This window comes from Arctopsyche grandis, chromosome 12 (genome assembly GCF_051622035.1).
Source record: "Arctopsyche grandis isolate Sample6627 chromosome 12, ASM5162203v2, whole genome shotgun sequence".
Classification (NCBI taxonomy): Eukaryota; Metazoa; Arthropoda; class Insecta; order Trichoptera; family Hydropsychidae; genus Arctopsyche; species Arctopsyche grandis.
Genome location: NC_135366.1, coordinates 24,667,070 through 24,955,427, shown reverse-complemented (window position 1 = coordinate 24,955,427; position 288,358 = coordinate 24,667,070). Strand labels below are relative to the sequence as shown.

Here is a 288,358-nt window from a genome sequence, read left to right as displayed (position 1 = left end):
AAAATACGCCGATAGATGCACAGAAAGTATCTTTCTCATACCGATGATGAAATTTTTTTAAAAATTGGTCCAGTTTTGGAGGAGACAATAGTAGAATACGAAACCTCGATTTTGTCAATTTAAAATACGTTTTATCTGGCCGAAGCGCAACTGTCGCATTCAATCAATATTTATATTGATATTTATTGTCGCATTCACTCAATATATACATACACTCAATATATATATCGAAGAAAGGAACGGTAACAAAATTAAGGTTTCGGGTGTACAGCCCTCTTAAGTACGGCCCGCAGGCTAAAATGTGGCCACAGTGGTTTGGTGCATCCGCTCTAAAATCGCCAGATAAACGAACAACAGATTAACAGAACGGCAGCTTTAAACGTAATTCTCGTTTTCTCGAATGATAGATTGCACATCAGATGACGAGTAACCTTTCGATGTGCACAGATGCAATTATTAAATTTGAGTTGGATCTTTCTGGCGAGTTTAATAAGGCAAGATTCGGAACTTATCTAATCTTGCCTCATTAAACTCGCCTGAAAGATCCAACTCAATTTTAATAATTACCATTTTAATAATTGCGTCTGTGCACATTGAAAGGTTACCCGTCATCTGATGTGCAATCTATCATGCGAGAAGACGAAAATTGCATTTAAAGCAGCCGTCCGTTAATCTGTCGTTGAATTTGTCTGGCGATTTTAGAGCGGATGCACCGCATCCGGCCAACAGTCGTAATCATAATATGTAGAATCTAGTCTAGGCTGGATTCTACATTTTATGCTACATTTTTCTACATTTTATTTTGCTCTCTAGAGAGCAAAAAAAACGATTAACAATAGAAATTGACAAAAGGATCCCGTTTCGGCGCATTCGTCCGCCGAAGACTGGTTATAAGTAAAGAGCGGACCTAGAGCGTGCCGTTCATTGTTCAAATGTTGTAAATGCTTTGTTAAAGGTTCGCCGAACCATTTTTTTTTGTACTCTTGCTTTGTAAACAGAGCCAAACCGCCCCGATTCCTGGAAAAAGCACGCTCTATATCCGTAGTCTAGTTGTAACTAAGGAAAGACGGCCAGGATGCGTTTGCCCAAAAAAAAAAATGGTTCACTATTGTAAATTTCTATTATCAACCTTTTTTTTTCGCTCTCTAGCTTTGTAGGACAATAGTAATTGACAAAAGTTAATCCTTTTTTCTTGGGAAATCGAAACTTCACCACTGAAGACTAGTTTGTAACTGTTTATATAGCCTGTGAGTTGTGAAGGGGCGATAGAAAGACGTGTTTGGATACTGTCATCTCATCAATCTAACATAATATTCCGATGTATTTTTTTTATTTGATGATTAAACTCCTGTAGCGTCATGTCGGAGACATTAACTTACTTCAATGCTAGCTAACCCCCCCCCCCCCCCCCCCCCCTCGTATTAGATCACAATTTTTTAATTACTGAACTTACAGAGTGAAGCTAATAAAAAGTTTGTAAAAATGCATTATTTATTCTATTATAGGTAAATAATTTACCTATTTAATATATAAACCATTCACTGGTCTCGCCGAGGGCTTTTTGATGGGGCGGCTTTGTCGCCGCGCGGTTATGTCTCTCACGGTTTTTTCGGCGCGCGGTTATGTCGGGGTGGTTATGTCGGGGCGCTCATGTACCGAGCGATTTTGGCTGGACACCCTTTTTCTACCATATCAATAGTTTTATCAATAAAATATGAGTTGACTTTATAAAATGAAATGGTAGATCTTCAAAGTTCACTAATAGATTATGTCAAATTTGATATTTTGCCAATTTTAAGCAACTCTCATGAGTCAAAAGATGAAATCCAAAGATAAGGTTGGGATGATTAAATAGCATTGTATTTCAACATATTCAAACCAAGCTTATGATTCTAGCATACTTGGATTCCGGTTAATAGGGCCAGTGTGTACAAAACCGAGACTTCTCACACACGCTGTATAACGAAATGATAAAATTAAAACTAACGACTCTATACACACACTCGGCATATAAATCGAGCGCGTAATTATATTCAAATTACATTCGAAATAACGAATCCACTCTCGGAGGGTTTCTCGTTACATTTTTCGAATATTTCGAAAATTTCCAAACGACGCCGAGCCCGTCCCTTTCAGCGCTAACGATGCACACGACCACTCCGTATCAAAAACGTCGTAACACACGCCTAAAAAACACGGCGACCGCTCAAAGTTCAAAACGATACAAGTCGTGCGCCTTAACCGAAACACCGACGAAGCTTTAAAAAGTCATATACAACCAAGCGAATATACATCTTATGCGTAGTACGCACAAGGGTCAAATTTGCGCGACGTTTGTGCTTCGGACCACACACGTCGAATAATCTTTGTACGAACCGCCCGGTGAGTTTAATGATATACTGACCGATAGTCGACGCGAATAAAACAACGCAAACAGCACTTTTACGACGAGCTGATATGAGCCTTATTCGTATACGTCGTAAGGTCTATTATGGCGTGTTTTAATTTTAACGAGATCGCTTCTTCGCTTTTGATACGGCTTATGTTTGAAGGTTGCGTATTGTCTTTTTAGGTCTTATTACGTACGGTTTAAGGGCGATTTTTGCTTGGATGGTGTCGGTCCACGGTCCGTTGACCGGTTTATTCCTCCGTGAGATAAACCTCATTCTCGCGGGACACGAAAACGTTGTACAACAAAATATATATAAAAAAAAAGCTACACACCACACAGTTCAAACACAAAAGCGCCAGATTTTCCTTTTTATTATTAATAACGGGGACGAGATGTGCGCGTTAGATCACTTTTTTTGTTTTTTGGCGCTCGTTATTATTATTTAGATATTATTTGGCGGCGATTGAACTGTCGATTGGATCGATCGATTGGTTTTTTTTTTGTATTGCGTTTTTTAATACTTTTATTGTGTCTCGGACGTGTCGAAATTAACCCCTTACCGGTCGATCGGGCGTCGTTAAAAGTTTTTGTCGTGCAAAAAAATATCGTTTTAAGCCAGTCATTAGCAATTTATGAGGTAAAATGAAACGTGTATGGGGTTAGCGATGATTGGCAAAATTAACTCTCATGCGTCCCTCAATTTCGATGGACCCATTTTATTTATATAATCAGTACATAAGTTAAAACATCACATGGGTATTTAATAAGTAGGTGCCAATTATGTTCGCTTATATGAATGTAAATTACATTTTGTAATAATGACTTATTAGGTGTGTGTGATGTTTTTATGCTGAATATAATCAAGTATTAATTAATTTATCGAGCAGAATTTATAGATATTCATAATGCATTTTATTTCAATAAAATAGTCAAGGTAGAGTTCAAGGAGTTCGAGAGGTCTATTGTTATTTGACGATCACCAAGTAAACTTTTAAGTCTGGTCATCATCATCATTTAAAACCATTCGCCATCCACTGCTTATACATCTCCAATACGCTTCCATTCGTCTCTGTTTTAGGCAACTCTCATCCATTTTATACTACACATTTTTATAATTTCATCCACTCATCTCCCATTTGACCTTGCTTGCACCCTTTTACATTATATCCGGTACCATTCAAGCACTTCTTTCATATGTACAGTATATCTATCATCCGTTCTTCTATATACATACAACGTGACTCATCCATAGTCATTTCAGTATCTTTGCTACCTCCATTATATAAACCGCACTAATACTAATATAATATACTTTTATACTTTTTACTTATATTTTTACATTATATAAACCGCACTAATTATACTTTTTTTTATTAAAATTCGCTCTGTTTATAAGAAAAAATTCTAGTTTTTTTTCTTTTTGGTTTTGGGGGCCAAATTTTCATATATTTGTTATATGTGCGTATTTTTATAGTAATCGTTGTCACTACTTAATCATAGCGATACATAAATTTAGGATGAGAATTCATTTATTATATAAGAATTCATGAAAAACTACATAAATATGTTCTAAATACAATATATGTAAATGGCTTATTCCTAATTATAATAAGCAGTTATATATATTTTTTTTGTAAATTGGCCAACGAGGTGTTTTGATTTACCCGTATCTTAGGTCTTCTTGGCAAAATTTCAATTTAAAAAAACTAATTTTGAATCATCAATCGAAAGATTCACTCAATTAATTTAAACATTTGAAAAAAAATCGGCATATGATTTTCATTTAGAACTACTTAGTAATAAATGATCAATACAAATTCATTAAAACACTAGATATATTTAGTTATAGAATGGGAGATTTTAACCTTTAGTTCACTGAACTTTTTCAGTATATATGTACATATGTATGTATGTACATATATGAAAAAAATCTATCTAATCTTCTTCTCCGTAAATATACCTACTTAATCGGTAGTTATCAAAAAAATATAGCTAGCAGGTGATTTTTTTTCAACATTACGTATATTATTACGTATTACCACTTTCATATATTAATTTATAGATGAATTATTTCTGTATATGTATGTAGATGTAAAAAATAAAATTGCATCAAAAGAAATCTTTGTTTATAAAAAAGTGACACATATGTAAATGGAGTTGAAGATTTCACTTGTACACCTTATTTAAGAAAAATAAAATAATCTTGAAATCCTGTATGCCACTTTAAAACAAAAAAATACAAACGATTTAAATGGAATCTCGACTACTAACGATTTGTTTTCGCAAATCGTTTAAACGCTTTAAAAAGGGTCTGCCTCGTCAATCACACACTTCAACCTAATGACAAGTAAGCAATACCGCAAACCGAAAACAAACCGCCGTAAAAGTGGGAAAAATCCCAACAACCCACCCACTTAACAACCCAAAATACAATCCTTACGAATCTGCCACAGAGCAAGAATACAACTTTCGACCGATGGGATGCAAACGTACAATAATAATAATCGAACAGAAAACCGAGACCGAGCCGCGCCGACGATATTGAAATATTACAAATTTTAATGGTCGTTTATTATTGTCGAAGATTAATGGCGGACGCGTATGATAAATTCATCGAGATGAAGCGATGATAATGACTTGTTTATAAATGTGAGCGCGCTTAACAACTTTTTTTCTTAAATTTAATATTATTATTACTTCGTTTTTCGATCCGGCAATACGAACATTCACTCCGGTCGGCGAGAGATTTTTTTCGCGACCCGTACAAAAAATCAATAATAAATAAATTAAAAAAAAAATCAAACACGTGGAAGAAAGTCGAATATTTACTATTATTATAAACGATAATAATAAATGAATTGTGTGTGTTGCGTGCGTGTTAGTTGGCCGTTCGGACGAGTGGGGACACATACGCGCCGGTTCACCATTGGCTGGGGGCTCGATAGATAAATCAATTTCGACCACACCCATGAAATCATCATAGGAAAAAACATGGTGGACTAGAGCCGGAGGTCGTGAGCTCGGGTAGTTGGACGTTTCACTCAAATTAACCCGACAAAATGTAATAAAAACGCAACATCACCCTCGCACGGTATAATGTGGAGCAGATGCTCGGATAGGGTGGGTTCTCTTACCTGGCTGTATGGCGAGCTTCAATCTTGAAGACACATAATATCCAATTTTAAAAATTTAATCTATAGGAAAAAGGTACATTATTTGGTTCAAAAAGCTTCCCACGTGTTAAAGTGCTGAAAAGTATCAACTAGGCTTGTACATTTTGGAGCGATTAAAAGAAAATGAGAACTTGTACGATACAAGCATAAATGTAGAAATATTAATAGTATATATTCAACATTTGTTTATAAATTTGCGATACAAGATCTGACACGTGTAAGTACTGTTGATAAAACATAACAACCTCAGGGCAATTGTAAATAGGTTTTTGAGCTCTTTTTCCTATTACGCTGTACATATTAACATTAGAATAATATAATACTATAATTACTAACAAAATTAAATTGAAATTGTAAAATAGAAAATGATCAGTAGATCAGTAGCTATTAACATATTTATATAAGATGTATTGTGAACATAATTTAGTAATAATAAAAAGCATCTACTGATGTACATCTACTGATCATTGTCTATTTTACAATTTTAATTTAATTTTGTTAGTAATCATAGTATTATATTATTCTAATGTTAATGTACAGCATAATAGGAAGAACAGCTCAAAAGCCTATTTACAATTCTTATAAATGCTCATAATACCTACATGTAATACATAATATTAATTAAAGACTCTCTAAAGTCGACGATCTAAAGCAGATTGTGTTTAGGTAATCTGTGTTTAGAAAAAAATTATTTAGATAACAGGAATTGTGTTCAAAAATAGTCTTAATGAATGGGCATAGCTGGTACTAAAATACCATAATTATTCATTGCAGTTATTTCCTTTCAAAAGATGCAAGAACAATATCAATTTCTTGACGTTCTTTATTCGTTCTTTATTAGTCGAAAATGAAACGTAAAGGAGGTTAGTAAAAAAAGGTTCACATCCAAAATATAAACTACGCCCAAAAACAACTCACTTGGCGTACACTGATGTACGTAGTGACAATAGATAAAATTTTATTATCATTGGAGATTGGATGGTAACTAAGACACAAATAAATAAAAATAGTCACTTCAAAAGTCGAACTGAGCAATTGATTTATATTTTTCAACTTATTATGTATTATCTAATATATAATTTCGAAAGAGACTTTGTATGTATGTAAGTTTTTGTTCGTAGAATCCGTGACGTTAAATTTAATAAAAAAACAAATGTATATTCAAATTGATTTAAATAAAATAAAACTATTCATATAAATTTAATAAAATGTCTACTATAAGATTGGCCATGATTAAGCAGTTTACATTGCAAATACCGAGCGAAGCCGGGTAAAACCACTAGTAATATATAAAATTAAAATCGTTTTTTAAACAAGAAGTGAACAATATATTGATTTTAATTATTAGTAAAGAATTAATGTAATGTAATTAATGTAAATTTAATATTAGCATTTAACATTTTCTATGTACCGCGAGGACCAAAATATTACCTCTAACTAATTAAATAAAGCAAAAAAAATAGCCAAAAACATACTTAGGTTTATGGTGGAATATTTTAGATATAATTTAATTTATATATTTTGTTAACAATAAGAATACAATAATAGGCCCATTGATAACTTGCCCCCCCCCCCCCCAAAAGGATACTGCCCTGGTCAAAATCCAATGTTTCAACTCATGTTTTACTCCAGAATCAGACCCTTCAAGAAGCATGGGATACAGGAATTTGAGTGACACACGAATGCTCATTGAAACCTAGAGAAAGCTGTGGAATTTCCCAAAGTAGTCAATAAATGTTTCCCAAGCAATTTAGTAAACTAAATCGTTTCGATTCTAATCTGACCTAGACTTACTCCCCTCACCAAAAATGTTGAAACATTTATTTAAAACTTTAATTTCATTTAAATTTGGGAGCAATATCTCAAAATAAAGTAGGAACTGAAAGTTACATTACGTTACTTCATGGCTCGTTGTGTCGCTTCGTATCTCTTTGTATCTTACAATTTCATTCTCCATCAAGCAACAGTAAAACAATAAAAACGTAAAACCGACGATTCATTTATAGCATCCACGCGAGCACATGCTCATAAAACACTAAGTTTGAATAGCTTTTAAAATTTCTTAATCTTATTTCATAATAGGTAATTCGCAAATATGTTATAATTTTTTTTATTTCATAGAACATGAACACTCGCCTTTACAAATCGACGAGTGCAATTATAAGCATTTTATACAACGTGAATTCATACAAACATCCACAGTGACATCTATGGAGAAATTTTTGGAGAGAAATAATTGGTGAGCCTCAAGTCGCTGAATAACTTGAGATTAGCAAGAGAGATAGGAAAGGAGAAGCCAATTTTACAGGATGAAAATCAGAAAAAAATGGCAAACTCTGATAAGAAAAGATCGACCTGCAGTCACAAACCAAGGTCCGGCCAGCAGCGTGACTCTAGTGGGACTCGTACCCGTGATCACTCTACCCGAAAGCATAATATGCTAACCACTAACTAGTTAAGCAATATGGCTTCAATAAGATATACATAAGATATAAAAATATGTGCAATAAACAATAAGGAAGATGGGGGGGGGGGGGGGGGGGGGTGGAATCTATCGAAAGCAAAATATGCTAACCACTAGTCCACGTCGCTGGCTGAAATGAAATGCCTGCTCAAAAAATACTGCCCTATTTAAAAAATTTCAAAAGTTAATTCAAATGAACTGAAACACTACGACGCGACAAGACGCGATGTGGCATGATGCAACAAGCATAAAATGAAAACTTTGAATCAAAATCACCAAGCAAGTACAAAAAGCCAATGCACATTTGACCCATATAAGGCAAGTCATAAGAAAAAAATGCAAATTCATACGAATTTTCATAGTTGAAACTAACCATTTCGAGATAAGCCGTTTTAGAACCAAATCACGTACTCGGACCAAGTGCTTGATGACATATGTGACTTTCATTACGCAACATATGCAGTGGCATTGTGCACCGTTGACAGTGCATTTAACGCTTGAATTCGTGCAATGGCATAAAAGAGCACTTTGCACATACCGGGTGGTCTAAAAGCGACACTCATTTGAAACACACCTCATTCAAGCTTTCCAAAAATACATTTATACACGTGTATAATAAAATAATAATACACATCCCGATAGAAATAAAATCTATTCGTAGTCGCCGACTTACATACATATACATATATAATTCGAGCAATTACGCCAGCTCGCGTTTGTATTTAACCACATTAATTATCGGGGAAATTTGTACATACGCACACGATGTGAATGATGCGATAACTCGCCAGAAAAAATTAAAGCGAATCAAAATCGTATAAAAAAAAATGTAAATAACACGGCGAACCAACCGACCGATTCCATCGTCTTGATAAACGATTATAAAATCTTGTAACTCGGTTTTATTGCCTTGTTTACAGTAATTAGAAATGGTACCTACGTTGTGTATGTAGGAGTAGTACTCGCTGGCCCAATGGTTGTATACACATTAGGTGTAGTACCGGGTGGTTGGATTTTAACGTCAGATCATATCGTGGCGGTCGACGCTTAATAACAGTGCTCGCGCTCTAGATGTTATAAATATTATTGTGCGTGCGCGAGCCGCCGTTTGAGCGACGCTAATCCGGATGTTTCTGGTAGAGCATGCTATCCAAAGGTTCTATAAAATCTGTATGCTATGAGATAAATATGAAGCAATGTGTGTACATATATTAACATACATATGTACATATGTTCTGGGTCTACGAGACGAGCCAGAATGTTAAATTACAGAAAACACAAATATCGGAAGGCAAAGATTGAAAATCGAAAGATCTTAAGTCGAAAGATCAAAAAAAAAGGGTGCATGGTAAACGGTACATACTCACGTACATAATCACTTAATTTGCGCGAGCAGGGTTCAACAGGAACAAGAGGAACAGGCTTTTCCTCCCGTATCCCGAATCACACCAATTGAGCTACTTGCATTTTACGCACGACGTCTATAGCGGTCATCCACGGGGAAACGGCTAAAACAATAAGCGGCTTACTGACCATTCATTTATATACTATATATAATACCTGAACTGTTATCACAATTTCTGTGAAAGTTATTGAGCATGTATTAAAAATATATCCATTTAAATTGTTGTCTAAAAACGTAAAGGAGGTTTGTAAAAAAAAACACTAGTAGAATCAATCTATATATTTTAAAAATTAAATCTCACTTCTGACATCATTTTTTTGTATTTCTACATTTTTATTACAATATAATAAAAATCTTAATCTTAATCTTAAACTTAATTTTAGCTAAATACATAATAAATATTGAAAAAAAAACTAACTTGACTTGTATGTATGTATGTATGTACATATGTACATACATACATATATATATATATATATATATATATATATATATATATATATATATATATATATATATATATATATATATATATATATATATATATATATGTATGTATGTATAGTGGAACTTTTTGAAAACGCTATCTTGATTTCTAATTAATACATACATATAGGTACATATATATATATATATATATATATATATATATATATATATATATATATATATATATATATATATATATATATATATATATATGTATGTATGTATAGTGGAACTTTTTGAAAACGCTATCTTGATTTCTAATTAATACATACATATAGGTACAGATTAAAAGTTTACAAAAATAATAAGATTTACTTATTAGCAATTTTAAACCATTTAACCAAAAGATAATTCATACGAAAACATACACATTTTAATCCGAATATCTAGTCTTTAAAAATATGCTAACTATAGAATATTAAGTCTAACACTTCCGGTAACACAACAGAAACATACAGGTGCTTTTTTTTTTCTTTTACAAAACTTACCAAAATTCCCCAAAGACCCGTTCCCCTTATACATAGTATATTTCTGCAAATACCTACAACACCGAATTCCAAACGAACAACATTCCAAGTTTGTGTAGTTCGATTTTTTTTTTGTTCAACATTTGTCCGATTGACGAGTACATTAAGCCATAGGGGACGTAAGTGAATTAGTCCACGATGACTGTACAATATTTTTAATTTATTCACACCCATAAGCTCCGAAGCGAAGCTAAAGCGACGCGTCAGAAACGTTTCAAAGTTGATTGGAACTTACATATGTACATACATATATACCTATATGTACTTACATACATGTGACTATAACGCTTCGGGTATTTGTATACACATATGTATATATACATATGTAATATAACACAAGTAGGTAATGTAATATGCAAAATGATGAGTATAGGTCAACACCATACGCGCTTTATAACTTTTTGATTGCATTCAATTAAATTAGCATTTATTTAATAGTTTTCCTGTACTTTTTTTAAGTAACGGATACGCCTCATTTAACCTAACGGTGAAATCAACGGGCCAATCATGTTAAATTAATCTCACAATTATGTGTGCCGCCGTTCATAATTTTATTGACTAATCTAAATTATGAAATTCTAATTATTTGGCATTTTAAAAAAATTGAAAAACTATATTTTTGTTTTATATTACATATATATTACATAGCTCGGCACCATTTTTAATGGAATTTATCAACCACTTAAAGATCTACATTATATGCATAGATACATATATGTACTACAAAACATACTAGTTTGTTCATACACGAACTATTGGCTTTAGTTAAAGTGGTTACAATCAAAAACTTCATATAACAAAAAAATCGAAACTTCAAATAGACTCACCAGGCGATGAATTAGTCTAAGCTAGAAAAATAAATCCCACACATATGTGTATAATCGAAATACTGACTATTTATATACCTAACCGAATGTGGAATCGAATAATCCAAATGATCAATATTTGAACGACAGTATATGTATGTACATATGCTTAATGCAAATCCATAGTTTTTAACTAAAGACCAGGACTATGGAGTCGGATCAAAATTTACCGACTCCGACTCCGACCCCGGCTTTATTTTATGATTCGACTCCGACTCCGACTCTAATTTGAACGATTTTAATAAGATGGACTTATCTTCCCAACGTATAAAACTACATATTAGTAATAAAATTGACATATAACCCAGTTAACTGAATTATTAGTAATGAAATAGGTATAAATAAAAATTTACTACATTCATAGTACATACATATATAATACATATATGTACATATGGGTATAAATTTCTTACACAAACAAATCAATTTAATAAAAAAATATATGATACAGAGGAGATTGGTTTTGGCCAAAATATGTGCAATTTAACGAGTTTTTTTATAATGTAATTTAAATTCATGATTTATATAAACAAATTATCAAATTTCAATTTATTGGTCGATTTACTTCAATAAAATTAGAGACTCTAGTTGACGCATTCCGTAATACTATTAAATAATTAAAAATAATAGTAAAATGGAGTCGGAGTCGGTTGATTTTTTACGACTCTAACTCCATCAAAGATCATCAAATTTGACCTACTTACTATTTCATAGTAAGTAGATTATGGAAGGACTCTAAGCTCAAAGTCGAAGAACTCCCATGCAAAAATACCCGGGCAACATCGGGTGACTACTATTTTTTTTTACTATACAATTCAACACAGAACCACAAATCATATTTTAGAAGTAGTTTGTTTATTTGTTTAAAATAATAGGGTGCTAAAAGAACCCAAGCTCTTTGAATTTTTTTCCGATTTTCCAACAAAAATTAAATGCGTATTCATAAAGTCTGACTGACATCTAATTACATTAGAAAGTACGAGTCTATAGATTTTGTTTAAAATTTTCTTATGCAGATCAACCAGTCACAACAAATCAGTGCGAACGAGAATCATTCATATTTCCAGAACATTAATGCTTTTCCCGTCACTTTTGACGGCCAATTTGCACACAGCAAAGCATCGCACAGATTTCCGAATAGGCAAAAACGCGAAACGTCATCTCGTATGAGCTAAAGCTTCGGTTTTTTTTGCACCTCGGTAAAAACGTGTCACGCATCAACAACGCCGTTGAAAACGTTTCTCAAATCAATTACCGAAATCGTGTATACTTGCACAGGTACATGCATACAGATGTATTTTTTTCGAGTATCGTCGTTGTTGTCACTCAGCGGCAAATTGAGCGTATCGACCTGTTCCTTGTGCGAGGAATGGAATTTTCGTGATTCTCGTACATTCTTTTTGGGCATCAAATATTTTGACGTGAGCCCAGCGGGATTCGAACCCGGCCCGTACCTAATCGACCGTCCCAAATCTGTGAACATCCAAATATACAAACTTTTTTTCTGCCTTATTTTCATCTCGCGTTCATAACCAAAATTGGCAACGTTGACACTCACTGTATTGTACGTCTTCATATGATTTTTATTTTGACGATATCTACATATGTGTGTATACATATTTTTATTTATTATTTTTATTCAATCAATCAAAATACACTCGTCATTACAGATCGCTCCAATGCGACGAGTTTACTGTGTAAACACATCAAGAAATTATATATATATATATATATATTTAATATATAATCATTACATAATTTGAAACCATACATGACATCTATGGTCAGACATTGCAAACATTCTATACAATAAGATCAATAAACATTTTTATACAAAAATACGAATTTATACAATAAACATCCACAGAGACATATATGGAGAGAGACTCGGTGAATCCTGAGATATAATACAATAACTCAAAATTTTGCGAGAGAAAAGGGAAGGGAAAGTCAATGTTGCAGGAATCGTTTCAATAAAAATCATAAAAATTGGCAAAATCCGATAAGAAACGACCGACCTGGTTACAAACCAAGGTCTGGCCAGCAGCAAGTAGTTTGACTCGAACTCATAACTAAACACCGGGTAGTCACAGTGCTTTTTCTAGGAATCGGGGCGGTTTAGTTCTATTTACAAAGCTAGAGTCCAAAAAAAAAAACGTTCGGAGAACCTTTAACAATTCAATGAACAATACACAGCACCCTCTGGGTCCGTTTTTTTCAAGACGGCACCTTGGTTATCCGGCCTTTACTCATAACCATACTGACCATAGCAAGATATGCTAACTACTAGTCCATGCTGCTGGTATATGTGTGTATAGATGATAAAATAGCAGAAGTATTTGATAGTTATTTATATTTTAAACAAATAATAGACATGTCCAGTAATAACGAAGAAGAATAAGAGACGTATGAAATTAGGATGGAGTGCATTTGAACGAATGAATGCGGTTTTTAAATCAAAAATGCCACTTTTCCTGAAGAAAAAGACCATTGATCAATGTGTTTTACCAGTGATGATGGATGTGAAACTTGGACATTGAACCCCAAGTTGCTACACAAAGTCCAATGCACTCAAATAAGTATGAAACGTTGTATGTTTGGCATGACGAGGAAATATAGGAAACGGAATACGTGGGTGAGAAGTATGATATGGGTAGTGGATATAGTGGATAGAGGGAAGAGATTGAAATGGCAATGGACGAGCCACATGTCTAGAAGTGTACAAAAGAAGTGCTAGAATGGTACCCAAGAGAATGCAAAAGGGTAAAAAAAAGACCGCAAGAAAGATGGGTAGACAAAATTAGGAAAATGTATGAGGTGAGATGAATGAGAGTTGTTCAAAACAGTGGAAACGTGTTGGAGAGGCCTTCATCCAAGAGTGGATGGTGAGTGGCTGTAGATGATGATTATGTGCATTTATCATGGAAGCTACATATGTACGTGACTACGATACGTAGTATTTTATACACATCCAAAAAAGGACCAGGCAATGTATAAGACGTATAAATTATCCGTAATAAAACAATCGATATTTCAATTTTCAATAAATAGATAAAAAAAAACCAGTCATAGAATACGAATCACCCATAATAATATTATAAAATGCCGATCGATACAACAGCGTAACTCGCCCTGTTCCAATTTCTAACATTCCAACAACATTTCTCCGATAACCAATTCAAAACGACAACTCAATCGCACGTACAAAGTCGCGGGTTGGCCACACCCGATTCTCGTTTTATTTTATTTTATTTTTGTATTCTATCGCGTTATTAGGTATAAATTGCGGTCATTTCCGTATATCAATTACAACGAGCGAATTAAGGCCGACTCTTTTAATTCATTGGCCGGGTAATGGCGACAGGTCACCTAACGACACTTTAATTCGCCATTTCTTTATATACTTTTTTCCTTCAACGTGTGCAAATGTGCATTTTATGCGGACGCATCACGCCCGCTGCACATTAAGCTGCATCACGCGAGCGAACGATCTCACCGTTTTGTTCACATTTCAAACAAATCGCAAACAATTAAGCGACCGAATCAATTACTCAAATGGGGTTTGAAAACCCTCTCCGACGTGAGATCGAGTTCAACTTTCCACGATAATTTACATGCATATCTATGTATATTATACAATATGATAATAACCGGTTCGGGTCGTTCGAATAACTTCATCTATTTGGAATTGGTCGTGGATGCTGAAATATATATGAAGTGATTGCGAAGAATCAAATAAAATATGCGACTTTTATCTTGTCGTTTTCCCGGTTTTCCTTTCAGATGTTGGATCGTAAAACGAAGGCGATTATTTTCGCTTCTTAAAAACATAACGTAAAAATTCTGCGACTAAATAATCCGGGATATAAATTCGTATTTAAGCGACGCTTTGATATCGACGTGTATGTTTTTTCGGAAAAGCTGTTAAAAGCTTCACGTTTTTTAATAATAATCGTCAACATTTGTATTTATTTTTGACGGGTCTATAATAATACGGCGTGTGAATTTACAGTCAATATATGCATATTGTCTTTAAATTGGAATAGACAAAATAAATTTAAACATTTCCAACGTGTTTTATATAATATTAAAAAAAATACAATTCCTGTTTATTTTTAAATTGTATTGAGTGAAAACAAAAAAAAATCAAATCCATTTATTTAGAACGATTCTTAAATAACAATTTTTGAACCTCTTTTCGTGAAGTTTCTCATAATTTAAACGGCCGCTTAGTTGGACCAAAACACTTCAAAATTTGCCTCAATTAACATCATCAAATTTACCCATTTTAAATTCTTACTAATTGAACCATCGATTAATATTTGGTACAAATCTTACATAATTTAACTATACGTATCCATTTGTCTCTGTTTTGAGCAACTCTCACCCATCTCATCCCACACATTTTTCTAATTTCATCCTGTGTCCTTCCTTGCAACTGTTTGCAATCTATCGAGTACCGTTCGAGCACTTCTTTCATCCATCTATCGTTTTTCCGATTACCATTTGAATCTTTTTACTCTCTATTAGTAGCAATAAACACATACTTAAAAAATAATCTTTTTCTTTATTACAATTTGACCAATTTTTTCAAGAAGAATTTCTGGTGTTTTATACATCACCACTTTAAAAATATACTTCTGTCATACTTTTTGAAACAAATTATCGTATCGAAGTCTTTCAAATAATAAAAAAAAATCATTGTAATTGTCCTACGTCCAAAATCATTATTCAAACACTCATCTTAGAGGTCACACTCTCAGATTCCAAAAATAAAAATATCGAATAAATTTTTCAGAGATTCCTTCATTCCAAACAGAGTGGTTACAGTTTAGAATAGTATTCCCAACAATGTAGTAAATTCTGAAAACCTTAATATTTTCAAAAACAAGCTAGATTGAATTTTTATAATTCATCTTTTCCAATATCTTTTCTATATTTTTGTTTTCTTTTAGTTATTATGTTACCGTTCCAGATATTTAATTCTTTTTATATTTTGGTATAATATTTTCTCTCATTTAGTATTTTTTTAATGTTTTCTTTTTATATTGTTACGAATATATTTGTTTTTATTTTATTATTTATATTAAATCAACCCCGTGGATCTATCAGCTTTGCCACCCTCCCCATTTTTAAATAAATAAAATCTTACCAATTTGCAAAAAAAATCATAACATTGCATAATATAAACATAATAACTTCGACAGTATATATAGTAAGTATGTGTATTTTATTTACCCTTTATAAGAAATTCCCCTCTCTGTCGATAAATGCTATTGTACTTAAATAACATCATTGCCATTTTTGGTAATATAACATTATTGCTATTGAATTGTAAACAATTAAAATTCAAAAATTGATTGAATCAAAACATCAAACAAAAACTACACACAATCAAAGCAAACTTCATTGAAACGAACCAATACAAAAACCCGACCTTCAAACACTTCAAAAACTCATCAAGACTAAACGACAATAAAAAAGACACATACATACGTACATATATACGTAATTGAAACGTTCGTGACGAGTCAAAACACCATTGTCCCCGTCGCAAACAAACCGATAAATCAGTCGAGAACAAGAGCGAGAACCACCCGCGCGACAAACAGTTCTGGGATATTAATTAACCTTAAAAGACCCACCCCTCGAACCACCCCCGACGGAGAAGATTCGAACCGGGTCGTTTTCGAGCCCCACAACAACGACGACAATAATAAACATAATAGAAGACAATGGAGCAGACGACACATTCCCACACCTGAGCGATTCGCGTCGCTCGCCCCGTTCACGGAACGACTCTACGCAGAGGAGAAGAGAGACGGACACCTGTAAAGCACAAATCTTTACAAACTGGCCGAGACAATGGCGACAATCCGAAGAGAAAACGGTCCATTGATCGCCGGTCGAGTGTCATTGTTCCGTGCTACGCGGTCAAAATTTCACAGGGCAAACAATGAAGCGGCGACAATGGACACGTCTCAATACGAACGCGGACGACCTCTGATGAAAACGCGTGCCAATGTTGGTAAAAATTCTGTACTCGTTTGTCTTAGGAAAACATCTTGAACTTTATAGCATGAAAGTGTCTTTACCTGAGAGGTTAATAGTCCTACACATGTATCTATGTTGATACAGACACAATTATGTCCAAATTCAGCGAAAATGTTATATATTTATTTAAGCCAGCAGTATGGCTTAACGGTAGCGTATATTTTTAGCACCAAGTGATCAGTGGGTTTGATCAGCTATACTGCTGGTTAGATTTGGGGGTTTTGTGACTCCAAATTGAACGTTTCTTATCAGAGTTTGCCAATTTTATCTGATCATTGTTGAAACGGTTCCTCGAAACTGGCAAAAAATCCTCTTTCCTGTTGTCAAAAACCTTCTTTATTTATTGTATATTCAATTTGTAAAAATTATGTACAAATTTAAAATCCATATATGTCTCAATGGATTAATTCTGGAATTAATTGTTATTTCGTGTTCTTTAGCTTCTGGAAATACAGTGATTTATGTAATATTAAAAAAATACTGCATTATTTGTAATTAATTGTCCAGGAAGGCGCATTGGGGTCTTCCTGTCAAGCCTTCCTGATATATATCTATGTAGAATAAAATAAATAAAAATATGTATACCTTTTCAACTTTGTTTGTAGTCTTAAGATCAAATTGGTGATGGAAATACGGTGATTTATGTAATAATAAAATTCGGCAAAAAATCATCTTTCCTGTCGTCACAAAACTTCTTTATTTATTGTATGTTCAATTTGTAAAAAATCAGAATAGAGATGGCGCGAAACGCTTTCTTCAAGATGCGTGATCTCCTCTGCAATACAGATTTCAATCTTGACCTAAGGATGAGAATTCTACACTGCTACGTTCTATCAGTACTTCTTTATGGGGTCGAATCCTGGACCATGACACAAGCTACAGAGAAAAAGCTAGCAGCATTTGAAATGTGGTGTTTCAGGAGAATGTTAAAGATCCCCTGGGTGGACAGAGTCCGAAATGAAGAAGTGTTGAAACGAATGAAAAGAAAACGAGAGTTATTAAGCGTCGTGAAGCGCAGAAAACTCGAATACCTGGGTCATGTGATGAGAAATCCGAAATATGAAATCATACAGCTCATATTGCAGGGGAAAGTACAAGGGAAAAGAAGCGTTGGTAGAAGACGCATCTCATGGATGGGCAAACTCCGCGGATGGTACCAATGTGACTCCACAACACTTTTCAGGGCAACCATGGATAGAGAGAAGATATATATCATGATATCCAACCTCCTACGAGGAGAGGAATAAAAAGAAGAAGAAGAATTTGTAAAAATTATGTACAAATTTAAAATCCATATATGTCTCAATGGATTAATTGTTATTTCGTGTTCTTCAGCTTCTGGAAATACAGTGATTTATGTAATATTAAAAAAATGCTGCATTATTTGTAATTAATTGCACAGAAAGGCGCATTGGGGTCTTCCTGTCAAGCCTTCCTGATATATATATCTATGTAGAATAAAATAAATAAAAATATGTATACCTTTTCAACTTTGTTTGAAGTATTAAGATCAAATTGGTGCATTGTATAAATTCAACTTAGAAATAGTAAATTATTTTTGACGTTGAACTATGTACTTGTTACCTTTGAACTTCTCGTTGAAATTAATATATCATTATTTCTGTCTGTCAAAGATTGTCTTATCAACATCATCCTGCACATTTGCTTTGTGAACATCATAGCAATCCATAATACATAGCTTCGGTATAATGACTACTTACTGAATATTTGAAGTAATAATGCGGAATGACTTACTTGTTCCAACTTATGTATGTAAATATTATTGTAATGTGATAGATAATCTCGAATTTATAGTAAATTCTACGAACACACTTGTGAAGAGTCTCGGTGATTACAACAAAATGTCTATACCCTTCAGGTAAATACACAGATTACCACCTAAACACAATCTGCTTTAGGTCATCGACTTTAAAGAGTCTTTAATTAATATTATGTATTAAATGTATTATGAACATTTATAAGAATTGTAAATAGGTTTTTGAGCTCTTTTTCCTATTATGCTGTACATTAACAATAGAATAATATAATACTACGATTACTAACCAAATTAAATTAAAATTGTAAAATAGAAAATGATCAATAGATCAGTAGCTATTAAAATAGATATAAGATGTATTGTGAACATAATTTAGTAATAATAAAAAGCATTTAAAAATCAATAGTAAATTCAAAGCTAACTACTTGTAAAACCGATCTGGATAAGATACTTTTGCTCTCAAATAAACACAATAGTTTCAATTACATTTCGAGAATATTTTTGATATTATTTATTGTATGAAGCAAATGAAGTGTTTTGAAAAGAGAATTCTTGAGTTTTGCAATTTATTGAAATAGTAAGATTGGAATGAAGAATTTGATACGTAAATTTTAAGTATGCAATCCTTCCAATTATTGAGTTAGATAAATTTAAAAAACTCAATCCTGCATCACTGATAAAAATACTAGAATATTTAATAAAAATGTATCAACTTCTATCCATTATAAAGAAACGCTCCACAGTCTGTTCTAGACCCAATTAACGTTCCTGTATATTACATTTTTGTGCAGCAAAAAATTCAAAATCTCCATCTAAACTATGCTAGGGTCAAATATACATATACCAAATATTTCTCAAAAGAATTTGATTCTTAATGTATTTAATGCAATAAAATGCATTCTTGGTTTTTTATAACAGCCAGCTAGAAATGATTCGATTGATTGACAGTTGAAACCTTTCTATAACTATAAGTAGTATGTTTTCAATTTTAAATTAAATTTTAACCTTAGCATATGCTTAATTTTGCATAAAAGTTACCTGAAAAACTCTTGCTGGATAACTTCAACTTAAATTAATATACAAAACATATGACTAGCATTAAAAATTTCATCATAAGTCGATATGTTTTTACAATTTAGAGACATCTGTACTACAGTAAGAAAAATCATCATAAAATTCAATTAAATTTTTACGCAATTTAAAAATCCCCGAAGCTATTAATTCATAATTGCACAAATTATACCCATCACCGTGAACAAACATCACTTCTCCCAATTAAATAGGTGAAATTATAAAATTTCACATCGAAAGTAAATAAGTGGATCGGATCAAAAATATAAAAGCGCAAACTTGACAACACACCGATATATGTACAAACCGATCATTAAAATTTCGAAAAACGAAATTAACCAGAGAAAAGTTTCCACAACCAATTTGCAATTTTGAATTCTGCGAACGACCGACGGCTCGACAACACTCTCAGAACTGATATGAGCTCACGTCAAAACGCCTAATTATCTCCCAACTGAAAGATTCAACATTTACCTATCAATCCGACACGAACGTAAACGTACATTTGTTTTTTTTTTATTAAATAAAATACTTTCCCATTTATTATCATACACTACACAGCAATATGCACCATACTATATGTAGTTTGATATTTCTGATTAATATATATATATATATATATATATACATATATACTATAGTTTGATATTTGATATTAAGATTTAAACTGTGTAGTTTAAATCTTACAACCAATTTTAAACCACTTCCACTAAGCTTATGTATGTATGTATATTCATAATGCAAAATTCTATCAAAATTTGAATTATTCACTCATAAAAGTTATTTGAATTATCAACAAGAGTTACTTTGTAATAGTAACATTGTAAGGACGTCAAATAATTTATAATTTAACTATATAATATTATTACTGTAATATAATTCAATGCAAGGTATTTAATAATATTATTGTTAGTTTTGCTGTCCATAACATGACGTTGACAATTACTTTTATCGTCTTAAAAATATAAATTTCCTTTAATATAAAATACTAGTGGTTTTACCCGGCTTCGCTCGGTATTTGGAATAAAAACCGCTTAAACTTGGCTAATCTAATAGTAAACATTCTGAAACAAAACTGAAAATCGGTATCCAGAACTGAAACAGGAATCCGGATCCGGAAATGAAAAAGAATCCGGAACCGGAATTGAAAAATAAATTCGGAATCAGAATTGAAATCGGAACCGGTAATCGGAACTGAAATCGTTAACGGAATCGAAATCGATATCGATGTCGTCGTCATATAAAATTTGATTTTTTCGATAACGTCACGATTTCTACTTACATACATACAAAGTCTCTTTCGAAGTTATATATTAGATATACGTATTTCATAAATAAATTAATAATATCAACAACTTACTTATTTATTTATTAATATTTAATTAATATTAATATTTCAAAACACGAAACACGAACTCAAAACAAACAAAAAATAAAAGTCAAATTCTACCGAATTCTACGCACGAACAATATTGTATTTCTTGACCAAAATACAATACGAAACTGAAACGAAATGTAATTGGCAATCGCGGGCTGAGTGGGGGATGAATGCGATAGCATGTACATTTTACGTACATATAGTATCACATGCTTATTTACTTATTTTATTTTTACATAGATATAGGAAGACTTGACAGGAAGACCCCAATGGGCTTTCCTGGACAATTAATTACAAACAATGCAGAATTTTATTATAACATAAATCACCGTATTTCCAGAAGCTAAAGAACACGAAATAACAATTAATTCCAGAATTAATCCATTGAGACATATATGGATTTTAAATTTGTACATAATTTTTACAAATTGAACATACAATAAATAAAGAAGGTTTTTGACAACAGGAAAGAGGATTTTTTGCCAGTTTCGAGGAACCGTTTCAACAATGATCAGATAAAATTGGCACACTCTGATAAGAAACGATCGATTTGGAGTCACAAATACCCCCAAATCTAACCAGCAGTATAGCGGATCAAACCCACTGATCACTTGGCGCTAAACATACACGCTAGTATATATGTATATATATGATACTTATATATTACGATCAGCTTATTTTGCAAATAATATTATAATTTCAAATACATTTTGATGTATCTAATTCACTGACAAAACCGATACATTTTTGTACTGATTATAATTGAAATTAATAACTGACCAAAGACTCAGTTGCCTAAATTTATAATGCTCCGATCGTATCAACATCGAACTATTTATTATTTACATACAAAATCATTATACCAATTTAAATTGAAATCTTACAACCGGCGTATTATCCGCCTAACAGAACTCGCAAGCGACAGGTGACGCCCGGGTCTTCTAAAACGCTAAATCCACCATTCAAAAATACATTTAATAGCGTCAGAAAGGAGAGAAGTCGTGCACGGCAGCGTATTCGGTCACCAAATTGGCAAACACGCCGAAAAAACCTCTCGCATGGATATCGAAAATAAATAAATAACCGAGAGAGAAAAAAAACCAGAACGTGAGCACGCGCACACACATACGCGCGCTGAATACGGACGTCCGAAATAAAATAATAAAATAAAAATAACAACAAAAAAATTGCACGGAGGGGGCAAAAAAGCACTAGGAGCCGCCGTACAAAAACACCGCGAAACGGAATTAAAACAAAACGACAACGAGAGAGGCATCTCGCGGAGTCGAGTGGTGGACCACCCAAGTCGTACGGCAGGGTCTTTACTGCCGTGCCGCAAAAACCGCGCTCTAATAATAATAATGTATATATAAATTTTCTGCGCGAGATATCATCACGCCTCACGCGCCACAACAACCGGACGGTTCGATCGGCCCGCGATTACAGTGTTAATTGCGTATTCTAGTCGAATTTATTATATAGACGTAATGGAACTAACCCGCACTTAGATCGCCCTGACGTCCGTTCGTGATTCTTTTTTTTTTGCACCGTATGAAAAGCATCCTCGTAATTTTTAATGGTGGTATTTAGCGGTATACTGTCGCCGTACAAAGTGTTGCAGTTCTGCGAATGGAAGAAGTCGAGAAATAAACGGATGATTCCGTACGATGGGATCATTAGTCACGCGGAAAGCATGACGGATTTTATAGATATACTTATATTAGCAAATATATAACCCCAAGCAAGCATATATAAGATACATTTTATACGGTGTGAATTGCTTTTAATTACCAATAAAGTATAATTGAAATTTTCAATATATTGTTTCTTATATATAAAACCGAAACGGCGTCTGTAATTTGTTTCTGATTGACTGTCGTCAAAGTCGTTTCTGATTGGCTGGATTATACTTATTATAAACATAATCATTTTAACTAAATTTCATTGATTGATTTAATATGAAATAATATACAATTTGTATATTGTATATTATTTCATAATTGTTAATAATTGTTTATACTTATTATTAAATTTAGTAAATACCTTGATTGTCTGAATGAAAATAGTATTATTTATTAAAGGAGCGGCGGGGGGGGAGGGGCAAAATCAAATTTGTGTTAATCCAACACCTACTACAAGACCTAATTTTTCAAGGCAATTTTTTGAGTATTGCAAAAAAATAAATGGACTGAAAATAGGGATGATATTTTTTATGATTCACTACTAAGTTCCTTTGATTTATATTTCATACAAATATCTTGCCTGTTGAATTTTTGATGTGAGATTTTTATAAAGGAATAGATACGTGATTTTTAATTAAAATAAAATCTAGTAAAATAAAGCTTTCGTAAGTAGATATTAAAAAAATATAGAAGAATGCATGCACGGTTGATTAGACATAAGTTGAATATAGACATTCATATGTACACATATTAGATCATTGTGGCGCTCCGCCGAGTAGTAAACAATGTTTTAAGCCGCTCAACGAGTCTCATTTCACTCTACAGCCTATCTCTCCTACCAAGCAGATCCTATATATGTATATATACATATATAAACCTATATATGTATGCTCAAAAAATAGCCTACGAAAATTGCACAAATTTTCATCTCATATCAAGTCCGTGAATATAAAAAAAAAGTTTCACATTATATGTTATATTAAAAAATATAAATTTATATAGATTATTATTTCTATTACATGTAAAAAATTAAATCCGATTCAGTTAGCGGTTTGGGAGATAATTGAATTCAAAAACTTACAAAAAAGAGGACACCTACAAGGGGAGATATCATTTCCGGTCAACTTAAAAATTTGAAAAAAATTTACCTCAAATCGATAAGAATTTAAGTAACCGATACTAAGTTTCAGTTCGATAGGACTAGCGGTGTTCAAAAAATCCCCAAAATACACAGACACACACACAATTTTTTTTAGATCATGAGAACGTGATCAATGATCGATTCTGAGTTCGAATCAGTCAAAATCTCGAGTTCGAATTTTCGCATGATCACAAAAATTCATCTATTGTTACTACGTACATACATATGTAGATAAAGTAAATATGGGTTTGGTGCAAACGATCGAAAAGCGCCAGACAGATTGAACCACAGATTAACTGGATGGCTGCTTTAAACGCAATTCTCGACTTCACGAATGAAAAATTGCACATCAGATGACGAGTAACCTTTCGATGTGCACAGATGCAATTATTAAAAAGGTAATTATTAAAATTGAGTTGGATCTTTCTGGCGAGTTTTTAATAATTTAATAAGAGAAAATTCGGAACTATAGTATCAGAATCACAGAACGTATACAGGGTAGGTATGTCGGGACTTCGGGTAGATTTCGCTTAGTGTAAGTGCGAGCAGTGCGCACGCATACGGTACACGTGTCGTTAATCTGTGGTTCAGTCTGTCTGGCGCTTTTCGATCGTTTGCACCGCATCGAGTAAATATACTATATGTATGTACATATTTAATATAACATATCGAATAATTTGGTCCTGGACAACGCCAGTCACATACACAGGTTGTTAAAAGTTAATTAATAAACAACTAAACATCACCTATTATCGAGCAATCAAATGAAATTCAAAACTTGGACCTTCCTGTACATCTTATCCAGGAACAAAATGAACGAATAAGTATATAATACATAAATAAAATAAATGTTAGACTTAAAGGTACGAAAATTTATAGACAATTTACATGTCATTCAAACATAAAATCGTCAAAGCATTCAGCACTTTATTACTAAACTGAGAACTAACACAGACACTGACATTCACACGCTCGCGAGAAAATTACCCATAATTCATTGCAAAAAAATTCAAAGATGCACTATTGAGATATTACCATAAAATACATACATATATACATATATATTATATATACTCGATAACACAAACCTTCGGCACATTCTGCAATCCACCTTCGGAGTCGCGTTGCATATTGCACGAACACAATTGATTCTCCACATTACAAATTCATTTTGCGATCGAACACGGCAAACACTACATACATACATATCTATAAACGGACACAAAAAAACAAACACACATCCCAATTTATACCACATATTAAAGGCTTCCACCGTCGAGGAGAAGATTTGTCACACGAACTAAGCACAGTGTAATAATTTCACTCAATGCCAAGTTTGTGCACGGCAAAAATATACACGCGCTTGCATTCGTATAAAGGTAGACAGACATACACTTGTTTGAATATTGTATTGTACCTTCGTAGATATTACGGAAAAATACTTTTCAGAATCTTTTGTCGAAGAAATAGTTCGTTTATCAAATACAATTTTGGGATTGCATTGACAAAAAAAACTCATCACGTCTTTAGAGTGCAAATATGATGTGCAGCTTTACAATACATACGTTTATTTCAATTATAGATTCATTTAACCAGCATAACAGATTAGTGGTTAGCATATAATGCTTCGTACAAAGTGGTCACGGGTTCAAATCCCACTGGTTTCTGGCCAGACCTCGAATTTGTGACTCCAGTTCGATCGTTTCCTATCAGAGTTTGTCAATTTATCTGATTTTCATTGAAACGGCTCCAACAAATTGGCAATCGTATCCATTTTCTCGCAAAATCTCTGATTTTCAACACAATCTCGAATTGTATAAAATGCTTTAAATTTACAAATGTGACCATAAATGTCTTTGTGGATGTTAATTGATATGCATTTACTGAATTAGTTGAATCTTATAAAAATATATACATAAGAAATTTCTGGCAGATTTGCTGTGTATCAAAAAATCGTTGATCGTATATAAATGTCTCTATTGTATTCTATATCCTGTTGTGTTTAAAAAATTGTTAGTACTGTTGCGTAGGGGTGGGTGGAGGATCCAAGTAAAAGGCCAACAGTCGTTTCACAGCATTTATTGATGATTAAGGAGTTACACACACTGTCACTGCTCCGTCCAGAATGCCCTGATATCGCCTACGTACCGCCTTATAAAGGGTAGATCTCTCAGGACGCCTAATCTGTTTACCTGTTGTATAGTCACGTATTCGGATATGTATTTCCCCGATATTGGGTCTCCCCGTACCGATTCTGAGAAATAACTAATATCGGTCATTGTTTAGCCTAAATGCACTTAGAGTCCAGATATAATCTTTGGAAGTAAGTGCATGCATTTAGTTAATCCGATAACAGATATCCGTTGGTCTAAGTACAATTCGCTCAATCCACGGCGTACGTAACAGTACTTATGTATGTATGTAAAAAAATAATCTTACCATATGTGTCGCTTTGGGGTAATTGTTGTCATTGCACATATTTATTTATTTATTGAAAAATCATCAGGCCTCAGATGTCGAAATTCATAAAAATAAAGAATAAATATAACAAAATAACATCTGAGCCCAATTATAGATTTTACAAAATACATAATATATCTCCTAAATATAGACAAACAAATGAAAAAGAAAAGAACAAAAACTAAAGTATGACTAAATAGGAGAATGCATAATTGAACATAAAGTGATATAATATAATTTGATAAAAATATATGGTGTATGCATGTAATAAAAATAAAATAGGTATGTATGTTGGCAAACAAGAGAAACCTCTAATACTTATAGTCCTTAAGACTTTTTTGCCGAATTGTCTATATACAAAGCTATACGTGAATGCCTACCTTAACGATCATTTCACTCACATTGAAATACCTTATAAAAGGAATGAATAAAAAGGTGTTAAATCTAACTACGGTTCGCTATAAAATATAAATGAAAGCGTTTAATGATGTTTTATTGCGCGTCTTTTGACCCAATCGAATTTGAACGAGCTTTAGCACTGCTTGTAGTGCGATTTTTTTCTTATTACCATTGCGAACTTTCAATAGAAACACAACGGAATAAATAAACGCTAGAACAATATCCGCAGAATAAGTTTCCGGTTGAATTATAGTGCGACATTATCTCCGCAGAGCATCTGTTCGAACGTACAACTTGTTCGCGTCAAAGAAAACGTTTCGTAACGAACGAACATTAATTATATCTTCAACGACGAACGTTCGATTTTTATTCTTTTTTATCTTCTTTGATGTTGTTGTAATTTTTTCCGCTAAGTATGTGTAGAGAAATGATTGCGTCCGATGCATTAATCAAAGGTGTGTGTGTGTGTGTGTGTGTGTATGATTATTTGAAAAAATAAAATGATCGTAAGTGAGGCTGGAGTTTGTGATATGCGAGATTGGCCGCAGGTCAAAAGCTCGATTATCGAACCGTTTGAGAGGTGCAGTTTTATGGAAATTTTCTCAACAAGATCATCTCTCGGAGATGCGATTTCACGGCGGAATTGAAAAGAAGACCTCCGTCGTCCACGCGAACTGTTCCAGAACCTGATAATTAAATCGCACGTCTGCCAATCTCACGACTACCGTTTTTCTATCTGTGAATATTATAATAAAATATTCATTCATTTATTTTGTATTATTTTTATAAAACTGAAACTTAAATCTTAAATATTAGACATGTACGTAAATACTAAATACGAATAGGAAGTTCATCTACATACATTTTTCTTTCTTTTATATAAATTTTATACAAAACATCCTAGGAGTATGTTTTCCAAAAAATATTGACTTTTTTATTATTTTCAATTGGGTTTTGTACAAGTCTTTCAATGAGAGGCTAATAATGCTAATTTATTTTAAGGGATGTTTTATATAAGTCATTTTCTCTTTTTTTCTATTATAAGACATTCCCTTCTTTGTTGTTTTTTATAATTTGTAATTATTATTATTATTATCCGCTATCATATAGCTTATTATTTTTATGATTTTATGATGTATATATGTTTTATTTTTGTCATTTCTAATTTCTTAAGTTATTATTCTGTTTCTTTTCTGTTATATTTTTGACCTTCGTGGCGCATTAGGAATTCTTGATGCTACAATGGTTCAAACTTTAAATAAATAAATAGGTATAAAACATTTAAAAATAATGTTGGTAAGCCAATCTTTTCTATAGATACATAATATACAAAAAAAAAGGTAGTAGATATAATTAATTCCACATAAGATTTACATATTGAATTCACAAATTATTTTCGAATGATGTTTCTATCCTTCTTTTTTTACGTCTTTATAACCAGCCATTATGAGCTCTTATAATTAACATTAATAAGTCCAGCTAAATTGTAACAACGTTGGCTACTTACTAACTGTTTTAAATTTACTACAATTTGTAGTAGATAAAATTTTTAAATTAAAGAAATGTATACGTCCTATGGTTAAAAATCCTTACTAAACTTTTGGCCTGATTACACTGAATTTGACTTTTGTTTTTAAAGCATTTTACTTATTTTCAATATTATACAACATTTCATTGGCAACAAATGAAATGGTCAGTAACTTTTACGAAAAATTAGTAATGTACATATGTAGATAAAAATGAACGATCAGTTAGTTGCTTATTGTTTTTTGACAAACAAACAAAAAATAGTCAAGCAGTAGATGACCGATAAAATAACTAACCGATCATCTATTTACCAACCAAATCAGTCAAAGCCTCTCACCAAACAAATACAGGCCTTTTTTAATATACATACTTATGTTGAATATGTTGAGATATGTATATATAAAATCTTAATTAGAAATTTCCCACTATTTGTTGAAAATTCGGGATTATTATTTTTTACATACCTCCTTTACGTTTTTAGGGAATTATGAATTGGAAAGTTTTTCTTACAGGTACACAAAAACAATGATTAACTAATTATTTTTCATAATAAAACTAACCAGCTTCTATATACAATGTACATACATTACATTCAAATTAATGAATAAATAATTACAAATAAATTAATATTTAGTAATTTATAAAAAGGATTGAATGAATTAAAAAATCTAATAGCTAAAATAAAATACACAGAATAGTACCTTATGTATATATTTTTCTTAGACATAATTATAATGAGATTATTATCTTTCATTTATAAAAAGAAATAATTCAATATACACATATGTACGTACCTACATATATTACACTGAAACACGTTGCAAATTTGCCGTCGGTAAGTTTTCAAGCTTGCAAACAAATAAACATCACCAACTAAAGACCAAAATTACATTTGGTAAAATGTCTTTTAGTAAGAAGACATTCATAAACATCATCAAAAAATCAACAAAATGGCACGGCGACCTTTTCATCAGTAATTCGATAAACTTCGCAACACCCAATCAGCAATTTTTGCAATATCGAATTTCCGGCCAAAATCGGCCTGTTATTATTAACGAATTGGGGCGGGGGTGTTCGAGATCGATCTCGACAATTCGATTCACTGAATTGACCAAAAACGCCATATTTACCATACACAATAATTACAATCAATTCCGACTTTCCCTCACCACACACACACACACACACACAGAGGCGTCCTTGCAATTAAAATAACAATAACGAGAAAAAATACAACAACGTTGATTATTTAACGAGATTAACGCCGGGGCATAATTAATGCGGTTTGGTGTTTGCCCGCATTGTCCGTTTTGAGTCAATCTCAATTAACGAGACTTCTTAAACGAGTATTGCCATAACAAAAGCCCTCGTATGGAAGTACGCGTGTATTATACGCACATTGTTGTCGAGGAGTGGATACAAAAAATGGTACATAAGTGTATGTAAATTATCGTACGCGTCGTGTGTACGTTTTTGAAATGACACGTTTCGTTGTTTTCTTAATGGTCTTTGTTTTAAAAAGAAAATAAATAAATATATAAGTTCTTAATGATACACCGCGTGAGTTCTAAATACACGTGGTTTTCGGAGCCCTGTGAAATTTATTATACATTTCATCATTGTACATTGTACTACAATAGTTGAGCACGAATTATCGCGATCGATCTTTGGATTGTGACGACTTTGGACCTCAAAATTCTTGTTAGGAAAAAATTATCATGCATGCGCACACTTGGCAATTATTATAATTTGTTTTTAATCGTGTTTTAACTTTCGATTACACATTGTTGCAGGAAACTGATGATTAGTTATACATGTATGTAATGCACAAAAACCTTCAGTTTCAAAATTTGAATTAGTTTAAATTATGGCTCGAATTATATTTAATAAATGAGTATTTACTTCGAAGAAAAAATTTTAAAGTATGATACTAGAACAATTATTTGATATGCAGTATAGAATCGGTTCAAAATATATATAACATAAGCAATTCATTGACCTATCGACCGGTTCAAACAAATTCAAAATGAACGCAACTCATTCTATTTTAACTAAAACTAAAAATATCAGATGTCGAACTCATCATACGATATACATTTCACTCTTCTAGAAAATTGGATCATTTAGAAAATTTGACTTTCTTTTTACCTCAAAAATAAAAATAAAAATTATAATTTTCAAAATGAAATGTTTAAACATCAACAGTCACTTACGGGGTTAGCCATTAAGTAAAATAATACATTATAGTATAAAATGTGAAAAAAAATAAAGCAATCTGATATATGTAACTAAACTTTGACTTTTCAACCGGTTCAAATGAAATTATATTATGTAAGATCTGATCAATCTGAAACCTATTATATTATTTCCTCATATATTATTTATATACAATACATGTATAAACCGATTAATCGATAAGATTGATAATTTGAATTATTTTTCTAGGAATTATTCATTAAATCAATACAGTAAGTAACAATCTTTTCAAAATCATTTCAGCATCTTCAACCGGTTATAAATCAGCGAAAATTGCACGTGACAAAGTCGAATACAATTCCAATCATTACGACAATCATGAAAAGTTTAATGACATGATAGAATCATTGATATCAATTTTAATTAGATATTAATTCTCAGTACCGGTTCACACGAAATTTTACAAAACCTTATCAATATACAATGACATATCAACACTTACTTAACACCAACCATTTTATTTTCACATTTTTAAGACAAACTTACAGCTAATACAAACATAATAATATGAATAGTTATACTTAAGCCATTTACAAGTTTCTTCAGATAGCATGAAAAATCTGACTAAAGTAGAACTAGCTAAGAAGGATTTGCCAAATAAAAAATATATCAAAATATTACAACAACAAAAAAATAATGAAAAATTCATAAGAATTATCTTAATTGATTACTTCTGCTCTATACTTTGCTACATAAAAAAAAATTTAAAGATTACGATAAGTAATAGTATAAAGTTAAGTGAAAAGCTTCACCCAATCAACCGGTTCAAAACAAACCAATACTACCCACCTCCAAGTCATCCCACTAAAATTTGAACCGGTCGACATGAAAGCCTATCAACCGGTTCGGCCTGAAATAATACACTCATCACATTATGCGTTATATTATCTTTTACATTTGAAACTACATATGTATGTGTCCGAATATAATACAATTAGCGCAACGATTTCAACCGGTTCGGCCAGAAATAATACACTCATCACTTTATGATAATCATCCTGCGATGGTTTATCTACTACATTTCATACTACTTCATGTACACAATACAAGGATACGACTATTCGGCGCGTTGATTTCAACATGCATAGCCCCCCGATCGGAGATATAGCCCCATCCGGATTTTCAACCGGTTCGGCTTTCGCTGGCCTTGCCCGGTCAAATTCTCAACATTGAACATATACATATTTAAGTATACATTAGTGGCAATGTGTGTGTGTGTGTGTGTGTAATCGGTACGGCAATAAAGAATCATGGCTTCATTTGTGAGAGTCTGACGATAGGGCGTGTATGGTGTTCGAGTCGAAACGCTTTCACGCAGCGATAGCCGCCGATTAGAGCGCGCGCGCCGCGAGCAAACAGTGCGGATTGCGCGCCACCACCCGCAATTACACACACAAACAATAACAACAACAAAAACTGTTAAATTATAGTGAAACCCGGCTATAGCTATGAAAAACGACAGAGACGTATTCGTAACTGTCGTATTTTAAATAAATTAAATTAAATACTCGCCAAGAAAAGCACTGGATATAATAAGTAATAACTGTGGGCTAATCTGGATCGAAATCTGCAGAACGATGAATCGGCGTTTGCATTGTATCTTTCGCAGTTGGTCAGTTCAATCAAATTTCTTATTATCTACCGACATTATCCGGCTCGGTGGTTGCGTGTATGTTTAGCACCGAGAGGTTACCGGGTTCGATCCCGTGCTAGTATTTAATGCTGCTGGTCAGACTTGGATATTTGTTACTGCAAGTTGCTCGTTTCCTATCAGAGTTTGCCAATGTATCTGATTGCATTGTTGAAACGGTTCCTCCATCAAAATTGGCTAAAACCATCCTACCCGCTATGTCACAAATATCTTAATTTGGTTTATGTATAATATGCAAACAATTAAAATTTAAAAAATATCTAAAACCATAGATGTGTCTATAAATTAATTATGAATTAATTAATTGTTCTTCAGCCTCTCGAAAAACAGCGATTTTTTAATTAATTGCCTAGGAAGGTGCATTAAGGTTTACCTGTTAGGCCTTCCTGGTAAATTAAAAAATAAATAAAAATAAAATTTTAAGTTTAAGTTTGGACCATTGTGGCATAACAGGTGTCCCAATGCGCTGCAATGGTCGAAAAAATACAGAGAGATGAGAAAAATATATACTACATATATGTACACACAGACAAAAAATATATTTACACATAATCATAAAAAAAACAACAGCATTATTATATTAGCAGATATAAAAATATCAAATAATAAAATACAAAGTAGAGAATGTCTTGCACCTATAGCCAGCACCAATATATAAAAACCAGCCGCAAATACAAAACAAACCTGCGAGGCCCAAATAGAAGAGAGAAGATCAAAATTCCACTCTTACATCGCATTCAATTATGAAAATAATGATGAGCGCAGGCTACCAGAAAAATAGGCTAAAATAATCTCCAACAACCTACGCTCATTGAGGTGGATAATAGCACATTTATTTAGGCTTAGCAGCAACGATTTCATTGAGTAGTCGAATATCTCTTGGAATAGAAGCCATTCGATAAAGAACTGTGCGGGCAGGAGGTACAACCATTAAATTATGATGCCTACCACGTACATAATTATTACGGGCATAATGTCCCAACGGTTCCAGCAACGACGGAGTAGCTGGAGAACAAAACAAATTAATGAGAAGTTCATATGTAAATATGAGTGATTTAGTTTTGAATCCCAGAACAGTGCATGATTAAGTTGGTATGCTGCGTAACACCACGACAAAACGACAAACCGTTTCAGTGAGTCTCATTGGCTACCTTCCACGTGTCCCTTCACGAATTGATATCCTTTATAAAGTACACTTTCTAAACATTAAAACAGTACATTTCAAATGCTGGGGATTTGTTCTCAATATTATAATTTTGTAATATTATAGATAAATTCATTGGAAAAAAGTCAGTTTAATCCATGGAAATACATATTTTTTAAATTTATTTATTGATATTTTTGGATAAAGATGCTGATATGATATCTACGAATGGAAGTTTGAAACTAAATCTTTGAAATATTTTTTTTGTATGAAGCTCATAGGATTTAATTAGTAAAAACACACGCTTTGAACGAAATTTTATTAAAATCACAGCGTATGTGTTTATGGCCCATAGTGAGCTAATTTAAACATAATTAACTCAAAGTAATGCTTCTTGCAACTAATGGATTTTCATTGTACGCTGTCAGAATTTAAATTTCCATGACTTTGTATAAAATAATTAGCATTCAAACATATGTAGCTGCGACATTAATTTATTTATAAGACAAAATATTTATTTTTCCATACATACATATGTATGTATGTATATTGGTTCAAAAGATGCTTACGTACCTATCTCGAAACATTTTTATTTTTATACACGCATCCAACTGTAAATCTTAAAATCTCGAGCTTAAAACGAACACACAAAGCTAATTCCTCCTAATTTAATTTCTTATTCAACATTGATTTACAAGCAATTTAAAAACCTTTCAGCTTCGGTGTCGTATAATAATCATTTCGTAACGATACCTATTAGTAATTTAGTACAAACCGCACGATTGACGGACACCGTAAAACCGGGAAGTTATCTATTTAATTTGACAATAAAAAAACAGATTGTCCACAGTAAAAGTACGAGATTTATTGCGAGGAATAAATCTTTGTTAAATAATTTTATTGAAGTCGATAAAAATACTAGAAGGAAAATCGACCGATAGCCTCAAAGTATTCACATAGATATCTAAGCAGTAAACATGTAGGAAATACATACATACATACACCCGAATCGTAAATTTGTAAAGTAACGTTGTAAAACGATTAAAAGAAATATTTCTAAATTATATAATATAGTTAATAATAAAAGCGCCCCTGTTGTTAAAATGTTGAAAAAATAAAAGAGACGTGTACACGACAGCTGAATAGTTTTTTATTGTGTCAAAAATATACAACCTCAAATAAAGATATAAAATTAAAATACACTACATAATAATAGTATCGACTTACGCAAGCGACATTCAAAATGGCCATAAAATTATTAAAATTTAAGCAATTAGGCAAAAGAACTATATACACTTTTATTATACTATTTGTTTGATCAAAAATGAACCTTGGACCTCCAAACAGCATTCTTTAAATTTTCAGAAATCTTCTTAAAATATTACCTGGATGAAACCAGGCACGTTGATTCAATATAAAGGAGCACAGCAATAAAGCAATAAAAACTTGTATATATCAAAGCCTAATCAATTTTCCAAAATAGCTTTAGTTCAATTGAGTAGATTTAACATAGCATAAAAATACCATTTATGTACGTATAAATTCGAAGACCGTATAATATTTTTAAATAAATTCCAAGACCCAATTATAATAGCTTTTTAAAAAGGCATGCATTGAATGAACTCACACCATAATTAAATCTCTTATACCAAATAAATTAACATGTTGATAAATGTGAGAGTATCTTGTAACTTAGTAATTATATGCATGGTAGGTATTATATTAAGTATACAAAAATCACTTTCCAAATTTGAACCTTTGTAACTTTCACATTTCTTTATCTTATAATATTTCTTTCATAGATAATCGAATTCAATGTCCTAGTTTTACCTCATAATCATGTTGATAGACATGCCTATGTTCGTTTTAATTAATTGTATGTAATTTTTTTCCACATAGAGATATTTCAATATTGAGATAAATTTATTGAAAAAAATCGAAGGCAAGATGGCATCTCGTTTAATTAATATTATAACTTCTACGATATTATCTCATTGCTTTATAAGGACATGATTTCAATTGCACAGGTAAAATTCAATTAATAATCATAAAACGAGAAAGCTACAAACAAACATTCCAAATCGAAAACAAACACACACCTTATCAGTACAAAGATTAAAAAAAAAGCATTTACTTCTACAATCCACACACATATCCTATACTCATACAATATCACATAATATGAACGTGCACTGGAGACTGAGCTAGCACATATAGATATGTAGATATTGATTCAATTTTTTTTTCATTATTATTTCCGTGCGAACTCGCGCAACTGTTCATTCCAGCGGGCGCACAATAGATCACTCTCCGGGGGAGATGAGAGAGGCTCGCATCATCGTCGACGATGAGTCTGCTGATTCCCAAAATTCACCAGATCATCCGAATTGATGTTGCTGAGCGCAGACGATAGAGGGGGATTTGAAAAAGCGAGCCCCTATTGGTCGTCGTATGCCAGATGCGACCGAGCACGTCGACCAATGGCCGACCGGTTATGTTTTAATATAACATCCCTTTCGATGCTGCGAGATGAGAAGAAGCAGAGGAAGAAAAAAATAATAGGTAATATGACGCTCTCGTATCTGCGGCGAGGGATGCTGGGAAGTGTCTCGCATCGGGTGTTATTGCTAATAAAGCGACGGGCGCTGTAAAAATCTGGAGATGATATAAAAATTGACCGAATGCGCCCTCCATAAAATTCACAATTATAAAACCAATAAACTGAAATCGTAACTTCAGATTATACGGATATTAAAACTGTATTAAAATACTTAAGCGTGTCATAAACAGAGTAATCGGTTATAGTGAACCATTTCTACAATAGTAATTGACAATAGTGAACCATTTTTTGTGCATAAAATAATCCTGGCTGATGTAAGCCAGCAGCGTGGCTCGGTGGTTGCGTTGATACGAAGCACCGAATGGTCGCCGGGTTCAATCCCGTGAGCTGACCTCGTTTCAAAAGAATTTGTTATAATCTTTAAATGCTGCTGGTCAGACTTGAATGTTTTTAACTCTAAGTCGATCTTTTCCTATCAGAGTTTGCCAATTTTATCTGATCATTGTTGAAACGGTTCCTCAAAATTGGCAAAAAATCATCTTTCATGCTATCACAAATCTTCTGTATTTATTGTGTGTATAATTTGTAAAAAATATGTACAAAAATCTAAATCCATAGATGTCTCAATGGATTAATTATGTAATTAATTAATTGTTATTTCGTGTTCTTCAGCTTCTGGAAATACAGTGATTTATGTAATAATAAAATGCTGCATTGTTTGTAATTAATTGACCAGGAAGGCGCATTTCTTCCTGACAAGCCTTCCTGGTATATATTAATGTAAAAATAAAACATAAACATGTTCTGATAAATGAACTAATTGAAAATTTGAGCAACTATTCTATGCAATGAAAAACGATCTTATAACATTTTGTATAATGAAGATGAACGTCGATCCATCTGACAAGAATGCGAAAATAAACAGTTGGTCAGAAAAGGGAGAGTTCTAGATTGTGTAAAAACGTTCAAACTTTGAACATGAAAGAGATTAAATTCTTACTGAATTGAGCTTAAAAATTTCATCTGAAATTCCAATACTCAAGATACTAAGAACTCTTAGAAAAAACCTAAAACTCAAATTTAATATTTGACAAATGTAATAAAAAATGTATTTTAAACTGAAATCAAGCTTACTTTTTTCATATACCCAAATATATGTATTGTAATCAACCGTCGAAGTAAATGAACACACAACAAATTTCTACAAATAAAATGTACTCGTAATCATTTCATCATACAAGTTGTACGAATAATCAAAAAAGTACAACTTATTTATTACGTATGTAAATTCTATAACATTTATGACTTACTTATATATGTTATGAAATTTAATTGCGCAACATATTATTTTTTTATAAAATGAAATAGCTACACACAATTACAGACGAATAATATATTACGTGGATTAAAATTAGCATTCTTAATATTATACAATCGCAAAAAAAAACAACTTTTTTGCCGACAGGCGTGTATAAAACGATATTAGATAAATTTTGACTGTACCTTATTCCGGTTTAATTTTGTCTACCAAAGGGTCGGACCGCAAGTGTTCTTTACGACCGACAACGTTTCCATCCGAAGAACAAAAGTAGCAGCTTGATGTCCCAAGATTTATCTAAAAAAACACACAAACACACTCGTGAGATTTTCCGATCTAATATCGCCTTGAATATTATCTTCAACATGGGCGGCACACGGCTCAGAGTAAAAACGTCAACGGAATATAATTTCAATGTAATAAAACTTAATTAGCATCGCGATGTTTATTCAACATCAAACAATCGGCTTCTATAATAGCTAAGCCTAAGTACCAAAAAAAAAAAATGCCAATTACATACATATATTTTAAATTGATAAATATTCATGCGAACACGTTTATCGCCATTTAGACTTCAATATAAAATAATAAATATAATTCGATACGTGATTATTCTAAACATCTTATGCAGTCAAATGTCAATGTCAAAATATATAGGTAAAAAGTTCTAACAAAACAGGATAGTAAAATTTGCGATTCAAATGCTTATATTATTTTATATAAAGATGTTGAATTGAAATTAACCTTTAATCTTAGGACTACAGGTCAGATTCAATTCAACCTTATATACATATGTATATGTACATTTTTTTTATTGAATAATATATATTCAATACATCACAAGATCGTAATTCACCAAAAAAACATTGACGTCAATGTATTTGACACGTCAATGTAATTGGTAATATTAAGAAAAAATCCAGAACCTTCACAGAAACTTTTGAAAATTGAGAAATGATAAAAACAGATTGAAAAGAATGCCTACTTTTCTATATAAAAATGTTTTTACTACTACAAATGATAAGACACCAATAAAACCAGCAGCGTGGACTAGTGGTTAGCGTATCATGCTTTATACGGAGTGGTCACGGTTCGATTCCCACTACTAACTGTTGGCCAGACCTCGATTTTGTGACCCCAGATCGGTCGTTTCCTTGCAAAGTTTGCCAATTTTTCTGATTTTCATTGAAACGATTCTTGTATATTGGCATATCTTTTAGCAAATCTCAAGTTATTCAGCGTCTTGAGATTTGCCAATTTCAATAATAAAATGGTGCAAAAATTTCTCCATGGATTTTGTCACTGTGGATGATGTTTGTATGAATCCGAACTGTATAAAAATGATTGTATTGATTGTATTATTGTATTGTCGCTTTGGGGCGATCTGTAAAGACGAGTGAAAGTCCATATTCGATTGAAATAAAAAATAAAAGCAAATTAGACTATCGTATAAAATCAGTATTATAATTATTTTTAAGAAAATTTTGTGAAATATATTTGATTCATCTCTATACCAATCAAAAACACATGTCATTAGTTTGATGTACATGTTAACATAAATATATGATTCTATTATTCATTAAATTAAATATAAATTGAAAGTATGCAGCTAAGGATCACAATGTATATGTACATATATGTATATATGTATCGTGGAAATAATAACCTCAAATCATACGTGCGATAAATTAAAAATCACCCACGTCGAATTAAATCGTACAATCGGTGGTTACGGTTCGCGTGCGAAACCGCCAATATTAGCGGAACATTTGCGGCCGACAGAGGGATGAGTTCAGATATTAAATCTGCGATATTGGCAGAGAGGATGTGGGTGTTAATGGTCGTTGAACACACCACCGTTGCCACAAGACGAGGGGAAGACCGAAGATACCACTCCCCCTTCCTCCCCCCCCCCACCCACCTTGGATATACGAATGTACGTATGTACATATTTTTTTCGTCAATTTTTTCCCTCAAAGCAAAGCTCAACACTCGGCAAAATGGAGTAATAAACGTGATGAATCGAACCGAATTCAATATGAAAACGACCCTCGACGGGAACATAACTCGCACGTGTTCCGCTTATTGTTTTATTAGATTTCAGCTGAAACTGTTATACATATGTATATACATGCATTTGATTCATCATTTACATATGTATACGAGCCGTTATATTTTGATGTGGCGGAAGTCCAAATCTCAGTTCCAAAAACACTATTTCTGTTTGACTCAAATCACAAATTGTTATCACTTATTTTAATTCGACATGTCCAGAATCTCGGAAAAGCAGAATAAACGTATTACAGGCCAACAGTTTTTTTTTTTAAATATTGTTAAACATAAAACATTATATTTAATATTTTGCGAAATATTTCTCGAAATGAAGAAAAGTGGACGTATAAGATGATTTATAACATGTATATAATACATGTATGTATATAATACATCATGTATATAATAAATTAACTTTCATAATTTTTCAGTCAAGCACTGATTGAACTGATCAAAATAAAACATTTACACTTACTTATCCCATGCTCAATGAAATGTATGCAACAATATAGAAAATTAGAGTTAGTTTTTATAATATACATATGTAATTCATGTTATAATAATACTTGAGCACAGTAAAATCAGTCTGAAAAAATATTCTATAGTACATTTTAAAGATTATTTTAATTTAGCACTGATTTTTCAAAATTCTAATATGACTTTATACTTTTAAATACAGCTTAAAATAACATGCATATATATTATATTTAAATCGAAAGACGATTCTATCAAGATGGAATATCATTTTTAATTTATGCAAAGAAGATTTCAGATATAAGATATTTAAATAGCTCAAAAGAAGATTTTGACTTCTGTCAAATTGTCATTTCTATATTCAAATTGTCATTTCATTATTTGGCCACAATGAAACGATTCAACGATTTTACTTATAATGTAATTTAAATCCACGGTTTATAAAGAAATTATAAAATTTCAATTTATAAGTGGACTTATGTACTTCAATATGCCGTAGTATTAGTAATTCAAGAAAATAATTAGAATTCGATTGATTTTTTATCACGACTGCGATTCCAACTCCACAGCCCTTCTAATAACCCAAAAAAGATGTATTTTATTCTATGTATAATAAAAAACACGAACCAGTTTATTAAACATTATTATGATAAACATCATTAATTAACAAAATATTCAGCAAATACGAAATAAATAAAACAAGTAACATAAAAATCATGTTTTTCACCACAGAAAAAAATATACATTTTTTTTTCAACCGACTTAGCCTTCACCCTATAAAAATTTAATTTCAATTTATACCAATCTTCAACTACTTAAAAAATATCAGCTAACTGAATATAATCATTTTCAGGAATCTTCAACCTAAATATAATTACTTTCATGTGATATATCGCAAATTTTTCACCTACATATGTACTAGTATTCAAATTTATCACAGATCAAAAGAGTACATACAAATATAGGTTAACGCAAAAAATAAACATGACATATTCATTAAATCCACATAGTAATTTATTGCGCAAATATATCATTTGCATATAAAGATATTTCGTCGTCGGCCACATAATAACAATATTTCTAATTTATTCCGATCCCAACAATGAAAACTTTGATAATATGGCCGCATTGTATTGTTGACACCGCGACATATAACAGCATTCAATAAAAAAAACAAAAATTCAAACCAACAATAATAAAAATATGTTATTATCATCGTTACACCATATTTAAATACACACATATGTACATAGCAATGTACATATTTATTTGCGCACGCGAGTAAAACAAATACGCATAATCGAAAAGATTGCTCAGCGTATGAATAAATCAAATTGAAAAAAAAATAAGCATGATTCATAAAATAAATACACACCATATGAACAAATCGCTATTGACTCATCGATCTATTATATTATGTTTTAACCAAATTACCCGGCGTTGCTCGAACGGATGAAATCTAGAAACAACAAGCAAAAAAGTAAGCTTTTTCAGAAAATTTCAATCAAGTCAAAGCACCAATAAATGATGCATCAAATTTTAAATCGTAAGAAAAAACAAATATACATTCATAGAAAAGAAGATGCCCGGATTTACCCAACGTCTCTCAATTGTATACAAGTTGGGAAAAATCTTTAAACTAGATTTGTATTGCGAACAAACTAATAAGACACCTAGCTAATTTGAGTAGGGTGAAAATTCAAAGTATTTCAACCCTTTTCAAAATTCATCTACGCCGTAGACCGTAGATTCTACGGTCTAAGTTAGAGTACGCATTGATAAAAATTTGTCGGTTTGAAATTGAAAACTGTATACATACATATGTATATACAATCAAACACATATTAACCTTTAAATAGTAGATATTTCAGTTCGCGTTTCATTGGTTTTGTGCTTCTGCGAGCCCTATCCACCCCCCCATCCCCCGTTCTCAATTTCGGCGTGATTCTCACCCTCGGGACACGACAAATAGCCACGCGATACAGACAAATTCAAATAAACAGATGTTCGCGAGATGAATAATGATGATGGGAGAGAGCGGCGCGCCGTTTCGGGTGCGAAATGTATCGCCGACGCTTTTACACCCCACCCCCCGTCATCCCCATTGTTGATTCATCTTAAAAGATCATCCCTTGCACACTTATATCCTCCGGTGAGTGTGTACGTACGCCGGTTGCGTCGAGGGCGACATACAGGCTGATTTTTTCATACAATATACAACATCGAAATAAACAGCCAATAGAGCCGATAAAATAAATTAGTCTACCCTACACAGAAGTCTACGATACTTTTTCTATCCCTAATTGCTCAATCCTCTCAAATAATATTGAAACTACATACATATATAGACCGTAGCTAAAATCAACCATCATAAGGCTATGATTCATTATTTACTACTATTTTTAATCGTTGAAAGGTTTACTTACTACCTAAAACACCTACTAGTTAGTGGCAAATGATAAATTCCGCAACTTTTTCATCTGTTTATATATTTTAGATTTATAAAATTTTATTTTTGATTGCCATTTCAGACATTCTCTATATAAACCATTTATTTTTATATTATTATATATTTATATGTCAATCGAACATGTACACTCGCCTTTACAGATCGCTCTAAACCGACGAGTGTACTAATACAAATAAATACCATACAATAATATAAACAATACAAGCGTTTTATTCAATGTGAACTCATACAAACAGTGACATCTATGGAGAAATTTTTCAACATTTTGAACCTCAAAACGCTAAATAACTTGAGATTTGCAAGAGAAATTGAAATGAGATTGAAAAGGAAAATGGGTAATGTTGCCAATTAACAGGAACCGATTCAATGAACATTTGGCAAACTCTGACAGGAAAAGATTGACCTGGAGTCATAAACCATGGTCTGGCCAGCAGCAAGACAAGTGTAGGGTTGCCAGATGGTATCCAAAAGGAGGACATGTCCTCCTTTTCCATGTTTTGTCCTCCCGTCCTCCCTTACCTACTGTAAGTCCTCCTTTTTGCTAAACATCGGGCGGGACTTATTCTTGATAATTTAGTTTCATGCATTGAGTTCTTGAGCATCAGAGGTGTAGAGATTGACGATGTTAGGCTACACGATGAATTTTGTAACTTGATTTCGTCTCTTAAATCAAAATCAGATGAAGATAAAGCATATTATGATTTGAAGTTGCACGAGCAGTGGACAATCTACTTCAAAAGTGTTAAAAACATTGAATGTTTCTCAGAACTGCTCAAGATCTGCGAGTTTTATTTTCGTATAAGCGCACATAATGCAAATGTGGAAAGAGTTTTTTTCACTGATTAATACTCAGTGGAGCAAAGAGAGGAATAGACTAAGTGTGCAGTTAGTTAAATCTTTAATTCTTACTCAATACAACTTAAAAAACATGACATGGTGAAGATTTTTATAATTATTTTTTAAAAAATCAAGAACTTCTTTCCAGAATTGGCAGCTCAGCTAAATATGATTAAAATAATATAAAAAATTCGTTTAATTTCTGAATGTCCTCCTTTTTTACAGAAAATCCTCCTTTTTGGACCCATCTTCCCTCCTTTATCAAATTATCATCTGGCAACCCTACTCTAGTGGGACTCGATTCCGTGACCACTCTGCTCGAAACATAATATGCTAAGCACTAATCCACGCTGCTGGTATCATAAACACTAAGAAGAAAAATAATGTGTAAAGCAGATAATGAACACTGGAGCATTAGCTATTAGAAAAGACTTAAGAACACGATCTATTGTATATACAGTAGACAGCTTTAACAATCAAAATCAAAATCAATCTATCAATGGTTCTACATATATAAAAATCATATCTCTACTTTCCACATTACATGTTAAAAGTCCAAAATGTAGGATTTCCATTTTTGAATTCTCGAATTGCCCAACACCCTGTACGCTCAGTGGATGATAGCGGATAACTAGGGGAGGCCGCGGCCAATTGAAAGCTTCCACAAATCATCCCTTTGTGTTGTGTCGTGTTTACACAGGGCTCATTGTGCGAACGAGCACAAGATGGCAACACATTGTTGCCGTGGGTGACATCACAGGTGATGCTCACCCCTAGTCACACACACACACACACTCATACACACATATATTTAAGCAAACCTTCATACATATAAATATATCAAGAATATTATACGACATATCATATATCATACGAACATTCTAAATTATATTTGAAAAGTTAAATAAATTTTACATGATTTACATATGTACATACATACATATATGGATCAAACTTTACTAACTAGCAACGTAGACTAGTAGTTAGCATATTATGCTATCAAGTGGTCACAATTCGATTCCCACTAATAGTTGTTGATCAGACCTTGGTTTGTGACTCCATTCGATCGTTTTTTATGTATTTGACAAGCTAAGTTCGGAATATTAAAAAATTCCAAACCTTCACAGAAACTTTTCAAAATTAAGAGATGAAAAGTGTGCCTACTTCGTAATGTAAAAATGTTTTTATGACTACAAATGATTAGACACCAAAAAAAAACCAGCCGCCTTATATACATATGGTTCCGCGACAAATCACTCACGGATTTTACACTCAACGATTTATAGTTTTTGATCGATGCAATGACACATGTATCAAATCATATAGAGTTCAAATTAACGTGTAAATTATGATCACTCCAATCGTTTGTAGAAGTCAGATCAATTATTTTGATAAATCTGCGGATTTTCAAAAGCTTTTATTTAGTTTATAGTACCGGTAGTACCAAAAACTTTTTTTCGGTCAAATACCGATACCACCGGTATCGGTACTTTTGGTATTGTAATCCATAGTGACGACAACAGAGTGTATTACCCATATTCGTTTTTTTGACAATGCTTTATATTGAGTGTAAAAACCGTGAGTGATTTGTCGTGACACCTATACATATGTATACATACATTTTTTAATTAAATAACAGATATTAAATACATGACAAAATTGTAATTCAAGTTGTATTTGACAAGCTTAATTCGGAATATTAAAAAAATTCCAGAACCTTCAAAGAAACTTTTCAAAATTGAGAAATGATAGGATGACATTGAAAAGAATGCCTATGTTAAAATGTTTTTATTATTTTAAATGATTAGACACCAATATAACCAGCAGCGTGGACTAGTAGTTAGCATATCATGCTTTCTAACGGAATGGTCACGGTTCGATTCCCACTAGTACCTATTAATCAGACCTTGATTTGTGTCTCCAGGTCGATCGTTTCCTATCAGAGTTTGACAATTTTTCTGATTATCTTTGAAACGGTTCATGTAAATTGGCATCTCCTTTCCAATCTATCTTGCAAATTTCAAACTATTCACTATTCAAAATGCTGCAAAAATTTCTCCATACATGTCACTGTGGATGATGTTTGTATGAATTCTTATTGAATAAAATGCTTGTATTGATTGTATCTGTATAAGTACACTCGTCGCTTTGTAGCGATCTGTAAAGGCAAGTGTACATGTTCGATTGAAATAAATAAAAATATTGCAATAATCGACAATTACAAAGGTTTGTTAGCCTTTGGACGCGTTTTAAGTGCAAGTGTTAGTAAATGTAAGAAAAATGCAACGGTCAGTGTGAATTTGTCTGCGCATGCGCAGTTGAGCACTCCCTAACATTAGCGAAGAATGAATCAGCACGCATACGTATGCGATCCGCATCCGTGAATTTCCGAGTAATTAAAGAACAAACTTTATTTACACCGAACCATATAAAGTTTTATTGTGAAGCACACAACGCGAAGAATGCGAGCTCCTATTTTTATTATCATCAGCATCCCTCGAACATTCCCGAATCAAAATGCATCCACGCAAAGTCGGCGAGTCAAACACACACCACAATACTTACAATGTACCTATACAATAAGAAGATGCATCCGAATGAATGCCCACGCCCGAAAAGCGAAAACGCTAATATGTTAAACGAATTACAAAGTGAGATAGATCGCAATCTCGTATCTCATCCTTATCATGTGACGCTTTTCAAGATCGACCGAGGATCTAATCCGACCCCGACGAGACATAATCCTTTTAAAGTTTCACACTACATGTGTTCAGGGCCCGTCCTATACATTAATATATACCTGTATACATACGTAGATATGTGCGAGTGTATATAATTTGAAAAGGAATACAAATTTTTTTCGGACCCTTCTTTAGTATGAATGCGCGAGTCGGCTTAACGCTACCGAGTCAAAAGCCATACAAAAATTTACGTTTTGCTTTGACAACCGAGTAAACCAAAATACCACCATTGTTGAAAATCGCATGAATGCATTACGACTTTTTCACAGTCGGCGTCACATAATTTCGATGTCACAATATGTAACATATATCTATCTATTATATTCCTGTCCGTATACATATAAAAGATGCGATCAAAAAATACAACGAACAAATATTAAATTTAAAGCAAATGTATAAATAATTTTTCTTTGTTTACTGTAATAATAGTTACATAATAGAGTGTACTTTTACATACAAAAGGTTTCATGAAATTAGTGAATGTCAGAATATTACTTGAATTAGTTCCATACAATAAATTTGATGTTGCCTTTTCCCGAGTAGGTATCTATGTAAGTTGTATCAACTTTTTTTTGAGAGACAGACTGGAAAAGGTTAAAACTATAATTGTTTTAAATAGAGTTTAATGCAGTTTAAACTTTTAAATTGCTTGTATGTTTGGCAAACGTTCTATCTAACATTAATTAGCTACATATATTAGAAAAATTTTAATTGTGCAATAAATAATTTGAATTTAAGAAAACACACACAACAACAACTTATGAAACGAATTTTTGTGCAAAATATAACCATGTACATTATAATCAAATTGTAGACGTCTGATTGGATATAACAAAAGGAGGTCTAGTGTGAAATCATTAGGTAACAATTTTCATGATTTTTTTGATTATTTAATTACAAATTTATTATTTAATGAGACCAAAATTCTGAACCCTCCGGAAAATGGAAACTACAATCAAGGACATCTTGTGGGCATAGACAAGTAAGTCAGCGCTGAAGGGCGGCATGGCACGTCTTAAGGGGTGAAAATGAAAGAATGAAAAAAATATCAAAAATAATTGGAATTCCGGATTGAAGCTGCATTCAAAAAATAATTCAGATAAAATTGCATGAAAAAAAATCTTGGAAAATATACAATAAATGTTCTAAGAACCTAAGAACTATGTAAAATAGATATGACAGATTCTTGGGACATTTTATTTTTTGAATCCATGGACTATTTTGTTCAAAGCATTATATGCTAGCCACTAGTCTTTTCTATTGATCTAGGTGAGTGTTTCATAATAACATATATGTGTTTTAAATACATATCAGGATTTACAATATTTTGTATTTCGGAATAAATATACAGTATAAACATATACATACACATATAATATTATTATTATAAAAAAAATGGAGGGGGATACATTTTAAAATTGGCCTAATCGCGACACAAGTACTTGGAACGTCTTTGAATTACAGAATTTTCGTAACACGAAAAACATCAAAACAAAACTCCAACAATTCCTCAGATCGAAATGCAATAAAAAATAATCACCATAAAAATAAGCAAAAATTAAAAAAAATCCACCCAACGAAAAGGAAAAAAAACTGAAACCGAACAGACGATACCAATCATTTTGACTACACCCATCCGTTTTGACTATGTATACCTGCGCCTTTTTTAAAAATTCGATCGGCCTCCGTACAAAGACCTAGTAGATGCGAGTGTGCACCTAATCGTTATTTTATCTGAAAGGTTCATATAATATACAATACGTAGCATGTATGTACCTACCGGGACAGGTAGATAGGTAGGTAGGTAGGTTTGGTCGGTCGGTAAGTGAGTGTATGTACATTATATCGAACGTGTCTTGTAAGCGTCCAAACACCCACACCCCGGTCGTAAATTTTGCCGAAGACGAGAAATGAGAACATTAAGGCAATATCAATCAGCGCGTTTGTGCGTGTGTGTGGTCCTTTGCCGTGGCGTTTAGTGAAGACCCTGACGGCGAGCCTTCTGATCTGCTGCTGAAAAAAGGCAACAAACGCCCGTGGCGATAAACTGCGACAAAAAACCGACGATCCGTGTCGCGTTTTGACGCCGACTCGCTGAAACTCAATCGGACACGATCAGGGCTGTCGCAAAATTAACTCAAATCAAACAGACTTCGCAAAAATTACATGTAGCCAGATAAAAAGAAAACTTCACTTCGAATTTTCGCATGATCACAAAACTTCATCTATTATTACGAAGTACATAGAAAATGCAAATTTTGGACTTCTATTTAGTGGAAAATTTGCCTATTATCAAGGGACCGTTCAATGAAAAATTTCATCAATTTCTAAAATTTAACATCATCAAGCCGTGGCGAAAGGTGAAAATTTAGGCTTTTCCACTATGAAGCTAGTAGAAAACCGAGAAAAAAATCATCGATTTTAAACTGTCCGATCGAATTATCTCAAATAGAATTTCAAAAAAGTAGGTTTTCTTTATTAATTTATTTATTGAAAAATCAACAGGCCTCTGACGTAGAAATTCATAAAAATAAAGAATAAATATGACAAAATAGCATCTGAGCCCAATTATAGATTTTTACAAAATACATAATATATATCTAGTACATATATACAAACAATTGAAAAAGAAAAGAATAAAATCTAAAATATTACTAAATAGGACAATGCATAATTAAAACATAAAGTGATGTATATAATTCGATAAAGTGATGTAATATAATTGGATCAGTGATACAATATAATTGGATAAAGAATATATGTATAATAGAAATAGAAATAGAAATGTATTAATACATGTAGATATAGCTTCATTTATGTAATATAGTTTCGATTTTTATAGTATTGAAAAAAATATAAACCAAGTCCACAGCGGCCATTTGTATGATGGAATCGATCGTTTCAGAAAATCATGATTTTTATCTTGTTCCTTTTGTGGTCATTATATTGATAAAAAAGTTAGCGAATAATACTTCTAATAATAAAAAATAAGCAAATAATGTGTTTTTTCATACAAAATTAGCGAATAATGTGTTTTTTCATACAAAATTAGCGAATAATACTTCCATAGATATTTGTTTTTTTTATACAAAATTGCTGAAAAAATGAAGAAATTTGAAGAATAATAACCAAGTCAAAATTTGCTACATATATATGGAAGAGGAGGTTCCAATTTTTTTTTTTTAATATATTGATAAAATGATCAAAGCATAAAATCACCAAATTTGACTGAAATTGACTCAGTTGATGAACAATCTATGTATATTTCACCCACATTTATTAGATGCAAAAGTATAAAATAAATTCGGATGTGACCAACACATGACTTTATCTATGTATTTGAAGAATATAAGAAGCTTAAAAAACAAAATTCGATAATGAAATATGTATATGTTCAAACACGTTCACACATGAGAGCATTTTCGATACAAGCTGAGCGCAAATATAGGGAAATTACACTAGTCAAAAGTTCTACTTCCGGCTGTTTTTTATTACTTAACATATGTACTTCATCAATTGATATTTCGTTTGTAAAATAAAAAATATATACAAAAGATATGTATAAACAAGGTTACAATCGTCAACATATCACATTGCTAGAGTGGGTCAGATCCTTCTTGCACAACTACTTATGACCCATCCAAATAAGCACACACAGCACGTACGTGGACATAGATCATGATGAATCGCATTGTGTTTCTATTTTTTTTAATTTTTATAACAATTTCAAATAAAATACATATATGTAAATATCAAAAACCATCTTTACCAGCATTAAATCAAAAAAGCACAAGTATGCAATCAGATATATAATAACCAGCCCTAACTTTAAAATACAAATAAAGATTTCGTTTCAAAAGCATATTACATATAATATTACAATTTACATCCAATCCAAAACCATAAATAGAACGAAATTATAATATAATAAGTACACAATTGTTCAGCAGGATCGAAGAGTGGCCCTTTGGCAATTTAAAGTCAACCGCTATCGTTATTTATGTAAGGGTTGATATCTTTACACCAACACATTCACGGTTGGTAACCGCTGCAGATTGTTTTAAACTGAAAGGCCCTTGTAAATGTTTTTGCTTACCTCATTTGTTTGGACCGCTGACATAAATCCTCTAATCTCGTTCGCATACCCGAAAATGCATAAATTTAACAACACACGTACGCACACTTTTAAAACCATTCGAGCTACTCGCATGCCCTCGAAGTATTGATATTACAATAAAAAAAAAACGACACGGTCAGCATGTGCTCGTATTTTTTTCAATAAATCAAAGACAAAATCGCCTAGCGGACAAAACAAATTCATACTCAAAGTGAAACCGATTACCCACGCTCATTCTTCCAAAGAGATATTTTCATTCCGCGCTTAATTGGCGTCACATTTTCAAATTGCAAAAATCGCACACCTACATACATACATTGGCAACATAAAAAGGGCGATAAATCACCTAGAAAAAAGACTATGCGAGTGAAACTTTCGAGTGCATACAATACAACAGAGCCGCATTAGCGTCACAGAACCCCCGCGATGCCATTTTCGCATTATATTAGATAGATCTCAGGCCGTGCCGTGTAGATATATATTACATATAGGTACGTGCATAATATATATGAGGAAATGGTGTCGCAGGTGATCCACGGGACGACAATTAGACCCGAAGGCCGTCAACAATGAAGTGGTATTCAAAGGGTCCCGTGTGTGTGTTTTGGGCCGATGGGTGTCACAACAATGTCAACTCTCAGACCCCTGCCGGGTTTTTGCAGATTTGCCGACTCGCCACCCGCGCAGAATTTCATTCCACTCTGATACATATGTACATAAATGTGTATATTCTCATGTAGAAATTTTCGATTTCGATATGAAGTTGGTATTAAAAAATAGTTACCTAGTGTAATTTTTCATTGCTCCAATACAAACATATCAAAACTGTTTGATTCGGTTACGCTGTTCTATGAATATTTCTTTCAAATAGATTTTATTTTTAAATGCTTTTTATTATTGCTAAATTATGTTCATAATACATCTTATATCTATTTTAATAGCTGCTGATCTACTGATCATTTTCTATTTTACAATTTTAATTTATTTTTGTTAGTAATCATAGTATTATATTATTCTAATGTTAATGTACAGCATAATAGGAAAACAGAGCTCAAAAAGCTATTTACAATTCTTATAAATGCTCATAATACATCTAATACATAATATTAATTAAATTTTCTCTAAAGTCGACGATCTAAAGCAGATTGTGTTTAGGTAATCTGTGTTAATACCTGAAGGGTATAGACATTTTGTTGTAATCACCGAGACTCTTCACAAGTGTGTTAGTTTGGTTATTAGTGATTCTGTCATAGAATCTACTAGTTAGTTTGTTATTATTGTCTGTAACACACGGAATATTATTTATGGCATGCAGTTTTTTCAAGTTAGTATATATGGGTGTATTATAAATTATTTTTATGGATTTATTTTGTATTATTTAGAGCTTGGAAAGGTTAGTATTCGAGGCGTCATTCTTTCAAATAGAAAAATTTGTTTTGGTATGTTAATTGATCAAATTGAATGAAAGTTGTGATAAAGTGTTACCCGTGCTAACATTGATATATGTACATAATGTAAGGAAGTTATTCATGTTTTATTTCATAGAACATGAACACTCGCCTTTACAGATCGCTTCAAAGCGACGAGTACACTTAAACAGATGCAATACAATTAATCAATATACACGAGCAGTTGATATAATGCGAATTCATACAGACATCCACAGTGACAACTATGCAGAAATTTTCGCAGCATTTTATAATCAAATTGGCGAACCTCAAGACGCTGAATAACTTGAGATTAGCAAGACAGATAGGAAAGGAGATGTCAATTTTTGCAGGAACTGTTTCAATGAAAATCAGAAAAATTGGAAAACTCTGATAAGAAATGATCAACCTGGAGTCACAAGCCAAGATCTGGCAGCAGCCAATTATAAAAATGTGTGGGGTGAGATGGATGAGAGTTGCGTAAAACAGAAACGAATAAAAACGTTTTGGGGAGGCCTTCATCCAGCGATGAATGGTGAAAGGTCTTATATAATAATGATGATTATTTACAGCCTATAAAAAAGCCTGCTTTTTCAATTTCGTATTTATCAAACATATGAGCCGTTACAATCGAAAGTGGCACTTTTCTTAATTTCGAGAAATATCTCGCAAAACTTTAAATACAGATATTTTTTTGCGTTTAGCAATATTTTAAAATACTGGTGACCTGTGATACTTTTATTCGGCTTTTCCGAGATTCTGGACGTATCGAACAAGTGATAACAATTTGTGAATCAAATCAAACAGAAATAGTGTTTTTGCAACTGAAAATTGGTCTACCGCTACGTTCAAATATAACGGCTCATATGTGTATATTTGTATGTATATTATTTTCCTATTAAAAAAATAACAAAAGGTACGACTAAACGAACAAAATGTACAAAAAATTGGCATATTTTAAATTATATATTTACCAATTTAAATGAGTATTTTTGACATTTAACTTTCGGCGTCATCTTCAACTAAGCTCTTAATTTTGAGCTACATATCAATTAAGTTTAAAAAAATATCAGATTTTCAAACGTACACAAATAAATCACGTAATTGTTCTATACAACTTTGACGGGTCTACGTGACGAGACAGAATGTTAAATTACAGAAAACACAAATATCAGAAGGCAAAGATCTTAAGTCGAAAGATCAAAAAAAAAAAAAAGGGTGCATGGTAAACGGTACATACTCACGTACATACTCACTTAATTTGCGCGAACAAGATACAACAGGAACAAGAGGAACATGCTTTTCCTCTTGTTCCTGTTGTATCCTGCTCGCGCAAATTAAGTGAGTATGTACCGTTTACCATGCACAATTTTTTTTTGATCCTTCGACTTAAGATCTTTCGATTTTCAATCTTTGCCTTCCGATATTTGCGTTTTCTGTAATTTAACATTCTGTCTCGTCACGGAGACCGAACTTTGACATACCTTCATAGAACAATTACATTCTTCAAAAAAAGAAACTTTCTCATCCGAAATTCACGCCAATCAAAACATTACCCATTGTAAAATAAAACTTCATATGTATAATTAAAAAGATTAAAAAACCAAACTGTTCAACGGATTGACATATAGTTTATACCAAATTAAAATTTGGCATCCGACACAAAGCACGGCAGACAAAAATCGGTCAATTATGTCAGAGCGAATGTGGTGCTTTGACAGGGGGCATCTCATAGCAGGAAAAACCACCATTTTTATCCTTGTTTTGACATGTTGCGTTTCTCCCTCGTAATTTATTTATTCTGTGTGTCTGTCCTGGCTGCCTGCGGACACTTTTTGTCGCATTTACATCCACGACCTATTATAAATATAGGAGGGGACCCCCCGCTTTTGTGCGTTTAGCCGCCCGCAGCCGCAACAAAAGGGGCGGAAAGTCAAAAAGGCACCAACAACAACAACAACCAACAACCACCAAAAACTATTATATAGGTATCCACTATAATACCAATACACACCTACATACATACTACATACACCTAATATACTATCGTCGGCCGATCGGGGGAAAAAAAGTCGTCGTTGTGGGAAACTAGCCGTAAACTTGACCGAGCACTTAAATAATTCGATCGCATTTCGGATCACGATTTTGAAATTCAAATCGTCGAGAAAACTCCTGGCGAGAGATCGAAAATTCGAAAGACGTCACAATACATTCAAATATGCCGATGAAGCTATGGATTCCGAATTTGATCGTTTACATTGCGACGAATCAATTATTTATTTCGTCGCATGGAACTAATATATAAATACATAAATGTGCAGGACTCTTACATATGTGCATATTTATTTGAACGTATGGGGAGTGCTCTATACGCGACTCTAGACAATATGGTTATTGAGACATGCTTTTTAAATATATATAAAATTATCATGGCCTTGTTGAAAGATCAAAAATGATATGCAGCAATGCTAAATATGTGGTTTTATGTCATTTCAGTTCTGTGAAGAAGTCAAATTAAACCGAATGACTAATGCTGGTCGTACGACAACTCTAACATAATACGGCCAATTTGGATTTTATAACCATTCAGATATTGTATTGTATTCTCCAGATTTGTATAAATGCATATCAACATTAATGTATTTTTTGTGCAAATCTACAGTTTTCAACTTAAAGCCATCAAAACTATCAAATCTCGAAGTACCTACTTAAAATTTAACCATAATTGATTTAGATAAGGTCAAGAAGCCCTATCCTATATAATTTTCCGAAACAGTTCCACTTTTTACCATTCTTCTCAAACTTTCACACATCAGAGCAGCGCCGAGTATTATAATTCAATTCTGATTAGCACATAAATATGTACATATATCGTTCATACCTACGAGCAATACAAAAACACCCATTTTTCAGCTATTTTCTCGACCAAGATCAGAAGCTTCAAAGCCTACCCAACGCAAAATCGAACCGAGCCTCCCCTACGCGTCACACAAGCAATTAATTCTCGTCTGGGGGTGAGTCTGTAAGGTAACTTTTGTCACGGGGTTGTGTGTTCGTCTTGTGAGGTCTCGAAACAGTGTGATCTTAGCCGCCGCCATGTAATATGGCGGACTCCCGGGGTTTCGAACACGACTCTGAAGTTTTTGTCCCGCTCGAAAACTCCATTTTTACATCGGTTTTATGTCCCCATTGACAATAATGCGTCAAAGATACACCGAAAGATCCTATCTGCGCCATTATGTGCTAAAATACCAATTTTTTCCATCAAATCTATATACTACTCATCCGATATATCGCCTTATTTATTTATTATTTTTTTCATGAAAATTCATACAATGCATTAAACATACGCGTAAAAAAATAAACGATTAAGCCTCAGATCGCATACGAGATTGCGGCTATTGTAGTGGTTACGCGTATCCATTATAAAATACATGTGGATATTAAAAAAAAAAAAAAATGAGCCTTTTCTGAAAGCACATTCTCATTACAAGGGACTGTGCTATTTTATAGTTTTGTTGGGGGTTTTTAAAATTTAATGAATTATAAATTTAGTTGAACGCGACACGCACGCGTACCATTTGCTTACGACGCGTATCGTTCGCGATCGAGCCTTTTTACATAATAATACAATAACGATTTCGTACCCAAATGTGACACGTTACAATACGCCAAAGCCACAATATAAATCATTTCCTAATTAGAAAAAATAATAGCTGAAATATTACCGCCGAGAGTGTATAATTTTCGCGTCGAATATTTGTTTCGTACTCGTTTACAGAGCACGGAGTGCAAAATTAAAAAAATAAATTGCACTGTAGTTAGTTCACGATTTTTCGCGTGTAATTTTGCCGAGCGCCGTTCGTAAATTCAACGAACACATATGTACATACATATGCGGCAGTTCTGTCTAATGGAACCAACACACAAAGCTATTTTTATTGCTAGCCTCTTCTTACTTCACTTTCGATTTTTTCGTCAGACGAAATTTGGGTTCTTATCCGATCGTTTTCAAACTTTGCCATTTTGCGCGGTTTGGTCATCAATATATTTGGAAATGAAGTCCGCCATTACGAAGGGGAAAAATAATCGCAATAGACACGTTTGAAAATACTCCATCATCTTTCTCGCATTTGTCCACGCTGTTCCCATAGTTTATTCCCTTTTCGCCACTCTCTCGCTATGTCAGATTTTAATTGTTTAAATGCCTACAACTTTTTATTTTTTCACTCTATATTTTTTGACATCTGCAACTACATGAATCTATTTTTGAAATTATTGTTATTATTATTTATTTATATATTTTGCCACAGTGACATTACAGAATACTCTAACTGTGACCAGAAATATGAGCATAATACAAATGCTATATATAGGTATATAAGAATTAGTGAGACATCTACATATGTTATGGATAATAAATTTGTAAAATTATGTTCAAATAGTGGTGACATAAGTGGGTAGGATGGTTTTTGCCAATTCTAAGGAGCAACCGCCTCAACAATGAAATCAGATAAATTGGAAACGATCGACTTGCAGTCACAAATATCCAATCCTGAGCAGCAGCATTTAAGTTTATACTCGGAATAAATTCTTTTCAATCGAGGTCAGCTCACGGAATCGAAACCGGCAAACTCTCGGTGCTTAGTATCAACGCAACCACCGAGTCACGCTGCTAGATAATTACAGCAAATTAGAGCACAAAAGACGCATTGAGATACAAAGCGTGCGCCGTCAAATATGGAGGCGCAAATAAACTCCACAGATGATGTTCGTCAATGCGCCCTTTGTATCTTATGCGTTTTTGCTTTTTGTGTCTCTGCGCACGTCATATGTCTATATGTTCGTCAGTGTACCGTGTGTGTCTTCGTATTCGTCGATTCGCGTCTTGTGTCCCCGTGTGCGCCTTGTATCTCCACGTTCATTGGTACACGACTTGTGTCTTCGTGCATGACATGTAGCCAGTAGCATGGCTCGGTGGTTACGTTTACGCTAAGCACCGAAAAGGCGCCGGGAAAATAATTTATTCGGAAGTATTTATATAGTGCTGCTGGTCAAACTTGAATATTTGTGACTCCAAGTCGATCGTTTCCTATCAGCGTTTGCCAACTTATCTGATTTCATTGTTGGAATGGTTCCTCCATCTAATTGGCTAAAAACCATCCTACCCACTATGTCAACTATTTGAATATTATTTATGTACAATAAAATGTATGTACAAGTTTAAATCCATAGATGTCTCGTTAACTATAGTTTTTCAGTATCTCGAAATTCAGCGATTTATGTAAAAAATGTTACAATGTTTGTAATTGGCCAAGAAGGCGCATTGGAGCTTACCCATTGGGCCTTCCTGGTATATTGTATGTATGTAAAAAAATTAAATAAAATGTGTCTTCATTATCATCGATGCGCACCTTGTGTCTCTTTGCGTTTTGTATCTTTACGTTCATTGGTACGCGACTTGTGTCTTCGTGCACGTTATGTGCCTTCGTGATCATCGATGCACAACTTGTGTCTCCATGCGCGTTTTGTATCTTCGCGTTCGTTGATTCGCATATTAGTATATTCCAACATACGCCTTGTGTCTATGTGCGTGCCTTGTGTATCCATTTTCGTTGATACACGACTTGTGTCTTCGTCTTCGTCCACATCATGTGTCTTCGTGTTCGTCCATATAATGTGTCTTCGTGTTCATTGATTCGCATATTGTGTGCCCACGTGTGCTATTTGTCACCGTGTGCGCCTTGCATCTCTTGTGTCTCCATGTGCATCGTTTGTCTTCGCGATCATTGGTACACGCCTATTGTCTCTGTGCACGCTATGTGTCTTCGTGTTCGTTGATTCACGTTTTCGTTTTATGTCCTAATTTGGCCGACCAACATTTTGAAGCGTTTTTAACGAAGCCTAGTAACATAAATCCTTCAAATATGCTCGACATATGTATAAAGTAAAATAGATAATTTTCATTTAAACCAAAAAAAAACACATCACATTAAAGTATCGATTTCAAAATATCGGTTTAACATGTCGACACATATCATTCCAAAAATGGTCAAAGCGTGTTTCTGCTGACAACAATTGATACAGATCAGTTAAAATCAAGAGGACGAATTATTAGCACGACCACAATGCCTACTCTATCCAATTACATACATATCCAAACAAAAGCAAACGTCGAGATAAAAATAAAACGCATATTAGACACACTTAAAAATGCATTTAAGGCCGTCATTTGCTTTCTCGATAAAATTGTGTGTGTGTGTGTCTCTAGAAGTGGACTAAAAAAACAGAAAACAATGGAAGCGTAAAGAATGGATAGATTTGAAAGATGCGATTTAGAAAAACTGTCCTATTGTTTCGCTTCGAAGGCGATCTGATATCCTTAAATATTTTCACGATACTAAGCGGTTGATTGATTTCGGTCCATTGGCTAATTTAAAATTCACACATCGGTAAGCTTTCGTCACCGATTCTAATCTCGCATTACAAATAACCAAACTTATATAGAGTTTGTATATACATACATACATACACACAACGTATAAAATGTGACTTTGTTGAACTGAAATTAAAAAAATTATAATAAAATGAATGGAAAAAACGTTTTTAAATATCAATAGAAGAATTACTGTCGACATAGTCCAACAATACTATAAAATATATCGCTTATAGACACGACAGATACGACAAAAAAATGAATAAAAATAAATTGTTGTGGTTCGTCTGTCATGTTTCAACGTTTTGTTATGCAGTTTAGTCCTTAAAAGTGTGGTCAAAACTGCGGGAGATTTCAGAGATTGAATTGGATAAAAGAAACGTATCTTAAAATTCTATTTTTTATTTCGTTATTTGTCTGACAAGTTGCATTTGATTTATGATAAGAATTTAACGCCAATTACAAAAGCTACAGAATCAAAAATGAAAATTGTATTACATACCGATCTCTAATTATTATATACATACATATACAATTGAACGGAAATTGTAGAACAAAATAAATGTGTTTCATTTTATATGTGGCGATTTCACAAATAAATTGAAGTTTTTCTTATATAAATTTTCATTGAATAATTACGAATTTCTTAAATTTTCTAAATTATTTTTTTGATTTTTAAATGCTTTTTATTATTACGAAATTATGTTCACAATACATCTTATATCTATTTTAATAGCTACTGATCATTTTCTATTTTACAATTTTAATTTAATTTGGTTAGTAATCACAGTATTATATTATTCTAATGTTAATCTAAAGCATAATAGGAAAAAGAGCTCAAAAACCTATTTACAATCCTTATAAATGTTCATAATACATCTAACACATAATATTAATTAAAGACTATCTAAAGTCGATGACCTAAAGCAGATTGTGTTTAGGTAATCTGTGTTCATACCTGAAGGGTATAGACATTTTATTGTAATCACCGAGACTCTTCACAAGTGTGTTAGTATGGTTATTAGTGATTCTTTCATAGAATCTACTGGTTAGTTTGTTAGTAATGTCTGTAACAAACGGAATATTATATATAGCATGCAGTTTTTTCAGGTTAGTATATATGGGTGTATTATAAATTATTTTAAGGGATTTATTTTGTATTACTTGGAGCTTGGAAAGGTTAGTATTCGAGGCGTTATTCCATACAGGTGAAGCATAGGTTAATAATGGTAATATGAGCGCGCGATATAATTTTATTTTATTTAGCGTTGATAAAGAACTATGGCGATTAAATATTGGATATATTGAGGATTCTAAATTATAAACTGTAGATTTACATAGCAGACATACAAACATTCATCTTCAAATAGATATTGCATTAAAGATTTTATTTTTATTTTACTTCATAGAACATGTCACTTGAACACTTGCCTTGACAGATCACTTGTACAGATACAATACAAGCAATATACATAACCATTTTATACAATGCGAATTCATACAAAAATCCACAGTGGCATCTATGGAGAAATTTTTGCAGCATTTTTTAATCAAATTGGCGCACTTTAAGACGCTGAATAACCTGAGATTAGCAAGAGAGATAGAAAAGGAGATGTCAATTTTTACAGGAACCGTTTCAATGAAAATCATAAAAATTGGCAAACTCTGATATGAAACGATCGACTGGCCAGACCATCGTTTCGCTGCTGCTGACCATTCGCTGCTGGCCAGATCTGGCCAGCAGCGAAACTCTAGTGGGACTCGATCCCGTGACCAGCTCGAAAGCATAATATGTTAACAACTAACTAGCTCACCCTGCAAGATGGCTTCATAACCTAAGTTTGTAGGTACTATATACATAAAGTTAAAATATGTGCATAGATATAAAAATATGTGCAATAAACAATAAAGAGGGGGGGGAGGGCTGGAATGCATATTTACCAGCAGCGTGGTCTAGTGGTGAATGTTGAATTATTTCGTACTTGATATTTATTTATTTTATTCTAAACAGACCATTGTGGCATAACAGGAATTCCTAAAGTGCCACAATGGTCAAAAAATATAACACAAAAAAAAACAAAATAACAATGTTACGAGTTCGAATCCCTGCTATTTCTCGCTGTTGGCCAGACCTTGATTTGTCTAGGTCGATCGTTTCTTATCATAATTTGCCAATTTTTCTGATTTTCATTGAAACGATTCATGTAAAATTGGCGTTTCCTTCCCAATTTTCTGTTGCGAACCTTTAGTTATTGTTATATCTTAGGTTTCGCCATATTGCTCACCATAGATGTCTCTGTGGTTGTTTATCGAATATAAAATTCGTATTGTTACATGAAAGTTATTCATAGTTATTTATCGTATTAATACGATGTTTGTAATATATGTATACTGACCATATATGTCAGATATTTAGATTTACATGTATCTATGTAATAATTATGTGAACCAAGAAGGCGCATTTGGGGTTTACCTGTTAAGCCTTCCTGCTATATTTGTATATATGTATGTGAAAATATGTATGTAAAATAAAAAAATAAAATAAATAAAATATTTGATTTAAATTTAAAAATTAAAGATACATAGGTATAAGACTTTACACTACAGGTGATTACATTGGAGCTTTCAGACGCGCATTCAGATTAACAACGTAGAAAAAGCTCCTCGATACAAAAAGGAAAAAGCGAAACGAAAAAAAAAAACAAAAAAAAACAGATTAAACTTGTACGAGGTAGAAAACCCAGACCCCCGAAAGAAACACGAAAACCCTAAAATTTATCACAGGACGATTTTCGAACAAAAAACACACACACCTCCCGCCTGTGTTAAACCGATCATGATGAAGAAGAAGACGAAGAAAAAAATAAACAAAACACCCCGATGAAAAATGAAAAAAGGGAATGGTACGTGTGACCATAAAATAGGAAACGTATCTCCGGTGGGGTACCGTGAAGCTGGACGGGAGATAAGACCTAATAGATATAAATAAATAAATGTAAAATAGCCAAATTATACGTTTATTGAGCGATAAATAAGAGGCCGGGCGAAGGCTCGGATACTGTATCTCATTGTCAACGGTTAGGGGGTTCGTATCCTGAAGGAGTCCCCTGTAATCGATACTTTTGAAGCCTTTATCTTTCGAAACAGCACGACGACAGCTTCTCAAACTTCCCGCAGATATATTATCCGGGCGAGTTACGTACCCTCGCTGAAAATTCAACGATTGGATTCAACAAACGAGAAACAAAAAAAAAAAAAAGATTAATGTGTTTCGTTAACGCTGTATACTAAATCGAGTGATATATCAGCACTTCCCAACTTTTTTTTCAACAAAGCATGTATGTACATACGTGCATACATATATGTTTTATTAATTAATAAGAAATATTATACAATCGCATACTAAGACAATATATGAGCCGTTATATTTAAAAGTCCACTTTTCTTCATTTCAAGAAATATCTCGCAAAACATTTGCTTTTTGCAATATTTAAAAATACCGGTGGCCTATAATACGTCTATTCTGCTTTGCCGAGATACTAAACATATCGAATTAAAATAAGTGATAGCAATTTGTAAAACAAAAATGGTGTTTTTCGAACTAAAATTGGATTTCCGCCACTTTCAAATGTAACAACTCATATATTGAGTTTTTATACTCTTTTTAATTTTTACTTTATCTATATCTATGTACGTAGTAACAATAGATGATGTTTTGTGATCATGCGAAAATTCAAACTCGTTTTTTTTTCCTTTATTATCATATGCGTTTTTACATTCAGTATGTAATTTAAATTTGTAATTGTAATCATCTGAATAGTGACGCATTAGAGTTATTGTTACTTTAGTCAATATTGTTGTGTAGGGGTGGGTTCAAGATCCAAATGATGGGCCAAACTCGCTTCACAGCATTTATTCAACGATTCAAGAGGTCCGCACGGATCCACCGCTCACTCCAGAATAATCTGATCTACCGTGTGTACCTCATTATAAAGGACAAGTTGCCCATCACGGCTTCCCCGATCCATTAACGTGTCTATTATCTAGGCACTTGAAGATCTGCCCTGTCGGGTATATTGTCTACGCACGCACCCGCCCAGGTCAGTGAAAACTCAAGCGTATCCTTTGTTCGGAAACATTCTGAGTACTGTTAGCGTAACGCGGGGTCTCTATTGTTCACCCACGAATGCACTTAGACAGTAGATACTCTCATGTTCTCACGTTACTATATCACTTTGGCTCAATTTAAAAATCAATAAACAATATTGTAAAGAAATAAAAAATTTAAAATACTCCTAAAAATAACATCTGTGATAATTTACTGCGTTAAATAAAAACACAATTTTACAAGATTCAATATACTTAATATATTGAATTTCAAATGAAAACTTTTATTTGCAGCGCATTTTTTCATTAATAGAAAAATTATATTACATATCAATAAATGTAAGTTCCAATACATTAAAAAATGTATTGAACTCTGTATGCTTAGAATAGCAAGAAGACATAGGAAATGAAAAACGTGGGTGAGAAATACGACAAGGGTAGGTAATATACATATGTATGTAATAGAGAGAGTGAAGAAATTTAATTGGCAATAGGCGGGTCACGTGACTAGAAGAATAGACAAAAGGTGGACATAAGGAGTGCTGAAATGGTACCCGAGAGAATGTAAAAGGGTGAAATAAATTCATGGAAGATGGGTGGATTAAATTAGAAAAAAATATGTGGGATGAGATGAATGACAGTTGCCCGAAATGGTTCCCGGAAAGATGCACTAGATTGCACTGAATAGTAGCGCAATTCATAATTTTCAATGGCGCTCTAAATGAACTTACGTAATAGAATCTCCACAAAAAAAGGTTTACACCCTCGGATAGCATACAAATACCCCTGGACGCTTTTTTGTGGAATTCTATTTGCGTAAGTTCTCCTTGGGCATATTTGAAAGTTTGGATGTCTCGAGAGTGCAACGAGTGCATTTTTCCGGTCACCGCCCAAAACAGAGACGAATGAAAGCGTTCATCCAGTAGTGGATGCCGAATGGCTGTAAACAATGAAGATGATATCGCACTAACTGCAAATCAGCAGACCGACCAATAATCACCTTACTCGATTCGTCGACATGAATCCATCGCAGGAAGAGAGATTTACAGCGATTTTTAAAGCGCGACCCATCGCCCGTAGGCGCCCTCACGATTAGACGCAGCTGGACGTCAAAATCACTTGAGAAACGCTGCACACGCATCATACAATACAATACGCGAGTGCAATGCACACATGTGTACATATATACGACCGGTAGGTACAACAACGGTATTTATTCGATAGTTGTTTTAAGCGAGCGACGCGACGTCTACATTTGCGAGAGGCGGGCGCTCCCCGGGACAGCATCATCGGTCGTGGTTGTCGTCGTCAAGCCGTTGACAGTTATCTGATGTGATTATTTCATTTGACAGTCGTCATCAATTGTCGAGACAAAGCCGGCGCGCGGTCGCCGATTTAACCGTGTCAACGGAGGCACACATGAAAAATGGCAACGACTTCCAAACCGCCATTACACAACACGATTTGCACACACACACACACACACTCAGACATATTGAAAAATCACGACGATCGCTTTTGAATCGGTTATGTATTGACCCGTTCTAATTCGGACTCTAATGGACCGTTCACATTATTCTATTGAAAATTTTGAAAGCTACGGTCGTATTGTTCGAAGCTTTTATAGAACAGGTGTGTCGATATCGATTTGTATTACATATAATATTAAGAAAATATGATTTCATCAACAAATCGAAATCAAGAAACCAGAAAAGCTTGACAGGAAGACCCCAATGCGCCTTCCTGGACAATTAATTACAAATAATGCAGCATTTTTATTTCATAAATCACTGTATTTTGAGAAGCTGGAGATCACGAAATTAACAATTAATTGATTAGTTAAATAATTAATCCATTGGGATATCTATGGATTTTAGACTTGTACATATTTTTTACAGAAGATTTGTGACAGCAGGTAGGATGATTTTTTTTGCCAATTTTAAGGAACCGTTTCAACAATGATCAAATATAACTGATAAGAAACGATCGACTTGGACTCACAAACACCCAAGTCTGATGAGCAGTATAGCGGCCTCGAACCCAATAATCACTTGGTGCTTAACATACGCTCAGAAATGTAAATGAAACTAGATTGAACTATTGGACTACTGGTTAGCATATTATGCTTTCGAGCAGAGTGATCGCGGGTTCGAATCCCACCACAGTTCCGCTGCTGGCTAGACCTTGGTTTGTTACTCCAGGTTGATCGTTTCTTATCAGAGTTTGCCAATTTTTCTTATTTTCATTGCAACGGTTCCTGTAAAATTGGCATCTCAAATCAAACAATATATTCATTATATAAAGTAAAAAAAAACACACATTAGATACCATTATACCTACGGTGACCATATATTTTTGGAGAAAATAAATGTCATATAAACAATCATTCTATAACATAAACAAATGCTTTTTAAGTTCATAACATTTCATATCAAATATTTGCACACAAAATTTAGAGTTTTGTGTAGACATCATACTATTACACATTATTGAAATTTAAAAGACATTTACCTCTCGAATTAGTACGTTTGTAAGAAAATAAAGTATAAAAAAATTTGAGATAGAAAAACAATCTTTATAAACGTGGTAAAGTGAAAACTTTGTTTAAAAAATTAAAAAAAAAATGTGTAAAAAAAGTATATTTTTGACTTTTAAAATTCGCTAAACTATAAGTATTTTAAAGCATTGGAAAGTCACAATCAGTTAAAAAAACATGTGACTATTGACTTCAATACTCATTTTAGCATAGCAATACTAGATTTTGACTTAAAGCCAAGAAACTAAAAATTTCGCTTTTGTTTTTAAACTTTCATACCTATATAAAAAAATATAAAACAAAAAGAAACCAACAGAAATCATTGTTATAATCGAATTTAATGAACCAAACTTAGTAAAGATTGGTTAATATTCGATCCGGTAATTTTTATTTGTTGTTCAGTGTTATCAATACATTTTAATACGGTCTCCGTGACGAGACAAAAAAAGCAAATATCGGAAGGCAAAGATCAAAAATCGAAAGATCAAAAAAAAAAAGGGTGCATAGTAAACGTTACATACTCACGTACATAGTCATTTAATTTGCGCGAGCAGGATACACCAAGAACAAGAGGAGCAGGCTTTTCCTCCCGTATTAATGTGCGCGCGCAAAATACGGGAGGAAAAGCATGTTCCTCTTGTTCCTGTTGTATCCTGCTCTTGCAAATTAAGTGAGTGTTTGATTTTGATTTTTAAATGCTTTTTATTATTACGAAATTATGTTCACAATACATCTTATATCTATTTTAATAGCTACTGATCTACTGATCATTTTCTATTTTACAATTTAATTTAATTTGGTTATTAATCACAGTATTATATTATTCTAATGTTAATCTAAAGCATAATAGGAAAAAGAGCTCAAAAACCTATTATTAAGTGAGTGTGTACCGCTTACCATGCACCATTTTTTTTTTGATCTTTCGATTTTCGATCTTTGCCTTCCGATATTTGCGTTTTCTGTCGTTCAACATTCTGTCTCGTCACGTAGACCCATTTTAATAATACAATAATTTAAATATTTTCAGCAATAGTCGATATAACAAAATAAAGGATATTAAGACAATTTTAGAATATAAATAAATCTATAGGATAGAGCAGTGAAATAGAGGACTGTTAACAATCTTAAATAAAGGACGTATGGGCAGCGTAACTATACCAGTAAGGGGAAAATAAATAAAAAGATCAAGCTTTCCATCCACCCTGTACACCGAGAGAGCTTTTGGAGGAACGCGACAACGACGAAGCTCGCACCGCTTAATAAATGAATTCGTTTTAAAAATGGTTTCCTGTCGGCAAAGACGCACGCCATGCCGTGACGGGGCGCAATAAAGGCGCGAAAGAATCCAAGATGGCGGCCGATCGGGCGGCAACATGGCCGCCGGACATCCGGGTGGCGTTTGTCTTCATTTGGTCCGAACTCTCTCGCACACACACACGCACGCACACGCACAAAATCCACATATACATATGTGTATATAAATAAATTTTAATTTCGTTATGCGCGGCGAATAGGTTTTTTCCCCTTGATGGACACTGACAGCCTAAATATACAGCGCGACCATCAAGATGGCCCCAGGATAAAATGTATATTACGCATAATTGTTGCCGTAAGTAAACCGTTTGACGTGTTATTCCGTGTTCGAAACGGTGGGGAACTCGAATTCCTAAAGCGTGTCTTTTTAGGAAATCCCTCGCTACTATACCAATAACAATATACTATACCTTTTATATACGAAGTATTTGTTGTATATAAAATTGACTATATGTTTGTTTGGTATACCTTATACCTACACACATTTCCACACCCTTTTGACTAATCGTGATTAAACTTTGCAAAACTACTTGGGCACTTTCTATGTCGTGCTATATGATATGAAACGTGTAATGTATGTACATACATACATTAATATCTTTGGCATAAAATTAAAGTCCATAAGCTGCATGAAACATTGTTATGAATAGTTGATGATTAAACATTTATTTTTATGAATTGTTGTCTATATAATAGGTATACAAACATGTATTTCTAAAATAAAATAACTTTTAATGTATTCAATGATAATCTTTTTTACTTAGTAGAACAGAGTGAAAAATTTCAATTAAAAAAATATGTCAATTTAATAGATATCCGTTGTAGACCATTTGCATTTATATATCTACATACATACATACATATGTACATGTGTATGCTACATCCTATGTAAGTGTACATTTAAACTAATTTGGCAATTTAACATACAATTTTATTCCTATATGAACCAGTTTGACCAGTCATAGTGTACACAAAAAAACAAATTGACAACAGAACTACTAGTTTTTTCATGCACAAACTAATTAGTATAAGTTTAGTATTCTCAGTCATTTGTCCTATTATCTGTGTATGCAGATAAGCTTTGCCTTGGTTGCAATATTTTCCATATTAGTTGAGACGGGGATTATAGCAAAGTTGTAATGCGGCTTCCATGGGATTCCCCTTTTAAATACTATACGTTTTGACAGCTAAAATGTTTTGACAGCTTGACGTTTCATGCGACACCTGGTGAATCTATTTGAATGTAGTTTTTAACTGTTAGCAGTATGTTCAAACTAGTATGTTCATGAACGAACCGGATTGCAACATATCTATACAATTCGAAACATATTATCAATGTAGTATCCAACGCTAGTGCAATTCGAAAACAATATTCAATAATAACCTATACGCATTATAGATGTATATGTATGTAGTTGCGTGAGATAAATATCAAATACGTATACCCGGCGCTCCCCAAATACAAAATTCGTTTAAAATAATATGTTTTGTTCATTTGAACTTGGCAACTATATAACAGTTTTCATCAGTAATATATAAAAAATAATTGTAATCCCACTTCTGATTACGTTGCAATCCCACTTCTGACACTTTTTATTTACTTAGAGGAACTACTCTCTATGAGTATAAGTTATTTTTAAATTTTTGCAAAATTCAAAAACATATCGCCACTCTGTCAAAAACAATACTCCATCTGTTATATTTTTTTCGGGTGCACAATAAAAATAAAGAAAAAAAGCAAATCCCACTACAAACAAATACACATATGTATCATTAAGCACTTACAATTACAATTTCTTAGAAACCTAAATAATAATCCTTCAAATTATCCAAGAAGCCTAATAAGAAGAATAATTATAGCCTGCACAAAGCCGAATCCAAAATAAACTCGTACCTAAAATGCACCAAAATTCAACAAAAAAAAAATCTTCATTGTTTTCCTACGATTAATAAATACATAGCATACACAGACTTATAATTTTTTTCATTAATAACAGACACGCGGGCATCATATTATACTGAAATTACACGTAATGTTTATTTACATATGTATATATACATTGTATATACAACAAAAATTAACCCCGACGAGTCGCCAATTATCCGCAGAATAAATACACGGGTAATTGCGTAAATAAATACGTACCGAATACATACATATTATACGTATGGATGTAATTGCAACACGTAATATGCAAACGTGAGAGAGTTTTAAAAAAAATTGACTCGATAATGAGCACTATCACACTACGAAACGCATTATGAAGTGCTACACAAACTGTATTTTAAATATTTAATGAACGCTTATTTGCTTTTACGAAACGCGCACAATTACCGTTTTACTTTTCACATTCGACGCCCACTTTTTAACCCTCGATTGACCGGCAACTTTACGCGCGTGTCGCTGATTGTTGTTCGTACATTTTTAATACCATTTTCGCGATTCTCAATACGATTTGCCTCATATGAAATCGCGTGCTATTTTTTACATGAAATCATATTTTAATGGCCGACTATTGTATTGCATAGGAATTTACTATGAAATCGAATGGACACGAAAGCCTTATAATATACATAAATATATTTATAAAAAATAAATACACTGAAAATGTAATAAGACGTTTGAATAAAACTATTTTATTTCAATTTCGCTGAAATTTTTAAAATTGTCTTTCATTCTATAATATTGTAACGTTACATAGAGAGACGCCCCGTAGACCGGTGACGTCATGGTGACGCCGACCAATGGTGGAGTCGGGCGTTGCGGCCAATGGCTACACCCGACTCCTTGACCAATGACTATACGGGTCATAACGTGCATGCGCTGAGCGCTGAATATTTATAAGTATGGTGCGCTCTCGAACGGTGGCATTCGGATCCTGACCTCCACCGGACGAGCAGCAATAAAGAACTGGAACCTGCCTGCGTGTTTTCTTGTACCTCGACCTGACTCCACTTACCTTTGAATACTCTTCACTGGTGTCAGAAGTGGGATCTACATGGTTGAGACAAGGAGCCACAAAGGTGCTGATTCGGGGTCTTCATCGCTGCCGGAAGAAATGGAGCCGAATCGAGAACAAAGCCCTGGGGAGCTGAGCAACGGAGGACGGAGACGGGAGGAGCAGAGGAGCCGGGTGTCGAGGAGCCGGGTGCCAAGGACACCGGAGCCGAGCTACAAGGAGCTAAGCCAGGGAATGGCGAGCTGCCAAGAGCAGGTCCAGTCCCTGCAAAACACCTTCGCCACGTTTTTGCAGTCCTGGGAGAAGTCTGCGACACCAACGCAGCCGAAAGCCGACGTACATCCAGAACCACCGAGGAGATCAGAGGTATGTTACGAGGACAGGCGGACCACACAGCGAGACACGTACGGGGTGCGGCAACATTCCCACCGGTACGACTACACCACGTTCGACGGTACTGAACGGTGGAAGGACTTCCTCAACCACTTCGAGTTTGCTGCACGGCTGAACAAGGAGACGACGAACCTGGAGGACCGACTGTGCTGCCAACTCCGAGGTGCGGCCGCCATTTTCGCCAGTCAGCTGCCATCGACGCTGAGCTACGACGACTTGACGGAAGAGCTGGCCCAACGCTTCAGACGACAGGGCACACCGATTGCATGCCATGCGGCAGCGGAACAGAGAAGATGGAGTGCGGAAGAACCAGCCGCGGACCACGTAGACGCGATACGAGCCCTCTGCGAAGACATGCTGGAGGGCGTCCACACGAACGCCGAAGCAGTCGAACGCATGACCGTGTGCATAGCGGCGAACTCCTTCACGTACCCCAGTCTACGGGCCAAACTTGGCGCGCTCCGGATCACCCCGACTACAGCGGACGTGATAACCAGAGCCGACGCAACACGACAAGCCGTCATCTTCGAAGCGAAGGAACAACGGTCGGCACAACCAACGTCGAGAACGGTACGTCCCGACGCGGGAGCGTTCAGACCATCTCGACCGGCCGTGCGACCCCCACGATGGGTGTCATCGGACCAGACAGCGCGACCAGCCACTACCACTCCAACGTGTTGGAACTGCGGACAAACGGGACACATTAGCCGGTTGTGCCGCAAGAAGAGGGTCCGGAAGCTGGAGCCAACGAACGACGAGGATGAAGACGACGAGGAGGAGGCGGCTTCGGGAAACGAGCAGTGATCGGCCTGTTACGGGTCAGACCGATCACCGGTGCACGCAAAACACCCGGAGTGAACAAACTGGACGGCAGCGGCACGGCCGGCTCGTTTGTCGTGAAAGGAGAGATCGGAGGCGTGCCGTGTCGAATGGTGGGGGACACCGGGGCGTGCATCACGGTGATCAACCCGGAACTGTTCGCGAAGATCTCTCCTAAAGATTACACCGTCGTGAAGGGCCATTACAGCAGAGCGCGGCAAGCGGCGGGCCAAACCATCAAGATCCACCGATGGATACGGGTGACCCTTAATCTGCAGGGCGAAAAGTTTCCGTGGAACGTAGCGGTGGCGGATATCCAGGATCCCATATTGTTGGGACTGGACGCACTGAGACATGTCCGAGCTACGTTCGAGTTGGGCGGAGAGGAGAAGTGTATCATCAGGGGCGTGCAACGCGAGAAAGGCAAGAAAAATGCACCTGCTGTCAAGAGCATCCGCGGGGAAGTACCCCACCCGAAGATCACGGCGTTACTCGAGAGGGCCGATATTCTGCCAGAAGAGAAACGGCGCCTCGAGACCATGATTCGGGAAAATCGGAAAGCGTTCGCCCGGGACGAGAAGGACCAAGGAAGGACCACCAAGGCGGTCCACACCATCGACGTGGGAGACGCGAAGCCGATGAAACAGCCGCCAAGAAGGATACCGCTAGCACGGAAAGAGGAAGTACGCGCTATGATCGACGACTTACTGAAGCAGGGCGCGATAGAACCGGGGCACGGGCCGTGGGCGTCACCGGTAGTTCCGGTCGCCAAAAAGGACGGGTCGCTAAGGATGTGCGTGGACTACCGGAAACTGAACACCGTCACCAAAATAGACTCACACCCCATCCCGAGGATCGACGACACTTTCGACCAGTTGAACGGAGCGAGCTACTTCAGCACACTGGATCTGCAGAGCGGATTCTGGCAAGTACCGGTCGCCCCGGAAGACCGCGAGAAGACAGCGTTCGTAACAGAGTTCGGTCTGTTTCAGTTCAAAGTGATGCCATTCGGGTTGTGTAACGCGCCAGCGACGTTCGTACGGTTAATGACAAAAGTGGTCGGTGACATAAGCAATGTCCTCGTGTATCTAGACGACATTATCGTGCACAGCAAAACTTACGACGAACACTTGGTGCATTTAAACAATGTGTTCGAACGGATACAGGCAGCCGGCCTTAAATTGAATGCAGACAAGTGTCGATTGTGCTGCCGCGAGGTCGAATTTCTGGGACACCGAGTGTCAGCCGAAGGAATTTCGACAGATCCGAAGAAAGTCCAAACCGTGCGGGACTGGACGACTCCGAAAACACAAACCCAAATGCGCAGCTTCCTGGGACTGGCCACGTACTACCGAAAATTTGTGCGCAATTTCGCCGAGATCGCGAAACCACTCCATCAGCTAACGGAAAAAGGGCGCGAGTTCAAGTGGACACCGACGTGCGAACAAGCGTTCGAAAAGTTGAAAGTAGCGCTGACTACCACGCCAATTATGTCGTATCCCCAGCCGGGAGAGCGATATGTGTTGGACACCGACGCCAGTCAACATAGCATCGGTGCAGTTTTGTCTCAAGTTCAAGGGGGGGTGGAGAAAGTGATCGGGTATTTCAGCCGGACAATGAACAAACCCGAACAAAACTATTGCGTGACCCGAAAAGAACTATTGGCGGCAATTAAAGCCATTCAACACTTCCACCACTACCTATCGGGCTCGAAGTTCACGTTACGAACCGACCACTCAGCGTTAACGTGGCTGAAGAACTTCAAAAGACCGGAGGGCCAGTTGGCGAGGTGGCTGGAAATTCTGGGCCAGTACAACGTGACCATCATTCATCGACCGGGGATAAAGCACGGGAACGCGGACGCACTATCGCGAAGGCCGTGTACGGAAGAGTGTCCCAAATGCTCACGCGCAGAGACAACCGATCAAGAAAACGACTCGGCCCGAACGGAACCAGTAGAACCCGCAGAACCGGAAGCACGAGTAGCCCTCGTAGGGATCTTGCCCAACGAGATGACAAACTCGACGATCGACAAAATCGTCGAGTGGAAGAACGCCGGAACGAGACCACCGTGGGAAACAGTATCTGCTGAGGAGCAGGAACTGAAAATACTGTGGACCCAATGGGACGCATTGGAGGTGGAAGGCGGTAAGCTGTACCGGAGATGGGAGAACACCGCGGGAACACGTCACACAAAGCAGCTGGTGGTGCCGACTGAGAAGATACCCGAAATCATGTGGGAGATGCACAACGCGCCCACGGGGGGCCACTTCGGTATCAATAAAACGTACCGAAACGTGCGCCAAAAATATTACTGGCCGACGTGTCGAATCGACGTCACCCAGTGGTGCGAACGATGCGCACAGTGCGGGGCCCACAACGGACCACACCGAAGGAATCGCGGGGCACTTCAACCGTACCTTTCGGGGACGCCACTACAACGAATGGCAGTCGACATTCTGGGTCCACTCCCGGCCACCGAACGAGGAAACCGATACATACTGGTGGCTATGGACTACTTCACGAAGTGGCCGGAAGCGATTCCACTACCGAACCAGGAGGCAGAGACCGTAGCAGACGCCCTGGTAGAACAAGTGTTCACGCGGCTAGGCGTCCCGAACGAGCTGCACTCTGACCAGGGACGAAACTTCGAGTCGAAGTTGTTCCGTCAGGCACTGGACCGGCTGGGCGTACACAAAACGAGAACAACACCATACCGACCTCAGTCCGATGGAATGGTCGAGCGACTCAATCGAACCATGCGGGCGCACTTGACGAAGTTCGTCAACGACGAGCAGGACGACTGGGACACGCTGGTTCCGCACTTCCTCATGGCATATAGAGCGGCCCAACACGATGCAACAGGGGCATTACCAGCAGCCATGATGTACGGACGAGAACTGCGCATGCCGGCGGACCTTCCAAATGGGGGCCCTCCACCAGACAGCGAACCTCAGGATCCACACCGATATACCACGAAGTTGACCGAAGACATGGCCAAGGTACATCGGTTCGCCAGAGCCCACCTCCGGATGCAGAATAGCCGTATGAAGACGCGATACGACGTCCGCAGAACCGAACCGGCGTACGAAACAGGTGACCGAGTATGGCTGTACAACCCTGCCAAGACTCCAGGGCTTTCACCAAAGCTGCAATCGCTGTGGGAAGGACCGTACACCATAGTGACCAAACTTAGTGACGTAGTGTATAGGATACGCAGGGAATTCGACGGCTCAAACCGATTAATGGTGGTGCACCTGGATAGACTCGCAAGGTATAAGGCCGTCGAATATTGACTGTAATTGTATGTAACTATTGTGTAATTGTTTAAGTGTAAATTAATGAGTCGATCGGGACGATCTCTCTTAAGAAGGGGGTTATGTAACGTTACATAGAGAGACGCCCCGTAGACCGGTGACGTCATGGTGACGCCGACCAATGGTGGAGTCGGGCGTTGCGGCCAATGGCTACACCCGACTCCTTGACCAATGACTATACGGGTCATAACGTGCATGCGCTGAGCGCTGAATATTTATAAGTATGGTGCGCTCTCGAACGGTGGCATTCGGATCCTGACCTCCACCGGACGAGCAGCAATAAAGAACTGGAACCTGCCTGCGTGTTTTCTTGTACCTCGACCTGACTCCACTTACCTTTGAATACTCTTCAATATTATATTTTTAATTGCAAACTTTTCACGATCAATAAAATTTAGATGCAAAATTTAAAGGGCAATTTATCACTCATAGAGTTGAACTGATTAACTAATAAGAATTAGAAACAAGATTCGAAATATTTACTAAGATTTTTTAAAATTGGTTGCATTAATGAGAGGCTACCGGGTTCGATCCCGTGGATTGAACTTAATTAAAAAAAAATCGAGTATTATCTGTAATGCTACTGGTCAGACTTGGATATTTGTGATTCCAAGTCCATTGTTTCCTATCAGAATTTTATTGTTAAAACGGTTCTTTATCGAATTTCCAAAAACTAACATACCCACAATTTGAATACGATTTCAAAATCTATAGCCTACATACATATAAATTTATAAATACCATAGACTCAGGGGCAACCTGAAAAATGGCATCATGGGAAATTATAAAATTAGGTCCATCGGCTATGCCGCCTTTCCAAGTATTAAATCAAAAAATTTTTCTTGACAATTTGATCAAATTGCTTTTTTTCTACATATATTAGATATATTTTTTTTACGTCAAAATAACCACTCAAAAAAAATCTGCTGATTCGGCGTAATAAAATCGCTAGCTACGATAAAAACGTCGTAAATGGCGATCTCAATGATCGATAAAACGTGGGAGATTTTAGAACAATACAACCATTGAAGCGACGAAACAGTCAATTAAATATTTAAAAACAGATACTTTCATTACGAATCACAGACGACGAAAACTAATGTCCATAAAATGGCTAGAAATTTAGTACAATAAATTGAGAAATTCATTACAAACATAATTACAAAACAAAAAACATAAAATACCGCATCATAATTCACGTCGTCCATTGTTTTCGAACTCGACGGCAATAAAAATTCTTACGCACAATAATATAATAACACATTAAAACACATATAATTTTCATCGAATAGAATTTCACATCGAACGTACGACGCGACGCGCCCATTGAATGAAACGTGAAAAACGATCAAAATAATTATCAAACCCCCCCAAAAAAAAAAAAGTAAAAATAAAGTCGTATGGAGCGACGTTCGCGTCGTCGACGACAATAACAATGGAAAATTACACGGTGTTTTGTACGCAAATAATCCATTAGCGCCATTAGAGAAATTCGTGCGGGGCGTCACTTCCGGCCGCCATCTTGGCCGGCCATTCGCCGCGGAAACGGAAATTTAAAATTATCGCCGTTTAGCGGATATCATAAATCGGACGCCGGAACTCTGCCTCCATTTGTTTATTAACCCCCAACTCTCTTTATCGCCCTCTCGCTACATTACCCACCGCCACTGGAATCAATCGATAATTATATACTAAAGTTTGCATATTATGCTCTCGGGCAGAGTGGTCACGGGTTCGAGTCCCGCTTGAGTACCGCTGCTGGCCAGACCTTGGTTTGTGACTCCAGGTCGATCGTTTCTTATCAGAGTTTGCCATTTTTTTCTGATTTTCATCCTGTAAAATTGGCTTCTCCTTTCCCATCTCTCTTGCTAATCTGATTTGATTATAAATTTCCAATTTGATTATAACATGCTGCAAAAATTTCTCCATACATGTCACTGTAGATGTGTGTATGAATTCGCATTGTATAAAATCCTTATGTATATTGATTGATTATATTGTATCTGTTTAAAGTGGACTCGTCGCTTTGGAGCGATCTGTAAAGGCGAGTGTTCATGTTCTATGAAATAAAATAAATCTAACGTTTCAGGTATAATCTACATACCTACTATAGATTATACTATCTAGCGTGTCAATAATACTTGAAATAGACTAAAAACAGCATTTTTCTATCCAACCAGGTGACTTATAGGCAGTTCGCAGTATTATGTCTATGCTAAAAATGTATAAGAACTCTAATATATTTTCATTTCTGCAAGGAATACTAAGCTAGGGCGTAATGAATGATCAAATTTAGCAATTTCAGTAAGTTAATAAAATCAATACATAATGAAAGATAGATATATGTATGTAGGTATGAAAAAAAAATAAAAATAAATTAATTAAATAAAACCCGGCCGGTGATATAGGTGTTGCGGTTATGCAAATAAGGTAAATTACAAACACGACCTCTCATTAGCGTGTATTTATATTAGAAACAAACGTATGATTACGACGTGCGCAATTAGCGATATCACAAATTAGTAAAGTGCGAGCTTTCCGGGACGAATGCGCGCTGTGAAAATTTATTCGAATCTATGGCTCGGTTCTAAAAGGGAAAACGTATGTATGTATATACAAAAATCAAAACGCATTCGTTTCTTTCGCTTTTTATTTTAATGCTAAAATGGATAAGCAATACCAAAAAGTAAATTTCAGTACTGTCAAAATACGCTATTACTGAAAATACGCCGCAGAGATAAATTTAAAATTATTTTTTATTTAAATTGGCACACATACAGAATAAAATATAAAAGAAAGCAGTAAAGTGAGACAAAAAAGATACAAATATAAATGAAAATGTTATATTTCAAGTACAGTGAGCACCTATGAGCAATAATGAATGACAATGAAGGTGAAGAAGCAAATCAACCAATTGAAATCTATATAATTTAAAGAATACTTTAGTAATATTTAAAATTTTCCTGCGGTGCAACTTAAATAATAATATTGTTCTATAGTAGTTATTTAACATGTCAAACAGTGAAAATATTGTATTTCCAAAATTCTAAAATAAGTCCCCGCCCTCCATAAATAGTTTAAAAGAGGGGAAACGCCTAGAGTAGTTCTTCATCTAAATAAGATTCTGTTTGAATATCATTATTTTTCAACACTTTTTTACACACAATTAGAAAATAGATAAATTGGCCCATTTGTCAAAAACGGTTGTGCATCACTGGTAACATATATATGTAGATAAATATGCTTAATTAAAATTTTATATCGTAAATTCATTCTGAATGTCTTAAAATTGATTTGAAACGCATACTCCAAGATGCATTCTCCAAGATCCGTTGATAATTGGCGTTCCATTCTTGAATTTCTATTTTCAATTTCGATAATTCCTGTACGAGCTTAATTATATAATAATACAAATCCTATATATTTTACAAGCCCACTGGACATCCCTGTAGATATGTATGTATGCACATACATACATACAATATATTATTATACCAAGAATCATTCCTCATTTTTCAATAAAACCAAACAACTTCTTTGAAGAGACCTCCAATTGAACCAAAATTTTCACATCACCCCTTATAAAAAGCAACCCACAAAAGTTTCAATCCGAAAAGTAAATACACATAAATTCATTAGGACGATAACACACGCACACACACAGACACAGACTCAAATACGTGGCGGTTGCAAAGTTTGTCGGATAAATTTAAATTAATTCCATCCCCTCCCCCTCACCCAGTCTGAATCAATTAGGCATATTTTTATTCATGGGGGTTGTTACCGAGTGCGAGGCCGATTATTTAATGAACATTTATGGGGTTGTATTGTTGTGTGAAGATGGGTGTGACAGGGGTAGCCCGGCGATAAAACACTCCACGATATGCGAACACTGAATTTTCATAGCCCCATACCTACATACATACATACATATATACATAATACATATGTATGTACCTACTTTTCAAACACTACTTATTCAAATCCATTCACATCGGACACATTCTATTATTATATATAAATATATTGTACAAATACAATACATACATATGGAAATAGAAAAAAAAATCAAATTGAAAAATGGTCGACGCTCATTTGACAATTGAATTTGTGTGGTGTTGTATTTTACACCATAATATAACATTGTATAAATATTATATAATATTATTTGTTGGTATTCGGAATAACCGGCTTCGCTTAAGTTACACTTTTAAAATCAACAGAAAATACTTTCTTACACTTTCTGAGAGAAGACCTCTACATATACATATGTCATAAAGTGACATTATCAAGCTTCGATTTTGAATTGGTAAATTTTAATTTAGACCAATGTACATAAGTCCGTCTAATTTAGAATATAAATGTGCATAATGGGTTGGGGACAATTGTAACAGACTGTTACTATGGTGAAACGGAAGCTCCAGAAACAAAAACAGAAGATATTTACACGTCTTGAAATTACCGAAGAAGATATTATACCACAGCCCAGAACATCCAGCTAAACATTTTTACTGGTAATACCAGACCATTTACGAAATTGCCTTTTTTACTGAACAGTAAAAATCGGAAAAAAAATAACTGTAATATATGTATACAGACACGCCAAAGAAGGATGCTGGGAAAAATACAAAAAGAAAATAAAACAATTGAAAATTGAAAATTGAGAAACAAAACAAATAACAAGAAACGAAAAAAATAAATAAAAACTCATCAAATTGAGGTAAATTGCGTTTTCATTGTCATTTACATTAAAATAGATGTCCTTGAAACTATTTACGTTATTAATTTGCCCCCAAATTAGGCTCCAAATATTTCAATAATAACTAGTCACCGGAGCCTGAGGGGGCCGTGTATTGTTCAAAGGTTGTAAATGCATTGTTAAAGGTTTGCCGAACAATGGATAGCACTGTAACTATCCTACCTCTAATAATAACAGTTTGTTACAATTGTACTCGGGTAAAGGGCAGTTGTAAAAATTTATCAATCTGGATATAAGCTCTATTATTTAGTTATAAACGAAAAGAAAAAAATAAATTAGCTTATGTATATATATCTGAATATATGGTTTATTTATGCCTACATTTATTTTATTGTAAATTTAATAATTAAATTAGAAAAAAAATCCCAAAGTAAGAATGTTAATTTTGTCCCAAGTCTACCCTACATACATACATACATACACACATAGATATGTTTGATAAAATAATATGAACGAATTCAAGAAAAAAGCAATTGGTTTGCACCGTTAATGAACTATGTATGTATGTACATATCTATTTGTTGACGTAAATTGAGCAATTTAACATAAATACGATATTACAATCAGATGGATATAAAATAAAATCAAATACTGCAATTTATAATCACATCAAATAAAATAGGTTTTAAAAATACATTCTGAATTACATACATTAAATACAACATTCTACTTACATACATATGAATGTATGTATGTAGCTCCGGGCGTGAAAACTCGTCAATTCGGCTCTGCATATTAAAATTACCAACACATATAATAATAAAAATGCACAGAACGTCTCTTCCATCACACGAATGTTATCGAAACATAATTTTCATAAAATATTTTACGACAACGCGGTTGTAAAAATTCAATAATGATTCGTCGGAGAACGCAGTCTACGTATGCATACACATATACATGCATATGTACATACATACATACATACATACATACAAATACCCAGTAATAATAATGTCGTATAAAAGCTTCGCTCGTAAAAACAAGTATTGGCCGTTTTCAATTTTAATGTTGACATTTCGAAACAGACGTACGCATTCACGTGTCGATCGAGATATTTACTAAACATAATAAATATATCACGAGCAAAATTATACACAATAATGAGAACGTTAAAACGTTTGCCGACATATTAAAATAATAATAATAATATACTAATGTTGTTTATATGTACATACTTTCGTATGTATAAGATTATTAATATTTAATGTCTGAGCGAGCATTAAATCATTAGACTTCTAGCGCCATCTGTGGGCGGAAAATGAAACGTTTGTAGGGACCGACAAAAGGGACGTCCTAGGCAAGGGACCGAGCGTAAGGGTCACCTCTTAAGTGTGCCGAGGGGAACACAATATTGCACAAATCAACGTTGCTGTTTAGTGTGGCACTCATATCCTCATATTCTCTCTCTTGATGGAAAGAGTTCAAAAAAAGTTTCTTAGATGCCTTTATATGATGAATTATTATATAAATATTAACCCTATTTATTTCCCACTGCCATTTTACAAGGTATGCTAGGCTTCGACTCACTATCTTCGAGAAGAATTATTGCCATTTCCAAATATTTCTTTGGAGTAGAATTAAAGAGAAGAATTGACAACCGTTCGATGTTATTGGAATTTAAATTTTCGGCACCTGAATGTTGTAGAGCTTTGCGTCATCATTTACTTTTCCAACCTATTCCTGCGAAAACGTCTGCTTTCAATAACTCGTCTCTTGTAAAGGCTTTCCGGTTCCTTAATGTGATAGTTGAACATTTGGACCTGTTCAATTGTCATGTTTTTAGGTCATCGACTTTAGAGTCTTTAATTAATATTATGTATTAGTTGTATTATGAGCATTTATAAGAATTGTAAATAAGTTTTTGAGCTCTTTTTCCTATTACGCTTTACATATTAACATTATAATAATATAATACTATGATTACTAACAAAATTAAATTAAAATTGTAAAATAGAAAATGATCAGTAGATCAGTAGCTATTAAAATATATATAAGATGTATTGTGAACATAATTTAATAAATAATAACAAGCATTTAAAAATCAAAATTAATTGTCATGTTGATGAGCTGGTCAGTTTCATGAGATTCAACACGAATCTATTTGAATAAAATGAAAGATTGGTCATTTTTATTGTTCTTTTCTTTGTTATCTTCTTTTTTTCGCAAGACTGGTCTGACACTTTGGGGCAACCTGTCAGGTCACATTGGTCATATTATTGTTATTATTATTATAAAAACAATAAATAAATAAATATCCGTATTAATACTAATTTGATTAAAAGCGTTTATGTACATATGTAATACAACATTTGAAGACAGGTTGAGATAAGAATTAAAACGGAAAAAAAACTGAATACATTTAAAAAAAACAATTTTCATTTTTAAAATGACATGTGTATGTATAGGTACATAAAATGGTTACTAGAAATATTTACGTGCTATAAACAGAATAATATGTAATACTCATTAGTAAAAACAAAAAAATATATATAAAATTCGCTTTGATACTTATAATATATACAAATGTGAAAACACACCTGTAGATCTTATCACACAAATTATATTAATTTTGATATATTGATAGATTAATAAAAATACTACGAATTCCTTGTATTATTGTAAGAAAAAGTATAATTAAACCAGATTTTTTTTTTACAAATTCACAAATTATAATATTTTAATCACTACATATGTACATATGTATTTACATATAAGCCGTTATATATAAAAGTGGTGCTAAAAGTCCAATTTTCAGTTCCTAAAACACTATTTCCGTTTGACTTAATTCACAAATTGTTATCACTTATTTTAATTCCATATGTCAGAGTACGAAAAGCAGAATACACGTATTATAGGCCACCAATATTTTTGAATATTTTAAAACGAAATATTTCTCGAAATGAAGCACAGCTCATATCTGGAATATTTCAAATCCGCTTGTGGACTTGGTGGAAAACGCAGTTTTTCCGACACACACTTCATTCAATTCTATAATCTTCATAAATATTATCACAAAACACATCATTTATCAAAGTATAATTTGAAAATTGCATTAAAACAAATAATACACACAATGGAAAAATCTCATTTTCCACCAAATTCATACCTATTCAAATTAAACTAATCGATTTCTGGATTTACATACGTACATATATAATTCGAATCGTTTTGTTTTCTTATATTTAAAAAAAAAGTTTTGAATTGTTAACTTGATAGTCTTAATTTATTAAGTAAAATCCTGTTGCGATCAGATCCTTCCGTAATCCTTCATTATTTCATCTCAACCTCTGTTCTACCAACTATTCCCTTAATTCATTTTTATGTAAATCTTACTTTTCTTTAAACAATATTACCCCTCAAATTGATCCTTTTCTTGCTTTCAATTTCTATTATTTATACATTATTCAAAGTATTATTTATATATCCCATATCTACCACTCTTCAATGCGTTTCTTCTTTGTTTTTATTTTTGTCTTCATTGCTGTTATTGATTTTTAGAAATTTTTTTGGAGTCAATGTTATACATACATATGCATTGTAATTCTGTTTTCATTTTTTTTAAATAAATAAATAAATATGGAAACTGTTAAGGCGTCCATAGTCCACGTTTGTTACAAGTAAATTATTTTCATCACGAAATACCCTAATCGTGGTTCAGGCTAGAGAAACACTCGCCGTATAAAAACATCATTCATCCGACAGAACACAAAACAAAACAAAAAATAAATAAAATCAAACGAGAGAGTTCAAACAAAAAACAATAGACAGGTACATACATACATATAAACAAAATAAAGAGAGAAGAGAAAAAAACAAAACTGTTGTACGTACGGTTCCCAAATGCCGCTAGGGACGGCTAGCTGTCCATACTGTGAAGATACACATACATACATACATATGCATATGTATACTTACGGCCGTATTTTTATTTTAATCATAATTTTTTCGACCTTTTTCATTTTCCCGAAAAGCGCCCGAGGCCCAACGAAGATTATACATTTTCATGTCGAAATAAGTTATTAGACGTATATTTTTTATCACCGTCGTCATCACGATATACTTATGCTGTGTTGATTGCGACTACGCAAGAGCTAATTCTTCCCGAGGATAAATAAATAAAACCGCTCAAAGTTTAAAACCATTATTATATGAAGCTAATTTTTGCGTATCAACCCATCCACGTTACCCACTCATAAAGAAAAGAAATATTCATTACCTATACATGATATCTAGCATTAAAATCGCCAGCTTTAGTGTTGAATCGATTGGACAATTTATCGTAGCAAAAAACTAAACAGTAAATAGTATGTATGTAGACGATATTTCAATGGGATCTCAAAATTGAATGATCAAAAAAGTCATCTCTCTGACGATTCGGTGACAAATCGGTCAACTACATAATTGCTCCATTTGTGGCCCTTTCTACAAATAACTAACCGTGGATTTTAGCGTTTGCCATTTTTATTAGATGGTAAATGTCCATACATGTACATAAATGTATATTAAATTCAAATAAAATCATTTTTATATTAAAAATACACATAGTGATAAATCCCATTGCGTGCAACCGGTACTGATCGAAGTGCCTTTACGTTTTTCTCCAGTTTATTTATTTTTTTAGCGTATTCTGGAAAAAATGAGATTCGGCTCGTTCACGACCATTACGAACCATCGCCGACTGGATGATGATGATGATGATGATGATGACGACTTTTGTGTTTGTGTGCGTGATTGTCTAATTCCATGGGTAGGAATATACATACATAGGTATATATGTACATATAATATACTCGTGGCTCCCCAGCTCTTAATGCCATCCCCGAAGCCGTAAAAAAATGATAATAATTGTTAATAATAACATAGTGGGGATGTGGGACGAAGCCGCAACATCCTGGTCGCATCTGCCCCTCCGCGTCCGTATTAAATCATTATCCATTACGACATAATATAATACGAAACTAGGGGGGGAGCAGAGGGACAATGGTCGGTCCCCCGGGGCTTTAAAAAAAATGAAACAATAATAATAGCCCAAGCTCGCAGGTAAACTTTGGTCCATTTTCTTTTTTCCTACGCGGAGGTTTTTCTATGCGAGGACGTAAATTGGAATTCTACGTGCGCGCGCATTCGACAGGGATTTGTTACGCGAAAATGAGCTTTATTGTGGTCGATGGGAGTGTTTTATTGAAATGTTCAAAGCGGCGCTCGTCAATCTTGTCAATCGATATTCGAAATAAGGGTCTAACATTTTGTATGAAAATGTTATTTGAATACGCAGGATTTTTTTTGATGAATAAATTTAGTCAATAGATAACTTTTTTATCACATAATTTTAAGATCCCAGATTTACCTCCGTTTTCTCGATCTTCCAGCTAAATGACCAATATCTAAATGAGCAATTATGCACATACATACATATATTAATGCTTTCATTGTATAGCTCTGAGAAAATTTCAAACGTTAGGGGATCAAAAATTAGCTATCGTTATGAAAAACGCAGTCTAAAGGGTCTCGCTTTAGAACAATGACAACATATTGTATACCCGATGAAACAAATGTCCAAACGTTCGTTATTCATTGTATAGCCACAGCGTAGGGCACTGATAGAACTATTGCATACCAGTAGAGGTCGTAGGTACGAGTCCCGGCCAAATACGCTGCTGGCGATATCATGTGATTATTAACAAAACACAGATCGACCATCTCCTGCCAGGATTTTCTGATTTTTCTAGTCAGTACCCTCCCCCCCTCTCAAATTCGAGTTATTAGCAACTTATAAATGCTACCTACATAATGTACATATTTTACAAAAATTTATTGATTGTCCATATATGTCCATTCTACCTATACATATGTACATATGTCCTGCTATGTTTGGAAAATTGTTAGTACATACATACATACATACATATGTACAAAGATAATCTAACCATATGTGTCACACTGGGGTAATTCCTGTCGATGCGGTGCAAACGATCGAAAAGCGTCAGACAGACTGCACCACAGATTAACTGTACGTGTACCTTATGCGTGCGCACTGCTCGCACTTACATTAAGCGAAATCTACCCGAAGTCCCGACATACCTACTCTGTATACGTTCTGTGCTTCTGATACTTTAGTTCCGAAATTTTCCTTATTAAATTATTAAAAACTCCATACATAAAAGACCCAACTCAATTTTGATAATTATCATTTTAATAATTGCATCTGTGCACATCGAAAGGTTACTCGTCATCTGATGTGCAATTTTTCACTCGTGAAGTCGAGAATTGCATTTAAAGCAGCCATCCAGTTAATCTGTGGTTCAATCTGTCTGGCGCTTTTCGATCGTTTGCACCAAACCCAATTCCTGTCATTGCACATAAGGTTTGTATGTAAAGTAATAAAATAAAAATAATATCATTGAAAATAGCTTATCAATAAAATTTAAGTTATTGACTTATCAACATCTACTCATGACATTTGACCCACGATATACAATACATATATAAAGTTTGTATAGTATTTTTTAATTTATTTCTTCCATAATATCGCCCCCCTCCATTCAAAAATTTCTGGATCCGTCGCTGGAATGACTTCAAAAAATTTCTAAATTGATTGATTGCCACGCTAAAGTCAATCTTTCAGCTTCTGAAAGATATCTGATATTTGAAAGAGCAGCTAGTATTATGCACATATATAATATATGGCTCAAAGATTTTTGGCTCATTTTCTTTCTCTATTTCCAACATGTAAAATGGTCAATTTTTTCTTGACCGTAAAATAAAATAAAATAAAATAAAATAAATAAATAAATAAAATAAATAAAAATAAATAAAGAGACCAATACATAAAAAAAATACACATCTCATCGGAAAATGAAATTTTCCAACTAGAACTTTTCTTCCAATAAACACCAACATATTACCGTGCCTTAAAATTACATACATACACCGACACCGATAAAACCTCGGCATTCGTGACAAACACCACTTTAAACCCCCTTTAAAATTAACTCAAAAGACATAACACACACACACACACACATACAACGCCCACACAGCTCAAACAAATTCACGACAAAATCCAATATACAATATTTTCATACGACACAAGCGTATAAATTTCATTCGCATACAACGAGCTCGTTCTCGGCGAGTACATACCTACATACATACATACATACATAGGTATATACTACTCGCGAGAGATACGATTTTTAATTACGTCATAAATTAAATACGAGATCATTACACACGGCAATCGCTTCATTGTGCGCGTGCGCAAAACATCCACACACCCGATATCGAAATTAATAAATAAAAAATAAATACATATTACGTACGTATGTATGTATGTATGTGTGTGTATAAATAAATTTGACAATAAATAAAATAATAATAATAAAAAAAAGCCGCCGAGAGTCGATACGGAGCCGAGGCAACGCGTTAATTATCCGATCTGGCCGTAAATCAAGCTCTCTGCGGCCTCTTTCGTGAGCGGCCGCCATATTGGTCCAAAAAGCGGGCCATATAATAATAATAAATACGACGCGGCGACAAAATTGAATTTCTCCGATTGTCGATTTTCGATTTTCCGCCTCTACGATTCAATATTTCACCGCTAAAAAATTATTAATGCCCGTTTTTTTGGCCGTAACGTATTTTATAACGTATTGTACGTACGTACAAATGTGTGTAAATGGCCGCTTATAGGCAGGCCGCGATATCCAATAATAATCCATCTATTTTTATTTTATTCCGTTCATAAATATATACACTGTCATCGTTCTGTATTTATGAACTTGGCTTTTGGCGGTGTTTTATGCGTGCAAAGATCTATATTTTCGTCGGTGTTATGATTAACCGGTTAGAATATTTTTCAAAAACGCACTTTCACGTTATTTACAATCGTGGTGAGCCAGATAAAAGGTTAAACAAACAAATTTACAGCGTCGAAAATATTAACACAACACTAGTTCTATAAATAATAGTTAATTGTAAAATATTCATCGCACATTTAAAACTCAAAGTTCGATTGAACAAAAAAAAAAAGATTTATGCGCGTACTATTTTAAAAAGTCACGGCTATAAAGCGCAATTAAAAGAATTTAGAATTAAGTATAAAAGGATTCGGAAAAGATAAAAAAAATATATATATAGCTTTTGGGCATACAACATCTGTCGCTGCTGCGATGGACGAATACTGTTAAAGAGCGTGAAATTCCCATTAAAATAAATTATTTCAATGTTGTCAAAGTCTATTCTTTATCCTGATGGAGATTTTCAACGTTTAAAAAAGTCAATTTCATATTAAAAAAAATGTAGCCTTTAAAATACGTGCATATTATAAATAGTCGTTCTTTCAACTGCGAAACTAGTTAAAAATAAATTACAATCAAACGCAATAAATAAAATTCATTTTGAAATTAAAAATTCCGTGCATTCAACGGGTAAATATCATCATCGCATTGGTTGGAAAGTTGGAAAACGGTGATTTATCGATGCGAAGATCATAAGTTGCCGCCAGCTCGGCTAAAATACGACGACATAGAAAATACATAATAATCAATAAATACATATCGGCCGAAATAAATCATTGATTAATTAAAAAAAATAAATAACCGGTCAATTTCAATGCCAATATCACTCTCATGCGTACCTAATTCGTACATTACATACATATGTACAGTAACGATCATTTAAATGCCCTCGATTATTATTGTTTTATTGATTTAACCACACACACACACCACATTACTCGATTTTTAAGATATTTTCAGACATTTTAATTGTGTAATAACAATTTAATTATTTACAAAATAAGTTTTCTTGTTAAAAATTGTCTTCAATTGGTTTCCATTGCCTTCTGTAGAAAACAGAATTCAATAAAATGGGAAAAGAATAAAGAATTTCATAGTACATATGTAGTAAACCTCGATTTATCGGAATAATGCGGTTAATGAATAATTGCCCATTAAATAATAAAGTAGATTTGCCGAATGCATTTTTCTTAAAGGAAAATAAAAAAGTATTCAAATTAATATAAAAAACCCTATTTATTCATCTTCAGATGACTGTATGTACATAGATATGTACAGATATTTAATTGTGCAAATTTCCATTGAAAAATCGAATAATTTCCATCGACTTCACAATACATATACATATGTAATGTAATTAAACCTATTACCCACCAATCAACCAGTATAAAAAAAACACTAACCATCGAGTACTAATTATTTTTACTGACTATATTATTAATTACTAAACGACTAAATCACTGACTATAAAGAGACTATGAAAGACTAAATTACTGACTATAAAAATTAAAATTACTGATTGAGCTTGAGACTAACGTAAAATGTACATGCTATCGCATTCACCCCCCACTCGACCCGCGATGACCAATTACATTTCGTTTCAGTTTCTCATTTATGGAATACGTATATCTAATATATAATTTCGAAAGAGACTTTGTATGCATATATGTATGTAAGTATTTTTGGTTGGGAACTTCGAAAACAAAACAAAGTTTATATGAAGACGATTCAATATATATATTTTTTCGATTCGAATAAATTTAATAAAAAAACAAATGCATATTTACTATTAGATTCCCCATGTTTAAGCTGTTTATATTACGAATATTATATAACTAGTATTTTATATTAATGGACATTTATATTTTTTAGACAATAGAAGTAATTATCAACGTCATGCTATGAACAGCAAAGCTTACTGTAATATAATTAAAGACCTTGCATAGAATAATATTATATATTATATTATATAATTTTAGCCAGCAGCATAGCTCGGTCGTTAAGCTTCTACCTAACACCGAGAGGCGCCGGGTTCGATCCCATGAGCTGACCTCAATTGAAAATATATCTATAGTATATCTGTAGTGCTGCTGGTCAGACCTGGATATTTGTCACTCCAGGTCGATCGTTTCCTATCGGAGTTTGCCAATATCTCTGATTTCATTGTTGAAACGGTTCCCGATTAAAATTGGCTAAAAACCTTCCTACCTACCATGTGACCACTATTTGAGCATGATTAATGTACAATTCATAGATGTCTCGTTAATTTGCGAATTTTTCAGTGTCTCGTAATTCAGCGACTTGTGTAATTGGCCAGGAAAGCGCATTGGGGCTTACCTGTAAGGCCTTCCTGGTATAAAATGTAATAAAATAAAATAAATAAATATAGTTAAATAAGAAATATTTTTTTACTTCCTTACAATGTTACAACACATTGCACGAATGTGACAGCATACTCGGTTCCGGTCTCCGTGACGAGACAGAATGTTAAATGACAGAAAACGCAAATATCGGAAGGCAAAGATCGAAAATCGAAAGATCTTAAGTCGAAAGATCAAAAAAATTTGTTAATTACATTGAGCAACAAAAAAAAATACCAGAGCGGAGAGAGCCAATCTTTACTAAGTTTGACCCTTTGAATTGGAATATGATATTGAATTTTGTTGGTGGGTGATCGTTTACGAGATATGAGCGTTTAAAAAAATCCGTGATTTTTACAGTTTTTTAGCTTTTGCGGTCCTTAACTCAAAATTTAGGGTTGTTACGATCAAAGTGAGTATTGGAATCAATAGTCAGATATTTTTCCTATTAGTTTTTATATTTCATTGCTTTAAAATACTTCTAATCAATTGTCTAGCGAATTTTAAAAGTCAAAAATATATTCATATAATCCACCTCACAGAGTACAGCGGTCGGACTACATGCCATCTCGCTTGCCCTAACATATTACGCGATACAACCATATATACAACGAAAGCATTTAAATTGCAATTACCGCTTTAGTTAGTACGTTTAGATAAAAAAAAAATATTGAGATAGAAAACCAATCCTTATAAACGTGGTGAAATAAAAAATTTGCCAAATAAATGAAAAATAGCACGGAAAAAAAATCCGTAAAAAAAAATATATTTTTGACTTTTAAAATTCGCTAGACAATTAATTAGAAGTATTTTAAAGCAATGAAATCTAAAAACTAATAGGAAAAATATCTAACTATTGATTCCAATACTCACTTTGAGCGTAACAATCCTAAATTTTGAGTTAAAGACCGCAAAAGCCAAAAAACTGTAAAAATCGCGGATTTTTTTAAACGCTCATATCTCGTAAACGATCACCCACCAACAAAAATCAATATCATATTCGAATTCAGTGGGTCAAACTTAGTAAAGGTTGGCTAGTCTCCGCTCTGGTAACTCAAAAACGTGATTTTTTGTTGCTCAGTGTTATTAATGAGCGCGCGCAGAATACGGGAGGAAAAGCATATTCCTCTTGTTCCTATTGTACCCTGCTCGCGTAAATTAAGTGAGTATGTACCGTTTACCATGCACCATTTTTTTTTTTTTGATATTTCGACTTAAGATCTTTCGATTTTCGATCTTTGCCTTCCGATATTTGTGTTTTCTGTAATTTAACATTCTGTCTCGTCACGTAGACCCGCCCGGTTCTCGTGAGTATCACGCTTATCGGATCGACTATAGCACAACAAAAATGACCGCCACTGCAAGCATCTTTGTTTTACATCACTATCCATCCTTACAAGTACACACACACACGCACACACACACACACACACACACATATGCTACACCGAGAAAAGCATTAACATTACAAGCAGTTTCAGCGCGATTTCAGGCGAGAGCCGGTCTTGCAATTAATTCGCACACGACAGAGAGTAATTAATCGTCGAAATAATAATAATAATAATACGCTCTGTACGTGCATACATACGTACATATGTATGTATGTAGGTACATACACATACGTATGTATATAGTTTATTTTATTTGTTGTGCAGAGCTGCGGGCAAACCTATAAAGTTGTGTCGGCGTAAAAACAAATAAATAAAGTTGGCGGCGGCGATGGGCGTCCGACCAGTTTGTCTGGACCTCAAATAAAAACATAACCGGCTCGAATCCGAATTAGCCGCGGGCCGCCGCCATCTTGCTAAGGCAAAAAACCATCGTAACGAATCTATCCAAAGGGCGGGGCCCCTCACACACTCACACCACACATCACACATCACACATCACACATCACACATCACACAAACATCGCACACACATCCGACAAACCGCCCTACATCGCCCAAATTACTCTGGAAACTATGAAAATCGAAAATTATCACGTGCGGCGGAAACGTGCCTAACGAGCGAATGTACCGTACCTATTACATACCTAGTAGATAGATATATTATAATTGAAGCATTAGAGAAGACGGATGATTTTTCATCTGAGATATGTCATATATTTTGGGATGCGGTGCGTCCGCTCTAAAATCGCCAGACAAATTGAACGACAGATTAACGGACGGCTGCTTTAAATGCAATTCTCATCTTCTCGAATGATAGTTTCGATGTGCACAGATTCAATTATTAAAATTGAGTTGGATCTTTCAGGCGAGTTTAATCGGAACTTATCGAATCTTGCCTTATAAAACTCGCCAGAAAGATCCAACTCAATTTTAATAATTGCATCTGTGCACATCGAATCGGTTACTCGTCATCTGATGTGCAATCTATCATTCGAGAAAACGAGAATTACGTTTAAAGTTGCCGTTCTGTTAATCTGGCGATTTTAGAGCGGATGCACCAAACCCTATATTTTGCAGACATCTTCCATGTGTTCCATTTAGCCAACAGTTGGCAGGTATAGCATATGTATGTATGTATGTGTGTTGCTAGCGACTGAGACATCCCGAATTCTAAATTTCTAACCCTGGTTGAAACGAATCATACGTTGTATAATTTGAAGTAGTCATGCGGTACTTACTGCTGGTCAGATTTCGATATTTGTGACTCTATTTGTTTCAGCCATTTTTACGTTTATTTTATCGAGGTAAGCCAGTTATCAATAGAATTTTTGTCCAGAAGAATAGTCGAAATATGATTTTTCTAATTGGAATTTTATTTAATTCTCATATAAAAACAAATTTACTATATTATCCCTATTAATTAAATTCAGATTCATGTAAATACGAGTAAATACTACTACGAGTTTTTAGCTCGCAATTTTACCGATTTAAATTCAGCACACTTCCAATTAACCATTTTAAACGAAAAGACTCAATATAAAATAGTATTAACAGTGGGAAAAAATCCCAAGTGAAAATATGTACTTTTGACTTTTGATTTGAACTGGACGACTACTTTGAGAGATTTGAAAGCTAAAAAGTACTACAAATGAAAGATATAATACCCCAATATCGATTTCAATATTCATTTTGAACAAGAAATTGACAGATTTTGAGACATCGACCGAACAACACCGAGATATAGAAAAATCGCATTATTAAAAAAATATATATATCTCCGAATCTCGAGCCAATCAACATTTTTTATTACCAGATTCGTATTAACTGGGCATAGATCTATAAGAAAAGTCATATCTCGTCTCTGAACCATTTTTCGTGTCGAACAGTGTTTGGATTGTCCAGTATTATTTTTCATGCCTCCAAGACTTGGTAACAATTTTTATAGTGATGTGTTATAAAAAAAATACTTAATATCGCATATACTCAAATGATTCCGTTGAATGAATAAAAAAATCATTTCCTCACCAGTATTCAAATATTTCCTAATAACTCTCTCAAAATACACGCAGAAGCTCACGACAGATGTTTTTTTTAATAAAATTTGAATTAACTCCCCTTTTTATTAAGGAATTAATTACTCAATACCTACTCACCTATATTTTCAATTAATGTTGATATACATACAAACATACATATGTAGGTACATACATATATACAATTTTTTTGAATCGTGGGTACGCCGATAAAATTATACACACGTTATAAGTTTAGGAAACACAGTTATAAGTCATGCTACGAACCAAGACGATTCCATTTGACGTGTACCAATTAACACGTCCGAAGAAAATTAACGCATCTGCTTTTACACACGCTGCCATGTGAAACTACCCTTAACTATTAAATCACGGAACCAAAACACTGTAATGTACATACATACAATGTACATACATACTAAGTTACGTACGAAATTACGTAATAAACAATTCAGAAATTGAGATAGGTTAAGATCAAAATTAGAATCGGAATTTATACATATTTTTCGGTATCAAACACAAACACATCACAGACCGAATAAAATTATCATAACGAGCTTTCTGATTATGACATCCGATTCTCAAAACGTTAATATTCCATCGCAAAAGAATCAAATTTCCATCGAGGAGATGAGATGTTTTCGACAGCCACTTACTCACATATACTATTGATTTAAATAAATTTAAATACAGTTAACATAATATGTATACATACATACTTCGATATTTTTAATGTTCCATTTGCAGGGTGCAATTTCAAGTCGACGTATCAATCTTCAACCTAAAAAATAAATTAAAAAAATATATACACACACAATTTATATTTATATATAAAATCGATTGAAAAGCGAACAAAACAAACACGGTCTCGCCTATGCGTTCAATCAACGCGCTATCCAAATCAAAACTTTTTTATACGCCCATAGCGATAATAACAATTAAAGTAAAAAGAAGACGTAGACGTGAACCACCGTGCGATAGAATCTTTGAGGAACGCCACTATCATCCGGGCTAATAAAGAATTCTAATTTATATAACTTTTTTTATTATTATTTTTTTTATTATTTTCATCCGCGTCGAATACAGGAACCAAAACAAAATGTTAAAAGTGTACAAGCATTCCGATCTCTCGCTTTATACTCTCGCGGGTAGGTGCCTAAATATACCTAATATGTATACCCAAAACCAATCCATAGGTAACCCTTCTTTCTAAAACCTTCGAGCGTCGCTCTCGCTTCGAGACGGTGTTTATTTTTATTTTTTTGATTTTTTTAATTCTTCGAAATCTCACTATGCGGGGAGCCTGTCGTTGTAACAGCTCTGTATAGCCACGACTATTATATATCTATTTTTTTTTTTTTTTGTATTTTGTGTTGTCGCTCGTACACTCAATCAAGCTCTATTATATGTGTGTATGTGTGAGGACGCAGTGGTGTACCAAATCATATACATATACAAAAATATGTTGAAAAAGAAAAGACTCAATCCAAATATGTAAGTCTAAACGTCGAATGATATCCTTTCTATAATTGCGATACAATACAAAATGAGCAAACACCGGCTAGTCAATCTATAAGAAAGACTTGAAAAATTAGACAGAATTCATACAACCATATTTAAAAAAATATATATTTTGAGACATTTAGAAGAAAAAAGTATTTTTTATTAGAAACTAGCTGAACCCGGCATGCGTTGCAATGCCACAATAACTCATGCAATTCCCAATTGTCGGAAAAACGCAGGCAGCGAACACGTTGGTCACGACGTGAAAACATTTGAAATTATAGCTTTGCAATGACACTCATTCCCGTTTTTTCCCGTTTTTTTTCACAGTAATCTTCCCAGACATGCATACAATAAATCCTGAAAGTTACGTCGTAATCGGTTCGGTGGTTTAGGAGCCTATTTGAGACACACAGCAGACATTAATTTTTATATATTATATATACATAGATAGATTGCACAAAATTTAAAATAAAATTTTTATTTTTCGTCTTCCAAAGTACCTAAATGTACACAATTATAAATAATTTTTTATTTAACCAGCAGCATAGCTCAGTGGTAAGCGTATAATGTCAACAACTGTGGGATCACGGGTTCAAGCCCTGACCCGGTGTTGCTGGCCAGACCTTGGATATATGTACATATGTGACTCCAGGTAGATCTATTTGCATTTTTTTTTCTTTCACCTCATGTGACAAAATGTTTTCTACATATAATACATATCAGAGCTTATTATTTTATTTTACTCAATATACGTAATAAGTACAATAAAAAAATTTCAAAAATTATCAACCCTTCCCATCCGTGAAAATTTTCATTTCGATCCCTGGTTACATAGCGTCATGTCACGTCAGTATGCACGCATACTTACACCACTTTTCCCAGGAGTAGGTATATTACATATTTAAAAACGTAATATATCGGGAATGTTACTCTTTGATGTGTTTCCAAATCAAAGAAAAAAAAGAAAGAATACCAAAACGTGATCAGTGATCGATTCCGAGAAAAAATCTCGAGTTCGATTTTTTTACTTTACCTATTGATATTTCGTATATGTTTATGTAGATAAAGTCAAAAGAAAAAGCCAATGAATAAGTAAAATAATAAAAAAAAATAGCCCAATTGTGTAAAATATATGTATTTAGATTATTGTTACTATGACAAAATGTATGTATTATTTATAGAGATAACATTGAACCTCGTATTTTAAGTGAAATATCGCTATTTGAAATTTAAATTATGTAATTATAAAATATCAGCATTATTTATAACCAAAAATTAATTGAAGGCAAAAAGCCATTATACATATACGCAAAGAATGTCGTCACAGATAAGCAAAAAAAAAAGCTATTAAATATATCCGAACTAATTGAGTTAGGTCGTATAATTTATTTTTATTTAACATTAATTATGCACACACACACACACGCACACACGTATACTTAGATTATAACTTACTAATAAAAATAAATATTTATGAAGGTATACGACAGACCTTACGCCAAATACAAAATGGCTTCTTCATAGGTCGTTATAGGCTCGGTCGGGTTTTATTTTACGTGTATTTTTTTTTTTATCATTTTTATGACTCTCGACCATTTCGTACGGCCAGATGGGGCAGGGGCAGTGCGTTCGAGTTTGGAACGATTTATTATTATTTTATTTTTATTTTTTATTCGGCGGCTGGTCTAGCGGCGGCGGCCGGTTAATGGCTTTTTCCATATATTATGTTGTTATCTGCGGGCCTGGGCCGCCATTACCCGTTTGATTTATCGGTTGGCGTGCACAATTGTATAATTAAAATGTAATCTTCGGGTTATTTTCACCCGCGAGAGTATTTCGTAATTTTATACGGTTTATAATTAAGCAATATCCATGTTCGCGTACCCGTCATTATCCAATGTGTATGGTACACCACAAAAAATACACGAAAATAATAATAATGAGCGCGGAATAAAGGCGTTATCGTATTCGGATACATAAACGCGCTAATCTATCGGTGAAATAATAGATTTGCATTGTTTAGTTCAAGGAGGAAGTGTGGCCTGAAGAATATAGGGAAAATTTTCAGGATATGCATACGTACATATATACATACTTACTTATGTAGGTTCAGCTTTTCAGTCAAATTCCAATTTATGAACGTATCACACAAAAAAAGTAAAAACCGATGAAATATAGTCGTAGATATGTATGTTGCATAGGAGAAAAAAAACAAAGGAAATTTTTTATTTAAAAATTTTCATCGAGCTATCGATGTTCTTTTGTCTTTTGTTAAAATATATATTTATTTTACATCTTATTATATACTTCAATGTTGTTTTGTGTATTTTGCGTGATTTTCATGTATTGTTTTACAATTAAATAATTAATTTTAATATTTTTTTGATCTTCAGACCTGATTTGCATATACATATACATATATATAACCAGCAGCGTGGTCTAGTGGTGAATGTTGAATTATTTCGTACTTGATGTTACGAGTTCGATTCCCCGCTAAGTCTCGTTGTTGGCCAGACCTTGATTTGTCTAGGTCGATCGTTTCTTATCAGAATTTGCCAATTTTTCTGATTTTCATTGAAACGATTCCTGTAAAATTGGCGTTTCCTTCCCAATTTTCTGTTGCGAACCTTTAGTTATTGTTATATCTTAAGTTTCGCCATATTGCTCACCATAGATGTCTCTGTGGTTGTTTATCGAATATAAAAAAATCTTATTGTTACATGAAAGTTATTCATCGTTATTTATCGTATTGATACGATGTTTGTAATATATGTATACTGACCATAGATGTCAAATATTTAGATTTACATGTATCTATGTAATAATTATGTGGACCAGGAAGGCGCATTTGGGGTTTACCTGTTAAGCCTTCCTGGTATATTTGTATATATGTATGTGAAAATATGTATGTAAAATAAAAATAATGTAAAATAAATTAATTAAATAAAATAAATAAATTCAATGCTTGATACAGGTGTCAGGTCGCGTATTTCGAAATGTGTTTTCACATTGACCATTTGCTTAGTGGTAAAATCTGGGTCTACCTCACGGGACCGAAAGTGAAAAGGTCGAAAAAGCAAATATCGGCAGGCAAAGATCGAAAATCGAAAGATCTTAAGTCGAAAGATCAAAAAAAAAAGGGTGCATGGTAAACGGTACTATGTAGATATATATAATATATATATCAGTGGCATGCGGTGGAATTATCTCTCTTTTTGTCATACAGCCTTGTTTAATGTGCGCGCGCAGGATACGAGAGGAAAAGCCTGTTCCTCTTGTTCCTGTTGTATCCTGCTCGCACAAATTAAGTGAGGATGTACGAGGGGGGAGAGAGTTTTACCGCACGCCACTGATATGTATACTAACCGTTTTTCATATGTATGCATGATAAACGAATATTTTCGACTTTTTCACGGTCTATATCAATATATACATAATACATATATATAAAATTGAATGTATGTCTGTCTGTCTGTCTCGAATAGTCGCCTAAACCACTAAACCGATTACAATGGAACTTTCAGGATTTGTTGTATGCATGTCCGGGAAGATTACTGTGAAGAAAAAAACCTCTTAATAATAATATTCGTAATTACGATTTTAATTTTCATCATTTAAAATGTTGTTTCTAATAGATTTATGTTTGAAAATAAATACAAAGGTAAAGTACGCAAGTGAAATATTAATCATTAAATAATGATTATATAAGAAGGAATTTCCAACCCTTCCTATTACTATTGTATGAAATAATAGCTTAGAAAATTTAATTTTCCACGCTTCGTATTTTTATATTAAGTCTCAACTGATTGCAGTCCGTAATTACGATTATTTTTCACCATCTATAAACTATAAAAATCGATTGAAATATCCACCGTTGACCAAACCGTACAAATTGGCAAAGTTTCAAAACAATTTGAAGACTGTATGAATTTATTTACCAAAATATACGTATGATCAGGATTCGAAGGATTCTCAGACCAAACAGCGTTTATTATACATATTTACGCCAGACCTGCCAAAGTGCTAGTGCCCTATACACATTTAGATAGTTCCCAAATACTCGGCCCATACACGCCCTGCACCAAATCCAACATATTTATGTGTATTATATTTTGTGTATTATATAATCACCTATCACTATTTTCCATACAGATTAAGTTCACGTACACTTGAATACCACTTAAGTATAGTGATTTCCAAAATTTTTGGTTTGGAAAAACTTTAGAAAATCTTATGAAATATATGTAGATAAAGCATGAATTTAAAAATATTCGGAAAGTTCAACGGCACACCAGACGTATCACATTCGAAAACTGAAATAGAATGACTAGACGGTCATTTTATTTTACCGGAATATATAATTAATGTATTTAAATTAAATTCTAGATGTTTCCAGTGCAAGAACACTGTTGTGAAAGAACGATCAAAATTTACAGTCTTTGAAATGCCATTTAATTGTATCGTAGCATACACGTCAGGCGAATCTGAATAAAGCAAATACAATCTTCGTTCATAAATCGTCCTCAGATCACAAAAGAAGAAAAAAATTACCACATTGTATCGTCGTTGAGTCAATTTAACGAGCGTTCATGTGAAATCCAGTGCGTATTTTAAGTAAATGTAAATGTAATTACAATGCAGACCTGTTATTGATGATGATAGCGGTAGCCATGCTGTGAGGATGTGGAAGCGGCGGGTTTCAATTAAATAAAAATACTGATTCAATATCATATTTATTCGTTTTAATTAATTGGACTCGTGGGAAAGAATACGGGTGAAAATGATACAAAAATAAATAAAAGGTCGAATTAAATCTAATTAATATTGAACCTTTCACTTGAATAAATTCAAAATGAGAATTGGCAAAGAGTATTCGTTCAATGTCAAGAACAAGACTATCTAAAAAGAGGTACTATTGAAGTTGTTTCATTAAAAACAGTACGATGTCTAATCGTCATGCTACAGTAATAAGGTATAGAAAAAAACGATGAAGATTTTTCAGATAGTAAAAAATTCACCTAGATAAATTTTCAAAGTCAAAACTTACTTTTTTATATGCATAATATATATTTGTATCTTAAGAACGATAAAAGCACTTTTTTAATAATCACTATCTACTTTAAAGATTCCAAAACGATACGACAGAGCCGTTTACTGTTTTGAAATCTGGTCTTTATACACACTTTCATGCATAACGAGTGTAGTTCTACAATCGTATCGGAACTGCTTACGTACAACGGCCGACCCAAGAACTCTCCAAATCGTATTTCAGAGTCTGCAGACCAATTCTGGTCGGCATTTACATGTTCATAAATCACATTGAACATGAGTATCGGTTGCGCCGCTGCCCATATGCACTATTTTCCAACGTTAAACTCATAATTCACTTCCGAACATAACCATGCATACATGCAATTACGATAACAATTTCATGTATTGATCTTAAGCGACGTTATATATGTAATAATTTGTCAACCCTATGTACATCACTACATTTCTTTAGTGATATATATACCTATATACATATATCAGTGGCATGCTGTCCATGGATGCAGTGGATGCTGCGAATCCCTTAAAATGTACGTCAAAAATATTTTAATACCGTTTGTTTTCTGAATATCTTAGTCATATTTATTTTTTATTACGTGATTATGATATATACGATCTTTTGTCTGATCCAAAATTGACATAAACGAGCATCCCCGTTGAAAGGTCGTAGCCGTCTTCGCGACCGATGCTTGTTTCCCATCAAGCTTGTATTACCATGGATGCTGAAGTTCTCTACAAATCTTTTGCGCATGCGCACAAGTGAGCTGTCACTCTTGCGTATGCGCATGAGTGAGACGACTCTACAGTCGTCTCGCTCGCGCGACACTTGCTCTGGAAGCAAAATCTCCTTTTGCGTATATATGAAATTGATTCGCCTTTTATGAATTGACTTTTGGTTGATTCGTTGATTGATATTTTGTACGTTACGTCCTAACTTTTATTATTTTATTGTAATTTATTGCATCCTAAATTATTATTTATTATGGCGCTAAATATAAATAGCCAAAGTAACAATGCAAGTGGATTAATCGCTGTTGTTAATAATAATTGCAATTGTTTAATTAAAAATGTACTAAAAAGGACATTTGCTTCTCTACCATATAATGAAAAAGAGATTATTGTTAAGATCCCAAAACCCACACCAATATTGAATATTCATTCAAAAACGAAAACATATCAAAGACATTTTAATAAATATAAATATGACAATGTTTGGAAGAATAAAATAAACTGATCGTGTTTTGGACAGCATCCTCTCGTTGAAAAGTCACCGCACGCCACTGATATACATATGTATGAATGTATATGATATATAAATATTACTATTGAATTAACTTCAGAAGTATATAAATAAAAAATTCATAATAAAATTTTGAAAAATACAACATAATAAAATAATTCATCTGTTAATATAAAACAAATGAAGTTAATTGTATTGAATATAAAGATTTTATATATATATATATATATATATATATATATATATATATATATATATATATATATATATATGTATATACATATATTGCAATAAAATGCACATGCAAGTGTTGCAAATTGAATGATGAAAGAGTGTGAGAAAAATATGTAGTAAAAAATGATTGATCTTATTTGGCATTTTAAAATCTAACTACCAAAAAAAAATTAAAAACAGTAAAAATTAGATCTCATCGACAGTAAACATATTTACAAATTTCTTGTATATATCTACAGTACTTTGAAAATACAAAGGTGATTTAATTTGCATACAATGCAATGGATAAATTGAGTATTATATTTTATATAATATAAAAGGAACAAAATTTCATATAGTGGCGTAACGGACAAAAGTTTAAAATTGATTTAAAAATTTGGCAACAGCTCCGTCTTATATATGTAATATATGATCTTTATATTAATTTTGGTAGATTATGATCTAAGAGAATGCTATTATATTAAAGTTACGCCACCATTTCCATTTTCGCTACAATTTTACAGTTAAAGGTTAATAGTATCTATCACATTCTGATTCCGATTCAACATAGTAAATCCTCAAGACGAGATTGCAAATCTTCCATTATTCTGTATGTATAATAATATATGTATCTATTTAATAAGTTTCAAAATATTTATTTGTGTTTTTTTTACTAACTATCTACAACTATTCAACGTTCCGAGTTTCCATTTAATATACGTATCCATTGAATAACAAACAAATAAAAAAAATAAAAAAAAAAAACTTATAATTCATAACTCATTTGTGAATTGTTCTGATAAAAATATTAAATTCAAAAATTTTCTCACAAACGTTTCTTTTGCACGGTTTCATATTCGGTACATGGACGGAAACAATACAATGGTGTTATAATACATACATACATAACTTAGCATTTGATAACATGAATATTCTTCGGGATGATGCATTGAAACGTTCTCCCGGTTCGATTCAATTCGATACAAATCTACATATCGTACAATATAAAAACTTTTTAATTAAATGACATACAAAACAAAATTAACGTGTCATATTATTTCATTTGTACCTTAGGTCTTGTTCATTTTGATTAAATTTAATTATTCAACGTATCTTTTTAGGTTGTGGCTATTTGCAGGTACTATATCTGCGACAGGCGCAAAGCCTTCTGCGCATGCGCGTGAACTTATAATCCGATTATAATTTGCAGATCTAGTACCTGCAAATAGCCACAACCATCTTATTAACAAAACTGACGATTGTCCAAGATAACGTGTTGCTTTTGGTTTCAAAACAATCGCTTTACATAAATTCTAAGAAGAAAATAGTTTTTTTTTCATTTTTCAATTTATTTATACAAATCTTAAGTGATATATATATATATTTAAAATATTTGAAATATACAAATTAAATATATAAAAATCACTATGAAAAGGCGCAAAAGCGCAAGTTCCAAACCTGCACTGATTAATTACTACAAACCACATCCCTCTAATCGACCCCTTCCCTCCCCTATTCCCCGAATACCTAATAAATAATCATTTAGCACCACAATAGTCGTCAGAGTTTAAGACGAGAGACGTACACGTACGAGAGAATTCCAAAAAAAATTGATACAGTGCTCACTGTTCACAATCCTCAAGCCTTTATAGTGAAAAATTTCTTCGATCCTTTAACAAATCGTCTTTTGTACCTTAACCTAAAAAATGAACAATACTTTATAAACTTTAATTAGACCTACGACATATAAATACAAATCAATGAAATAATACATACACATCGTGGACTAAAATTTGCACACCATTAATAGATTTTTCGACTCATTCAGTACATACATACATAAACATATTAAACGAAAAAACATAATACATATAAAAATTCATCAATGTAAAAAATAAAAAAAATCTTTGGAAAAATTCAATCAATCAATAATTATGTATACTACTATAAAGCCGACGAGTAATATTGTTTTAATATGAAGGTCATTTTTTAAGAATCGTTTTCAAATATTATTGCAATGTTTTGAAATGCAACCAGTTCAGGAACATGACGTGGTGAATGAAATAGGGAACAATTTAAACGTCCATTTTATAAAATAAATGTGCATTTAAAAAAATTGTTGTACATTACAAAAAAATTGTGAGCATTTCTAAATGACGAATACAGATTGCATTAGAAAGTGTGCTTTGATCATTGAAAAAAATATTTGCTACTTAAAAAGCGGATGAAATGTGCATTAAAATGAACTGTATCGGTAACGTCGCGAATACCAAAATACGAACCAACGTTTGGTTAGGTTTTATTTATTTATGGTTTGGTTAGGGTTGGTTTTATTTATTTAAGATTACATTTCAATAGCGAGAAACAAAAGTAAACACTTTTGACATTTGACAATTGTCAATTGTGAATTTAGGTTTTATGCACCTAGTAAGTTCAGGGACCTGAGGAATCGTGAATTGATTGCTCCTCCTGTGGCTCGCACAAATATGTTGGCAACGTCTCCAATATCTAGGGCGATATATCAGCTCAACCGGGTCGCTGGTGAAATTGACCTCTTCAATGTAAACTGTGCTAATCTGGTTGAGTGGTTGTTGAGCAACGCCAGTGGTTGATTTTACCAATTATAAATGTGAATGATTATTATTATTATTATTATGTTATAATTATAATGATGTTATGTTATTATTATGATGATATGTAATTATTATTATTATTATGATGTTATGTTATTATTACGATGATGTTATGATTATTATGATGTTTATATTATTGATATTATATTATTATTATGTTGTAATGATTGAATGAATGGCCACAGTGACGCGTTGGAGCTCTCTATAATGTCACTGTGGCTAATATGTTAAAATAAAATAGTGGAAGACTGCAACGTTGCCACTTTTTGCAACTATTCTAATGCTAAAATCTATTTCTTCGAATGATCGTTTCATACTTTTTAATGGTCACTTTATAATGCCAAAATATTGTATTCAATGCACGATACGAGATTGTTTAACGCAAATTTTTAATGCACAAACATTTCTTTTAAGATACAAAGTATTTTTCTCAATGTACAGTTAAATCGTACCCAATGAAATACTATTAAAAATAGCTGACTAAAGTCAAGACACATCTCCCAACCAAGTTTCATTCGAAACAATCAACTGATAAATGAAAACGATTCTTATATAAAAAATATACCTTCAAAAACTGGCTGCATATATGATAACTGCTGTCAATGTCCGCACCAAATTATAAAGTTCAAACGAAGGCGTCGCAATTAAGTGATATTGACATTTCTTATCGTAGATCAACTGATGGTTTGAGTCTAATTTACCACATGCTTCCATCTCTATGAAATGAACTGCATCACGACGGCCTCGTTCAATACAATATCATCCGTTGCACAATTGATCATTTTGTGACTACTTCATATGCTTTTCTATAACTATTATACATTACAATAAATGAGTGGTTAAGTATTACAAATGTATATAAAAAAAATCATTGGAATGTCATTAAAACACATTCACTCCGAAACGTTAACATAAAAATGTCAAAAAATCTAAAGTAACCCTTATATTTAAAATCACATTTATTCGCATACGCTTCATACGTCGACGATCGAGAGAAACAAAACAAATGTGATCAATGCATAAAAGAACTATCATTACAAATACAAAATTTTAATTTAACATTACGATAGATATGTGGATATAAAAAAATCATATAACGTTCGAATTGATTAACACCAAAAATATATATATATTTTTTTTGTTTTGTTTTGAGATCTACGTTATGAGAATCATCGCGTGCGAATTTTGTTTCACAGGACCGAATCGGCGGTGATAATAAGTAGCAATTCCAAAAATCAAAAACATCCGTTGTTTGGCCGTTTGCGCTTCTTCGTGACCACCGTTCCCAACTTGGCCATCTTATTATCGACCATACCGAGGTTGGCAAGGCCGTTGATGAAACTCTTCGGGCTGCCGAGCGTCAGCGAGCTCTTTATCAGCAAGATGTCCTTCACGTTAGAGAGGAACGACGAGTTCTTGTTGGCCAGGATGTGCTTCACTTCGCAGCTGTCCAATATCACCGATGGGGAATTCAACGTGCTGTGCATTCGTCGCAACTGCGGTGGACTCACTTGATGAGCCGTTATCAGGTAGGTGAACACGCAAGGATCAAACTTCCGCACCGAATACGAGAAGCCAGGATGGTCTACGGGTTTTATACCAGCCTTCATAGAACACATGCCTGAAAGTACATATTTTATTTTATTTTCATTACATACGTACATACATACGTGCCATGACAGGAATCACCCCCAAGGCGACAAAAAAATGGTAAAAACTACCTACATATAAACAATATAAAACACCAATAAAAAAATTATTTTCAATAGATGGCGCCAAATGCTCTGAGAACGGGACTCAATAACTGCCCGAATAAAGGATACGCTGGAGTTCTCACAGAACAATAGACTCACCACGGTAGACCTTACGTGCCTAGACAATAGATACATAAATGGATCGGGGAAGCTTTGTTGGGCAACTTGTTCTTAATAAGGAGATACACACGGTAGATCTGATTATTCTGGAGTGAGCGGTGGCTACGTGTGGACCTGAATCGTTGAATAAATGCTTTGAAGCGACTTTGGCTTTCATATGGATCTTGAACCCACACCTAAGCAACACTACTTATATAGGTGAAGAAAGAAATGAAGCATCTAGAGGAAACATTGGTAGCAAACAGTATATATATATAATATATAGAAGTTTCTACTTGGTCTTTTATTATGTTTGTACGATTTTCTGGCCGTGTTTTAACTGTGACGTACATATGTCAAATTGAAAAAACTATTATAGTACGGCGAGCGTTATCGCACACACACAGAATAGCGCTATTATATGTATATTTATATATGATACATTAGAGACATCTATTTGACAATCAACAAATTTTTTGGTACATTATACAGGTTATAAAATTCAATAAATTCGGGATGTTAATAACTCAAATTTGCAAGAAACTGAGGAGGAAGATGCCGATATATTTCGATCAGGAGGAAGATCATTCACAACAATTAAGCTAAAAAATACCGAAAATTTTAACAAAAGATAGATCTGTGTTTTAATAACTATAAGATCTCGCCAGCAGCGTATTTGGCTGGGACTTGAACCCACGACCTCTCTACTGGTATGCAATAGCTCTACCAGTGCACTAATCTGTGGCTACAATCAATCAGCTAAGCTGTGATATACAATTAATCAGCTGTGAAAATGAGTCCAATTCACTACATATTGTTGCGTAGAGGTGGGTGGAGGATCCAAGTAAAAGGTCAAAGTCATGTCACAGCATTTATTTGTGATTAAGGAGATCCACGCACCGCCAGTGCTCCGTCCAGAATGTCTTGATATGGTCTAAGTACCTCCTTATAAAGGATAGATCGCTCTTCGACGTCCGGTTACTTCCCTATTGTTTAGGCATGTACCCGGATATGTATTCCCACGACACTCAGTCCCACGCTATCGCTGTCACTTCTGAGAAGGAACCGGGTGCCGTTACTACGCCAATTCGGTGGCCATTGTTTAGCCTACTTGCACTTAGTCTGGAGATAATCCTTGAAACCGATTATAACGGTCACACAGTCTCTGAGATGCTACTCGGCCTAATCCGATTCCACTTACTTGGCGGCGTACGTAACAATATCATAAATATACAATAAAAATTACCAGTAATGTATATATCCTCCAAATGAAACAATGGCGTATCCAAAGCAGCACGATAAAGAAGTTTGGCAGCTCCGAGAGACATCACATAGCCAGTGCCAGATAGATACCTCGGATATACTTTCCCGCCGAACATGTACGTTGGAGAGTACCTGAAGAGTATCGTTCAATGATTATTGTTTACACACAATTAGTATTGAAATGTACATATGTGCATAGTCAACGTACCATTTGCTACTCGTATCGGATATTGGTCTCGCATCGCATATAAGATCTCCCATGAGCAACTTTTCATCTTTTAAAATGGCCTGTTTTGTAGTAGAGTTCATCCTATGCATATATTCACCATCGAAATTACTCGAAACTCTATGAAGGTATTCTTTAGATTTATTCTGTAAAGCTTCCACCAGCCTCGGAATGTTGACATACATATCGTCGTCGGTTTTCATTATGTATCGAACTGAAATAAACACACATATGAAATTGAAAGTGCGTTTGTATGTTTGCTGTAACTAATATTATTATAAGAGGGAAGGTTTTTAAATATATACCTAGCGTTTTTTTACTTTTTCAAAATAAATTACAATCAAACTTATTTAATCAAATGAACAAAGGGAACAAACAAGAAAATTATCACATTATTTCTTTATATAACTTCATCAAATATAGCCAGCAGCTTAGCTTGGTGGTTGCGTTAATGCTAACCACCGAGAAGTTGCCGGGTTCGATCCCATGGATTGAAATCTATGGAAAAGGATTTATTGAGTATTATCTGTAGTGCTGCTGGTCAGACTTGAGATATTTTTGACTTCAAGCCGATCATTTCCTATTAGAGTTTGCCAATTTATCTGATTTCATTGTTAAAATGGTTCCTCATCAAATAAAAAAAAAAAAAATTCTTCCCAACTATGCCACTTTTTGAATGATTTATAATCTATAAAATTTATATTTGTACAAATTTAATACCATAGATGTCACTCAGGGGCAACCCGATAACAGCATCATGGGAAAATATAAAATGACGTGTATTTAATTGATCAGTAATCTATTCAGCTTTTGATCAGTAAAAATAACTAAATTGTCAGTAAATATTTCGAAATTATCAGTGAGTATTCTAAACGATCAGTACGCTGTGATCAGTTTTCATACACTCAGTTATTAAACTAAATGATCGGATAATGAGATATGACTTTTCTTATACATCTATGACGAATTATATCTACGAATCTGGTAATAAAAAATGTTGATTGGCTCGAGATTCGGAGATATGTGTTTTTTAAATCGCGCGATTTTTCTATATCTTGGTGTTGTTCGGTCGATGTCTCAAAATCTGTCAATTTTCTGTTCAAAATGAATATTGGAATCTACAGTCGGGTATTTTATCTGTCATTTGTAGTACTTTTCAACTTTCAAATCCCTCTAAGTAGTGGTCTAGTTCAAATCAAAAGTCAAAAGTACGTATTTTCACTTGGTATTTTTTTCCATTGTTTATACATACTATTTTCTATTGAAACATGTTTATTGGGATAGTGTTCTGACCACACTATTTTTTGTTTTCGTTTAAAAGGGTTAATTGGAAGTGTGCTGAATTTTAAATCGGTAAAATTGCGAGCTAAAAGCTCGTACTAGTATTTACTCGTATTTACACGAATCTGAATTGAATTAATAGGGATAATATATTAAATTGTCTTTATATGAAAATTAAATAAAATTCCACTTTCAATTCATATTTCAACTATTCTTGTGGATTAATAACAAAAATTCTATTGATAACTCGATAAAATAAACGAATTTTTGTTATTAATCCAACCCACAGAGCCAACCCTAACTTAACCTAACCCTTAAATAAGTAAGTGTTTGCTAATTTACTGATCGTTTATTATATTCTACTGATCATTTAGAATAAGTTACTGATCAAGTTTATAGTTTATAATTTGTTGCCATATAAAATTGGGTCTATCGGCTATGCTGCCTTTCCCAAAGTATAAATAAATAAATATTTTAAAAAAAGAGTAGCAATATTTGAGTCAGGCGACGCTTTATATGCATTTTTTCTAATTGTATGTGTAAGTGCAATATGACTATGGTATTTCCCATTGTATCGAGCGGGTATTTGAAATGAGGATGTAAATAATATATTACCATTGTCACCGCAGTTGCTGATGACCCACTTCAATAGCATGAGAGACTTCAATGTGAGATTGTTGTACGAATCAATAAATCCCTCCTGGATAATATCGCCGTAGAGAGCCGACTCTTCGTCGATCTTCGCCTGCAAGTCGGTATTGTTCTCATTGGACCACTGACCGAGCAAGAAGAGATATCTGATCTTCACAGGCGGATCATACTTGACAGATCTCCTCGTGTCGTTCATATTTGACTGTCTCACAGTCTCATTTTCAACATTCTTCCTAGCCAGATTCTTAACAGTTTGAGATTCAAGTTTCAGCTTATCGCCGCTCACGGACAGTTTTAAAATTTTATTTACATTATCTTTGGCGATGGTCAGATCCTCACTGTCGGAGAACTTCTCCCCTTTCGGCGGTATTCGCATTATATTCGAAACTTCGGTTTGATAGTCGTAAAAATCTATATTATCATTCTTTTCGGCATCGTTTCCTTCGAAATTTCCTAATATTCTACCATCATCGACGTAAGCTGCATCAGTATGCGTCTGATCAGAGCCGTTATCGTCGTAAACAAACCGGTGATCATCAGATTCGTCTCTCTTTTGTACAGATTTCGGTTTCACGTCTCTCTTCAAACGACTTCTATTTACAGTAAGTACACTATCAACTGAATTAACACCATGTTTGGATTGTGTAATTTGATTATCTGTTTCTACTACGCTATTATAAAGATCATTCGCTAATACAGCCTTATCTGGACTAAATTTATTATCGGTTTTAATGCTACTATTTCTATTTAAATCACCGTCGGACAATTCCATACTTAACTCCCTACTATCACTGTTATTCTCGCTCGCGGTGTAGTTCAACACAAGATCAAACTGGAGATTCCCGTCCGATTCCGACGCATCGCTGTCGACATAATGATTATCATCGTAATAAGTCTCACTGTTCAGATCTCTCTTGGTTCTCCTATCTACGAGTGAAATATTTCCAATATCACTAAATTCATTTAACATTTTGTACGTAACGTTGACGTTACGATAGTGTGCAGTGACGTTTTGAAGTTTCCTCGCCAGCGATTCGTAATTGGTTTGATTTCCCCACGTGTCCCTTATGGCCGATCTCGCCTCGAAATGGTCCATCGAAGAGCACACGATGACTAGCAAAAAAATTTCATCACCATCATCCTTCAAATACATCTTGGATTGAGGCGGCTGTTTGTTTTTATGAATGTCTTGCGTCAATTTGCACGTTGATTTCGGTTGATTTAAAATGGTTATATTATCGGGAAGGACATAGCTTCTGGTATCTCTAGACGTGTTGTAAGACCAACCCGGAACTGAACCTGAAAAATTTCAAATCGCATCAATGAAACGGAACATCTTGTAACAAAACAAAAACATACATACAAAAATATATCATTACATTTATATGTACAGTCGTTACATTGAAATTAGTTACACGATTTCGTATTAAAACACAATATGTACAAACACATGTCATTATTACACGCACGTTAATAATGTGTTAACATTTTACGATACACGTCAAGTTTGTATATGCGAAAATTTCAGTGGTGTAAAATAAAAAGTCGATTTAATTACTTATTCAACCCCAGCTAACCCCTAATGTTGACCTAAATCTACTATACGTATATAAAATACGTTTGCAAAATTCTTTATAACTCACTTAATGTCGAACATATGTATGTATAATTCGTCATAATTTTGGAAAGCTTTGAAGGTTCCGCGACAAAACGCTCACAGACCTAACGCTCAACAACACAACGCGCACGACATAACGTTCACACGACGACACTCACAAATAAAACACACATGGACATATTCACTGATAAAACGCTCACGCATTCGAACGTATAAAACGTTATTTTTTATAAATGCTTTTATATGTAAAATAATCAACGGGATTACATCATTTTATGTTTGTGTGGCCAATATATGTATGTTCAATTCATCATAAAATTAATATTCGTTAAGTTTTTCCAATATTTATAATTAATACCATTTTCCAAGCATTTATAATTAACACAAATTAAAAAAATAATTGTAACTAAGAAAAATAATTGTAATTGTAACAAAGATCCTTATTAATACGAAGGAATAAAAAAATCCTATAATTAAGTTTATACTTTGTGAATAAATTGAGATTAAACTGATTTATCTAATACATATTTTATTTATTAATCTGTAATAGTATAATGTTAATTCATCACTACACGTTTTATTGAATTTTGAAATAACTAAAAATAATTTCGTGAGCGTTTCATCTGTGAACATAATGTCCGTGAGCGTTATGTCATGCGCGTTGTGTCGTTGAGTGTTATACCCGTGAGAGTTTTGTCGTGACACCCTATCAGACACACTGGCATCATCCAAGCTACAATTAGTTAGCCTAAAGATCATTTCACAGTTGATGGAAGATTGGTGCTTGATAAAGAAGGCCAAGAACATGCAAAATTTAATAACAAATATCAATTTATTTATTGTCAACATTGAAATTCAGCCAGATAGATAAAAGCTTAGCTAGATTTGTTACTACATACTTAACTTGATCGATTTTAATTCGAACTGTACATACAATCAGACAAACAATCAAATTGTCAAAATCTTCAATTATATAAAAACAAAACAACGATCAATACAGTACAACGACATTTCTTTTTACGCTGATGATTCATTCATACACTCGGGACGCATATATTATCTGCTGTATTACAAAATTAACACTCGATTACACCACTGATGAATTTAATATACTTAATTACAAACTCCCCGTCACCGTAATTCACCATCGTACGTTTAAAGCTCTCATGATATGTGGTACCTTTTCTCGACGTAGACCAAAACCTTTCGAAAAATTTTATACGCGGCAACTTGGCGAGTGCGCGTATTTTGGTGAAATTTTGTTTAACGGTGTTTACTTTGTCCGACGACTTTGTCGTAGCATTGTCGACATTGTGCGATAAATGCGAACAGTTCTTAACACAAGCTGTCAATTAATAAACATCGTCTATATTAAACAATACAAAATTACACTATCGTTCTAAATTGGCAGACGTCAACAGCAACATATTGTAGACTTTGAGAAATATATGCTTATTTTCATAACACAAACGTTTATCAGGATTACACAAAGCTCACGCAAAAGAATTTCAATTGCCTTTTACTAACCCCAAGACGAGTTCGCTATTTAATTAAATGTTTTTGCTTCATAACTCTATTTTTACTCATCTTACAGTACATATAGACTGTGCATTGTGCCAGTTCAAGACATTTGTTGAATACTTAATCAGTATCTGGCATCCAGACAAGAATTTTTAGTGATAATATTTAATATTTGAAATGTCAGTGGAGCATATTTGCCAGTTAGCGCAGCGAGAAGGTCTTCGGACGACTCAAACTCATAAAAAATGAGCGAGATAATATTATTTATCAGTTTGCTTAAAACGCCACATATCAGTTATGAAACTGGGAAATTTGACAATATTGTAAAAACGTAGCTTTAAGGCATAGGCACACAGAACCGTACGGTACAGCATGCCTAGGTAGACTCCAGCTGTGAATGGGCGTGTCTTCGTGTAATTGTTAATTCGTACGATCTTATTATTTCGACAAATTTCGCCTACATTTCTTAAAATATCAATCATTGTTAATACAAGGATTAAGGGTCTCTTAAACTGTATTCGTTGGGGGGTGGTGGCCTCATGTTGAGGGCTTTAAGGGTCAAATTCCTTGACCTTTAAAGCGAACTTAGAAATACAAGGATAAAATATCACCAAAAACAGTTTTGGCCTGGATCGCCATAGCATAGATCAGGCGTCCTAGTGATTTTTACATGTGCAAAACTATCTAAAAAAAAAACACTGTCTGCGCCTTAAAAAAATACTAATATATTTAAATGAGACTTAAAACACCAGCTACTTACTTACAACCATCTCAATGGTATTGTAAAAACTCACCAAATATGTATTCGGCAATCAGCTGATGGCTCGAGTCCAATTCCTCGCTAGTTTTCTGAACTGACAGCTCTTAGGGCAAAAACACACAGAGAGGCACGTGGCACGTAGTTTTTTTTTAGATACTTTTAAACATGCGAAAAAAATGCAGCATCCCTAACACATATTCACGGCACACAATCGAAAAATCACCTCCTGGAGTGTTTTCGGTGTAATTTCTTTGTTCTTGTATCGATATAAGCTTGACAGTGATTGATAGCGGCTTATCCCACATTTGAAGAAATGTAGGAGAAACTTGTCGAAATAATAAGATCGTACGAATTAACAATGAACTGGGAACGTCACTTCTTGACTCGAAGCCAAGACCGCGTACCGTGCCATTCATCTCTATGTGTTTTCGTTCTTAGAGTTGGCCCGTATTTACTATCACTGATCAATAGATCAACCCTAATAAGCTATTGTATTACAAAATTCTACAAGATGTTGCCGTGTCCACTTTAGAACATAAGTTAATTATGAAAGAATAAAAATTAATAGTAAAAAATATGAAAAATGATGAATAGTGAACATAAAATATAATGCAACACAAGTGAAAGAGTGAATATAAAAAAAAATTATTCATTTTACATCAAATTAAAGAACAGAAGAAAAAATATAAACAGTGCGCATTTTCAGTGTAATTTTACACGAGCAGTAAATTCATTCAATTTAAAAACAATGGAATTGTCAATGAAGTGTAAATAATCATCAATGGTATATTTTATAAGATAATAAACCTTCACTGACAAAAGCACTATCCATGTATGTATTTTCATTCACATATCAAATGAGCCACCTGGAGTTCGTTCCGAGGATGTTATAAACAGCACTCGGAGCGATTAAGAGTATAACAGCACGCATAGAGGGATTAAGATTAATATTAAGAGACCGAGCAATGAAGTGAATGATTAATTCAATCATAAAGATGCTTCGTATAGAGTGAAAAAAAAATCTCACCTGATCTACTATTGACTTGATTATAAAAAGGAATATTCATCGTGACGAGGAAAACCAACAAAAATATGAACATGATCCATTTGCACGAGAAGCCCTTGGAGTTCTTCCGCAGGCTGTTCCACTCGGGACTCGACGAGTCGTAACTATCATCGTCCTCGCTGTTGCTGGTGATATTGTGCTCGTGCAGCCGTCGATATGTGCCGTCTTCGCCACGCAAGGCCGCCGGGATCCCGTCGATGTACCGAGTCGGCTCCTCGTCGTACTGGTCGATGGAGAGAGACACCCGTTCTGAATTGTCCTCGTCCCATTTTCTCTTCTTTCTGTTACTGGAAAACGTCGACAGCGTCGGCCTGTTGGCGCCGACGACGTCAACGTACGGCGGAACCTCACTCCGGCCATTGTTCAAGTTCGAGTGATAGTGTTTTGATAGTGAACCGTTGCCATTATATCTAATATTCGAAGAGGCGTTTCCGATGGTGCTGTTCTGATAGTGATGGAGTAGCTTTTTATTATTCATCTAGAATTTAAAAGATACACAATAGATTAAAAAACAAAATATACACATACGATTTGATAGCAGAGTGATGAAAACTAAAACAACGGTACCATTCTCCATCCAAATCCAGACCAAATTTTGTTTGCTTTCAACTTTTACTTAAAATTATTTCACAACCAAAGCTATATGGCTCTTGGGCTTCTTTTCTAAACTAGCTATATTGCAATAAATAGTCGGTAGTGTGAGCAATTGGCAATATATGTACGTAAATTGTGAAAATAATTTTTGATACGTCGTCATTTTTCTACTTCGAATACGAATTACTTTCACTGCCCACTACTTATCGCATATAATATATAGACATTTGAAATAATTTTATATAAAATTTATCATATGGTAGAATTGTAATGCCATTTGAGACCAGACTTGATCAGACGAGGGAGAGATGGTGGCAGATTTTTTTAATGAATGTAAAATAAGCTGATTCAAACACTAATTCTTAAATGTGTACATACCAAAGAGGTCAGAAGAATGTCGATAGTCGAAAATGATTAAAATACATATCTGTCAATTTACTATAGCATGTCAAATATTCCGATCAACCATAAAGCACAATCTTAATTGTATCATTTCCAAGAGTTGTAAAACAATGACAGTTCCTTGTGTGTGTGTGTGTGTGTGTGTGTGTGTGTGTGTGTGTGTGTGTGTGTGTGTGTGTGTGTGTGTGTGTGTGTGTATGTGTAATTCGATTTTGATTGTCTGTCGTTTAATATTCAAATAAATTTAATAAGAAAACAAATTAATGTTTACTATTAGAATAGCCATGTTTAAGCGGTTTTAATTACAAATATCGAGCAAAGCCGTGTGGAACCATTATTATTCCTATAAATATATTCAAATACAAAACATTCAGTCCCATATATTATAGCACATTTTCTTACAGCACGAAACCTATCTACATATCTTGTTATAACAGGAAGAATGTACATATATGTTATAAAACCAACAAATACAGGTACTTGTTTAGTAGTGCGGCTCCAGGCTCTCCGATCAAAAAACTAACTGTTAAGCCTCACTTCATTAAATAAAATTACACTTTCAATTCATATTTCGACTATTCTTGTGGTTTAATAACAAAAATTCCGGTCTCTGTGACGGGCCGGAATGTGAAATTACCGAAAACGCAAATATCGGAAGGCAAAGATCGAAAATTGAAAGATCTTAAGTCGAATGATCAAAAAAAAGGGTGCATGGTAAACCTCATGGTAAATGGTAAACGGTACATACTTACTTAATTTGCGCGAGCAGGATACAACAGGAACAAGAGGAACAGGCTTTTCCTCAGGTATTAATGTGCGCGCGCAGAATACGGGAGGAAAAGCATGTTCCTCTTGTTCTTGTTGTATCCTGCTCGCGCAAATTAAGTGAGTATGTACGTGAGTATGTACCGTTTACCATGCACCCTTTTTTTTTTGATCTTTCGACTTAAGATCTTTCGATTTTCGATCTTTCCCTTCCGATATTTGCGTTTTCGGTAATTTCACATTCCGGCCCGTGAGGTAGACCCCAAAAATTCTATTGATAACTGGCTTACCTCGATAAAATAAATTAATTTTTGTTATTAATCCACAAGAATAGTCGAAATAGTGGAAGTACTTTTGACTTTTGATTTGAACTGGACGACTACTTAACCTTTCCACCGCGTACGACTACTATACATGTCCTAAAGAAAATGCCCTCAGCGCGCGAGACACGCATAGATATCTTGGAAGTTACAACCTGTATAAGAGCCGTCTATTGTGTTAAAATTTTATAACTTGGTTGAAAATATTACTAAATGTATACTTTACCAAATTCAATAGATGGCAGTAGTCAAAAAAAATAAATATAGGTTGTAAAATTCAAAAAAATATTACAACCTATATTTACATATAGTCGAAAACGCGATAACAAAATCCGCAAAAAAGCAGCCGCGTACAGGGCATGTTCGCTAAATTTGGTGACGCGGGCAAAGGGTTAAGAGAGATTTGAAAGCTGAAAAGTACTACAAATGAAAGATAAAATACCCGACTATAGATTCCAATATTCATTTTGAACAGGAAATTGACAGATTTTGAGACATCGACCGAACAACACCAAGATATAGAAAAATCGCGCGATTTAAAAAACACATATACCTCCGAATCTCGAGCCAATCAACATTTTTTATTACCAGATTCGTGTTCACTGGCCATAGATCTATAAGCAAAGTCATATCTCGTCTCCGAACCAAAAAAAAAAGACGTCATTTGTCGAACAGTGTTATTGAATGACTTCATTATTATATAGACTATGTACATATGTATAATGTTTATTATTTTGCTATATAAACAGAGGCCGAATGAATACATGGCGTTACCCGGGTTGGAATGATTCTATAATAGGAATTGTTTACATGCTTATTTGTGGCCTTAGCAATGTGCCACTAGTATAATTGAAACTTTTGATAAATTGGTGTCGACGTAAAATTGGTCATATTTAATTTGCTCTGAGGTTTCACACAAAGCAGTCTGTATACCAGTAACGTATGCAAAATTATAACGGGAAATGTAAATTCTTGTGTTATTCAAATATCAGTGTGACATTGTACGCTGACAAACATCCGACTACGAAAGGATGTATGGCCTTTTGTGTCGTGAACGCAAAAAAGAATTCACAAATGGGTGCTAATTTCATAGACGAAAACATCTCCACTGGAAAGTATTTAAGTAGGTATGTAGTTCTAAAAAAAAAACAACCAACAACAACAACTAATGAGTGAATGTAATTATATGTACAGAAGATACCGTCAAATTCAATTTTCGTATGAATTTTTGCTTACATAAAAAACTGGTATCTCGTTTAAGTAATTAGGTGGAAAAGGAAAGTTTTTTTTATCAGTGATGTGTAATATAATACTTTCACTCTATATATATATATATATTATTTCACGCATCATATAGGATCGAGTTGTTGTTGTTGCGCATCACTTTGTGATGTTTTCCGAGTATGTTTTTACCGTAAGTGATATTGAAACGTCCGAGCACACGTTCGCCTCAGTTTATTATTCAGATTTTCGTTCACATTATGCTGCAAATGATGGAAAATTCATAAAGCGACACGGTGTGGTTTTTTCAGTTAATCGTCTCGGTGTGACGCACTATTTCTTTTTAATTGCGATGTTTGAAAATAATCCGTAGATTATCACAATGGCTAGCAGTCATGAAATTTTAGTACACGATGTATATCAATATCGTTTAAACATCAATTTTATGCATAGAACGTACATAGGCTGTACTGAGAAAAGCGTGAATATCGATTACAATAAACAATGCAGTAGACAAAGAACCAGCATCTGTCGTTCCTGGAATCATCGACTTCCTGTTCATACGGCAAGTGCCAACTTTTATGTATCGAACGGTTCCATCCTATAAAAAAAACATTCATAGAGAATATTCTTGGTGATTCCTAGTACGTATTTTTTGATAAAAGATCTCAACGTAACACTGTTCTACCGGAGAAAAATTTCGTCAGACAAAAAAAATCGAAAGTGAAGAGGCTAGTAAAAAAAAATGAACATCTTCAAGGTTATTTACAGACACTAATTTCAAATTGTCAAATCCAAAGTTCAAAATCAGAGATATACATATGTACGAGGGGAACTAGTGTGAGTTCTTCATCATCATCATCTACAGCCATTCACTGCTGGATGAAGACCTCTCCAACAAGCTTCCACTCGTCTCTGTTTTGCGCAACTCTCATCCATCTCACCCCACACATTTTCCTAATTTCGTTTACCCATCTTCTCTGTGGTCTTACCCATTTGCATTCTCTCAGGTCTTCGTCCATTCTTCTAGCCACGTGGCCCACCCATTGCCATTTCAATCTCTACTCTATACACCATGTCTACTACTCTTGTCATACTTCTCACCCGCGTGTTCCGTTTCCTATCTTTCCTCGTTATGCCAAGCACACAGCATTCCATACTTCTTAGGTGGGATTAAAAAATACGTAAAGAAATTGATCAACTTTATATTCTTCTTCTTCGTGTGCCCTGTCCTCCCAGACCGTCAGCAATTAGACTTCCCGTCTGTACTCTACGTCTACAGCTGCTCAGAATTGTGCTTGGGTGCTGAGGCCATACCACTGTCGAAGATTCTTTAACCAAGATGTTTCCCGACTGCGTTGGCCTACGATTTTCCCTGGATTACTAGGCGCAGAAGAACGTATTTCTGGTTCCGCATCAAATGTCCAAGGTACTCCAATTTGCACCTTTTCACATTATTGAGTACTTCGACATATTTTCCCATCAGGACCAGCACCTCGGCATCCATGAGATTCTCAGACTGTAGCTTTTTACACATGGCATCTGTCATAGTCCATGTTTCTGTCTCATACAGAAGGATGCTGAAAACGTAGCATTGTAGAATCTAACTCTAATTTCCTGGCTACTTTCACACGTTTCACCCAAACTTTATACCGAAAGGCCTTAATTATGACTGAGGAAAGGTTGCCTATATTCCAGGTTACCATTTGTACCGATGACAGTTTGCTGGTTTACAAGTTTTATTAGTGATTCGTTGATATTTGACAGTCAACTTTATGCATTCCTCGTAAATTATAATATTTTACAATCAGATTGTTACTTCGGGTAGTAAAATTAAGTTGAATATAGAATGTTTTATACTTTTATAAGTTCAAAGAAAGTCAAATTATTTTTCTTTATTTTTTCAATTTAATAATCAAAAAAAGAAAAATGGGGGCGTCTTACAGCGCCCTAGGTATGTGCCTAGTCTGCTGCACCTTTGAGCCGGCCCTGATCAGTGTAAGTTCTTAGGTGGGATTAAATACGTAAAGAAATTGATCGACTTTATGTTTATTGAAAGATCTCAATTATGACCGAGCAAAGGTTGCCGAAACGGATTATCTATACATTATAGATAAGTTTAAGATGTATGGAATGAACCAAAAGTTGAACTCAATCTACATATGAATAGATGAAGAGTGTTCCAAAATATGAATGTACTTTTTGCTTGACACAACCAAATCCTTAAATTTATGCAATTTTACATCACAACAATGATATACTGTTGTTCGTTATTATTCAAGTATTCTTTTATATTGCGCAAAAAAGAATCATGTTAAATTTTCGTTTATATGGATAAACTTTTTATATATCTACAAATGGGTCAAAGTTCTAATGTATTCATCAGTTTCATTCAGACTGATTTTAACGCCGACCCAACCACATATACAAGTATATAAACAATCCGCATTACAGGTCTATGATAGTATCAGTCGACACACTGATGCAATTTCAGATTGTATCATATTATTAAAACATATCGGACACACGATATTTCAAGGCTGAAATTTTGCAGATTACACCACCACACCAATCACTTCCTGTGGGAGAAATTTAAACCGTATCCATTACAATAACATTTACATATAAACCAGCCATATATATGTATGTATCTGTGCACTTATCGTCATTTAATTAGGAACGATGACACATGCCATCTATAGAGACGACATTTATACAGTTTGGCCTTGAACTTAATACGTATGGAGATATCGAAACAGTACTGCATTATGTAAACATTTACAGACGGGTGTGTGTGTGTGTGTTTATTTAAAAATGTGAGCGATAGGGTCAATTTGGTAACAAATGGAGTGTAATGAGTCATTTAGATTTGGTTGAGTTTACTAATTGGGGTGTTTATAAATGTAGTGTGATAATAATAATGGTCGTCAAGTGTCAGATTATGGCTGCGAGTACGAGTGAGATGGGGCGGGGTGGGGGTGGGGGACGGGATGACAGTTGCAGGTTATGTTCGAGTGGCGACTACTGTGGCTGATGATGACGGTGATGGTGATGACGATGATGATGATGATGATGAGGATGAGGACGATGGTGACAAGGAGGCTACTCACGGTGTATCGGTGTCGGTGTGGTGTGATGTGAATGTGGTCAACGGTTGCCGGTTGTCGGTCGGCCGCGGACGCGACGACCGCAACGCCCGCTCACACCATTGCAACTGAGCATTCAAGAAGCTCTGCACAATTCTGTGTTCCGTACGTGATCGTAAATCGCATCTAATTACACCCATCTACGCTTCTTTAGGATCGCCAAGGTTGTTGCGGCCGTTTAACAATTGCGCCGGCCTAGGTCAATCGATGGAACGTTCTCTTATGATAACAATATTGCAAACCTTGGTATAAGTTGAAAATTTCAATTCAATTTTCGCACCACTTCATTGTCGTGAGATTGATTCCATGCAGTACGCTGGATAAGTGTGGAAGCTCTTTTCCTTAAACTGTCACTAAAAAATTACTCACGAGCAAAATCCGACACTCTTAAGTGAGTGGCTATTCTGTGGGAAATTTCCGAGTCGAAGCGACTTTGATATTTTATTATTTAGATCCCGAACTCACTTCTAGGTAAAAATATTAACATTGCTGCCTTTTTATTTTCATTTCGCGATTGACTTAATTATCAGGCTTTTTTTTTGTGTTTCTTCAATAAATTGATAACAGTAAGTATACTGTCTATATGGCCAATTTTAATTCGGTTAAGATTTTAAGAAATCTATATATAATATCCTCAATTGATTGCTTAAATTAATAAGGAGTCCGCGGTCACTCGGGAAACCGTCCGGCGAGAGACCGTAACCAAGTCTCGCTATCCCATATAAGAAAACTCCATTGTCTTAAATGATTTTCTATGAGTTGCCGACGATTTGACGGAAACTCGTGAGTTCTCAGCAACAAAAGCAACGAAGCTCATGCAATCGAAGTTGTTTCTATACAAACAAAAAAGTATACGCTAATGTGCACTTTAACAAATATAATATTGGAGAAATATTATATTACAAATTGTACAAGCTATTGATTTGCACAATATTTTCGTATTGCAGTAAGATTCCGTGTTCTCAATTTGGTAAAGTAATTGAAATGAACTTGAAAACTTTGGCATATAAAAAAAATAATAAAGAATCGTTTTATATTCCAAATCTAAAATTAAGTGAATATTTTATAATGTATGTAGCTAAGCATCTACATAGATACTACTGATGTTCATCAATCGCATTTGATTCTTATTTTATTCCGATTAGGTGTATATCACTATCATTGAAATAAAAAAGTATGTATTTATTCTGGGTAAAAAGTATACTTATCTAGGTAGTTTTTTTGAACACTTTCAAAAAAAGCTTACAAATTAACATAATATTGTATAATTATTTATCCTGGCATGATTATGTAAAGTACGGTTGGCAGCTCTCTTCAGCAAGACTGTCACTTTGACAGCTGACAGATAACACCGGCCTCAAAATGTCTACCTCTGTGAAAGTGCTCGCCATGTACCGATCGTTGATGAAGGAAGCTCGCACTCTTCCAGCATATAACTTCCGGTTAGTTTATAGAATACAACCACTAATCCATCACTGTACATATGTATGTATATAACCACGCTCATACGTACATAACCTATAATCATATCGGAACGTATTCATACTTTGTTAATTGAAATTTATTGGGATTTTCCAGAATGTATGCTTTAAGGAGGATCAGGGATGCATTCAAAGATAATAAATCCATTGGAGATCAAGGTGAAATAAACAAACAGCTAGAACTCGCTGAAGAATCTTTGAATTTAATCAAACGACAGGTAATTTACATTCTTTGATTGTAATTAAATAAAATAATTAAACTTGTTTAACTTTTGTTTTGTTTTCAGGCTCAAATAGGACAACTTTATTCCACTGATAAGCTTATTATAGAAAAATGATCCACACTTCATTGTATATTAATTGATATATTTAGAAATAATAATTGTACTGAAAATAGCTTGTATGAAATGCACATCACAAATCATCTGAATTTTTAAATTTAGGTGAATAGTAATATTGTTTATATTTTTTGTTTGTTTGTTTGTTCTTTAATGTGAAAAATTAAAAAAAAATATTATCATACTTTATGTGTTTTCTTTTGTTAATAAAAATAAATTTTCTTCACTATCTTTCTTACATACTAATTTTAATTGCTTCTAGTAAATAAAAATATATATAACAACTTTTATTTGTGTGATGCACTAATTTTTACTTGTATTATGACGAGCGTTTTCTTGTATTGACTTTTATATGTGAATTTCTATGATGTCCCATAGAAGTGCCCCTTGACCTTGTCACTTTATGATGTGTTTCGGTTGCATCATCGGCATCTGTCGCATTTAAATGATCTGTTTTATCTAAATGATCTATTTTATTTAAATGATCTGTTTTATCTAAATGATCTATTTTATTTAAATGATCTGTTTTATCTAAATGATCTGTTTTATTTAAACTATCATGGTTCAACGACGTTGTAGAATTTTCATCTTTTGACACAGCATCATCATGATGATGTGTTTGATCTTCTTCACCGTTTTCTGTTTTCGTATCGTTTTCATGTTTAATTGTTGTATTTAAATCGTTGTGCATATGCTGATTCTCAATACTCTCATCTTGATCAACATCTTCGGACTCACTTTCAGCGAGCGCAGGCAACGAATCGTGTGCTATTTCCAATTCATCCAATGAATTTCCTGATTTGGCATAATCAGCATCAAAAGTCCCATTATTGTCATTCTCATCGTTGATATGATCTTCTTCACTTTCATCATAATTTATATCTTCAGCTTCTTTGGTCAATTCGATTTCAGTTGCTAATTTTTTTTCATGTTTGTGTGCAGGGTCTGATATTAAAAATAAAACCATCACCATCACAACAACGATTATCGGAATGATTTATTCAAATATTATAAATAAAATACTTACCCAATAAACAAATGGAATTTTGAACCGTGTTACACGGCATTCCGTACAAGAATCCTTGCAAATGATTCTCTCTATCCAAATTCAAGCAACCGTATTCGGGAGAGTTATATTCATCACACCATGGTCTGCACTATAAATTCAATTTTCAAAATCAACTTGAATCTTATCTCACGACGGTGAATTTTATATAGCGGTTCGCATTAAAAAAAGGCATGTTTTCTCCCCTTGGTTACTAATGTACATGTATTTGTTTATTATACATTTAAAACTTGCCCAAATAAATTCGTAAAATCCACCTCGTGAGATAAAGACATTAGTAAAATATAAAAATAAGCTAGAATTTACTAAAAGAATAGAAAGAGCAGCATATGATAAATAGATACATATGTCTAAAGTGTCTATTCCTAAAGTGTTTTATTCCTGATAAATGTGATAAAACATCACAAAAAGGAAAATGTGTGTTGAAAATAAACAATGATATTCATTATCGTGATTTAAAAGTGATGAATGATTTAAAATGTATATTATTACATTTGTTGTATTTTCTTGGGGGCCTTCTATTGTGGTGTGGGCATCCGGATCGAGCCATTCGCATACGTCTTTCTCATTTTGAACTTCACAGTTTAATTTTCCAGCCACCCAAACATGTTGCAGTACTGATAATAAATAAATAAATACCGGTGAGTTCATATACAATAATAACTCATAATCTTAATAACACTTCATACTATCGTTCTGTTCGGCCATATATAACAACACTTTAGTGATGACTTGCTCGACTAACACAGACGGCAAATTTCCGCCAGATAATTTACACTCTTCGTAAGCATTGTGCCATGTCATTGGTTTTAGAACAATATAAGTCTTGCTCCAATCCTTATGGACCGTCTTAGTCCGCGGGTTCGGGACTTCTGTTAGATCTGTAACTCCTTCTGCAGAATTATTTAATCAAACATTGAATAAAGTTAACTACATACATAAGTATTTCTCCCTTAAACATACCCATGCAAACGAAATTTTTTCTTCTGTCACATTTATCTTGAATAAAAACTGGCTTATTACAAATATGCCTATCAATCAAAAGACAGCCTTCTTTCTGAAAATCTACATCTGGTCTGCAAAAAAGACTTCATTAAAATATATCGAGCAACAATATTGAGTACTCCTTGACTTAACGAACAAGATATTGATAGCATTTAAAGTCTCAACTTCTATACAATATGAAATGTCACCAAGTCAGTATCAATTCCAGTAAGTTAAGTAAAGAAGTATCAAATAATTGTATAATATATACAATATAGTTTTATTTACGTAAAAGGAGGCCATGTACGATCTATTTTAGGCGTTTCTTCGCCTCTTTTCATGATGCTTTCACCAGAGTGTAACCATTTCCATTTATATTTTTGACCTTTTCCACCAATCCAAGCATTTTCAATTGCTTATTGATTAAAAAAATGTTTAAGCTTTTTATAATTTTATACAAAACTATCTTTCTATATGTATATGTACTTTACTTACATGGTCTTGTCCTTAAAAGCTGTTTACCCAAAATTCGTGCACAATCATGACTGTCGACTGTTGCTAAACTATAATTTGAAAAATATTAAATATGTATTGACGGTAAACGGATTATTTCGCATATTTTGATAGCGCACACGACAATCGTTGCGATGAAAATCGCGAATACGGAATATCTGGAACTCGAATTTTCGTCAGTATGATAGTTCGCGTGTGTAACTCTTGATGAATAGAATTTTCGGATGCCAGACATTCCGTGATCGAGATTTTGGTGACCTGTGCGAAATCGATTTGTGCGGAATAATCACCGAACCGTATTGATGTGTGACACATTGTTATTGATCATATGTGGATCCACCAGCTTGATTAAAGCTATTTTAAGTGAGTGATAACAACAACTGAACATTATGTATGTAAATTCATACATATCACAGTCGAAGTGTATTTTCAGTTGTAATATATTCCAACTGGTGTTTTAGGTCATTCATATTCGAATACAATTCTAGTAAATTACATCTCTACAAGTGCAAATATACTTTCAACAATGTGCGCCAGTTGTAATATAACAGTTTTGGAAGCTCTGATTTTTTTTCGAACTCAATAATGCACTAACGTTCGCTATGTATTATGAATAAAGGTAATGAGTATCGTATTACGATAACTCTAAGAATGTGTTCAAAACAAAAAATGTGACTTTTCAATTCAATTTACTAGTCGAGTGACGGTTTTTTCAAAAAAACTTAACTTATAGTTGAACTGTACTTTCAGTTGTAATATATTTTGACCAGTTTAAATGTAATTCGCCATATGAATCAACTTACGTGGATTAGACAGAGCATATTCCTACTAGTCAAAATATATTACAAATGAAAATACACTTCAACTATAACGGTAGTTGGTACAAGGTTAGATGGAATATATTGCAACCAATGAATATAAATTACAACCGGAAGATACATTTCAACTGTAACATATATCACTACCTCACGGGATCGAAAGTGAAAAGGTCGAAAAAGCAGATATCGAAAATCGAAAGATCTTAAGTCGAAAGATCAAAAAAAAGGGTGCATGGTAAACGATACTATGTATATATAATATATATCAGTGGCATGCGGTGAAATTATCTCTCTTTTTGTCATACAGCCTTGTTTAATGTGCGCGCGCAGGATATGGGAGGAAAAGCCTGTTCCTCTTGTTCCTGTTGTATTCTGCTCGCGCAAATTAAGTGAGGATGTACGACGGGGGGAGAGAGAGTTTTACCGCACGCCACTGATATATATACTAACCGTTTTTTTTTCGGATGCGGTGCATCCGCTCTAAAATCGCCAGACAAATTGAACGACAGATTAACGGACGGCTGCTTTAAATGCAATTCTCATCTTCTCGAATGATAGATTGCACATCAGATGACGGGTAACCTTTCGATGTGCACAGATGCAATTATTAAAATGGTAATTATTAAAATTGAGTTGGATCTTTCATGCGAGTTTAATAAGGCAAGATTCGATAAGTTCCGAATCTTGCCTTATTTAACTCGCCAGAAAGATCCAACTCAATTTTAATAATTGCATCTGTACACATCGAAAGGTTACTCGTCATCTGATGTGCAATCTATCATTCGAGAAAACGAGAATTACGTTTAAAGCTGCCGTTCTGTTAATCTGGCGATTTTAGAGCGGATGCACCAAACCCCCGTTTTTCATATGTTTTCATGATAAACGAATATTTTCGACTTTTTCACGGTCACCCCATATATACATATACATATGTATAGCAGGCTTAAAGACCAAACTAACATATTCAAACTACCATGGATTGAATCGACATACCTCATTCCATAACGAGCACAATAACTAGCCGCATCACCCCATGTGAATTGACCTTTGAAAATATGATACTTATGAGTTGGACAATCTACAGAAGCAACCTGTCTCGAGCGAAAGCTCTTAACCGATACATCTGAAAATAATTTTTAAAAAGTGGTACAAACATGTTCATCTCAATATAAATGTATTGGCATCTGCAGTTTTAAATATCGAATACCTTTTTGACAGATGAAGGAACGTTTCAAATTACAAACCAAATCGACGAAAATCGGTCTATCGTGGTACGCACGATCTACGGCAACGCAATTGGCACCTTCTTCAGGCACTGGAACCATGGTTCTATTCACCCACTGAAATGTATTATATTTGATGGGTTTATAGATAAAAAATGTGGTCGACAATTAGATTATTCGACTTGTGAACTCTTTAATAGTGCGAAAAAATATCATTCCATTTACGAAGGCCCACCCCCACCCCTCGGAAATTGTGCGCAAGAACAAATATCAGTACAGGATGTTAACGTGCGCATATTTACCGTGGAACAGGCGTAGGCCTTTCTATGGATGTGAAACCAGAGAAATGTAATATTAATAGAAGTGGCTTTAGGTGTTATTTTGTTGTCAAGTGACATTCTGTCCACGGACAAATCTAAATAATTTTAGCACCAGTCGTATTTGACGCTTGGTGCTCGACGTATATCCGATAAAAACTTCTCTGTTTGTTTATATTACTCGCAAGATGGGCAAGCATCGCTAAAAATTGCACAATACATTCAAAAACACACAATAAACAACATGGGATACATTTTTATAAGTAAATTGATCTGATTGTATTCCGTGCGATGTAGCGTATTTATAGAGACGTACCGCGTAAAATTGACAACAATTATTTATTCGTAAGGGCCCCTCTATTCTTATTACATCTCTCTGTGTGAAACGACATACATACAAATAGGTATATAAAACTTCGTCTATACTGACCGACATGTCGAGACGAAACGTGACATACGAAGCTTTGTACAAAATGACTCTACAGATACGACGCGACCTGTCATTACAGAAATCAAGAAACTGTCACAGCTACCGGTGATGTATGACAATCGCTCGGTATTGATGATCAGACATTAATCATTAAATCGGTTGCTCTCTTAATGACAATTTCTACTAAATACATAATTCAAAATTTACCAAACAAACTTTCGACCACACTATGTAAGAGCGCAAACACAGATAGTGTTACGCGGCACGCCCTTTTTATTTTGATCATCATCATCTACAGCCACTCACCATAAACTGCTGGATGAAGGCCAACACGCTACCATTCGTCTCTGTTTTGCGCAACTCTCATCCATCTCACCCCACATATTTTCCTAATTTCGTCTACCTATCTTCCGTGTGGTCTTCCTTTTACCCTTTTGCATTCTCTCGGGTACCATTCTAGTACTTCTTTTGTCCATCTTTCGTCCAGTCTCCTAGCCAAAAAGCCTGCCCATTGCCATTTCAATCTCTTCACTCTATCCACTGTATCAACTACCCTTGTCATACTTCTCATCCACGTATTCCGTTCCCTATCTTTCCTCGTCATGTCAAGCATACAACGATCCATACTTCTTTGAGTACATTGGACTTTGTGTAGCAACTTGGCGTTCAATTTCCAAGTTTCACATCCATACGTCATCACTGGAAAAACACATTGATCGAAGATGTTTTTCTTCAGGCAAATTGGCATTTTTGATTTAAATACCGCTAAAATTCACTCCATCCTAATTTCATACGTCTCTTTATTTATTCGTTTATTACTACCGGACTGTGTCTATTATTTGTCCTAAATATAAATATATATCGACTACTTCGACTAGTTTTACATACATATGTATATAAAAAAAACCTCTGGCATGCCTGATCTATGCTATGGCAATCCGGGGCAAAACTCACCCCCTGGAGTGTTTTCGGTGATATTTTTTCCTTTTGTTGATAAAAGAATTGACAGTGATGGTTAACGGTGATTCCTATATTTGAAGAAATGTAGAAGGAACTTGTCGAAATAATAAAATCGTACGAATTAATAATGGTATGAGGATATGCCCATCACAGCTCGAGTCAAGCCGTGTAGTACTATTCATTGTGTCTGCGCCCTAATGGTACCATGCGTTTCTAAATATGAAAGAACGACTGATTCAGAGTTGTCATTGGTTGTTTTTTTACCGATGGAAAGTTCTCGATTTGATGTTTTGTGTCATGTTTTGGATTCCATGCACGACCAGTACGAGGGAAATGATCTCCTGTTATCCAATAGTAACCGTCAGGATCTGATGGTTCACGTCTTTCAGCTCCAACCCAAGCGCCATGTATCACTGAATATGTAAATTAAATTAAATAATTTAAATGCATTGTATGAACTAAGTTTTCTATAATATTTTAGGAGAGCATATTTTCAAAATGGAACGGATATTTTTTAAAACGAATATACCGAAATTACTAATAATACAAATTTTCAATGAAAGGAAAAAATAATGTTATGGGTAGTAAAAAAAAACAACACTCCGGCACTTTTTAATTGAAAACAATACCAATTGTACAATAAATTGAATCCATACTTACGAAAATTCGATATAGATAAAACTTCGGCTATAAACTTTGCTTTACTATAGTCGTCTAAGATTGCTAAACTTTCATTTGAGTATCTGAAAATTCATTTGATTTAAAAAAAGTCATAAAATATATTACATTATGAACATTTCACATAGAAATAAAAATTGCGAAAAGTGGTCTAAGCCATCTCAATTGACGTTCGAGGTTAATATATTGCATATACATAGGTATATTTTGATTCTGTATAATGAATCCAGTACATATGTTTTTGATAAATGGAGCATACTAAATTCCTATAACTATGAGTTTCAAAATTATGGTACTTAAATATGATTTATCACACTAATTACAACTCGATATATGTATCTTCTACTATAATAATTTCTAAGAAATTAATTTAATTCTAGTGGTGCTACCCTATGTACTTTGCTCAGTAAATGGAAATTAAATTAAAACCATGAAAAAAATCTTCCTTTGTATTTTATTAAATTTATTTGAATCGAAAAACATTAATATTATTTAACAACCGACCAATCACAAACGTATTTGACCAATCCAGCCAATCAAGAACGACTTTGACGACAGTCATTCAGAAACGAATTACAGACACCGCTTCGGTTTTATAGACAACTAGCTGTATTACCCGGCTTCGCTCAGTGTTTATAATATAAACCGCTTAAACATGACTAAGCTAATTTAATTAAAAAAAAAAAAAAATTAAAAAAAAATTTAAAAATTTAAAAAAAAAAATAAAAAAAAAATCAAAAAAAAAAAATAAAAAAAAATAAAAAAAAAATCAAAAAAAAAAATAAAAAAAAAATAAAAAAAAAATCAAAAAAAAATTTTTAAAAAATCAAAAAAAAAAAATCAAAATTTTTTTTTGCCTTCTAGGGCTTCGCCCTCGGCGCCCCCCTGAGCCTTTGCCTTCTAGGGCTTCGCCCCTCCACGCCCCATGAGCAATTGCCGTTTAGGGCTTCGCCCCCATGATCAGTTGCCTTTTAGGGCTTCGCCCCTCCGCGCCCCCATGATTAAAAGCCGTCTAGGGCTTCGCCCCCCTAAGTTAATGCCTTTTAGGGCTTCGCCCCCCGCGCCCCAAAGATTAATTGCCGTTTAGGGCTTCGCCCCCCTTAGTTAATGCCTTTTAGGGCTTCGCCCCTCCGCACCCCCATGATTAAATGCCGTCTAGGGCTTCGCCCCCCTTAGTTAATGCCTTTTAGGGCTTCGCCCCCCGCGCCCCCAAGATTAATTGCCGTTTAGGGCTTCGCCCCCCTTAGTTAATGCCTTTTAGGGCTTCGCCCCTCCGCGCCCCCATGATTAAATGCCGTCTAAGGCTTCGCCCCCATGATCAGTTGCCTTTTAGGGCTTCGCCCCCCGCGCCCCCAAGATTAATTGCCGTTTAGGGCTTCGCCCCCCTTAGTTAATGCCTTTTAGGGCTTCGCCCCTCCGCGCCCCCATGATTAAATGCCGTCTAAGGCTTCGCCCCCATGATCAGTTGCCTTTTAGGGCTTCGCCCCTCCGCGCCCCCATGATTAATTGCCGTCTAGGGCTTCGCCCCCCTTAGTTAATGCCTTTTAGGGCTTCGCCCCTCCGCGCCCCCATGATTAAATGCCGTCTAAGGCTTCGCCCCCATGATCAGTTGCCTTTTAGGGCTTCGCCCCTCCGCGCCCCCATGATTAATTGCCGTCTAGGGCTTCGCCCCCCTTAGTTAATGCCTATTAGGGCTTGCGCCCCATGAGGCTGGGCCCCACGGGGCTGCGCCCCTTGTGGCGCCCCCTTTTGAGCCCCATGGGGCTGCGCCCCATGAGGCTGGGCCCCCCGGGCCCCCTTCGGGGCCCCACGGGGCTGCGCCCCTTTGTGGCGCCCCCTTTTGAGCCCCATGGGGCTGCGCCCCATGAGGCTGGGCCCCCCGCGCCCCCTTCGGGGCTTCACGGGGCTGCGCCCCTTGTGGCGCCCCCTTTTGAGCCTCATGGGGCTGCGCCCCATGAGGCTGGGCCCCCCGGGCCCCCTTCGGGGCCCCACGGGGCTGCGCCCCTTGTGGCGCCCCCTTTTGAGCCCCATGGGGCTGCGCCCCATGAGGCTGGGCCCCCCGCGCCCCCTTCGGGGCTTCACGGGGCTGCGCCCCTTGTGGCACCCCCTTTTGAGCCCCATGGGGCTGCGCCCCATGAGGCTGGGCCCCACGGGGCTGCGCCCCTTGTGGCGCCCCCTTTTGATCCCCATGGGGCTGCGCCCCATGAGGCTGGGGCCCCACGGGGCTGCGCCCCTTGTGGCGCCCCTGGCGGGGCCCCATGAAACTACTCGCCTTGCGCCCCCGCGGGGGTGAATCCATTGAATCGAAAAAAACAAATCGGCGCCCATGGATCGAAAAAAAAAAAAATCGAATCACGTGTTCGATGACGTCACCGATCTACGGACGACGACGACGACCAAGGATACATACATACATATATACAAAGTCTCTTTCCAAATTATAGATTAGAATATGAATAGGGATCGGACAATTTTTATTATACTACGAAGGATGGTTAGGGCAATTACAAATAACAATACACATTCCAACAGAGCTGAAAGCAAGAAAGCAAAAAAGGTCGTTAAAAAAGGTTTTCCACGAAGTTAACAATAGCAACAAATTTATATCAACATACTAGCAATATAATAAACATAAATCACAAAAAATAGTAGTTATTTTCAAGAATTTATGCGTATTCTACACTGATGAAACATATGGTAACACATTAATACATACAATTGTTCCCGCCGAGCCTGGTGCGTCAACGATATATTTCCAGTGTGTGTTTTTGTTTTGCGCTATTATTGAAAAATATCATATAAAAACCAATGAGTTTGAAAGAACACCCTCAGGTATTTTCGACACGTGAAACAGATGTATCTCCATATTTATTATTTTATTTTTATTTTTTATTTAATTTACACCAAGAAGGCCTAACAGGTAAACCTAAAGGCCTAACAGGCACCTTCCTGGCCAAAGACAATTATATAAACATATATGTACACCATCCATATATACACAAATTCTTACACGTATACACAAATACACATACATACATTCATAAATATAAAAATACACATATATACATATACATACATACACACTAGATATGAAAACTAGATATAAAACTAGATATGAAATTTCAGTTCAATAAACCAAAAGGTTTCTGAAAAAAACCTCGATTCTCTAGAGTAAAAGTACTATTTCCGGTTCAGATAAAAATATTTAAAAAATATAAGGTTATAAAGATTATTATTTTTATTACATGATAAAAAATTTTAGTCCGATTCAATTAGCGGCTTGGGAGATAATTGAATTCAAAAACTTAAAAAAAGAGGACACCTATGTATAAGGGGAGGTACCATTTCCGGTCAACTTAAAAATTTAAAAAGTTTCAGTTCGATAGGACTAACGGTGTTCAAAAAATCCCCAAAATACACACACACACATTTTCTAGATCATGAAAACGTGATCAGTGATCGATTCTGAGTTCGAATCAGTCAAAATCTCGAGTTCGAATTTTCGCAAAACTTCATTTATTGTTACTACGTACATATGTACATAGATAAAGTAAAAAGCTTAATATGAATCAGTGCTCCAAATTTACATGTTTTTGCGATCGGTTCCGAAGATCTCCAATCCCCCAGTCATATCTTATTCCATCGTACTTCTACATAGTTATCGCCTTTAGCAAAATACTAAATTGCGATACGAACAGCTATATTTTTTCCATAATTTGATTCACCATAAGGCATGAAATGTAACGTGTAACGTAGTTCACTAGTAAAGCTATTGCATACCAGTAGAAAGGTCATGGGTTCAAGTCCCGGCCAAATACGCTGCTGGTGAGATCTTGTGGTTATTGGAACACAGATCAACCGTCTCCTGTTGGAAATTTCCGATATTTCTAGCTTAATTATTGTGACGAATCCAATAAATCGGTATCCTCCTCATTAGTATCTTGGAAATTCGAATTATTAACACCTCGAATTTGTTGAATCTTATAAATGCTACCTACATAATGTATTTCTTGCAAATTTTCTTGGTTCAAATAAAAATTTGTTGGTTGTCCATAAATGTTTTTATGTACTGTTATGTTTGAAAAATTATTAGTACTTGTGTACAAAAATAATCTTACCATATGGGTCATCTTGCAGTAACTCCTGTCATGGCACATATGATGTATGTATGTAATAAATAAATAAATAAAATAATAATTGTAATAACACTGTTCGACAAATGACGACTTTTTTTGGTTCAGAGACGAGATATGACTTTTCTTATTGATCTATGCCCAGTGAACACGAATCTGGTAATAAAAAATGTTGATTGGCTCGAGATTCGGAAATATATGTATGTGTTTTTAAATCGCGCGATTTTTCCATATCTTGGTGTTGTTCGGTCGATGTCTCAAAATCTGTCAATTTCCTGTTCAAAATGAATATTGGCATCTATAGTCGGGTATTTTATCTTTCATTTGTACTACTTTTTAGCTTTCAAATCTCTCTAAGTAGTCGTCCAGTTCAAATCAAAAGTCAAAAGTACGTATTTTCACTTGGGATTTTTTCCCACTGTTAATACTATTTTGTATTGAGTTTTTTCTATTGAAACATGTTTATTGGGATAGTGTTCTGGCCAAACTATTTTTTTTTTTTTTGTTTAAAAGTGTGGAAGTGTGCTGAATTTTAAATCGGTAAAATTGTGAGCTAAAAGCTCGTACTAGTATTTAATCGTATTTACACGAATCTGAATTGAATGAATAGGGATAATATATTAAATTGTTTTTATATGAGAATTAAATAAAATTCTACTTAGAAAAATCATATTTCGACTATTCGTGTGGATTAATAACATAAATTCTTTTGATAATTGGCTTACCTCAATAAAATAAACCATTTTTCGTGTCGAACAGTGTAATCGGTAAATATTTAAGTCCGTTTAAGACAAAGAAGAGTGAATATGAAATGAGAGCAGCTTACTTGCACGTATAACTGGCTTCAAGCCACGTCGATGGGATGTAATTCAGTGTATATTCTTTATCTTTGAAAATGTACGTTTCAGAATTTTCATTCGATTTTACAGCAGCTGGAAAGCACAGAAAAATTCATATAATCTAATTAAATACACAAGCCCATGTTAGAAACGCGAAGAAGTAAAAATCCTAACTGATGTACTCCGCACATACGAGGTTCGATTTAACGTACATAATTATAATGATTATAAAAACGGTTTTATTACAAAGTGACCAAACCATTTTGAGTCAATTTATCACTTCAACTCTAACGTATAGCGTAGGAATATTTTTTTATTAAATAAATCCAAATTGAATCGTTTCGCGGAAAACTTTTGCAAAACTAACGCTTTGTTTGCGTCAACGTTGCGATTGCGATTCGTTTTATTTGCCATAAAATTGATTTTAAATTGAATTTTTCATAAAATAAACAGTTCCACTAACGATCCGTGACGAAACTATCGCAATAAACACCTATCAAGTCGTTAAAATTTCCAACGAACGGACTGAAAAAAATGGCGCCAAACCCGGCGCCAAAATTCATTCTTTACATTCCGCTTTAATAAATTGCATTTTCAACTCGGATTATGTTGGGAATTCTTCACATTCTTTCCAGAGTTTGCATCGTTAAAATTCACATCTGTTTTTGTATGCGTAGGTATTATATACACACACAGATACATTTATCGTTTGAATTTTGTAAGAAAAACCAAAAATAAGTAGTAATTATATAGAGATTTCATTCGATTTGATAGTTGACTCATATTTATATTTTATTTTAAGTTTAAATTTGGACCATTGTGACATTACAGGAGTCACTAATGCGCCACAATGGTCGAAAAAATACAGAGATGAGGAAAATAAATATATATATAAATATATACACAGACAAAAAATACATTTATACATAATCATAAAAAAAACAATAGCAGATACAGTAAACAATTTAAATATCAAAATAAAAAGTAGGGAATGTCTTACACCTATGTACATATATCCAGCACCAATATATGTATGTCTAAGAACCAGTCGCAAATACAAAACATCCCTGCGAGGCAAAAATGGAAGAGAGAATATCAAAATTCCACTCATACATACATCACATTCAATTATGAAAAATAATGATGAGCGCAGGCTACCAGACAAATAGGTTAAAATAATCTTCGATAGCCTCCGCTGACTGAGATGGAAAATATCACATTCAGGCTCAGCAGCAACGATTTCATTGAGAAGTCAGATAGCTCTTGGAATAAGAGCCATTAGATAAAGAACTTTGCGAGCAGGAGGTACAACCATCAAATGATGTCTATCACGCACGTAGTTAAATCTTAATAAGAAACAGGCGGTCCTATAGCCTCCCAAAATCATATATTAAGCAATGTAGCAATTATGCGAGATAAACAAAATTGCAAAAATATATCAAACCGTCGGCATCAGCTTCCAAATAGAATCTTTAACGACATTTTTGCAAAAATGGCTGCAGAGTGTAGTTTGGAATATTTGCAAGAATAGACGATGATGATGATGATGACGATGGTTGAATTGAATGAAAACTGTCTGGTCTTGTTCAGAACTAAACGTTTTGGTGTGTTTTTCTGGTTAATTTTCATTGTGATTTTTCCACACTATATTTCTCTTATAAATGATGATAAAATAAAAGAGCGGCCGAATTAAGTTTGAACACAGGCGGCCGAACTCCTAGGCACGGCGCTGATGACTACGATATCGATATCGATTTCGATTCCTTTTTCAATTCCAGATCCGGATTCCTTTTTTCAATTCCGGTTCCCGATTCTTTTGGAAGTGAACTTCCGGATCCCGATTTATTTTTTACTTCTGGATCAGGATTCCTGTTTCATTTCCGGATCCCAATTCCTTTTTCAGTTCCGGATCCCGATTATTTTTCCAGTTCCAGATCCCGATTCCTTTTTCAGATCCAGATCCGAATTCTTGTTTCAGTTCCTATTCTCGGTTCTAATTTTAGTTCCGATTCCCTTATATACATATGCCACAGTGAAATTATATTTCAAGTGAAAATATATTTTCACTGACGTTTCAGTGAAAACCAGGTACATTTTCAGTACCAGGTACATTTTCGGGGTTGGTTTTATTAATTTAAGATTAGATTGCTATGGTTGGTATTATTTAAGACTTATAATTAGAAATAGGATATGCCAAGGTGCCGCTCATTGTTCCATTGTTGTAAATCCTTTGTAAAAAAGGTTCAAATATTTAAAAATACACAGACACACACACAGACACACAGACACACACACATTTTTTCTAGATCATAAAAACGTGATCAGTAATCGATTCTGAGTTCGAATCAGTCAAAATCTCGAGTTCGAATTTTCGCATGATCACAAAACTTCATCGATTGTTACTACGTCCATAGATAAAGTAAAAAGGTTCGGCAAACCTTTAACAATGCATTTACAACATTTGAACAATACGCGGCACCCTCTGGGTCCAGGCTTTAGTTATAATAGGTTAGGTTAAGTAAGGGTTGGCCCCATTGATGTATAATACACTAGATGGACCCAGACGTGTTATTTTGGTCGGAGATCTTGTCTTCACTAACTGAGGGGTGCGGGGGGTTTAACTACCGGGGAAGTTGGGTTATTTTCCCTACGACGCACCTACCTACCTACTAAGAGAAACTGTGCATGCGCCATGTATTTTGCATGCGCCAAAAGGGAGACAAGTATAACACGTGAGGGCGGATCTAGTATATTCTAGATCTATGGTTGGCCCTATTCATTTAAGATTGAGTTTTAGGATTAAATTTATAGAGTTAAACATTGTAAATTCATTGTTAAATATGTCATTGTTAAATTCATTTTCACTGCTTGAAATTTTCACTGTAATATATGTATATAAAAAATAAAGTAAAAACCATTCGTTTCTAATGGGCTGTCGTTAAATATTATTTTTTTTCGATTCAAATAACTTTAATACAAAACAAATGAATGTTTACTATCAGATTAGCCATGTTTAAGCGGTTTTTATTACAAATACCGAGCGAAGCCGAGTAAAACCACTAGTAATGGATAAACAAATACATAGTTTGCTTAGTTTGGCTTAGTGATATCGTATATATTTAGCATCACTGAGGTCATAGGTTCGTGTCCTCGCCACTGCTGGTTAGATTTGGGGGTTTTGTGACTCCAAATCGATCGTTTCTCTATCAGAGTTTGCCAATTTTATCTGATCATTGCTGAAACGGTTCCTGAAAATTGGTATTAAATCTAATCCTGTTGTCACAAAAATCTGCCTGTGTATAATTTGTATTAATTATACACAGTAATCTGAAATCCATAGATGTCACTATGATTATTATTTCTGATTAATTGTTATATTCTATATATTCTGATTGTATATGTATGTATTACTGTATTTCTGATTTCTGATTGTTTATGTATTTCATTAACGTACACCCGTCGCATTGGAGCAAATCTGTAATGGCGAGTGTGTATTGATTTGTGACAATAAAATAAAATAAAATAAATATTTGGAAACTTTTTTGATGTCAATGTTTTGAAAAAAATATTGCAATACTATATGTTTCTGTTTTTAATAAATATAAATACATAATAACGACGGACGTGTTTTCAAATAGCGGCAAACTGTCATTTGGGGATGACTGTGCGTCACATAGAAGTCACGTGTAACCCGTAACGGTTAATTAAGTGGCGCTAACCGAGCGCCCATGTCAGACAGTTACTTTGATTTATCGGTGTGTGACACATGTATACGATATATTTATTCCCGAAGCTTAAACAACAATAAAAAATACATATATACATATATAAAAACAATAAACGGCTTTGAGCCGCACCGTACGCTTCTAAAGTCCATACACATTTCAATATCCGCCCCGAGAAATCCAATTAGCATGGATTTATGAGATTCGTATTTCAAACGTACGCTCGAAAATCCGAAACATGCGTAATTTTGTCGTGCGATTTTATTTTTATTATTTTTATTGTCTTCGTGAAAAACGGCATAATGATTGGATTGAAGTACGGCGGTCATAAATATCGCGTTTATATTTGTCCCTTTAATGTGAAACTTTAAAACGACGCGAGTATTTATTATACGTGTATATTATTTGTCGTCGGAGAGGGGTTTCAAACTGCGTTTCGCACGCCGTTTGTTATTTACGAAATTTGCAACGACGACATTAAGTGGGTAATTTAGAACGGTGTGTATCACATCAAAGGAACGATTCGAATAAATGTTGCATAATTAAATTATAGTGTATATTTTTTTGAATTTTATTGGAACGGTCAATTGTATGGGAGGACGTTTGTTTTGATTGATCGCCGATTTATTTGCTGTGAAACTGAATGTTTAATATTTATATTTATATTTTATTACATTTTATAGGAGGAAGGCCTTACAGGTAAACCCCAATGCGCCTTCCTGGCCAATTACAAACAGCATTTTTATTATACAAGTCGCTGAATTACGAGACCACTGAAAACTCGCAAATTAACGAGACAAATTTACATAAATTTTATTGTACATTAATCATATTCAAATAGTGGTGACGTAGGAAGGATTTTAATAGTAATGATGTCTAATTAAAGGTTAAAATAATAGTTTTGCACGCGAAAAAATGACGCTAGACGTACTCCGGTACGCCAAATCTATACCGCAGCGTCCATTAGCGAGCCTCACCCCCTGAACAAGTGTTCTGCTTCTAAACAACAATTGCCTTCCGCACTTAAATCACTTTCATATGATTATTTTTCTGTACACTCGCATTTACAGATCGCTCTGAAGCGACGAGTGTACTAATACAGATGCAATCGATACAAGCAATTTATACATCATCCACAGTGACATCTGTAGAGAAATTTTGGAAGTATTTTTATTATACAAATCGGCGAACCTCAAGACCTTGAATAACTTGAGATTTACAAGAGAGATGCCAATTTTACAGGAACCGTTTTAATGAAAATCTGAAAAATTAACAAACTCTGATAAGAAACGATCAAATTGGAGTCACAAACCAAGGTCTGACCAACAGCTACTAGTGGGAATCGAACCGTGACCACTATGCTCGAAAGCATAATATGCTAACCACTAGTTCACGTTGCTGGTTTGATGATGAAAGTGATTCAAGAACCCGTGACCACACAATCGAAAGCATTACATGTTAACCACTGATCTACATATGTTACTGGTTAAACTCGCGTGAAAGTTAAACATTTGAAGTTGTAGATGAATCTCTGCACACATTCCAGTTGATATTCAAGTCGAAGTTTAAGTCAAGTCATTTTTTACAGTCGGCCAAAATACGTATGTATAAGGGCAAAAACACACTGAATGGTATGGGACGTCATGTGTCCTTAGCTTCCCGCTGTGACCGTAGACAATAGGGTTTTCCCCAAAACGAATTCGGGTGTACTTGCACGTGCAGAATGCATATGCTTTGGAGGTCGCACGTGTGTATCCATATCTATATGCAATAGACAAGTTTCTCCTACATCTCTTCAAATATGGGATTCACCGTTATCAATCACTGTCAAGCAAGGATAAAATGTCATCGAAAACACTCCAGGGGGTGATTTTTGGGACTGTCCACCATGTGTGTGGGCTAGAGGTGCTACGTTTTTTTTTGCATTTTTATAAGTATCTAAAAAAGAAACATGCACTATGTCCCACTCAGTGTGTTTTCGCCCTAAGCGACTTGCCCAAGGAGCTCGACTTGACTGGCTTTTACTAAACATCCCATACCCAATTTTGGTAAAATTCACTATATTTATTTATTTATTTATTTATTTTATTGTCACAAATCAATACACACTCGCCATTACAGATTTGCTCCAATGCGACGGGTGTACGTTAATGAAATACATAAACAATCAGAAATCAGAAATACAGTAATACATACATATACAATCAGAATATATAGAATATAACAATTAATCAGAAATAATAATCATAGTGACATCTATGGATTTCAGATTACTGTGTATAATTAATACAAATTATACACAGGCAGATTTTTGTGACAACAGGATTAGATTTAATACCAATTTTCAGGAACCGTTTCAGCAATGATCAGATAAAATTGGCAAACTCTGATAGAGAAACGATCGATTTGGAGTCACAAAACCCCCAAATCTAACCAGCAGTGGCGAGGACACGAACCTATGACCTCAGTGATGCTAAATATATACGCTATCACTAAGCCAAACTGCTGGCTATGTAGTCATGTATAAGGTCTACACCTGCCTTTTAGGGCGAAATCACACAGCGCGGGATGTGGTATGTGGAACGTCGACAAGTTCTCTTACATTTATTAAAACCGTTATCGATCACTGTCAAGCCAGGATACAATTTTACCGAACACACCGAGGGGGTCTTTTTTCGTCGTTTTGAACGGACTATACCTTGTACGCATCCCATGAATGCGACATTTTTTCTATATGTTTAAAACTATCTAAAAAATGAGCAATATGACAAAGTATGAAAACGATCGGATAAGAGATAAAAATGACCACTGGCACGAAAGCCACGTGAAACGTAAAGGAGGTATGTAAAAAAACCCCACGTCCCACATTCACCGCTGTGTGATTTCGCCCTTACTTGCGTTATATACAATATTAGCCAGCAGTATGGCTTAATGGTAGCATGTATGTTTAGCACCAAGTGATCAGTGGGTTCAATCCGCTATACTACTGGTTAGATTTGGGGGTATTAGTGATCTCTAATTTTATGTGATCATTGTTGAAACGGTTCCTCAAAATTGGCAAAAAATCTTCTTTCCTGCTGTCACAAATCTTCTGTATTTATTGTGTGTATAATTTGTACGAATTATGTACAAAATCTAAATCCATTGATGTCTGAATGGATTAATCCTGTAATTAATTGTTATTTCGTATTCTTCAACTTCTGGAAATACAGTGATTTATGTAATAATAAAATGCTGCATTGTTTGTAATTAATTGTCCAGGAAGGCGCATCGGGGTCTTCCTGTCAAGCCTTCCTGGTATATACATATCTATGTAAAAATAAATTAAATTAAATATATATACATAGATATACTCGTAGTTGATGAGTGTTGTAATCTTCATTTGACTTGAAAAATCATTACAAATGTTAAGAGATCATTACAGATCGGCGCCAGCATGCAAAAATGGGCTCATCATTGTCAATTTCTATGGTCAACCTATTTTTTTCGCTCTCTAGCTTTGTAGTTTGCCCTCTTTCCTAGCACCGTCATAACACCGTCGCGCCTATCCTTGGTCACTGATCTTCTTTGTCTCACTCTAACTAAATTAGTCTTCCTGTGAAGCCTTCCTGGTATATATATGTACATATATATGTAAAAATAAAAATATGAACCCCTACATCTACATATGTATGTACTTATGTACACAATGAATACGGTTTTTCATCAAAAACATACAGAACACAATATTTTCTGCGTGTTTTTGATGATTTTTTACAAAAGTAAACTTAGTGTGTATTTTATATTGTATTTGTTGGTTCGTAATTATGGAATGATGATGCCGTTGAAAGCTCCTGTAAGAAAATCGAGGATGAAAGGAAATGGGTGTGTCGGTGTGAAGCGCGACTTGTGTCTAATTACCGGGGCTCGGTTCCAACACAAACCACTACTATTCTGAAATGCCTGCTATTCTAAATCTGCCCAAACTGTCTTTTAAACGCTCCAACACCGCACTCTTCCAAAAACTTCTCACGCTAAAATTTATCATATTTTTCCGGTCGAAATCCGACCCCAAAATGATTGGAAAAACTGCCTAATTAATTTGTTCAACTTTGAAGCTCACTAGCTCTGACTTAATGACCTGCTTTTATATCAATACATAGCTAACTAAAACATATGTAGAGAACAAGTAAATAAAGTCGTGAACTGAACTGAACTGAATCCAATTGCAGATCCGTTCGAGGAATGTTATTATCCATTGCTTCAAAAGTACTGTATAAAATACATTGATTGATAACCTAATGACTAGTGGTTAGCATATATGCTTTCGAATATAGGTTTCCCACTGGTTGCTGTTGGCCTTAATTGGTTGCTTTTTGTATCCCACTGGTTGCTGCTGGTTACCAGACCTTAGTTTGTGACTCCAGGTCGATCGTTTCCTATCAGAATTTGCCAATTTATCTCATTTTCATTGAAACGGTTCCAATAAATTGGCAAACTTAACCCATTTCTCACAATTTTCGAGTTATCAGCATCTTGAATATCACCAATTCGTATAAAAAAAGCTGCAAATATGTCTTTAAATGTCTCGCAAATATCAAGTTTTTCAACATCGTGAAATTTGACGATTTATAGTTCATCAAAAATTTGTCAAAATGTATCCAGAGATGTCTCTATGATGCTTTGTTAAAAATATTCTAAAAATCGATGTTTGTAATTGGCCAGGAAGGCGCATTGAAATTTACTTGTTGGGTATTCCTGATATATATTTATATATGTATCTATGTACATATATGTAAAAATAAAGTGATGAAAGTATTTTTAATCATTAATCGTCCAATTTTCCACCTATTCTATGCAAAATACATGAGGAAATTACTATAAAGGATCATTACATACATATTATATATCTACTTAACGAGTACATATTCAGAATGAGTCGAAACGTTCCTTCTCTCGATTCAGCATACGTTTATTTTTGTTCGAAATATTAGCTATTTAATTACTTAATTTAATAATCACCACTTTGATGGCGAAAAATATTTACCTTCACGGACGTATTTAATAGTTTTGAAAACTCATATATTATTTATACTATTTAAATTTAAGTTTGGACCACTGTGGCATTACAGGAGTCCCTAACGCGCCACAATGGTCGATAAAATACAGAAATATGAGAAAAATAAAAATATATAGGTACATATATTCAAAGACAAAAAAATACATTTATACACAATCATTAAAAAAACAATAGAATTTTAATAATAGCATATAAAGTAAAAATATCAAATAGTAAAATACAAAGTGGGGACTATCTTGCACCTATACCAATGTATGTATGTATGTATAAGAACCAGCTGCAAATACAAAACATCCCTGCGAGGCCCAAATGGAAGAAAGAAGATCAAAACCCCACTCATACATCACATTCAATTATTTTGATTTTTAAATGCTTTTTATTATTACGAAATTATGTTCACAATACATCTTATTTCTATTTTAATAGCTACTGATCTACTGATCATTTTCTATTTTACAATTTAATTTAATTTGGTTATTAATCACAGTATTATATTATTCTAATGTTAAACTAAAGCATAATAGGAAAAAGAGCTCAAAAACCTTTATGAAAATAATAATATATGTATACTTTTATAACCAAATAAACATTGAATATTCGCGACAGTTGAAACTTTTTTCAATGAAGAGGTTATTGATGAGTTTTCAGTAGACTTGACTATGAAAAAAAAATTGAAAAGTTGCGGGAACGCTGATCGTCGAGTATGCAGACATGAAGACATGGCCATTTTTCATCGCCTAATGGCCAACGGGACGCAATTAGACGACACTTTTGCTTTTTTGTCGTCGTTTTCAGCTGACTGTCTCAAAAGACGAGATGAAACGGCGCAATTAAGTAATTCACCGCGCTAATTAGGCTTAATGGAGCCGCAGAACACACCTATTCCGCGCCAAACAGATCGACACCGATAAAGTGGTTTCCTCAAAATCTCTTTCATCTTGTTTTTTCGACGAGATTGAATCGCGATTTCAGCGTTTTTCGGGGACTCACGGGAAATTCAAATTGCAACAGCACACGACGAACAGAAAGTTCCTTTGATATTTCGCGCGGTCATTGCGGATAGCAAATTCTTCGCTGATCTACATACATATACATAGGTATACATACATATGAACTTTCAACGTTTCACATCCTTAGGGATAATTTTCGAACATGTACATATACTCATATTATAATATCCATCTACATATACTCCACAGTCGACCACTCGAGTCTATAGCAAATCTTTCAGATATTATAAAAGCATTTATTCAAATTTATTAAAAACTAGCTGAACCCGGCACGCGTTGCAATGCCACAATAACGCATGCAATTCCCGTTCCCGTTCCCATTTGTCGGAAAAACGCAGGCAGCGAACACATTTGAAATTATTGCATAGCAATGACACTCATTCCCGTTTTATATATGTATATAATCGGTTAAGTGGTTTAGGAGCCTATTCCAGACACACACAGACATTCATTTATATATATATATATATATATATATATATATATATATATATATATATATACAGTGGCGGACTGGGACTGAAATTAGTACATGCCAGGAGTCAAAGGGGGCCCCCAGGGTTAAAAAAAATTGTTCCCCCCCCCCTTATATAAAAAAAAATTCTTTTTTCCATCATAAGGTTAAATACAGTTATTCGAAAATCAGCCAGAGGATCTGAAGAATTTCCTTCATCATTAGTTACTTCATCTGCCATTCTTTTCTTCTTTTCTTTTTCATTCTTTTCTTCTTTTAACAGGCAACGCTGTTTCTATGGAATCAATTTCCAATGTTTGATTTTCATCCATCCATATTAATCATTGAAATCATATCATTACATATAGTTACGAATTCGAAAGCCTTACTGTGAACATTATGGAATGTTCTTTTCTGTTCCATCAACTTTGTTGTTGCTGTATCTACCAAACTCCATGCAGTAAACATATCTAAACAATTTGTTTGTAAATAACTAGACAAAGGGGCTGTGGTTTCAAATATGTACAAGTAAGTAAATGTTGTCAATATGGTTTCAAACTTTTGAAGACTCTGGAGTAAATAAGTGGCTTCGTGCTTCGTTTTTGCATCAAACTTGTCTGAATCCTGTATCATTGATAAGCATGTAAGTAGATTTACGAAAGTACTAGCAGTGGGATCATTAAAATGTCCAAATATTGTTGTTGCTGCATTAGATTTTCCCGACCACCTGGTTTCACCAATTAGTTTTAATCTTTTCATATTTTCTTGCCCCAGTTGTTTTTCAACAACTCCTATCCACACAGACATTCTCTTATATGATCCATTTATAAAAGTTGCTAAATTTTGAAGCAAATTAAAAAAAGAAACTGCAGACACACAACATTTTGTGGTTTCAGTTACTACCAAATTTAAGACATGGACATAACACCATATATGAACATGTTGATCTGCCATGTCAGCAAGTTTACTCTGCAAACCATTATACTCTCCATAGTAGCTTGCAGCACCATCTGTGCTATCAGATATACAATTTTTAGGGTCAATATTAAGATGTTGCAACTTTTCAGTCAATAAATTAAAAAGTCTCTGTCCTGTACCATCATTACACGGCACAATTGAAAGTAGGCGCTCATAGACAATGCTTTTATGCACATACCGAATAATGATGCTAAATTGATCGATGATTGTATTATCCTGTGTTGAATCAACCTGGATAGAATAATATTTTGCTTCAAAAACTTCATGATTAATTCTTTCTTGAATCATAGTTTTCATAATATGGATTAACCTATTAACAGTTGTTTTGCTCAAGTAGGTAATTAGTCCACCACGGCCTTTATTTCCCGCCTTTCCTTGGTGTTTAAGTCGTTTCATTCTTTGATATGACTTTTTTTGCACTGCAGAAACGTGAGCTGCTATAATGGTGTCATATTTTGCCATCAACTGCACTGGAGCCAAAAAATTACCATGATTCGAAGCTTCATCATCCAGAGTATAGGCCGATTCATTTCTGTGACTTCGAAAAGAAACTGCTTGCTTCCTAACATCTTTATGATGTCTATAATCCTCATGACAATACTTCTTTGCTTTAGTACCTTTTCGTTCTTTTACATTAATGATGACGCAAAAAAATTATCTAATGTTCCATTATTAACCACACTGATATATTGATGAACATTTCGCACATGGGCTGTTGTCGATTCGTGCACAGCCAAGTTCTGGCTAATACGTCTGTAGTCACTAAAGCCATGTACAAATGATGATGAATCCGATTTGGGACACTCAAACGCTAAGCAATATGAAAAATATAAGCACTCATTTTCTTTGTTATATGTTAGCCAATTTCTTGGGACTGAATCATTCATAGTGTTTCTCTCATATAATCGAGCATCAAATGGTAGATCACTTACAGGCTGAAATGGATGTTCAGCAAAAAATTGTTTCAGATTGTCTCGTGATGGATATTGAAATATTCCAGTAGTACATTTTTACTTTATCTATGTACGTAGTAACAATAGATGAAGTTTTGTGATCATGCGAAAATTCGAACTCGAGATTTTGACTGATTCGAACTCAGTTGACCGGAAATGGTACCTCGCCTTATAGGTGTCCTCTTTTTTTAAGTTTTTGAATTCAATTATCTCCCAAACCACTAGCTGATTCGGACTGAATTTTTTTTAAATATAATACAAATAATAATTTTTATAACCTCATATTTTTTAAATATTTCTATCTGAACCGGAACTAGTACTTTTACTCTAGAGAATCGAAGTTTTTTATGTTTTTTTCAGAAACCTTTTGGTTTATTGAACTGAAATTTCATATCTAGAAGTTTAAGTTTAATACCAAGTTAATTATAAAATTTAATTAGCATCCGTCAACCGGAAGTAGCAGTTTACTCTTGTTCGATTTTTCTTCGACTATTTTTTTCGACCCCTTAAACATGTGTGTTCGTCACAAAAAAATTCAAGTATAATTCTTGTTGCAATTTGATGAAACTGAAAAAAAATTATTAAAATTTATAAACCGGAAGTGGGATTTTTTTCACTTAGAAAGGTTGAAAATGTTGTGCCCACTACTCTGTCCACACCCCTGAACGTATTAAGCTGAAAATTTATATTTCTATCCTTTATGTACTAACTTAGAGCTGGTAGGGTTTTGGTCAGAATTCGTAAACCGGAAGTAGTATTTTTTTTTAAAACAATATTTCATTATTTTATTTTGACCTTTTAAATTGTTTTAATCTTCTTGATATTTATTGTGTATAATAAAAATAGTAATTTTAAGTAAAAATAAAAAAAAATCACTTAATTAATTGAACCGGAAGTGGGATTTTTTCCTCGTAGAAAGGTCAAAAATGTTGTGCCCACTACTCTGTCCACACCCCTGAACGTATTAAGCTGAAAATTTATATTTCTATCCTTTGTGTACTAACTTAGAGCTGGTAGGGTATTGGTCAGAATTCGTAAGCCGGAAGTAGTATTTTTTTTAAAAACAATATTTCATTATTTTTTCATTATTTTATTTTGACCTTTTAAATTGTTTTAAGCTTCTTGATATTTAATGTGTATAATAAAAATAGTGATTTTAAGTAAAAATAAAAAAAAATTACTTAATTTAATGAACCGGAAGTGGGATTTTTTTCCTCGTAGAAAGGTCAAAAATGTTGTGCCCACTACTCTGTCCGCACCCCTGAACGTATTAAGCTGAAAATTTATATTTCTATCTTTTATGTACTAACTTAGAGCTGTTAGGGTTTTGGTCAGAATTTGTAAATCGGAAGTAGTATTTTTTTTTAAAACAATATTTCATTATTTTATTTTGACCTTTTAAATTGTTTTAATCTTCTTGATATTTATTGTGTATAATAAAAATAGTAATTTTAAGTAAAAATAAAAAAAAATCACTTAATTAATTGAACCGGAAGTGGGATTTTTTCCTCGTAGAAAGGTCAAAAATGTTGTGCCCACTACTCTGTCCACACCCCTGAACGTATTAAGCTGAAAATTTATATTTCTATCCTTTGTGTACTAACTTAGAGCTGGTAGGGTATTGGTCAGAATTCGTAAGCCGGAAGTAGTATTTTTTTTAAAAACAATATTTCATTATTTTTTCATTATTTTATTTTGACCTTTTAAATTGTTTTAAGCTTCTTGATATTTAATGTGTATAATAAAAATAGTGATTTTAAGTAAAAATAAAAAAAAATTACTTAATTTAATGAACCGGAAGTGGGATTTTTTTCCTCGTAGAAAGGTCAAAAATGTTGTGCCCACTACTCTGTCCGCACCCCTGAACGTATTAAGCTGAAAATTTATATTTCTATCTTTTATGTACTAACTTAGAGCTGTTAGGGTTTTGGTCAGAATTTGTAAACCGGAAGTAGTATTTTTTTTTAAAACAATATTTCATTATTTTATTTTGACCTTTTAAATTGTTTTAATCTTCTTGATATTTATTGTGTATAATAAAAATAGTAATTTTAAGTAAAAATAAAAAAAAATCACTTAATTAATTGAACCGGAAGTGGGATTTTTTCCTCGTAGAAAGGTCAAAAATGTTGTGCCCACTACTCTGTCCACACCCCTGAACGTATTAAGCTGAAAATTTATATTTCTATCCTTTGTGTACTAACTTAGAGCTGGTAGGGTATTGGTCAGAATTCGTAAGCCGGAAGTAGTATTTTTTTTAAAAACAATATTTCATTATTTTTTCATTATTTAATTTTGACCTTTTAAATTGTTTTAAGCTTCTTGATATTTAATGTGTATAATAAAAATAGTGATTTTAAGTAAAAATAAAAAAAAATTACTTAATTTAATGAACCGGAAGTGGGATTTTTTTCCTCGTAGAAAGGTCAAAAATGTTGTGCCCACTACTCTGTCCGCACCCCTGAACGTATTAAGCTGAAAATTTATATTTCTATCTTTTATGTACTAACTTAGAGCTGTTAGGGTTTTGGTCAGAATTTGTAAACCGGAAGTAGTATTTTTTTTTAAAACAATATTTCATTATTTTATTTTGACCTTTTAAATTGTTTTAATCTTCTTGATATTTATTGTGTATAATGATAGTGATTTTTAGTAATAAAAAAAATTTGAACAAAATCTGATAACCGGAAGTAGATCTTTTGTTTTGGGCAAGTTTCCATACATTTGCGCTCAATTTGTATAGCTATCATAGTCATCAGTTCAATATCGAATTTTGTTTTGTAACCTTCTTATATTCATCAAATACATAGATAAAGTCATGGGTTGGTCACACCCGAATTTTTTTATTTATTAATTCGCGACTCCTAACTATTGAACCAACATCTACGTATACATAATAACTACGACCTGGACCGTCCTTGGATTTATCACTTCACGACTTATCTACATACATACTTGACTTCCCACTACACATCTAAAGCCTGGACCGCCCTTGGATTCATCTTAGAGAGTGCAGTTTTTAAATAAATGTATATATGTATGTATGTATATAATTTTTCTTTTCATTTTATTATCTTGAGATTTTTTATAGTGATTTGGTGAAATCTTAAAATTAAATCGTATTGGGTAGGATACCCAATATTAAGAGAAGCAGACTTACTTAATCGCTTTCAATTTTCAGTTTATTGAGTTTATAAATATTACAATAAATATTTCCTTTCTTTTCCCTAAAAATATTCCAAAAATGTATTACAAATGTGACGTGAGGGAATAGTTCATTAACTAAATAGAAACTTAAATCGAAAAAATGCGGCAAATAAATTTTCAATATAAAGAATTATCAAAAAAACTAAAATACACTTTTTTTCAATCTCCGGCTCAATTTCACCGGATACGATTTTCCTTTGAAATCGAATTTATTTTGACCTTTTAAATTGTTTTAAGCTTCTTGATATTTAATGTGTTTAATAAAAATAGTGATTTTAAGTAAAAATAAAAAAAAATTACTTAATTTAATGAACCGGAAGTGGGATTTTTTTCCTCGTAGAAAGGTCAAAAATGTTGTGCCCACTACTCTGTCCGCACCCCTGAACGTATTAAGCTGAAAATTTATATTTCTATCTTTTATGTACTAACTTAGAGCTGGTAGGGTTTTGGTCAGAATTTGTAAACCGGAAGTAGTATTTTTTTTTAAAACAATATTTCATTATTTTATTTTGACCTTAAAAATTATTTTTATTTTCTTGATATTTAATGAGTATAATGATAGTGATTTTTAGTAATAAAAAAAATTTGAACAAAATCTGATAACCGGAAGTAGATCTTTTGTTTTGTGCAAGTTTCCATACATTTGCGCTCAATTTGTATCGCTATCTTAGTCATCAGTTCAATATCGAATTTTGTTTTGTAACCTTCTTATATTCATCAAATACATAGATAAAGTCATGGGTTGGTCACACCCGAATTTTTTTTTTTAAACATTAATTGAAATATTCCTTCTCGCCATATAAAAATACGTAATTATAATAATTTTATTTAGCGAGGTTTTGAACCATTTTTTTTTCTTTTCATATAAAACAAATAAATATATATTTTTAATTGAAATTATTGAAATTGAAATTAATTTATATTTTAGCGATATTTGAAAAATAAAATCAATTCCAGGAGCCGACTCGAACCTATCCCCCTCGCGCCCAGATCAATATACGCTGACCACTACACCATGATACGGGTATAAAGACTGCTCTAAATAACGTTAATATTCAATAATCGTACAGAACGTATGGACAACCAATCAAAACGGAGTCATATCTTCGGTAGTTGTCGGGAGAAGTCGGAAGTAGTCGGGAGAGGTCGTGAGTGGTCGGGTGTCATGGATCGAGTGAATCGATTTCGATTTGCAGTATCGCTCGGGGCGATAGCTAATAATAATAGAAAAAAATAGGAAGTCTTTAAATAAATAATTGAAAACTCTCTATGGGAGTCTGCGTATTTTTAAGAATTGAAAATTATTACAAATAAAGAATTGAAAACTATCTATGAGAGTCTACGAAAATAACGGTTCCGGTTCCGGATTTTTTTTTTAGTTTTATACGAGTATATAATAATTTTATACCCATGCGATGATGTTTCATCGGGCTATTCACTATTTATAATAAACATCAATTAAAAAAATAATTGTAACTGAACGAAAATCCTTATCAATACGAAGAATTAAAAAGTTCTTATAATAAACACTGTACTAGATGTTTTTTCTATAGAATTGTGATATTTTTATGCTTTAAAATACTTAATTTTCTAGCGAATTTCTAAAGTCAAAAATACATATTTTTTACACAACTTTTCCTCGTGCTATTATGGGTTCATTTGGACAGTTTTTTTTATTTCAACACGTTTATAGGGATTGGTTTTTTTATCTGAATATATTTTTTTTATCTAAACGTAATAATTCGAGCGGTACGTGAATTTCAATCGAATTAAAACAAACATCCGCTAAAACGTTGTCGCGTATGAGTGCGAGGGAGAAATTGAAATTCATTAACACGAAAAATGTAGTTTAAATTTTAAAATATCAACGCATTAAATAGATCAAAACTCATGCTTGAGCGAATTTAAGAACACTTTTTCAGTGGCTGTCGACGACACAGCAAGTTAATGTGTTATATAATATAGGTATATCTAAAGTTTTAGTACTGTTTTTAAAGCTGTCTAAATTTCCAACATCAAACTCCTTTTTTTATTGTTATCGATAGTTTTTTTTACCCTTGAGAGATTTTATTGTATTCCGTAATTTGGTTTTCTATGCAAAACAAACAAAATTAAACAATGAAAAAATTAAAAAAATCACTTACCTTAAATCAATGTGAATTTTATAAAATAATATAAAATTCTGAATGTTTCCGCTCTCACAAACTCTTTGTAATTATGCCTTGTCTGCTGTACTAGATGTTGAATAGTACTAGTTCGAAACACAACTAAAGTAAATTGTACGATATTAAGTTGCTTTAATGTGTAAAAAAGAAAACATATGTTTTGGATTATGCAACTTCGAAGAAAATAAAAGGATAATATTGAAATTTTCGAAGTCGTATTTAGCCAATAAAATAAAAAGGTTTGTCGGAGAATCGTACAAAGTTACCGACAGATCTTTGGAATAGATTTTCAACAGTTTTAACTGGTTTCTTTCGAAAGATCGTGGGTAAAAGTCGCCTTAAAGAGTTTCGTTTTCAATTTAGGTGCAATAAAAATGGCAAAAGCAAAATAGATCAATAAATTACATTGTATATTTCGTTTTAACCCTTGTCCTAGGTAAATAGAATGCATCATAAAATAATGTGGCACAAAAGCGGCTTTTACTTTCGGTAGAAAACAATGCATAATATTTTCGATTAATATTAATCAAAATTCGGGCTTTTGAGGAGGGGGCCCCTATTCTATATTTCTATATATATATGGATGTGTCAAGATTAGGAATAAATTTTATATTCGGAAACTATTTAAAATTGTGTATTTAAATCTTACTATATTGTCGAAGTATAATCAAATGTTATTTTTAAAGTATGAAGTAAATTTAAATCGCTGGTTGATGATGAGTATCAAAATTGTTTTATGAAATTTAGTTTATATTATTCACGGCAATTTGTATATTCCCATTTTTATTTCAGTAGGTATAGCTCGTGCAACGAAAGCTGGCACGTACCAATACAAACACGTATATTGTATCCGTGAAGATATGAATAAGATTTTTTGTATCTGTTTTCTAGGACAATCAGTTGGTCCCTTTCATACGCACCCACTTTCCGAGCATGACAGAAACAACAATTATTTTTTGTATTGCTCGGTGATTTTTGCTCAGTGATCAAGTGTGCACTACAGGGTGATTTTTTCCAGTTTCACTGGTCAGTCACCGATCAACCCCCACAAACTGACGTAACGCGTTCTTATATTGTTTGCTAATTGGTTAATTGGAGTTAGTTCATTAGAATTAGTGGATATATGATAATAAAATGCTTTGTAATAAAATTGGATCTGGGAAAACACTAACGGGACAATCTCGCGAAATTGTGTATAATGTTTTCAACTATTTCATGGATTGTGTATTGAATAGTGAAAGTGACGAAAGAAATAGTTTTATGAAAAATTTATATGCTTCAACTGCGGAAGCGACTGGTGTTTCTAAAAGAAGTGTTCAGCGAATTGTTTGTGAAGTACGAAATCAATTTGTGGTGGCTAATAAACCGCCAACATCGCAACCTTCAATATCGGAGCCATCAACGACACAACCTATATCCTATAATAAAAAACAATAAACAAAATCATCAAGAGTTTGTACTTGATAAAATCTTGGAAGCTCACAAAATCTTGGAAACATGAAGAAAAATTTATTGAACTGGAACCAAAACTCGATAATTTAACGGACAATTTCATTGACATTATAAAAGTAGAATATTCTGATAGCGAATATATGGATTCTTCAAGTGATGGAGAATTAAGTGGCGTAGAAGAATTATGATACGACATTGTATAGAAACAGAAGACTATCCAAAACGAGTAAAGAAGTAACGAATTAAAGAAAATCAGAAAAGGTTAGTAAAACTAGAAGTACGTTTAGTAGTAGAGTAGTAAAAGTAAAGTCTTATAATAGAAAAGTTTGAAATTGAAATTCAAAAATAAGATTATAAAATGAACAATGTATTTATTTAGATTAGAAACACTTCCGGTTCGGGTAGACTTTCTGGGTGTAAATGTACTGCGGCATTATCCAAAGATCGCCGCAATATTTTTTTTGTAAGTTTATTTTATTATTATTTATGACAAGTTCTGACTTAGCTACAAAATTCTGAAGCCGACAAACAATTCTATGCAAAATAATGAAAAAATATTTTGATGGTCTAGGCACCCAACAGTAAACAAATTTGAAGTGAGCAAATAAACAACAAAGTGTAGCGCTTTCTTTGCGAATTTATTTTATTATATTTGTAACGGTCGGGACTTAATACTAGCCGACAAAGAAGAATGTCTATACATAATAATGAAAAGGACTGCATTATTATCAAAATTCGAACACTTTTAAAATCACTTATTTCCTGTTTAATATAATTTATATCCTATATTTTTTTCTCATTTTTTAATTCGTATTAATTTTTGCATACGTACGTTTGTTTTACTTATAATTAAAAAAAATGCTATTTATCATTTTATTCGTGGTACGTATTAAAATATTAAATAAATATGCCACCCAAATTATATCATAGATCTTAAAAACATTACACGATCGGTTGAAATAAAATATATAAATAACAGCCTGTATATGAAAAATGCATTTGTATGAGTACTGTGCACGCGCCTTCTGTAGCTAATAGACCTGTAGTTGTTACATATGTAGGTTAATAGGTATATACATAATCTTGAGGTTGGAAATGGGCTTGACAAAAGGGGCCCACGCAAATGTTGAAACTTACATTTCGAGCCTAATAAAAAAAGTTAACCGATCCTTGGGCTATTAAAGCAGGTATTAGTTGTTTTTGTATATCGTAAGAAATTTCTTTTGTTGAAATACCCAAACTTTAGGTCCCGAAGTGCAATATCCTGTACATTTTTACACACGTAAAATGAAATAGTGAAAAAGCTATTTAACTTTACTGAGGGCCCCTATTTTCTAACAGATCGTGGGGCCCACGTGCCATCGGGCATGTAAGCTTGTATGGCCAGTCCGCCACTGTATATATATATATATATATATATATATATATATATATATATATATATATATATATATATATATATATATATATATATATATATATATATATATATATATATATATATATATATATGAGTTCGGTCTTTCGTGTCATGCGGGGAAGACGTGCTTCTGCGTTCTTCCCGCTATTACTCGCTTAAACCCGGCTATTGCACGAAATTTAATCTAAAAATTTAACCATCTAATCACTTATTTTACTAATTGCATCCTTGTATAATTTAAGTGTAAAAATAAACAGACGATCGGCCGTTAACAGCGTTTTTAATATCAGTGATTGCGAAAAATTTTGTGTTAATTTTGTGTCAGTTACAAAAGCGTATACGAACGAGATACATCTCCCTACCTGAATACAAAAAAATAAGGGTCCCTGCTCGCCAGTCAAAATTCGGTCCCACAGAAGCAATAAATCTTCCACATAATTGCTTTCAGACAAAAATTTTTAACGAACTTTACTTAATAGAATAATAGCAAACAGAAACGGTGTTTCCCAACTGTCTAATAGTTCTTTTTCATATTTAATTTATATTAAAGTAATTCGTGTAATTTTATATTCTTTACTAAATTTATTATTAAAATATTAAATTGCAAACCGCACTCACATATATAAATCCGTTGTCTCCAAAGAGGCGTCTCACGATAAAGATCTGTAAAAAAGTAGTATAACAATTGCTAATCTATTATTATCATAACTAACTACTTTCACTTACAAAGTAACCCTGTTAAATGGCATGTAATAACTCATAAGTGATCCAAGTGATACCTAGGATGACTATCTGTCAAAGCTGACCACAGAGAAGAGTCTATGGCGGTAAGAACTCACTCCTTGAATGGAAATCTCTCTCAAGTACCGCCTTTTTCTCAACACATCTTGGATAAATGCGAGAAAAATAATATCCAAACCTCCAACAAGGTAAGAGTGACGATGGATGATAGCTTAGCTAATAGAAACCTGTATTTAGCCACGTACAATGTAAGAACGTTATCGAGTGAAGGAAGTGTGCTTGCATTAGAGAATGAATTAGAAAATATCAAATGGGATATAATAGGACTTAGTGAAGTAAGACGAAAACAGCAAAACCAAATAATCCTAAAAAGTGGTAACTGTCTCTACTGGAGAGGGCTACCAAATGGTAGAATAGGAGGAGTAGGGTTTCTTATCAATAAGAGAATAGAAAGAAATATTATAGAAATAAGCGACATATCGGAACGTATATGCTATATAGTATTAAGAATCTCGAGCAGGTACACTTGTCAAATCTTCCAAGTGTACGCCCCCACATCTAGCCACCCAGACGAGGAAATAGAAGACTTCTACGAAAAAATACAGGACGCATACGATAATAGCCGTCACCACTTTAAAATAATCATGGGCGACTTTAACGCAAAAATAGGACAAAAGGCAAATACTGAAAGAGCAGTAGGCAATTTTGGTACCGGCCAAAGAAACGACAGAGGCGATCGCCTCATAGAATTCGCAGAACACAACAGGCTCTTTATCACTAATTCATTTTTCAGGAAAAACACCAACAATAAGTGGACTTGGGAGAGTCCTAAAGGAGACAGAAACGAGATCGATTTCATCCTAACAAATGCCCTGCACTCCGTTAAAGACGTTAGTGTTTTAAGTAAAGTAGATATAGGTAGCGATCACAGATTAGTCCGTGCCAAGATGGCCATTAATATAAATTGCGAACGTAGGAAATTAATAAAAGGATGCAGTAACTCTCCAGATTTCGCTCAACTAAGGTCTAGGAAAAAGGAATTCGAACTCGAACTTGGAAATCGATACGGGAAATTAAACCCAGAAGCAGACATCGAGGAATTGAACACTGTAATTAGTTCGGTTCTAACCTCAACAGGTAAGAAATTAGGTGGATTCAGGAAACAGATTAAATTAAGCAAAATTTCAGCGGAAACAAAAAACCTAATTAAGCATAAAAGGAATTTAGATAGGGATAATAATAAGCAAGAATACAATCTAGTAAATAAGGAAATTAAAAAGAGAATAGTCAGGGATGTCAGGGATTTTAACAGCAAGCTAATAGAAAATACCATTAAGAATAACCGTAGCCTGAAAAAGTGCAAACAGGATCTTTTCTTAGGCAAAAACCAAATGATCGCAATCAGATCAGAGAGCGGAGTAATAATTAGGAATAGAGAAGAAATCATAGACAGAGTTTACACGTTCTATGCAAAACTATACGAGAACGACAACGGCCAATTCCCCGCTCTGGAATCGACACACGGCCAAAGGGTTCCTGCAGTATTGCCTAGCGAAGTAGAGGCCGCGCTAAAAACTGCAAAGAACGGTAAATCCCCAGGGGAAGATAATATTCCCATTGACTTACTAAAATGTGGCGGCCCCCCCCCTAATTAATATCTTAGCTAGGCTTTTCAGCAAATGCATCCAGAACCAAGCTATACCAGAAGGATGGAATAACGCAACTATCATTTTAATACACAAAAAAGGCGACAAAAGCGATATCAAGAACTACCGACCCATTAGTCTACTTTCAGCGGTCTACAAGCTCTTCACGAAGGTTATTACAGAAAGGCTGAAGAATATCCTCGACGAGAACCAACCTATAGAGCAGGCAGGGTTTAGGGCAAATTTCAGCACAATGGACCACCTCCAAGTAGTTGGCGAACTAATCGAGCGCGCCAACGAATATCAACGGCCATTGTGCCTAGGTTTCGTCGATTATGAGAAAGCCTTCGATACAGTTAGTCATAATGCAGTACTTAACGCTCTAAAAACACAGGGAGTGCCGGAACCCTATGTGGGACTGTTAGCTGCAATATATAAGAATGCCACAGCTTCGGTTAAAATTTTTTCAGGTACAGATAGATTTAGCATAGGAAAAGGAGTAAGACAAGGAGATACAATCTCGCCCAAGTTATTCAATGCGGTGCTTGAGGGAGTTTTCAGGAAATTGGATTGGGATACAGCCGGAGTAAGCATCAATGGTCGCTTTTTGAGTCACCTTCGGTTCGCAGACGATATAGTTTTAGTAGCTCGTGATTCAGCTGACCTACTTATCAGACTAACACAGCTGGACAGGGAAAGTAGAAAAGTAGGATTAAAAATTAACGTAGATAAGACTAAACTAATGTTCAATAGTTATTGCATGCCTGATAGCATCCCCTTAGATGATAAACCAGTAGAAGTAGTAAATAATTATTTATATTTAGGTCAAATAATTGACATGTCTGGTAGTAAAAATGAAGAGATAAAGAGACGTATGAAATTAGGGTGGAGTGCATTTGGACGGATGAATGCTGTTTTTAAATCAAAAATGCCACTCTGCCTGAAGAAAAGGATCTTTGATCAATGCGTTTTGCCAGTGATGACGTATGGATGTGAAACTTGGACACTGAACGCCAAGATGCAAAATAAAATCCAATGCACTCAAAGAAGTATGGAACGCTGTATGCTTGGCATAACGAGGAAAGACAGGAAGCGGAACACGTGGGTGAGAAATATGACAAGGGTAGTGGACATAGTGGATAGAGTGAAGAGATTGAAATGGCAATGGGCGGGTCACGTAGCTAGGAGGATGGACGAAAGGTGGACAAAAGAAGTGCTTGAATGGTACCCGAGAGAAGGCAAAAGAGTAAAAGGAAGACCGCAAGGAAGATGGGTGAACGAAATTAGGAAAATGTGCGGAATGAGATGGATGAGTGTTGCGCAAAACAGAGACGAGTGGAAGCGTGTTGGAGAGGCCTTCATCCAGCAGTGGATGGCGAATGGCTGTAAATGATGATGATGATATATATATATATATATATATGCATGAATATACATATGTAGATGGAGTGGCACACTGCTAGGAAAATGAAACTTCTCACAACGAATCCTTATAAAAGTTAAATAAGATACATATACCTACAAGTATATATTCGTATATAATGATTGTGAATAGACTATGGAGGAACTAATTGGGAACATAAATTCGTCCCATTATTCTCTAAAAATAATGGGACGAATTTATGTTCTATAAATTCAACAGCGAGTCTATAAATTATGTAAACAAAATTTTAATCAGTTATTAATTACCATTGATCAGTAACTTTTGAATTAAATAGTGAGTAACTACTATACAAATTTGTCCGATTAATCAATCAATCAGTTTTGTCAATACTTTTATCGGAATTATCAAAATTTCTATGAAATTTAATCATTTTGTTATGGGTAATATCATAATAGAACTTCATATTCAAATTACGAGCCAATTATCAAAATAAATTTACCATTTTATTAATGTACTGACCATTAATTAATAACACGGTACATATATATCGACTTGAATGTAATGTACAATTAAATACAGGCCAACATCTACATATGTAATTCGATTACTTAAAAAGTATCTTCCCATACTAGTGGATCCAGGAATTGGTCAAGGGAAGAGCTAGTCAAATTTTAAAAATAATACATAAAAATATCTTGTTAAAAGCCTTATTTTTGACATAGATATTAGGGCGAAAAGTCACTTTCATCTTGAATTAAACTTATTCCATCTAAAAATGAAAAAAATAATTGGTTCCCCATACTGCGTCCGTCGTCCGTCACAAACATACAAACATATTTATCGACAGTCGGTTTTTATATGTAAATATATATGATTAATTTACTTATAAAAATGTATCCCATGTTGTTTATTGTGTGTTTTTGAATGCATCGTGCAATTTTTAACGATGCACTTGCTTTAACAGAAAAGTTTTTATTGGACATACATCGAGCACCAAGCATTAAATACGACTGACACTAAAATTATTTGAAAAGGTATGTGGACATTCCTCACTTGACAACAATATGACGCCTAAAGCCACTTCTATAACACTGTTCGACACGAAAAATGGTTCAGAGACGAGATATGACTTTTCTTATAGATCTATACCCAGTAAACACGAATCTGGTAATAAAAAATGTTGATTGGCTCGAGATTCGGAGATATATGTGTTTTTTAAATCGCGCGATTTTTCTATATCTTGTGGACTTTTATTTAATTCTCATATAAAGACAATTTAATATATTATCCTTATCAATTCTATTCAGATTCATGTAAATACGAGTAAATACTAGTACGAGCTTTTAGCTCGAAATTTAACCGATTTAAAATTCAGCACACTTCTAATAAACCCTTTTAAACGAAAACAAAAAAATAGTGTGGCCAGAACACTATCCCAATAGACATGTTTCAATAGAAAATGTCTATTGGGATAGTCTATCCATCTCTATATCCATCTGGATGACAGAGATATCAGATTGCTACGAAATATTTATTGGAATCAGACTGCAGTAGTACGTGTCGATGATCAATTCACTGATGAGATTCCTATAGAACGGGGCGTCAGGCAAGGATGCATCCTATCACCTACTCTTTTTAACACCTACACCGAATCCATCTTCCACGATGCTCTCCAAGAGGCGGAGGGCATCAAGGTGGGCGGCGAGACGATCACCAATATAAGATATGCTGATGACACGGCGCTAGTCGCTGAAAATTTAGCAGACCTGCAAAGATCTCTAGACCGTGTACATCAAGAAAGCAATCGAAGAGGTCTGCGCAAATCTAAAGAAGACAAAATTTATGCTAGTAGATAGAATGCAAACAGACACCGGGAATCTAACCTTGGATGGAGAGGTGATAGAAAGAGTAAAAAGATTCAAATACCTGGGTACCTGGCTGAATGAAGAGATGGACCCAGATGAAGATTTAAGAATCCGCATCGAGATGGCTAGAACAGCATTTGTAAAAATGAAGGCGGCGCTTACAAACAAGCATCTCAATCTTCATACGCGGTTGAGATTCGCGAAGAGCTACGTCTGGACAGTATTACTACACGGATGTGAGACGTGGACTCTGAAAACCAAGATGATCAGCCGCATTGAAGCTTTTGAGATGTGGGTCTATAGGCGTATGCTGAAGATTCTGTGGACCAAAAAGATATCAAACGAAGCTGTCCTCGGCATGATGGGGAGAGGCAGGGAACTTGTTTCTGTCATCAAGCGGAGAAAGATGGAGTACCTCGGACACATGATACGGGGTCCAAAATACGAATTTCTCCGTTTGATAACCATGGGGAAAATAGAAGGAAAAAAATGGATTGGCAGGAAAAAGTTATCTTGGCTTCGAAACATGCGCATGTGGACCGATATGAGCGCCGAAGAGCTGTTCCGAGCCGCTGAAGACCGATGCGGATATATTCAAATAATCGACGAGGTGGTCGCCAACGTCCGGATGCGGACAAGGCATTAACAAGAAGAAGAATAGAAAATAGTATTAATAGTGGGAAAAAACCCCAAGTGAAAATACGTACTTTTGACTTTTGATTTGAACTGGACGACTACTTAGAGAGTAATACAAATGAAAGATAAAATACCCGAATATACATAGATTCCAATATTCATTTTGAACAGGAAAATGACAGATTTTGAGGCATCAACCGAACAACACAAAGATAAAGAAAAATCGCGCGATTTAAAAAATACATACATATATCTCCGAATCTCGAGCTAATCAACATTTTTTATTACCATATTCGTGTTAACTGGGCATAGATCTATAATATAAGAAAAGTCATATCTCGTTTCTGAACCAAAAAAAGTCGTCATTTGTCCAACAGTGTTATTATAACATTTCTCTGCCTCCACATCATTTTTAATGTTGCATCAACTATTAAAGTCATTAAACCATATGATTAAGAGGGCTGGACAGCAGCGCCTTGTCCATACAAACGTACTATACTTCTCCCTTCCTCAATTAAGGTACTAGAGAAATTATTTTTTAATATGCTATGGATATCCACCATTGGGGTGCATCTATCGTTTTATTTTTTTGATTAATTATTTTTATACGAGCTAGGAGCCGCCAAACATCTATAAAATCGCCTCTTTTTTACACCCACGAAACGAGTCCAGCGTGATTATTTAACGGTCGATTTAAAAAAAAATACGCCGATAGATGCAAAGAAAGTATCTTTCTCATACCGATGATGAAATTTTTTTAAAAAATGGTCCAGTTTTGGAGGAGAAATTAGGAGAATACGAAACCTCGATTTTGTCAATTTAAAATACGTTTTATCCGGTCGAAGCGCAACTGTCGCATTCACTCAATATATATATTGTCGCATTCACTCAATATATACATACACTCAATATATATATCGAAGAAAGGAACGGTAACAAAATTAAGGTTTCAAGTGTACAGCCCTCTTAATACTATCAAATACAATTCAATCATAAAAAAAATTAAAATCAGACGACAAACGTCAAACAATTACACGCAGATAATATTTCAACATTTTTATTTACACGCCGAAGCCCAGAGAAAGATTTTATTGTAACATTTCTCTGCCGAAACCACATTAACAACTGTATTTATTGTAATAGTCGGCATGTCATTTTGAAATTTCTTTTCATTTTCTCTTCGTCGACGTGTAAAACTGTACAGAGCGATAATGAACCGCGATAAATACGCTGAATAAACAGCGCAGACTCCAAAGAGCGTGCGACTCCGAAAATGCTAAAGATGCTACGCTATAAATAATTGTTTGAAAAATGATCATTAGTCGCTGTTGTTTCTTTGCGGTTGTTCTGTAAACGAGCCCCGCCTCCAGACGCATCTGATTGGTGGAGGCGCGGCCCCGTCAAATTGTCACACGGTTCAAAGTGCACGCCGATCTAGTCTCTACGATTATACATGATAGGGGCGATTTTCACGTGCATAAGACAATTTAAATATATTAGCAGTCAAATTAAGCCTGTGCGCGCGCCCGCCCTTTTCAAACATTGGAACAAAATCGATGGTTTGCGTACTTTTAATGTTTGTTGGTTTTTTAATTTTAATTTATATACAATTTGTAAATTGATTGGTGAATTTCATAATATTGTACAATTATTTTTTTTAGATTAAAATTAATTAATCTTTCAAGGCGATTAACCGACATCGTCATATACAGCTAGTGCCTACGATTCCCGGATGAATGCACTGAATTCCACTGAATAGTGGCGCAGTTTCGAGAGATCCTAATTTTCAAAGGTACTTCAAGGCACTTACGCAATAGAATTCCAAAAAAAGGCTAATCACCATAGAAGTAGAATGCATGGAACGGTCATTGTTAACAAAAGTATCGTCTAAAAGCGAGCCATCGAAGAGAGAGACGGAAAGTCAGAAGAGAGACAAGAGAGAGAGAGACGAAGTTTAGCAAACAATGAGTAAACAATGAGCAAACTATGCCGCGCAGAGTTTTTGTAGCAACATTTTTGGAGGCTGAGAGCGATTCTATGCTAATCACTAGAGGTCGGAATCTGAAGGGGCCGGAAACGTGCCGCCTATTGTTCAATTGTTGAAAATGCTTTGTAAAAAAGGTTCGGCAAACCTTTAACAATGCATTTACAATCTTTGAACAATAAACAGCCCCTTCAGATTCCGGCCTCTACTAATCACTATAGGCCAGATAACCAAGGTGCCGTCTTGAAGAAAACGGACCCAGAGGGTGCTGTGTATTGTTCATTGCATTGTTAAAGGTTCGCCAAACGTTTTTTTTTTGGACTCTAGCTTTGTAAATAGAGCTAAACCTACCCGATTCCTGGAAAAAGCACGGTGTCTACTAATCAGTAATCACCCTTGGATAACATACAAATACCCCTTGGTGCTTTTTTTGTGGAATTCTATTGCGTTAGTTATTCTCTAACATCTTTTAAAGTTTGAATGTATCGAGAGTGTGGCTCTCTTGAATGCATTTATCCGATCACCAGTACCCACTATCAGTGTTGTATTCGGGCCAGGTCACCACCCTGTACTTCTTTTTGAGCCATGTCGCCGCCCTGTTACTTTGATATAAAAATTGTTTATTGAGTGTAATGAAAAAATATTTTTGCTTATATTTCATATAAAATTTTGTATAAAATATTGTGAGCAGACACTCGTTTTAACATTAGGTGACTACAACCGTATCCTCACTGAAATGCCCATTTGGGTGCAGAATTTTTTTTAAAAACAACCCATTGAAAAAAATATAGTGATATCTTGACGTTCGCGAGGTGAAAAGTTCACTTATCCCGCTATTTATCGAGCTCGATTGTTGCCACTGCCTCTTCTTATTTCATCTCTGAAGTGATGAAATAAGAAGTAAACGCTAGCACGAACTCGAACAACGAACTGCCCAATATGGCGGCGTTGATTAAAATTACGAAAACAAAAGAAAAAATAAAATAAAATTTATGGCAGTGCATGCAAATTGATAAATAAGGCTTTTATATATTTGAATACCAGAATATATCTACATGGATCCCTGGTTTTTCTGCTAGACGTACAAAAATAAATAATAATAATAATGGTTTATTTGAATGTGTAAATTCTGTATTTTTATTATAAAACATTTGAATTTTTTGAATCATTTGAATATAGATATTTGTATTCGTTTGAAAATTAAATAAACGATTGAAAGTTAACGGTTTATATAAAGAAATTTTTTGCCCAATTCACCTGTTCGAGTTCGCTGCCTACAATCTTTTATCTGCCTACAATGAAGTATAGTAATTATAGTAGGGTCATTCGTTTCTTTAAAAAAATCTTGTACCAAATGCAATTTTGAGATCATAATGAAAAAGCATTGTCTACATTTAACAAAAAAATATCAGAATTTACTGCAAACAGGTACATCCTATGAACATAGACAAGTCACCAAAATCTCGATCACGGAACATCTGGCACTCGAGCTTTCGATTGATGGAGTTTTTGGGTGCCAGATGTTCCGTGATCGAGATTTTAATGACTTACACGAGATCGCTTTTTGCGGAATAATCACCGAACCATCAATGACTTAACATGTTTGACTAACATCACAAACTTTAATTTGCATTAATTTTGGGTATTTTGAAGTAGAAGTACACAGTTGATTGATTTTGTTTTTCCTGATATATATTATATATTAGCCAGCAGTGTGGCTTAATGGTAGCGTATATGTTTAGCACCAAGTGATCAGTGGATTCGATCCGCTATACTGCTGATTAGATTTGGGGGCATTTGTAACTCCAAATCGATCGTTTCTTATCAGAGTTTGCTAATTTTATCCGATCATGCTCAAAATTAGCAAAAAATCATCTTTCCTGTTGTCACACATCTTCTGTATTTATTGTGTGTATAATTTGTACGAATTATGTACAAAATCTAAATCCATTGATGTCTGAATGGATTAATTCCGTAATTAATTGTTATGTCGTGTTCTTCAACTTCTGGAAATACAGTGATTTATGTAATAATAAAATGCTGCATTGTTTGTAATTAATTGCCCAGGAAGGCGCATTGGGGTCTTCCGGTCAAGCCTTCCTGGTATATATCTATGTAAAAATAAATTAAATTAAATTTATATATACATAGATATACTCGTAGTTGATGAGTGTTTTTTTATCTTCATTTGACTTGAAAAATCATAACAAATGTTAAGAGATCATTACAGATCGGCGCCAGCGTGCAAAAGTGGACTCACCATTGTCAATTTCTATGGTCAACCTATTTTTTTTGCTCTCTTGCTTTGTAATTTGCCCTCTTTCCTGGAAAAAAGCACCGTTGCGCCTATCCTTGATCACTGATCATCTTTGTCTCACTCTGACTAAATTATTTATGATATGATATGACGAGAGAAAAAAGGTTTTCCACCAGTGGTGCGAGACAAATGAAGATGGCACATTAGTAGAGTGGCGCAACCTAAACGATGCAATTAGCAGCCAGTCGAGTCGAACCCACATAGGGGTGAGGAAGTTGGTATTTTCAAAAGCCACACGTTTCAAATCTGAATAGTATGAAAAGTACATAAGTGAGTGACTTCAACATGGCCGACGGCAGTGCAATCGAAATTGAAAACGAACAAAATAAGCCGATAAATTCCAGTACGAGCGTTTCGAAAATATCATTCTCGATCGACAGTCTACTGTCTAGAAACTATAATAATAATAACAACAAACAAAGTTCGAACTCAGTGAACGACAGACTAACAACAAAGTGCGATCAAAATGACAAACTGGATCAGCCGATCGATTTGTTGAGCTCTCTACGCTCCAAATACTTTATGAACGCGCCGGAAGTTAGTGGCAGTGAACTCGAATCGGAAAAACCGGAAGTCAAATATGGCGGATGTGAAGAGAGCTTTGTGTGCGGTTCCGACGTCGCCAGCATGTCCACATCTGATCTGGACAATGACGATTTTGAGGAGATCCTCTCCAGCCAATCGTCTGCGAGGTTCGGTCGAACTCGACGAGATTTTGAAGATGATGCTGCTGAAGTCGGAGGAGTTGAGGATGGAGGTAGAGCTAGATCCAATAGCGTATCTGATGTCGATGTGGAAAATGATAATTACGGTAATAATTTATTTTAAGCATGTATGCATGTAATTATTAATATCTATAGTTTTCTGTACTTTTTTCATATACTCAAATATGATATAATACTGTTTTTCGCTCTTTAACAAACGTGATACGATCTTCAAATATTTCGATTGCAATCGATCAGGTGATCCTAGTTGGGTTCTCTTCTATAATTTGATTTTTAAATGCTTTTTATTATTACGAAATTATGTTCACAATCTATTTTAATAGCTACTGATCATTTTCTATTTTACAATTTTAATTTAATTTAGTAAGTAATCATAGTATTATATTATTCTAATGTTAATATGTACAGCGTAATAGGAAAAAGAGCTCAAAAACCTATTTACAATTCTTATAAATGCTCATAATACATCTAATACATAATATTAATTAAAGACTCTCTAAATTTGATGACCTAAAGCAGATTGTGTTTAGGTAATCTGTGTTTATACCTGAAGGGTATATACATTTTTTTGTAATCACCGAGACTCTTCACAAGTGTGTTAGTATGGTTATGTTCTATAATTTAAAGACTTGAAGTATTGTTAAATAATAAGCAGGACATTATAATCACCATATGTAATTTTTGACTGTGTTTTTATATTGGTATAACGCATATTATGTCAAAAAATATGTTCAAAAATATGGTCGCGAAATCGTATTACATAGATAAGATAATTTTTTGTGTGACAAAACATTTTCAAAAACAAATTGAAAAGATTCGTCTTATTTTATAATAAGGAAATTTTAATAAAATAGCCTTCAGGATGTTTTCACATTTTTTTAGTTGCAAAAATTTGAAATTGGAATCTTTTAGTAAAGAAATTGAAATATTTTAGTAAGCAATTGGAAAGCTTTGCTATGCCGCTTCTACATACGTTAATAATTTCTATTTGTTTATTTTTATTAATATTTCTAATAAATGGTTTATGACAACTCTCTGTTCCATTTTCAACGATCATTGAAAAATAAATTGTTTTATAGATTTATACTTCGATGCAATAAATAAATGCGATTCAAAATCATAAAATCTGTGAATAATTTCTACTTTTATTCAGCGATTTTTCGATATAAATAATAGAGAAAATTTGTCGATTTATTTATTTATAATATAAATAAATTTCGGCAATATAAATTTTATATGGACGAAAAATCCTAAAAAAAAATAATTTTTGTATTTATAAACTTCTTCCCGCTTAATATAATAATAAATATTTATCCCACGATGAAATTTGGTTATGTAAATGCAATACAGCCAACACAACATGAAATTTAATTTTCAATTTATTTAGTCTAAGTCTACATTTCGATCGTTCATGACGAAATGTAGACTTCGAAATATAACGCTCGCCGTACTATAAGCGTCGGTTCGATTCGACATATGTTCGTCACAGTTAAAGCACTGCCAAAAAAATATACGAATATAATAAGAACATAACAAAAGATCAACAAAAAACTTGTATATATACTGTTTGCTACCAATATTTCCTCTGTGCAAATTAATCTGTGAGCATTTAGTACCATCTATTGAAAATTTATTTAATTAATTAATTTTTCTATTGGTGTTTTATCTTATTAATATGTAGGTAGGTATGTAGGAAGTTTTTACTATTTTTATTTCATACTAAATTTTTTTTTTTTTTTTTCATTTTTTACATATGTATATACCACGAAGGCCTTACAGGTAAACCCCAATGCGCCTTCCTGGCCAATTACAAATTTACAAATTACAATGCAGCATTTTTTTATATAAATCACTGAATTACGAGACACTGTAAAACTCGTAAATCAATGAGACATATATTAATTTGTACACAAACTTATTTATTGTACATTAATTAATAACAAATTATAGGTGACATATCGTATAGGAGGGATTTTTAGCCAATTTTTTTTCCGGGAACCGTTTCAACAATGAAATCAGAGAAAATTGGCTAACTATGATAGGAAATGATCAACCTGAAGTCACAAATCCAGGTCTAACCAACAGCATACTCTGAAAAATTCATTTTCATTCGAGGCTCGGGCCCAGGGATTGAACCCGCCGCCTCTCAACGCTAAGCAGAAGCTTAACGACCGAGCTATGCTGCTGGCTAATATAAAATATTAAAATACCACGTGCGGATCGAATACAGAACCGACACATTTATTTTAATTTTTTAATAGCTTAATATGCCATAACCCATACGATGATGTTGCATCGGGCAATGTTCCATCGGGCACAACACTAGTTTCAAATATTAGCACAAACGTTACATATTAATAAAAATACAGCAACATTGTAAATGTAAATGTATCCAAGTTAAATACAGCAACATTGTTATGTGGTTTCTATAGGATTTCCCTTTTAAATACTTGGCGTTTTGATATTTCAAAGGTTTTAAGAAGTCAAAAGTTTTGACACCTGGTCTATTTGAAGATAGCTTTTAACTGTTAGACCTTCAACGACAACCAATAGTTCGTGTATGAACAAACTAGCATGTTCAAGAACGAACCAGAGTGAACATTAAGACTGTATCACATATTTATGTATGTACATACAATTTAATTTTACTGTACCACCTCTTTTTTATATACATCTTATTTCCGTTTCTTTGGTTTGTGGGTCTTTCAAGTCCGCATTTTTTTGCGAACAGTGCATCTTTGCCGACGGAACGTATCAACAAACAAACTAAATATACAAAACTGCCAAAAGCTTTAAAAATACATTGTCAAACGAGTGAATTCAAAATAAAATATGAAAATTCCACCGATTGTTTCCACGAAGAAGTTCGTCTCCTACGGAACCGACTATCAATCAAGCAGCAATTAGCGACTCGCGGCAACTCGTTAAGTCGTCGTTCGTCTGATTTATCACCTGTTTTTCCTCTCTGACCACGTGTCGCAAATAAGCCACCCTGATTATACGGCCATCATAAAAGCGAATACACCACTGAATAATTAATTGCGGGCATAAATTACGAACGGGCTAGAAAAGGAATTTAAACGGCCCCACCAATTATACTGCGCGACCCGCCCATGTCGACTCTAAATCGGTATACGGGAATGCTCGTTGCAACTCTTTGCGTATTTTTTATGCTCCTGGATCTCACTTGGGAGTATAGAGTCACGTTTAATTTATCGCCGATATGTGCATCAAGAAAAAAGTGCATGTAAACATCTCCATTGAACGCGTAGTCGCGAAAAATCATAAAAAACCACTTTAACGTTTAACTTTTCATTGATTTTGATTTTTAAATTCTTTTTTTACTATGCATAAATTATGTTCATAATACGTCCTACGTCATTCTAATAACCAGAGATAGGCGCGGAAGCGTGCTTTTTTCAGGAAACAGGGCGTTTTGGGTCTATTTTCCAGGATTTTCCTACAAAAAATGGTTCACTATTGTCAATTTCCTAAGAAAACTATGCTATTTTGCTCTCTTGCTTTGAACACTAACGGAGCAGTATATTATCATTTGATTATCTTATTATCTTATGGTACTGATCCAGTTATCATTATCAATTTTACACGCTCCTTTTATTATTAGTATTTATAGTATTACCTTATTTTGATGTCAATGTATACAGCACAATAGAAAAAAAACTCAAAAACCTATCTACAATTCTTATAAAAATTTTAATAATATATTTTATCCATATAAATATACGATTTTTAATTAAAGTCGTTAAATTGTGTTAAGGTAATCTGTGTTTATACATATGTATGTATGTAGATGAAGAGTAGATATATCGACCGTGAAGTTTTAAATGCTTTCTTGCTTAGGAGAAAATAATTTTAATACATTTATATTGTGTTGGGGATGCAGGCCGTTAACTATCACCTTCAACTGATCATTGAATAGTAAAAGGACAATAGAAACATTTTTTGTGTGTAGCGTAATGTGGTTTCCACAGGATTTCCCATTTTAAAAACGTGGCCCAGAAATTTTAACAGCTAAAAGTTTCATCGACACTTTTAGGGGATCGGGAATCAATTTGAAGGTAGCTTTTGACCGTTAGCACTTAAACTAAAACCTATAATTCGTGTATGAACAAACTAGCATGTTCACAAACGAACCAGAGTGAACGCTTGGACTGTAACAGATACAGAACTTTACATAAATCTTATTTGAGCTTTCAGTGGCTTGATTAGTCAAGACACAGTTTTGGACTTCGATTTTTATTCCTATAAAGCACTTAACGAAAATAATAAGTCACTAGATGTTTAACAGCTATTTTTCAATTCCTATAAAAGTTATTTCTAATCGCTAAATATTGAAAAAAAAATATATATTTCAACATTTTTTTATTGAACATATAATTATGTACATTCGAATGTATTTCAAGTTTTGTTTTATAATCGAATTGTTTCCAAATAAATTTAAATACGCCCGTCTTTTGTTTTCTAATTTTAAAAAATAAATGTGGCTCTTCTTCCGAATTCCAACACGCTTTTGGCAAACTTTTCATCAAAGAAAACATTTTCACAAGATTCTCGCAACCGCGAGGAATTTTTTAAATATAAGAACATCCTGTCATTAGAGGGGACCAACTCCTGGCGTTCTCTAATTTCTTCCATGGATTCTGGAGAAATTGGAGAACGAGTTAATACGGGAGCAGTATAATTAGTCAACGGCGAACTGAAGATCCCATTTCGTCGCCTCAACGGACCATTTATCTCGACACCCAAAACTATTATAAATTCAACTCGAAATTGTCATACTTTTATTTGACAATCATCAACACCATCTGCCACGGGCATGGCACTGAGACGAGTCCTGGCTGTTAATGTTGCCAAATTTTATTAATCATTGTTAATGAGTATCTTCATTTATACAATTTACTAAGTTGAATGTGTGTGTGTCTCATAAATCTTGTACCTGTCACCTAATTGCCTCGTCGACTAATGCATGCAACTGGTGTCTGGTTGAGTTTGGAACGGGAACTCACGTCTGTTTGGCATTATTTATAAACACCCATCACGCCCATTCACTATACACATGTAGATATATTGTGGGTTCTATCATACTGAAGGGACATTTAAAAGCAACAAAATTTCAAACTTGAGTTACGTACAATAAAAAACTTAAAAAAGGTGACACTAAAATAATTAACTGCTCTATAATAATCTCACTTTAAGGACAAAAGCAGTCGTCTGGTACATATTTACACTATTTGCGCCACACAAGGTTCCATCTACTGCTGGTCAGATTTTAATATTTGCGACATCCAATTAAAACATTTCCAATCACATTTGGCCGATTTATATAACCAGCTGAATAGACTAGTGAAACGAGAATTATATAAACTTTATAATGCGGTTTCCATAGGATTTTCCATTTGAAATACTCCTCGTTTTAGCATCTCAAAGGTTTTGATAGCAAAAAGTTTCATATGACACCTAACGAGTATATTTGAAGATAGCTTTTGACTGTAAAACTAATAGTTAGTGTATGAACAAACTAACCGAATCGGATTGTACATTTATACTATAATATTTTACTTTACCATTATTATGGGTGTTTTTTAAAGGTATGTAACTTTAAAATGAAACAAAACAGACAAAAATCGTGGTAATAGCCATAATATTAGCTTTATTGGAAGATAATGTTATACCATTAGTATTTATATATGATATCGGGCATATGGGCGCCGCGGCTGGTTGGAATAAAGCGCAATCTGGAAGTCCAACTATCGACCACTTTTTCAAACAGCTGGGGCTGTATATCGGCAATAATGCGGCGAAGGCTTCCAAGTCGTCTATCATCTCTGATTTATCGGCATAGACTAGCGACTTCACATATCTCCACAGAAAATAATCCAAAGGTGTAAAATCACACTATCTTGGGAGCCAATTCATGACCTTAAATTGGACGTAATACGTTTCGCGAACTGAGCCACGATTTTTAAAATAAATTTGCATGTTGCAAATTATTCATGGTTAAATGACAAATCAAACTGAACACAAATCTGTAAAATTGGCTGTCGCTGGAAAAGTGTTGCCTTACAACAAATCTCTACAAAAAAAAACCTTTATCTGGTTAGACAGCGGAGAGTAATTAAGGCAATACCCTTTTGGAGCATTATGACTACTGTTTATTGCTCTCTTGCATTTAGCTATTGGAACGTGTATTGTTAGTTGGGATTGCTCTACTATCCGCCCTCAATATATACAATTTGGCCATAGTGTTGATTTGGAGCAGCTTGGTAAAAATTTAAATCTAAAAAATAAATAAATCCAATGTTATTGTTGCGTGGGGGTGAGTTCGGGATCCAAATGAAAGGCCAAAGTCGCTTCACAGCATTTATTGAATGATTCAGGAGGTCCACACGTAACCAGCGCTCGCTCCAGAATAATGCGATATACATAGCATATGTACCTCTTTATAAAGGACAAGTTGCTCACCACAGCTTCCCCAATCCATATATTTATCTATCGTCTAGGCACGTACAGTTTTAAGTGAGTCTCACGCTTTCGCCCGGGTTTTGAAAATTCTGGCGGGTACTTACTGAGTCCCGTCAGGCCGATTCGGGGGTCTCTATTGTTCACCCCCATATTGCACTTATTGTATTGTATCACCCACGTATTGCACAACGGATACTCTCTCTCTCTCTCTCTCTATCTCTTGTGTTCCCACGTTACATTATTTTTAAATTTCCATTACAATTTGAGTAAATACAATGGTCTTTTCTATATTTAAGATGTTAACTTATAGCATAGAAAGCACTTAATTCACACGAAGATAATAAAAACGTCACCTCTACCTGTTTTACAATTAGACGACAATTTGTGTTGTTTTTGTGGTGGCACTGTGGATTTTTTCAACGAGATGATTATTCGTCAACGATGCTGTCTGTGTGTCCGTTTGTTGTGACAACGTGTGACAATTACACAAACGCCTCGCGTTTATTATTGTGTTTTTCCATGTCAAATGATGTGACATCGACGATAAATTCGCACAGAACACGCCCGACTACCGAAATAACACCTGAGACGTACATACATACATCATTATCAAAGGAGAACAAAGATAGATGAGTCTTTCCCAGTTCAAGTTGTTTTATTCTGATTGATATGTAATGCAGTACTCGATTTAAGGTCGATCGTACGTCGGATTCCAATGTGTTGTTATTGTTTGCAACTGTGCCAAAGTGTGCTAATTAGGTGTCGCACGACGAACACTCTCATCGTTCCAATGCACATTGCTTATGCGTTTATACATATTTTGTGTATGAGCTGGCATTGCCAACTTGAGACATTTAAAAGTGCGATTCCAAAGCTTGCAAAGATGTCCAGTTGTTGTTAACCCTTTAATGCTGATCAACGCCGATCGGCGTTTTGCCGACAAGTCCATGGGCCGATAGGCGTTGTAAATTTTGCATGTACAAAGTAAACAAGAATACTACCCGGTAAGCCTTTCCAGGTAGCATTGAATATGGGTCGTGTAATCCGTGTCATTCATTTGTCAACGTTTATAAAGACTCGCTTACACGGGAATTTTTGAATTTATAATCATAGCAGAATTACCCGATGGAAATCCCTAACTGCTGAGTATTTAAGATTGTGGCTTGGAATTTAGATTGTGAGAATTGCATTTTAAAACAACAATGAAGAGGATGGAACTAGTTTTGGAAAAATACATTCATCAATAGACTTTTTTTGTTTATTTTATATTGTTGCAAGATGTATTAGAGAGTCTAAACACACCTTGACAAAACTGGAAATCCTCGGCGGTAGTTATCTAGGGTTTGTTTGGATTAGCTACAATTTTTATACCTGCTTTCTATTGGATTTCTAAATAATTCTAGTTGGAAATGTTGGCGAAATTTTCAGCGTGGCGGGCTTTCAATAGAAAAGACGTCAGCGCTCAAAGGGTTAATCTACAAATCTGTTTTGTATATACATACATATTTGTCATTATATATCTATCTAGTACCATATAAAGACGAATATTTATTGGTTTATCATCTGTGAACGTATACAGCTCTTAATTTGTAAACTAACAAATTTCGAATACTATCTCATGTCATTCTATATTAGACCGTAGATTCATTCAGTCTGAAAAACTTTCTATTTTAAAACCATTGAAAAAGACAGAAAACGAAATATATGGGTGAGAGGCAGTGGCGGCTCGTGAGAATTCTCAGTGAGGGGGGAGGGGGGCTGCAGAGATGAATCGTGACCAAATTCAAACAAAAATGGCATACATATGTACTATACTAGGAGGTCTGCAGCCTGCAGCCCATATGGACGAAAAAAATTCCATGTATATTTACTCGGTCTCCGTTACGGGCCCGAATGTGAAACGCCCGAAAACGCAAATATCGGAAGGCAAAGATCGAAAATCGAAAGATTGTAAGTCGAAAGATAAAAAAAGGGTGCATGGTAAACGGTACATACTCACTTATGTAATTTGCGCGAGCAGGATACAACAGGAACAAGAGGAACAGGCACTGCGCGCGCACATTAATACGGGAGGAAAAGCCTGTTCCTCTTGTTCCTGTTGTATCCTGCTCGCGCAAATTAAGTGAGTATGTACCGTTTACCATGCACCCTTTTTTTATCCTTCGACTTAAGATCTTTCGATTTTCGATCTTTGCCTTCTGATATTTGCGTTTACGGGCGTTTCACATTCGGGCCCATATTTACTATACTGGGAGGCTGCAGTCCTGCAGCCCATATATATAGCCAGCAGCATGGCTCGGTGATTGCGTTGATACTAAGCACCGAGATGTCACCGATTTGTATCCCTTGAGCTGACCGCGATTGCAAAGAATTTAACCTCAGTATAATCTTTAGTTCTGCTGGTCAGACTTGGATATTTGTGACTCGACAAATCGATCGTTTCCTATCAGAGTTTGCCAATTTATCCGATTTCATTGTTGAAGCGGTTCCTCAATCAAATTGGCAAAAACCATCCTACCCACTATGTCACCACTATTTGGATATGATTTCAAAAATTTATTATCTATTACATATATAGATGTCTCGCTAATTTTCTTATATATATATATATATATATATATATATATATATATATATATATATATATATATATATATATATATATATACATAGGTATAGTTTTTGGTTTGGTGATTATTCCGCACAAAGCGATCTCGCGCACGTCACTAAAATCTCGACCACGCAACGTCTGGCCCCCAAAAATTCCATTCATCCAACGTCTAACGAAAAGTTTCTATTCTTATTTCCAGACGACAACAATTCAGAAAGCAAAGAAGACAGAAAAAAGCGTCCCAGAACTGCCTTCACGGCGCATCAGATTAAAGCTCTAGAAGCGGAATTCGAAAGAAACAAATACCTCTCAGTGGCCAAAAGGTTACAACTCGCTCGAGGACTACGACTGACTGAAACACAAGTACGTTTCAAAATCAACACAACTATAATATCACATAACACACGAAACATTGAAATATAATTCAAACACTGTTTCAGATAAAAATATGGTTCCAAAACAGACGCACAAAATGGAAGAGGAAGTATACAAACGACGTGGAGCTTCTAGCACAACAATACTACAGCAGCATGGGTGTGTTGGCACCGAGGCCTATGTTCCTCGGAGACCGTCTGTGGATCTTCAACTGCCCAAACCAACTACAGATCGGACACGTGCCGGTCAATCAGTGGCCTCGACAAGCCGGATCAAATCCAATCCCCACACCACAAATCCACGACACTCTTCCTCGCCACTACTTCCCACTAGGATTCGTCAAAGGCGGTCCAGAAACAAACTTTTTAGCACCGAGTAGTAGCGGCTTTGAACCGACCACCTACCCTCCGTCGACAATCATGCAAAATCCAAACCTACTACACCCCGAAAACAATCTGTAAATTCGTACATATAAATAAAACGCTTTTATATAAAAATTATTATATTTATTCATGAATTTATTTTTGTTCAGACATGATCTTATCGTATTATACAATAATAAATCTAAATATCATATATGCGATGTAATATTTGGATAGTTGAATATCCACAACTTTACCTCATCAACATCATCATCCTTCATGAAAACATAATTTACATTTAAGAACAAAAAAATATATAACCACATCTTAGGGCCATCGCATATTTAATCATTATAAACGCTATTCATTTATTTATTTACACACCGTTAAAAATTATCAGTTTAACATGATTGACTGCAGTGTTCGCGAGACGACAACAATCATCCGGGAACACAATAATATGTATATAAATTAAATATTAGTGGTGTTAATAGAATATACCTATTCAAATAACATGTACAGTATATTGTACACACTATGTACACATTATAAATATATTTTAAAAAAATAATAAGAATATTGTTGTATTTTATTCAGCAAAGTTTTGAAACGATTGTAATAAAACGCTATCTATAAAAAGCGACTTCGCAACTAAAACAGTTACAAAATCACGTCCATAGATGGCACTTTATTACGTCAAAAAACAATTGAAAAATTTAAAACATTAATTTAATATTATATTTATGTATATGGAAAATAATATTCAAATGTATAATTAATATATTTATATATATATATATACTTTTTTTGCACAGCTTTCATAGATTTCATTCTACAATTGTACATGTAAATTAAACGCATTCAGGACCAATCCGAGTACGATCAGCTACAAACTGGCCAACTCAAAAGTCATCACAACGGAATATTACAAATCCTGAATCGAAAATGGCCGTAGCATTTGATTTATTAACGTCTTTGCATTGCCGCCAAGATACATATACGAATTCGCTTCACAAGATTTATACATACATCCATAAATATATATATATATATATATATATATATATATATATATATATATAAACACTTCACAATAAAAAATTACACAAGTTTCAACACTTATCGTAGTCACAATGGTGCAAAACTTTCGACTAATCTGAATACTGATCAAAGTGCACTTTGAGTTCGACGCTCGGACCGATCTCGTCGATGAGCGAAACGTCGCATCGGTAACATTCTTCGTCGGCACGTCTTCACAAGTGTCGTTTCGGTCACCGACGAGATAATACCAACAGTCAAGATACGAACGGACGAGCAAGCGGAGCGACCAAATACTACTATATATAAAAAATCTCTATAAAAAATACATATATACAGAAATAAATACGAGTAACAATATTTAATTAATTAATGGCACTTCAATTGAATTGTAAAAATATTGACAACAATAATAAAAATTAATAATAATACATACATGTTAATATAATAAGAGAAAAAAATAAATTAATCCGCAACACACAGTCATGTGCATAAGACCTTTTATAAGCTTTTATATATATATTTATAGATAAGATGGGGTTTATTTTAAATATATATATATATATATATATATATATATATATATATATATATATATATATATATATATATATATATATATATATATATATATATATATATATATATATATATATATATATATATATATATATATATATATATATATATATATATATATATATATATATATATATATATATATATATATATATATATATATATATATATATATATATATATATATATATATATATATATATATATATATATATATATATATATATATATATATATATATATATATATATATATATATATATATATATATATATATATATATATATATATATATATATATATATATATATATATATATATATATATATATATATATATATATATATATATATATATATATATATATATATATATATATATATATATATATATATATATATATATATATATATATATATATATATATATATATATATATATATATATATATATATATATATATATATATATATATATATATATATATATATATATATATATATATATATATATATATATATATATATATATATATATATATATATATATATATATATATATATATATATATATATATATATATATATATATATATATATATATATATATATATATATATATATATATATATATATATATATATATATATATATATATATATATATATATATATATATATATATATATATATATATATATATATATATATATATATATATATATATATATATATATATATATATATATATATATATATATATATATATATATATATATATATATATATATATATATATATATATATATATATATATATATATATATATATATATATATATATATATATATATATATATATATATATATATATATATATATATATATATATATATATATATATATATATATATATATATATATATATATATATATATATATATATATATATATATATATATATATATATATATATATATATATATATATATATATATATATATAGGTCGATGATTCAAAGTTTCATCACATACATACATAAAGCTTTACGAAGAGAATAAATATACATATACAGATAGATAAAATTGATTTACTTATTCCATTATGCAATTGAGTTAGACGTGTATTTCAAGTAATACTGAAGGCAAAGATCTTAACCGTGCATACTTGAAAAAATACTTTCCTAATAAGTAGTAAAATTATTTAATTTCCATTCAAAGACAAGAGAAAAATAATAAAATAAAATAAAAGCTTCAAAATACCTCAGTTTTGGTTTTAAGTTAATTCTATGTAAATAATTAAGTATATTATTATAAATTTTACAAGTAAAAGTTATAAATATATGAATATATTATTTATTATGTATAGAAAAAACAATTTTTTTCAACTAAAATATTATTATCATTGCTAATTTACTTAAATATAAAAGCATCGTAACAAATTGACATTCCATATATGTCCCAATATTCGTTGTATAATAATTAAGTTACATTGACACCGTTCAAGCGTATGCATTTAAAATAAAAGTGCAGCTTTAACAACAACAGATATAATTTGTGTAATTTGAAAACAAAAAAAACAAAAAACCCGGAATATAGCTTTAAAAATGTACAATGACTGAATAATATGTAATTAAAGAAAAAATATTAAATAAATACGGCAGTTCAATAAATAATATTCAATAAATAAGTCAATACGAATTAATATTGTCAAACAATAAGCGCAGATTCTACACGAGGTTTAATGCAATGCAATGTTTCAAAACTATAATGAAATTATTCAACTAAAAATACATTAAATATTACGACAGCGAAATTTCATCTCAAGCGAAAGTCAAGTCAAAAATGCAACCAAAACGAAAAAGAAAAGAACAGTGTGAGGGAGTAAAATGGACGCCGTCACATTTGTAGTACACTCCTTTTAAAAAATGCAAACTTTTCAATAGAAAAAAGAAAAAACAAACATATTTACATCAGTCTGAGGGGTGGGGAGGGGGGTATAACCGTCGACGTGACCACATTTAAAACCGAAACTTCCAATGATCATACGGACATATTCACATGCTACGACTCAAAAATACTAAACACAAATCCAACACATAATTCATATCCTTACACAAAATGATAAAAATCTTACACGTTATATATGGTTCGGTGATTACTAGTCAAATGTGAACCGGTCACAGGACAACCGGTCGCTCTACATCAGTCACACGTGATCACCCGTCACACCATAAAACTGGTCACACCCGAAAATTGGTCACGAAAAAACTGGTCACACCCAAAAATTCGACCAATTTTCAATTTTTGGGTGTGACCAGTTTTCTCGTGACCAGTTTTAGGGTGTGACCAGTTTTAGTGTAACGGGTGATCACGTGTGACCAGTCTAGAGCGACCGGTTGTCCTGTGACTGGTTCACATATGACTAGTAGTCCATTTACCGTTATATATATACAAAAATAATTACAACGTAATAAGAAAAAAAAACTGGAGGGAATATGCACACACATACGCAAACACTCGCTCGGGATATATCATATCGTACACGCACACAAAACACGATGCATCCATTTTATTTTTTTTTAATTGTTTTAACTAGTGAGAATTAATAAAGAATTATTACACAATAATAATAATAACTACAATATATTGGCTGAGCATTCATTAATTTGCTAAAATCTATTATATTATTATATTTATACTCTCTATATATATATGCAAAGCGATCATGGAGACCGCTCGCCGAATTACAGCAATGGAATCATATTTTCGAATTGTTGAGCCATGTCTTGCAGTCTTATATTTATTTTACACAGTTTAACCGATCCTTACGTACGTCCACCCGTCAAATCGACTTCATTATTATTATATAATATAATAAATATACTTTGTATTTATTGCTTTTGCTACGGATAAGAATATTATTATTTAGCCGTCACGATGAAAATCATTCTTCAGGCACTACAGTGATTGTTGTTACGGTGCGTAAGTCATATGGCCTAGTCATTCGGTGTACGAAAAGGTGAGGCTGCTTCGGGACGAGTACAGCGGGGGTTCTCCGACGGCGACCGACGAGGTTCTGACGAGTCCGACGGGACCGTTGCGCTTATCCTGCTCGTCCAGCTGCGAGGCAAACTCCTCCTCCAAGGCCTGAAAATGCGACAGAACACGTTTATAATCGCTTTCAATTTGAAAAAGTAGCATAAACTTGAATACGACATTGTAAAAATCATATTAAAAGAGACGTACCATGCCGTCAAGCAGGAAGAGAAAAGTGTTGCAAATAAAACAGCATGCTCTCGGTTGCAGAACGCCGATGTTAATTTTATTTTTAGTAAGAACAAAAGGAATTTTAACGTAAAGAAGGAATATAGACGGGAAGTGAAAAGTATGTAGTACGTATAAGCAAGTGTTTGAAACAACGAGTGTGAAAACTTATAAAAGTACGTTAACCCTTTGCCCGCGGCAATAAATATAGCGAACAAGCCGTGTACGCGGTACCTTTTTCGCCAATTTGACAATCGAGTTTTCGACCTTAAATACAGATTTTAATATTTACTCAAGTAACCAAATATATTAATTAACACATAAAGTATTATTTTAAACAATAAAATACATAATATATCTCGTAGTTTTGGCTTAATTGTCAAATAATCATTCTTTATACAATTGAGACGTATCGTCGCCATTGTTCAAGAGACGTGACGTCACATAAACGAGTTTTCAGTATGGTTCCACAAAAAACTAATTTTGACTGGTATAAATGAATTTTAAGCAAATTGAATAGATGGCATTCAACTCTCAGTTATATATTCAACCAATTTTGAACCAAAAAACAGTCGAAATAGGCGCATATAAGGCTCAAAATCCCGTGCAAAGTTCAGAAATTCTATGGAAGACAGCCGCGTTACAGACTTGTCGCGCAAAGCTTCCATAGAAGACGGATGGGGCAAACGGTTAAAGCTTTCGACTGATGAAACACACAATTGTGTGTGCGTATATAAAACACATATAAAAGAAGATTCATATAGACAAATTAAAAAAAAAACTTTCACATGCAAATCAACCATAACCACTATTATATATGTATACAGCTACATGGAAAAATCATTCAAAAATACTTACTACACTCAATTTCATATACAAAGGCACTATGAAGCTTCACATTTTTTTTTTTTAATTTCATTATGATATAATAATTGTACATAAATAGTGTAATGCTTATTTACTTCATAGTCGTATCTCAGGTAGCAAATTTATACCAATAGTGAAATCGTGTATATCTTCACAATGCCTCGGTAGATGAACTTATGACCAAATAATACACGTAACGGACACAAGAGTCACCTTTTCATACTCGGCTACGATACACAACGAACGTGTGAAACAACATCACAAAGAATATATAAAATGCCAATCATACAAGACGATACGAGGTGGGTGTGTTTTTGCGTCAATACAGTGAGTGTGGACACAATGACAATCTTGGATACAAAAATATACCACCTAATAAAAAAAAAACACTACGGACACGTATAATAGTGAAAAAATTTTACTAGAACCTATTCAAAGTGGATACGGACAGCTAAGCGGCCGAATCGTCGAGATTGTTAGATTTGACTTCCGATTTGGTTATATCGACGACGGTCGAATGTCTCGAAGTGCCCCAGTTGCTCTTTTGCACTTCGGGCGTCTGCGGCAACAGTATCACCGAAGGTCCGTCCACGGACGTGTCGACGACGTCCGAAGCTATCGACTTGGTGGTGGACCGACGGCCCGTGACGTCGTCGCCAAAATAAGTCTCCTCGATATTGTGCGACTTGTTTTCGTTGATGTTAATAACGACGGACATCAATTTTTCGTTTTGATCCGACTTGTTAATATCGTCGTAGGCCTCGATGAACTTGCTCTTGCGATTGGCATTGTTGTGCTTGTCTTTGTCGCGGGATTGTGTTTCCTTGTTGGAGACATCGTCTCCAAAGGCCATAATGGGTGTGGTTTTTTTAGTGTCAGCGACCGCTCCCGAGAACAGGGACATTCTGGAGCGGGAGGACACTTTGGGCGTTTCTCTGCCCGCTTTGTGCGTCAGGAACACCTCGTCGGGTATTTCCGTGGCGAGGGCCGAGTCGGGGCTAATGCTACGTCTGCGCGAGCCGCTCAAGACCGTGCTGGTCGAGTCGCGAGGCGACTGCAAGTAGAGTGTGGTGCGCGATCGTGTCAGAGTACCCAAGATTGATTGTCTAGGCCGAGGAGTGAGCATAAAGGAAAGGACGTTTCTAGGCCACTCGAATTCGAGGTATGTCGACTTGTCCTCAATAAAACAGTTGAATTTGGACTCGTGTTGTTTCAGTTGGTCTTCGAAATTCACCAATACTTCCTATATTAGATTAAGTAATAATATGAGTAAGTTAATAAGAAGGGCGGAGAAAATAAATTAATAGAAACAAATGGACGACCAACATAATGCGTTTTAAAATACAGAGAATGTTATAAATCTTTTACTTTTGTATTAAAAAATACATTACGTTGACCAATAAAAGAGTTATCGAAAGTATAGACGAAAACCTCAAGAAATCAAAAAAACTTCATGCAAAACATTAAATTAGTTAATCACACATGAAAATAACAACAAACTAAAATGAAAAAAAAAAAAGTAATATTTACAATTTCAATTTAAAAAATTTTCTTAATATATAATATATGTATGTATAAAATATATTAAAATCACCAACTTCCATCATTATGAAGATTAAATAATACTGATGCCGTCACGATGAGTGAAACAGGCCTGCTTCCAGTTAATGAAACATGTTAAATTAGACTCATCTCACCAGATTATTATGATGTAATTACGTTTATGATGCAAAAGGAATGAGTCAGTGTGGCTTGAGTTTGATTTAGTCCTAGAAACAGGTCTGTTATAATTGTAAATATCATTCCATCGCAACAGCTTTAATAATACCCATTAAATGAACATAACCCTTGCCAAATAAACTACTAAAATACTTCACCCTGAGAACATTATTGTTCCAAAAAACGTTAATTATTTCAAACCTACTAATTAGAAATGATTTAAAAAAATCATAATTTATAGAGACTGCAAAGCATACCTGCTTCCTCGGTGCCAACTGAGAACGCCACTCCCGTAATTCGGCAGCGTAACGCTCTTCGAGGGACCGGATCTTGGCCGCTTCGTGTCCCATCAAGGCACGACGTTTTTCATTCTGAAGTTGTTCCAGCTCCCTGAGGGCACTCTCGCCGGCAGCTCGCGACTCTTCTCTTTGTCTATCCTGCTTTATAGTAAGTCGTTGCTGTTCAGCTCTATATCTTTTCTTTTCATTTTCTTGGAACTGGAGGGAACGAAAAAAGCTCAATAAAAAACCATTCGAAACACTTTTCATTAACTTATTCATACAACAAAATTTACTTTTTTAAGTCTATCTCTTTCTTCTTCCGGATCACCAGGAGTCAAACTAATACGAAGGCTCTCTCTAAACATCATCTCTCTGGCTTTCATTTCGGTGCGAATCCTCTTCGGAAGCGACCGTTTTTCCAAAGCCTGTCCTTTCACCAACTCTTCCTCTTTGCGTTGATTCATTCTTTGAATAATAAAAATCATTAAGATACATTTCCGAATACAATTCTATAAAAAAAAACGTAAAAAAGCGCAAGTTACCTTTTAATCTGCTCTAATTCTTTATCGTGTCTCACAAGCATTTGATGCCTCTGTAAGAAGAAAACGTCCTTCAGTTGTCTCTTTGTGAGCTGGAATTTTTCATGGATTTGTTTCTCTTCAAGTTCCCATAATGCTGCCTCTCTAGTCCTCATAAGCTGAAAGATTAAATTTGAAAATAAACCGAGAAATTCGCACAAAAACTTATCTCAATCAATACGGTTTAAAATAATACAAACCTGTTGCTTTTGTTGAAGGTATTGACGATCAGCTAACGCTTGTCGGTCACGGTGAGAATCCTGCAAACGAGCTAAATACAACTCCTGTGTCGACGCTAATTGTTGTAGAAACACTCGTTCTCTTTCTTCTTGTTCGGCATCAAGCCTTTGTTTGTCGGCTCGGAATGCTTCTTTTCGTCTCTCTTTAGGCAAAAGTTCTACTTCCTAGTTAAATAAAAAAATTAAAAATCAGTCAAAACTTCATTCTGGAGATACACATACATATACACACTGTAAAATATCAATTTCAAGTATACCTGTTTGAGAAGTCTCATCTCCTGTTTGAGGCCATCACGGAAGTGCTTCATTTCGCGTTCTTGTTCAGCACGCAGCCTTCGCGCAGCAGCTCTTAAGTCAGTCTCCTGTAGCTGAGCAGCACGTTCGACTGTTGTCCGTTGCTGTCTAGACAGAGAATCTGCATCGGCTTCATGGGCACGACCCAAAGCTTGAAGTTCATGTTCAAACCTAACACAAAATAATACAATCATGTAATAAAAACATCATCGTACATAAAAAAATGATCAAAAACAAAAAAAAAAATTCGGGTGTGACCAACCCATGACTTTATCTATATAATTGAGGAATATAAGAAGGTTACAAAACAAAATTCGATATTGAACTGATGACTATGATAGTGATACAAATTGAGCGCAAATGTATGGAAACTTGCACAAAACAAAAGTTCTACTTCCGGTTGTCAGATTTTGTTCAAATTTTTTTTATTACCAAAAATCACTACTCATTAAATATCAAGAAAATAAAAATAATTTTACAGGTCAAAATAAAATAATGAAATATTGTTTTAAAAAAAAATACTACTTCCGGTTAACAAATTCTAACCAAAAGCCTACCAGCTCTAATTTAGTACATAAAAAATAGAAATATAAATTTTCAGCTTAATACGTTCAGGGGTGTGGACAGAGTAGTGGGCACAACATTTTTGACCTTTCTACGAGGAAAAAAATCCCACTTCCGGTTTATTAAATTAAGTGATTTTTTTTTATTTTTACTTAAAATTACTATTTTTATTATACACAATAAATATCAAGAAGCTTAAAACAATTTAAAAGGTCAAAATAAAATAATTGAAAAATAATGAATTATTGTTTTAAAAAAAAATACTACTTCCGGTTTACGAATTCTGACCAAAACCCTACCAGCTCTAAGTTAGTACATAAAGGATAGAAATATAAATTTTCAGCTAAATACGTTCAGGGGTGTGGACAGAGTAGTGGGCACAACATTTTTGACCTTCCTACGAGAAAAAAAATCCCACTTCCGGTTCATTAAATTAAGTGTTTTTTTTTTTATTTTTACTTAAAATCACTATTTTTATCATACACAATAAATATCAAGAAGCTTAAAATAATTTAAAAGGTCAAAATAAAACAATGAAAAAATAATGAAAAATTGTTTTAAAAAAAAAAAACTACTTCCGGCTTACGAATTCTGACCAAAACCCTACCAGCTCTAAGTTAGTACATAAAGGATAGAAATATAAATTTTCAGCTAAATACGTTCAGGGGTGTGGACAGAGTAGTGGGCACAACATTTTTGACCTTCCTACGAGAAAAAAAATCCCACTTCCGGTTCATTAAATTAAGTGTTTTTTTTTTTATTTTTACTTAAAATCACTATTTTTATCATACACAATAAATATCAAGAAGCTTAAAATAATTTAAAAGGTCAAAATAAAACAATGAAAAAATAATTAAAAATTGTTTTAAAAAAAAAAACTACTTCCGGCTTACGAATTCTGACCAAAACCCTACCAGCTCTAAGTTAGTACATAAAGGATAGAAATATAAATTTTCAGCTAAATACGTTCAGGGGTGTGGACAGAGTAGTGGGCACAACATTTTTGACCTTCCTACGAGAAAAAAAATCCCACTTCCGGTTCATTAAATTAAGTGTTTTTTTTTTATTTTTACTTAAAATCACTATTTTTATCATACACAATAAATATCAAGAAGCTTAAAATAATTTAAAAGGTCAAAATAAAACAATGAAAAAATAATGAAAAATTGTTTTAAAAAAAAAAAACTACTTCCGGCTTACGAATTCTGACCAAAACCCTACCAGCTCTAAGTTAGTACATAAAGGATAGAAATATAAATTTTCAGCTAAATACGTTCAGGGGTGTGGACAGAGTAGTGGGCACAACATTTTTGACCTTCCTACGAGAAAAAAAATCCCACTTCCGGTTCATTAAATTAAGTGTTTTTTTTTTATTTTTACTTAAAATCACTATTTTTATCATACACAATAAATATCAAGAAGCTTAAAATAATTTAAAAGGTCAAAATAAAACAATGAAAAAATAATGAAAAATTGTTTTAAAAAAAAAAAACTACTTCCGGCTTACGAATTCTGACCAAAACCCTACCAGCTCTAAGTTAGTACATAAAGGATAGAAATATAAATTTTCAGCTAAATACGTTCAGGGGTGTGGACAGAGTAGTGGGCACAACATTTTTGACCTTCCTACGAGAAAAAAAATCCCACTTCCGGTTCATTAAATTAAGTGTTTTTTTTTTTATTTTTACTTAAAATCACTATTTTTATCATACACAATAAAAATCAAGAAGCTTAAAATAATTTAAAAGGTCAAAATAAAACAATGAAAAAATAATGAAAAATTGTTTTAAAAAAAAAAAAACTACTTCCGGCTTACGAATTCTGACCAAAACCCTACCAGCTCTAAGTTAGTACATAAAGGATAGAAATATAAATTTTCAGCTAAATACGTTCAGGGGTGTGGACAGAGTAGTGGGCACAACATTTTTGACCTTCCTACGAGAAAAAAAATCCCACTTCCGGTTCATTAAATTAAGTGTTTTTTTTTTTATTTTTACTTAAAATCACTATTTTTATCATACACAATAAATATCAAGAAGCTTAAAATAATTTAAAAGGTCAAAATAAAACAATGAAAAAATAATGAAAAATTGTTTTAAAAAAAAAAAAACTACTTCCGGCTTACGAATTCTGACCGAAACCCTACCAGCTCTAAGTTAGTACATAAAGGATAGAAATATAAATTTTCAGCTAAATACGTTCAGGGGTGTGGACAGAGTAGTGGGCACAACATTTTTGACCTTCCTACGAGAAAAAAAATCCCACTTCCGGTTCATTAAATTAAGTGTTTTTTTTTTATTTTTACTTAAAATCACTATTTTTATCATACACAATAAATATCAAGAAGCTTAAAATAATTTAAAAGGTCAAAATAAAACAATGAAAAAATAATGAAAAATTGTTTTAAAAAAAAAAAACTACTTCCGGCTTACGAATTCTGACCAAAACCCTACCAGCTCTAAGTTAGTACATAAAGGATAGAAATATAAATTTTCAGCTAAATACGTTCAGGGGTGTGGACAGAGTAGTGGGCACAACATTTTTGACCTTCCTACGAGAAAAAAAATCCCACTTCCGGTTCATTAAATTAAGTGTTTTTTTTTTATTTTTACTTAAAATCACTATTTTTATCATACACAATAAATATCAAGAAGCTTAAAATAATTTAAAAGGTCAAAATAAAACAATGAAAAAATAATGAAAAATTGTTTTAAAAAAAAAAAACTACTTCCGGCTTACGAATTCTGACCAAAACCCTACCAGCTCTAAGTTAGTACATAAAGGATAGAAATATAAATTTTCAGCTAAATACGTTCAGGGGTGTGGACAGAGTAGTGGGCACAACATTTTTGACCTTCCTACGAGAAAAAAAATCCCACTTCCGGTTCATTAAATTAAGTGTTTTTTTTTTATTTTTACTTAAAATCACTATTTTTATCATACACAATAAATATCAAGAAGCTTAAAATAATTTAAAAGGTCAAAATAAAACAATGAAAAAATAATGAAAAATTGTTTTAAAAAAAAAAAACTACTTCCGGCTTACGAATTCTGACCAAAACCCTACCAGCTCTAAGTTAGTACATAAAGGATAGAAATATAAATTTTCAGCTAAATACGTTCAGGGGTGTGGACAGAGTAGTGGGCACAACATTTTTGACCTTCCTACGAGAAAAAAAATCCCACTTCCGGTTCATTAAATTAAGTGTTTTTTTTTTTATTTTTACTTAAAATCACTATTTTTATCATACACAATAAATATCAAGAAGCTTAAAATAATTTAAAAGGTCAAAATAAAACAATGAAAAAATAATGAAAAATTGTTTTAAAAAAAAAAACTACTTCCGGCTTACGAATTCTGACCAAAACCCTACCAGCTCTAAGTTAGTACATAAAGGATAGAAATATAAATTTTCAGCTAAATACGTTCAGGGGTGTGGACAGAGTAGTGGGCACAACATTTTTGACCTTCCTACGAGAAAAAAAATCCCACTTCCGGTTCATTAAATTAAGTGTTTTTTTTTTTATTTTTACTTAAAATCACTATTTTTATCATACACAATAAATATCAAGAAGCTTAAAATAATTTAAAAGGTCAAAATAAAACAATGAAAAAATAATGAAAAATTGTTTTAAAAAAAAAAAAACTACTTCCGGCTTACGAATTCTGACCGAAACCCTACCAGCTCTAAGTTAGTACATAAAGGATAGAAATATAAATTTTCAGCTAAATACGTTCAGGGGTGTGGACAGAGTAGTGGGCACAACATTTTTGACCTTCCTACGAGAAAAAAAATCCCACTTCCGGTTCATTAAATTAAGTGTTTTTTTTTTTATTTTTACTTAAAATCACTATTTTTATCATACACAATAAATATCAAGAAGCTTAAAATAATTTAAAAGGTCAAAATAAAACAATGAAAAAATAATGAAAAATTGTTTTAAAAAAAAAAACTACTTCCGGCTTACGAATTCTGACCAAAACCCTACCAGCTCTAAGTTAGTACATAAAGGATAGAAATATAAATTTTCAGCTAAATACGTTCAGGGGTGTGGACAGAGTAGTGGGCACAACATTTTTGACCTTCCTACGAGAAAAAAAATCCCACTTCCGGTTCATTAAATTAAGTGTTTTTTTTTTTATTTTTACTTAAAATCACTATTTTTATCATACACAATAAATATCAAGAAGCTTAAAATAATTTAAAAGGTCAAAATAAAACAATGAAAAAATAATGAAAAATTGTTTTAAAAAAAAAAAAACTACTTCCGGCTTACGAATTCTGACCGAAACCCTACCAGCTCTAAGTTAGTACATAAAGGATAGAAATATAAATTTTCAGCTAAATACGTTCAGGGGTGTGGACAGAGTAGTGGGCACAACATTTTTGACCTTCCTACGAGAAAAAAAATCCCACTTCCGGTTCATTAAATTAAGTGTTTTTTTTTTATTTTTACTTAAAATCACTATTTTTATCATACACAATAAATATCAAGAAGCTTAAAATAATTTAAAAGGTCAAAATAAAACAATGAAAAAATAATGAAAAATTGTTTTAAAAAAAAAAAACTACTTCCGGCTTACGAATTCTGACCAAAACCCTACCAGCTCTAAGTTAGTACATAAAGGATAGAAATATAAATTTTCAGCTAAATACGTTCAGGGGTGTGGACAGAGTAGTGGGCACAACATTTTTGACCTTCCTACGAGAAAAAAAATCCCACTTCCGGTTCATTAAATTAAGTGTTTTTTTTTTTTATTTTTACTTAAAATCACTATTTTTATCATACACAATAAATATCAAGAAGCTTAAAATAATTTAAAAGGTCAAAATAAAACAATGAAAAAATAATGAAGAATTGTTTTAAAAAAAAAAAACTACTTCCGGCTTACGAATTCTGACCAAAACCCTACCAGCTCTAAGTTAGTACATAAAGGATAGAAATATAAATTTTCAGCTTAATACGTTCAGGGGTGTGGACAGAGTAGTGGGCACAACATATTCGACCTTTCTAAGAGAAAAAATCCCACTTCCGGTTTATAAAATATAATAATATTTTTTTATTTTCATCAAATTGATACAAGAATTATACTTGAATTTTTTTGTGACGAACACACATGTTTAAGGGGTCGAAAAAAATAGTGGAAGAAAAATCGAACATGAGTAAACTGCTACTTCCGGTTGACGGATGCTAACTAAATTTTATAATTAACTTGGTATTAAACTTAAACTTCTAGATATGAAATTTCAGTTCAATAAACCAAAAGGTTTCTGAAAAAAACATAAAAAACTTCGATTCTCTAGAGTAAAAGTACTGCTTCCGGTTCAGATAGAAATATTTAAAAAATATGAGGTTATAAAAATTATTATTTGTACTATATTTAAAAAAAATTCAGTCCGATTCAGTTAGTGGTTTGGGAGATAATTGAATTCAAAAACTTAAAAAAAGAGGACACCTATAAGTCGAGGTACCATTTCCGGTCAACTTAAAAATTTGAAAAAAATTTACGTCGTGTCGATAAAAATTTCAGTAACCGATACTAAGTTTCAGTTCGATAGGACTTACGGTGTTAAAAATATCCCCAAAATACACACCCACACAGACACACACACAAACACACACATTTATTCTAGATCATGAAAACGTGATCAGTGATCGATTCTGAGTTCAAATCAGTCAAAATCTCGAGTTCGAATTTTCGCATGATCACAAAACTTCATCTATTGTTACTACGTACATAGATAAAGTAACAACAACAAACCTCTTATCTTGTTGATCTCTCAAAGCGGCTTCCTTATTCGAAAGATCAGAGAACTGCTTCTGTTCTTGCTTTTGAAGCATTTTCAATTCGCGCAACTCTTGCTTGCGAAGAGCGTGATCATCATATGTTCTACCATTTTCTTCATCGCCCCAGATAACCTATAAACGAAAATTTAAATTTATTTATTTCTAAATCAATGCATATACAATCGAAATCTAAACCAAAAAACCCACCTTTGACGTAGTAGTAGTAACGATAACACCATCGATTTCAAATTTACGTGTTCTTTTACGAGTCTTCTTTTTAAGGTTGGCCATTTGGATGTCTTCCTTTGATCTAAAATTAAAAAAAAAGTCAATAAAACAATTCAAACAAGTACATATACATATATATATACTAGAAGAATATATTAACCTTTGTATTCTATTAGCGGCAGGATGTTCTTTCCTTCTGAGGACAACTGGAGCGTCACCAGTAGCTGGAGTTCCATCAGCATTTGTTCCCGAACTAGATATAGCATTATTCTTTCCATTAGAACCACGTGAATCCTATAAATGCCACACATTATTAACATAAACGTAATAAATTACATTTAGAAAATAAAATCAATATTGATTAACAACGCACTTGACTAATAGTAGTGGATATGCTTTCAGCGTCAGAACGGTCGATTATATTATTTTTGGGCGGTGTCAAATGACCTCCAGAAGATGATCTAATAGAACCACTTTCCGAATGTGATCTGCCAAATAAATAAAAAAAAAATTAAATCCAAACAATACCAAACTACAACAACAAACACAAACTGATATGCAAACCTTGAATCGGGCGTGTGAGAACTGTCAGGAGAGACACGAATACCGTCTGATATTCTACCGTTGACAAGCTTATCGCGACCGCCCCATGAACCGTTACCAACAGACGATTGAGAACCTGTACAATAATAAAAAAAAATCAATTAAAATAAAATATACTTTTAAAAACAACAAAAATTCATACATAAAATCACACATACCGTCGACGACAATGTGAGTAGCACCCGGTTGCGATCCCGAGGAATCCTTAACTCGCACTCGTGTCTCACCCACGGTTACAACTGAAACGTGACTGGTATCCTGAAGCGGGTTCGTTGCATTAGCACTGTCATCGAAGACTCCAGAGTCTCCGATGACGGATGTCGAACTGTTGTCGGCCGGCGACACGATCAAAACCTCGCTGCTGTCCAATCTACGGACGGCGCGACCTGGAAACAGCCAAAGACGATCGGTGAAAACCTACACGACTCGTACAAAACAAAAGGAAATAATAATGGCCGCAACATACCGGCAGTGCTGGTATCGAGAGAGTCGAGCGACGGGAAGCAGTCGTCGTCGCTACTGGCCGGAGAACTTATTTGCGTGGTTTTATTGGTGTCGTTGGCAACAATCACGACTTGCTCTTGCGAATCCGTGCTATGACCCGATGTGATGGTCACAGCCCCTGGCGGAACCTGAAAATGTTATCGACGGTCAGTATTGTGTGTTGACGTATTTGATGTTGTCATTTTAGTGCGGAATAAAAATAACCTTGCGGCTATCCATTAGGATGGGAGGATGTGTAGTGACTACAGTAACTTGACTAACGTTACTAGCGAGACTGTTTGAAGGGTCTTGCTGGGTGGCTCCGATGGTAATGGTGGACGTGTTTAATGAAGGGCCGATCTCGATAGAGCTCGTTTCCTGCATATCCTAAAGAAAAAATCATACATTATATTTTGTCTAATGTTAGTACATCAGAATCATTCTACGAGGAATAATCTTCCCCACAAATATTTGATAGTTGAAGACATTCGTATTGTAAATAATACCTTTAATACATCTTGTGTAGCTTTCGACGGTGCTATTTTCGGCGCTGGAGGTTTGCCGTTGTTTCTGATTGGTATGATTCGACCGGTTCGTTCGTCGCGAATCTCGACGACAACTTGCGAATTGACACGCGTTAAACCTCTAGAACTGCTGCCGCTACTGCTGCTGCTGTTGTTGCTACTATTCCTAGAGCTGATCATAACATCGGCTGAGCTCTTCCTGTGATCCATTTTCTTGTCGTATATTTCCTTTTTATTACTACTGTCGACGCTTATGTTTTCCGCCGACGAGTATTTGATGAGCTTATCGTTTATCGACGTTGTGTGATTCGCGTCGGCTTTCGTCTTTCTCTTCTCCGACGCGAGTATTTCGGCCTCGGCGCAGACTTGGTCTACGAGCATCTTGCTGTTCGCTTGGGTGTCCGTGTGTGAGTGTCTTCGGTCTTTCACTTCGTTCTTTTTGGTGACTGCTGGTGGTTTGACCTCGATTAGTTTTTTCGTTTGGGTGTCCGGTGACGCGGGTGCTGGTTTGGGCGGCTGCGGCGCCGGACTCTTTGTGGATTCTTGAACGGGGGTTTGGCTAGGCGTGGGCGGCGGCACCACCGGGATGGTTTCCGTTGGAGGGGGAGGACGTTGGATGGTGGTTTCTGCGATTTCGCTAGGTGTGGGGGGGATTTGATTTGAAATGGGTGGAGGTGGAGCTGGACCTTTTTCTCTTTCGGGCGAAGATGGAGTGCTCACGATTGAAGGAGGACGAGGTGCAGGACCCTTTTCTTTTTTCGGCGCCTATCAAAAAAACAAAGATTATAAATAAACATGGCAATGAAAGCAAACAACACCAAAATGAAAAATATAAACACCTGTTTTTTGTCGGATGTGGGTGGGGGTTGAGTCGAAGTAGTTGATGAGGCATCACCCACAGCCTCCGACTCTCCAGCTGTAATTTTAATATAAACATTATTATAACAACCAAATAAATATCATCCAAGTATCGTTTGATGACAACGTCACTATACCTTTGACTTCGGTGGCTGTGTCACCCGAGCGGACAGACGTGGAGTCATCTTCTATCTCCAGCGGAAGCTGCGAGCTGCGATGCTCCTAAAAGATCAGACACACCGATTAAGAATGGTATATAAATGAATCCGACCGAGTACGAAAGTCTACAAATATCCACACAAAACTCTCGATGATACCTTCGACACACCAAGATGTGCGGGACGCTGCTCGGAATCGCAGCATGCGTGATGCAGAAAAATATTATATGAAGGTTAGGTGTTAGTAAAAGCGTCAAAGAAAAGCAATAATTAATCTATGCGTTCTAAAACATACTTCGCAATTCAAAATAACTAAGCATTTCATTTGTACGGTTCAAAATTTAAACAAGCTTAAAGCGATTTTAATCATATGGAGCTCGTATACTAACCAATTCTTTGATATTGTCCCTTATTAAATTTTTTACTCTGTCTTTTACTTCCAGATCTTTGATTTTTATACTACGTTCATTGTTATCGTCGTAAGTGTGTTAAAAGATATGTTAGAAGGAAAGCGTGAAAAAAGCAAAAAACAAGTGTTTGTTAGTAATTAGTGTCATACGATATTTTCAAAATAATACCTGAAATACATATTCATGTAAATACAATTTTTTTAATTCTACATATTGGTTTGTTCAACCTTTAAAATATTTTAAAACTTAAATACGATATAATTCTGCATAAAGAAGCCAACCGATATAAAAATTCCAGTTTAAGATTGTTTTCTTGAACAAATATGACTTCTAAATTTACGATATGAATTTCAATATTCAAGAAATTTCGACATTCGAAATTCGATCTACAATATAGATTGGATCCTTAATGAAAAACTACGCAAATTAAAAACAAACCAATATTTAAACGACAAAATCTACCTATTTCAATCTACTCATTCGTAGATAATATTCAAATAGCAAAACAGACCCATTTCATCAGCTAATAGCCCATCATATCACAAAATACAAAAGCCTTCCGTACGATCGGCAAACAAATATTGAAATTAGTGAAATCCAACAACTCTACAAATAGACCTTCTTAACTGACGGCCTCATATAAACTACCTTCAAAATAGATATATTTCTAATTACAAGAAACACACACACACACACACACACACACACTATTAATGAAAACAAATACAAGCTATATATAGTATACAATATTTCAAATAAATATAATGACAAACCTCAGTTTCGTCATCCAAAAGCTCCTCTTCGACGACTTCCGCGCGATATTCAAGAAGCAAATCCCTCAAAGGCTTAGAGTCCAGCTCTCCGGAGACGAACGGATGCTTCAACAAATCGTCGGCGACCGGTCTCTGTTGAGGATCCTATCGACAAGCCAAAGACTTAATAATACAGAAAAAACTACAATTCACACAATCTACGACGTTATCAATTCACACGAGACTCACTTTAACGAGGGCTTTAGCGACAAAGTCGTTGAAATTATGCGACCATCTGGCAGGCTGTTCGAGCGTCGGCGGATCGGACTTTTGTATCTTCAACAACACTCTCATGGGAGTCATCTCGTGATTGGGCGGCTCCATTTGCGCTAATTCGATTAAAGTAATACCTAAAGACCATATATCTACCTGTTGACAAATTGAATAAAACATCAGCACATACATACATATACAACCAACATCGAAGTGAATCAACCATCAAAAACAAACCTTAAAATCGTAAGGATTGTCACGGAAAGTCTCGCAAAGCACAACTTCGGGAGCCATCCAATACGGCGTGCCGATGAACGTGTCGTGTTTCTGCAGCGTCGATTTATTTTTCGCCGACACGCCAAAATCAGCTGTGAAGAAATTCATAGGCGAATATTAAAAAAACAATTTGCCAACGGTATGTAATTTATTTCGATCAACAATATACATACCGAGTTTGACGCCCCCGGTCATCGTCAGGAGTACGTTTCCCGCTTTAAGATCGCGATGTATCACTTTGGCAGAATGGAGGAAAGCGAGACCACGACACATTTGCTGACACACATAAGCGATTTGGGTTTCGCTCAGTCCTTTTTCTAATTCGGCCATCACCGAGTCTAATGCACCGCCATCGCAATATTCAATAAGCATCTACAATACGAGATTACGTACATCATGTAATTAAATATAAAACATTGTGAATCGAACTTAAACATTCGATTTTAAAAAAACACTCTGTGTGAGTATATTATTGGTACAGTAAATTACATGTGTGAGTAATACATATGAGATTACGTAGTGGTAGGCTTGAATAAGATACGAATTCTTTTGAAATGAGCTGTTACCGGAAGATAGTAGAGAACGAAACTGTCCTCCAGCTGCTTCATCAAAAGAGAGAGAGAAAGCGCTGAAAAATGACATATTTTGGCAACTTTATTCGTAGGCCCCAAGTATCGCCTTTTACAGACAATAATGGATGGGAAAGTAGAAGGCAAACGGTGGCTTAGGAGAAGGAGACTCTCATGGTTCTGGAACATCAGATCATGGATGTAACTTTGACTCGAAAAATTGAAGCAAGGGCTATAAATAATATCTGCCGATGGTAGTTTGAACACGGATTTGGCATGAGAAGAAGAGTACACTATTGACGAATTGGCATGGCGAAAAGCTCAATGTCGAAATTTGGAAAGATCGAGGTATCACCGTGTCCATGAAAATGAGTCTCATCCAAGCTTTGGTCTTCCCCGTATATTTATTCGGAGTGGAGACATGGACGTTGCGAGCCCAACTAGGCAGAGAATAGACGAATAGATGCTTAGAATCGCTTGGACAGCGAGAAGAACCAATTCCTCGGAATACGGAACACTTGGCATGTGAGTTCTCGTTAGTATGATAGACTTTTCGGCTGCCAGATGTTCCATTATAGAGATTTTAATGATTTTTGGGCGAGCACTTTGTGGGAGATAATTTAATAACACAGAGCAACAAAAAAATCACGTTTTCGAGTTACCAGAGCGGAGACTAACCGATTTTTACTAACTTTGACCTACCGAATTCGAATATGATAATGATTTATGTTGGTTGGTGATCGTTTACGTAATTATAAGTATTTTAAAGCAATGAAATATCACAATCAATGGGAAAAACATCTGACTATTGATTCCAATACTCACTTTGAGCACTGCAATACTAGATTTTGAGTTAAAGGCCGCAAAAGCCAAAAAACTGTAAAAATCGCACATTTTTTTAAACCATCATATCTCGTGAACGATCACTAACCAACAAAAATCAATATCATATTCGAATTCAGCGGGTCAATCTTAGTAAAGATTGGTTAGTCTCCGCTCTGGTAATTTTTATTGTTGCTCAGTGTAATCACTGAACCATCTTAGACGAGACCAGGACAGCCTAGAAAAATTGATCATTCTAGGAAGTTTTGAAGCCAGCTCCCTAACAATATGGAGTGAAAAGTTCAAGACTCCCACTTAGAAAACTGTAATTCAGTCATCGCAGGATGTCGAGAGAGTCGGAGGACCACGGTGGAAGTCAGAAGACGGAAAATTCACAACCCTCAGACATGAGGAAAACATCGGGAAAGTACACTATCGGTACAGCGAATTTGGACGACACACACACGACGTAATTTTCAAATAACCCAAAAAAAAAACAAACACTAAACAAATGCACTGAGATTATTTTAATTGAACTACATGTTCATAAGTGCGGTCTATATTAGCATTGACAATCGGTGTGAAGCTCCATATTCTCATAATGAATGTAATTGAACGTAGAATACAGCACCATAAGCCCATCAATCATAAATCATTGTATGCGCAATTCCACCACTACATATATAACCGCAATCAACGATTCTGAATCAAATCGGTATCTTTGCACGTTGGATTGATCCGTTGAAAATATTTACCCATAATTTTTGGTCAATAAAAAAGGCCTCGTGGAGCTCCACCACATTGGGATGTTTACATTCACTAAGAATATCAATCTCGATCATAAAATCGGCCAAGTCGTCTTCGCCTTCGAGAAGACACATCTTCGCGGCAGCCAGCTTTCCGTTGCTACGTCCTTGAGCTTTGTACACCTGAAAAAGACAATCAATCAGTACCGAAACTAGTATTTATTTTTAATTTATACCAGGAAGGCATAATTCATACAAGTATTATACAAAGTAAATGCATATCAATTAACATCCACAAAGACATCTATGGTCAAATTTGTAAATTTGCAAAAATTTTACTAGACTTTTCTATGTTTCACTTCGCTAACGATTCAGTATCTATTCCTACAGTCTTCCCGTCGTTTTGAAACTTTGCCATTTTGCGTGGTTTGGTCAACGATGGAAATTTAAATCGATTCTGATAGTTCGATGGTGAAAAACAATCGTAATAGACACATTTAAAAATGCAAACATTTTGAACATGATGATGTTTAGCGGTCAGTAACCTTATTTTTTGACTTTCCATCCACCCTCTCGTTTTGTCAGATTTTAATTGTTTAAACGCCTAGAACTGTATCTCATTATCTCTCATATATATTTTTACTTCACTAATAGGTTATATAATGAATGTTAAAATGTTTATATTATAATTAGATTTGTTTGTTTACAACTCTTTGATTGTGGCTGTTCTTCGAAGAGACCAATCTGCAATATTTTACGAGATTTATATTTTTATATACAAAACATAGAAAAGCCTAGTTTTTAAAATACTTTTTTTTAATATATACATTTTGTTTTATACGTTTTCAGTCAATTCAGCGAAATTTAGTAAATAAATTTTGCCAATTTGTTGGAACCGTTTTAAATTGAAAAACTCTGATGGGAAACGATCCATCGGGAGTCACAAATCTAAGGTCTGGCCAGTAGAAACCTGTAGGATTTAAACCTGTGGCCACTTTATTATGCTAACCTCTAGTATTTTCTGCTGGTTAAATAATATAAATAAATATACCAGGAAGGACTAACAGGTAACCCCAATACCCCTTCCTGTCCAGAAACATTGTACATTTGATACAAGTATTATATACGAAGTAAATACATATCAATTAACATCCACAGAGATATTTATGGCCAAATTTGTAAATTTTCAGCATTTTATACAAATCAGCGAAATTCGAGATTGCTAAAACCTCGAGATTTGCGAGAAAATGGGTAAGGTTGCCAATTTGTTGGAACAGTTTCAATGATAATCAGATACATTGACAAACTCTGATAGGAAACGATTGACCTGGAGTCACAAATCCAAAGTCTGGCCGGCAGAAACCAGTGGGATTTGAACCCGTGACCACAATGTTCGAAAGCACATATGCTAACCACTGGTTTACACTGCTGGTTAAAGATAAAAAAGAAGAAAAAACAAGTGGGTTCTTTTAGTTCACTTTTAACCCTTTGCCCGCGGCAATAAATATAGTGAACAAGCCCTGTACGCGGCACCCTTTTCGCGAATTCGGCAATCGAGTGTTCGACCTTAAATACAGATTTTAATATTTACTCAAGTAACCAGATATGTTAATTAACACATAAAGTATTATTTTAAACAATAAAATACATAATATATCTCGTAGTTTTGGATTAATTGTCAAATAATCATTCTTCATAATTGTATGAAGACGTGACGTCACTTAAACGATGTTTCAGTATAGTTCCAAAAAAAACTAATTTTTGACTGGTATAATTCATTTTAAGCAAATTGAATAGATGGCATTCAACTCTCAGTAATATATTCAACCAATTTTGACCAAAAAACAGTTGAAATAGGCGCATATAAGCCTCAAAATCCCGTGCAAAGTTCAGAAATTCTATGGAAGACAGCCGCGCTACAAACTTGTTGACCAAAGCTTCCATAGAAGCTGGCCGCGGGCAAACGGTTAAATTAACATGCCAATAGACAGGGTCACTGGAGTCACAAATCCAAGGTCTGGCCAGCAGAAACCAGTGGGATTTAAACCCGTGACCACTTTGTTCAAAGCATTGTATGCTAACCACCAATCCTTTCTGCCGGTTAAACAATACAAATAAATAAATATAAATCAGCAAGTCCGTTCGTACCTTTCCGAAAGCACCGTCTCCGAGCTCGCCGATCATCTCCCAGTACTCGTCGGGACTACAATCCATACGGATGTTGTTGAACACCCGTTTCTTCTTGGCATCGTTTCCACCGCCCCCCAAATGGAGCACTTTCTTAAGGTTCTTCAGATTGGTAAAGAACGACATTTTGGCACGACGTATCGAACACACTCACTACGATTAAAATTAAACACTACGGATAAAATTCTCCCGCATCACAGTTCCACGAACAGTCAAAACAAAATTTTTGTAACCGAGTTCAACACATTCAATACATTCACATATTTTCAACGTCTATATCTTATTCTTGACAAATAAAAACAATCGTTTCAAGAAAAAAAAAAGTCAATATAACATTCTTCGACTGAATTTGAAGCAACGCTCATCCGATATCTTCATGTTGCGGTTCAAATAGACTGTATTTGTATCTGTAACAAAAAAAACGCATATAAATATGTAAAACAAGAAACCTTTCAAGTGTGAAGAATCATACAAGGGCAAACGTTGATGTAACATTTCAAATATAGTTGTTAGTAATGAAATTTATAGTTTTGTCGATGAAAAAAAATTTGATACGAATCCATTCCCATATAAAAACAATGGCTCGGTGGTATCGCAATAATGCTGTTATTGAAAGCAATTTACATGTCGATCCGAGATAATCTCAACCTGTACTATTTTTATCGAACCTTTTGAATGGAATTCCACACTGCAGAAGATTTATTTATTTATTTTTTACATATATACCAGGAAGGCCTTACAGGTAGCCCCAATGCGTCTTTCTGGCCAATAACAAACATTGCAGCATTTTTTTTCTTATATACAAGTCGCTGAATTACGAGACACTGAAAAACTCGCAAATCAACGAGACATCTACGAATTGTACATAAATTTTATTGTACATTAATCAATCTCAAATAGTGGTGACATAGTAGGTAGGAAGGATATTTAGCCAATTTTACCGGGAACCGTTTCAACAATGAAATCGGAGAAAATTGACAAAAATCTGATAGGAAACGATCGACCTGTAGTCACAAATATCCAGGTCTGACCAGCAGCACTACAGAAAAATTCTTTTCAATCAAGATCAGCTCATGGGATCGAACCCGGCGCCTCTCGACGCTAAGCAGAAGCTTAACGACCGAGCTATGCTGCGTACAGTTACCCGAAATAAAATCACAATCATGTGAATTCCACAAAACGTACATTTTGAAATGCTAATACGTTACCCAACCACAAAAAAATAAATAAATACACACACACGATGAGTCAGACTTCGCACCTACAATTAACACTATCGAAGTAGACGCATATATTTCGAAGCCAGTAACTGATCTATAGTCAACGAGCGATTGAAATAATACATAAGTCATCGATAGGCACTCTAGAAATGTGTTTAGACTTTAAAAAAAAAGATAAAATCAATGTAAACAATACATGCGTACAGTATTAGTGCAAATATTTCAAAGATAGCGCTCGAGTATCTGATACGGAAGCGATAAGGTAGATATATATATATATATACGAAACGACGCGTATCTAATTAAAATTGTAAACTAAACAATGCCCAAATATTTAAACTATGACTTAACATACCAGTATGACAATTTTGATTCACCGATTTCAACAATTTTTTGCTCGTCTATATGCATGTGTTCAGTTTATTAATTTGAATACAATCAATGTTTGAATCACGGCCTCGTAATTCTTAATTATCTACACCGCCGGTTTAAATTTAAGCAGATTATTTAATATTTAATTGAAGCTATGACATCAGAGTACATACATTTACCATATAAAACTTTTCAGTGATAATTTTAACGACTGCTAAATATTTATATCGTTATAACTTAACGGATTTGACGTTTTGTATTGACAATCGATCTTTAGCTGAATCTAGTGTACTACTAATCATATTAGATAAGCTCGAATGTATTTGAAGCACCTAGCATTTAATTCAAGGTGATTCAAATAAAAGTATCTAAACACAAACATTTTATAAATATATGTATTTTTAGACTCATTTGCATCGATTAAAGGCATGAGCAGATTGACGTACAAAAAAGCCTTGTAAAAATGAACGTTTTCAAATTTGTCCTTGGATAATAAAATTGAATTTTTTTCCACTTATTTGTGTACCGTTATAAATGTCATCTTATTATTAGCGTTGAAAATATGTTTGACTTGCATTTTAGACGCTTTTTTTTTAAATGTATATAAAAAGATTACATATGCATAATCAAATTATAAAATCATTTTTGCAATTAAACATCCAGACTGATTAATTCAGTAGCTCAAAGAGACATTTGTACACAAATTGAAACGCTAAGGTCTCAAAAACAAATTAATTTGATGAAAAATACAGTCGAAAGAGTCTCTTGCTTTGAAAGACTGCAATGGGGAATAATTCTTGTTCAAAAAAACATCTACACTTAGAGAAACAAATCTCTATACGTTCGATATATATTGTATACAATATCATTGAAATCAGTTTATCAATTGACTCTTCAAAATCTACTATGGTATTCCTTCTCGTTTTGCTCAACTCTTAGCGTTGTGATAATTTCTGTCTGATCAGCCTAAACTTCTTCCGGTCCGATGATTCAATCAGATCTGACCATCATCTGTCTTTTCGTTCGTCTTTTTTCTTGACAAAGTGGGAAAGATCCTTTTTCTATTTGATGTGGAGTCAGTCTGAAATTGCCAGCTCTTATGTAAAGGACGGAGATGTTCATGGGTCTTGCGGTCCGTGGAATGCGCAATTTGCCTTTAGCTCCACATTTCAAAGGCATTCAATATCACTTTCTCTCTTTTTCAACATCCATGTCTTGACCCGATACAATGTAATGAGAATCATCAAAGATCGTACTAATATGTCCATATTTTAGTCAGACTGGTTGTCACCGATTTCGCCATTCCAATTTTTCGGCAGATTTCTGATTAGAATCCTACTCTCACGATCAAGGCATCCAAGCAAATAAAACAGTCGACTTCTTTGTAATCTTTTCAAGGATTGGACTTCATGAGAGACTTGGATCAATGATGAGGATCTCTAGATCCAGTTGTTTACCCTATATTTCTATTCTACAAAGTAGTTCAGCTGTTTCATCCTAGATTGCAGGTCATTGGCGTTGTGTCGTCTGTGAATCTTATACATATATGATATGGTTGAAGTATAATTAATATATCTTGACTAATTGGAATATATTCCATCTAACCTAAGTTTAAGTGTATTTTCAGATGTAATATATAAGAACTAGTTGGAATATATTCCGTCTAACCCACATAAGTTAATTCAAATGGCGAGCACCAGACAAGATGGTTTTCGGGAAACCGTCACTCGACTACTAAATTGAGTTGGAAAGTCACATTTTTTTTTGTGTTTCGAACACATTTTTAGCGAATTCAAAAGCATTCGCAAAAACATCAGACCTGTCAAAACTCAACTGTTACATTACAACTGACGCACATTGTTGAAAGTGTATTTGCGTTTGTAGATACACATAACTGTATTCGAATATGATTGACCTAAAACGCCAGTTGGAATACACATATGACAACTGAAAATAAACTTTGACTGTAACATACATATATATAAAAGTGTTTTTTTTTTTTTAAATATTACCCCCCCCCCCCCCGTACAAAAAAACTTCCATCACCGGTTGCGAAATTCCCATTAGAATCAACCCTGTTCGAAGATGAGTCAGATTTGACCTTTTGCCGACGTTTGACATTTGATTAATTGCATTGCATATGCTCAAGTGGGAAACGTTCACACATGACATATATATAACGCGAAGGAGGCGAGACTTGACATTGGTCGTAAAAAATGAGCACGAAACGGCCATATTTTGTTGCGATTTTTGAAAGTAGCTCAAGTCGGCGGATGACGTTTGACAAGCGCGCGGCCAATCAGACGACCCTGGAAGGTTGGAAGGTTGGAAGGTGGCGGACGAGGAGTCAGCTCGGAACGACCACTCGCAGAGGGAGGGGTGGGGTGTGGGGTGTGGAGTGTGGAGTGTGGGCCAAAACAGATCCGTTACGAAGACGCTCCTGGCAGGGGAGAGGAGGGGCAGAGGGAGAGCAGTGGGGGGGGTGACGTTGAGGGTAAACGTCAGACGGGCGAGGCGAGGCGAGGCGGGGTGTAGGTGTGGGGGTGGGGTGGGGTGGGGTGGGGGGGTGTGTGTGTGTGTATGAGTGGGTGTGGGTGTGGCACCTGTCTGCAGGCGGGCGGAGGCTTCCGCACTCGTCGAGGCGAGAGCGGCCGCGCTAGGAGCAGTCCGAAGTCAGGGGTCAGGGATTCGAGGCACGAGGTTCGCACTGACGTTGGCGTTGGCGTTGGCGTCGCGGTTGCCGTGGAAGAAGGTTGCCGCGGTGCCGGCTCTCGTCGCCGCTCCCGACCGCCATTAGCTCGGCGGATGTGGCCGACTGTCGAACGTCGAACGTCCAACGAGCGACGAGCGACGAGCGCTCGACCCTCGGTGTCGGGTGTCGGGTGAAAGAAAGCGACGCCGCTATACAGGCGTGTCTGTCTCTGTCTCGCTCGCACGCCGCAGCCGCAGCTCCGACTCGCGACCGCAACACCGACAACTCGTCCAAAGCCCCCGCTTCGTTACGACCATGTGCTGCTATCGTCCGTTGAGTGCGGCTTTCCAAACTATCAACGGTTCGGTGATTACTAGAGGTAGGATAGTCACAGTGCTATCCATTAAATCCTTTGTAAAAAAGGTTCGGCAAACCTTTATCGATGCATTTACAACGTTTGAACAATACGCGGCACCTTCTGCGTCCGGTGACTAGTGATTACTAGTCAAATGTGAACCGGTCACAGGACAACTGGTCGCTCTAGATCGGTCACATGTGATCACCCGTCACACCCGAAAATTGGTCACACCGAAAAATTCGACCAATTTTTAATTTTTGGGTGTGACCAGTTTTTTCGTGACCAATTTTCGGGTGTGACCGATCTAAAGCTACCGGTTGTCCTGTGACTGGTTCACATATGACTAATAGTTCGTTTACCCTATCAACACCAGTGTTTTCAGCCATTTTTTTATATATTTTAATAATTACATAGTTAGGAGTAGAGATTTACATAATTATAAAATTAGAAATAGGAATAAATTAATTATAGGCAGAGTCAAGAACTGCAGGAGGTATTTTTCACAGAAGTATTCAAATCTATAATGCCCTTTCTATATTTCCCCCCCCCCCCCTCTATATTTCATGGGGTACAAAATGTAAAATGGGGTACAAAATGGTTGTCTTTTTATTACCTACAGCTGGACAGTCAATGCGCCAAACAGTTGTTATTTGTCAGGTGTCAAGTACATTGCCAGTTTTAGGGGGGGCTGGGTCGGGCAGTGCCCGAGGACACCAAATAAGTTAGGGTGCCGCTCGATGTGCCAAAAGTGCTTTAAAATTAAAATTAAAGCGCCAAAGGTCTTACATTTGTACTCGGCAAATTATATTCAAACTATGGAGGATGAACGAATGAGACGACTGGCATGTTAATGCACGTGTTTATTATATGACAGCTGAAGACAGAGTGGGTAGCGGCTCTCCGAACCCAGCCGGGTTGGTCCCCACTCGCAGGAAGGCAACCAAACTCGACCATGTCGTATAAGCGAGCCGCCACATCACTCCCCCCCCAGCATCAGCGATACCAAAATTACAAAGAAACAAATTTTACAAAAGAAAAAAATTATTGTTACACAAAGAGAAAAAATTATTACGTGGGGAGAAAAAAAATTGTTGACGTGGGTCATCCGCTGTGTACATAGGTGTACCGCCCTGAATGGTCGGTAGATTCGAGGGCGGTGACGTCGCGAGCAGGACGGTGGGTGGTCCGATGGTCGCGCCGATGCGATGCTGCGGCGGCGCCGCTCTTCCGAGGCTGATGTCGATTGGTGGGGCGGCGGGGGCGGCAGGGGCATCGATGTGGTTGATGATACTCCGAGCTGGACTGTGAGTCGTTGTGGCTCGTGGAGGTGTTGTAGCGCTACCGCCCGTCTCGGCGTGACGACGCTCGTGGGGACGGACGGGGCCTTGATGATGATGATGATGATGGTGCTGAGGTGGTGTATGTCTTGTGGTGCTGGATGACCGTTCTATGTGTAGTGGATCGCGCATGACTCCACATCCAGCTGTCAAGATCGTCGTCTCATTCGCTCCCCCATTTTTTAAAGCACCTGTCATCGACGTTGGCTGGACTCCAGTCGGTAGGTAGGTAGGTAGGTAGCCGTGTCTGCTCGTTTATTGTCACCCGCGGGCCGCGACGCGTGTTGATGGCGATGGGGGCGCGGCGGGTAGCTGGTAGCGGGTAGCCTGGCTCAGCGAGGCAGGGATGAGCGGCATGTTGAAATTGATCGAGGCTGCGTGGCTCGATGTCGGGGGTCACCAGTATGGAGGATGAACGAATGAGACGACTGGCATGTTAATGCACGTGTTTATTATATGACAGCTGAAGACAGAGTGGGTAGCGGCTCTCCGAACCCAGCCGGGTTGGTCCCCACTCGCAGGAAGGCAACCAAACTCGACCATGTCGTATAAGCGAGCCGCCACAAAACAATCTACTGGAAAAGGTCGATCTTCAAGTTAAGCTCACAGCGAATTCAAAATCTGATATTATTAGCAATGAACTTATCAATTTAAAAGCCTTTCTTTCAAATAAATTTCAAGGTAAAATCAATCCGTCCTTGGTTCCAAAAAGGTGGCGGAGAGCAGATTGTCAAAATTATAAAGAAACTATTAGAAACATTACAATATTTGGGACAACAAAAACATCACTTCAGCTTTTTCCAAAAGGGTGGAGGAAGAAGCAAAAGTTGGTTAATTTATGGTTCATTTTTTATAAAACCTTTTTCTTTTTTTTAATTAAGAAGCTTCTTATCGACATTCTGAACCTGTTGCAGTTTTATCTAACTCAAACTTTTAGTAATAAATAATTGATTTGATTAAGATTCATAGCATTTCATTAAATAAAAATGCATGCTCCTAACCTTGCCAAATCTAGGGAGGACAAATACCTCCTCGTGCCCTCCCCCCCCCCCCCCCAAATGACGTCCCTGTGGAGCATTATGCTAATCTTGTATGCTTATTGTATATATCTTTACCTTCCTGCTGAAACTCTATATACACGAAACCTGAAAGAACAATTTTGAAACTTTCATACTTCTAAAACTTGTCTCTCATTGTAATATACATTTCTCGATAAGACAATGACATTGTAAAATAGAAAAGTGTCTACCTAACACAGCTAGTAGAATTCATTAAATTCATCATAACAACGCTAATTTTTATTTATAAAACTGTTTTTATTGACATAAATAGACAATTTTAGATCAGCTTAAATCGTCGTCCCCCAACTTATTTTGAAAAATGACAGAATGAAAGTGATCAAAAATTGACATTCGTGCATAGCCCTTTCAAAGAGAAAGTCGTCTGTTGGCATCACTGCTCGTTGCGACCAGCTGTCATTTGTGCGCATTATGTACAACTTATCGAAATAGTGATATCGCTAACAAAGGATTTGATTATTTTGATAAAAAAATCTCGTTAACCTATTTGTAAAAATATTTCATTTCTTTATTCAATTTGACCTATATTATTTTTAATCATCAACGGTTCCCTTATCAACAGGTAATTATTTCACCAACATCGGCCTACAATATAAAGCATTAACAGTCGATATAAACTGAAATTTATACTTACAGAATGAGCAATCCCGATTATTCCGCCAAAATGTCAATACAATTAATGCCAGATTGCTGGGAGGACGACGCTAAGATGAATTCTCTATTCGCACCATTTCGCCTGAGAGGAGTCAATCCTATCGATTGGGAAGTCAAGATGAAATTCTGGTGTAACATGATAAGTCAATGGTGTGAATCAAACAAAAAACCGACGTTTTCCCTCGACGATATAAAACTTACGTTTAAAAGAAAAAATAAAACACCCGCTTGCTTGGACACAGTAATCGAACACATGATTAAGTAAATAGTCATTTTTATTTTATCTATATTTTATGCATTATTTTTTTATGTCAAATGATGATTCTATATACTCGACAGAACGAAAATTGCCCTTCCTAAAAACCAAATGTTTCAAGTCAACGAGAATGGATGGTTATCTTGGAGTACGAAGCAGCTATTGAGACCAGTTACATGGGCTACAAAAACTATAATTTCAACCATAATTCCACCCGAGCCTGTCTTCCAAGGATACTCTATCATCATACACATGGAATCACTCAAAGTAATGCATCGAAACATAAGTCAAATGGTCTGATATTATTGTTTTTAATACAACTTTTATTATTTCAGAAACAAGCTCTCGCATTTCTTGCCTCAATACCCGATGATTGTCACATCGGTAGTTTTTCAGAACTGAAAATTGCGTCAACTCTAGATTACCCTTTAGACGACGAAGTCATTCATTTATTAATTGAGTGGCTTTTGTCGGAAAAACTCGCTACTGTGACATCAGATGGACAAATATACAAATTTGGTATGTGTCATTGTTTATATTATTATTTAAATATTTATAGTATGAATTATATAATACATTATGAATTACAGCTCCCAGTGCTAATGTTAAAGTATTGCCGTTGACTGAGAGTGAGATTTCTTTACTTCAAATTTCACGCACGACTAAAAAATTAAATGAAATTATGACAGATTTAGATAAGAAAATGGAGACGAATCACGAAGCGGCAAAGATGTATTTACGTAAAGGAAATAAATCATCGGTAATTGTTGAATCTTTTTTGCTATGTACTAATTACGTGTAGGTTATTTTATCAATGATGATTTATTTTATAGGCATTGAATCAATTGAGGCAAAAGAAGACTATTGCATATCGTTTAGAGAAAATTTCAAATAATTATGATACACTTATACAATTGTCGGAAACTATTAAGCAAACACACGTTGATGCCGAAATCTTTAACATTTTTAAGTATGCTACTCATTTTTTTTTTTTGATTTTGAAATCTGTTCAAATTTAAAAATGTATTTTAATATTCCATATAAAAAAACATTATAGGAAAAGTCTCTCTACATTGAAAAAAACCACCAAAGAAAAAGGTTTGGAAGAAAATATTGTTTTAGATACTATGGATGATTTGAAACAGGTATTTCTGTTTTTTTTTTATGATTTTTTGTTTCGTTTAAAAATGAACTGGTATATAACAAATTTATTTAAAATAGGCTTTAGATGACATCAGTGATATGGAATCGGCTATATCGCAACCATTTGGACAACAGTTTGATGAAAATGAGTTGGAAATGGAACTTTTTGACCTAACTTCCAAAGCAGATTTAGGAAATGACGACGGTGGAACAGTTTCAAAGCCCGAAACGAGCTCAGGTATACATATTTTAGTTATATATTATACTTATAAATTAATACGATATTAAATTAAACTATTTTGCAGAGCAAAAAGACAAGGAAAAGCTTGCCGAAGAGAATTTGCCTCCAACGGAAATTGAAAGCGCTTCGGATATGTTAGCGAGTAAAATGAAAATCGCAGACGTTATTTGATATTATAATTTAAATATTTATATATATGTTTTGTCTTCTACAAACTTTACAAATAATTATATATTTATTGTTTTTATTACGATACAGAAGCAAGCTTACAGTGTAAAATGTGACAGCAGTCTATCGCCGAATACAATTTGATTGAAAATACTGTTGGCTTGAGGTTGCCGTCTGTCCTTCGTCGAATTGACGATGTACGAAACCCTCTCTTTAATTTCAGCGCGAGGAATGTCGCCCCTCAGGCTCAACAGTCGTATCAGATGATCCTCGCTTATGTCCGGACACTTGTCGAGGAGTCCGTGCAGATCCAGCGACAGCATATCAATGTCCAAACACTTGAGAACCTGTAGAATTGTATTGTTTTGTTGTGAATTGTTAGTAAATTGAAACATGTGATCGATCAAATTATTATTATGATTATTTTATATATTAAAAAATGTGACTTGTTTTGTTCATGTATAGAATTGATTTTTATAAATTTTGACAAATTGATAAAATGCTTATGTATAGAAAATATTTGATTGTAAATAAAGTTTATATATATTATATAATATAAATTATGTTTCATTACGCACCTCGGCTAAATTGTTTATCGTTTCGAACGACCACTCCAAATTGTTCAACTCTGGGGCTATTCTCGTGAAGAAGGCTTTCATTTGATTAGACTCGCGGAGTATTTTTTGCGCCGCTGCTTGGATGTCTTCCGGAGTCTTGAAGGTCGTCTTCCTCGACAGCATGGCCGTTATGTATTTTTTGCACACTAAATTCTGCGCTTCGTTTATCACATACTCGAAGTTTTTCGGCGTCAGATGATTGTAGTCGTGGAAGTAATCCTCGAGAGTGACGCAAATCGTATCTACCGACATGGAAGACATCATCCACTTTGCCGTGAACAAATCCTCAAAGTGAGTGTCCAGATCTAAGAAAGCTTCTTCGAAGAGGAATCTCACAGCTTCGTTTCTTAAGTTCTGTAGATTATATTAATACATAAATAGACGACATTATGATTAAGATTGTAAGAAATTTAAGTAGATTTTGACCTCGAATGTATTCAGCAAGGCCTCGACTTTAGCTTCGGCTCCGGCGTGATGTTCTCCTCGCGGCCAGTATCTTCTTTCAGTCTGTCTAGCTAGTTCTTGCATTTGACGGCAATTATTCACAACAGTTATGATATGTTGGGTGAAGTACAATGCATTGTTTCGATCTTTAAAGTGTTTATTCTGAAATACAACATGAAATATTATATATATTAATATAAATTGTACACATTTGTAATTTGAATCAAAACATGCCTTATATTGAATGACGGCCTCTCTGTACATCTGACCATATTTTGTTGTTTGATCAATACCGAGTAAGAACACTTTGAAAGTGACTTTCTTTGAAATTGTAGTAGTAACCTGTATAGTAAATTTAACATAATATATTTAAAAGCACTTATAAGAGAATAATACTTACATATCAAAACATGACATACTTGCAGATTTTGATCAATTATTTGGAATACAATGATCGGAGCATGCGTGTGGAAAGCGTTCGTGTTGGGTTCTTGCTCCGGTGGACCGCCAGCGTCCCACTCCGACTGTTCTGATTGCAGAGTCTTTTCCATCCATTCTGTACTATTCTTTTGTATACTCTGCAAACGATTTTTAATGAAAACAATATGTACTTTGAGTATGAAGTATTTTGATTATTCAATAACACACTTGAAGGTATTTGTCTTCCATGTCGTTCAGAATTTCTTCACTAAGTAGCGGTGGCAAGCCGGATAGGTCGATATTCAGCTCGGGATGTTGCATCAACTCCGGTCCGGGATATGTATTTATAATCCATGAAAGCAAGGACACATATTCATTGCCTATTATTCCGCTAAGTATTATTTCTTCCAACTGTAAGAAAAATTACAATTAAAAACAGATGAAAAAAGACTGCGAAAATATTCAGCTCTGCCAGGATACAAACTCTTATATATTATAATAACTTTGACAAACTGGCAATGGCGCAGACACAATGAGAGGTAAGCAGAATGTGTTATTGAGATAGTTTTGCACATGTAAAAAAACGCTAGCATGCCTGATCTACGCTATGGCACCTGGGCCAAAAATGACTCCCCTGAAATGTTTTCGGTGATATTTTATCCTTGTATTGATATTGACACTGACAAGTTTGACAGTGATTTATTTTAAAAGGAACTTGTCGGCATAATAAGAACGTACGAATTAATAACGACCTGAAGAAACACCCTTCTCAGCTGAAAACCATGAGCAAGAGCGTGGCGTGCGACTCTTTGTGTTTGCGTCTTAAATATTGTAAATTTAAATTTCAGTGAAAGTTTACATCATCGGTGTTTCAGTTGCAACGGTCGTTTATATTTCATCTAATAAAATATTGTTAAATTAAATCATCAGTTTAAGAATAAGTATACATAAAATTTAGTGGATCTATCACTTATTCAAGACAAATTAAGCCAGTAATATAGCTCGGTGGTTTCGTTAATGATAACCACTGAGAGGTCCTGGGTTCGAGCCCAGTTTGCCTTCGATTGAAAATAACTTATTCGGAGTATTTCTGTAGTGCTGCTGGTCAAACTTGGATATTCGTGACTCCAAGTCAGGGTTTGCCAATTTATCTGATTTCATTGTTGAAACGGTTAATTATCAAATTAGCAAAACCATCCTACCCATTATGTCACCACTATTTGAATATGATTTCAAATTTATAATCTATGAATTTATATATGTACTAGTGTTGCACCTTATAAAAGTTATTAAATAAAATAAATTAAAACCAATATGTCGGTCTTGTGTTCGATCCGCACACAGTCGAATTTTTTCAAATACCTTTTAAATATATTTAATTTAATATTTATATTTAATTGTTAAATATAAAAAAAAATGGTAAAATCTACCTACCTACCTATGTACATGTAAACAATATAAAAACCAATAGAAAAACTAATTATAGAATTAAATAATTTTTCAATAGATGGCGGTAAATCCTCTGCCAAGAGGAAACATTGGTAGCAAATAGTATATATAGAAGTTTTTTCCTTTGTTATTGTATTCGTATATATGTACGTTGGCAGTGGTTTAGCTGTCACGTACATACATATGTATGTCGAATCGAAACGACTATTATAGTACGGCGAGCGTTATCTCAGTCAGACACACAGAATAGCGATATTATATATATGATAAGTTTAAAACCATAGGTGTCGCTTTGGGGCAACCTGTAATGACACCATGGTAAAAATATAAATTAAAAAAGGCAAACATTGCTCTTCATATTTACATATGTATGTACATACATATATGAGGAGTAAAAATGTGAACGAAAAATCTGCTCAATGTATTATGTTAAGTTTTTCATATTTTATTGTAAAAGAGTTTTAACCCAAATAGAGCTGAATGCTTTTGAATTAGTTCATATGTATATTATTCCAGTCAATATTAAACTTACAAGTGTCGACAAGGAGTCGTGATACATTTTGACATATTTATTGACAATATCGTAGTGAGGCGGAAAACACGGCACACACAACGTTTTAACAACGCGTAAATCTTCCAGAATCAACTGACGAATGAGTTCCAAGTAATGCACGAGCCACAATTTGTTCTCTTCTCGTTCGACGATACGTGTGCCTTCTACACGTTGAGCGACCGAACATTCCAGCACTTCGAAAGCTTTAGCTCGCCAATTTTTAGGTCTCCCCGGAGGTATGAAACCGCTCTGCTTCTTTTGCTGCACATTTCAATACAGTAAATATTAATGCTTAAAATTCAGAATGATTCATTCATAAAGGAACAGTTACTTGTAAAGCTAATTGATCCTGCTTTTCCTCTCTTTCGATTAATCGAAGCGCTGTTACTATAACGGTCGGCTCTTTTCGAACGGTGTTCAACGTCCTTCCCAGTATCAATCTAATCTGCTTATCCAACAAATTAGACAACGTTTCGACTTCATCGAAATAGGCTCTCAGCATCATCTTGTCATGGTTAGACTGATTGGGCAGTTTGTGCAATTCGTACAACAAATCATCACGAGAGCTCTCCAAATCGGTTAAATACTGAAACGATATTACGATAGAATAAATTTCAAAACAATATACTAAATAAAACATAATAATAAGATATTACTTGATGAGCGTGAAGAAGTTTCCCTTCGCTGATCCACTGTTTGGTCTTTTCGACGCTCTCTGGCACCGTGAATATATGTTTAAGACTGTCCATGGCTGTTACATATTGCGAATGTCGCATATTTTCTTCTCTCACTGCTTGCAATGATCCGCATAAAGGAGCGACCGTGCTCAAGGAAACTTCTAAGGAATCCAACCTAAATTTGAAAATCGAGCATCATTTATTTATTTATATATATTTTAGCTATCAAAAACAAAATAACTTAATCTATTGTTACTCTACCTACATAGATAGAGTAAATATCATTAATTATGAAATACAATATAATCGAGTTAATACTTGGTGCTAATGTCTTTTATATCGTCGAGACTTTCGTGCAATTGACTTAGTCCTACTTTCACGCCATCCAGTTGACTTTGCATGGCCGATTTTAGTTGAGCGTCAATTGATGCTTTTTTGTGAGTGATCCGACGTTTGTATTGTTCGACCTGATCAAAATTAAATATGTTATATTTTGTAGCAGGGTAAAGATAAGAAATGTTGAATGAAGTTGTGATTATACTTTTTCAAGTTGTCCAGGTCGCTGCATCATGTTGATGACCATTTTTAAGGCCGCTTCCTGAGCTTCTTTTTCAATTTGTTCCATTTTTGGGAATGTTTTAGGCGTTACGCCCCTATCGTACTAAATGTCAGTTTGACGTTTGCATCTTTAATTTGGTCGTAACAGCATAATTTCTTTTTAAAATATTTGAGTTATGACATTTTTTTTTTGTTGAAAAATATCCGATCTTTACTCAATTTTTGAAGCCGGTCACTATTTTAAATTTTCATGCTGAAGTTACTCTGTTATCTGTGAAATAATTTTTCCATCTTGAAATATTTCAGATTCATATTCAAATATATTAAGTTTACCTCAATTAAATAATGGATTGTTTTACGTAGTGAAATTAAATTAACAATTCGTGAGGGTTCCCAGTTTGACTTGCATGAAATCCGATAATCCTACATAAATTTCTCTAGCCCAATATTAAATAACGAGTGTAAAGTAAATCGGTGTATTGAGGGAAGCACTAGTTGGTCGTTATTTGGATTAAAATAATACATTAACGCCAAATTGTGTCAAATTAATATACATACGTAGTCAACAGTTAATAGAAGTACCACTGCGGGCGCAAAAGGTACGGTAAATGGGTTACATTCCAAATGTGAATCGCTAACAGGATAACCACCGATTTGGGCAATATTTGGGCATTTTACTATACGGCAATTTTTGATGCGACAGGAGATCCACGTGAATGATTTTCGTAGCGGCGGCTATCCTGTTAACGATTCACATTTGGGATGTAATCACCGAACCAAAAGGTACTCATCAGTTCCACGATACATAAGGTTCTTATATTTTACTTTTAATTCAAAGTGGCTATTAATAGTAAAAGAAACTAATATAGACCTTGTAAAAAAAGCACCATCGGGAATATATGTAAAAGATCCTATATATCCATAGAAGTAGAATGCATAGAAGGTGTACAGACTCCAGGGATGTTCAACTCGAGAGCACCCCGGAAGTCGGTTTTCTGAGATAGCTAGTGGTAAGCTTGGGCGGGGCTGGTTTCCTCAAGGTGCCTTCCTTCGTCGTCGGTGGTCTGGTCTCTGCTGATGTCGGCTGCTCTGCTATGTCCCTTTCTCCTTCGTAATGTGCGTGGGATGCGTGATGTGGAAAAAGGGAGGAAATTGTATAATAATAAAAACAGGTTGTAATTCTGTTTGTATGGTGACTGTATTTTATATATGTATAAATACAGAGAATAAGCAGGGGGGGGGGGAGTCCGTCGTGAAATTAGCGCGCACGTGTTCGAGAGGTTATGATAACTTCACTCCTCACGTGACTACGTGATCTGACTTCGACGAAGAAAGACCAGGATTTCCTCACTACTCACCGGACGTATACTGAAGCTGTACTTCCAGTATCGTCTGCCGATCCAGGCTGAGCTGATCGGGACTCGGTGGTGGGAACAAACTCGGTAGCGAACAGAGATGTTCACTCGACCGAAGCGGAAAACGAATAGGAGGCGGGGACGCGCGCTCGGCGCCGATCTCCCTCCAAAACGGCTCCTTTGGTCGTAACGCCACGAAAGCTGACCATGAAGACTTGGTCGGAACATACTCCCCCCGTTGGAAGTCAGAGGATCGAATTCCAAAACAAACAAGAATTAATGGTGCACAAGCGACTAATGAAATACACAAAAACCAAGCAAATAAGCAAAAAAATAACAACAAAATAAAAAACAACACAACAAAATAACCCAGTCAGCAAACAAAATAACATTAGTCCACCGTCAGTTTCCCATCCTACATAAGCAGCTGACTAAGCCGGCAAGAAACAAACAAAAAATAGACAAACAAACAACCAAAACACCAACAAATAACCAACACCAATGCTAGGTAACAATATTGTTCAACCGTTATATGTCCCAATCTATCCTGATAGCTCCATTACAAAGCACCAATCAAACCAACAAGAGAAGCATAAAAGAAAAGCAACTCAAAAACTTAAGTTAAAACACATAAACTGAATCCACAACACAGATACAAACAACGCGCCAACTTTAATGTGGGACGTTATGAACGTTCGCCACACCGTTGCACAAATTCACTGAGTGCTGCTCGACTGGCAGTCGAGCTACTCGCCGGACTGCTCGCTTGGTGTTGCTGATGGAGGAGTAGTAGGACCTACTCCTGTGCCCCTGTCTGCCAGGGGCCGCTGCTGCATGTGCTGGTGTGGTAGCACCCTCGCTCCGGGTTGATCGACCAGATCCTCCTGCTGTTGCGCAACTAGTGGTGCGCCAACTAGGAACTGGCCAGGAGTTATGGGAGCTGGGTTGGGAAGGTCGAAAGATGTGAGGGTTAAAGGGCGCGGGTACATTGCGCTTCGGCAAGCGGAATCTTCGTTCCGCGTAAATACGCGATTCGTCCAGGGGACGCGTAACTGTCTTGACTGGACGTCTCGCGCCAAAACAAGATAACGGATCACGACCCGTTGTGTGATGGCAATTCCGAGAATCGCTTGAAACTGTGGGCGCTTCTAGAGAGCCGCCCAATATCCAGCCGAAAGCTGTATTCATCATCGCGATGCGTCCTCCTCTGTCACCGCGTGACTTGGAGGGAACTAAAATGGTACGTTTGCCATTGCGTAACATCGCATGATAGGCGTCGCTGCCTATCACCATATCCACTGTACCGGGAATATCGAATGACGGATCGGCAAGGGGGAGATGAAGCGGCAAATGGCTCCGAATCTCGGACACGTTGCGCGATGGAAGTTGATTCGCGATCTCGGGCATGATTGCGCAATCGAGATCAACACTGGAGCCCTGATTGGGGATGCGCGGTAGAATTCGAATTACCGCGCCACTAGTAATGGACGTCCTATTTGAACCTATTCCTACCAGGTTGACGTCCATCCTTTTCGACTTTAAGGCGAGTCGCCTTCTTAAGTCTTCAGAGATGAGGTTGAGTTCGGAGCCGTTATCTAACAATGCTCGAACCTTGTGCGAACGTCCATCTCCGCCGCGAACTTGTACTTCCACAGTGGATAACAGGACAGTTCGGGCGTGAGAAGGCGATACGCGTCTCACCGAGTGTAAAACCAACGATGATTTTACGGGTTTGGCGTTCTCTGATTTCTTGGGGCTCCGATAATGTTTGGCCTTATTTGAAGGCGAAGTTTGGTATGGAGTTGAGTCATGTAACATGGTGTGATGGGCATGACCGCATTTGAAGCATCTCTGCTTTGTTTGGCACGCGTGAACTATGTGCCCTGGCCTCAAGCAGTTGAGACATAGTCGACGTTTTATGGCGTTCGACCTACGCTCATCACAGCTCATTTGGCGGAATGATGGACAGGCTAGCAGAGAATGACTTCCGCTGCAACTGATGCAGGAGGGGCGTTCCCTCCTCACATGCAGAACTGCTGCCTTCGGATTCGTAATGGTTCTTGGTCGAGGATTCGACTCGCTTTTTAAGACGAAGTCGGCATTTTCCATCGATTGGCACTGGCACGTTAGAAAATGCATTATTTTGCTAAACGTGCAGTCTTCATACTTGGGAGTCTGAAGCTCCCATTGCTGAAGTGTACTCCGGTCGAGTTTTCTGGTGATAAACATCACCAGAATCTCGTTCCAGGTCTCGACCCGGACGCCCAAGTTAACGAGCGCACGTACATGCATGTTGGCATCATCTATGAGACGACGCAGACTGACGTGATTGTTGCTCACGACTGGCTCGGCTTCAAGCAATGCCTGAAGGTGATACTGAACAACAATTTTTTTGTTGTTATAGCGTTGATCCAAAATGGACCACGCGCTCGTAAATGAATCTGAAGCTAATTCCAAGCCGTCAACTAAACGTTGGGGCTCTCCTTTTAGGCTTCCTAGTAAGTATTGGAACCGGGCGATTTGCGAACTCTCGCCGGCCATAGCGGCCAAGAAGCGTTGTGAAAAAAGCGGCCAATTTTGGACGTTGCCTTCGAAGGTGGGCAACTCCAAACGGGGCAATTTTATTGCCGAATTTGATTGCGGTACAGGTGACATTGTGAGGTTAGCGCCATCTAACGGTGAAGCGCTCAATTGCGGCTCACGCAAATTGATTGCTTCGGTGCATCGCACGAAGGCGGCCATATGCTCCCTATCAAATAGGTCCACGACGGATTCGGAGGCCTGCGCCTCTTCTTGGTCCAGCTCGTTTATCTGAGCTTGGATCGCTTCGAATTCAGACAGTAATGGTCTGATTGTTTCGAGCCTGATTCTGAGCTCGAGGATGCTCAGATCGTCCCCCAATTGATTCGCGTTTCTCGTTAACCGAGCGCGAATTCTTTTCCGCGTATTTTTAAGCGTACTCAAAGACGCCATTATTGAAATGCGACGAAATCAAACAAAGGAAAAAATGGACGCGGGAAAAAACAAAATGGACGTTGACGACCAAAAAAATAGCAACAACAACAGAAAAATGCTAATTACGACCAACCTGGATTCGACGACGTTGGAAGACCAGCTCTGAAGACATACGGAATCGAAGGACCAAATGTACAGACTCCAGGGATGTTCAACTCGAGAGCACCCCGGAAGTCGGTTTCTTAGAAGCTCGTGGTAAGCGTGGGCGGGACTGGTCTCCTCCAAGGGATCTACAGGTCGTCGTCTGCGGTCTGGTCTCTGCTGATGTCGGCTGCTCTGCTATGTCCCTTTCTCCTTCGTAATGTGCGTGGGATGCGTGATGTGGAAAAAGGGGGGAAATTGTAATAATGAAAACAGGTTGTAATTCTGTTTGTATGGTGACTGTATTTTATATATATATGTATATACAGAGATCAAGCAGAGGGGGGGGGGGGAGTCCGTCGTGAAATTAGCGCGCACGTGTTCGAGAGGTTATGATAACCTCACTCCTCACGTGACTACGTGATCTGACTTCGACGAAGAAAGACCAGGATTTCCTCACTTCTCACCGGACGTATACTGAAGCTGTACTTCCAGTATCGTCTGCCGATCCAGGCTGAGCTGATCGGGACTCGGTGGTGGGAACAAACTCGGTAGCGAACAGAGATGTTCACTCGACCGAAGCGGAAAACGAATAGGAGGCGGGGACGCGCGCTCGGCGCCGATCTCCCTCCAAAACGGCTCCTTTGGTCGTAACGCCACGAAAGCTGACCATGAAGACTTGGTCGGAACAGAAGGGTCATTGTTAACAAAGGTATCGTCTAAAAGCGAGCCATCGAAGAGAGAGACGGAAAATCAGAAGAGATACAAGAGAGAGAGAGAGAGAGAGAGAGAGAGACAAAGTTTAGCAAACAATGAGCAAAAAATGAACAAACTCTGCCGCGCAGAGTTTTTATAACAACATTTTTGGAGGCTGAGAGTGATTCTATGCATTCTACTTCTTTGTATATATCACTAGATTTTTAATTTTTCAATTTTAACCCTTTGGCTGCTACGAGGTTTTTCAATGTCCAAGCGAAAAATGCTAACATTTGTAATTATTTTGAAAAAAAAAAATATTGTGGCGGCTCGCTTATACGACATGGTCGAGTTTGGTTGCCTTCCTGCGAGTGGGAACCAACTCGGCTGGGTTCGGAGAGCTACTACTCACTCTGTCTTCAGCTGTCATATAATAAACACGTGCATTAACATGCCAGTCGTCTCATTCGTTCATCCTCCATACTGGTGACCCCCGACATCGAGCCACGCAGCCTCGATCAATTTCAACATGCCGCTCATCCCTGCCTCGCCGAGTCAGGCGGGAGAAGCTACCCGCCGCGCCCCCATCGCCATCAACAGAGCGCGTCGCGGGCCGCGGGTGACAATAAACGAGCAGACACGGCTACCTACCTACCTACCTACCTACCGACGTCCAGCCACAACGTCGACGACAGGTGCTTTTAAAAAATGGGGGAGCGAATGAGACGACGATCTTGACAGCTGGATGTGGAGTCATGCGCGATCCACTACACATAGAACGGTCATCCAGCAACACAAGACATACACCACCTCAGCACCATCATCATCATCATCATCATCAAGGCCCCGTCCGTCCCCACGAGCGTCGTCACGCCGAGACGGGCGGTAGCGCTACAACACCTCCACGAGCCACAACGACTCACAGTCCAGCTCGGAGTATCATCAACCACATCGATGCCCCTGCCGCCCCCGCCGCCCCACCAACCGACATCAGCCTCGGAAGAGCGCCGCCGCCGCAGCATCGCATCGCGCGACCATCGGACCACCCACCGTCCTGCTCGCGACGTCACCGCCCTCGAATCTACCGACCATTCAGGGCGGTACACCTATGTACACAGCGGATGACCCACGTCAACATTTTTTTTTCTCCCCACGTAATAATTTTTTCTCTTTGTGTAACAACAATTTTTTTTCTTTTGTAAAATTTGTTTCTTTGTAATTTTGGTATCGCTGATGCTGGGGGGGGAGTGATGTGGCGGCTCGCTTATACGACATGGTCGAGTTTGGTTGCCTTCCTGCGAGTGGGAACCAACTCGGCTGGGTTCGGAGAGCTACTACTCACTCTGTCTTCAGCTGTCATATAATAAACACGTGCATTAACATGCCAGTCGTCTCATTCGTTCATCCTCCATAATATAATATTTTTTTTTACATACTTACTTCGCCGAACACTCGTAATTTTTATAATACTTTATATACATTTTTAAGAAGCAGTCGTGGACTCGTGCTCTCTCTTTCTGTCTTGCTTTTACATGCGTGCGTGCGAAAGAGATACCTACATATATACACTAAATAAGTTTTGACGATTGTTTTCCGAGGCTTTATTCTTTTCAATAATCTATTTTTAGATATCGATGTATCCTTACAACATGCGATATATTCGAAACAGGTAGCGGTCTCTCTCTCTTTCTTTCTTGGTTTTAATTGTGTACGTATGAGCGAGACACACAAGGATGCGAAGTTTCTAATAATCAAATAATTTTTCAACATGTATCATAAACATTTTGTATGCATTTCAGTTGCATTTGATTGATTGCATGAATTCGTGACGTCTCGTGACCTATATAATTGAAAGCGGATTTCTATTGTTTTTTGCCATTTATTTTAACTCTGCAAAATGATATCGGACAGTGAAAGTGATGAAAGCGAAATAATAGCTCCTCGCCGAGGAACTCGACAAATCAGCAGCTCTACTGATTCTGAAAATGAATTTATCAATAATAATCAATTCCCAAGTAATAACTCCTTATATGACATTGACAACGAACCCGAAATTTACTTTGATGATGAACCCGAAATTGAAGAGCTTTTATTTAAAAAATTGATAAATATTTATAAAGCTTGATTGAAAAATAAATATAAATACGTATATAAAAAAAATGTTTCGTGCCACTGATGCGCTGGTGGCTCAAAGAAAGTATTGAAATACGACAATTAATGACGTCAACAACGATCGTCGTAGCAATCTTCGCCGATTTCAAAACAACGATTTATCGTTGTTGTAGCAGTCAAAGGGTTAAAACTAAAGTTGTCAAAAACCATAACACGACCTATAGCTTTCAGGGAAAACGGATCATTTCGAACATTGTGATCGCGCAAAAGCTAATTATTGTCACTTCAATCGTGAATACAAAATATCTGCGACTCAAGTTAGTATGATAGTTAGCGTATGAAACTCTCGATAGATAGAATTTTCAGATGCCAGATGATCCGTAATTGACATTTTAGTGACGTGTGCGAGATCACTTTGCGCGGAATAATCACCGAACCAGGTTTCAGATGTATATATTTGGGCGGTGACCGTCACCGCACCGAATGTTAAAAAGTCGAAAATGTTCGTTTACCATGCATACATATGAAAAACGGTTAGTATACATATCAGTGGCATGCGATAAAAGTCTCTCTCCCCCCATCGTACATCCTCAATTAATTCGCGCGAGCAGGACACAACAGGAACAATAGGAACAGGCTTTTCCTCCCGTATTCTGCGCGCGCACATTAAACAAGGCTGTATGACAAAAAGAGAGATAATTTCACCGCATGCCACTCATATATATTATATATTCATAGTACCATTTACCATGCACCCTTTTTTTTGATCTTTCGACGTAAGATCTTTCGATTTTTGATCTTTGCCTTCCGATATTTGCGTTTTCGACCTTTTCACTTTCAGTCCCGTGAGGTAGACCCATATTTGGGGTCCTATTTTTCATATGAAAAACCTACATGCGTACAAAAGGTTTTATCTGAGAATCGGTAATGTTTGTGACAAATAAAAGAAACGTAATAATGTATTAATTTTCTTTAAATCCAGACCGAAAATTTGGGGATTTCTATCGTAAACTTTTCAATAGTCACCGATATTTGTGATAAAACAAAGGCATGGTCGATAAGCTTAGTTTTATGATTAAGCAGTTGTCGCACATCGCACACTGCACGTGTGTCGTTGGTTATGTTTGCTTGGAGACTTCTTAGCGCGTGTTTGTGAATATAGATTTGTTTATTTGATTATACTTTGGTAAAATGGTGAAAGTAAAGAACAAGAAGAATTTCGGCTTAGCCGACAAACTACACACTAAAAAAGCACAAGTGAAATTCAAAAAACAACTAAATCCATTCGAAGTCCACATAAATAAAGAGAAGTTCAAAATCTTAGGCAAAAAAACTAAAAATGATAGAGGCTTACCTGGAGTATCACGGGCTAAAGCAATGAAAAGGGTAAGCATATTTTCTATACTCAATAATGTGAAATGAGTATGAACGTTGAAATCAGTTGAATCATTTTCTTTTTTTTTTGTAGAGAAAAAATACTTTGGGCTATGAACTCAAACTGTTCAAAAAGTCCAATACCTTTCTAGACAAAAGAATTGGAGAAAAGAACTCTGCAATATCCGAGGAAGACAAAATGATAGCACGATTTACTGCGGAGAAAATTCAACAGCATAAATTTAAATCCGGGAAACAAAGTATTTATAACCTAGCCGAAGATGAAATTTTAACACACAGGTAATATAATTATACATACATTCCTATATTTTATCCTATAAAACAATTCCTAAATAAAATGCTAATCAATTCAGAGGACAGACTTTAGAAGAAATAGAAAAATTCGATGACCCTCGATCTGATGATGAAGACGACGATGAATATTTACAACAAAAGAAATATGGGAATCTTCAAAGTATAAATTTACAATTTAATATATAAGTATTATATTTCAAATGTATATGTTCTAATACTCGCTGTAATGTTCAGATGATTTCGTGGCTGATGCGAATTTTGGCGGTGGAGTATTGTCAAGAAGTGATCATATCGATGGTGCTAAATCACGAAAAGACCTCATTGAACAACTTATAATTGAATCTAAAAAACGCAAATTGGAAAAACAAAAATTGAAAGAAGAAACCTTGGACTTGACAGAAAAATTAGATTCAGAATGGAAAGATTTACATCCCATTGTATCAAAAGACTTCAATAAAGAAGTCGAAAGTAAAACCGAAAAGCCATCTTTGATCGATAAATTACTGAATGAACACAATAAAAAAAACGAAGAATATGATAAAACCATGAGGGAATTGAAGTTTGAACCTCGTGGCACGGTAATTTTAAATATTTTATAAATTTTTGATAAAAGTTACCAACATATTTTCGACATTACAATTACATTTGTTTTTAGCCTTCTGATAGACTCAAAGGTGAAGATGAAATTGCAAAACAGGAAAAAGAAAAACTCGAAAAATTGGAGAAAGACAGATTAGCACGCATGAGAGGAACTGCTGTTAATGAATTTCCCACAAAATCTAAGCACAGGTATACCTTATCAGCCTTTTATTAATTTGTCTTTCATATCAGTTTGCTTATAAATACATTTCAACAGGTCTGCCGATGATCTTGATGATGGATTTCAATTTGACGATAGTCCTGAAATAATGATAGCTTATAACAAAGATGGAAAACTTCTCGTACCTTTGAATGATACAACTAAAAATGGTAATCTCTCTAATTTTATTATTATTATTATTATAAAATTGGCTTATTAATAATTTATTTTTCTGTCATAGACGAAGAAGTGGAAGAAGATGAGTCATCTAATGATGATAATGAAGAAGAGTCAAATGACGAGTCAGGAAATGAAAGTGATGATTCGTTAAATGATCTAAGAAAACTTGAAAACTCTTCTGATGAAGATGACGGTGAACTTAAGGCAAAAGTTGTTGACAAATCCATCACACGTGATTTACAGCAAACTATGAACCGAAAACGTAATGTAAGTCATAGTAGTGAGTCAGAACAAACGAAAAAGACAAAACTTATTACAGAAAGTAATCAACATCAATCTTGTCAAGTTCAAATTGATAATGCTGATGACAATATTAAAAAAGATTTGCAATCTAGAAAATTGATGATGGAAAAAGCAGCTAAAGAACTACCGTTCACTTACGTAATGCCTAATAGCTACGAAGAATTAATTGTAAGTTTACTCATGTTTAACACTTTGCAAGCGGGTCACGGGGATTCTTGTGTTCTAAAAATATTTTTAATCAAAGACATCTCTGTAACTGGATACATACTTAATATATAAATGATGAGTATCTTTATCTCTTCATCTTTACTACTGGACATGTCAATTATTTGACCTAAATATAAATAATTATTTACTACTTCTACTGGTTTATCATCTAATGGGATGTTTGGACGAATGAATGTTGTTTTTAAATACTAAAATGCCACTCTGCCTGAAGAAAAAGATCTTCGATCAATGCATTTTGCCAGTGATGACGTATGGATGTGAAACTTGGACACTGAACGCCAAGATGCTACACAAAGTCCAATGCATTCAAAGGAGTATGGAATGCTGTATGCTCGGCATAACGACGAAAGACAGAAAGCGGAACACATGGGTGAGAAGTATGACAAGGGATGTGGACATAGTGGATAGAGTAAAGAGATTGAAATGGCAATGGGCGGGCCACGTGGTTAGAATAATGGACGAAAGAAGTGCTAGAATGGCACCCGAGAGAATGCAAAAGGGTAAAAGGAAGATCGCAGGGAAGATGGGTAGACGAAATTAGCAATATATGTGGGGTGAGAGTTACGCAAAACAGAGACGAGTGGAAGCGTGTTGAAGAGGCCTTCATCCAGCAGTGGATGGTGAATGGCTGTAGATGATGATGATGTAAATGATAAGATAGGAATCTGTTCTATATATTTTTCTCTTGGGACCATTTAAACTAATAACATGTGTTTGACATACATATATTACACCCGTTCTTATCAATCTTTCCTGTGTTTTTTCCCTATTTCACCCCAAAATGAAATTCATATGTATTTTTTCAGGAGACGTTCACCTTTTCGGTACATTAAGTTGCTTTTGTAAATTTCAATTTAATTAATCTTATACGAGTTTTAGCGAGTATCAAAAATATGCCCGCATTCCTACCTGCTTGCGAAGTATTAACGTACTTTTTATGTATTTAGCAAGTTTTTTAATATTGAAATACTTTTGTCGTTTTTGTTTAAGGTTATTTTAGAAAATCAGCCACCTGACTACCAGCATGTCATTATAGAGCGCCTAATCAAATGTAACCATCCCAGTTTGGGCGAAGGAAACAAGGAAAAACTTGGAAATCTATTCGCATATTTACTTCAACATTTAAATGACTTGTTTTCCGCTGAAAATATAACCAATCAGGAAGAACTTATAAATGCATTTAAATGTTTTGATAGTCTCATCTGTCATTATTATAACATTGCCCAGATGGATCCATTGAATGCAAAGAATTGCATTATAGAAGTCGTTAAAGAAAAATATGAAGATTTCAAGAAATATCCTAAAAGGTTTCCGGGATTGGATACCCTGATATTTTTTAAGCTCGTATCTGTCCTATTTTCGACATCCGATATGAAACATCCTGTGGTAACGCCGTGTGTTTATTTCATGGCGAACTTGCTAACAACGTGTAGAATCAGAAGTAGCATCGATTTAGCCAAAGGCTTATTCATTGTAACCCTTGTATTGGAGTATACTTCATTTTCTAAACGGATTATGCCCGCTGCTTTGAATTTTATTGGGGGTGTTTTATCGCTATTTGTTCCCACACACTTGAGAAAAGAAATAATTGTGATTCCTCCGTTCAAGTTGATGGGCAATCCCTTCTCGCTTATATTCAATGAAAAGTTTGATAAGTCTATATCAATCGATGGTCTAATGCCCATTCAATATTTATTAAATGAAAACTCAAGTGAAGAATTCAAAGTTCATATTTTGATTAATACTCTGAATATTTTCACGGCATTTTGCAATCAATCTACAGAATTCCATGCTCAAAAAATACTATTTAAATACCATATTGATATAATAAATTTACTCTCGAGACAGAAATATCCAAAATTGATCAAAAATCATATTAATTCTGTAAAAACAAAGGTAATGGAGAGTTTTGAAAATAAGTCATTGCAACGTTTAGTTGAAGACAATAAACTTCCAAAGATGTTCAAAACTTATGAACCGTCTTTTGAAACCGAGTAAGTACAATTTTTTTATTAACAACTATTAGAAATTGAATAATCACGCGATAAAAAGTTTACAGTATGAATAATATTAGTTTCAGTGGTAAAAAGAAAAAAGTCATGTCTAAGGAAAAAGCCGAGCATGAAAAACTTCTGTATAAACATAAAAAAGAGATGAAAGCAGCTCTGAGAGAAATTAGGAGAGACAAATCATACATTAGTTCTGTCAAAATTAAAGAACGGCTTAAAAGGTAAAATAATAACAAGAAAAAATAAATTATTCTTATTTAATCGTTTGAACTTTTATACATGATCAAACTTTTTTTTTTTTCAGTGATGATATTCGCAAGCAAAAAGTCAAGCGAATATACTCTGAAGCGTCTTTACAACAGGGTGAACTCAATGCACTTCAACGCGGCAAGAAGAAAAAATAAAATCATTTTTATTGCTATTATTAATTTTTTTTTTTAATAAATGTTATTTATCCAAAAGATATATATTTTGTAAAATATGTTTTAGTATTTTCAATAATATACAATTTTCAAATACATTGAGTTCTATCTATGAGTATTTAACCGTTTGCCCGCGACTGTCTTCCATAGAATTTCTGAACTTTGCGCGGGATTTTGAGCCTTACATGCGCCTATTTTAACTGTTTTAAGGTTCAAAATTGGTTGAATATGTCACTGAAAGTTAGATGCCATCTATTCAATTTGCTTAAAATGAATATATACCAGTCAAAATTAGTGTTTTGTGGAACCATACTGAAACTTCGTTTACGTGACGTCACGTCTGTTGAACAATGGCGACGATACGTCTCAATTGTATGAAGAATGATTATTTGACAATTAAGCCAAAACTACGAGATATATTATGTATTTTATTGTTTAAAATAATACTTTATGTGTTAATTAACATATCTGGTTACTTGAGTAAATATTAAAATCTGTATTTAAGGTCGAAAACTCGATGCCAAATTGGCGAAAAAGGTGCCGCGTACAGGGCTTGTTCCCTATATTTATTGCCGCGGGCAAAGGGTTAAATACAGATTTATCGCTCCGCTACTAATGGTTGCAAACATTGATGTATAATACACTAGATGGGCCCTGACGTGTGATTTTGGTCGGAGATCTTGTCTTCACTGAGGGGTGCGGGGGGTTTAACTAGCGGGGAAGTTGGGAAAAAAAACCTACGACGCAGTGGTACCTACATACCTACTGAGAGAAACTGTGCATGCGCCAAAAGGGAGACCAGTATAAAGCGTGAGGGCGGATCTATGTGTATTATATATCTATGGTTGCAAACCACGCGGCCGCATGCTCATTTTATACTTTTGTCTCAGCTTTTGCCATTTTAAACTTGTCAGAAAGATCCAACTCAATTTTAAGAATTGCCAATCATCAATGTACATCGAAATGTCATCTGCGCAACTCCATTAATATCTCGTCTTTCGTACATGCTGAAATTCAAATAGTCAAAATCCAATCGAAATGAGCATGCAGCCGCGTGGTGTGTAACCATTTGTAGCAAACCCAGATCTATATACACAAAAATAATGTTTTTCTGTCTGTCTTGTCAGGTATGCGTAGAAACTTACATGAGGTGTGCATGTACATGCACACTTTAAAAATAACATACTAAAATTTCAAGTGCATATCTCGAATAGTTTTTGAGTTACAGCGAAATATACGCGGTATATTGGCGATGGTGATAGTGCCACTTAAAAAGGATTGTTGGATTTGAATCCATATGATGTTCCAATACAAAAACTTTAGTGTTCACGATGCCGTAGTTTGAAGAACGTTGATAAGACCTTAGGAGGAAAAAGCAAGGATACACAAAAATCAACTATCAAATTAATTAATTAATAAATTCCAGTGGTCTCAAAACTGTAGACTTTGCTACGTCAATATTCAATGATGGTTATTCTTCTATTTTAAAAATGTTCAATGTGATGGGAATAATGGTTACACGACAATTGGTTCAAGTTCAAAAGGTTCAACGACAAAATGTACCCGACAATTAGTGCACTGACAAAATGTCCACGGAAATAACGTTCAACCGACAAAATTTTCAAAAGTCCTAAATTTTCCTATTTTAATGGAAAAAGTAACTTTTTATTGTATTATATTTATATCTATCGATGTACAGGTAGTCCTCGACTTACGACGGTTCGCACTTACGACCGAAAAAAAATAATATATTTTTTATTAATTAATTATTTTTCAAAAATTGATTGATAAATCTCAATCGGATGTGAGTTATGAAAACAGGGAACTCTTTCGGAAGAAATGATACATCGCAGTAGTTTTAAAAATGAAGTTATGACTTATTCTTTTGGGATTCGTCACCAGTCGCAAACTCATACGGTCGTTACCGTTTGTTACATAACTGTTCGTTATTGTTTTAGGATGTTTATTATCTCAATTTCGTGTTGATTAGTGCTCAAATTTTTATTTATAAGAACATTTATAATGTGTGATAAATAAACATGATAATGACTGATAAAGAAACTCTTGTTAAAAAAAAGAGAAAGGTGATAAACTTGAAGTGATGAAACAATATGATAGTGGTAAAAAAGTGATGGACTTGGCAAATAATTTGAAATTGTCACATTCAACGGTCTTCACTATTTTAAAAGATAAAGAAAAATTTTGTAAAACCGTTAAATCAAATCAAAAATAATAAATGACTCGGACCCATTCAACAAATTTAGTGAACGTCTTCAATTTGACGTAGATAACGAAGACATCAACCAACTTCTTGAAAATGATTCAGAAGATATAACCAATGCAGAATTATTACATAGATCTTGAAACTCAAATGGTTGCAGAAGAGGATATTGATGAAAATGAATCAATCACATCTGCGGAACCGCTGAAAAAAATTGTATTGAAAGAAATGGCTGCTGCTTTTAATTTAATTAATCAAGGAATACAAAAGTTTGAAATGATGGACCCAGACAGCGAAAGATTTTCAAATGTGAACCTGAAATTACACATTTTTCAAAAAAACTCATACAACTGTATCTTAAACTGAAGATGAAGAAATGGATTGTACTTATGTGATAAGTGATGAGGATGTATAATTTATAATTAATAAGTACGGATGATGTAGATGTTTAATTTTTTTTAAATTTAAATATCAATTCATTTGAATTATTGTATTAATAAAAGTTAGTAAAATCACCGAAAAAAATATACAAATATATTCCTCGACTTACGACCGAGGTTTAGGAACGTATCTCCGTCGTAAGTCGAGGAATACCTGTATATACTTTTTATCGTGTAGATCGCAGATGTTATTAAATTGGTATAAATTACAGGTGTTCTCAACCGTATCTAACATATTCTTATTTAAATTGAAAAATTACATTTTAAGCGAATGTCATTGAATTGGTTTAAATGTTAGGGGCTCTTAACCGTATCCAATATTTACTCATGTAATTTGAAAAAAAAAACTTTTTAAGCGTATGAACTGCAAATTACATTGACTTAGTTTATATGTCAGGGCTTCTCAACCATCTCCAAAATTTTCTTAATTTCAAATGAAAAATTTATTTTTTATCATATATGTACATACATACGTCCCGGATGTCATTGAATTAGTTTAAATGTCAGGGGTCCTTAATCTTATCCAATATCTTCTTATTTAAATTGAAAAAAATACTTTTTCAACGTATGTATTGTGGATGTCATTGAATTAGTTTATTTATTTAAAAATAATACATGAGAAAAAAAATGAACAAAGGTGTAAAAATCAAAAATAAAATCCACAAATCCCATTCTTAGTTTCACATTGAACAAAAGAAAAAGTAAAATAAATAAAAAAATAAAATCACAGCAAGCTTCCAGCTAGCTAAATATTGAGAGTATGCATATTTTTTTGTGTGCATCCCTTAACAGGGTGACGAGCTTAGAGCGGCAGGGGCTTTACCCCAGTATGAATACCCATGTGTGAATTGAGTTCTGGTTTTCTACGGTATGTTTTTGAACAAACGCCACATTTGTGTAACTTTAACCCAGTATGAACACTCATGTGTTCACTTAGTTTACCTTTACTGATAAAAGATTTTGGACAAATGTCACATTTGTGTGGCTTTACCCCAGTATGAATACCCAAATGTGCAGTGAGTTCACGTTTTCTAATGAATGATTTTGAGCAAAGGTCACATTTGTGTGGCTTTACCCCCGTATGAAAACCCACATGTGAATTGAGGTCTGCTTTTCTCTGGTATGATTTTGAACAAATTTCACATTTGTGTGGCTTTACCCCAGTATGAACACCCATATGTGCACTAAGATTATGTTTCTTAGTAAATGTTTTTGAACAAATGTCACATTTGTGTGGCTTTACCCCAGTATGAACACTCATGTGTTCACTTAGTTTACCTTTACTGATAAAAGATTTTGGACAAATGTCACATTTGTGTGGCTTTACCCCAGTATGAATTCCCATGTGTGAATTGAGTTCTGGTTTTCTACGGTATGTTTTTGAACAAATGCCACATTTGTGTAACTTTAACCCAGCATGAAAACCAACATGTAAATTGAGGTCTGATTTTCTAAGGTATGATTTTGGACAAATTTCACATTTGTATGGCTTGAGCCCAATATGAATACCCTTATGTGCACCAAGATTTTTTTTCGTAGTAAATGATTTTGAACAAATTTCACATTTGTATGGCTTGAACCCAATATGAATACCCATATGTGCACTAAGATTTTTTTTCGTAGTAAATGATTTTGAACAAATGTCACATTTGTGTGACTTTACCCCAATATGAATAGCCATATGTAAACTAAGATTATGTTTCTTAGTAAATGTTTTTGAACAAATGTCACATTTGTGCGGCTTTACCCCAGTATGAACACTCATATGTGCACTAAGATTATGTTTCGTAGTAAATGTTTTTGAACAAATGTCACATTTGTGCGGATTTACCCCAGTATGAACACCCATATGTGCAATAAGATTATGTGTCGTAGTAAATGTTTTTGAACAAATGTCACATTTGTGTGGCTTTATCCCAGTATGAACACCCATATGTGCACTAAGATTATGTTTCGTAGTAAATTTTTTTGAACAAATGCCACATTTGTGTGGATTTACCCCAGTATGAACACTCATGTGTTCACTTAGTTTACCTTTACTGATAAAAGATTTTGGACAAATGTCACATTTGTGTGGCTTTACCCCCGTATGAAAACCCACATGTGAATTGAGGTCTGCTTTTCTCTGGTATGATTTTGAACAAATTTCACATTTGTGTGGCTTTACCCCAGTATGAACACCCATATGTGCACTAAGATTATGTTTCTTAGTAAATGTTTTTGAACAAATGTCACATTTGTGTGGCTTTACCCCAGTATGAACACTCATGTGTTCACTTAGTTTACCTTTACTGATAAAAGATTTTGGACAAATGTCACATTTGTGTGGCTTTACCCCAGTATGAATACCCAAATGTGCAGTGAGTTCATGTTTTCTAATGAATGATTTTGAGCAAAGGTCACATTTGTGTGGCTTTACCCCCGTATGAAAACCCACATGTGAATTGAGGTCTGCTTTTCTCTGGTATGATTTTGAACAAATTTCACATTTGTGTGGCTTTACCACAGTATGAACACTCATATGTGCACTAAGATTATGTTTCGTAGTAAATGTTTTTGAACAAATGTCACATTTGTGCGGATTTACCCCAGTATGAATTCCCATGTGTGAATTGAGTTCTGGTTTTCTACGGTATGTTTTTGAACAAATGCCACATTTGTGTAACTTTAACCCAGCATGAAAACCAACATGTAAATTGAGGTCTGATTTTCTAAGGTATGATTTTGAACAAATTTCACATTTGTATGGCTTGAACCCAATATGAATACCCATATGTGCACTAAGATTTTTTTTCGTAGTAAATGATTTTGAACAAATGTCACATTTGTGTGACTTTACCCCAGTATGAATAGCCATATGTAAACTAAGATTATGTTTTTTAGTAAATGTTTTTGAACAAATGTCACATTTGTGCGGCTTTACCCCAGTATGAACACTCATATGTGCACTAAGATTATGTTTCGTAGTAAATGTTTTTGAACAAATGTCACATTTGTGCGGATTTACCCCAGTATGAACACCCATATGTGCAATAAGATTATGTGTCGTAGTAAATGTTTTTGAACAAATGTCACATTTGTGTGGCTTTATCCCAGTATGAACACCCATATGTGCACTAAGATTATGTTTCGTAGTAAATTTTTTTGAACAAATGCCACATTTGTGTGGCTTTACCCCAGTATGAACACTCATGTGTTCACTTAGTTTACCTTTACTGATAAAAGATTTTGGACAAATGTCACATTTGTGTGGCTTTACCCCAGTATGAATACCCAAATGTGCAGTGAGTTCACGTTTTCTAATGAATGATTTTGAGCAAAGGTCACATTTGTGTGGCTTTACCCCCGTATGAAAACCCACATGTGAATTGAGGTCTGCTTTTCTCTGGTATGATTTTGAACAAATTTCACATTTGTGTGGCTTTACCCCAGTATGAACACCCATATGTGCACTAAGATTATGTTTCTTAGTAAATGTTTTTGAACAAATGTCACATTTGTGTGGCTTTACCCCAGTATGACTATCCATGTGTAAACTGAGTATAGATGTTGAAAGGAATGATTTGAAACAAACGTCACATTTGTGTGACTTTACCCCACTATGAACACTCATGTGTTCACTTAGTTTATCTTTCCCGATAAAAGATTTTGAACAAATGTCACAATAAACCAGCTTTCTTCGAGTATCCGAGTTTTTTTGTGTCACACTATTGATTTTATGAGTAAACAATTTGTCTTGGAAATCTATTTTATGGTCCAATTCAGAATTTGCAGAGCACATCTTGTCTGAAGGTTTTCGAAATGGTAATTCTTCCGCTAGAATATGTCTATTGGTATCTATTATTATTGCCACATTATCTCTCGAAGTAATTTTTCTTCCACGGGTCTAAAAAATAAACCGAACGTTATTCAATTAAACATGTGTATTTATAGTGTAATTACATGTCATTTTACATGTGAATTTATATTTTCGACTAAGTGAGTGTTTCGCTTAGAATCGATCTAAAGCACTCGAAACCTATTTACTTACCTCGCTATCGTCGGGTGAACTAGAAATGTTGGGTGGCCAATCAGCACCCAACTCATCTTCCCATATTAAATCTTCCAGCAAAACTTCCTCCGGCTTGACTCTCAAATACGTGTCTAATTCCACCCTCGACCTCGTGTCATTCAGAAAACAAGCGTTTCGGAAGCTGTCGAGCAATTCCAGATTGTTGACACAAGAAAGGCATATCGTATCTGGCAGATGGTCACCTTTCCTAACCTGTAATTGTGAAAGGTATTATGAGGTGATTACGAGGAGTAGCGAATTAACAATAGCAATAGTAATAGCAAGTGTAACGTGACTGACGGGCAGCTGACAGCAGGTCCAAATGCGTTGCACCAAACGCGGTGGATGAGGGTCGTCATGGATGGAGACGAAGGACTCTGCTGGAGCAGAGCAGAGACAAAGTCTGCACTCCATCGCTACTTCGGAGGGAGAAGCACAAACTCCTGGAGAGTGCTACTTGTTAGTGGACGAATTCACTGTAAATTCGCCTAATTCAATTCGCCGAATACGAGTATACCGAAGCGACTAAGTCGAATATCAAGATAAAGTCCAATTTCATATTACCTAACCTCAGTATGTCGAATACAAATTGGTCGAATGAAAGTTTTTTTACGTTGACGGATGGGGTCTACGTGACTAGCCAGAATGTTAAATTACAGAAAACGCAAATATCGGAAGGCAAAGATCGAAAATCGAAAGATCAAAAAAAAGGGTGCATGGTAAACGGTACACACTCACTTAATTTGCGCGAGCAGGGTACAACAGGAACAAGAGGAACAGGCTTTTCCTCCCGTATTCTGCGCGCGCACATTGATTTTGATTTTTAAATGCTTTTTATTATTACGAAATTATGTTCACAATACATCTTATATCTATCTTAATAGCTACTGATCTACTGATCATTTTCTATTTTACAATTTTAATTTAATTTGGTTAGTAATCACAGTATTATATTATTCTAATGTTAATCTAAAGCATAATAGGAAAAAGAGCTCAAAAACCTATTTACAATCCTTATAAATGTTCATAATACATCTAATACATAATATTAATTAAAGACTCTCTAAAGTCGATGACCTAAAGCAGATTGTGTTTAGGTAATCTGTGTTTATACCTGAAGGGTATAGATATTTTGTTGTAATCACCGAGACTCTTCACAAGTGTGTTAGTATGGTTATTAGTGATTCTGTCATAGAATCTACTGGTTAGTTTGTTAGTAATGTCTGTAACAAACGGAATATTATATATGGCATGCAGTTTTTTCAGGTTAGTATATATGGGTGTATTATAAATTATTTTTAGGGATAACGCGCGCACATTAATACGGGAGGAAAAGCCTGTTCCTCTTGTTCCTGTTGTATCCTGCTCGCGCAAATTAAGTGAGTATGTACCGTTTACCATGCACCCTTTTTTTTTGATCTTTCGATTTTCGATCTTTGCCTTCCGATATTTGTGTTTTCTGTAATTTAACATTCCGGCTCGTCACAGAGATCGTGACGGATGGCACTTTTGCATTGATAATTTCCAGATTATTAAAAACAAAATAATATCGGTTTCGATGGTGTTGTATATTTTTAAATTTATATTTTATTAATAGATGGAGTTTTGTGACCTTGTGAAATTTTGACTGATCTTAACAGAGTCGATCACTGACACGCATGGGCGCCCGCAGAAAATTTTCTAAGGGGGGGGGGGGCAAAATATGTTTAGTAATGTTTTAATGTAGTTTTAATTTACTGTAGCGTATTTGCATGGTGAACGAACGGACAGGACACTGTAGTAATGAAGGGCATACTGTAGCAACAATTTTTTTATTAACACAATATATGTATATGTATAACAAAAAATATTACAACATAAATTTAAAATAAAATTTATTCTTTAAACAAGAACTGAAGTCGTCTGTTATCGCTACCAAACATATCTACAATTTTATCCATAAAGTATTTTTTGTTGCAGTTCACTTTGTCTCTGTGTACTCTTAACATGGCCAACGTTCTGTCTCTCCACACTTTCTTTATGCTAACACGAAGTGATTTAAAATTAAAGTAACATTATTTGACTATTTTCAATCAATCCAGGGGGTGCAAGTGCCTGCCCTTGCCCCCCCCCCCCCCGCTGCGGGCGCCCATGCTGACACGTATTTATAGTTTTTAAAAAATATGGGTGTTTGTCTGTGTATTTTAGTGATAATTCAAACACCATTAAATATCTTTGATACTGAAACTTTTTACTGCGTAATAAAATTTTAATCGTTGCGCTGTATTTTTTTTTTCATTTTCAAATCTGCCCGAAGTAGCATTATTTTTCTTTGAATTATTATATATCCTAAAACCGTGTATCGAACTGAAATTTTATATCTATAACTTGTATTAATCTGTACGCTCGAACTTACACTATTTTTTGGACTTATTAATTAAATGTCTACTCTTATCGAAAAAATATAGTCTTTCAATCAATATTACATAAATAATAATTAATCAACAAGTTTTATAAACCGGAAATGAGCCTTTTATTAAATACAAATCTCAAAAATGTTGCGAGTTATTGATTTTTTCGAAACTATTGGATACTTACTAATAGCCACTTAATTGCCGGAGGAAAAAAATCGAACTTGATCTCCAGGCCGGAGATATTTAAGAATTTTTTTAGACTTAAATCAGTTAAAAATAAACAAATCAATATTTTTTTATCCATAATATAGACTTCAACTTTAATTTTTAGTCATCAGTTCATTAGAAATACGCATATTTGTGTTTTGATAATAGGGCTGTCACAATTTTTTTATTTGAAAAAAAAAATTAAATGTAGAAAATTGTTCATTATTATAATGTAGTAAATCGTTGGAAATATTATGTAATAATATAGGGTTGCTACATCAAAAAAAACAATATATATATATTTCAACACTTAGGTCATTGGACAATTATATTAAAATATATAATATATTAACGTCAATTGGCGGTAAATAAAAATATATTGCCATTAGGTAGTAACAAACAGGTACACGATCGACGGTTTAAATGGCTTATTTTTCTATATCTATTTATTTTATTGAAAAATACCATACCCAATATAAGTGAGTACCCATGATTTTGTTCGTGATGATGAAAATGATTTAAAACTACTGTTCAAAATTTACAATAAGCTCGATATTTTATGTCGAGTATTGACCATCAACGACTGGCAATGTTGTGTTTATACACTTGTGCCGAGGGGTATTCCCGTTTTACGATTACCCGCCATTCTAGAGAATTCCATTCTTCGTGTCAATGCAATCGGCTTTCGCTGGATGTTCGCTTCCAGTGAGGAAACTTTTACTTATCGTCATCTCGGAGCTTCGAAACTTTGTGCAGTGCTTGGAATCAGAATTTTATGTAATTATTTTCATTTTATCTTATATGATTTTCTTTAAGTTATGCCAAAGTATACAGTTATCACAGATGAAGCACGTTGTTGAGATTTTTGGTGTTTGTGTAAATTGTAGAAATTTTATTAGTTTATATTTCCAACAAAAAAACTTTCTCCGTTGTCGGCTTGGTTCCTAACAGACAATATGTTATATTATATAGGAAATGTACATACATACATAAAATACTTTATTTTTACTTTTAATTATCTTTATTCTAAGTATAGGTATTATTGCGAGAATTCATTTATTTTTCAATTAAAAATAGAAGTTGCTTTTTATGTTTAAATTTCATTCTATTAGTATTTTTATGTTTGATTCAATATTCACTCTTAGTTGGTAATTCAATATTCATTTACTGTATTAAGTAAAAAATAAATGCGATTTAAATTCGAAATGAGATTCGAAGTCGCTCAGATTTTTAACGACTCCAGGTCCAACCAAATAACCACGACCCAGACTTCGACTCGGACTTCACAGCCCTGGTTTAAATCCAATATTCCGCTCTTTAATTTTATCAGCATTTGTATAAATTATATTAATTCGAGATAAAGGCTGTCAAGTTTCCATTATCCATAAAAATGTTTCACCATTGTCAACCTTTTTTTTTGCCCTCATGCTTTGTAGGACAATTTATTATATTACATGCGAATGTATTGTATTATATGTTCAAAAAATGTGCCTACACAATATTTTCATATTATTAAATTTGTAAGTTATCTGATATCTTGATTATCTTGCTTTGGGGTGATTAATTTACAGCTTTATTATCATATTAATGTTTTAAAATATGTATTTACAGATGAACGGATATTCTTCAACAAATTAATTGAAAGATTACTGCTTACAAAAACTGGATCGGGATTTATGTACATACATTTGTACATTGAGAAAATTGATGTACAGGTGAATTGTTTGTCATTTTTTGAGTTTTAGTATTTTATAAATTGTGGTGTAGTGTTTGTTTTCAATGCGTTTTAATTGCAGTAATCTAAGAAAATATGGAAAAGGATCATGAGATTTATGATGGAGATGAACCGGGTGAAATTCAGACTGATAATCGAATCGAGGTGAGAAGAGGAATGGTATTCAATGAAGATGGAAAACAATACATCGAGGGAGAGTGGCAAGAAAACAATTTGTTAGAAATATTATCATGTCAATTCAATGTTTCGCTCGTCAAAGAAAACACATTTTATATCAGGAAGCAAATTCCAGGATATCTGTTTACAATTGACCAAATGGACTTTGTCGCAAGAATTGAAATTTTGGATATAATCGGTTTAGACGTGGAAAATATCTTTATGGATAGTGGTATACAAAGATTTTTACTTAATAGAACAAAAATTACGGAAGTTATTAAGGATGGCTTAACGGACAAAAGGAACGACTGTTTAAGGGATTTCATCACTCTCATCGATGATATTAGTCATAAGATTGGTGATAATGTTACTGATACTAATGATTTTTTACAAATTTACATTGGAATTGGAAAAATTAAAGGAGCAGATACGTTATCCAAAAATGTTTCAATTATGAATAAGCTCATCAACAATAAATACGTTTCGATGAAAATTAAGAATATTGCAAGAGATTTCTTGGATGTGCAATTGTCCATTTTCAAACGAACAAAAATACTACCAAAAATTAAACATTTTAAGATTGCTAATTTCGATCTTGCAGATCGATTGCAAGTAATCATCAGACAGGGTTTAGAGCGCCATAGAGTTTTTTTGGAAAAACAATTTGTAACCAATTTCCATTTCAATCTCAGTGATTTATCAGAAAAACAGGTATTGTTTATATCTAAACGCGATAATAAGTTGATTTCAGATCTTGCGTCTATCTTTAGTGAGAAATGTTTTTCTGGTATCTTAAACCAATTTCAAGCCTCTTTTATTAAAAATGTTAAAGCCCATACGAAACATGTTTCCATCGAAAACGAGGTGCTGTTAATAAATCCTATTATTTACTATATTTCTAAAAGTTTCGTCGAGCTTATCACAATTGTCAGTAGCATAACAAAAATGACCATTGAAGATACTTGGAATAGTATTCAAACAAATACTGCTATACATTGGGAACTACCTAGCTTTTTAAATTTGACTTTTGAGAGACAGTGTCGCTTCATCTTTCAATTAATTAAATTTTTCAGTAATGTTTCAAATAAAAAATTTAATCATAAATTTAAATTTTTAAAATCAGAAGACAAAAATGTTTCTGGTAACTTCATTAAACAAAAAATTAAGAATCTATTATATTTGGATTCTATGTTTAATACATCAAATGAATTTGCAAATGTACCAGAGGAACGTCGCATTTGGCTATGTATACTTGACGATGCAATATCTATAGAATGGAACGATAACTGTTTTACAATATACCAGCCTTTGTTGTCTGACTTTGTGAATTATATCAGCAAATCAGATAATACTTTGGAGGTTTTTCGCATGTTCACGTATAATCTCATACGATTTATCGCAAGTACGAGTCCTTATTTAAAAAACAATGTATCGGAGGACGACCAAAAAATCTTGATGCAGCAGGTGGAACATATCAAACGGTTGACGGGTGATATACCTTTTAACAGTAATACATTTGATAATTTGAGAAACATGATCGACGAATACAACCAGTATTGGCAAAGAAGAGGAACAATTATACAAAAAGTCGATTGCAAATTCGATTACGAGCCCCACAAATCGCGAATGAAAGTGATATCTAATGAACTACGAGAAATTCTGATGATTATCCTCCAAAAAAATGCAAGCCCAGTTAAACTGATTCAGTTCTTTAGATCTTACAATGAGTTTTTAGACGATTTTGGTGAGATAAACTTTGACTGGTTTGTTAAGATTCAAGTGAGTGATGATTCGCCAATGGATTCTGAGGTTGATGACATAACTGAACTAGTGTTGAACAAATTATCCCACGGGAAAGCGTCATACAAAGTAACAAAGCCAGAAATGTTTCTGAAACGGTATGAGCACACAAACGATCGCCATTTCACTATTGATGTGATTGAAGAACTAATTAAATATGTAAAAGAACTGTTAATCAAAAACCAATGGCTAAATAATTGCATAATAAGCGATGATGAAAGTGTGATGGCTTCCAGTCTGCTACTTTCAGCCATAAGAAGTTCTTTTCTTTATTTAAAACAACAACCCGACTATGTTTCGTTCGAGTTATTCCTTGAAGAGAGTACAAAACCGTTTGCAAGTCTCATACGCAGCAGCAATTCCTACGAAGATTTTGAGAAGCGATCGGGGGTAGTAAAGCAATCTTTTTGGTACATAAGAAAGCAAGATGAGATTGATATTGATGAGGCTTTTAAACTTTACGAACAGGTATCGTCAAACAATATATCAGTGGAGGATTCTGTAATTTTAAAGACATGCTACAAATATTACTTGGAAGAGTATGAAAAATGTATGGGAGAATGTTTAGAAATGCTGCAAGAAGATAAAATTAAACTCCTCGTCGAAGGCTTGAACAGCATCAAGACAAATTTGAATATAAAAGAGTGGACATCTAAATATAAAAAGTCACAATTGCCAAACCAACTCGCTTGGTTAGCTGCTTTGTGGTCCGTGCTCGTTTCGAAGGACATTGAATGCACTAAAAAGTATTTAAAGCCACACTGTATTCAAATATTGTGCATTTTATTAATGCTGAACGTAGAAAACAATACTTCAAGCAACAATAAATGCTTCGCACAAGTATTAACGGGCCAAGGAAAATCTTTGATACTCGGATTGCTCTCGTCTTTGTTAGCGCTTTCAGGACACAAAGTACGCATAGTTTGCTACAGTGAATATTTAGCAAAACGAGACAGTGAAAATTTTGCTTCGTTTTTTGAGATGCTGGATATCAAATCTAAGATATCGTATGGGACTTTTAACGATATGTCTAACAAACTAATCGCTCCTGTGATAAATGACACAACATACGGATTACGGGATCTAGTTAAAAGAAGAATTCTCAACTATGTCGATAATTACCCGAGTTTGAATATGCAAAGCAATATTACAGATACTGTATTACTCATTGATGAAGTTGACGTTTTTTTTTCACCAAAATTTTATGGTAATACATATAATCCATGTCTTAGAATAGAAATGAATGCTATTGCTGACATACAATGTGAAATATGGAGGATGGTTAAGGAAAATTATGACAAATTTACTATTGTGAAAAGAGTCGAAGAGTATGTACAATGCAAAATAAATTCAAAACAAGAGGAATTTTTAAAATTTGAAGAATTTAGATGTATATCTGAAGAGTATTTACTTTTAGTTAGGCTTGATAGCACGATTGTGGAAAAAAAATACACAAACAGAACTCTCTTTACTGAACATCTCGCTATTATGATTGATAGTGCAATAAATGTTTCAAAAGGGAATGAAAATTCAAACTGTATTGATACATTTAAATTGAACAATGATGGAAATATTTGTTGCAAAGGAAATGATGGAATATACAGTGAAAATTCGATTTCGAATTATTATAATATCTTTAACTATTTCAATTTGATGGAAACGAATTTTGACATTAAAAATTACATAAACTATGGTTATTTGTTGATAGACAGTGGATGTATTTCCTATGCAAATTTACCCATGCAGTATCCTTATATATTGGGAGTTAGTGGCACCCTCATAACACTAAGCAATCACGAAAAACAAACAGTTGAACAGATTTACGATATAAAGAAAACGTTCAGCATGCCATCTTTCTTTGGAGACTGCAATTTAAAATTTGATGAAAAGACCAATTTCATCGTTTTGAATACTAAGCAAGAGTGGTTAGATAAAATATATTCCAGAGCAAATTCTCAGATTGCAAAAGATAGGTCAGTTCTGATATTCTTCGACACAGACATTGAAATATACGCATTTGTAAAAGAGAATGGGTATAAATTTAACCGGGCAAACGTGTTAACTGACAACACCGATGCTGCTGAAGTAGAGCGATTGATCGAAGAAGCTGCCATTTCTAAGACGATTACACTCGCAACGAGGGGTATGGGTCGTGGTGTTGATTATAGATCCAGTGTCCATGTGGAAAAAAATGGGGGTTTGCATGTCATACAAACATTCTTGTCGCTTGATATCAAAGAAGAGATACAAATCAAAGGTCGTACCGCGCGTAAAGATAATAAAGGGAGTTATGAGTTGATTCTCTGTGTTGATTTTCTGAGAAAAGGTGGCTTATTGGGCGAAGGAATTGATGTAGCCAATATCGATTACCGAGGACTAAATAATGCCAGGATTACTAAAGTTGATGCTCAAGGAAAAAAAACTTTTGAATTGATTAATCAGGCCGTAGATAACCATGTGAAGACAATGAAATATTTGCAATCGTTTTTTAACATGAGTTCATAAAAAGTTCACTGATTTTCTTACTTTCATTGCATGTATGGTGTGCTATATAATTTTATTACTTACATATGTTGTCTTTTGGGTTGATCAGTATATGATTGTGTACTGAAGTAGGTGTTTTTTTTGTCTAGAAATTAATCCGTAATCATTTTATATTACATACATGCTAAACTAATGTGCGTATTCGATGACAATTATAATTTTGTGTAGATCATCGAGATGGAATACAATCACAAATAATAGATACATATTTATGTATTTGGATATATCACATACATATGTTTATGTATTTGGATACTCACATATGTACATATGTTCTTATTTTCATATATGAGCCGTTATATTTGAAAGTGGCAGTAGTCTAATTTTCAATTCCAAAAACACTATTTCTGTTTAGCTTAATTTCCAAATTGTTACAAAAATCACTTCTTTTAATTCGATATCTCCAGAATCTCAGAAACGCATTACAAATGTACTACAGGCCACCAGTATTTTTACAAACCACTTTTATTAGATATTAAACTCAAAACATATGTATTTAATGTTTAGAGGGATACTTCTCGAAATTAAGAAAATTGGACTTAAGCCACTTTCAACTATAACGGCTCATATATACATAATTTGCTTGTGTTCTCAGAGTAATGAAAAATTATTGCAAATTACTATTATGTGATTTCATCTGTAACTATTGTATTCTTTAATGTGAAAATTGCAACTATTTTAAAATTCTGGTATAATGTTTTTGTTTCTTCGAATTTATTAATATTATAATTAAAAAATATTTTTTTGATTGAATTGAATAGATATTTTTTGTACTTTGGATATGTTTAGAAATTAGTATTAATCATTTTTATTATTTTAAATCGTACATTTTTTGTGTTTAATGTTTTTCTAAGAAATACATATATTAATTTTTAAGAATGTTTTTTTATTTATTACCATGAAAAATATTTTAGGCCTACTTTGTTGTCATCCATTCAGTAGCGAACGACGGTTCATTGTTGGCACATTGTAATTAACTATTTTTTTTAAGTGGTCATAAGGATCTTATTTTTTTATATAAAAATCCAAATAGCCAATCAAATAAAATGAAAATTATTAATGCAACTTAAAATGCCGATTACTCCCACTTTCCGCCCTTTATTGTCGATTTAGAAATGAAACTCGGGCGCTAAATCTTTGATATTTTAAGAAATTACAATAAAATTTGAAAAGAAATTTGGTTTATTCGAATTTAAATGATAAAATTGTCAAGAATTGGATTATAACGAATTAGTAGACCAGAAACGAAAACACCACGATTGATTTCAAATTTAATAGCAACAATATATTATCTTGGTGTCAAATTGCGTAAGTATATTAGGATATATATGTACTATATAGCATTGGTTCCCAACCTGTGGTACGCGGTTGATGGCTGGTAGTACGCGGAAATAAATCAGTAATGGCGGACATGAATGATTTACAATCATAAAAATAGAAATATTTTTTATATAAATAATAAACATTATCTTAATTAGTCATCGTCGACGTCAATATGCACAGTTGATGATCGAAAATCTGCTAATTGATACGTTTTCCTCAGATCCAGTATGGATTTTGGAGTTCATTTTTAAATTAACTGCGTTAGCGCTCCAATAAAAAAATAACTTGAATTTGACACTTGAGAAGAACTCGATAATGATCTTTAATGTTGCAGATAAAATTGGAAGTATGATTAGAAAATTAGATTTTGGAATTTATGTATCGAAAATGATCTAACTGAAGTATTTGAAACTTTACATAATTTCTTATTTGAAAACAAGAATAGTATGTCTCGGGATATACGTGAAAAAATAATTGAACATTTAATAGGGATGAAATCGTCTTTTACGCAGCGCTTCTCCAAACCTTAAGAAGCAAACAATTGGATTTCAAACCCCTTTGATAATGAACATTTTCGGACAGCTACCAAGGAAAAGGAGAACTTGATTGAACTTTCCAATTATAGCATTTAAAAACTGAATTCTAAATAAATAAGGTTATTAATTTTTGGTTAGGTATTAGTGAAGAAAATGAACAGCTTTCTGACAGAGCTTATTAGCAATAAATGGTTTTTATTAAAACCATTTATCAATAATAGAAGTTTGACAAAATAGTATATAAATATATTTAACTTTGAGCATATTATAATTGTGACTCCGCAAATAACTTTTTTTCCACAAAATTTCTTACCAAAACAGATCTACATATTGCGTGTATCCTGTCTTCACATTCCTTACCATGCAAATACTATATGTAATAATTACATACACTTGCAAAAACAAATTTCATGAAATACAATCATTATTATATGGTGGTACAATTTAGCGCTATGTACTACCAAGTGGTACGTGAGTCAAAAAAGGTTGGGAGCCGCTGCTATATAGAATAAGAATTAAACTTTACTAGTCGGTGACAGGGGAGAAATTTACTCGAATTGTTCAATATTTATTTCCAAAATTCAAAGAGTTTAATTTTACGGGAGGAAAAGCCTGTTCCTCTTGTTCCTGTTGTATCCTGCTTGCGCAAATTACGTGAGTATTTACCGTTTACCATGCACCATTTTTTTTTGATCTTTCGACTTAAGATCTTTCGATTTTCGATCTTTGCCTTCCGATATTTGCGTTTTCTGTAATTTAACATTCTGTCTCGTCACGGAGACCGGTATGTAAGTGACCCAATTTTTACGTTTTTCGTAATAGCTATGTGGTTTTCAAAGCTATACACCCTATATTTCAAAGCTATACACCCTATATTTCAAAGCTATACACCCTGTATTCCTAGAACGAACTACAAGAAATTTATTTTAACAGATTTTGTATGATTTAAAAATGATTTAAAGGCGGTAGCGATAAGTCATGTTTCTGACTGTTCGCTTGCATATTTTTGTTGATCGATGCATCAATGCGAGAGAAAGAGACAGCCATATTTTCGTAAGCTATTTTTTTCGTCGCTTTTGGCGCGTGGCTATTGAGTGATGCAGACACCTGTTGGCCTTGCCTATGTGCGTTTGCGTGTTGATGCTTGTCGTTATTTTTCAATACAAAAATAGTCAAAACATGCTATAGGACTAAAACTTTTTTATGTTGATATATAAAGTGATTAATAACATATACATATATTTAACCCATTTGTATTGAGAAAAGCTGTAATTTGATTAAAATACTTGGGTCTTACTCGATCCCGGTTCGGGACACTCGTTCGATCTCGACGCTCCGTCCTTCAAAGGTTAAAGTAGAAATCGACAATCATCAAACTTTCGGTTTCTATACAAAAATGACACACACTCTTCGCACATACATATTTTTATTTATTTTATTATTTTATTTTATTGTTACAAATCAATATACACTCGCCATTGCAGATTTGCTCCAATGCGACGGGTGTACGTTAACGAAATACAGAATACATAAACAATCAGAAATCAGAAATACAGTAATACATACATATACAATCAGAATATATAGCATATAACAATTAATCAGAAATAATAATCATAGAGGCATCTATGGATTATTTTTAGATTTTTTTTGTATACAATTTTTATACATATAATAAATACGAAATTATAGAGATGTCTATAGAGATATCTATAGATTTCAGATTACTGTGTATAATTATTACAAATTATACACAGGCAGATTTTGTGACAACAGGATTAGATCTAATACCAATTTTCAGGAACCGTTTCAGCAATGATCAGATAAAATTGGCAAACTTTGATAGAGAAACGATCGATTTGGAGTCACAAAACCCCCAAATCTAACCAGCAGTGGTGAGGACTCGAACCTTTGACCTCAGTGGTGCTAGATATATACGCTACCACTAAGCCAAACTGCAGGCATATGTACATATGTACTATGTACTATGTATGTATATATACATATGTACTATGGACTGTGCGATAGAGATACATCATCTCATAAGCCGTCATTTTCTATAGCTATTGATTACTAATGTTGTGCCCGTTGAAGTTTCAACGGTTGTTTTGCTGCAGTGGGCTCTAGCCCTTCAGCGGGATGCTCGTTTATGTCAATTTTGATCAGACAAAATGTCGTATATATCAAAAATAAATGAAAGAAAATTAACTATAATAAAATAAATAAACGGTATGAAAGCATCCACAGCATCTATGGACGGCACGCCACTGATATGTATACATATATATTATTTGATATATCAATAATTTAAAACAAATAAAAATTGGATTTGATATCACAAAAACATATTATGCTAAAAATCAGATAAAGTGCAATATTTATTCAAATCAATGTGAATACATTATTTTTTTTATAACAAGTCGTGGGATAAAAACAGTGCAACAGTTCAATCATTTTTTAAGCTATCGAAAACATTTTTATTTAGTGTTGAGTTGCTGCAACACAGCAAAATACGAATATGACGACCTCAAAAGCTGCAGAAAAAAGACAAATGAATAATATAATTGAATTCCTATCATATTAAAGTATGCGATATACATATGAGCCGATAAAATTAAAAGTGGCATAAGTCCACTTTTATTCATTCCAATAAATATCTATATAACAATATTTAAAAACACTGGTGGCCTGTAATACGTTTATTCTGCTTTTCCGAGATTCTGAATATATCGAATTAAAATAAGTGATATTTGGAATTGAATTAAACAGAAATAGTGTTTTGGGAACTAAAAATTGGACTTCTGCCACTATCGAATATAACGGCTCATATATTGGGTGATCGGATAAATGCACTCAAGAGAGCCGCACTCTCGTGACATCCAAACTTTCAAAGATGCTTAAGAGGGCTGGACACCAGCGCCTTGTCCATACAAACGTATTACACTTCTCCCTTCCTCAATTATGGCACTAGAGAAATTATTTTTTAATATACTATGGATATCCACCATTGGGATGCATCTATCGTTTTATTTTTTTGATTAGTTATTTTTTATAGGAGCTAGGAGTCGCCAAACATCTATAAAATCGTCTCTTTTTTACACCCACGAAAAGTTTGATTTAAAAAAAAAATACGCGCATAGTTGCACAGAAAATATCTTTCTCATACCGATGATGAAGTTTTTTTAAAAATTGGTCCAGTTTTGGAGGAGAAAATAGGAGAATACGAAACCTCGATTTTGTCGTATTAAAATACGTATTATCTGATCGAAGCTCAACTGTCGCATTCACTCAATATATATATTGATATATATATATATATATTGTCGCATTCACTCAATATATGTATATATCGAAGAAAGGAACGGCAACAAAATTAAGGTTTCGGGTGTACAGCCCTCTTAAGGAGAACTAGCTCAATGTAATTCCACAAAAAAGCGTCAAGGGGTATTTTTATGTTATCCAAGGGTGCTAACACTTGTTTGTGGAATTCTATTGCGTAAGTTCTTCTTGAGCGCTTTTGAAAATTAGAGTTCTCGAAAGTGCGTCACTATTCAGTGCATTCTTCCGGGAACCCATATATTGATATTACCGTGACGAAGGTTTGCAAAGACAACGGAAAGAAGTTCCCAGCTCTTGTTATAATGGGTTGTTTCAATCTCTCCATAAATATGAGAAGTGTCGTCCTATATTTCTTTTCGCGATCGATCCAAGGAGAAAAATAAGCAGCTCCAGATATTTCTTCACTCTAAAATAAAAATTAACGCTTCATTTTGCAATTACATAAATTTATATTGAAGAAAACCAGACAAGAATACTGACTACAGTGGTTATATCATTTCCGATACGACATATGAAAAGTACTTGCGCTAACATTGCCATGAGATACAATATCTTTGATACAAATTTTAAACTGGCAGGACTTATCTGAAATTTATTGAAAGTATTATAAATTGTTGTCAATGATAATTAATTTACAAATATATTTTATTACCAATGTAATCTGCAGACCCGTAATACAAATAATACCGACACTAGCCGCAAACTGAGCTAAAATTCCTAAATTAAAACAACCTTCAACATTTCCCACGAATCTGAAATATATAAAAAAAATAGTAGAAAAAGAATAGCTTATTTTATTTCATTAAAAAAAATAGCAATCAACCTGACAATACTTTGATGATGACGTATACAGTCATTTAAATTATGGATAATTTTGTCATTGATTTTAAGAAGATCTGGATAAGATATGTCAAGATCTTTCTTAATCGATTTTACGCCGCCATTTTGGATTAATTTTGAGTTTAATGAACTCTTTTTTTGCATCACATAGTCCGTTGCGTAGTTTTCAATCTGAAATCCGATAGTTGATTATACTCGCGAATGAATTTAGGTATTATAATAAGCATAAAAGACTATACATTTATTAAATTGTCCATTAGGATTTCAACTTGAGCACAACCATTGGCCGTCATTGCGGTCGATAATCTATCAATGCTTATGTTGATCAACGCGCTAAACCAAATGCATGATATTTGATAAAAATATAAAAGTTCATAGTAAGGAGTGACTTCTGTTGGTAGAGGATACCTGGAATTTCATTACAATTACAAATCGATAGACAAACTTAATGGCTTTTAAATTGTAAGTGTCGGCTTAAGTGGAGTGGCATTGTTAAGCTTTGATCGGTAAATGTTCAAATTAAAATCAAATTTACGGATATTTGTCGTAATTACTAATAAGAAATCAAAATCGATTTGAATTTATTAATTCATATTAATTTAGAATAATTTAATTTATTCATTAATTTAGAACAATTTAAATTATTATTAATTAATTTAGTCTTGAGCAACTCTCATCCATCCCACCCCATACATTTTCCTGATTTCGTCTATCCATTTCCCTTATGGCCTTTCCTGTAACCTTTTACATTCTCTTGGGTACCATTCAAGTACTTCTTTCATCCATCATTACACCAACTACCTTTCTCATACGTACTTTTAACCCACGTATTTCGTTTTCTATCTCTCCTCTTTATGCCGAGCATACAGTGTTCCATACTTTTTGAGTGCACTTAAGCAACATTCTGGCGTTTATCTGCATAAGTTCTGGAATACTTATAGAAGTAAAAAAAGCGGAAGCAAGCAGATATGAGGCTTGTAAAAATATAATTAAATTTGGATGAAACTTTATTAATTTACATTGATAATATAATACTAGTGTGATACCCGATGAAATATCATGGCATGTGTGTTGGCATATTAAGTTATTAAATTAATAAAAATTAAAATAAATGTGTCGGTCCTGTGTTCGATCTGCACGCGATCGAATTTTTCCCAAATACCTTTTAAATATATTTAATTTAATATTTAATTGTTTAATATGTAAAAAACGGTAAAAACTACCTACATACCTACATATGAACAATATAAAACACCAATTGAAAAATTCATTAATTAAATAAATTTTCAATAGATGGCGCTAAATGCTCAGAGACTAATTTGCCTAGAGGAAACATTGGTAGCAAACAGTATATACATATATATCTAGAAGTTTTTTCTTTCATAATTATGTATATTCATATATTATATTCCTACATTTTGTTGACAGTGGTTTAGCTGTGACGTACATATGTATGTCGAATCTAAGCGACTATTATAGTATGGCCAGCGTTATCGCAGATACACAGATACACACATGCACAAATAGACACACACACACAGAATAGTGATATTATATGTATATATGATAAATAATTATCATCAGCCACAAAGTGCATAATTTACTGATAATATATTTGATATAAAATAAACCTACCAGGCTTTGAAAGGTAAAACTTTTTGTTGTGGCCCAGCATCTATGAGTGGAAAAATAGCCCAAAAAACAATAGTAAATGATGACATGAATATGAACAAAAAGAATTCAAATTTTTGTATTATCACACTTTTTTTAATTACTCTACAAATAAATAAAACACATTATATTATATCCAAGATTAAATTTATAACGATTTTTTCTAGATCAAATTACATACGCCCATTGAGTTTCTTTTCTGGGGAAAAATATATCTTCGTCCATGTTTTCGATTAAATTTTCAATGTCGCTTTTCTTCCAAGTGAAGAGTATGATTTTAACGCACAGTGTGGCTTGGGTGAGAAGAAGAAAGGATGCTTCGGCGATTTTCTCAATATCGCCCCAAGCTTTCGCCATGTAGATGATTTGGAACATAGCGTATGCATATTGCGTGGCGAACAAAAAGAAAAACGAATACATGAAATATAAATATGGATGGTTTTCGCGTTTCCATAAACCGAAGACATAAAGCACAGCGAGCGGATAAGAAAGGTACGTTTCAGTTAATTTAATTTTTGATCCCTTAGCTATCTCTTTTGAAGCCATAGCGCTTGTGGTAAAAAGTGATTTTGAAATATGTCTATGTGAACATATTTATATAGCCAATTTGATTACTACCATAATTGATATAGGCAGTGACGTCCCTAGTAAATTTTATCTGAACATAAAATGTTTATTTTTCAAGCAATGCTTTACGTAATACATACATATTTAAATATGAATGCTATTGCAATAAGCTGACTGACTAGCATATCAATTAATATCATAAATTAATATTACAAAACATGGTAAATAGAATTCAAATCATCAGCTGGTTGTAAATAATACGTATAGCTTTAATACTATGCAACGATAGCAGAGCCCATACTCACTTAACACATTCAGCCCGGCGCATGGTTTCATACATTTGCCCATGTGGCGGCACTGTCACGCGTATCGGCACCCAATTACGCGTGACGGCATTAAATCACTTTATATAATGAGTTGTCCCTAAATCTTTAGAATTTTATAGGAATTTTAGTGTTGGGGTGCTCAATGAAGTGGAAGCGTAAAATTATAGTCTGCTATAGCACTATCCGCGTGGCCACCGGTGGTACACGCCGGGTTGAACGTGTTAATCTGATTTAGCAAATGTTTTTCAGATAGACTTTACCTGGTAGAGAAAAGAAGCATCAATCTACAGCGTTGACTTCTGTTTACAATATATGTACATATGTACATATTAGAGAGTGGCGTGAACTCATTTGTAATGTATATTCTAAAAATCAATGTACTACAAAGTATAAAAGGACGCCACTGAAAACTGATAACGTGTTCATATATGCGCTCATTAGCAATAAAAGATAATGACATCTAATTTTTAGAACAATTTGAAGAAAACCTCGAATGATGATCCGCACTAAATCGATTCATACCTGTATATTTACATACATACATATGTATATGTACATTTTTTCAAGTATATAATCAAGTCTTATGACTTATTTATGACAACAATATGAATAATATCAAAACGATATAATTTTTGATTCAAAAATTGATCAAAAATTAATTGTCAACAAAATAATTATTGATTTTATTTAATAGCGAATATGAATACCATCGAGGGTTTGGGTCATTGGTTATGTCACACGGTTCATGTATTTATATTTATTTATTGGGTCTACCTCACAGGACCGAAAGTGAAAAAGTTGAAAAAGCAAATATCGGAAGGCAAAGATCGAAAATCGAAAGATCTTAAGTCGAAAGATCAAAAAAAAGGGGGCGTGGTAAACGTTACTATGTATGTATATATAATCTATATCAGTGGCATGCGGGGAAATTATATTTCTTTTTGTCATACAGCCTTGTTTAATGTGCGCGCGCAGGATACGGGAGGAAAAGCCTGTTCCTCTTGCTTCTGTTGTATATCCTGCTCGCGCAAATTATGTGAGGATGTGCGATGGGGGGGGAGAGAGACTTTTACCGCACGCCACTGATATATATATACTAACCTTTTTTCATATGTATGCATGATAAACGAATATTTTCGACTTTTTCACGGTCACTCTTATTTATTTATTTTATTTATTTACATAAATATGTACATATATGTATACCAGGAATGCCTAACAGGTAAACCCCATTGCGCCTTCCTAGTCGATTACAAACAATGCAGCCTTTTTATTACATGAGTCGCTGAAATACGAGACACAGAAAAACTCGAAATTAACGAGACATCTATGAATTTTGTACATAAATTTTATTGTACATAAATCATACTAAAATAGTGGTGACAGAGTGGGTTGGATGGGCTTTTAGCCAATGAAATCAGAAAAATTGGCAAACTCTGATAGGAAACGGTTACGCATTACATATGATATATTTGGAATAAATTGTTTTCAATCAAGGTCAATTCACGAGATCGAACCCGGTGACCTCTCGGCGTTAGGCAAAAGCCCAACCTGCTAGCTTAGTGGTTGGGCTTCACTATAAAATAATTGTATACTAGCCAACAATTATAACGTTTCCCTTACTAATATTCTATTAGTGAATTATCTTAGTGTTTTCATGATATAAAAAAAAATCAAATATAAATTTGGTGTGACAAAGTGCTATTAAAAATTTTATAACTTTTAAAAAACAATAGAGATTTTATGTAGTTACAAATTATTCGAAATTCGAATTAACGAGTAAGAGCTTTCACGTGGCACAGCTGCAGTTGGCTCTACTGAAAGTCACATTTGACAGCTGACAGTTGACGTTTGAATGTGATTCCAACACATCATCATATATCATCTACACAGCAATTAGTTATACATTTAACCAAAAAATATATATACAAAGATGTCTGAAGGTCAGCGATTGACACCAGCTCGCAGATCTAGATTAGAAGTAGACGCACGTCGGTTGCTGGAACGATGTGAGAGTCTTGCAAAAGCAGCCACACCTGGAAATCCAGCACCTTGGAGACTGCCCAAGTACCTAGAAGCCTTACAACTCATGCTCGTCGATCTGCATCATCATCCCTCGTATGTATTGACTTATTCTTTAACTTAATCATTCTTTTGTTCATTGCTAAAATGTGACCTATTTGTTATAAGGAAACCCTCAAAAGATGTATTGGCTGACTATAATAGAAGATATGCATTCCTACAGGGTTTAATTCTTACGACAAAATTAAAAAATCCTGCACAAAAGGTGGATATCTTTTTTATTTGTGAAACAAATGAAGTTCGTTCAAATTTATTTGAATAATATTTTTATGTGTATATTTTTATATTATAAGGTTATGGCGGCACAGTATCTTGCTCATGGCACAACTACGACCAGTTCAGATTCGGCTACGCAAGAAATTCATCAAAAGACTACAGTAAAATACGGGCAAGAGCTGAAGTCAGAATTGTTCGGAAGCGGTTAGATTTTGACGAGTCATATAGATGTAGAAATTTAAATCAATAGTTGCATAATTTGTGTAAAACTTTCAGATAGCGACGATGTTTTAAGACATCGAAATATTTCCAAATCGCCAAATTTGAATGGACTGAACGGGACTGAAGATTTGGATAACGTGCTCCAATATCATCACAATATGCAAGAGAAGGTCGCTGAGAATATGTTAATGTTGACTAGAAATTTGAAAGAACAGACCCAATTAGCTAGTAAAATTATTAAAAAGGACACTGAGGTAATTGTTGTTTTTCTTTTTTAATTAGATTATTTTTTTTTTGTATATAATTGATTTTTTTTTAGATCTTGAAATCATCATCACAACTCACTGAAAATAATATGACCTCACTCACTTCAGAACATGATAAATTGAAAGAACATACAAGTAGAGCTTGTAAATGCTGGTTGTGGATTATAATTAGTCTCGTTATGATGACTTTCATTAGTATGTATAAATTTTCAATATTGATACAGTTTTTAAAAATGTTATTAAACTTTGTTATTGACAAACGTCTTCTTTTTCAGGTATGGTTTTACTTATGAAAGTATTCAAAAAACGTATTGTATAATTGTATAACGCTGTAGATGTACATAAATTATTGTAATATTGTTGATTTTGAAAGCTTTAAATTTTGGTTGTGGCTATTTGCAGGTACTACATCAGCGAATTATTGGCTATTTGCAGGTACTATATCTGCGACAGGCGCAAAACCTTCTGCGCATGCGCGTGAACTGTCACGGTCAGCGTGTTTACTGTTAAAATTTTGTTTTAAACCTCTTAAAATTTAGTTCGAACTCGTAAAGTGACGTAGAGTAAAAAATATAATCCAAATTAGTTAATATTATTAATTGTTAGAAAATTATTATCATATACAACGTATAATACATACATACAAGTACAAGCTGCGAACTAGCTGAATGACATAAATCTATTGTAATAACGTGCGAAATTTATTTGCCTCATGTATAATGAACGATTGATTAAACAAGTCTAGTATACATTAAATGTAAGAAATTATAATCGGATTATAAGTTAAAGCGCATGCGCAGAAGACTTTGCGCCTGTCGCAGATATAGTACCTGCAAATAGCCAATAATTCGCGGATATAGTACCTGCAAATAGCCACAACCTTAAATTTTAACTTATTTTTCCATTAATATGAAATTATTGTTTTATAATATTCTGATCTTTCTCTTTTTTTTTATATATATAAACATATTGAATAAAATCATACAAAAAAAAAAAATATATATATATGCATTGATTGAATTTTTTTAAATTTTTATTGATTCACTTATATAAATTTAAGGTCTATTTACACGATGAACATTGTGTTGTTAAACTAATGTGTGTCAATGAATAATTTTATTTTACTTTACACAGGTATACACATACATATATTGTATTAATAAAAATTCTATTTAAATAACATCAATTATAATTTTTATCAGATATGTATGTATACATAAAAAAAATATACATTATTATTTTCTAATACACATATTTACCTTTTGATAATTTCTATACGTTTAATATATTCATGTATGTATTGTACTTGTAATTTATTTCGATCTGATGAATTGCTTTGTTTTCACATTCCAAAAACCATTAACGACATTCCAGTTTATTAAAAAATTTGAATTAAAAACCGACCCCGTCTTCGGCATGGTCTAATCCAAGCATTTAAAATTGTTTCATTCTACTTAATCTCATTTATTCTACGAGTTTATTCTAGACACTAAAACAGTGCAATACATATTATATTTCAATTAAACAATACGATGGTCCAAAGTTTATTGTAAATGCATCAGCATCATCGTCGGAATGTTTGAGTTGTGTTTATAAAACATAAACCGTCACTATTTCGTTTGTATCTGATTAATTTCAGTTATAAATTATAATTTGTTTCCATTTAATTTGTTTATCAGTTGTCGATGATCATTTCAAACTTCCATATTTTATTTGGACCGATTTCAGTCACGTACATATATGATCCGTTGTGAGTGATTGCTATTGAATGCGGATTGCTGAAACCCTAAAAGAAGAGCATTATTTAATACTGTCTATCATATTTATTATTTGTTTTACATTATTATACTTACTGTCGACGGTTCCCAATGGTCGATGATGACTTCAGATCGAGGGTCGATTGTGAATCCTCGAACGGGTATCATGGGAGAGGTCGGTCCGTTGATGGCATAAACCAAATCGCCGAGTGCGGCTACAGCGAACACTCGTCCAAGATCTGGAGCTTGAATGGTGGCTGGTGGAGATGCGTATTCCGAGTAAGAACTGCTGCGTAGACCGGCTTGCGGACAGACTACTCTCATATTCTCCCTGTCGGCGACACATACCAGATCTAATTGTTCCAAAAGAGCTAAACCATGAGGAACCTGAAAGTATGACAAGTACAATTACTAGACAATCGACTTAAAGTCGTAGCAGCAAGGAGCGTTATAATGCAGGATGCAGATAGTATATAAAAATTATTATTTTGAATAAAAATACCAATAATTTTATTTTACTACCGCCATCTATGTATAAAATTAATGACTACTAGACGTCAGCGAGATTAAAAATCTTCGATCTTGAAAGGCTTCTTAAACGATATTTTATCTTTATCGTAATGGCGGAGGATCCATTTACTTATATATAGCAATATGGCAGAGTATGAAAACGATCGGATAAAAGGCAAACTTTTTCCTGAATTGTAATCGTAAGTGAAACGTAAAGGAGGTATGTAAAAATAGTAGATAAATGTACTTGGCGTTGCCCAAATTGAAATTTATTTAAGTGAAACTGCGTTTGGGTGTTCCCTTAATTAGACAAATATATTCAATTAGTGTTGTACCCGATGAAATATCATTGCATGGGTGTTGACATATTAAGTTATTAAATTAAAATAATAAAAGATATGTGATCAATCCGCACGTGGTCTTATTGTTTTCAAATACATTTTAAATATATTTAATTTAATATTTATATTTAGTCGTTTAATATGAAAAAAATATGGTAAAAACTTCCTACCTATATATAAACTATAGAAAAATAAATTAATTAATTGAATACATTTTTAATGGATGGCGGTAAATGCTCAGAGACTTAGCGATGTCTATGAGCTTGGAGAAAACATTGGTAGCAAACAGTATATACTATAGAAGTTTTTTTTTTTTTATTATATTTGTATTATATTGTATACATTTTGGCATTGGTGTAGCCGTGACGTATATACATATGTATGACGGGTGACCGTAAAAAAGTCGAAAATGTTCGTTTACCATGCATACCTATGAAAAACGGTTAGTATATATATCAGTGGCGTGCGGCTTCCCCCGTCGAACATCCTCGCTTAATTTGCGCGAGCAGGATACAACAGGAACTAGAGGAACAGGCTTTTCCTCCCGTATCCTGCGCGCGCACATTAAATAAGGCTGTATAACAAAAAGAGAGATAATTTCACAGCATGCCAATGATATATATTATATATATACATAGTACCGTTTAGATTATCCAGTAAAAGGCATAATTGGAAGTGGGAATTCAAAGAGGAGCATTTGGGGTGTGAAATTTGGTTTAAAGTTATGCAAATTGCTGAATTAATTGAAAGGCATATAATGGCAGATGTTTCTCGATATGAATCTAGTCAATTAATAAAATGATTTTAAATAACTAGAAGAGATTGATAGACAAATACATACATAGGCGACGAGTATGATAAAAAGTTAAATTAGCAATTAGTTATAGAAAAGAGACAAATTAAGACTATTTATTTAGTAACCGTGAATAAGATTGGAAGGATTTATGACCAGTGTATGGTGATTTAGTATGATTTTATGTCTACTAGTTACCTCAAGTGATAAGAATTCTGGTGGTCTTGGCATGACTCTCAGTAGACCACCGGCTGCGTTGAATTTCAGTATTTGATTGTTGCAATAGCCGTCAGCTACAAATATTTCGCCCGTCGAAGCAATGGCTACAGCTGTTGGCATACACAGTAATACTCGTCCTCTTCTAGGATAGCCGTCTCGGAATCTTTCACCGAGTGTTAGCTTTGGAAATTTGTGACTCGGAGAATACTGAAACATTTACAGATGTCTGAGACTTGGAAAATTGAGTATAATATAGAAACAATTTAGATAAGTACTATTATTAATTTGGTAACAAACTGAAAGAAAGCAATCGAAGAAGTCTGCGCATAAATCTAAAGAAGACAAAATTTATGATAGTAGATAGAATGCAAACAGACACCGGGAATCTAACCTTGGATGGAGAGGTGATAAAAAATGGATTGGCAGGAAATAGTTATCTTGGAAATAGTTCAGTGGCGGATTATCGAACAGCAAAATTGGCGCATATCTGTGGCCTCTAAATTTAAGGGGCCTCCAAATCCATATACATTTTTCCATATAATATTGGAGTTTACGACTACTTTTATTATGTAAAGTACAAAGCTTTGCGATAATAGCTCTCGCTGTCGTCGATTGTTTGGCCTTTCTAGATAAATTTCACTGCTACAAAAGAGTATTCTAATTAATTACATTAAAAATTGGCAGAATATCGGAACAACTCGAAGAACAGTCTTCTGAAAGAACTGAAGAGCAACTCCCTGAAAAGAATGAATATCAACCTCTTGAAAAGGCCGAAAAACAGCCCTGTAGAAGAAATGATGAGCAGCTCTCTGAAAGGAACGAAGACTAACCACTGGAAAGGATCGAAAAGCAGCCATGTAGAAGAACTGATGAAGATCCCTTTGGAAAAATTAATGAGCAGCATCCTACAACGTCTGAAGAACAGACTCCTGAAAGTACTGAAGAACAGTTTTCTGAAAAAGAAAATGAGGAAGAAAGTAAAGGCGAAAATGATACTGTAATGGCTCCCAATGATTATCCTATGGATTTAGCATTGTGACCAGAGCATATATCTGATCATATTCACTTTATGATTAGTGGGGGGGGGGGGGGGCTCTAAATTACGTTGCGCCTGTGGCCTCCGAAACGCTTAATCCGCCACAGCTTGGCTTCGAAACATGCGCATGTGAATATCTTCAAAGACCGATGCGGATATCTTCAAATAATCGACGAGGTGGTCGCCAACGTCCAAGGCATTAACAACAAGAAGAAGAACAAACTGAAAGCAAACAAATGTACCTTGAAAACTTGATGCATCGCCACATCAGTGAGCCATATATTGTCGTGTCTGTCTACGGTCAACCCGTGTGGCAAATAAAACAATCCACTTCCCCAAGAGCTGACTACGGCTCCCGTATTCGGATCTAGAACCATTACGGTGTCTTTCTGAATGGGACCATCCTTATGGTGTTGGTATATGTGTGACTCGTTGAATGAACTGCAATGTAAATTTGATTTAAAAGCTTATACAGTAAAGAAGTAATCACAGTATAATTGGTATCGTGGAACCTTTCATCCCAAATTCGATCTGCTCTGTGGAATATGACCGGCTGTCCCTTAGAATTGATCGAAACAGCTGTTATCTGTCCGACGTCCAATGGCTGCTTCGGCCAATCTGCCACTTCTTTAGGCCTTGGAGGACTAGACGATAATGTATCTATCTCTTGTTCTGGCTCTTCCTGAAATATAGCGTATATGTAAGGTAAGTACTCCATATGGCATTGGTCGATGAGTTGTTTCAGTGTATGCTAACGTTTTGAACCAAAGTCCGGCTGGAGAACAACTGTCGGATACGGTTGAAGAGTTCATCTTCATATTCTCGCTGGGCTTGGGATTCTGGAGGGATTGCAGCGACGACAGCAGCCACAGCACCAAATAGTAATATTAATTTAGGAACCATCGCACTCGATGGCCGAAAAGCTACTGACTTCGTGTAAAGATTGTTTGTGTCGAGACTTATTCGGTATTGATTTTAGTTGGATTTGTAAGGACGCGCACGCGCGACGCAGAAATAACGAAAATAGCAATTTCCCCTAAAGTGGGATATTAAATCTTATCTAAAAATTGATTAATTGCTGTACTGATTATATTTGAATGAAAACTGTAGATTTTCATAGTGGCCAAACAAATAAAAATTCAATTTTAAGACGAAATTTTAATTATTTAGCGTAAATTTTGTATCGCAAAGTTTATTATATACCTATTGTGCTGTAGATTAACATTAGAATAATATAATACTATGATTACTAACCAAATTAAATTAAATTGTAAAATAGAAAATGATCAGTAGATCAGTAGCTATTAAAATAGATATAAGATGTATTGTGAACATAATTTCGTAATAATAAAAAGCATGTAAAAATCAAAATCAAATATACCTTTAGATATCAAAAAAAAAAAAAAAAAAAAAAAAAAAAAAAAAAAAAAAAAAAAAAAAAAGAAAAAAAAAAAAAAAAAAAAAAAAATATCAAAAAAAAAAAAATGAATCGCATTTAAACTACCAGCCAATTAAGAAACCGTATCACAGTGTTTAGGTAAATTAAATTGTGTGTTAGGCAAGGATATTGTTACGTATACTAAAATGAGAGGTTAGTAAAGAGCCGCCGGTTAAGTGCAATCGAATTAAGCCGAGGCGCATCCCTGACTCTGTGCGACCGTTATAATTGGTTTCGAGGATTATCTGCAAACTAAGTGCAAGTAAGCTAAACAATGCGGCGATAGCGGTACTCGGTCGCATTCCCATGGAGTTCTCAGAAGTGACCCATACTGTGGGTCTGAGTGTCGTGGGAATGCATATCCGAGTACGTGACCATGACAATAGGTTAACAAATTGGACGACGAAGATGTCCTGAGAGATCTACCCCTTATAAGGCGGTACTTAGGCGATATCAAGACATTCTGGACTGAGCATTGCCAGTGTGTGTATCTCCTTAATCATCAATAAATGCTGTGAAACGACTTTGGCCTTTTACTTGGATCCTCCACCCTACGCAACAATATCAATCAATTTCAATAACATTATTCAAAAAAGCAAAAACTAAAATAGCAGCAAGCAGATACAGGTCTTTCATTCCAAATTGACCCGTTTTCATTTAAAATTAAATCTTTTTCATTTCAAATTGACCGTTTTTCATTTAAAATTGGCATTGATGAACATCAGATGAACATATATGGCATAAATTCTTAATAACTTTCATTCTCTTGAGGTGCAGATGAATTAAAGTTTTCTTTACTTTATTTATGTATGTACGTAGTAACAATAGATGAAGTTTTGTGATCATGCGAAAATTCGAACTTGAGATTTTGACTGATTCTATCTCAGAATCGATCACTGATCACGTTTTCATGATCTAAAAAATGTATGTCAGTGTATTTTGGGGATTTTTTTGATTATATGAAGATAAGTTATTGAAATAATATATTAACAAACATGGACTTTCTGAATAAGAGTACATATTTTGGTAAATAAATAATTGCATATGCATTTTAGGTTTCATTTGTTTCGTGAACTTTTTAATACAAATATCAATTTTATTTAATTAAATAGTTTTATTTAAATTTATAAATAGATCATATGTTATTTTATACACCTTCTTTTTGAACCCCGTTTCTGCAATATAATTAATGAGGTAAAGTAAAAATATTTAAATTGATATTCATTTCAGTTCAAAGAATACGAATATGCGCAATAAATAAATACGAACAAGTATATACTATAGTTGTATATTTTAAACAGTTCATGGATGCCAATAATAATTAACTACAACACGTAACAAAATATCAAATACATTACATACATATATTCAATAATAAAATAATACACACATATTTTTGAAGAATTCCTGATTACATTTGTATATTAAATGTAAAACTTCATCGATTTAAAATTGGCAGTGATTTTTTTATATTATCACAACCGCAGTAAAATTAATATACTAAAAAAACACATGTATTGGAAATTAAATACTATGTACGTGCGATTATAGTTACTATACTTTTGAACACAATATTTTTACATATTGATAGTCAAATCCTACAATTTTAGCTTGCTTTGATTATATATTTTATATATGTATATGATTTGCGAAATTGCTATATCGACATCTACATAAATACAAATTATATATACAGTACTCCTATGAATATGTGCATTGAAAAAATTAACAATGTTATAAATATTTCAAACGTTTCAACATTTATAAATGATTATTATTATATTTGAGCATACTCATCCAATTCTACATACGTTGAATTAAATCAAACTAAAAATAAATGTGAGCTTTTCCTTCTACATTGTACATTAGAGTTCGATGTATTATCGTATTATTACATATATATGTATATATAAATAATAGGATGGATTTTTAAAGACTTTCTATTAGTAACTGTCGTTGATTTAATTTTTGTTATTATTAGATATATGCAGTGCTTATTACTAAGTGGCTTTTTGAAAGGTTAAGATTTATTGATTACATTACATTTGGCAAATTAGGACCTTGCTACATACGGTAGCACATTTCAGCTACCATTGAACGTAGTAACTGTAAATGAAAATTGTAGGTACGCATAGTGTGACTAGAGAGCGAGTTTTGAATGTGTATTCAGCAACTAAGTCTCGCTCCAACCGGAGTCAGGTTGGGTCCAAATGTAGCCCGTGCCCGTCATAGAGCAGATGGCGTTGTAGTATCGTCCCGGACTCCTACAGTACGACCATTGGGGACACTTGCACCTGAACAGTGTCTGGAACTCCTCCTTGCAGACCTCGTTCCACCAGCAAGTCCGCTGAAACGTTATCATTCGAATCAATCGACATAACCTGTTAAGCCACGTTCAGAATTTCAGATCATACTTCGGTCAGATATCCTTTGACGGAGTGGTCCGAATAGCTCCTCTTCGACATGACCCTGCCACGGCACATACACGTACACAAAGCGACGAGAATGACGAAAGTTACCTGAAAACCGACGAATACATTTATTTATATAATCCTCTAAGAGAGTTAAATTCAATGAGAGTTGTTACAATTGGTCGTACACTTTGCAGCTTTAGCATAGTCTTTAGTCATAGGTTCAACTGCTACTTCTGAAGTGTGCTTCAGGTCCACTCTCACAAATTGCAAGTATTCCGCGCTGTCCTCGCCCCCATTTTCGGATGAAAACACGCCTTTGACATTTAAGATGCTTTAGAAGCTACCTCAGGCAATATTCAACCTTAAAAACCACCCCTACAAGCTTCCCTATTGAAAGTTTCAGACATTGTCTCTTAAGACTATCTGGTATAATTTGAGACGGTGAGAATTTTCATCTTGTTTTTCCGGAAGTGAGAACTCTATCGGAAAATCGTCGTACTACAATAAATTCCAAATTTCAAAACCAAAACACAATTTTGTAAAAAACAAACAATTTATTACATGCAAGGTAAATCTTTGCATTCATACAAGTAAATAAACAAATAAATAATATAATATAAACTATTATATACATAAATTATTATGGCGCTATTAAATATATAATATGACTATCACACGCTTATAATACAATATAATTTAAAATAAAATAAATAACAGCCCATTCCTATTACCGTTCACTTCCACTATGTATTTTTGACCCACATATTATGTACGTATAATAAATAACTATGACACATTTGACATATTAAATACATCGCTATACATACATATTTATAATTATATATTATCATTATAATATGAGAATATGACTGATATTCCGTACGATACAAAATTATATAATACACACTAAAATCTTTTCTGGCACATTGAATTGATTATACACAGAAAAATAATAAATTAACATTCGTTATTTACAATCAATCAACAACAACAAAACAAGCTTTATACACATATTGCATAGTAAAAAGGTATCTAAAATTCACATTGGTTGAACGTTTAACTCTCTAATGTCATTATTTAACGTTATCTTGGTCACTTCCGGTACATCGACGTCATCGGAAGCATCATCTTCCGATTTGTGATCCTGCTCTGCGTCTGCCCTGTAAATATAATTATCTTTTTAATATCAAATATTATTTATAAATGTATTTAACTTTTTACTTTTACTTTTATTGATTTCTAGAATTTCATAATATTAAAATTATGTTTCTATTACATATATATTTATTTGTTTCAATTTAATTTGTTTAAGTTTAACAATGGTATTCTTTTAGTATAAAAAATACTGTAATATTGAATGACATCTATAGAAAAATATATCAAAGATCAAATTTTATCCTGGCTATTCTTTATATGGCAGTACACATTTTAAACTTTTTTCTTTATAAATGGACATCCATAATTAAGCAAACATTACAAATAGTTTAAATTCCAGGAAAAAATATACAGCATTATCATAAAATAAGATTATTGTAAGAACCGATTGAAATATTTCTCAAGCTGACTGACATTTAACTCAGTTTTTAACCACATGAAAATTATAGTGACCCATAATATTTTTCTGTGTATTAATCTACATCTTAAGCAGACATAATTTTAGAAAAACATTTATGACACTTCAAAACGATTAGTTCAAATTAATCTAGCAATTAATACCAACATTTACCGTATTTTTCGATCAAACCTAGCATATGAACGAAACGTATGTAATTACGTTTTAATTACTATTACAGCAACGTTTACGTTAGTTTAATTTCAAGCGCCGATGAATATAAATAAACAGACGGTGTTTACAGTGAAAAAAGCAGGTGACCTTAATAGTATTCGTAGCGAATATATTATATGCAACGCGAATTGAATCGAAGCATCTAAATTTTTTTGTTAATATATATGTACATATATGCAAATTTATAAACATACGCATATTTGTTCTTCCTCGGCAGAAACAGTGACTTGGGACATTCTTTGTAATAAGGCCAGCACTCTCCGGGTCCATCCGAGTCACCGGTGCCTGCTTTTTCAGCATCTACATACTCTTTGAGCATTTCACTGTAAGGAGATCTGCTAGCTCTGAAAGTATATATAAATTTTGTTTGAAATTTGTATACTCAACTGTATAATAGCTTATTTGATCACATTGTAAAGCGTTCTATTGTACAAAGTACACTTAACATGTATAAAAGTTTAAAAGTATTCATAATTTATATCACAGTTTAATATATATCATGAATATAATTACGTGAAGAACAATTTTAGCATCTCTCCCAATAGTCCATAGTTGTACAAAGGATGAGCGTGGACTTCACAGATGGCTCTCAACAAGCAGGCCTTGCCGGAAAGTCCAAAGTTGGTCAACATATCTTCAACTGCTCCGAACAAAATTGCTCTGAAAAAAAAAATCAATTAACACAGATCGATTAGATATATAATTCAAACAAGACGAGCAACTGGTATGTATTAAAAACTAGTGCTTCAGCGTCTGCCAGTTTTTGCCTTCGCCAAAAAATAAGACGAGTAGCATTTCAACAATAAATTGCTAAGTATTGTTTTCTAACCTTTCTCCTCCGTGAAAATAGTGCAAGAGTTTTTTCTCCTCGTGCGGTGGAATCGAGCTTTTTTCGCTCGATCTTTTCCCTCTCCTTTTGTCCAAATACTGGGCTACAAAATTGGCTAACATCCCACCTGCTGCCCTTCCGAATGATCTTGAAAACAGCGGCGGCAACGTTCCATAGGGATTCTCGTTATCGGTCAATCCCAATTTGTCGAAGTCGACTGAAAAATTATTCAAGATTTAAACACTTTCCACGATTGACTCAAAACACACAAAAACCTGTCGAATCATAATAATTGTTGTGACGAAACACCTGGTTTATACATTAAGTTGCATAACTTTCATCACAACCATCGTCATAATCCCTAAATGAGGGCATCCAAATAACCGGAATAAAATGATCACCGGTTTTCAATGAGTTCCTTAAGAGGGCTGTACACCCGAAACCTTAATTTTGTTGCCATTCCTTTCTTCGATATATATATATATATATATTGAGTGAATGTATATATTGAGGGAATGCGACAATATATATCAATATATATATATATTGAGTGAATGCGACAGTTGCGCTTCGACCAGATAATACATATTTTAAATCGACAAAATCAAGGTTTCGTATTCTCATATTTTTTCCTCCAAAACCGGACAAATTTAAAAAAAAATTTGATCATCGGTATGTGAAAGATATTTCCTGTGCAACTATGCGCGTATTTTTTTTTAAATCGACCGTTAAATAAGCACGCTGGACTCTTTTCGTGGGTGTAAAAAAGAGGCGATTTTATAGATGTTTGGCGGCTCCTAGCTCCTATAAAAAATAATTAATCAAAAAAATAAAACGATAGATGCATCCCAATGGTGTATATCCATAGCATATTAAAAAATAGTTTCTCTAGTGCCATATTTGAGGAAGGGAGAAGTGTAATACGTTTGTATGGACAAGGCACTGGTGTCCAGCTCTCTTAATAAGGGTGGATAGCAGCGTCACTTTTGAATATCGCTTTATAAAAAATGTTGTTTTTGTTTCTGTCTTCGAGCTAAAGCCCGAACTATGACGAAAGTGAGTGAGAGTGTGTGTGCGCGCGCTCTTTGCATCGAACACATATTCTCTAGTGCCATAATTGAGGAAGGGAGAAGTTTAATACGTTTGTATGGACAAGGCGCTGGTGTCCAGCCCTCTTAGTGTTCTGCGAATTATAATTATAAGTTTTAATATAGTTATTGTGTAAGTACACATGTACCATGTATTTTTCATATATATATACATATATGAATATAAAATTATAATTATAATATTAAGTAACCTAATCAACCAAGTAAATTTTGTCAGTTTTCAGTTTTGCATGGTTTTGGTTTAATATGTTGGATGCCCTATCCTAAATATTTATTTATAAACAAAACTACACATACATAAATTATATTTAAACAAAAACTAATTTATATTTAAATATATGTATTATATCCAAAATCACACTTAAAACTTAACATGTTATTAAAATCAAACGTCAAACAAAACGTTACTACACAGGTAAATAAATTCAATAAAATCCTACAAAACATTTCAAATTAAATCTACATTTATTTGAACACTTCTGTAGCATGTCCAAGTATTCAGGTCAATCGCATCAGTAGAGGATCGATTATAGTTTGGTTGTATAAACTTTTAATAGATTTTCGAGCATGACATTACCATAAATGCCATTTAGTGAAAGATCTTGGAAAATGCACTTTTTAGCAATTTTTTTTCCATTTAAACGTAATAGGAAGTAAATCACAATAATTTATCTAATCACATGTATGTATGTATGTATATGTGTGAAGTAAAAAGTTATGATTCAAATAAAAAAAGTCATTCTAACGGGATAAAACAGCTATAAAAATAATCAAAGCCACTAAAACAATAGTTAGTTATCTATTGACTAAGTACTAAGTACTAGGTAAGTTCTGTTCTAAGGTTACAGCACACGAACACATCAAAATTCTACAATAATTAAATCAAACGTGTACCAACTCTTAAAATCAAAGGAGAACTTTATCGTCGAGCCTGAAAACAGTAAAAACAAGTATTCAATACGCAATCATTTCATGGAAACATCAGTGCATCTGATTGAGATGGGTCATCAAACTCAAAATGTAGAAGTGAAGCTGTTTACCACGACGAATAGAATCATCAAGTCATAACATATATGTACACGCAATCCTAATCACCATTAAATTGTAATTTTCGATGTCGTTGACGTCACTTGACGTGCATCTTGATGCTTTCACGCGATCTAGATCAGATGCACGTCACTTTACAGTCTATGTATGTATGTACATATATGTAGAAGAGCAATAGTTTCGTGAAAACTCGAATATCGATGAAATGTGTATGATAAATTAAAATTAGAAAATTGAAAGATTTTTCGATTATTTTTAACAATGTTAATTTTTTTTTTCAACAAAGTTCAAACCAAAACCTTTTTTCATGATGAAATCGTCTTACATTTGAAACATCACAGAGAAATATATTTTTTAAATATGTATATCCAACATAGTAATATCAACTCATAAATGATTATACTCACTGGTGAATGGTAAACTGATTGTGATGTTTGAGAAGAAACCCTCCGGTGGATTTCTGATGAAGGGCATGGAGAGGGACGGAGCCAGGACGAGAGACGTTCCTGGAGGGAGTGCCAATCGGCCATCGTTGGTAACCCACAGGATCCTCTTCTGTCGGGAATGGGGCACATCCTGGGGGCGGAGCGCCCACGCAGGACCCAACGCCAAACATACCAACAATATGGACCGCACTTCCATTCAAAATCTGAAACGTAAAAGATAATTTGTTTTACATCATTGACAGATTGAATCATTGGAAAATGCCTTGTGAAGCTTTGCTACGAAAAATTATACTGGAATTTGTCGTGAAGAGCACACATTTAAGGTCTGTTCATACCTATCCAGCACGACCCGAATCCTGCAAGTATCATGCAAGTACGGACAGTATTCTTTAGTACATTCTATATGGACGCGCATGTATGCGTAAATGCGCATGCGCGAATGGAGTATGAATACGTCCATATAATGCACCAAAGAATACTATTCGCACTTGCAGGACACCTGCAGGATACGGGTCGTGCTGGATAGGTATGAACAGACCTTTAAAGGGTCGAAAACAATGGAAGAAAAATCGAACAAGAGTAAACTGCCACTTCCGGTTTACGGATCTTCACTAAACTTTACACGTTAGTTGTATAAGTAACAGACCATATTAACCAAGTTGTATATTAACCAAGTATTTCAGCTTGGGTGACGCCGGCCAGCATTGATGAATAAATCAACGTCAACGCTAAAAAAGTCGACCGAAGTTTAAACTGACAGTTAATTGAGCTCATCGAAATGAATAAACAATCAGTGTGACAGAAGCGAGATGTCTTTTATGTCAGACGCGACAGTGATTAGATTTTAATTGCAACTAAAAAGTGACCCAAATACACACAAGCTTAATTTTTATGCTCGTTTTGAAATATCGCAAATTCGCGACGCTATTTTTTCTACTTTTTTGACATTGTACAAATTCAGCGCGGCAAAATAAATATAAAAAATAAAATATGTAATTATAATTGGACGTTTAAAGTGTTACGAGTAACATTCGCTTGCCCCCCCTTTCCGACTCGTCTTTCTAATTACTCCATTTTCATTTCAATCCCATTTTGGCGATCGCCATTTCGTTTATGTCCTATCGTAATAATGGCGGTTGACCGTGAATTTAAACGTCACACGTCACACGTCACACGTAACACGTCATGACGTTTGGAGAAATTCGCATGAAACTTGGGTTTGCGTGTTGAGTGCTTTTTTTTTAATTCGTCATTATGGTCGTTGACGTTACGTTGACGTCGCAAGCTTTGCATAATGGTATGACGTCTGTCGTTATGCACGCGATGCAGTTCTCATTCGGCGTGAAACATCTCCCCTATCATCATCATCATTCACCATTCACTGCTGGATGAAGGCCTTTCCAAGAAGCTTTCACTGGTCTCTGTTTTGCGCAATTCTCATCCATCTCACCCCAGACATTTTCCTAATTTCGTCTACCCATCTTCCCCGCGGTCTTCCTTTCATCCTTTTGCATTATCTTGGGTACCATTCTAGTACTTCTTTTGTCCACCGTTCGTCCATTATTCTGGCCATGTGGCCCACCCATTGCCATTTCAATCTCTTCACTCTATCCACTAGGACTGGCCCGGAAAACCAATTTAAGACAAGATCGTTTAAAGTATCTTTACCAATATGAACATAATAACAGTCCGAAATAGTTAGAATTGCTGTACTAGTATGATTAGCAAATAGGTATGTCAAAGTGAGTTTATTATATACGAATTTTTGCCCAAGCACAGCTGTAATTAATTATGTACAATTTTGGTTGACAGACTATTGACCGAATGGACACTTGGCCGACGGACGCTGGGCCGAACGGACATTTGGCCAAATGCAATTTTTAATTGCTTGAATTAGTACATATGTACATATAGTAAATATTTGTATTTAGTAAATAGTAGACAATAAAAACGATGTTTAAGGCATTTAAAGATTGATGAGCTGGCAGCAGTACAAATTCACGAGTTTCTTAAACTATGGAATGTTTTCATGTGCCCTAGCTTAGTGCTTCTAAAACTTTTTCGGGCTACGGACCGGTAAATACAGCTTCGTATTATCCCCTTTTCATCATAATCGTCATCAATATTCACAACCATTCGCCATTCACTGTCAAATTTTGAATTTTCAATCGGCCAACTGTCCGTTAGGCTAAATGCCCGTCGGCCAAATGTCCGCTCGGCCAAATGTTCATTCGGCCAAGAGTTTGTCGGCCTAGCGTCTGTCGTCCAAGTGTCCATTCGTCTAAAAGTCCGAGCTCGACCATTTTATGTAAGTAGATATACATTTTTTTTTAATCAGGAACTACAATTTTGATTACAAATTTGACTATTTGACAATTTTTTTGATACAACAAGGGTAGTCAAATCATCCCAAGCAATGAACAGAACATCGGCAATATTAAAGAAAGTTACATTCTTCCTGTCATGTCACAATTTGTAGGGTGTTACCTTATTGCGCCAAATTATTTTTTTATTTTTTATACTTTTTAAAAATCAAACTTTTAATAATACGACTTGAGTTTAGACTACCACGAAATATAATTGAATATCCAATTTGGTTGTTCTTAATTGAAAATCGAATTGGACAACTGAATTCATAACTTTCCTTTGACCGACTCAATGCGATTCACGTTTTTACGACTCTGCATTATCGTTTTACAACACTTAATAAATTGACATTTACACTGTCATATAATTTGACAGCCCTTTAAAAGACATCAATCAACCTACAATTATCAAAACATCACAGCCATTGTTCATTTAATCGCCCACCAGAATTATTAAACCATCAGACATTAACGTGTTAAATACACAGTCGTTTATACATATATACATATTAATGCGATTTCACGCACATTAAAATCGTGAAAACATTCGACGCGAATATTCTCGGAAATCGGGGTCAAAGGGTTAAGCGTTGTATGTAATGTCGAATTTAAAATTGCACACACGTATTGACTCGGTCACGCGTCCTGTATATTGTATACGATGTTACAATTTCAACGGTCGCCCGAATACAATGTGTTAAATCTAGCACATAGAGTTTTAATACTGCGAAAATCAAACATAAGTCGAATCGTGAGTGATTTTCTGTTTTTTTATTTTATTATTTTGATTAACGGTTCAGCAATTATTCGCGTTCGAAATTCATTCGTGAATTTGTGATTATAATTAATTCTTCGGCAAAACTGTGTTTTAATTACAATACATTAGCGTCGACGGGGATCTATTAAGTATGTGTTTAAATTATGGTAATTGAAAATTTGTAATTCGGAATACTTACTGGTCGTTAAAGTGATTTCCAAAACATTGCTCTACTAAAGATGCGAATTTATCTATCAAATATGATACGTCATGCTAGATTTGTGTGTATAATATGTACATACATATGTACAGTATCAATCAGTGAAATAGATCGCATCGCATTTTTTTTTAACTAATTTGATGTGAATTATTTTTAAAATAATTTTAATTACGTAATCAGATATGAAAGTTAGTTTCAGCCAATTTAATATGAAAATAAGTATGAATATATAAAATGACTATATGTATGTATGTATTTCTTACAAATACTTAATATTCCTAGTATCAGAAACTTGACATTTTTAAAAAAATTCTAAATGAAATATTTTATATAATATAAATATCATCATTTACAGCCATTCGCCATCCACTGCTGGATGAAGGCCTCTCCAACACACTTCCACTCGTCTCTGTTTTGCGCAACACTCATCTATCTCACCCCGCACATTTTCCTAATTTCGTTCACCCATCTTCCTTGCGGTCTTCCTTTTACCCTTTCGCATTCTCTCGGGTACCATTCAAGCACTTCTTTTGTCCACCTTTCGTCCATCCTCCTAGCTACGTGACCCGCCCCATTGCCATTTCAATCTCTTCACTCTATCCACTATGTCCACTACTCTTGTCATACTTCTCACCCACCTGTTCCGCTTTCTGTCTTTCCTCGTCATGCCAAGCATACAGCGTTCCATACTTATTTGAGTGCATTGGATTTTATGTAGCATCTTGGCGTTCAGTATCCAAGTTTCACATCGATACGTCATCACTGGCAAAACGCATTGATCAAAGATCAATATAAATATATATGTATATAAATAAATATGTATGTTGAATGTAAAAATGTCACTATGGTTAAATTTGAAAATATGCAATATAATAAAAATTCCAAAGTCAAATTTAAAAAAAAAACAATATTTTTATTATTGAATAAAAATTATGGTAAATTAATAGTGTATTTGCAAAGAGATCATTTTTTCCAAGACTATTTTATCACATGCTTCTAAGAAATATCGGCAATAATTCAAAATGTGTACCTATATATAATGCATATCCTATACGTATCATTAACTTTGATCATTAACTTCAATCAAGATGTTTATTACATTTCAAAAAGATAAACGAGACAAATAAGTATTTCAATGTTGTAACAAATCAAAATATTTTACAAGATACACAATGATAGTTTCAAATTCTTCAATTGAGATACAGTTTAAATCAATGAGACTGCTGTGTAAAAAGTTGCTGCTGAAAGAGCGGATAAAAAATAGGTAACGATTTTTCCTGTGGGTATAATATTAATAGCGAACCTTAAGATACTGCCTTTATCCATACTGTTATATTATAAATTGTTCGTCAGAAAGTTAAAAGATTATTAAAAAAAAATTACGATGATCGATACTGTATACAACTCATGTAGCTTTATCATTCGTATGTTCTAGATTGAATATGGAAATGTAATGTTACACTCGATTTTAAATAAGCTTTCAGACACATCACAACAGAAATAACGCGCTTTCGCTGAATCTGAATGATAAAGAATATGCGGTGGAGAAGTGGCACAGAGCGACGATAAGATGGATGGACGTGGAAGCCTACTAAAGCATACTAATATCCATCCTGCTGAAAGATATGAACTTCAGACCTCGTTGCGATGAGGCCTGAAGAGGCCAAGCCATACATTACCATAATTAATGTCCACCACAATGGCAAACCACTCAACCGTACATTTCGTTTGCGAAAATGTGACAGCTTTCGCGTTAACCCTACGTCTGTATGCATGTATGTATGTATAATATATTTGCAGACCGATTCCGTGACAAATTGGTTTCGTTAATATAATAATGGTCTGGAAACTGGACCGTCTGAAACCGTTGTAATCGTCGGCTGAAATGGTGAAATCTGTCAATGTTAATATATGATCAATATGTTCTATACAAATTCAATTCTATACAAAGTAGATTTTCTTTATGATTTTTGAAAACTCAATGTTGAAAAATTAAACTATGACATTATTAGATTACAAACAACATAAAAATCATTTATATGCTCATATACATATACATACATACATAAGTTACTTTAAAATAAACATCTATGGATTTAGACATAAAAATGTATGAAAAACTTTTAAATTTAGAAAAAACAAAAGAATTACACGGTTTAATTTCCGAATGAAAACAAAAGACATAATTTTTCACCGAATAGGAAATTTTTTTTTTAAATATTTATTAGGTACATTATATATCTACATATATGTAGTTCAAAAAGTTAGGTTAATTTAAATTATTACAATCAAATACTTTTGGAGATGGATTTATTAACTCATTTAGTACATTTTATTGTATACATATTTTTAAAAATATTGCTAAGATTTGGAAGATATTAAACTCTTCATCTTAAATTTTGTCTCTTGATTCCAGTGCTATGCCTTCCAGTAGTTGCAAAATACACCCACTAGATAAAAATTATTCGTGGGTGGATTCTAGGCAATGTTTACATACAATTTTGCATTAATGTATTCCGATTGAATTGTCATGAAACTTGACATACAATGGTAGCGTATACATGCATATATAAATGTAAATGAAACGAGAATTAAATCAAAATGTAAATTTTCGACGATATTTTCGAAAGTAACATTACTATATAGTAAGTATTGTTATAAGACATAGTAATAGTAAAACAGTTTTAATATTCTGAAGCTACTAGGGGTTCCAAAAAACGGTCCGAAAGAAAAATCCGGTGTTCGGAAAAAAATTCGGTTTTTTTACAAATGAAAAGCCGGTTGGCCGGTTTTCACCGATTTTAGACAATTTAGATTTTTTTTAAGTTTAAAATTTTTATATCGAAAAAAAAAAATGTAAATATATATTATATTATGCAAAAAAATGGTTTTTTATAAATTAAATTGTGTTATAAACATTATGAACTTTCATAAGATCATTATTATATATTATTATTACAAATAACAAAAATTTGTATTATATATCACAGCCGTAGATCGGCAGATCGTAAATACGCACGAATAATTTAAATTACCTACTATCAAAAATATATTATTAAAGAATAATGTGTAACCTCGCAGAAAAACTATAATTGTGGAATCGTGAATAGCAAACTGCTGAGATTCGCTTTAAGGTGCGCTCAACGTTGAAATATTTCCATCTTTCAAAGTTGGTTTTACGCATCTGTTTTATAATAATTATAAATGTCAATGATTTTTCCATAAAAATATAACAGTTATTATATAACATCATTATTATTATGATGAAGGTTATTATTATTATGATATTATGATTGTGTGACTGTCCACAGTGACGCGTTAGAGTACTCTGTAATGTCACCGTGACTAATATAATAAAAAATAAAATAAACATAAAAATATACCTGCATGAGAGCAAACAAGTGCGGCAAAGAAATGTGATATATTAAAATGGTAAAAATCTTTGAAGTAAATCATTTTAAACAAATTATAAGTACACATAAAGAAAGTATGTATTGTGCAATTTAAAAAATGAACAAAAATAACTTGAAAAACTTTCATTTAAATAGAAAATACAACAAACGAAAGCGGCATATGTGCTAAGTCAAACCAGCGGCGAGGACTAGTGGTAAACATATTACGCTTTCGAGCACAGTGGTCACAGTTCAGTTCCCACTAGTAGCTGTTGGCCAGACCTTAGTTCGTGACTCCAGGTCGATCATTTCCTATCAGGGTTTGCCAATTTTTTTGAAACGTTTCTGTAAATTGGCATCTCCATTCCAAACTCTTGTAAATCTCAAGTTATTCGGCGTCTTGAGGTTCGCCGATTTCTATGCAATTGAAATGCAGCCAAAATTTCACCGTGGCTGATGTTTGTATGAATTCGCAATGTATGAAATGCTTGTATTCAATCTGTATTAGAACACTCGTCGCTTTGGTGCGATCTGTAAAGGCGGGTGTACATGTTCGATTGAAATAAAAAAATAATATAAAATTTCCGCAGTAAGGCGTGCATCATCACCGATGACGGAAGAAAGTCATCCAATAGTTGATATTGTGTATTATTTAGTCTTTAGAATCGATACATTGTAATGGGTGACTCGGGAGTGCGGTACAGTGCGTGCCAGCGGCTATGACGTGTTTCGCATGCGTGAACAGTCGCTGATACATTTTTCTTCGGCCGTACGTACGTACGCGTGCCCGGCATGCCGATTTTCGCGAATCGCGGGAAAATTAGTTTTCACATTGTCCTACCTGTCGCTAATTAGCAATTCGTACCACTTTTAGCGGGGAGACAAACTGTCGATCACTATTCCGTTGTACAGTTATGTTTCGAGCGCGCGCGCCGAACGAATCGTAATTTGTCATACGGGGAAGAAGCCAGACGAGACGGCAAAAGTGGACCAAGCCTTTTTATAAGTCGATGCTTTTTCATTCATAACTTTTTCGATCGACTGTTAATTTCGTTTCGAGTCGCTCGAGATGCGTCTGGTTTGATTCGGATTAGCGTTGGCTGTCATAATGATGATAATAATAATTATGATAATGTAATATGTGATATACAATTTGGAAAGAGAAATATGTATGTATGTATCCTTCGTTCGTAAAAATTCGTGACGTCATCGAACAAATAATTCGCTATTTTCCGATTCAAAGGATTCGAAGTTCCCGGGGGCGTAGGCGCCGGGGGCGTAGGCGCCGAGGGCGAAGCCCTACGAGACGCAGGGGGTGTATATGTATATAATTTTTTATAAGAGACTTACTATATATGTTTGCTTGTTCGTGACAGTCAATTTAATAAAAAAAAAACAAACGAGTATTCAAATAACTTTATATGAAATAAAACTATTCAAATAAATTTAATAAAATACTTACTATTAGATTAGTCATGTTTAAGCGGTTTATATGACAAATACCGAGCGAAGCCGGGTAATAAAGCTAGTCTAATATATAATTTCGACAGAGACTTTGTATGTAAGTATCTTTGATTGGGAACATCGATTCAAATAAATTTAATAAAAAAACTAATGGATATTTACTATTAGATTCGCCATGTTTAAGTTGTTTATATTAAAAATACTGAGCGAAGCCGGGTAAAACAACTAGTTACTTATACCATATACAACATATTGATTCGTTGAACTTGGCTTATCGTTGATTAGATCATATCTTCGCGATGCAAATTTTAAAAATAAAAATATGCAAGTTATGCTTAATTATAATTATTCAAGGGTACAAACGAGTATTTTGTTTATTTAAAAGAATCGAACTATGAATATAATTTTTGCATTTTAATTTTTGATGATAAAAGTTTAAAACCCTAATTAGAGAGATGTTTCTTAAAATAATTACTCAGTTTGATGAAATTAATTTATTTTGGTTGAATATATTCGAGTGTAATGATACTGCTTATATTGCAATTATAAATTTGAATAATTTGTAGCTTCTGGATTGAAAATGAACGAATTTTTGTATAATTTTAATTTTGGTATATAATTTTAAATATAATCAGATAACATTCCTATTTTTTTTTTTTAATAATTTTAATTAATTAAAATATAGGTATAATATAATAAGTATTGTATAATTATAAGTGTAATTAAAAAATAGGTATAATATTATAATTAGGTTGAATATAATAAGTATTGAATTATAAAATATTAAATTAACCGACGAAGTAAAATTACACAAATTTTATTTAAAAAAAAGTAGCGTATAAATTACGAAACTGGTCATCTACATATGTATGTATGGGTCTCTATCTTTTTTTAGCCTTTAAAATTTGGTGGATTTATTTTACTAGGGGCCCGAGGTATTACTACAAAGGGGTTTAAACCCACCCACCCCCCCAGTTAAGCGGTCGGATTTGGCTGAATGAATATGAAAGTCGTGCTTAATGCGTTTTCGGAAATGAGTACGTGCACGCAAAAACGCCCCATTGACATATATTTTATTTGCGATATTTCGAAAAACACAATAAAATTAAAACGTTATTTGTACACCGAGTTCTAGGATACTGAAATTCCTACCATACATAAATGAGTTCCAGCCAATAAGTGCAAATATGGAGCTTATTGGGAATGTGATGGAGAATTTAGTTAAATAACCAAATGCTTTTGTGCAAACGTTCATTTTTTCTGTAGAAAGTAATTGGATCGATATAGAAAAATAGGGAAGGCCCCCTCGGGCGTCTTCCCCGCCCCCTTAGGTAGAAAACACACTGAGTGGTATGGATATTACGTTCCTGGCTTGTAAACAGTAGGTGGTCCTCAAACTGAATTCAGGTGTAGTTGCACGTGCAGAATGCATATGTTTGGGATGTCGAACGTGTATGCATATCCACATGGAACCGATAAGTTTCTCCTACATTTATTCAAATATGGGATTCACCAGTAGCAATTACTGTCAAGCAAGGATAAATACAAGGATAAAATATAACCGAAAACACTCCAGGGCGTGATTTTTGGGACTGTATATCATGTATGTATTTAAAAGTATCTAAAAAAACACGTAGCACGTACAAGTGTTTTCGCTCAAAGAGTCTTAAACAATAAGATGCACGTTAAAGTATTTATCGATTATTGGCAAAAGTTTGTGAAAAGCCACAGTTTAAAATCTCTTTATTTTAGTTGTATTAAAATAAAGTTAATAAAAATGAATAAAAAAATAAGAAAATATATCCTGTTTAAATCAAGCATTTCCGCCTATTTATATTACATGTAAAATTCACTGTAAATATTCATGTATTAAAAAAAATACATTTACATACATATATGTATAGTCAACCCCCATATTATGCGCTGATCGATTTATCAAAGAAATTTAAGAAAAGAATAATACAAGAGTGATAATATAAGATGGCGTTATATTCCGTATAATATTTTATTACTTTTTTCTTTTCTTTCCTTGCTTTTTTCTCCGTTTTCTCGCGAAACAGATCAAGCGTGCAATAAAAGGAATGACTGAAGTTTAACTGTACATGTAGATACCAATATTTGATTCGATTTAATCAATAAATTATATAATATCACCTATTAAATGACACTTTGAAATTCATATACACCACAGCACAGAACAAGAACAATGCACTTGACATAATTTTAGCGAATTTGATCGACAACATCAACCGTTACACCCATATATGCACATACATACATACGTATACACATTTCGCAATAAGAAACACATTTGTATTCGTTTATTGTTTACAACAAAGCCATTAAACCAACATAATCTTCAAACGTTCTCCTAAACAACACCAATAAATTACAACCACGTTCATTTAAACACACACCTTACATCGAATGATCTAACCACACACAGAAAATGTGACTGAAATAAAAACCAAAAAAAAAAAAAAAAAAAAAACCAGTTACTGAAATTACACACTGAACTTGACCGTTGGATGCACGCCCTCGTTTCGAATAATTACACATACACACACAATGCCTAAATTTTGCACAAACGGCGATGACCCAAACATTTTGATTGCTTCAATTTTCGACCGGGTTGTTCTACATGCCGATGTAATTATCCGTCTATCGTTAAAATCGCACAAATAACCATCCGCGAATAAGTAAATTACATGTAATAAAAGCTCGGAATTGTGTGCGCCGGTTGCATTACATGTTATGTAAATTAATCGCTACAGACAGGCAGGTTTTGAATTTGTTTTTGACTGACCTCGACCAACTAGAAACTATGCAATAAGTTCCTCTTGCGGTGGTCCGGAGTTGAATGAAGCTTCCTGCACTTGAACGCCGAGAGAGAATTATGCACGTCGATAAATCATAGCGAAAAAATGTGTGTTACTAGATCAGAATTTACGTTGTGGAAGGACAAAACTGTGTGCCACTTCCTAATGGTTTTCATTTTTCATTTTCCGGCAGTGAAATATACCGAAAGTGACAATATTCTTATATATATATATATATATATATATATATATATATATATATATATATATATATATATATATATATGTATATATAATACACTAATTGAACTCGGCATGCATTGCAATGCCACAATAACGCAAGCAATTCCCGTTCCCGTTCCCGTTCTCGTTCACGTTCCCATTTGTCAGAAAAACGCAGGCAGCGAACACATTTGAAATTATTGCGTTGCAATGACTCTCATTCCCGTTTCCATTCCCGTTTTTTTTTCTCTCACGGTAATCGTCCCGAACATGCATACAACAAATCCTGAAAGTTCCATCGTAATCGGTTCAGTGGTTTAGGAGCCTACTCGAGACACACATACAGACATACAGACATTCATTTTTATATATATATATAAATATAGATATTTAAATAGGTTTTTGAGCTCTTTTTCCTATTATGCTATACATTAACATTATGATAATATAATACTATGATTACTAACAAAATTAAATTAGAATTGTAAAATAAAAAATGATCAGTAGATCAGTAGCGATTAAAATAGATATAAGATGTATTGTGAACGTATAATTTTTTAATAATAAAAAGCATTTAAAAATCAAAAATCAAATATATATAGATAGATACATAAGGGTACCATTTATCGGCCCGGCAAATAAAAAGAATGCCCCTTTGATGTAAACATGAGAAAAAGACAAATATCGAAGCGCCATGTCTCAGATATGCATACTATTAGCATATATTATGTAATTCAATATTCATTTATGTACACTATTAAGAAAAAAAATGCGTAATCAGAGTCGGATTCGTTCAAGTTTTTACGAATCCGATTCCATAACATCAATATATACGTATCTGAGTAAAGATAGTTCTTAATCTACATACATACATATATGTATCTAATTTTCAACGACGGAAAACTGTGATGTTGGAAGAAAAATTATAGCTCCGAAACTTACGTTTTGCACTGAAAGTTTAAGAAATGCAAAGAAATTTAATTATCTTATATATAAAATGGAAACGGCGTCTGTAATAACCTATTTATTCACAAAAATAGACCCACGAAGTTAAAGTTACGAAAAACTGCTTATGACGGTTAGATCCATTGTGCAAAACTTTGTTAATTAATATGCGGTTGTGCGTACAAACATACATATGTATTTAGGTATTTAAATTTTACATTAATTAGTGTTTTGTGTATCTTTAGTATCTTTAGAGGCTCTACAAAAAATGCGATTCATGTTACAGAATTAGTTTTAGTACCGATTACCATTTATTACACGTATGTACATATGTACGTAGTATATTCAATTTAAATCTTGTTATTTTATAGGCCATAAATCTAGTTAGATTGCTGTTCAAACGGTTTGTACTTCAACTGAAAAATTTAATTAGAATTGGTACCAACGAATTTCTCATACCTTAATTTTAGAAAAGTTAACTTCAGTTTTTACTTCGAAGCACATCGATTTAAATTTTTGATCTGAAAAAGCTCCAACTAAATGTAATATTATTTATTGATGAATAACATTTAAAATTGACGAAAATAAATTTAAAGTGGGGTATGCAAGTGCCCCAATTTTTACGTTTTTCGTAATAACTATGTGGTTTTCAAAGCTATACACTCTAATTTCTTATATTCCTAGAATGAACTAAAAGAAATTTATTTTAATAGATTTTGTATGATATAGAAAAGGGGTGCATCGTAAAAAAATACATTTATACATTTCTACGTTCCAAAGTATGATTTAAAGGCGGTAGCGATAAGTCATGTTTTTGACTGTTCGCTTGCATATTCTTGTTGATCGATGAATCAATGCGAGAGAAAGAGACAGTTATATTTTCGTAAGCTATTGTTTTCGTCGCTTTTGGCGCGTGGTTATTGAGTCATGCAGTCGCCTATTGACCTTACCTATACGTTTGCATGTCGATACTTGTCGTTATTTTTTAATACAAAACTAGTCAAAAACATGCTATAGGACTAAAACTTTTTTATGTTGATGTATAAAATGATTAATAAGATATATATTGAACCCATTTGTATTGAGAAAAGCTATATTTTGATTATAAAATACTGGGGTTAGTTTAACAAAACCTATAATATTCTCGAAAATTTGACCCACACTTTCTGTAAGTAATCACAAAATTTTGTTTAAACATTTAATTTCAAAATAAAATGTATCTAATACTTGTAAAGGTATCAAATAGTCAAAGATACGACATGAAAGTATCAATCCCTATACAAATACGTAATGTAATCTAAACAAAAGCTCTTCAATGAAAATTTTAAGAATTCAAAACTATGAATTTTAATTACTTGGCACCTGCTATGATCAGAACACAAACACCTTAATCATTCCATTGAAACATCAGCATCACTGACAGCATACAATTGTACGACAATCACTATCGAAATCGCGAAAAGTAAAGATGCAGTCACAAAAGACAGCTCGCAACATGTTTATAACCAATACGATAATATTACATACGTCCAAACATATGTAATATATGCCAACGGATAAAAAAATGAACCCAAGAAATATAATCGGTACATACCTGCAATTTTTTCATCTGACACGAACCATGTACATACATATGTATGTGAGGTCATACATTTTTTCTTCTCTCATACTCACTCAGTACATTATTCAAGATTCTATTCATTTAATTACCCTTTCGGAAATACCCGACGGAGAAAAAAAAATAGCACCGACGGGTTTAAACTGACCTACTACGATGGATTAAAATGTGTAATTCATTTTTAGCAAGTGTTGTAACACTTTGAGAACGACCGGTCAAGTGCTGCAAATCGCACATACGAATTGTATCGAAAACCAGTACACACACGTAGCGATCATCAATTTCCGATTGGATTTTCCTCAATTCAAATACCACTAATGTTGTTTTTTTAAGCATCAAATGATAGAATCAATCCTTAAGAATGATATATGAATATGAAAAGCTAAAATTTTGTATGAAATGGTTACAGATCTGATCACTGAACCAACGTACGTACATTCGAAAACGGTCCAGTGTGTAATAAGATGTAAAATACTCGGAATCATTGTATAAATTTGATTAAATTTATTTTACGGCTACGGTTTAAGTTCTTGTACCCAAAAAAGGTAACCCTTATCCGCGTTTAAAAATAACCGGGTGATTTATTTAATGCGTTGCATAAAAAGCAAGTTTTCAGTTGTCGCCCACGTTCCATTACCGGTTGCAAAATTCGGTCATCGAGCTTTTGTGGTCATGTTTGGGTCAACTTTTTCGCAATGTGAACTTTAAGTCGACACACGGTGCGAAATTTAAATTACAATCATCGGCCATTAGTTAAGATGAACGATGATGATTGATGTATGGGGAATCAATGTAGAGTCCTCTGTGAAACCGACTTTAATTATTGTATTGTTTTCACTTGATTGATATTGTTATTGATAGCAGAGTGCACCGCAAAGTACACGTACATAATTAGGTATCTGTGCTAATGGAAAGATGTCTATTTAATAATCCTCAATTCATTTTTTGGTTAGTATTTTTATTATTTAAATAAAAGGTCATTATATTATGTACATATGTATGTATGTACATATTGAATTCAGGCTGGATTATTAAATAGATTTAATATTAATATTAATCTAACATCTACGTGCCTAATACGGCTTCCAAGCCGGTTTAAACCGAAACCGAAAAGCCTGCTTTTTGGCTCGATCAACCGAATTTTAAGGTTTTCTTTAATTAATGTTTTTTCCTCAAAATTAACAATGATGAATTTCAAATTTCTATAAAAGATCAAAATGAATGTATATATCTAAACTCTTTTAGGTAATAGGCGTATATTTCTTTGAACAACAAAAAAAGGTACAGCACTTAGCGGTTTCTTTGAGATTTAGTAATGGACGAAGACCAGGTTATAAACCAATAAAATATTATTGAAAGTAGTTTCAATGACCTACCCAAGTTCAGGTAAAGAAAACATTACTATCGCAAAACCTTATGCTTGACAACAACAAAAAAGTAGGCGTAAGCTCAAATGCTTTATGGCAAAATGCATGGGAATTTCCGGGATATAATTGATTTTTCTTCGAAGCTATTGAAAACCCTTTACATATTGAGGCCACATACCTACTTTTTATTATGGTTTTAAAATGTTTGTGATATGCCGTTTCTAATGAATTTGTTTCCGAAATTTGTAACGGTTTGACAAGCTTTTGGATTTTTAAGCTGAAACAGACGCGTAAAAAAAAACTTTGAAAGATGGAAATATTTCAACACTGAGCGCACCTCAGAGCGAATCTCAGTAGTTTTCTTAATATCTATTCACGATTCCACAATTATAGTTTTTCTGCGAGGTTACACATTATTTTTTTAATAATATATTCTTGATGGTAGCTTATTTGAATCATTTAATTATTTGTGCGTATTTAGGATCTGCTATTTTACTGCTGTGATATATAATACAAATTGTATTATTTGTAATAATAATATATAATAATGATCTTATGAAAGTTCATAATGTTTATAACTCAATATTTGAATTAATGGAATTGAATTGTTGATATTTTTGATAATAGGGGACTACCCTTGTCCCTATAATTTCGTATACCAAATTATTTCGTTGAGCACTTCAAGCATGTCATGTACTAATATGTATATATCAAAATACTAACCCCAGTATTTTTGTTTGGAATAAAATATATTTTAAATCCAACTTATATTTTAACAAGTCTGAACAATGATGCAATATCAGTCATTTAGTCTAGTAGCAAATATTCATAAAATCCATAAAATTAAAGCTACATTAATATATGTTTCAGTCACAAATGGAAGCTCCCACAGAGTAGTAAGCATCTTCTATGCCAATGTTCTATAACTTTTTGAACTAAAAACTTTCATAAAAAAATCATACATTATAAAGATTTATACTGTAAAATAATATATGCAAAAAAATACTCTGCAGAATGTTGTTTTGTACTATTATGGATAGCCTATTAGAATTGAGTCAAACTTTAGTACCCAAACTAACATCTAAAACAATTTAATGCAAACCGTTCCGATGACCAAACCATCACTCAAACTACACGGAACTAATTTTTATTTCCTTTTATCACTGTGCAAGTTGACTAAATCTGACCCTAATTGCTGCATTGAACGGTAAGTCGTCTTAGCAAAAAAGAACAACACTGACGTCAATACCAAAATCAGTCCGTCAAATTTGCACACATCTGACACGCAAATTCATAAGTAAATTCGCCGACCCATTTACACCGTTTTATATACTATTGATAAATTCCGAAAACGCAACAGGGTTAAGCAATTGTACAATCCGATTTATGAATAAAGAATTTATGGGTGGTTGCTAGTCGGTATTTATTAGACAGGTGAACTTTTTGCATATTAACGGTAAACTTTGCACACATCGGGGATAATTAGAATACGAACATATGTAGGTAAAGATGCTTCGATGATTTGTCTACGCATAACGTACGTACTTCGAAGGATTTGCAAATCTCGACCTGTTTGCGGTGGCTGATTGTTTGGTTTTTTTTTATCAAACTCTCGGCTAGGATGCAGAGATGGACCCCAAAATGTCAATCTCGTATTCTACGTGTTATATGTATGCTTAACAGTTATCCGGACTTGTTATCGTATTCGATCAAGGAATGGGGTCTTCCTTGTGACCCTGGCCTCGAGACCAGCGTGTTCTGTTTCGTCAAAACCAGTAAGCAACCACTTCTAGACCATTCAACTGGAATACGTTCGTTTTCCTCAGGTTTCAATTGCTCACCTCGTTGAACGTAATGGAGGAGTGATAGAAATGTCGATTATTGTGATAAAATTTTCCAAAGTAAATACATTGATATTAAATGAAAATTATGACGGACCAACTGAAAATCTATTTGATCTTTTTTTACTCAAATGCAAAATCTTACACACTTAAATTTTGACATAATGAATATTAATTCTGTAGCTAGAATCACCAATTATGAGTAGACTTAGGCTAGGGATCGGGGCACGATTTTAAATAGGTTTGAATTGTAAATAGGTTTTTGGGCTCCTTTTCCTATTATGCTGTACATTAACAGTAGAATAATATAATACTATGATTACTAGCAAAATTAAATTAAAATTGTAAAATAGAAAATGATCAGTAGATCAGTAGCTATTAAAATATGTATATATAAGATGTATTGTGAACATAATTTAGTAATAATAAAAAGCATGTAAAAATCAAAATCAAATATACCTTTAGATATCAAAAAAATAAAATTAATCGCATTTAAACTACCAGCCGATAAAGAAACCGTATCACAGTGTTTAGGTAAATGAAATTATGTGTTAGGTAAAGATATCAATCAATTTTTCTTACATTATTCAAAAAAGCAAAAACTAAAATAGCACAAAGCAGATACAGGTCATTCATTCCAAATTGACCCTTTTTAATTTCAAATTAAATCTTTTTCATTTCAAATTGACCCTTTTTCATTTAAAATTGACATTGATGAACATATATGGCATACATTCTTAATAGCTTTCATTCTTTTGAGGTGCAGATGGATTTAAGTTTTATTTACTTTATTTACGTACGCAGTAACAATAGATGAAATTTTGTGATCATGCGAAAATTCGAACTTGAGATTTTGACTGATTCGATCTCAAAATCGATCACTGATCAAGTTTTCATTATCTAAAAAAATGTGTGTGTGTGTGTGTGTGTGTGTGTGTGTGTTAGTGTATTTTGGGAATTTTTTTGATTATATGAAGATTAGTTATTGAAATATTATATTAACAAACATGGACTTTCTGAATAAGAGACATATTTTTTTACAGCTTTTTTGTTTTCTTGCTTTTAACAGTGATGCAATGGTCTATTGTTAGATGCAATTTCCCCAACGACTATCCGATGTTTAGCTAGGAGATTTTCTTTATATATTATATGTAAGTCACGGTTTCCCAACCTATGAATTGCGACCCCAAATGTGGTCGCCAAAAGTTTTCTGTGGGATCACCAAGTGAATCAATAAACAATAAAAATTGTTATAATTGATTGATAAGATGTTTGAATTATATTTTATACATTAAAAATGTATTTTGGGTTTTTGGTTACATAAAAAGGGGTCACCACTCAAAAAGGTTGAAAACCTACGCTTTTAGTGATTCGAAAATCAATTTTAATTAGAAAAATACGATTTCACAATAAAAAATTTACATAATTCAAGATAAATAGCTTAAAATGCATTAAAAACTTCAAAAGTTTAAGAAATGTGTAAAAAATGCACTCAATATCTTTGGCGCAAGGTTTAATGGAAAATTTTTAAGTGACTAGGTATTCCAATACCGGTTTTGGAAATAAAATATATAATCGATAGTACCGAAATATAATAATTTCAATTTTATGTTAGTTGAAATGTTTTGAATTTAGAAAAAAACGTTGTATCGGCTGGATTGTATGGATTAGTCAATGTGCAATTGATTAAGTAAACAAATACCGAAATACACCGGAATTACCGGTGGTGTCAAAAAATTGACTGCAGTACCGGTAGTGACAAATTTCTTCATTATTTTGCATCCCTTAATATAACATTTACGTATGGAATAAATTAATATTTCTCCTGTTTTTTCTTATGATTTTTAATATCATATTTTATTTTTTATTTTTTTACAACTGAATATTTGATAATGTCGAAGGCATACTCGAAAACTCGAGCCAAAAGTTACCTAAAAATGAATTGCTTTATTAATACAATATATTACATTTGGATACGTATATTTTTAACTATTTTCTTTTACACAAGTTTCACTACTGAGTTTCTTTATCAAATTTATTATAATACATATATATTTTTTAAAAACATAAAAAAGTATCATGAGCATGTCGTTGTTCCACATCCGATTTCATAAAAATTTTATACGGCACTATTTGAAGTGCATTTTTAATGAATCACACGATAAGATAAAAGATAACTACACATACCTATAATACGATTATAAAAGAGATAAACTATGTATATAAAAAAACGACAATGTTGCACAAAAGGAATTTTCATAACATAACATACACAAGCAATCAACAAAGTTTGTTCACTCCGAGTGCAAGTATCGGTGCAAATCAGTACGCAAACATGCATTTTTAAGCACAAATACTTTTTAATGCACACTCATAAATTATTATTATCATTATTTGAGAACACTTTCGAGTAATGAGGTCTTGTTGTGTAGCGAATGAAAATTAAATCTGTACGCAATTCCAAAGTATAATTTATCTTAATTGAAACAATTATACACTATACCCGCCACTCATTATCATCAACGAGAGCCGACTATTGTTATCGTAAATCTTTCACCTCGAGTTTCTTTTTAATACTATATTTTAAGTTATGATTTGTAGCCTCGTTTTCTATTGAAATCTAAATATTTCTTCAATAAACCTATTGATTGATTGATGCTGTGCGAATGAAAGGGAAACGGTGTCGTACAATTGAGTTCATTCCCTTTCTACAAAACATATTTCTTACATAACTATGAATATACATACATACATATATAAATAGCATGATACGAAGCTTTGGATGAAGATATCATAAATCTTATGAACACAAGTAGGAATATCGACCGTTACAAGCAATTAAACATTAGATATTATTTGCTCAATAAGTTTATGTGGAAGTTGGTACGTACAAAATGCAAATATTCTAAAAATGAAAACACGTCTAATTTTCATTTATATATAATAAAATTTATCATACTATCATCGTATGTACATATGATGTAAATTTATTAATATGTTATCGCTTTGTATTTATGAGGCAAAAATATCGACTAATATGCGACGAATTTTCTGACTTTTAATAGCACCATTTATTTTTATAGAGTCATTAATATATTATACTGGGTTTAATGTGAGGTATAATAGATTTCACAACAAATTATATATACATATGTATATATTTTAATACATATTACATTAAATAATAATCTGAATGGTTCTCTAGAATCTCCCAATATTGTAAAAATTATAGAATTTAAATCAATAATATTTTTAATTAAACCTACATTCAGTGGTTAGCGTATAATGCTATGAACAGTGGGAACATATGTAAGTTCAATCCCTGACCCGGTGTTTCTGGCAATCCTAGGATATATATACATATGTATGTGATTCCAGGTCGATCGTTTCCTATGAAAATATATTTATAAAAAAGCAGTCTGAAGTTAGGTGTAGATGTATTATATATTATATGTACTTACATACGTACATACATACATACATATAATCCGAAGTGAGATTTTCAATTCTGAAATTTGAAGATTGAAAAAATATCAAAATTCTAATAATCACGTTCAAAGATATACAATTCGAATAATATATTGAAATCTACGTAAATTCGTTGAATTCTAACATACGTTAGAATATTCCGATATTTTCTTACTAAACGTAAATATTAATAATATAAAACGAACATAATTTATAGAACAGCATGATTATTAAATTTAAAACATCATAGCTGATCAATAAGAATCGCATATGATTTTCCCTACTACCGAGCTATCTGAAATGATTTAAAATTTTAATTTTATAAATATTTATAAAAAATTTCAAAATCATATTCCAAGCCAAAATTACATTTCATTTAGCTTTTGAGCTCTTTTTCCTATTATGCTGTACATTGACATTAAAATAATATAATACTAAGATTACTAACAAAATTAAATTTAAATTGTAAAACAGAAAATGATCAGTAGATCAGTAACTATTAAAATATATACATATAAAAGATGTATTGTGAACATAATTTAGTAATAATAAAAAGCATCAAATCAACATTGTATTTAATTAAATAAGCGGAAACAATTGAAATGTCTGTCGGAGGCCAAACCTCGCAAAATGGCAAAGTTTCAAAGCTATCGGAAGAATTAAAGGAAAGGAATAGAATTATACGTATCCAAATGTAATATAGGTTTTTGAGCTCTCTTTCCTATTATGCTGTACATTAACATTAGAATAATATAGCTCTATGATTACTAACCAAATTAAAATTGTAAAATAGAAAATGATCAGTAGATCAGTAGCTATTAAAATTGATATAAGATGTATTGTGAACATAATTTCCTAATAATAAAAAGCATTTAAAAATCAAAAATCAAAGGAAAGGAACACTTTGCACAAAGAATTTGTGCAAAGAACACTTTAGATCTCGTTGCACAAGTAAAACTATAAAAATAGTGTTTTATCAACCCTTATATTGTATCACACTTTTTGACCTAACTTTTACAGTCACGGTTTGACACAAATATTGGATTTGTTGTAAAAGATGAAACACAAATGATCGAAAGTGGGTTCTTGATATAATTTGTTCTATCACGCATCAAAGAATAGAATAAGATCATGCAACTTCTACAATGACACTCACACAAAAAAAAAAAAAAAATCAAAATCTTTCAGCACAGTGAGGACCATTTCAATGCGGAATTAGGCTTCATTGAATCGGTCAAAAAAATGACCACAC

At 34.2% G+C, this 288,358-nt stretch overlaps 14 protein-coding genes and 1 long non-coding RNA gene across 19 annotated transcripts; 6 read left to right on the top strand and 9 right to left on the bottom strand.

The window, feature by feature from the left end:
* Positions 1 to 103,149: 103,149 nt before the first annotated feature.
* LOC143919635 (uncharacterized) lies at positions 103,150 to 119,495 on the bottom strand. 2 transcript variants are annotated; one of them, XM_077442041.1, is made up of 7 exons: positions 119,372 to 119,495; positions 112,921 to 113,437; positions 110,793 to 110,957; positions 107,959 to 109,293; positions 106,045 to 106,276; positions 105,820 to 105,968; positions 103,150 to 104,341 (listed from the first exon to the last, which is right to left on the bottom strand). In XM_077442041.1, the coding sequence occupies exons 2-7, from the start codon at positions 113,435 to 113,437 to the stop codon at positions 103,956 to 103,958; spliced, it is 2,784 nt and encodes a 927-aa protein (XP_077298167.1). In that variant the 5' UTR covers positions 119,372 to 119,495; the 3' UTR covers positions 103,150 to 103,955. The 2 variants fall into 2 exon arrangements, with proteins under 2 accessions (XP_077298167.1, XP_077298168.1); XM_077442042.1 differs by lacking the exon at positions 110,793 to 110,957.
* A 1,220-nt stretch (positions 119,496 to 120,715) lies between these two features.
* bcn92 (LYR motif-containing protein bcn92) lies at positions 120,716 to 121,306 on the top strand. Its single transcript, XM_077442040.1, has 3 exons — positions 120,716 to 120,849; positions 120,986 to 121,106; positions 121,176 to 121,306. Exons 1-3 carry the CDS (start codon positions 120,770 to 120,772, stop codon positions 121,224 to 121,226), a joined length of 252 nt encoding a protein of 83 aa, XP_077298166.1. The 5' UTR covers positions 120,716 to 120,769; the 3' UTR covers positions 121,227 to 121,306.
* On the bottom strand, positions 121,067 to 125,932 carry LOC143920478 (uncharacterized). Its single transcript, XM_077443359.1, has 10 exons — positions 125,815 to 125,932; positions 125,601 to 125,730; positions 124,286 to 124,351; positions 123,772 to 123,839; positions 123,565 to 123,691; positions 123,256 to 123,368; positions 122,982 to 123,185; positions 122,785 to 122,909; positions 122,254 to 122,383; positions 121,067 to 122,171 (listed from the first exon to the last, which is right to left on the bottom strand). Exons 1-10 carry the CDS (start codon positions 125,930 to 125,932, stop codon positions 121,546 to 121,548), a joined length of 1,707 nt encoding a protein of 568 aa, XP_077299485.1. The 3' UTR covers positions 121,067 to 121,545.
* A 38,391-nt stretch (positions 125,933 to 164,323) lies between these two features.
* On the top strand, positions 164,324 to 174,964 carry LOC143919854 (uncharacterized). Its single transcript, XM_077442406.1, has 3 exons — positions 164,324 to 164,994; positions 174,202 to 174,365; positions 174,443 to 174,964. The coding sequence occupies exons 1-3, from the start codon at positions 164,469 to 164,471 to the stop codon at positions 174,836 to 174,838; spliced, it is 1,086 nt and encodes a 361-aa protein (XP_077298532.1). The 5' UTR covers positions 164,324 to 164,468; the 3' UTR covers positions 174,839 to 174,964.
* A 5,566-nt stretch (positions 174,965 to 180,530) lies between these two features.
* On the bottom strand, positions 180,531 to 203,435 carry Slik (Sterile20-like kinase). The gene is made up of 24 exons (XM_077442039.1): positions 203,036 to 203,435; positions 198,802 to 199,247; positions 196,663 to 196,836; positions 194,690 to 194,888; positions 194,478 to 194,608; positions 194,217 to 194,396; positions 193,989 to 194,132; positions 192,785 to 192,869; positions 192,629 to 192,705; positions 191,772 to 192,554; positions 191,491 to 191,652; positions 191,249 to 191,414; positions 190,941 to 191,168; positions 190,744 to 190,858; positions 190,553 to 190,667; positions 190,340 to 190,473; positions 190,159 to 190,261; positions 189,926 to 190,083; positions 183,561 to 183,768; positions 183,265 to 183,468; positions 183,029 to 183,183; positions 182,780 to 182,951; positions 182,463 to 182,702; positions 180,531 to 181,729 (listed from the first exon to the last, which is right to left on the bottom strand). The coding sequence occupies exons 2-24, from the start codon at positions 198,964 to 198,966 to the stop codon at positions 180,938 to 180,940; spliced, it is 4,890 nt and encodes a 1,629-aa protein (XP_077298165.1). The 5' UTR covers positions 198,967 to 199,247; positions 203,036 to 203,435; the 3' UTR covers positions 180,531 to 180,937.
* A 2,067-nt stretch (positions 203,436 to 205,502) lies between these two features.
* Positions 205,503 to 208,578, top strand: LOC143919632 (charged multivesicular body protein 7-like). 2 transcript variants are annotated; one of them, XM_077442038.1, is made up of 9 exons: positions 205,503 to 206,460; positions 206,535 to 206,813; positions 206,892 to 207,075; positions 207,144 to 207,327; positions 207,399 to 207,568; positions 207,642 to 207,778; positions 207,866 to 207,953; positions 208,030 to 208,189; positions 208,257 to 208,578. In XM_077442038.1, exons 2-9 carry the CDS (start codon positions 206,536 to 206,538, stop codon positions 208,361 to 208,363), a joined length of 1,308 nt encoding a protein of 435 aa, XP_077298164.1. In that variant the 5' UTR covers positions 205,503 to 206,460; position 206,535; the 3' UTR covers positions 208,364 to 208,578. The 2 variants fall into 2 exon arrangements, with proteins under 2 accessions (XP_077298164.1, XP_077298162.1); XM_077442036.1 differs by having other exon boundaries at positions 208,030 to 208,203; positions 208,259 to 208,578.
* Positions 208,442 to 213,215, bottom strand: Sec6 (Exocyst complex component Sec6). Its single transcript, XM_077442035.1, has 11 exons — positions 213,062 to 213,215; positions 212,839 to 212,987; positions 212,500 to 212,695; positions 212,175 to 212,429; positions 211,823 to 212,104; positions 210,070 to 210,252; positions 209,841 to 209,999; positions 209,656 to 209,763; positions 209,404 to 209,583; positions 208,939 to 209,331; positions 208,442 to 208,707 (listed from the first exon to the last, which is right to left on the bottom strand). The coding sequence occupies exons 1-11, from the start codon at positions 213,143 to 213,145 to the stop codon at positions 208,459 to 208,461; spliced, it is 2,238 nt and encodes a 745-aa protein (XP_077298161.1). The 5' UTR covers positions 213,146 to 213,215; the 3' UTR covers positions 208,442 to 208,458.
* Positions 213,216 to 221,402: 8,187 nt separating this feature from the next.
* On the top strand, positions 221,403 to 226,064 carry l(3)07882 (Nucleolar protein 14 homolog l(3)07882). Its single transcript, XM_077443515.1, has 10 exons — positions 221,403 to 221,723; positions 221,806 to 222,011; positions 222,086 to 222,186; positions 222,261 to 222,604; positions 222,682 to 222,815; positions 222,883 to 222,995; positions 223,067 to 223,476; positions 224,527 to 225,530; positions 225,611 to 225,766; positions 225,850 to 226,064. Exons 1-10 carry the CDS (start codon positions 221,529 to 221,531, stop codon positions 225,947 to 225,949), a joined length of 2,763 nt encoding a protein of 920 aa, XP_077299641.1. The 5' UTR covers positions 221,403 to 221,528; the 3' UTR covers positions 225,950 to 226,064.
* Positions 226,065 to 229,060: 2,996 nt separating this feature from the next.
* Positions 229,061 to 233,188, bottom strand: LOC143920578 (uncharacterized). 3 transcript variants are annotated; one of them, XM_077443513.1, is made up of 4 exons: positions 232,980 to 233,179; positions 232,659 to 232,892; positions 229,634 to 232,514; positions 229,190 to 229,548 (listed from the first exon to the last, which is right to left on the bottom strand). In XM_077443513.1, exons 1-4 carry the CDS (start codon positions 233,091 to 233,093, stop codon positions 229,532 to 229,534), a joined length of 3,246 nt encoding a protein of 1,081 aa, XP_077299639.1. In that variant the 5' UTR covers positions 233,094 to 233,179; the 3' UTR covers positions 229,190 to 229,531. The 3 variants fall into 3 exon arrangements, with proteins under 3 accessions (XP_077299638.1, XP_077299639.1, XP_077299640.1); XM_077443514.1 differs by having other exon boundaries at positions 229,718 to 232,514; XM_077443512.1 differs by having other exon boundaries at positions 229,061 to 232,514; positions 232,980 to 233,188.
* Positions 233,189 to 245,795: 12,607 nt separating this feature from the next.
* On the bottom strand, positions 245,796 to 252,001 carry LOC143920477 (odorant receptor Or1-like). The gene is made up of 9 exons (XM_077443358.1): positions 251,910 to 252,001; positions 249,405 to 249,803; positions 249,188 to 249,328; positions 247,792 to 247,960; positions 247,536 to 247,723; positions 247,365 to 247,464; positions 247,193 to 247,297; positions 246,963 to 247,118; positions 245,796 to 245,907 (listed from the first exon to the last, which is right to left on the bottom strand). The coding sequence occupies exons 1-9, from the start codon at positions 251,999 to 252,001 to the stop codon at positions 245,851 to 245,853; spliced, it is 1,407 nt and encodes a 468-aa protein (XP_077299484.1). The 3' UTR covers positions 245,796 to 245,850.
* Use1 (Vesicle transport protein Use1) lies at positions 251,933 to 253,887 on the top strand. Its single transcript, XM_077442755.1, has 6 exons — positions 251,933 to 252,234; positions 252,307 to 252,403; positions 252,492 to 252,618; positions 252,691 to 252,890; positions 252,956 to 253,097; positions 253,178 to 253,887. Exons 1-6 carry the CDS (start codon positions 252,050 to 252,052, stop codon positions 253,219 to 253,221), a joined length of 795 nt encoding a protein of 264 aa, XP_077298881.1. The 5' UTR covers positions 251,933 to 252,049; the 3' UTR covers positions 253,222 to 253,887.
* A 467-nt stretch (positions 253,888 to 254,354) lies between these two features.
* On the bottom strand, positions 254,355 to 258,484 carry Pal2 (Peptidyl-alpha-hydroxyglycine-alpha-amidating lyase 2). The gene is made up of 6 exons (XM_077442777.1): positions 258,315 to 258,484; positions 258,071 to 258,240; positions 257,801 to 257,999; positions 256,502 to 256,729; positions 254,756 to 255,046; positions 254,355 to 254,688 (listed from the first exon to the last, which is right to left on the bottom strand). The coding sequence occupies exons 1-6, from the start codon at positions 258,459 to 258,461 to the stop codon at positions 254,578 to 254,580; spliced, it is 1,146 nt and encodes a 381-aa protein (XP_077298903.1). The 5' UTR covers positions 258,462 to 258,484; the 3' UTR covers positions 254,355 to 254,577.
* Positions 258,485 to 261,169: 2,685 nt separating this feature from the next.
* LOC143920475 (uncharacterized) lies at positions 261,170 to 261,461 on the bottom strand. The gene is made up of 2 exons (XM_077443357.1): positions 261,411 to 261,461; positions 261,170 to 261,343 (listed from the first exon to the last, which is right to left on the bottom strand). Exons 1-2 carry the CDS (start codon positions 261,459 to 261,461, stop codon positions 261,170 to 261,172), a joined length of 225 nt encoding a protein of 74 aa, XP_077299483.1.
* A 1,383-nt stretch (positions 261,462 to 262,844) lies between these two features.
* Positions 262,845 to 266,830, bottom strand: LOC143919630 (uncharacterized). Its single transcript, XM_077442034.1, has 4 exons — positions 266,589 to 266,830; positions 264,026 to 264,242; positions 263,710 to 263,856; positions 262,845 to 263,540 (listed from the first exon to the last, which is right to left on the bottom strand). The coding sequence occupies exons 1-4, from the start codon at positions 266,821 to 266,823 to the stop codon at positions 263,339 to 263,341; spliced, it is 801 nt and encodes a 266-aa protein (XP_077298160.1). The 5' UTR covers positions 266,824 to 266,830; the 3' UTR covers positions 262,845 to 263,338.
* Positions 266,831 to 269,611: 2,781 nt separating this feature from the next.
* Positions 269,612 to 272,813, top strand: LOC143920304 (uncharacterized). Its single transcript, XR_013261326.1, has 2 exons — positions 269,612 to 269,744; positions 271,455 to 272,813. It is a non-coding gene; the product is annotated as an uncharacterized LOC143920304 (long non-coding RNA).
* The last annotated feature ends 15,545 nt before the right edge of the window (positions 272,814 to 288,358 follow it).

Excerpts from the sequence above, each read along its gene's own strand:
- bcn92 (XM_077442040.1), top strand. The coding sequence starts at position 120,770 with ATGTCTACCTCTGTGAAAGTGCTCGCCATGTACCGATCGTTGATGAAG. Across the intron at positions 120,850-120,985 it reads CTTCCAGCATATAACTTCCG|AATGTATGCTTTAAGGAGGA; the intron begins GTTAGTTTATAG and ends GGGATTTTCCAG. Across the intron at positions 121,107-121,175 it reads TGAATTTAATCAAACGACAG|GCTCAAATAGGACAACTTTA; the intron begins GTAATTTACATT and ends TTTTGTTTTCAG.
- LOC143919632 (XM_077442036.1), top strand. The coding sequence starts at position 206,536 with ATGAGCAATCCCGATTATTCCGCCAAAATGTCAATACAATTAATGCCA. Across the intron at positions 207,076-207,143 it reads TACACATGGAATCACTCAAA|AAACAAGCTCTCGCATTTCT; the intron begins GTAATGCATCGA and ends TTATTATTTCAG. Across the intron at positions 207,569-207,641 it reads GTAAAGGAAATAAATCATCG|GCATTGAATCAATTGAGGCA; the intron begins GTAATTGTTGAA and ends TTTATTTTATAG.
- LOC143920477 (XM_077443358.1), bottom strand. The coding sequence starts at position 252,001 with ATGATATATGATGATGTGTTGGAATCACATTCAAACGTCAACTGTCAG. Across the intron at positions 247,961-249,187 it reads GTTTTACCTTTCAAAGCCTG|GTATCCTCTACCAACAGAAG; the intron begins GTAGGTTTATTT and ends ATGAAATTCCAG. Across the intron at positions 247,724-247,791 it reads TAATGGACAATTTAATAAAT|ATTGAAAACTACGCAACGGA; the intron begins GTATAGTCTTTT and ends ATCGGATTTCAG.
- LOC143920578 (XM_077443512.1), bottom strand. The coding sequence starts at position 233,093 with ATGGAGTGCAGACTTTGTCTCTGCTCTGCTCCAGCAGAGTCCTTCGTC. Across the intron at positions 232,893-232,979 it reads GGACCTGCTGTCAGCTGCCC|GTTAGGAAAGGTGACCATCT; the intron begins GTCAGTCACGTT and ends TCACAATTACAG. Across the intron at positions 232,515-232,658 it reads GTTCACCCGACGATAGCGAG|ACCCGTGGAAGAAAAATTAC; the intron begins GTAAGTAAATAG and ends TTTATTTTTTAG.
- Slik (XM_077442039.1), bottom strand. The coding sequence starts at position 198,966 with ATGTCGTTCTTTACCAATCTGAAGAACCTTAAGAAAGTGCTCCATTTG. Across the intron at positions 194,397-194,477 it reads ACAATCCTTACGATTTTAAG|GTAGATATATGGTCTTTAGG; the intron begins GTTTGTTTTTGA and ends ATTTGTCAACAG. Across the intron at positions 183,184-183,264 it reads ACCTTCAACAAAAGCAACAG|CTTATGAGGACTAGAGAGGC; the intron begins GTTTGTATTATT and ends TTAATCTTTCAG.
- Sec6 (XM_077442035.1), bottom strand. The coding sequence starts at position 213,145 with ATGGAACAAATTGAAAAAGAAGCTCAGGAAGCGGCCTTAAAAATGGTC. Across the intron at positions 210,253-211,822 it reads ACGACTCCTTGTCGACACTT|TTGGAAGAAATAATACTTAG; the intron begins GTAAGTTTAATA and ends TTTTTCTTACAG. Across the intron at positions 209,332-209,403 it reads CCTTGCTGAATACATTCGAG|AACTTAAGAAACGAAGCTGT; the intron begins GTCAAAATCTAC and ends TATAATCTACAG.
- LOC143919854 (XM_077442406.1), top strand. The coding sequence starts at position 164,469 with ATGGCCGACGGCAGTGCAATCGAAATTGAAAACGAACAAAATAAGCCG. Across the intron at positions 164,995-174,201 it reads TGTGGAAAATGATAATTACG|ACGACAACAATTCAGAAAGC; the intron begins GTAATAATTTAT and ends TCTTATTTCCAG. Across the intron at positions 174,366-174,442 it reads TACGACTGACTGAAACACAA|ATAAAAATATGGTTCCAAAA; the intron begins GTACGTTTCAAA and ends ACACTGTTTCAG.
- LOC143919635 (XM_077442041.1), bottom strand. The coding sequence starts at position 113,437 with ATGAATAATAAAAAGCTACTCCATCACTATCAGAACAGCACCATCGGA. Across the intron at positions 110,958-112,920 it reads TCAAGTCAATAGTAGATCAG|CTTGTGTTAAGAACTGTTCG; the intron begins GTGAGATTTTTT and ends ATTAATTGACAG. Across the intron at positions 109,294-110,792 it reads TTGGTCTACGTCGAGAAAAG|GTTCAGTTCCGGGTTGGTCT; the intron begins GTACCACATATC and ends GAAATTTTTCAG.
- LOC143919630 (XM_077442034.1), bottom strand. The coding sequence starts at position 266,823 with ATGGAAGTGCGGTCCATATTGTTGGTATGTTTGGCGTTGGGTCCTGCG. Across the intron at positions 263,857-264,025 it reads TATTTTCACGGAGGAGAAAG|AGCAATTTTGTTCGGAGCAG; the intron begins GTTAGAAAACAA and ends TTTTTTTTTCAG. Across the intron at positions 263,541-263,709 it reads ATGCTAAAATTGTTCTTCAC|AGCTAGCAGATCTCCTTACA; the intron begins GTAATTATATTC and ends ATATACTTTCAG.
- Use1 (XM_077442755.1), top strand. The coding sequence starts at position 252,050 with ATGTCTGAAGGTCAGCGATTGACACCAGCTCGCAGATCTAGATTAGAA. Across the intron at positions 252,235-252,306 it reads GATCTGCATCATCATCCCTC|GAAACCCTCAAAAGATGTAT; the intron begins GTATGTATTGAC and ends ATTTGTTATAAG. Across the intron at positions 252,619-252,690 it reads GTCAGAATTGTTCGGAAGCG|ATAGCGACGATGTTTTAAGA; the intron begins GTTAGATTTTGA and ends TAAAACTTTCAG.
- LOC143920475 (XM_077443357.1), bottom strand. The coding sequence starts at position 261,461 with ATGTCGAAGAGGAGCTATTCGGACCACTCCGTCAAAGGATATCTGACC. Across the intron at positions 261,344-261,410 it reads TCAAAGGATATCTGACCGAA|CGGACTTGCTGGTGGAACGA; the intron begins GTATGATCTGAA and ends ATAACGTTTCAG.
- LOC143920478 (XM_077443359.1), bottom strand. The coding sequence starts at position 125,932 with ATGGTTCCAGTGCCTGAAGAAGGTGCCAATTGCGTTGCCGTAGATCGT. Across the intron at positions 124,352-125,600 it reads TGTGCTCGTTATGGAATGAG|AGCTTCCAAAACTGTTATAT; the intron begins GTATGTCGATTC and ends AAAAAAAATCAG. Across the intron at positions 123,692-123,771 it reads GCTTTTAAGGACAAGACCAT|CAATTGAAAATGCTTGGATT; the intron begins GTAAGTAAAGTA and ends TTAATCAATAAG.
- Pal2 (XM_077442777.1), bottom strand. The coding sequence starts at position 258,461 with ATGGTTCCTAAATTAATATTACTATTTGGTGCTGTGGCTGCTGTCGTC. Across the intron at positions 258,241-258,314 it reads GCCGGACTTTGGTTCAAAAC|GAAGAGCCAGAACAAGAGAT; the intron begins GTTAGCATACAC and ends GCTATATTTCAG. Across the intron at positions 254,689-254,755 it reads ACCATTGGGAACCGTCGACA|GGTTTCAGCAATCCGCATTC; the intron begins GTAAGTATAATA and ends CTCTTCTTTTAG.